Source organism: Balaenoptera physalus, assembly GCF_965194825.1.
Source record: "Balaenoptera physalus genome assembly, chromosome: 7".
Taxonomy (NCBI): Eukaryota; Metazoa; Chordata; class Mammalia; order Artiodactyla; family Balaenopteridae; genus Balaenoptera; species Balaenoptera physalus.
In genome coordinates, this window is record NC_138886.1 from 97,004,139 (window position 1) to 97,217,820 (window position 213,682).

Here is a 213,682-nt window from a genome sequence, read left to right on the forward strand (position 1 = left end):
CTTGTGGTAAAGGAGAAAGAAACAAATAATCACAAACACACATAATTACAATATGTGATTGGTTCTATAAAGGCAAAACATAGCATGCTATGTGAGACCATAACAAGGACAGTGAATTATAATTGTGGGTGCCATGGAGAAAGTCTTCTAAGAAAGTCATAACTAAGCTACAGCATGAAGAATAAGGAAAAGTGAGACCAGCACAGTGGTCAGGAGCAGTAGTCCAAGCAGGGACCAGAGATGTGAAGGGTCTGATGGGAACATCATGTTCTTGAAGGAACTGGAGGGAGGTCAGTGTGACTGAAGCACAGACGAAGATACCAAAGAACAAGGCTGTAGACATTGGCTGGGCCTCATCAGCCATTATAAGGATTTTTAAAGAATCTTAAATGCAAAGGAGATCCTTCTTGGGCTTTTAAGCAGGGGTGTGAAATGATTTGAATTGCACTTTAAAAACCTCACTCTGGGCCCTACAGAAAGGATAGATGGCAGTGGAAAAGGAAGAACTTTGGGAAAGACAGTAAAGAGCCTGGGAAAGCAGTGTAACTCCAGGTGAGAAGTGATGACTGAGAATTTTTCAGACTGTATGAAAATACATGAATCCTTGAGAAAGAGCACAAAAATTATCAAAAATGTGAAATAAAAATTGTACATCTTTTAAGATTCAGAGCACCAAAGGCAAAGGAGAATTTTTAAAAATAGAAGAAAGCATATGATTAGTAATCAATTGCATTCTTATATACAGCAAAAAAACTAAACAGATTTTTAAAAAGATAATATTTATAATGACAAATACTATCAATATATTAATTATATACACGACACAGAATAAATTTAATAAAACTTGTGAAAAAATAAACAAAACTTCAGTGAGACATGTTAAATAAAAAGATAACTGTTAATTATATATATGTATGTATGTATATATATATGTATATAATTAACATATGTATGTGTGTGTGTATATATATATATATATATATATATATATATATATATATATATATATATATATATATATATAACCATGGATGGGAAGAAAATGTCATAAAGATGTCAACTCCCAAATATAACCATATATGCAATGCAATTTCAATAAAAATAATGACAAGGATTTTTATGAAAATTCCAAAGCACATATTAAATTTCTTATGAAAGATAAAGAAGCCAAACATAGCCAAGACAGTTTTGAAGAAGAGCAAGGCAAAATTCAGTGTAGAAGGGGCATGTTTTAAAGTTTAATAAGTTTTGATAGGCAATAATGTAGCAAAGATAGGGGTGAGATAAGAGGAGAATAAAAAATACGGAACATAATCACAATCATATGGAAATTTGATATATGACTAAGGTGACACTGAAGATAATTTGGCGAAAGAATGGATATGCTAGAGTCAAGACGGCGTACTAGGAGGACACGGAATTCACGTCTCCTCACAACCAGGGTACCTACCAGGCACCGGTGGGGGACCACAGACACCTAAAGGGAAGGGAGGAACCCCCAACGACCGAGTAGGACAGGGGGAATGGGGGGAGTGAAGGGGGAGTAGTGGAGGCGGGACAGGACTGGCACCCCTGAGGGGTGGCTCGGGGAGGGGAAGGGATCCCATGCCCGAAGGGGGAAATTGGGGAACCATTGGGAGGGCAGAGGATCAAAAGGGAGTATGGCCAGGTTTCCCCTGCCCACTTGGACCCCCAGGAACCTGTTGGGATCCTGGGCCTGATCCTCTGCCCACCTAGACCCCCTCCAGCCACGCAGGCCCTGAGGGAGTGGGAGGGAGGGAAGGGGGAGAAAAAGTAAAGGCTGGAGCTCCAGGACTGGCACTCTGAGTGGTGGCTGTAGTTTCTACACCCAGCGGGACCCACCTACAGTTAGGGGTCCAGCGGTGACAGGGGAGACCGTAGGGGAGGGGCACAAAGGAACGGAAGGGAATGCAGCCAGTGCTTTCCCTGTCCACTTAGGCACCAGGAACCCTGTTGGGTTCCCAGGCCTAATGCTATACCCTCAGAGCCTCCCTCCTGCCACGCAGAGCACAAGCCCCACCCCTACATCCCCACCCAGGGCCCTACTTCTACACTTGGAGAACCCCTCCAACGAGCTGGGCCTAAACCCCACACACACACTCTCACTCAGGGACCTACCTCCAAACTCCGGAACACCACACTCCAGAGGCCCTCTCACCTTTGGTGCAGGTCCTAAGCAGAGGCCCGGCCCCATGCTTGAAGGTCGCCCCACCTAGGCCCCATCCAATGCTCAAACGTAACCCCCCAACCTGCCTAGGTCCTGCCCCACCAAAAACCACACCCCTGCCTAAATTCCACCCCTGCTTAAACTCTGCCCCCATAGCCAAGGCTTTTTTTTTTCCCCCCTCTTTTAGATTGGGGTCCTATTTTACCTTGTTGATTCATTGTTGATTCTTTTATATTTTTATTTTTCCTAATACATCTTTTATTTTTCTAATTTTATTTTATTCTTTATACTTGGTTAGTGTTCTCTCCTTTTGGCTTGCCACCCCCCCCCTTTTTTTTTTCTTTTTTCTGTTGTGGTTTTATTTTACCTTGTTGCAGTTGTTTCAAATGTAGTTTTATTTTTCCTAATATATTTTTTATCTTTCTAATTTTATTTTGTTTTTTATTCTTTGATATTGTACTGCTCTTTTTTTTCTTTTTTTTTTTCCCTCATCATGAAGCTTGCAGAATCTTGATTTCCAGGCTGGAGGTGAGGCTCAAGCTCCTGAGGTGGGAGCTCTGAGTCCAAACTGCTGGACTAACAGAGAACCTCAGACCCCAGAGAATATCAATTGGGGTGAGGCCTCCCAGAGGTCCTCATCTCAGGACCAAGACCCAGCTCTATCCAACTGTCTGTAAACTCTAGTGCTGGACGGCTCAGGCCAAACAACCAGTAAGACAGGAATACAGCATCACCCCCCCCCCCAAAAAAAGAAATGACAAAAAAATTTGTTACAGACAAAGGAGCAAGGTAAAAACTTACAAGACCAAATAAGTGAAGACGAAGTAGGCAACCTACCTGAAAAAGAATTCAGAGTAATGACAGTAAACATGATCCAAAATCTCGGAAAAAGAATGGAGAAAATAAAAGAAACATTTAACAAGGATCTAGAAGAACTAAAGAGCAAACAAATAGTGATGACCAACACAATCACTGAAATTAAAAATACTCTAGTAGGAATCAATAACAGAATAACTGAGGCAGAAGAACGGATAAGTGAGCTGGAAGATAAAATGGTGGAAATAACTGCCAGGGAGCAGAATAAAGAAAACAGAATGAAAAGAATTGAGGATAGTCTCAGAGACCTCTGGGACAACAATAAATGCACCAACATTCGAATGATAGGGGTCCCAGAAGAAGAAGAGAAAAAGAAAGGGTCTGAGAAAATATTTGAAGAGATTATAGTTATAGAAAACTTCCCTAACATGGGAAAGGAAATAGTCAATCAAGTCCAGGAAGCACAGAGAGTACCATACAGGAAAAACCCAAAGAGAAACCCACCAAGACACATATTAGTCAAATTATCAAAAATTATTTTCAAAGAAGCAATATTAAAAGCAGCAAGGGAAAAGCAACAAATAACATACAAGGGAATCCCCATAAGGTTAACAGCTGATCTTCCAGCAAAAACTCTGCAAGCCAGAAGGGAGTGGCAGGACATATTTAAAGTGATGAAAGGGAAAAACCTACAACCAAGATTACTCTACCTAGCGAGGATCTCATTTCAATTCGATAGAGAAATTAAAACCTTTACAGATAAGCAAAAGTTAAGAGAATTCAGCATCACCAAACCAGCTTTACAACAAATGCTAAAGGAACTTCTCTAGGCAAGAAAAACACAAGAGAAGGAAAAGACCTACAAAAAAAACCCCGAAACAATTAAGAAAATGGTCATGGGAACATACATATCGATAATTACTTCAAATGTAAATGGATTCAATGCTCCAACCAAAAGACACAGACTGGCTGAATGGATACAAAAACAAGACCTGTACATATGCTGTCTACAAGAGACCCACTTCAGACCTAGGAACACATACAGACTGAAAGTGAGGGGATGGAAAAAGATATTCCATGCAAATGGAAATCATAGGAAAGCTGGGGGCTTCCCTGGTGGGTCAGCAGTTAAGAATCCACCTGCCAACGCAGGGGACACAGATTCGATCCCTAGTCTGGGAAGATCCTACATGCCACAGAGCAACTAAGCCTGTGCGCCACAACTACTGAGCCTGCGCTCTAGAGCCCTTGAGTCACAACTACTGAGCTCATGTGCTACAACTACTGAAGCCCACACACCTAGAGGCCGTGCTCCGCAACAAGAGAAGCCACTGAAATGAGAAGCCTGTGCACCACAAGGAAGAGTAGCCCATGCTCGCTGCAAATAGAAAAAGCCTCTGCACAGCAAGGAAGACCTAAAGCAGCCAAAAATAAATAAACTAATTTTTTTAAAAAAGAGTATTTGACATTGTAACATTTAAAATATTTAGGGCTTCCCTGGTGGCACAGTGGCTAAGAATCCACCTGGCAATGCAGGGAAAACAGGTTCAAGCCCTGGGCCGGGAAGATCTCACATGCCACGGAGCAACTAAGGCTGTGTGCCACAACTACTTAGCCTGCACGCTAGAGCCCGTGAGCCATATCTACTGAAGCCCACGTGCCTAGAGCCTGTGCTCTACAACAAGAGAAGCCACCGCAATGAGAAGTCCGAGCACTGCAATGAAGGGTAGCCCCCGCTCGCCACAACTAAAGAAAGCCCACGCACAGCAACAGAGACCCAACTCAGCCAAAAATAGGAAAATAAATTAATTAATTTAAATATATAAGTTTTTTCAAAAAGCAAGCTAGAGTAGCAATTCTCATATCACACAAAATAGACTTTAAAATAAAGACTATTACATGAGACAAAGAAGGACACTACATAATGATCAACGGATCAATCCAAGAAGAAGATATAACAATTGTAAATATTTATGCACCCAATATAGGAGCACCTCAATACATAAGGCAAATGGTAACAGCCATAAAAGTGGAAAACATCAGGAACACAATCAGAGTAGGGAACTTTAACACCCCACTTTCACAAAAGGACAGGTCATCCAAAATTAAAATAAATAAGGAAATACAAGCTTTAAAGGATACATTAAACAAGATGGACTTAATAGATATTTATAGGGCATTCCATCCAAAACCAAGCAAATACACTTCTCAAGTGCTCATGGAACATTCTCCAGGATAGACCATATTTGGGTGACATATCAAGCCTTGGTAAATTTGAGAAAATTGAAATCTTATCAAGTATCTTTTCTGATCACAATGCCATGAGACTAGACACCAATTACAGGAAAAAAATTATAAAAAATACAAACACAAGGAAGCTAAACAATACACTACTTAATAACCAACAGATCACCGAAGAAATCAAAGAGGAAATCAAAAAATACCTAGAAACAAATGACAATGAAAACACGACGGGCCAAAACCTATGGGATGCAGCAAAAGCCGATCTAAGAGGGAAGTTTATAGCAATACAATCCTACCTCAAGAAACAAGAAACATCTCAAATAAACAATGAAACCTTACAACTAAAGCAATTAGAGAAAGAAGAACAAAAAAACCCCAAAGTTAGCAGAAGGAAAGAAATCATAGAGATCAAATCAGAAATAAATGAAAAAGAAATGAAGGAAACGATAGCAAAGATCAATAAAACTAAAAGCTGGATCTTTGAGAAGATAAACAAAGTTGATAAACCATTAGCCAGACTCATCACGAAAAAAAAGGGAGAAGACTCAAATCAATAGAATTAGAAATGAAAAAGGAGAAGTAACAACTGACACTACAGAAACACAAAGGATCATGAGAGATTACTACAAGCAACTATATGCCAATAAAATGGACAAGCTGGAAGAAATGGACAAATTCTTAGAAAAGCACAACCTTCCAAGACTGAACCAGGAAGAAATAGAAAATATAAACAGACCAATCACAAGCACTGAAATTGAGACTGTGATTAAAAATCTTCCAACAAACAAAAGCCCAGGACCAGACGGCTTCACAGGTAAATTCTATCAAACATTTACAGAAGAGCTAACACCTATCCTTCTCAAACTCTTCCAAAATATAGCAGAGGGAGGAACACTCCCAAACTCATTCTACGAGGCCACCATCACCCTGATACCAAAACCAGACAAAGATGTCACAAAGAAAGAAAACTACAGGCCAATATCTCTGATGAACATAGATGCAAAAATCCTCAACAAACTACCAGCAAACAGAATCCAATAGCACATTAAAAGGAACATACACCATGATCAAGTGGGGTTTATCCCAGGAATGCAAGGATTCTTCAATATATGCAAATCAATCAATGTGATACACCATATTGGCAAAATTGAAGGATAAAAACCATATGATAATCTCACTAGATGCAGAAAAAGCTTTTGACAAAATTCAACACCCATTTATGATAAAAACTCTCCAAAAAATAAGCTTAAAGGGAACCTACCTCAACATAATAAAGGACATATATGACAAACCCAAAGCCAACATCATTATCAATGGTGAAAAACTGAAACCATTTCCTCTAAGATCAGGAACAAGGCAAGGTTGCCCACTCTCACCACTATTATTCAACATAGTTTTGGAACTTTAAGCGACAGCAATGAGAGAAGAAAAAGAAATAAAAGGAATCCAAATCGGAAAAAGAAGTAAAACTGTCACTGTTTACAGATAACATGATACTATACATAGAGAATCCTAAAGATGCCACCAGAAAACTACCAGAGCTAATCAATGAATTTGGTAAAGTAGCAGGATACAAAATTAATGCACAGAAATTTTCTGCATTCCTATACACTAATAATGAAAAATCTGAAAGAGAAATTAAGGAAACACTCCCATTTGCCATTGTAACAAAAAGAATAAAATACCTAGGAATAAAACTACCTAAGGAGACAAAAGACCTGTATGCAGAAAACTATAAGACACCGATGAAAGAAATTAAAGATGATACAAACAGATGGAGAGATATACCATGTTCTTGGATTGGAAGAATCAACATTGTGAAAATGACTCTACTACCCCAAGCAATCTACAGGTTCAATGCAGTCCCTATTAAACAATCAATGGCATTTTTCACAGAACTAGAACAAAAAATTCCAGAATTTCTATGGAAACAGAAAAGACCCCAAAGAGCCAAAACAATCTTCAGAAAGAAAAACAGAGCTGGAGGAATCAGGCTCCCAGACCTCAGACTATACTACAAAGCTACAGTAATCAAGACAGTATGCAACTGGCACAGAAACAGAAATAAAGATCAACGGAACAGGATAGAAAGCCCAGAGATAAACCCATGCACATATGGTCACCTTATCTTTGATAAAGGAGGCAAGATTATACAATGGAGAACAGACAGCCTCTTTAATAAGTGTTGCTGGGAAAACTGGACAGCTAGATGTAAAAGAATGAAATTGGAACACTTCCTAACACCATACACAAAAATAAACTCAAGATGGATTAAAGACCTAAATGTAAGGCCAGACACCATCAAACTCTTAGAGGAAAACATAGGCAGAACACTCTATGACATATATCACAGCAAAAGAAATGGAAATGAAAACAAAAATAAACAAATGAGACCTAATGAAACTTAAAAGCTTTTGCACAGCAAAGGAAAGCATAAATAAGACGAAAAGGCAACCCTCGGAATGGGACAAGATATTTGCAAATGAAACAACTGACAAAGGATTAATCTCCAAAATATACAAGCAGCTCATGCAGCTCAATATCAAAAAAAACAAACAACCCAATGTAAAAATGGGGTGAGGACCTAAATAGATATTTCTCCAAAGAAGATATACAGATTGGCAACAAACACATGAAAAGATGCTCAACATCACTAATCATTAGAGAAATGCAAATCAAAACTACAATGAGGTATCACCTCACACAGGTTAGAATGGCCATCATCAAAATATCTACAAACAATAAATGATGGAGAGGGTGTGGAGAAAAGGGAACCCTTTTGCACTGTTGGGGGGAATGTAAATTGGTACAGCCACTATAGAGAACAGTATGGACGTTTCTTTAAAAACTAAAAATAGGGGCTTCCCTGGTGGCGCAGTGGTCGAGAATCTGCCTGCCAATGCAGGGGACACGGGTTCGAGCCCTGGTCTGGGAAGATCCCACATGCCGCGGAGCAACTAGGCCCGTGAGCCACAACTACTGAGCCTGCGCGTCTGGAGCCTGTGCTCCGCAACAAGAGAGGCCACGACAGTGAGAGGCCCGTGCATCGCGATGAAGAGTGGCCCCTTCTTGCCGCAACTAGAGAAAGCCCTTGCACAGAAACGAAGACCCAACACAGCCAGAAAAAATAATAAATAAAAAATAAAATTTTTTTAAAATTAAAAAAAATTTACAACAAAAATTTACCCTTATATCCTTTAAAAAAAAAAAAAACTAAAAATAGAACTACCATATGACCCAGCAATCCCACTACTGGGCATATACCGTGTGAAAACCATAATTCAAAAAGAGTCATGTACCACAATGTTCACTGCAGCACTATTTACAATAGCCAGGACATGGAAGCAACCTAAGTGTCCATCGACAGATGAATGGGTAAAGAAGATGTGACACATATACACAATGGAATATTGCTCAGCCATAAAAGGAAACGAAATTGAGTTATACTGAGGTGGATGGACCTAGAGTCTGTCATACAGAGTGGAGTAAGTCTGAAAAAGAAAAACAAATACTGTATGGTAACACATATATATGGAATCTAAAAAAAAAATATGGTTCTGATGAACCTAGGGGCAGGACCGGAATAAAGACACAGACATAGAAAATGGACTTGAGGACATGGGGAGGGGGAAGGGTAAGCTGGGACAAAGTTAGAGAGTAGCATTGACATATATACACTACCAAATGTAAAATAGATAGCTAGTGGGAAGCAGCTGCATGGCACAGGGAGATCAGCTTGGTTCTTTGCGACCACCTAGAGTGGTGGGATAAGGAGGGTGGGAGGGAGTCGTAAGAGGGAGGGGACATGGGGATATGCGTATGCATATAGCTGATTCACTTTGTTACACAGCAGAAATTAACACAACACTGTAAAGTAATTATACTCCAATAAAAAGTTTTAAAAAAAAAAGAATGGATATGCTATATTTGGAATTATGTCTTCCTGATGAATTGATCCTTTTTTGTTTAATAAGGTTTTTTTAAAATAAATTTATTATTATTAGTTTTTTAAATTTTTGGCTGTGTTGGGTCTTCGTTGATGTGTGTGGGCCTTCTCTAGTTGTGGTGAGTGGGGGCTACTCTTTGTTGTGGGGCACAGGCTTCTCATTGTGGTGGCTTCTCTTATTGTGGAGCACTGGCTCTAGGCACGTGGGCTTCAGTTGTTTTGGCACACAGGCTCAGCAGTTGTGGCTCGTGGGCTCTAGAGCGCAGGCTCAGTAATTGCAGCACACAGGCATAGTTGCTGCACGGCATGTGGGATCTTCCCAGACCAGGGCTCAATCCCATGTCCCCTGCACTGGCAGGTGGATTCTTAACCACTGCTCCACCAGGGAATTCCCTGTATTGATCCTTTTCTCATTTGAATTATATCTGTTTTTTTTATAATACTCCTTAACTGGAGATTACTTTTTCTAATAAACCACTATAATTTTCTAAGGAAAAAAAAAAAAAGAATGGATATGTTAGGGGTTTTAAACACTGGCTATGCATTTAATTCAACTGGGGAGTTTATAAAATAATTTCCGGGCCTCAGCTCAAAATCACAGACCTTGAAATAGGGATAAGACTGAAGGTTTACGTTATATGAAAAATTTAATGCAGTTATTCAGCCAAAGAGACGATTTTCAAAAGTGAACACAGAGGCCAAGGGTTCAACTTCTAAGAATGGTGAAGTAACAGGTAATTTTAAACAATAAACACACTGAAAATGACTAAAAAATGATACAGAATATTTTTTTTCAGAATATTTGAAAATCTGTTGTGAAGGAGAAGAATGTTCTAGAGGTATATTCCAAGAGCCTAACTTTTTTTTTTACCTGTAGAAAAAAAAGAATTTACCAATTCTATAAATGGCAGCAAAAAAACCTGAGGATAAACCTGAGGAACTGATATATTAATGGAACTAACATATAAAAACTGATGTTAAAATCCTCACAAAGGAGAAGGCCCTTGTAAACCATGGAATAGCTATACACCATGGGTTAGGATAAGTGGAAAACAACCCAGCTTACACAGAGATTAAAACCCAGCTTTTAATCATCTCAATCTCTTATTGGACTAAGAAGATTGGAGGTTACTAGTGCCTGAGTATCCTTCCAGAATCAACTATAAATCCAAATTCCCTCTTCAACTTTCCAAAACCAATTTCTAGTATTCAAACAAAAATAACCAGATATAAGAAAAGACAATATCCAAATAACCCCAAACAAACAAAAAGACCTTTGAAACAAAATCAGAGATACAGATAATGAAATAACTATGCATGTATATAAAGTAAATGTCCTTAATATTATTTGAATAATTAAAATGTAAGATTTTAATATTCCACTGTATATATGTACCACATCTTCTTTTGCCCATTCCTCTGTCTATGGACATTTAGGTTGATTCCATGTCTTGGCTATTGTAAACAGTGCTTCAGTGAACATTTGGGTGCACATATCCTTTTGGACCATATTTTTCTCTGGATATATATACAATGGAATATTACTCAGTCATTAAAAAGAATGAAATAATGTCATTTGCAGCAACATGGAAGGACCTAGAGATTGTCATATTGAGTGAAGTAAGTCAGATAGAGAAAGAGAAATATCGTATGATATCCCTTATATGCGGAATCTAAAAAGAAACGATACAGATGAACTTACTTACAAAACAGAAACAGACTCACTAACTTAGAGAACAAACTTATGGTTACCAGGGTGGAAGGGTGGGGGAAAGGGATAATTAGGTAGTTTGGGATTGACATGTACACACTGCTATATTTAAAACAGATAACCAACAGGGACATACTGTATAGCACAGGGAACTCTGCTCAACGTTATGTAGCAGCCTGGATGGGAGGGGAGTTTGGAGGAGAATGGATACATGTATACATATGGCTGAGTCGCTTTGCTGTGCATCTGAAACTATCACAACATTGTTAATTGGCTATGCTCCTATATAAAATAAAAAGTTTAAAAAAATCAATAAAATAAAATTTACATGAAAAAGTAAAAAAAAAAAGTAAGATTATAATCTAGGGCAGAGAATCCAGCAGAATTCCCAGGCTTGAAAAATATAACTTAAATTACAAACTCATTAAATGAGTTTCACTTCAGATTAGATACTGCCAAAGAGAGAATGAAGTGTTCTAGAACAGTGCCTCTCAAAGTTTGGGCAAATCACAGCAACATAAGCATCAGCAAAGAGCTAAAAAGAAGTGCACATTTTAAGGCCCCACCCCAGAAGTACTAATTGAGAATTATGAAGGTGGACCCAGGAATAAACTTTATCAAGATCTGGTGATGAAGAATTCTGGGAAGGCTTGGATGGGAAACTGTGCTTAACTTCAGTCAATTTCAGCTCTTAGCATAGTAGCAATTATCCATCCCCCACCCCCAGGCACATGGCAGGCAACTGTGCACATCTCCTGAAGCAGCTTGTACACAGCTTGTGGGAGTCAGGGTGGGAAAAAAGGATCCTATGCTCCAAATATTAGGGACCTGTGCTCTGATTTCTGATTGCTGCTTCTGATCACAGAGGTGCAGTCAAAGAAGTCAGTGGCCATTTTTGTTGTACCTACCGTAACTGTTACAAACCCCTCCCCCTCCAGCTAAAGTAACTTCCATGGGATATAAAGGGCCAGTACCTTTTCTTTCCCCCTCTTCATTTTTCTACTTTTCCCCTTTTAGGAGACATTAAGACACTCAAAAACAACTTCAAATATGGGGAAAGCTAGAAATGCCCAGGAAAAGTTGCAGACTAAGAAAAGACCTGAGAAGAACTAAAGTTTACACCTCAGGCTGATCCTTGCCACAGAGACAGTCTACAACAATAAAATAAACAAACAAGACAATAACAAAAAAAGCAAACCATGGGGGAGGGAGAGAATCTGATATTCTGAGTTACAACCTCATTAGATTCAAATAGCCAGTATTCAATAAAAAATCAAAGAGCATACAAAGAGACAGGAAAGTATGGCTAATTCAAAGGAAAAAATACGTTAACAGAAACTGTCCCTGAAAATGACCTGATGGCAGACCTACTAGACTAAGACTTTTAAAAAACTGTCTTAAAGGTGTTCAAAGAACTAAAGGAAGACATGGGGAAAGTCAAGAAAATAATGTGTTAACAAAATGGAAACATAAATATAGAGAAATGAAACCTAAAAAGAGACCAAACACTAAATTCTGGAGCTGAAAAGTACAATAAATTAGATGAAAAATTCACTAGAGGGATTCAAAGGCAGATTTGAGTAGGCAGAAGAAAAAATCAGTGAACTTGAATATAAGACAAATGGAAATTATTGAGGTTGAGGAACAGAAAGAAGAAAGATTTTAAAAAGCAAACAGACCCTAGTAATACCCTAGGAGACCCTAAGAGAACCCTAAGAGAACTATGGGACACCAACAGAAAGACCAACATACACATCATGCAAGCCCCAGAAGGAGAAGAGAGAAAAAGGGGCAGAGAGAATATGTGAAGAAATAGTGGCTGAAAACTTCCTAATTTGATGAAAGTCATGAATATAAACAGTCAAGAAATTCAATGAACTCCAAGAGACCCACAATGAAATAAAATAAGACCCCCATCGAGACACATTATAATCAAATATTCGGAAGACAAACACAAAGAGCAAATCATGAGGGGAGCAAGAGAGAAGTGAATACTAGGGATCACATACTAGGAATCCTCAACAAGATTAGTGGCAAATTTCTCATCAGAAACTTTGGAGTCCAGAAGACAGTGGGCTTGTATTTAAAGTGCTAAAAGAAAAAAAAAAACCTGTCAATTCAGAATCCTAAATTCAGGCAGAATCCAATTTAGGCAAAACTGTCTTTGAATAGTGAGGGATAAATCAAGATTTTCCCAGATAAACAAAAGCTGAATGAGTCTGTGACCATTAGATCTGCCTGAAAAAAATGCTCAAGGGAGTCTGCAAGGTGAAACAAAAGGACATTGGACAATAATTTGAAACCATATACAGAAATAAAGATATCTATAAAGGTAAATACATGGGCAATTATAAGAGCCAGTAGTATACTTTTTAAAAATTTCTTGGCTGTGTCACACAGTATGCGGGATCTTAGTTTCCTGACCAGGGTTTGAACCTATAGCCCCTGCAGTGGAAGCATAGAGTATTAACCACTGGACTGCCAGGGAGGTCCCAAGAGCCAGTAGTTTTTTAACAATGGTCTATAACTGTATTTTTTGTTTGCTAAAAAAAAACCCAAAAAACAAAAATTAATATGTTTAAAAAAAATTAACATAAAAGCTATTATTACTGTACCTTATTTTCTATATAACTCAGGAGACTAATGCATTTAAATCATTTGTTTGGGAGCACACAATGTATAAAGATGTAATTTTGTGATATCTACAACCAAAAGGGATGGGAATGGAGTTGTAAAGGAGCAGAGTTTTTATATGTTATTGAAGTTCAGCTGCTATAAATTCAAATTTGCATGTTATAACTTTATAATTAAATGTAATCCCCATGGCAACCACAAAGAAAATACCTACAGATTATAAACAAAAGAAAATTTACAAGGAAGTTAAACATCTCACTGTGAGAAAACCCAACTAAACGCAAAAGAAGTCAGGAATGCAGTCAATGAGGAATGAAAAAGCTGTAGGGCATATAGAAAACATTAGTACAATTACAGAAGTAAGTCCCTGCTTACCAGTAATTACTTTAAAGGTAAATGGATTAAATTCTCCAATCAAAAGATAGAGATTGGCAGAAGAGATAAAAATACATTACCCACCTATATGCTGTCTACCAAAGACTCACTTGATATCCAAAAACACAAACAGTTTGAAAATAAAAGGATGGAAAATGATATTCCATGCAAACAGTAACTAAAAGAATGCAGGAGTGGCTATACTTATATCAAACTAAATATACTTTAATCAAAAAAGTTTACAAGAAATAATGAAGGCTACTATATATTAATAAAGGCCCAATGCAGCAAGATGTAACAGTTATAAACAATTATGCACCTAATGACAGACCATTGAAATACATGAAGCAAAAACTGACTGAATAGAAGGGAGAAATAGACAATTCTGCCGTAATAGTTGGCGATATTAATCCTGCTCTTAAATAAAGGATAGAACAGCCAGACAGAAGACAAGTAAGGAAACAGAGAACTTAACACAATAAACCATTTATATCTAATAGACATATACAGAACACTCCTTCCAACAACAACTGCACACACGTTTTTCTCAAGTGCACATAGGACATATGCCAGGGTAGACCATATGACAGGCAACAAATCAATTCTCAAGATTTTAAAAAGATAAGTATCGTACAAAATATCTTCTCTGACCACAATGGAATGAAGTTAGAAATCAATAACATAAAGAACACTGGAAAATTCACAAAACTGTGGACATTAAATAATACACTTTTAAGTAATCAGTGAATCAAAGAAGAAATCACAAGGAAATTAGAAAATACTTAGAGATAAATGAAAACAAAACACAACATACCAAAACCTATGGATGCAGCAAAAGTGGTGGTAAGAGGGAAATTTGTTAAATTAAAAAAGAAATTTCTTGAATCAACAATCTAACTTTACAACTTTAAGGAACTATAAAAAGAATGAACTAAATCCAAACCTAGCAGAAGGAAGGAAATACTAAAGATTAGAGCATAGGTAAATGAAATAGAGAATAGAAAAATGGAGATAATCAATGAAACCAAAAGTTGATTCTTTGCAAAACGTCAACAAAATTGACAAATCTTTAGCTAGATGGACTAAAAAATAGAAGACTCAGATTGCTAAAATCAAAAGTGAAAGTGGGGACAATACTCCTAAATCTACAGAAATAAAAAGGATTACAAGAGAGAACTATGAACAATTTTATGTGAACCAATTGGATAACACACATAAAATGGACAAATCTCTAGAAAAACAAAACCTACCAAGACTACATCACACACAAAAAGAACAATCTGAAAAGGATCAGCCATGATGGTAGAGTATAAAGACTCTGAGTTCACCCACTCTCACAGGCACACCAAAATTTAAATTATTTACAGAACACCTATCAAAAAGACCAGAACCTACCAGAAAAGAGCTTCTACAAAGAAAGATATGAAGAAGGAACCACAACTAGGTGGGTAGAAGGGGTTAAGTGGTGGTATAGTCAAGACCCATACCCGTGGGTGGGTGACCACAAACTGGAGAATAATTATAATTGAAGAGGTTATCTCCAAAGAGTGAGTGGTCTGAGCCCCACATCAGACTCCTCCACCTGGGGGTCCCAGAACATTTGGCTTTGAAGGCCAGCAGGACTTAACTTTGGGAGACCCAGAGGGCTGTGGGAAATAGAGACTCCATTGCTAAAGGGCACACACAAAATCACATGCTACAAGATCCAAGGCAGAAGCAGTAATTTGAAAGAAGCCTGGGTCAGACCTACCTGCTGATCTTGGAGAGTCTCCTAGAGAGGCAGGAGGCAAGTGGAACTCACCCTGGGAATACAGACATTGACAGAAACTACTTTTGAGAGCTCATTCTACTACATGGACACCAGTACTGATAAGCACCATTATGGAATACTCCCTCTAGCTTATTAGCCCCAAGAACCAACCTCCAACTCCACCCCCTGCCCATCTAACAGCATGTAGGCACCAGCACTGGGATGCCTCAGGCAAAGTATTAACTGGGCAGGACACAGCCCCACCCACCAGCAGACAGGCTGCTTTAAGAACCCCATAGCCTGGGCTTCCCTGGTGGCGCAGTGGTTGAGAATCTGCCTGCTAATGCAGGGAACACGGGTTCGAGCCCTGGTCTGGGAGGATCCCACATGCCGCGGAGCGGCTGGGCCCGTGAGCCACAATTACTGAGCCTGCGTGTCTGGAGCCTGTGCTCCACAACAAGAGAGGCCGCGATAGTGAGAGGCCCGCGCACAGCGATGAAGAGTGGCCCCCACTTGCCACAACTAGTGAAAGCCCTCGCACAGAAACGAAGACCCAACATAGCCATAAATTAAAAATAAATAAATAAATAAAAATTAAAAAAAAAAAAAAAAGTTAAAAAAAAAAAAAAGAACCCCATAGCCCATAGCTACCCCTGGACATGGACCTGCCCTCCAGAGGGCCCAGAACCTGGCTTCCCACACAAGTGCACAGACACTAAACCTAGGACCCCCAATGCCCTGCAGTCAGAGACCCTGGGACCGAGCTGTGTGCACCAGAATGCAGGCACCAGCCAGAGAATCTACAGCCCTGGCCGTCAGCAAGCCTGCTTTAGCTTTGGGACCAACCTCACCCACCAGCAGGTGGACACTGACCCCACGGCAACTGTACTCCTGCAGCCTATGGACCCAGCTCACATACCAGCAGGCCTGCACTGGCCCTCAGACTGGCTGGGCCCCAGCTGCATCCAGCTTCCAGCCACCACAAGCTTCAGGACACCCCAAACCCTGAAATCAGCTGTCAGGAACCAGCTCAACCCACCAGCAGTCCAACACCAGTTCTGGGAACCCTGGGCCCTGCAGCCAAACTCCATGTCCCAGCATTAACCCTAGGACCTGGCTTCATCCATCAGAGGGTAAGCACAGGCTCAGGATCACCTGGACACTGACTCCACCCGCCAGGAAGCCAGCACTAGCCCTAGAATCCCCCAGGGTTCAGCAACTAGCTGCCTCATGACCTGGCCCTGCCAACCAGAAGCTGGCAGCCTCCACACAAGGTAGGGCTTGGCAACCAACCATACCGGGGGCCAGCCAAGCCTACGAGACTGCCCATTAGTAGTCAGCCCAACACAACAGAAGGACCTATGCAGCCCACATAGGCAGCAGCCCTAGAGCATATAGCTTTGGTGACCAGAGGGGAGCACACCGCTGGGATGCATAGGATGTCTCCTACAAAGGGCCACTTCTCCAAAGTTGGGAAATGTAACCAACTTAACAGATAAACAGAAATAAAAACAGGAAGTTAGGCAAAATGAGGTGACAGAGGAACATATTCCAAATGAAGGCACAAGATTAAAAACCCAGAAGAAAAACCAAGTGGAGAAAAGTAATCTACCCAAGAAAGAGTTCAAGGTAACAATCGTAAAGATGATCGAAGAAGAGAAGAGAAAAACGGATGAACAGAGTGAGAAGAAATAGACATTTTTAACAAAGAGAAAACATAAAGAACAATCAAAGAGAGATGAAGAATACAGTAACTAAAATGATAAATACACTAGAAGGAATCAGCAGTAGAATAAATGATACAGAGGAATGGATCAGTGAGCTGGAAGACAGAGTAGTGGAAATCACTGATGCTGAACAGAGAAACGAAAAAGGAGCAAAAAAATATTAGATGGTCTAAGAGACCTCTAGAACAACATCAAATGTACCAGCATTCACATTATAGAGGTCCCAGATGGAGGAGAGAGAAAGGGGCAGAGAATGTATTTGAAGACATAACTGCTGAAAACTTCTCTAACCTGGGAAAGGAAACAGACTTTCAAGTCCAGGAATCAGAGTCCCAAACAGGATCAACCCAAAGAGGACCACACCAAGACAAATTGTAACTAAAATGAGAAAAAAATAAAGATAAAGAGAGAATATTAAAAGCAGCAAGGGAAAAGCAACGAGTTACATACAAGGAAATATTCATAAAGCTATCAGCTGACTTCAGCAGAAACTCTGCAGACCTCAAGGGGAGTGACATGATATATTTAAAGTGATGAAGGGAAAAACCTACAACCAAGAATACTCTACCCAGCAAGACTCTCATTCAGATTTGATGGAGAGATTAAAAAAGTTTTACAGACAAGCAAAACCTAAGAGTTCAGCACCACTAAACCAGCTTTACAAGAAATGTTTAAAGGATTTCTCTAAACAAAAAAGAAAAGGCGACACTAGAAACATGAAATTATGAAAGGCTAGACCAACAATAAGAACTTAAGGGATACACAAAAAATTAGATGTAAAATATGATGTCAAAAACAGTTATCGTGAGAAGAGGGTAAAAATGCAGAGTAATTTAAAAGTGTTTGAAATTAAGAGATCAACAAATTTTAAAAATCATTTATACATATAGAGTTCTATATACAAAACTTGTGGTAACCATAAAACAAAAATCTATAACTGACACATGCCCAGAAAAAGGAAAGGAATCAAAATAGAACACTAAAGACAGTCATCAGATAACATGAGCAGAGAGAAAATAAGAAAAAAAACAAAAAAGAACCACAAAACAACCCAAAACAATTAACAAAATAATTACTTTAAACATAAATGGACTAAATGCTTTAATCAAAATATATAGAGTAACTGAATGGATATAAAAACAATACCCACGTACATGCTACCTACAAGAAACTCACTTCAGATTTAAAGACACACAGACTGAAAATGAAAGGATGTAAAAAAGTATTCCAGGCCAATGGAAACCTAAAGAAAGATGGGGTAGCAATACTTATATCAGACAAAATAGACTTTAAATCAAAGATTGTTACAAGAGACAAAAAAGGACATTTCATAACGATCAAGGGAGCAATCCAAAAAGAATAACAATTGTAAATATATATGCACCCAATATGAGACAATCTAATTAACTAAAGCAAGTATTAACAGATATTAAAGGAGAAATTGACAGTAACGCAATAATATTAGGGGACATTAACTCCTCACTTACATCAACAGATCATCCAGACAGAAAATCAGTATGAAAAACCAGGCCTCCAGGCCTTATATGACACATTAGACTAGATAGACTTAATGGATATATACAGAACATTCCAACCCAAAGCATCAGGATACACATCCTTTTCAAGTGCACATGGAACATTCTTCAGGGTAGATCACATGCTGGACCACAAAACAAGTCTTGGTACATTTAAGAAAATTGAAATCATATCAAGCATCTTTTCACACCATAAGGCTATGGCACTAAAAATCAACTATAAGAAAAAAACTGCAAAAAATGCAAACATGTGAAGGCTAAATGATATGCTACTAAACAACGAATGGATCACTGAACAAATCAAAGAAGAAAGTTTTAAAAACACCTGGAGACAAATGAAAACAAAAACACAACGATCCAAAATCAATGAGACACAGCAAAAGCACTTCTAAGAGGGAAGTTTACAATGACACAAGCTTACCTTGGGAAACAAGAAAAATCTCAAATAAACAACCTAACCTTATACCTAAAGGAACCAGGACAAGAAGAACAAACAAAACCCAAATGTAGTAGAAGATCAAGGCAGAAATAAGTGGTATAGAAACTAATAAAACAGAAAATAAAACTGAAAATGAAACAATGAAATTAATAAAACAGAAAACTAATAAAATGAAACAATGAAACTAATAAAACAGAAAACTAATAAAATGAAACAATGAAACTAATAAAACAGAAAATGAAACAGAAAATGAAACTAATAAAACAGAAAATGAAACAGAAAATGAAACAATGAAACTAAGAACCGGTTCTTTGAAAACATAAACAAAATTGATAAACCTTTACTCAAACTCATCAAGAAAAAGAGAGGGCACAAATCAATAAAATTAGAAATGAAAAAGAAGTTATAACCAACACCACAGAAATAAAAAGAATCTTAAGCAATTACTACAAATATGTATTTGTCCAATAAAATGGACAACCTAGAAGAAATAGACAAATTCCTAGAAATGTGTAATCTCCTTGAAAACATAAACAGACAAATTACCAGTAATGAAATTGAATCAGTAATTTTAAAACTCCCACAAACAAAAGTCCAGGAACAGATGGCTCACAGGCAAATTCTACCAAACATTTAGAGAAGAGTTAACACTTATTTTTCTCAAACTATTCCAAAACCTGAGGAGGAAGAAAGGCTTCCAAACTCATGTTAGGAAGCCAGCATCACCCTGATAACAAAACCAGAGAAAGATATCACAAAAAAAGAAAATTACAGGCCAATATCACTGATGAACATAGATGCAAAAATCCTTAATAAAATTTTAGCAAACCAAATCCAATGATACATTAAAAGGATAATACACCACGGTCAAGTGGAATTTATCCCAGGGATACAAGGATGGTTCAATATCTGAAAATAAATCAATATGATGCACCATATTAAAAAATTGAATAGTAAAAAAACATATGGTTATCTCAGTTAATGCAGAAAAAGCTTTTGACAAAATTCAGCATCCATTTATGATTAAAACTTCAGAAAGTGAACTTAGAGGGAACACACCTCAACATAATACAAGCCATATATGACAAACCCACAGCTAACGTCATACTCAGTGGTGAAAACCTGAAAGCTTTTCCTCTAAGATCAGGAACAAGACAAAAACGCCCACTCTTGCCACTTTTATTCAACATAGTATTAAAAGATCTATCCACAGCAATCAGAAAAAAGAAAGAAATAAAAGGAATCCAAATTGGAAAAGAAGAAGTAAACCTGTCACTGTTTGCAGATAACATGATAATATACATAGAAAATCCTAAAGGCATCATGAAAAAACTACTAGAGCTCATCAATGAATTCAGTAAAGTTGCAGAATACCAAATTAATATACAGAAATCTGTTGATATCTGTTGATATCAGAAAGGGAAATTAAGGAAACAATCCCATTTACAATCACATCAAAAACAAAAAAGTACCTAGAAATAAAACTACCTAAGTATGTAAAAGACCTGTGCTTGGAAAACTATGAGATACTAATGAAAGAAATAGAAGATGACACAAACAAATGGAAAGATATATCATGTTCATGGACTGGAAAAATTAATATTGTGACAATGACCATACTATCCAAGGCAATCTACAGATTCAATGCAATCCCTATCAAAGTAACAATGAAATTTTTCACAAAACTAGAACAAATAATTTAAAAATTTGTATGAAAACACAACAGACCTCTAAATAGCCAAAACAATCTTGAGAAAGAAGAACACAGCTGGAGTTATCACACTCCCTGACTTCTGAATATGCTATAAAGCTACAGTAATCAAAAGAGCATGGTACTGGCACAAAAACAGTCACAGAGATCAATGGAACAGAATAGGAAGCCCAGAAATAAATCCACATACTTGTGGTCAATTAATCAATGATAGAGGAGGCAAGAATATTTAATGGAGAAGAAACAGTCTCTTCAATAAGTGGCGCTTGTAAAACTGGACATCTACATATAAAAGAATGAAATCAGAACTTTTTCTCACACCATATACAATAAATTCAAAACAAATTAAATAATTAAACATAAGACTACAGACCATAAAACTCCTGGAAGAAAACATAGGCAGAACACTCTTTGACATAAATAGTAGCAATAATTTTTTGCATATGTCTCCTGAGGCAATGGAAGTAAAAGCAAAAATAAACAAATAGGACCTAATTAAACTTAAAAGCATTTGCACAGCAAAGGAAATCATTGACAAAACAAAATGACAAAAAAACAAAAATATAACATACTGAATGGGAGAAAATATTTGCAAATGATATGACTGATAAGCAGTTAATATCCATAATATATAAACAGCTTGTACAATACTAAAAAAACAAACAATCTGATTAAAAAATGGGCCAAAGACCTCAATAGACATTCTTCCAAAGAAGAAATACACATGGCCAATAGGTACATGAAAAGATACTCAAAATCACTAACCTTTAGAGAAATGTAATCAAAACCAGAATGACTTCCAATACTATGTTAAATAAAAGTGGTGAGAGTGGGTGGTTTTGTCTTGTTCCTGATCTTAGAGGAAATGTCTTCAGCTTTTCACCATTGAGTATGACGTTAGCTGTGGGTTTGTCATATATGCCCTTTATTATGTTGAGGTATGTTCCCTCTAAGTTCACTTTCTGGAGAGTTTTTATCATAAATGGATGTTGAATTTTGTCAAAAGCTTTTTCTGCATTAATTGAGAGGACCATATATTTTTTAATCTTCAATTTGTTAATATGGTGTATCACATTGATTGATTTGTGGATATTGAAAAATCCTTGCATCCCTGGAATAAATCCCACTTGATCATGGTGTGTGAACCCTTTAATGTATTGTTGGATTCAGTTTGCTAATATTTTATTAAGGATTTTTGCGTCTATGTTCATCAGTGATATTTGCCTGTAATTTTCTTGTGATATCTTAGTCTGGTTTTGGCATCAGGGTGATGGTGGCCTCATAAAATGAGTTAGGAAGTCTTCTTTCCTCTGCAGGTTTTGGAATAGTTTGAGAAGGATGAGTGTTAAGTCTTCTCTAAATGTTTGGTAGAATCACCTGTGAAGCAATCTGTTCCTGGACTTTTGTTTGTTGGGAGTTTTAAAATTACTGATTCAATTGCACTACTGGTAATTTCTTCCTGGTTCAGTCTTGGAAGACTGTACATTCCTAGGAATTTGCATATTTCTTCTAGATTGTCCATTTTAATGTCCACTTTAATACTTGTTTGCAGTAGTTTCTTATGATCTTTTGTATTTCTCTGGCATCGGTTGTAACTTCTCCTTTTTCATTTCTGATTTTATTGATTTGGGCCCTCTTCCTTTTTTGTTGATGAGTCTGGCTAAAGTTTTATCAATGTTGATTACCTCTTCAAAGACCAGCTTTTAGCTTCATTGATGTTTTCTATATCACCTCACACCTGTCAGAATGGCTATCAGCAAAAAGAACACAAGTAACAAATGTTGGCGAGGATGTGGAATAAAGGGAACCCTTGTACACTGTTAGTAGGAATGTAAATTGGTGCAGCCACTGTGGAAAACAGTATGGCAGTTCCTCAAAAAATTAAAAATAGAGCTACCATATGATCCAGCAATTCCACTCCTGGGTATATATCCCAAGAAAAGGAAAACACTAATTTTAAAAGATAACATGCACCTCTATATTCATAGCTGCATTATTTACAATAGCCAAGATGTGGAAGCAACCTAATTGTCCATCAACAGAAGAATGGATAAAGAAAATATGGCATATGTATACAATGTAATATTACTCACCCATAGAAAAGAATGAAATCTTGCCATTTGCAACAACATGGATAGAGCTGGAGTGTATTATGAAGTAAGTGAAGTAAGTCAGACAGAGAAAAGCAAATACTGTGTGTTATCACTGTTACATGGAATCTAAACATAAAACAAATGAATGAAAATAACAAAACAGAAATATATGCACAGATACAGAGAAGAAACTAGTGAAGAAACTAGTGATTACCTAATCACTAAGAAACTAGTGATTACCTACCTAGAGAGAAGGGGGGAGGGGCAAGATTAAGGTAGGGGATTAAGAGATACAAACTAATATGTATAAAATAAATAAGCTACAAGAATATTGCACAGCACAGGGAATATAGCCAATATTTTAAAATAACTATAAATGGAGTATAATCTGTAAATATGTTTAATAACTATGTTGTACACTTGAAACCAATATGATATTGTAAATCAACTATATCGCAACTAAAAAAAAGAAAAAAAAAAAAAACGGGGTGGTGGGGGTTCCCTGGCAGTCTAGTGTTTAGGATTTGGTGCTTTCACTGCCATGGCCTGGGTTCAGTCCCTGGTCAGGGAACTGAGATCCTGCAAGGCACGCAGCACAGCCAAAAACAAACAAACAAAAAGGTATCTAGAGGTAAATTCATACACCTCTCCCCCAAAAAAGATACAGACAATCAGAACTCTAAGTAGTAAGGAGATTGAATCAATAATCAAAAATCTTCCAAAAAAGAAAAGCCCTGGACCTGATGGCTTCACTGGCAAATTATACCAAACATTTAAAGAAGAACACTAATCCTTCTCAAACTTTTCCAAATAATTGAAGAGGAGGAAACACATCCTAATTCATTCTGTGAGGCCAAAATAACCCTGATACTAAAGCAAGACAAACACTATAAGAAAACTACAGATCAATAACCTTTACAAACATTGGTGCAAAAATCCTCAAGAAAATACTAGTGAACAGAATTTAGCATATATTGGAAGAACTTTACCCCATGACCAACTGGGATTTATTCCTGGAATTCAAGGATGCTTCAACAAACAAAAATCAACCAATATGCCACATCAACAAAATGAAAGAAAAAACACACGAACATCTGAATGATGCAGAAAAGTCATTTAGCAAAATTCAACAGCCTTTCATGATTAAAACCCTCAACAAAATAGGAATAGAAAGAAAGTACCTCCACATAATAAAAGCTATACATGAAAAACCCACAGCCATCGTAATTCTTAATGGTGAAAAACTGAAAGCGTTTCCTCTAAGATCAGGAACAAGGCCAGGATGCCCACTTTCACCACGTCTATTCAACATAGTACTGGAAGTTTTAGCCAGAGCAATTAGGCGAGAAAAAGAAATTAAAGGCTTCTAAATTGGAAAGGAAGAACTAAAATTATCTTTGTTTGCAATTAATATGATCTTATATCTAGAAAACCCTAAGATTCCACATCAAAAAAGTTAGAACTAATAAATGAATTCAGCAAAGTGGCAGGATATAAAGTCAACACACAAAAATCAGTTGCATTTCTATGCACAAGCAGTGAGCAATTTGAAAAAGAAAAAATTTTTAAACCCATTTACAATAGCATCAAAAAGAATAAAATACTTAGGGATTAGTTTAACTACAAAAGTGAAAGATTTGCAAAATGAAAACTACAAAACATTGCTAAAAGAAATAAAAGAAGACATAAATAAATGGAAATACATCCCAGTTTCATGGATTGAAAGACTTAATATTGTTAAAATGTCACTATTACCCAAAGTTATCCACAGATTCAATGTAATACTTATCAATATCCCAAAGATATTTTTGCAAAAATAGAAAAAAACCTAGCCTAAAATTCATATGGAATTTCAAGGGACCTCAGACAGCCCCAAAAAATCTTGAAAAAAACAAAACTGGAGGGCTCACACTTCTTGGTTTCAAAACCTATTACAAAGCTACAGTAATCAAAACAATATAGTATTGGCATAAAGACAGACATATAGAGCAATGGAGTGGATTACAGAGACCAGAAATAAATACATATACAATCAAATGACTTTTGACAAGAATACCAAGACCATTTAATGGGTAAAGGGTAGTCTTTCCAACAAATGGTGCTGTTGAAAGTGGATATACACACACAAAAGGATGACATTTGATCCTTACCTAACACCATATACAGAATTGACTCAAAATGGATCAAGAACATAAATATAAGACCTAAAACAACAAAACTCTTAGAAGAAAACACAAGACAAAAGCTTCATGATATTTGATTTGGTAATGACTTCTTAGAGAACAACGAGTACTGACAATGATGTGGTGAAATTGGCACCCTTGTGCACTGTCAGTGGGAATCTAAAATGGTACAGTTACAATGGAAAAAAGTATGGAGGTTCCTCAATAAATTAAAAGTAGAATTACCATATTACCTAGAAATTCCACTTCTGGGTATATACTAAAAACAAAGTAGTGTCTTGAAGAGATATTTGTACACTCATATTCCTAGCAGCATTATTCATATTATTTAAAACATGGATGTAACTCAAGTGCCCATCAAATGAGGAATTAATAAGCAATATGTGGTATATACTTACAATGGAATATTTCGTTGTTTTATTCTAAAAACTTCCTTTTTAGGAAGGAAATTCTGTAATATGCTACAACATAGACAAACCTTGAATACATTATGTTAAGTGAAATAAACCAGTAACAAAAAGACAAAAACTGTATGAGTCCACTGATATGAGGCATTTACAGTAGTCAAAATCAAAAAGACAGAACATATAATGGTGGTTGCCAGAGGCTGGGGGAATGGAGAAGTTGAGTTGTTTAATAAGTATACAGTTTCAGATTTACAATGAAAAGAGTTATAAGGATGGATGGTGGAGATGGCTGCACAGCAATGTGAATGTATTTAGTACCACTGAACTGAATGCTTACAAATTATTAATATGGTAAACTTTATGTTAGATATATATTTAACTCAATAAAAAAGAAAGGTTAAAAAAAAAGAAAGGAAAAAAAAGAGACATCACTGAAAGCTAACATGAAACAAAGCTGTGTCTGGGTCCCACTCTGCATCCTGTCTGGGTTTGCTGGCATCACAGAAACCCATCTGGGTACTTGGCAAGTTTGAGAACAGGATGTGGGCACCTGTAGGAAAGTTCAATGTGTGCGTGACAAATGCTTCCCTGCCACTTGGAAGGGCACCACACATTGGGTATAATGAATTAAATGGCGCCCCCACTGAATATGTCCATGTTCTAATCCCTGGAACCTGTTAGTGTGACCTTATTTTGGAAAAGGGTCTTCGCATATGTAATTATATCAAAAACTAATTTGCAATCATTCTAGATTATCCAGGTGGGCCCTAAATCTAATGACAAGTGTCCTTATAATAAGAGGAGAAGACACAGACAGAAAGGAGGAGAAGGACCATGTGAAAATGGAGGCAGAGATTGGAGTGCGCAGCCACAAGCCAAGGAATGCCAACAGCCATTCGCTGAAGTTGGAAATTGCAAGGAAAGGAATCTTTTCTAGAGTCTCCAGAGAGATCGTGGCCCTGCAAACACCTTGATTTTGGACTTCTGGCCTCCAAAACTGTGAGAAAATAAATTTCTGCTCTTTTAAGCCAAAAAAGAAGGAAAGAATGGCTGATACCTTCCCAATCTGGGGAGAGAATATTTGGACATACAAGTTCATGAAGCTAATAGGTCAACACCAAATATCAACCCAAAATGATCTTCTCTAAGACACACTATTAAAAAACTGTGTAAAATCAAAGACAAAGAGAGAATTTTTTAAACTGTCAAGAGAAAAACAAACCCTCACATAATAAAGGAACCCCCAATAAGGCTATCAGTGGATACTCAGTGGAAACCTTGCAAGCGAGGAGAGAGCGGGATGAAAAATTCAAAGCGCAGAAAGAGAAACACTGCCAAAGAAGTTTATCCAGCAAAGCTATCTTTCAGAAATGAAGAAGAGATGTTTGTTCTCAAACAAAAGCTCAAGGAGCTATTCTACACTAGACCTGCCTCACAAAAAACGCTGATAGGATTTCTTCAAGCTGAAAGGAAATGACGGTAATTACTAACATGAGAACATATGAAAATATAAAACATTCTGGTAAAGGTATATATATAGAGAAATTCAGAATACTGTAATACTGTAATACAGTGTCGTGTTAATCACTTTAGTATAAAGGTTAAAGGACAAAATTATTAAAAATGACAATAATAATAATTTGTAAAAATATACAATATACAAAGAGGTAAATTTTGACATGAAAAACATAAAATGTGGGGTCGGGGAGTAAAAGGGTAGCATTTTGGTATGCAATTGAAGTTAAGTTGTCATCAACTTAAAATAAACTGTTACATCTATGTTTTATGTAAGGTTCATGGTAACCACATAGCAAAAACCTACAATAGATACATAACAGTTAAAGAGAGAAGAATCAAAGCTTACATTACAGAAAATCATCAATTCACAAAGAAAGCAAGAGAGGAAGAAAGAACAATGGAACTACAAAAGAGTCAGAAGAATATTAATAAGATGGCATTAGTAAGTCCTTACCCATCAACAGTTATTTTAAATATAAATGGATTAAATTCTCCAGTCAAAAGGCAGAGGAACTGGATGTTTTTTAAAAAAAGATCCAACTAAATGCTCCCTACAGAAAACTCACTTCAGCTTCAAAGACACATACAGACTGAAAGTGAAGGGAAAAAAAAATATTTCCTGCAAATGCAAACAACATGAGAACATGGATAGCTATACTTATATCAAACAAACGACTTTACTTAATTTTTTTAACATTTTTATTGGAGTATAATTGCTTTATAATGATGTGGTAGTTTCTGCTGTATAACAAAGTGAATCAGCTATACATATACATACATCCCCATATCTCCTCCCTCTTGCATCTCCCTCCCACCCTCCCTATCCCACCCCTCTAGATGGACACAAAGCCCCGAGCTGATCTCTCTGTGCTATGTGCCTTCTTCCCACTAGCTATCTATTTTACATTTGGTAGTGTATATATGTCCACGCCACTCTCTCACTTCTTCCCAGCTTACCCTTCCCCCTCCCCGTGTCTTCAAGTCCATTCCCTATGTCTGCATCTTTGACAAAGAGACTTTAACTCAAACACTGTAACAAGAGACAAAGAAGATCATTACATAATGATAAAGGGGTTGATCCTACAGCTAAAATCACACTCAAGTGTGAAAGGGTGAAAGCTTTTCCTCTAAGATCAGAAACAAGAAAACAAGACAAGGGTACCCAGAGTGGCACCACACATATTCAACATGATACCAGAAGTCCCAACCAGAGAAGTCAGGCAAAAATAAGAAATAAAAGGCATGCAAGTCAGAAAGAAAGGAGTAAAACTGTTTGCATATTTATGATCTCATAGACAGAAAATCCTGAAGACTCCATCAAAAACTGTTAGCACTAATTTTTAAAATTCAGTAAAGTTCCAGGATACAAAAATCAACATCCAGATATCAATTGCATTTCTATACTCTAGCAACCAAATATCTGAAAAAGAAATAAAGAAAACAATCTTATTTATAATAGTATCCAAAATAATTAAATACTTAGGAACAAATTTAACCAAGGAGGCAAAAGATCTGTACACTGCAACTATATGACTTTGATGAAAGAATTTGACAGACACAAATAAATGGAAAGATACCCCATGTTCATGGATCAGAAGAATTAACATTGTTAAAATATCCACATTACCCAAGGCCATCTACAGATTCAATGTCATTCCTATCAAAATTCCAAGGGCATTTTTCACAGAAATAGAAAAAACAATCCTAAAATTCAAATGGAACCACAAAGACCACGAAAAACCAAAGCAATCTTGACAAAGAATAAACAAAGCTGGAGTTACCACACTTCCTGTTTTCAAACCTTATTACAAAGTTATAGTAATCAAAAGAGTATGGCATAAAAACAGACACATAAAACAATGGAACAGAGTAGACAGCCCGGAAATAAACCCACACATATACAGTCAATTATTATTTGACAAGGGAGCCAAGCATACTCACTGGGGAAAGGATAGTCTCTTCAAATAATGGTGTTAGGAAAACTGGATATCACGTGTAGAAGATGAAGCTGGACTCTTAACTTACACCACTCACAAAAATTACCTCAAAATAGATTAAAGACATAAACATAAGACCTGAAACTGTAAAACTCCTAGAAGAGAACATAGGGTAGAAGCTCCTTGACATTTGTCTTAGTGATATGACATCAAAAGCACAAACAACAAAAACAAAAATTAAAAAATGGGACTACATCAAATTAAAAACCTTCTGTACAGCAAAGAAACAATTCACAAAATGAAAAGGCAACCTATGGAATGAGAGTAATATTTGTAAACAAACTAATAAGGGGTTAATATCCAAAATACGTAAGAAATTCATTTAACTCAACAGCAAAAAACCAAGCAATTCAATTAAAAAATGGACAGAAGATCTAAATAGACAGTTTTCCAAAGAACACATATAAATGACCAACAGGTGTATGAAAAGATGCTCAACATCAATAATCATTAATGAAACACAAATCAAAACCACAATAAGATATCACTTCAAACCTATTAGAATGGCTATCATAAAAAAGACAAAAGATAAAAGTGGAGGAAAAGGAATGCTTGTACACTGTTGGTGGGAATGTAAATTGGTACAGCCATTATGCAAAACAGTATGCTCAAAAAATTAAAAAGAGAACTACCATATGATCCAGCAATCCCACTTCTGGGTATATAGCCAAAGGAAACGGAATAAAATTACTAATTACTATCTCAAAGAAATATCTGCACTCCCATATTCACTGAAGCATTATTCACAATAGCCAAGATATGGAAACAACCTTAGTGTCCATCAACAGAAGAATGGTTAAAGAAGATGTGACAAATATATCTATATATATATAGATATACACACAATGGAATATTATTTAGCCAAGAAAAAGAATGAAATCTTGCCTTTTGAGCAACATGGATTGACCATGAGGGCATTATGCTAAGTGAAATAAATCAGAAAGACAAATACTGTGTGCTATCACTTATACATGGAATGTAAAAAAGCTGAAACTCACAGAAACAGAGTAGGGTGGTAGTTGCCAAGGTCTAGGAATTGGGGGAAATGGGGAGATGTTGATCAAATGGTGGGAACTTCCAGTTATAAGATGAATAAGTTCTGGTCATCTAACGTACAGCATGGCAACTACAGTTAACTATACTGTATCATATACTTCAAAGTTGCTAAGAGAGTAGATCTCAAATGGCTTAACCACACACACACAAAGGTAACTGTGTGAAGGAATGGAAAAGTTAACTAACCATACTGTGGTAATCATTTTGCAATTATGTATGTGTAGCAAATCATCACATTGTATACCTTAAACTCACTCAATGTTATATGTTAATTATTTCTCAATGAAGATGAAAAACAAAACAAAACTGCAGTCCACCACTGTTCGCTTAGTTGATCAGACTGGCATCCCAACACAGTCTATTGGAGGAAGCCTCCCTCACTCACTTTTGGGAGAAGCCTCTGCCTTGTATGTTAACTAGTTATTCTAGTCACTCCTAGGGTCACCAGCCTAAAAAGCAGGTATGTTGATCTCAGACAAAAAGAGACTGATGAGATGAATCTGTCCTGGCTAAGGTGCCAACTAGTGAATTATAGCCTTTTCAGACCTATACTATAGCACCTTTAAGTTACAGAAGGAGCTGAGAAGGACCTTAAGGACTACTCCTTCAAGATCCTATAACAATTTAAGTTGGAATACAGCATATGGTAGACACAGCACAAAGTGGCAGCAGCCAAAGTGCAAATGCACCAAGAACTAACAGTGCCATCTTAGGCAGAACTTGCTGTGTGGTAAAATCAGTTAGAAAGCCAAGAGCAGCCCAGAGGTGGCCCCTCCATTGAACACTTGAGTCATTCTGCTCACTGTGCCAACTGTTCTAAAATTATGTCCAGGATTTAATTTACGGAGGTGACCAAGTGATGATACAGAGAGGCCAATGCCTCTGAAACTCATTAGTTACATTTCCTGAAAGAAGGGAACATGCAACACCACACAGGGCTAGTGGGTAAGTACCAGGTTTGGTCAGGAGGCAGAAGCAGGAACAAGGAGAAAGCCTATGCCAGAGCGTTTATTGGAATTTTGACAGAAAATGTAAGGGAGGGCAGAGTAAACAATTTAGGATTGCTTAGTTTGAATAATTCTGGTGGGTTTTAGGCTATAGATGTGGTCGCTAGTTGCCTGGTACCTGGCCCTGGGACATTTTAGATCAGGGGAAATATTGGCTTAGTGTGTAAGTTAGATGAATGGGGTAATTGGGGCTCTAGACTCCAGATTGGTTGGTTGATTTGCATATGAAAGACAAGCTCCCAGAGAGCCCTTTGCTAGCCCAGTGTGGGGCAGTCTCTCCCTGGCCAGACAGCTTTTTAAGATGTCAAAACATCACAAAATACAGAAAATGAAAACTTGATTAATACACTGCTGCTGCTCTACATGGCCGTTTGTCCACCAGGCTCACTCATCTCAAGACCCATATGCCAGGACCACACAAATGCTGAAGGAGTGTGAACCTGCCTAGGTACAGACACCCTGAACCCATCTGCACGAAGAGGGGCCAGAAATCATCAACATTTATGGGGATTCTTTGGCCCTAGAGAATGGACCAACTCTAAAAATAGAGTTACCATGTGATCTTGCAATCCCACTCCTGGGCATATATCCAGAGAAAAGTCTAATTTGAAAAGATACATGCACTCCAATGTTCATAGTAGCACTATTAACAATACCAAGACATGGAAACAACGTAAGTGTCCATCAACAGATGAATGGATAAAGAAGATGTGCTATTTATATGCAATGGAATATTTCTCAGTCATAAAAAGAGAATGAAATAATGCCATTTCCAGCAACATGGATGGACCGAGAGATTATCATACTAAGTGAAGTAAGTCAAACAGAGAAAGATAAATATCATTTGATATCACTTATATGTGGAATCTAAAAAAAAAAGATACAAATGAACTTATTTATGAAACAGAAATAGATCCGTAGACATAGAAAACAAACTTATGGAACCAAAAGGGAAAGGAGGGGAGGGATAAATTAGGAGTTCAGAATTAACATATACACACGACCATATATATAATAGATAATCAACAAGGACCTACCATATAGCACAGGGAACTATACTCAATATTTTGTAATAACCTGTAAGGGAAAAGAATCTGAAAAGAATCACTTTGCTGTACACCTGAAACTAACACAACATTGTAAATCAACTATACTTCAATAAAAAAAATATAATGCTTCCTTTGGAATTTTCCTGAAGGTCAATGACCAGTGGGTATATTTACTGTGCATTGGCAGGAGGTTATCTTAACCCATGAACTGATTATTTTGCTATCGATGAATAGAAAATTTAGTCCATACATAACAATTTTTTAAAAAGAGACAATTTATTTATTAAATATTTATTTATTTATTTATTTATTTGTTTGTTTGTTTGGCTGTGCCAGGTCTTAGTTGCTGCATGCAGGATCTTCGTCGCGGCATGCAGGATCTTTAGTTGTGGCATGTGGGAATCTTTTAGTTTCGGCATGTGGGATCTAGTTCCTTGACCAGAGATTGAACCTGGGCCCCCTGCATTGGGAGCGTAGAATCTTAACCACTGGACCACCAGGGAAGTCCCGAGACAATTTTTTAAGAAACTGGCAATTCGTCCTTATCATTTTGAGTGCAATTTGAATCTATCCTCACTTGTAAATTCCACTGCCACTTACTTATTGTGAGTCACTTCACCAACCAGAACAATTACTGCGATCCGAATTCCACTCTTTCAATCTTGCAGTAGTGCCTCTGCTCAGCTTCTAAAACTGCCATTTTCTTGTTTAAAACCTTGCCTGGGAAACTGTCCAGCTACAGATTGTAATGGTGACCACCTGAATCTGAATCTCTTCAACCTTCCAAACCAGAAGATCAACAATGACAAGTAAAACAACACAAATAAAGAACACTAATAAAATTGCTATTGGCCATGTTTTAGATATACTAGGGTACAGAGAATACCACGAACTTCTAATTATTTACAAGTAGAGAAATGAAAAACAAGTTTCAACAGGCTCTCATTGAGACAGGCCTGGGACCTGGGACCTTTTGCTGCAGTGCTGCAATGCTTGCACCTGGACAAACCTCTCCTCAAGCAAAAAAATACAAAGAAACCATAAGGGACTAAAAATAACTGCATGCATGTGCAGTTGGGACAAATTATGTACAAAAGATACAAAAAGAACAAAAAACCTCCCTACTGTCACTTCTGAAGACCTAGGAGCAAAAAACCAGGGTGTCCGGAGCAAAAGCAGGGTACTGAGCACGCCCCCTGCACTCAACACCACCAGAGGGGTGGACAAAACACTTAAGCCACCCCTCTGGCCCGACCCCTGGACACCCCCTACGCTCACCCCATATAAAGAACCAGCTCACTTCCCCCCCACCAAGGGAGCAAGTGAGCAAGGGAACCGGTAACTTGTTCTGGCTCCCCACTGCTGCAGCAGGGGCCCCAATAAAGCCTTGCCTGAATTTCTTGTCTGGCCTCTAGTCAATTTCTATTTATTGAGGAAGGCCAAGAACCCTGGTCGGTATCATCATGGCTGGTAAAAGTCTACAGGCATGAAGAATGAGGGAAGGCAAACTTAAGAGATTCTGTGAAAAAGAAGAGTGGAACAGAAGATGCAGATAAAGATAGACAAAATCACTTCCAGAAAGTGAAATTACAAGACTAAGTGTCAAAATGTTAAACACAAGTTGAAGAATTGTCCATTTCTGGCATCAGCTATAAGAATTGGGCTTGAAAGTAAGCAGAACTCTAGGTATTAGCCTTTGGGAAGCATTGCTTCTGGGGGGAGAATCTGCCAAATGGAGAAGTGGTGGCAGCGAAAAGAAAGAAGGAAGAAAAAGGAAGAAGTAAAAGTTAAGGATCCTACAGAAACCAAAGACAAACATGTCACACCACCTCTCCTCTCTTTCTGCCACCATCCCAACCATTACCAACATAATCAAAAATTTTAAATGCATTTTAAAATACTGGTAAAAGAGGGCACTCTTACGCCAGGAAAATTATCAACAAAAGGGCTAGGATTGAAAAAAAATTAACTCAATTCAACATAAAGTACTACAAAAAGTAAATAGAAAATTCAAATTAAAATATTTCCTGTGACAGATATTCTTTCCAAAAATTAGTAAGGGAGCAGAAGAATACTGTAACAAACTTCTAAATTGAATTAAATATTCATAAACAAGCAATTAGTTTTAAAACAATAAGTTTTTTAACATTGAATGCATGCATTGAATCAGCAATTTTAAAAACTAATGACAAAAAAGGACAAAACACACAAAAAATTCAATGAAAGTCAATCAAGTTCAGAAAAGGAATTGAAGAAAAAGACAAAGTCCACCAGGGAAGGAAGAACAAATTAGAGGGTGCCCAAGAGAGTACAGATTGGAATAAAATTTTAATAAGGGACTTTGAGGAAAGGCAGGAAGACAACCAAGAGAGTACATCTGAGATTTTTTTAAAAGAGTAAAAATGTTTAAGGAGAAAGTGGATGAAATGCCAGGCAGGCAAGAAAAAAAAATCTGATCTTTATATAATTAGAGTTACTAGAAATGAAAAAGAAACACAACAGAAATAAATATTGATATTTAAATCTGTAAGGCAAGAAAACTATCTGGAAATAAAAGATAACTTAAATTTACATGTTGAGAGGGCCTACCTTGTACCCGGGAAAATGATTAAAAAACAAATCACTTTGAGAAATATGTTAGTAAAATGACTCTAAGGAAAAAAATCATCAGGTCCTCTAAACAAAATAATCAAATTATCTATAATGAGAAGAATATTAGTCTAGCACCAGCCTCTCAACAGCAGCATACAATGCAAAGCAACAGTGGAACAGCATTTTCAAAATATTCCATAGAACAAAAGTTACCCAAGGTTTTTATATTCAGCCAAGCTGCCTTTAACGTATCGAGTCTATAAGTAAACAGTTTCGACTGTGCAAGAACCCAGGGACTATTGTGCAGGTGAGTCATTCATGAGGAATCTACAATAGGATGAGCTCATGTCAACAGCACACACTGAGGAAACCTTGGTAAATGATTGCTGGTGATTATTTAACATATTTAATTGTAAATCAAATACCAACACAAGAGTAGGGTAATGGGTGAGAGAATAGTGTTTAATTGTTACATGTTCCGACTATGTGGAAAGAATTCCATTAAAAATGGGAGGAGAAGAGAGGGAGAAGAGTGAAATTTGAAAAAGGTAACTGACTGTTGTATATATGAGTGTCAGTGAGTACCATTTAAAACTGACAGACTAAGTAGCAAAAGATTTTTTAAGAAAAAGGAAAATTAAGGGCACTGTAACAGGTATACATATAAAGAGTACTTAGAACAAAACAGAATCTAAAAACCTAATAAAATAATAAAAGAAAATTTTGTTATATTTATTGTAAATAAAACATATCAATTATAGCATAAAATAATATGTCAGAATTGAAACAAAATGTACTTGTAACATTAAAAGTAGATGGGCAAGGAAAAAAAAAAAAGAATGCACCAACTTGATCGACCAGGGTCAAGGCACACATACCAAGGCCCACAGCCCCTGAATGCCCCACTCAAAATTCTCATAGAGTCTCCCATACACGTATGCACTGATGCCTGAATATTCTTACTTGACACACACACACACACACACACACACACTCACACACACACACACACACACACCAGTGATAAATGCTGATGAATGCTTAATAAAATGCTTTCCAAGGTTAGGTAGGAAAGCTTTGATTTACGGAGCTTCACAACTTACCTGGTGTAACTATTCTCAGCATGACTAATTTCAACCTGACGTCACAGAGCTGGGAAGAGATACGCACCATTGACTATACCAAGCTAGTACGAGCCAGTTCCAGCGCACCCCATCCCCTTTCATGTGAATATGTGCACACAGTCTGACTGCACCCTGAGTAACACCCTGAACTCTCACCCCAAATATACAAACAAAACCACACTACATATCTCCAGAACATATCTCAGAACATACAATCTTTCATATACACTAAACACACCCATACAACTGCTACCTGAAACCTGAATGTACATACAAAACACCTCTCACTACCTGATTTTTACACAAAACCACCCACCTTGAATGTGCTCAAATACCAACATATGCAACCAACACACTACCTGTATATTCACAACAAATAACCTGTAGACACATAGGCTCTCAAAAAACACCAAGTATACAATTGTTTCATGAACCACCAAAAAAATGCCCACACACAATCCCACAGTCCCAAAATACATATACTCCACAATTCCTGAACACACAACCTATACAGCCTCTCTGTTTCCAAATACATACACTGAACCTCTCCCATATCTCAGAATACACACCCCGTAAGCCCCATGAACCTAAAGACACACACACAGGCACAAAACAACCAAACTTACCAAATATATAGAGGACCATCCCATGAACATTGAAAATACACATATAAGCAACTCCACCAAGTTCTTCAACCAGTACATTCCAGAAGTGACACAAAGAGGATCCCTGAATACTTTAATACACACACAAAGCCCTTATGCACACTCTCATAAACTAACCATGAACATACACCCCTCATGCTCAGATACATACAAGACACAAAAACACCAACAATCCCTCAACTGTAGCTACTATACACTCATGACCCCCACACACTCATGGACACACACACCAGCAAATATTCCCAATCTCTAAATATATATATCCCCCCAAACACTATACATCATCCTTACATTTCCAGAATCCAACATTACCACCACAATCCCCAAACATTTCCAAACACAAAAATCCCAGCATTCCGGGAAACCACTGTGACCATTTCTGACAATCTCAAACCCTATGAATTCACCCATGCCCTGATGGATATACACACAAACCAGTACACACTCCTAAGACACATGGACACATCTCCAGCATATCATATATAAATACACATAAAACCCCTTCCAAGTCCCAAATTACACACCTTAAACCTCCATACCCCTAAATACTTACTTAGAACCATATCATATACTTCCAGTACAAATAAATTCTCCCATTCTCCTGTATACACATAACTCCATTACTATATCAACACAAAAATACTCACTTCCAGATACAAATAACCCCCAATGAAAAATGTAAACACATACTCTAGAAAATATTCATCTAATCTGCTACGCTCCTTGAATACACACACAAACTCAACATACATGTTTCTCACCACAAGCCCCAAATATACCCCCAATTACTCAGCATACTACACATATGGAAATATACCAACCTATAACCAAAAATAAACATAAGGCTTCACACTATCTGCATATACATAATCCCACACTCCCAAATACTCACACTGAAATAACACCACCTGCTTCCAGAACACAGATTCATATAAACCCCACACCAAACAACACATTCATATGCACATATACATTATACCACCAGTCCCATAAAATAGTCATACACCTGCCCTCACACACCCCAAAACACACAATTCCTGAAAACCACCAAAAGAAACGCACATAATACAGCATGCCCTAAATATACAAATGATCCCTCTACATTTCAAAAATAGGCAAAACACATGACCCTACACCAAAAATAATAAACACAAGTACTTTTTCCAACTTTTCCACTATGTACATGCAGCTAACCCTTCAACTCACGCCATTTGTGTTAAATTCTTGTGGAAGAAGATGAGGGTGCAAGGCTGCAGGCTCGGTCCTCCCAGGGAAACCATTCACCTCCCAGCCCCCCTCCACAGGGAACCTGCAGAGTTGGCGATGAGCATAGACACTGCTTGGATCAGGTGGGAACTGGTCTTTGCATCTCATCAGTGACTAGACTGTTCTGGGCTGGGTCCTGGACCCACTAGGAAAGACCTAGTGAGTGTTTGCTGAAGGAATGAATGAACACACTTTGAAACACGTGTGCCCATGATTAGTCTAGAGGGGACACAGTGCAGCATGGTGGCTGTCAGGTTGGGTGTTGGGGTTATAGGTGAAGTCCCCTTCTCAGAACGTTCTCTGATAGCACACTGCTTCAGTCAAGACATAAGAGAAAAAGTAGCAGATGTTTATGGGGATGAAAGCACTTATCTCAAAGAAAATGCCTTAAATACTAGAAAAGGTGGGTGCGAGGTGATTCCCGAGGTGGGAGTGAGGGAGAGAGACCCCATCTGTGAGAGAGCTCACAGGGCTGGCTCTGGCCTCCACACTGCCAGTGGGAGGACCATGTGAAGACCCTGAAGAGTTGAGGTGTGGCCTCGCGTTTCAGCAGGGCGGGCTGGTGAAAGTCAAGGCCGACAGGCTTTGTTAGTTTCAGCTGAGTTTGGGGAACTGGATGGGACCTTGGTGTGGATAGGGGTGCTGGGGCTAGCTGACTCCACATCTAGGCATTTACCCCATGAGCTGCATTTCCACAGGTTATTCTGTTTTTGTAGAAGCAAAAAGGTGGAGTCACCAAAATGCCCACAACAGGGCTTGGGAAGATAAACATGGCACATGGTGCAACAAAACGCCACGTGGCCATCAACAGAGGAAGGTGAACTGGAAGTGATGGTCTTCAGTGAGCATGAATACAGCAAGGTCCACTCGCCCATTGGCTGGGCTAGGTTCCCCGGGGAGGGCGGGGGGGAGTGGGACAGCACCCCAGGACTGCCCACCATGAGAGCAGCTCCCCTGCTGGCACAAGCCCAAGGGAAGTGTGGGAACCCTCACCAGGATGTTCTGAGCAACCTTCTCCAAAAAGCCCATCAGTGTCACCTTAGTGACGGAGTATAGGGCCATGGTCCTCCGTGCTGCAGGCACCTACACACCGACCACAGGCCTCGTGGACACTCACAGTGGAAGCAGCAGCAGGACTTCCGGGCGTGAGGCCCTGCTCCATGACATTGCAGACAGGGCGCTCAGACTCGAGCTAGGTTCCCTGGGCCCTTGTGGTTTTGAGGTTGGAAAGGCTCACCCGGTGCCTCTCCTGCCCTGCCCTTGCCCTGGCAAAGTCATCTGCAAGGTTTGCAAATGTTCGTTTGGTAGCAAAATGACAGACAACAAAACAGCAACCAGGCTGTGATTACTGTGAAAGCAGGGTTGGGGCCACCTCTGGGGTGTCAGGACCCAGGAAGACAGAGTTCTGGCATCACTGCAGGTGTCACGTGAGTGTGTACTTTGTAGTGATTCTTTAGGTAGTTTAATGCATGTTTCTGGGTTTGTTTTGCATTTTGCAGTAGAAAGTGTTTACAATATAAATAGACAAACCAATGACCGGAATTTTGAGGAAAGTGAGGCAGCAGTGTGCCTGGCCTACCCCCACTTGGGCAAACCCAGGAGGGAAAGGGTCCATGTGTAGAAAATGCCTCTGAGGACACAGAAGCCGGCACCTCCTGTGGCCCATGTGGAGGGAAACAGGCAGGGGGTGGAGTGTGAGAGACCTGCTGGGCTCCCGGAATGCTGAGTCCTACTCTGTATTCTTGTTGGAAAAGGTGGGATTAAAATGCTGCTGTGAATGGAGTCCCAAGCTGTTGCTCTCAAAGCAGGTGTTCAGGCCCTGGCTTGCCTGGGCTGCAGGGAGGGGGGGACTGAGGGGGGTTGGGTCACTCTGAAGAGAGCAGGATGCAGCCTCATGGAGACCCAGCTGAGGTGACCTGATGGATGTCCCTGCCCTTGCGGAGATCACCTCCTTTGGGGGTGTGATAACGGGCCAGGCTACCTTGGGACCCCGTGAGTGAATGCTGGTGCTGGTGCTTTGTGAATGGCCGGTCCCTGTGCACCCCTGGGCCATGCTGGCCCCTCCCCAGGTGCCACCCTGAGAACACCCTGGACTCCAGTCAGCACTACCTACAGTCATCGGTCCATGTGGTGTGGGGAACGCTGGCCTCTACCACTGGAGCCGGGCATGGGCTGCAGTCAGCCATGGGGACCACGGGGTGGAGGGTCTGGCTAGCAGGGACCAGGCATGGACTAACTGACCAATCCAGCAGCCCTCACCCCAACCATGGCACAGGCTGACAGTGGGCCCTGGGAGGGGAGACGCTGACCCAGCCCTAGCATAATCTGGGGAGGATGGAGCGCTCAGGGCCATGGTCCTTAGGTGCCTAGAGCTGCAGTGACCAATCCTCCTATGTTCTGGCCTAGGCTGCCTACTGGAAGCACTGCAGATGTCTGCTCTGTCACATTTATGGTGACATTGGGGGTTGGCAGATAGGAAACTGAGGCCCAAGAGGTGAACTTATCGCAGGGCACCCAGCCTAGGCATCTCTCCCTCAGGGTGGTGTGGCCTACAGTGGCCCAGGGGCTGGACTTGAGTCCAGGCCACACTCCTGATGGCCACATACAGACCTTCATCTTGAGGCTAAAGGCCTTGCTCAGTGGGGAGCTCAGAAGAGTGAGATGGGTCAGTTAGCACAGATTCATCTCCAACTGGCTCAGGGCCTGCTGGGAAGATGGAGGTACCAGCACCAGAGGGGCAGGGTCCCTGGGCTGGGACCTGAGTGTCTGTTGCAGAGAAGCAGATGCTTCGATGAGGATGAGTTCAGGCAGGGCTGTGGGTCCCTCAGGGACCTCACCTCTCTGCGGAGGTGACTTCTGACCCTAGGGCTGACGGAGGAGACAGAGCCAGCCACTCAGAAGCTGAGCGAAGGTGTTCTGGGGGTCGGCAGGGCAGGGAGACGTCAGCCCCTATGAGGACAGCTCAAAGAAAAGAAAACTGGTCTGGACCCATGGGCAGAGGCTGAGCTCACGCATGATGGGAGACATGGAAATTAAAGGCTTGCTGGGATATGGCGTTTCTTCTAATGCAAAAGTCAATTAACGTGCTCTGTGGGCAAGTCTGCATCACTGGTGGGAGTGTAAATTGGTACAACCTCTCCTGAGAGCAATTTGACAAAATCTGACACAATTACAAATGCATAAACTTCTGACTCAGCAGCTGGTTCAGGGTTGGCCAAGCAGGTGAGTGCATGGTACAGCTGTGGGACAGCTGTGGCTGCCAGAAAGGCATAAAAACAAAAAATGGAATTCACCCAAATAGAAATAACCACTGCTGATATCTGGTGTATTTTCTTTGAGATCATTCCTTTATTTGCTCTTTTAACAATTGTTCCTTGACCTTCCAGGATACACCAAGCTTTCTTGAGCCAGGAATCCAGTGTGGAGTGTATCAGTCCACATTTGCTGCAGTAACAAGTGATCATAAACCCCTTGGCCTAGGATAATGAAGGGTTACCCAGGCCTCCCCCTGGAACTTTGTCATTTCCAATCGTTTGGCACTTATAGTAACTCTAAGGTAAACCACTCTAGGTCTAAATCTTTGCTTTCCTCAGGGTAGATCCCAAAAGTGAATCAGAGTAAGAATAAGTGTGAGGCTTTTCCAAGCTGCTTTCCTGAAAGGCTGGACCAACCGACTTGCTCACAGCTTGCCTGTCTGCACCGGGCCTTATTATTAAACCAGGACTGCTAATCTCCATGTGAAGATGCCTGTTAGTCTTACTTGCCTTATGACAGGTCCTGGTGAGACGAAACTGTGGTTCTACACATTCCGTGACTTTCTGTGCTTGTCTGAGCATGACTTTCACTCTCTTTTCTTTTGGGAATTTGGACTTTTCCACTCATACTGAACCCATATTGACTCATATGAGTTTTTGCATATTAATGATAACTCCCCTTACCTTTTGTATCTGCTGTGAATCTTTTTCCTCAAGGAAATGCCTGCCTTTTGATCTTGTTTCTTAATATTTTAAAATTTGGTCAGTTTTACCTTTCCTTTTTTTTAAAAAAAATTTTATTTATTTATTTATTTGGTAATGCCAGGTCTTAGTTGCGGCAGGTGGGCTCCTTAGTTGTGGCTCATGGGTTCCTTAGTTGCTGCACGTGGCCTCCTTAGTTGTGGCATGCGAACTCTTAGCTGCAGCATGCATGTGGGATCTAGTTCCCTGACCAGGGATCAAACCCAGGCCCCCTGCATTGGGAGCACAGAGTCTTAACCACTGTGCCACCAGGGAAATCCCCTACCTTTCCTTTTTAAATCTCCCTTCTCTCTTCCCTGCCCAGTCCCCTGTTGCTCTTGTGTCTGGAAGTTCCCCCCAACACACACACACATCTATGAATGTTCATGGAAATCTCCCTCTGGCTGAGACAAAGCCTCTTTTGAACCTGGAGCCCTGGTTCTGTAGCCTGCTCACTGTATGCTCTTGCCCTTTTCATCTCTGAACCTCGGTTTCTCCTCCTGTTAAAAGACCTACTTTGCTCTTGCTGGTGTCTGCGCTGGCCTCCGCCCCTCAGCTTCAGAACCAAGGCACCCTGCCCCCCACCACCACTCACATCCTCAGAGACACAGACCAGAAACATGTCAAGCCCCACACAGCACACGATGCCCCACATCCTTATCCCGTGGATTCTAGGGCTCAGCTCCTGCCTGGCTGTCCCTGTGATAATGATGCAGAAATCACCCCAGGCCCCGAGGCTGCCTGTAGTACCCCGCTGATGCCCTGCGGATGCCAGTCATGTTTCAGGTCCTTATTCAAAGCAGAGTATGCTTCTGGTCATTGGTGCTCAATTATCTTGCAAAATGGCAATTCTGTCTCTAAGACAGATAAGTATTTGTTAATTGAGGGGTCACTGCTATGGTTTATTGATCAGTGACTTCATTCCTGGATGTGTAGTTCGCATAAAACCTTCTAGAAAAACACGTTGCAGCCTGATGGTCCCAGTGGCTGTGACCTGCTCCTTTAGCAGGTGTGTGCGGAGCGCTGAGCCCAGGAGGGCAGCATTAGTGTTTAATGAGCACCTACTGTGTGCCAGGTTGTCTTGGACCTTTGCATTCTCCCTTGCGTGGCCTGATGAGGTGAGCCATTTAGCAGATGAGAAAACTGAGGCCACGAGGGTAGGAAGTGTGCGTGGGGCTCCCTGGGGGTTGGTGCAGGTCTTCAAAGGGGAACCAAGCCTGCTTCCCCAAGGTCAAGGTCAGGGTGTAGGTGGGATGCTTCCCCTTATTTTGGAACAAGCCCTCCTCCCACATGCAGTCCTTGGACCCATGGGAGACAAGTGCCCAGTCTGGCACATCAGAACATCCCAGCCCTGTCTACAGGGGTGGTTCAGGGATGAACACGTGACCTGTCAGCTAAAGACATTCCGTTCCTGGGCTTTCCCTAGGGCTATGGAGGGAAAAGCTGGGAATTTCGACGTGGCGCTGCTGGTGGACATGCGTGCCTCCTCCAGGAAGGGTCAGACTGTGCATGAAGCCACCGCAGAAGGGAGCATAGCTGAAAGACAGGCAGTGCCTCCTCACGCAATGTGGCCATTTTCCGCTGTGTGCACTGGGCCTGGCCCCCAGTAGGCTCGACAGGTGTTTGATGATATATTATGTCACCTGGGCACCTCTTCATTCTGAATGAACAGGCATTCCCAGGGGCAGGCATTGCAATTCGAGCTGGGTCTGCTGGAAAACCCCAAGTCAAGCAGGCTGAGTCTCCAGCCAGAGGAAAGTGCCTCTTCTGCATCACATGGAAAACTGTGTGGCTCCCCTGGGAGCTGATGGGGGCTGACGAGGCCCACTGAGTGTAAAGTGGAAACTCTGGGTGGGAGAGACCCCTGGGAACCCCTGGGGTAGTCAGCTACCCCAGCTGGCAGGACAACCTGACTCGGCCACTGGTCAGAAGCTGCCCTGGACAGTGGCATGGCTCTGGTCTGAGGACCCCTGCCAAGCTACTGTGGCACCTGGCTCTCCATGCTCCTTCTCTCTGCTCTGTCCGCACGAGCCCACATGTCTGCCCCTCCACTGGCTAGCTCTGTGGTCCTGAGCAAATCACTAAGACCTCAAACCTCCATGTCCCCCTGTGGAAATGGGGATTGAATGGCTCTCTTGAATCGGGGCCATTCCTCTCTCCATGACAGGTCCCACCAGCAAGGAGACAGGTGGCAAGGCAGGAGGTGGCCAGAGTCCAGGATGGCTATCATGTTTCAGTCCTACTGGGCTGCTGGACGCCTGGGGATTCCTTTAGTGATTCTTTCACAACCCCGGGAACTGGGTGCCACCACCACCTGGTGACTGAGGAAACTGGAGTTCAGAGAACTTAATTAATGAGTTGAAGGTCATGGCCAAAGTGTGGTGCCAGGATTTGAATCGGATCCATGCCTCTAGACCCTTGCTGGATCAGTGCGCCCCTCTTTCCCAAAGACACGGGCCAGACATTAGGTGGAGTTGCCTCTTGTCCAAAGTGCAGAAAAATGCACAAAAGCAGAAGCATCCACTGTTAACATTTTGGTGTGTTCCCTTCCAGTTTTTCTCCTGTGCACTGTCACTTCAAATTATCTCCTGCCTCATTATAAAACTACACGAAGAGCATTTAAATGGCTTCATCATATTTGACTACGTAGGAATAACACAGTTTACTGAGCCATATTCCAATTGCTGAAAATTTACGTTATTCCTAATGCTTATTATAAACAACCCTTCAGTGAACATCTTTATGCACCACTATCTGCATAGCTGGTCACTTCAGTTGTATAAATTCCCCAAAAGGGAATTACTGACTTAAAGGGTATAAACATTTTTTAGATTCTTGCTCCAACTGCGAACCGCTTTCCAGGAAGCCTGTGCCAATCTGCTCAGTGATTCCACTTGGGCAGCAGGATGAGACAGAGGCAGTGGATCCACGGTGAGCAAGGGCTGGCGTGTGCCATCAGGACCAAGAGGAGAACATGGCCCAGAATTTGGGGCCTCACCGGTATGTGGCTGCTCTGGAGGGCAGTGGATAGAGGTGGTTGGGCCTGAGGTCAAGCTAGAATTGAGGGAGTGTCCTGACTCCTCGGCCTGCCCATTAAGACGGACCCCCTAAGAGGAAGGAGTTTAGAGTTGAGGAGAGAGCTGAGGCTGGGACTGGGTGGAACATCCATTCAATACCAGGGGTTCGATGCCGATGCCAGGTGCTGGCAGGGCTGAGTGAGCACAATGGGGGCTCTGCTCCCATTGAAACCCAGACTGCAGCGCACACTCTGGGTATGGACAGAAGGAAGCTGTGGAGCTTGGAGGGGCAACCACCCCAGGGGATGCTCAGCCCCGGGAATTGGGAGTGTAGAGGAGGAAGCTGCTGTGCTCTGGCTGCTTCCTCGAAGGGGAGCAGAGCTGTGTGACTGGCTCTGGGGACCAAAAGAAGCCTGATGGAGAGCTCTTTCTACCCCCTGCCCAGTGGATGTGGATGGGAGCCCCTTCCAATCTGCTGCCACCAGCACCTCCTCTGGCAATGCTTCCCTGAAGCTGCTGGGGGCTGGGAGAGGTGGAGCACAGATCCCCATCCCCAGTGCTATATGGGGTGGAGCTGGAGGTGGGCTGGGTCACGGGCATGTGACAGCAGAGCCAGCAGAGCTAGAGCTCCAGGGGCCATGTGGACAGAGGTGCTAAGAGAGGATGAGAGAGAGCTGGCACGATGGAGAATGTGCCAGCTTGCCGAAGACCGGCCCCTGTAGCTAGCGAAAGTCGATGGGCAAGGACTGGCCACAAAGTCCTGAAAAGGCTGGATGGCAGCAGTTGCAGGCTGAGAGGCAGCTCCCTGTGGGGTGTGGGTAAGTTGGCCTGGTTCACCTCCGGGCCTACTGCCTGCAGTCGACTAACTCAGGTAAGTCTCTTTGCCTCTCTGCTGCTTCCCATCTGATAACAGGGCCCTCTAGGACAGTGTGGGGCAAGACAAGAGAATTCCTGCAAAGACTCAGCTCAGCACTGGGGATCATCATCATTATCATTATTTCAGCAGCATGACTTACTTGAGGCCCCACCACCCACTGGGCTCAGCGACCCACCCCCATTTTGGATGGCTATCAGTTACTCAAGATCCCTGGGTCAAATTCCTGGGGCTTTAGGAGAGACGAAAACGTGGAAAATGACCTGTGTTTTCTTCTGCCTGTCTCCATATTTCGTGATCCATGCAGGTCTCTAGGACCACTTGGCCCTTCTCTTTGCAGATCAACTTCAATCCTGCTCTGAGACACTAAAAGAGGGCTCACTCAGTGGGTCTCAGGTGGTGGACACTGGCATCATCTCTTGCGAGCAACCAGAGGAAGTCACACCCCGTCTACTTCTACCGAGTGCTGAAGAGGCTGAGAATGAAGGGCAGGCTGTGACCAAGGATGACAGTCAGGGTGAACGCAGTGCTCCAGCTCCCGAATTTACCGCAACTCCTGCAGAGGTCGAAGGCTGGTCTGAAGGTGTGCAGGTGCCCTCTGTGCCCACCTAGCAGTTCCCCACTGAGACTGATCTGCACCCCCATGGCTCAGGCCACTGAATGGGTAGGAATGAGCACTGAGTGGTCTTAGCTGTTCTTCTTCAGACTTTCAACCAGAAAAGTTTAAAAGTTGTTTCTAAAAGTTGTGCCCATTAAAACAAAATTCCTGGGGCCAGGAACTGAGTGGTGCAGTCTGGGAGTGGTCCCTGAGGGGACCCTGAGTGCTGATAGCATCCCCCACACCTGGCAGCAGGCTCACTTCAACAGGGTGATGGGTAGAGGATTTCAAACATCTGCACATTCCAGGACATCTGAGGGCTAAAGCCGCATTCTCTGGACTGAACCAGCTAGGATATGAACCTAGCATCTGGTGCGAGCCTAACTGTGTAAAATTAAAAGGTAACTTGTTGCATAGGAAAGAAAAGGTTTGAATCATTATTTGGTATTATTATTATTTTTTATAAATTTATTTATTTAATTAATTTATTTTTTGGCTGCGTTGTGTCTTCGTTGCTGCTCACGGGCTTTCTCTAGTTGCGGCGAGTGGGGGCTACTCTTCGTTGCGGTACGCAGGCTTCTCATTGCGGTGGCTTCTCTTGTTGCAGAGCATGGGCTCTAGGCATGTGGGCTTCAGTAGTTATGTCACATGGGCTCCGTAGTTGTGTCTCATGGGCTCTAGAGCGCAGTCTCAGTAGTTGTGGCGCATGGGCTTAGTTACTCCACGGCATGTGGGATCTTCCTGGACCAGGGCTCGAAACCATGTCCCCTGCATTGGCAGGAGGATTCTTAACCACTGCGCCACCAGGCAAGTCCCCATTATTTGGTTATTTGATGCAAGCCTGCTGAGCTTCTCCTGAGTGGACAGCTGCACATGGAAAGACATGTGCCTGACACGGGAGGTGCCATGGGATCACACTTGGGTAACAACTTAAAAAAGTTTTTATTTCTACTTTTTCTATCTTAAATTTCTTTAATGAGTACTTGCTCCTAAAAAATCAATATGGCCACAAAAAGAAGTGAAGTACTGATATATGCTATAATGTGGACTAAGTGAAACATTATGCTGAATGAAAGAAGCCAGTCACAAAGGACTGTTGTATGATTCCATTTATATGTGATGTTAGGAATAAGCAAATCTATAGAGTTGGAAAGTAGATTACTGCTAGCCTGGGGCTAAGAGAGGGGTAATGTGGAGTGACTGATAATGGGCATGGGTTTTTTGGGGGGGTGATAAAAATGTTCTGGAATTAGACAGTGGTGCTGGTCACACAACTCTGTGAATATACTAAAAACCACTGAATTGTACACTCTGAAAGACTGAATTTTATGGTATCTAAATTATATCCCAATGAAGCTGTTATTTAAAAAATCAACACGTTTTCAAATTTTTACAGAGAACAGAGTAAAAGAAATCATCTTTTTATACATCATCTTATTATAAGAGAGGAAAAAAACTGTGTTATAGAACTTCTTGGTCCCCACTGGATGGGGAGACTTCCTCAAGGGGCCAGAGCCCCAGGGGCCCCATTATTTGCCCAGCCAGTTGCAGGAGCTTCCAGGGCCTAGGAACCCAAGCTTGCGAGGTCCATATACCCCCACTCCATCTGTCTGCCCCAGCACCCTTCCTTCCGTTCCCTGAGAAGCCTACCCTGCCCCCATCACCCCAGGACACTCCTGCTGCCCCCATCACCCCCGGATACCCCTGTTGCCCCCAACTCTGCTCTCCTGGCACAGTCCCCCCATTTGCCCCTGTCCCCTTATGGGACCTGGGTTCTCCACTGTTTCACCTGCCCTGGGGTGGGCCACATAGTCGTCAAGTGAGGAGCCACCTCCCCATGTAGTAGCCTGTGGAGGGCACTCAGGGAGGTGGCCCGGCTGCACTGGGTCTGACCACTAGACTGACCCCTGAGCCCACTCAAAGGCAGACCCATCCTCAAAAGTACCTCTTGACTGGGGCTCCCTGGGGGCAAGGCCAGACCCTGATCTTCCTACCAGTGGGCTTTGCTGGGGACTGACTGGAGCAGAGGCAGAGGGTAGGCCCTGTCTCCTTTCCTCCCTGCCTCTGTAAGCATTTGTTGAACACCAGCTGTGCACTGACCATTATGTCCATCTCATGGATGAGCAAACTGTGACCTAACTGCTTACCTGTGTTCTCATGGGTCATGGGTCAGCATAGAGAGTGAGCTCCCTGTCATGAGAGGTATGCAAACAGGGCTGCCCAAAACTACCTCTAAGGGCTCAGAGAGCACATAGCGCTGAGTCAAGTACAGGTCCTCTCCAGTCCCCCAGCACCTAGGTTGCTGCTGCAATGTGTGGGGATACTGCTGCCGTATTATGTACATCTGCCAGCTGTGGGTGGGCAACAGTCTGCCGGCAATGACGTGAATTGCCAGACATCTCCATTACCAGGCAGGCATGATACCCACATGTCACCAGCATGTCCCAGGGAGCACGGAGGAAGCCAGACTGGCTTGCATGCGTCTGTCTGGAACATGCTTAGCTCCATCCCTTCTCAGTTTTCCCTTTGATAGGCCTAGGCACGTCATCATGGACAGGCTTGAAACGGATAGGCTTGCAACTCAGGGTGTCTTCCTGGACTGACTGAGTCTTGGAACTGGCAGCCTTTCCAGGTGGACAAACTAGGATGGCCAAGCCAGGTTTGCAGGGGGGATAACAGACCATCCGCGGCCAGCAGCCGCGTGGGGCATTCCAAAGATCCTCAGGCGCCAGCAGTAACATCCGGAGGGGGAGCATGAGGGCCGCAGTGGGCCTGCGCGGCCCCGGGGGCTGGCCCGCAGGTGGCCTCGCGCGCGCCCGAGGACAGGTGGGCGTGCCAGGCCCCGCCCCGCCGCGCCGGCCGGGGGCGGGCAGCCGACTGCCCCGCCCTCCTCGCGCGCACGGTCTGAGCCGGTGCGGGAGCGCAGCCGCGCGGAGCTGAAGCAGCACTCGGGAGCGCTGCCCCGCCGCGGGCCGGCTGGAGGAAGTAGCGCCGCGACCCGGCGCCAAGGGTGACCCGGGTCTGGAGCGCAGACCCCGGCCCTGAGAGCGACCCCGGACCGAGCGCAGACCCCAGCCCCGAGCGCAGATTCCGGCCCTGAGCGCGGCCTCGCCCGCCCGGGCCGCCGGGCCGCGGGCATGGACGGCGCCCGTTCGCCCTGTGAGTGCCGAACCCGCCGCCTTTGTGTGCGCGCCGCGCCGCCGCATCCCCCTCCCCGCGCGCCCCTCCTGCGCCCCAGGCAGCGTCCTTTGTGGAGCCGCCGCCGGGCCAGTACCTCCTTCTTCCCCAACCTCCTTCACCCCTCCGCTGCCCAGGGCACGGCATCCCCACTTCCCCAGCCCGGGCCTCCCGGCCCTGTCTTAACCACCCCCACCTCCCAGGGGCATCCCAGTAGGCCCCCTTCCCCGGGGCTGGGCAGGGCACAGGGGCCCTCTCCCCGGCCTTCCGGCCCCCTCTGCAGCCTCCCTCGTGTCCCCCGGGACAGCCCAGCAGGACTCCTCTCTGGCCCAGGCCTGAGCAGGGAACGGCTCCCTCCCACCCAGCCCGGCCTCCTGATCCGGTCTGCAGAACCCCCCACCCCCACCCCCGCCCCAGGCACAGCCCAGTAGGCCCCTCCGCGGCCGGGGCGGGCAGGCCGCGGGCCCTGGGGCGGCACTGTTTCATCCCACGTCCCGGGCAGGTGCGGCGAGGCCCGCGCTCACACGGGCCTGTGTGTCCTTGCTCGCAGAGATGGACGACGATGGCGGCCGCCGAGACGCCCCCGGCGCACTGACGGAGGCCGGGCGCGGTGCGGGGCCCGCGGTCATGGCGGAGCCGGCGGCGGTGCCGCGGGCGCGGGCGGCGCGGCCCGGGCCCCAGCGCTTCCTGCGACGCAGCGTGGTGGATTCTGACCAGGAGGAGCCGCCGGGCCTGGAGGGGGCCGAGTCGCCGGGCGCGCAGCCCCCGCAGCCGCTGCAGCGAAGGGTGCTGCTACTCTGCAAGACGCGCCGCCTCATCGCCGAGCGCGCCCGCGGTCGCCCGGCCGTCCCCGCGCCTGCCGCGCCGCTGGGCGACCTTGCCGACCCCGGTCTTGAGCCCGCGGGCGCTCAGGAGCCTGGCCCGGACCCCGCGCCCTCGCCCGCGCCTGCCCCCGAGGGCGGCCCCCGCGAGGAGGAGGCGGCGGCGGCCGCGAGGAAGGAGGACGTGGGGGCTCTCGAGGCGAGGCCAGAGTTCGGGCGCGCACGCCGGGAGGAGCCCGAGGAGGAGGACGACGACGAGGACGACCTCAAGGCTGTGGCCACCTCCCTGGACGGCCGCTTCCTCAAGTTCGACATTGAGCTTGGCCGCGGTTCCTTCAAGACGGTCTACAAGGGTCTGGACACGGAGACCTGGGTGGAGGTAGCCTGGTGCGAGCTGCAGGTGAGGGGCGAGATGGCCGTAGGTGGGTGGTGGACGAGTGCGTTCTGGCATCGGGCCACGCCTGGCCTTAGCCACCCCTGGCAGCGGCCATCTGTGTGTCACCCTCTGGGTGGGTGGTTGGTTGTGCTGGCGGTCTGTGTGGTGACGGTTGGGTGATGGAGGTCGGACCTCACAGTGTGTGGTGTCTAAGTGTGGCACGATGTGGGCCCATGATGGAGACTGGGCACTTGGAGGGCGTGTCTTTCAGTGCTGATCAGTGCCGCTCCTTCTTCTGGGCTGTACTGACCCAGGCTGTCTGGATCGTCCGTGTCTGTGCAGAAGCAGTGTGGGGGCTGTAGGGCCCTGTGTCCAGGTGGTCACAGGGTGGTTTGGGGGACTCTCAGCTGCTCTTAAATGAGCACCTTACTGCGTCTTGCAGAGTGTAGATGCCCCAGTTGGGGATGTCTGAGGGGCTTTTCACCTGGGGTCTGTTTACGGTGAGGGATGGTGGGCCCTGGGGCCTCTGGGGCAAAGCCTGGAAGTGTTGTCACTGTGTCCTGTTAGTTCACAAAATGGATATGTGAGAAGTCTTAAAACCCAGTCATGTAAAATACAGGTGGCATTTGGTTTTGTTTTGTTTTGGTTTTTGTGGATGCAAAGGCTCTGAACTTGCATTTTTCATAACCTTGCCCTCATGTTGGCTATATCAGCCCCAGCCCTGGAAGATTATATAAACGGTAACTCAGGCTGTCCTGGGCCGGCCGTGGAAGCTGGGGCAGCGCCTGTCACAGTGGGTGTTTATTGACCCTTCCTTGTTTGGGGGAACAGCTGTCAGGCATGGGGCTGGACTCTGCGAGAGCTGGCCATGCAGATGTAAGCCTACCCCAGCGCCCTGGAAAGTTAGCTGGGCCTACCAGTCCTGACGCAGGCCGCCTGCCACACTGCAGGCAGCCTGCCTTTTTGGCTCAGAAGTGGGATTTGGTTGCTTTGTCCTCTGGGCCCCTGCAGGGTGGCCTGTGTGTGTGTGTATATGTGAGCTGGCTAATTTGTCCAGTGTCCACCTGTCCTCAGCCTTTCTTCTGAGACAAAGAGCTTTAGAGACCACCCCTCCTCACAGCTCCTTGGTTCTCTTGTGGAAATAGGGACTTTTCACGGTGGAGCCAGGGGTGGCCTATTGAGTCCCTCACGAGGGACTGAGAACTCCCCTCCCTCACGGTTGCAGGTTCTGGGACCTGCTGAGGGGTGGCCTCAGTGGTCTGTGGTCTGGGGCCCTATGGATGGTTTGCTGGGATGGCATAGGAGTGAGCTGGGCATCACTGCTGTGTGTGAACGCACAGGGGAGAGAGGACCCGGAGAGGGAGAAGAGGATTCCTGATTCTAGAGTGTGGCTGTGTGCCTTCTCTCCCCACCTTCTCGCTCTTGCCAAGTGACCTGGTGTGGAACTCTAAGCACCCGCTGGTGCTCTGCTGCGGAATGCCTCTGCGGGTGGAGGACAGGAGTGGGGGTGCTGCAGCAGGCAGGAGCTGAGTTAGACCTCAGCAGCAGAGCCCAGCTGATCTGGTTGAGGCATTGCAGGCACATGTGACCCTCGGAGGAGGTTGTTAATTCCCATTCCCTTTAAGGCAAGGCAAGCTGTTTTGCCTCTGGGTCCCTAAGCAGAGCGGCACCAGCGTGGACCCTGGCTGCTGTCCAGGGGGCTTTTACTCCTGTACTCTGGGTGGGAGTAGGAAAGTGGGAGATGGCTTCTAATCTGTCTGGTTTTGCTTCTCATACAGTAGTTACTGGGGGCCGCATGCCAGCCGGGAAGCTGTTCCTGTATCTCCCCCAACAAGAGGGCTGATATGCAGCATTTAGGGTCAGCTGCCTTCTGCTGGGTGGGTCTGAGAGGGTTTTACACCAGAGGGGGCTGGGAACCAGCTTAGGACAGCAGCTGAGAGCCTGCTGTGTGTGCACTCTCCTTTTCACCAAACAGGAGGCTGTTGTTTCCCCCATTTTATTGTTGAGAGCCCACCAAGGTCGCCTGTGAGGATACAGATGGTAGAGGGGGATTGCAGCATCATGGGAAGAGGCCACCTGGCATGGCCGTCCTTAGGAGAGGAGATAAGCGTGGAGGGCAGGGCACCAGGTTAGTCCTCTCAGACCACCAAGCACCAGGGAGGGCGACAGGTGGCATGCTGGCTTTGCGCCTGGGGAGGGGGTTTCCTAGTGCACAGGGTGGAGACGTTCATCCCCCACCCAGCCCCCAGAATTCCCAAGCATCAGGGCTCCCACTGGAGGGTGGGTTGCCAGGAGCATTGCCTTCAGTACGGGGAGCTCTGCAGTACTCCTCCTGCCCTCCACCCCTCCCTTCCCCAACCCCCATAAGCTCCTCAGCTGGCATCTTTGGAATGCCCTGGAAATCAACCCTCAAAAGTCTGTTTCCTCCTCTCAACCTTGGGACCATAGGGGATGTTGGGCACCTGCCTGCCTCCCCCAGAACTGAGACAGTGTCACCCGCTTGCTTTTTCCAGGGTTCCCTGCCAAGGGGAGGAAAGGCTGCATTTTTGGACCTAATAAGTCTGGCTTGGAGGATGTAAGATCCCCATGACTTCCAGTTTCCTTCTATAATTTAGTGTCGAAATAGCTTTGCAGAAAGCGCAATATGCATTCATATCACAGTGAAGGGCAGCGAGGTGTTTTCACCTCCTGAATTCTCCAGACGTTTGAAGCTGACATTGATTTTTTGGGGGAAGCCATTTTAAAATATTACCTCCCCTTCTGTCTTCTTTTGAATGAATGTTCATTTCTGGCACCAGGACACATTATAATAGCAACAGGGAAAGTACAAAATGCACCCAGAACCACTGCCTTTACTCTGGCTCACATTTCCCACGTCCCTGTGGCCAGCTCTGGCCCCTCACAGACCCCATCCTGTCAGACAGTGCACGGGATAGCTGGAGGCTTCTGGTTGACTCTGGGTTGCCTGGGGTGGGGGTAGGTGTGGACCACTGACATGGTCTCAGGTGACTCAGGCACCCTCTCTCACCCGCTGATGCCTCTGAGCCATGGGTGGGGCCTCTGAGCAGAGAAAATGCGGCCAACCCAGATCCCAGCCAGTGTCCAGAAGCCTCGTTGGAGGCGGCCTGTTGGCCTTTCCTGGACCACCTGCTTAAATGTCTTCTTCGAGAACTTGAAGAGAACCTTGGTTTTCAGCCCCCTTGGTAAGTGCCACCCCCTCCCGTCAGCAGGCCCCCGTCTCCAAGTGTCCTCTGTGCTGCCTCCTCCTCACAGAAGGCTGCTGTGAGCTGCGGTTACAGGGTTGGGCACGGCCTCTTGGGGATTCCACCATCAACTCATGTTTCCCTCGCTTGTGTCCTGGCCTGTGCCCAGTGTGGGAGTCATTTAGCCTCATGGAGGTATCAGTCCTTGACCCTCTGCCTGGAGTACTTGCAGGGGCTTTGAGGGCCATGAGAGTCCTGAAGAGGTACCATGGGGCCTGAGCCCCCATCAGCCAGGGACAGGTGTCTGGACCCCTCAGGTGTCATCATGAAGCTGTCCTCTTGCTGCTCTGCACTGCCCAGAGGTCGCTGGGCTCCCGTGGGGTGGTGATGGCCTGGACTCCAGGCCGGGGAGAGGCTATGGATGTGGGGACCACAGGATCTGCTGATGTCTCCTTCGTGTGGCCATGGAGGACTCGTTTGTTCCCAACTCACCCACCCCAACCAGACCTCCGTGTCATCTTCCTGCGCCCTGGCAGTGGATAATGCCTGTAGGGGCCTGTCGTGTGCAGCCGTGCTGAGCATGCCGGTCCCCTTGCTGTCCTCAGAGGGTGGCCAGGTCTGCCTGCTATTGGTGTGGTCTGGCACCTCTCCCATGTCTGTGGGTGCCCCACCTGTACTGGGCGCTGAGCTCACACACCTGACCATACAGGTGCACCATCGCCTTTCATAGACCAGGCACGTGCCTGTGGTGCTGGGCAGCCGCAGGCCCGGGGTTGAGAGGTCTCCCCTGTGGCCTCATGTGGGAGGGTCAGGTGTTGCTTTCAGAGGAGCCACGAGCAGCCCAATCTGGCTGACATGCGGAGATGAGGGGATGTGCAGAGGAGATGGTGCTCACTTGCTGGAGCAGGATGCTTAGAAAGGGCTCAACTCAATTTGGCTGGCGGTCACCCTGCTTTTATATTTTTATTTAAAAAAAATCTTCTTAGGGTGCAATTTTGTTGGAAGAGGTGTAATTTGAAAGCAGTTGGGTGTCAACACTGAACTTGCTTTCCCAAATGATGTTTCATGTGTCATCTTGACCACAGTTATGGTTTGGTTGGTGAGAAAGGTTGGTGCCAACTTCCTGAGAGGCCTGTGAAATGCACTGGGGAGGGGCCCATCAGTGCAGAAGTGTGGGCATCCGGAACCCAGAGGCCCCTCCCCTATCCCCAAGCTTTGTTGGGGAGGTGAGTGTGGTCAGCAATGATGAACAAGCAGCCCGAGCTGTGGGTCACCACTGTGGGCACATTGGGCATTGCAGCTCATTCCCTGTTGGAAGCAGGTGCTCCTGTGGCCGAGTGTGTGCCTTTCAGGGTATCCTCAGGGCCCTGGCGTGTGAGGGTACCAGGCTGAGCGTTTCAGGCCTGAATTGCCCAGTGACTTGGATCCCAGAGGGAGGATCCCCAGACTGTCTAACTTGGGTGGAGGGCTAGTGGGCACCTCCCCACCTCTCGTGCCATTTCCAGGTGGTGACTGGGTAACTCTGAGGTGGGTGAAGCTTTGCTGGTGGACTGTTAGCTGGAACATTATAGTGGCAAGGGAAAGAATTGATAAGAGGAGGGTAGAGAGTGGACGTTCCCTAGGCTTCCCAATGCTGGGTCTCGTGTCCGGGCTCAGCAGCGCAGGCTGGTGTGGTTTATTGGCTCAGCAGGCATTTTTTGAGCATGTGTCCTGGTTCCAGCCCTGGTGTACCACAGTCAGCAGGAGAGTCATGGTGGGAGAGCCAGGTTCTCACAGAGGAGGGGTGTTTGCAAGAAGCCTGCAGGAAGCAAGGGAGTCAGTCTGTGGAGAGACTGTCCTGCGGTCCTGGGCTGGCTGGACTTGTTGAGTGCCTGCCACTCACCTTCCAGAATGGCTGACTCTAGCAGCCCTCTGCCTGGCTGTAGGCATCTCTTGGGGCCAGTAGCTTGGGCTGGCTTCAGGCCGGAGCTGGATGATGCCGAAGGTGAGAACACACAGCTGTAGGTCACCACTTCGTTGGAGAGGAACTTGACTCAGTCCTGCAGGGGTTCAGGCCACAGGCTCGGGTCTCCTTTGTGGTCTGCCTTGGCTGAACGGTGCCAGCATCTGCCTGAGGTGGGGGGAAGGGGTGCTTAGGAGCCTCGCAGCCAGGCAGGGCACACTGTGCAGTGCATACAAACACTCTGGGTGTCCTGCTGCATTTGGACCCCAGCCCCACAGCTTCCCAGCGGGGAGGCCATAGAGAGGGCACCTGCCTTTCTGAACCCCGGTTTACCCATTTGTGCAATGGGGATGGTGCTAGCCAACCCTCACAGGGCCATGGGGACTGTGGAGAAGTACATTCAGCACCGAGTATGCAGCACTGCTGAGAGCGGGCACTCAGAATTAAGCCTCTTCTCACCCTGCAGATAAACAGTTTAAGAAGCTGAGATTGAGGTGGAGAGCAAGCTGAACCTGGAGGAGCAGGGAGGCCTGCCTGAGGCTGGAGGTGGGCCCCTGGGGTGGCCCAGGGGCCTCCAGGTGCAGGCAGGCTGAGGGCCTGTGCCCCCGAGCACCTGGCTGCTGAGCTGCAGATAAGGAAAGGGTGTGAATGAAGCAGGTGGAATCTCTAAGAAGCAGATTAGGATCTGCTTCTGGCCAGGAGCTGTGTTTTGGGTGGAGAGGCCCCCTGGTGAGGATGCAGAAGCCCAGCCTGTCTGAGGTTGGCAGCCTGAGTCAGCTGTAGGTTTTCCCGCTTCAAGTATTTTTCATATCCGGTTCTGTTCCTGAGAGACTTGAATTCTAAGATTTCCTGGAATACTTGATCATTACCTCCAATTTATGTCAGTGTTCTTTAAATAAATGTTAAAGTTTTGGAAAAGAATAAAAGAAGAATGATCAAGGCAGTGTGGTATAGAGAAATAGATCAATGAAACAGAATAGAGAGCCCAGAAACAGATATACATAAATATGTGACCTGACCTTTGACAAAGGAGCAAAGGCAACACAGTGGAGAAAGATGGTCATTTCAACAGATGGTACTGGAACAACTGTACATCCACATGCAAAAAAATGAATCTTGACACAGACCTTATACCTTTCACAAAAGTTAACTCAAAATGGATCATAGACCTAAATGTAAAATGCAAAACTGTAAATTTCCTGGAAGATAACATAGGAGAAAATGTAGGTGACCTTGGGTTTGGCAGTTACTTTTTAGATACAACACCATAGATATGATCTATGAAAGAAAAACTTTCTAAGTTCAGCTTCATTAAAATGAAAAACTTCTGTTCTGCAAAGGCCTATAAGCAAATGAGAAGACAAGATGCAGACTGGGAGGAAATCTTTGTCAAACGCATATCTCATAAAGGGCTGTTACCCAGAATATACCAAGAACTCTTAAAACTTAACAATAAGAAACCAGACAACCAGATTAAAAAATAGGCCAAGACCTTTTCTGTGGGTCACGGAAGGGGAACACAGAACCATGGTCCCCTCCTTGCCTCTGACCTTGGCTTCTTGAACAGAGGAAAGCTCGGTGAGCGGGCGGGGGGTGGGGGGAAGTGGGCTAAAGACCTTAACAAACATCTCATCAAAGAAGATATACAGATGGCAAATAAGCATATGAACAGACACTCCACATCGTGTTTCACTGGGGAAATGCAAATTAAAACAATGAGATATCACTACACACCTATTAGAATGGCCAAAATTCAGAACACTGGCATCACCAAATGCTGACAAGTATGTGGAGCAACAGGAACTCTCATTCATTACTTGTGGGAACGCAAAATGGTACAGCCACTTTGGAAGACAGTATGACGACATCTTACAAAACTTTACATACTCTTACCATATCATTCAGCAATCATGCTCCTTGGTATTTACTCAAATAAGTTGAAGATTTATGTCCGCACAAAAACCTGCACACAGATGTTTATGGCAGCTTTATTCATAATTGCCAAAACTTGGAAGCAACCAAGATATCCTTCAGTAGTTGAACAGATAAACTGTAGTACATCCAGACAGTGGAATATTATTCAGCGCTAAAAAGAAATGAACTTTCAAACAATGTAAAGATATGGAAGAACCTTAAATGCACATTAGTAAGTGAAAGACGCCAATTGGAAAAGACTGCATACTGTATGATTCCAACTATATGACATTCTGGAAAAGGCAAAACTGTGGAGACAGTTAAAAGATCAGTGGTTGCCAGGGGTTAGTGGGGAGGGAGTGATGAATAGAGCACAGAGGATTTTTAGGGCAGTGAAACTATTCTGTGTGATACTATAATGATGGATACATGTCATTATAAATTTGTCCAAACCCATAGAGTGTGCAACACCAAGAGAGAACCATAATATAAACAATGGACTTTAGTTAATAATAATATCAATATTGGCATGCCAGTTATAACAAAGTACCACACCAATGCAAGATATTAATAATAGGGAAAACTGTGTGCAGGTGTGAGGGAGTACAAGGGAACTCTGTACTTTCTGCTCAATCTTTCTATAAGCCGAGAACTTCTTTTATAAAAATAGTTCATTAATTAAAAAGCAAAACAAAGCAGTATAACAGCTACATTAAAGAAGTATGCAGAAATGAAAAAACTACTCATAAATCAAGTGAATATAACTACTTACTATTTTTGCACATTACCCTCAAGTTCTTGTTTCCCCATGTATATCTTTTATAAATACAGCTATAGTCACTAAGTGTCACAGCTTTTATTTTTAATCTATTTATATATTTAAAAAATAAAGTTATTTATGTATATATGTATGTATGTTCGGCTGTGTTGGGTCTTCCTTGCTGCATGCAGGCTTTCTCTAGTTGCGGCGAGCAGGGGCTACTCTTCGTTGCGGTGCGTGGGCTTCTCATTGTGGTGGCTTCTCTTGTTGCAGAGCACGGGCTCTAGGCACGTGGGCTTCAGTAGTTGTGTCACATGGGCTCAGTAGTTGTGGCTCATGGGCTCTAGAGAGCAGGCTCAGTAGTTGTGGCGCACGGGCTTAGTTGCTCTGCGGCATGTGGGATCTTCCCAGACCAGGGATTGAAGCCATGTCCCCTGCATTGGCAGGTAGATTCTTAACCACTGCGTCACTAGGGAAGTCCCATCACTGCTTTTAAAATTTATCTTTTTATTTGTTTCTAGAGTGTCTCTTAATGCAATTTATTGGTTTGCAAGGAGAGGCTGTGGTTTGGGGTCCATTCCTGTCTTTGTGCTTTGTGTTCCGGTCCTCTTGGACGGGTTTTCCAGAAAGCCCTGCCCAGCCGTGCTCTGGGGGGAGGCTGCAGGCTGGGCAGAGCGTCCTTGGCCATAGAGAGGTGGCCCTGGATTGTGGGCTCCCTGAGCATCTGCTTCCAGGGGCTTCTGTGCCAAGCGGTCTTCATGCCTTCATGGCACAAGTCAGGAGGACTGGCCAGTGGTCCCCCTCATGCACCACCTCCCTGAGGACCAGGGCTGGTCAGCCCTTGAGCTGGGCATATTTCCCAGGTGTTCAGGAGTGGGGTCTCTCTGTCGTGGCTCCAGAAATTAAAGATGGCATGGCATGAACCCTGCCCAGGCACATGGGCAGAGGAGCCAGTGGAGTAGAGAGTGGTGCTGGGCGAGGCTTGGTGCCCGGCGAGGCTTGGTGCCCCTGAGTCCTGGTGGTTTGCACAGGGCCGTCCTGACTTGGCTTCAGGGGCCTCCTTGGCCCAGAGGTTCAGGCCTGGCTGTCAGCTGGCCATGGGCAGGAGGGCAGGAAAGAAGCTGTGGTATGGTGAGGACTTTCTTGGATGTCTGGACCCATGTGTGAGTTTATCAGGTCCTCAGAACCACTTTGAGAAGTTTTGGGTCTCTGTTTTCATAGATGAGAAGGAGACTCAGGGAAGGTGGCTCACATCCAAGCTCACACTGAGAGACAGCAGCTGGTGGCACGCTTCCTGCCTCTCCCTGGATTGTCATTTTCCACGTGTGATCAGAGGGTTGCTTTGGAAAGGGGTGTTACCTAAATAGGCTTGAAGAGTGCTGGGTCAAGCATGAATTGCTGTTGTGGGACTTCTCAGAGCCTTTAAAATACTCACTGTGTTGTGAAGCTCTTGACAGGGTGTGGGAGGCCTTGCACCCCTTCCACCTTTTCTTTAGTTTTGCGAACATCTCATGGGACCAGGATGGGCTCCGAGGAGTGTCCTGCTGGCTGACTGTTGGTAGAGTTCCAACAGTTCCAACATTGGAACATAGAGTTCCAATGTTCCCATGGCATGTCTTGGCTGCGTTGCAGACATTGCAGACATGGGGGTTCCCATCTCACTTATTGGTGGTGCTGTTGGCAGCACTTGGATCCAGACATGGAAAGCTGGCCTTGCCCTTGAGAAGACTCTCTACCTGTCTCAGGCCAGAAGCTGCCCTGGAAGGACCTGTCCTCCTGATGTCCACTTTTTCCCCCAGGCCTCCTGCTTTCCTGGCTGTCTGTGTGCTTTCTCAGGAGTGGATAAGCTGGGAAAATTCTTAGCTGCAAGCCAAGTATGGCTAAGCAGTGCAGACTTTTGATCATCCCCAGAATCTGAAATCTGGGGATGGCCTGTCCAGGGCCCTAGTGACTCAGCAATGTTGGCAGGGAGAAAGGTGCTGTCCCTCTTTCTCTTCTACTTTCCTCAGCCTTGTTGGATTTGTCCCCAGTCTCGTCACCTCATGGTGGCAGAAAGGCTGCCATAGTTCCAGGCATCACAACCATATTTGAAGACAGGAAGTAAGCAGGTGGTTAGGTGGAGGTTAAGTAAGGTGTCCATATTTTAATCCATAAAGGAAAACGTTTACCAGTAAGCCTCTTTGGTTTTTCTGGTTACAATGAGATTGTGTGGTCTCCCTTAGCTGCAAGGGCATCTGGGAAAGGCTTGATGGCATAGATGGGTTATGCTCTATTCCCTGGGGCTGGGCACAGTGGGTTTTGTTGGTAGACAGGGGTGGCAGACAGTGGGCGAGTGCGAGGGGTGCCTGCCCGTGTCTGTCTTGGTTACTTTATCCCCCCAAGGTCTTATTGGTGCTCATTACCTCATCCCTCCAAGATCTGATTGGTGCCCATGTTTGATGAGGCCCTCTTCCACCTGGGCCTGTCTTCCGAACAGAACAACCCACATACCCTACTGCTTCTAGATGCCTCCAGGGGCTGCCATGCCCTGCTCCTTTCACCTCTCACCTCCAGGAGTCTGTGGCTGGGACCCTGTGACATGGCCTCCCAGCTGTCTACCCGCTGGCCCTACCCTCTCCTCTTTCCTCTTCCTCTGAGCTTTCTCCTTTCTGCCAGCAATCTAGTTTACACTTCCCCACAAACTTTTTATTTTGAAAAACATGGATGGGAAAGTTGGAGTTACCAGTTGTAAACATTTTGCCACATTTGCTTTATCTCTGTACCTCTGCATATGTTTTATTCTGGCCCATTTCCACCTTGCCCTGAAAACTTCAGCACACATCTCGTATAGGAGTGCGGACGTTTTCCTTCCTACAAAACCATAGCTCAGTGTCACACTCAAATCTAACTTGGGTGCCGTCAGCCACACGTCTGGCGTGGACTGTGCCTTCCTTATAGTTTTCCTGTTTGGATCCAGGATCCAGTCAAGAGTCAGGCATTGCATTTGGTTGTCATGTCAGTTTTAATCTAGAACAATCCCTCCGCCCAACGTGCTAGCCCTGGACCCCCTCCAATGAGTGGGGGTTATGAGGATGGAGGGGGTGGTGGATGATGGATGGGGAGGCCACTGTGGGGTTTTGGGGGGGTACGTTTCAAGCTACCTAAGTTAGGGTTAGGGTGACGGACATGACAGATGCTGAAACCTGAAAAAGAAAAAACTGCCCCAAATCTCTTTCCTCTGACATAGCTGTTTTCACTTTGGTACATTCCCTTCTTGTCTCTTTTTTATGTTCTGGGTATTTTGCAAAGTCATAATTGTAGCATTTGTGCTAACGTGTGCAGTGATGATGAATCACCACGTGGCCTGCAGCTCCCGCCTCCTTGAGCTTCGGCGAGAGCCCACCACTGGGACGAGTGGATCCACGAGCCTCCCCTTTCCCCTGGGGGGTGAGTTCAGGGTGGGCTCACCCCCAGCCCTGCCCACAGCTGGGCCCAGGTTTTTGCATGTTCCTCTCGTCTCCAGACTGGGGCCAGACATGTCAGGGTGCTTCCCCCTGCACCCTGTGGGATGCAGCTTCTCAGCCTGTGTGCTGCTGTGGTCCCCCCAGAAGGAGCTGGCTGTTGTGCTGTGTCTTCAAGCCAGGAAGTCCTTTTGCTGCATTGGCCAGCAGCAATCCACTGACACCTGCCTTGACAGGTTTTGAGGCATTTCTCCTCTTTAATTAAGAGTTTCAAGCAGGAGAGTAAATTTGGCTTTTTTGGAAGAACGTTGAAAGCTTGAAGGACGGAGGAGACTGGATGAGGAGCAGGGCAGGGATGCAGTCACCAGGTGCCTTCCTGGGTGTGGTGGGGGCCCACGTGTGCTTGGATTTTGGAAATACTCCATCCTCAGGTGTTTTTGTGCAACAGCAGTAATTGACATAAGGGGACTGCAGGGTCGTTGGTTATCAGCATTGCGAGGGTCCCCTGCCACTGTTGAAAGACCCCCTGCCTCCTCTCAGGTCTTTGGGGCCATCCTGTGTTCCCAGTTGGAAGCATGTTCGCAGAGGTCTGGGTCTGGGTGGCCACAGCCACAGGCAGAGTGGGCTGGTTCTAGGGGACCCTCTGGAACAGTCTCGATGTCTGCACATTCTCGGGCCCTGGGGACCCAAGCAGCACCCCGCCTCTCCCTGGCTATGCACTAGACCTATGACATATGTGAATGATCTGCTCTAGCTTTTGCTTGGGGTGGTTGCCCCCACCCTGCATGATGTAGGTCTTGGCCTGGTCACCTGGACTGTTGGGCTCCTAGGGGGACAAAAGCTGCCCTCAGTGGTGGCTGTCTGTGCTTTGACAAGCTTCCAGACATTTCCCTAGGGACATCTGATTGGGGTGGTTCTGCCCCATGATAGCTGCCTCTGAGCGTTCTGGGTGAGGACTGTGGGTTGAGGGCATGGGGCCTGGACTGTGGGCCTTGTGTGTGTGCTGAGTGGTTCTGAACCTGGGGCCACCATGTGGGGAGAAGGTTATCAGGTGGGGAGGAGCCATTTTGTGGAGAGGGGTGGGGGCTGTGTTGTGTGGGGAGGGTGGCTGGCTCTTGGTGTCTTGGGTGGCCAGGCTGGGCAGCTGGGGGTTCTGGTTTTACCAGGGGGGTTGATGGGGAACACTGAGGCTTCTCTGTTAGCACAGGTGTGGTGCTGTGAGTGATTTGGAGTCACGCAGAGGGGGCTGGTTCCTGGGGGTGGTCGAGAGCCTGAGGCAAGGGTGTTCCCAGGCATTGGTGGCCCTGACTGTGAGTGGGATTCTGGGCCTTTAGATGCCAGTGGACCCACCTTCCCCACCTATACTGTCTCCTGGGGTTTGGGGCCCAGCCTCAGAAGGGCTTGCCTGCCCCCTCCCATCTTGCTTAGTTGCTTTTGCAAGTTGGAGGTTAACATCCCCTGGACAGCACCCCTGGGGTACATACAGGACTGGTGTGGGTTTTGGGGCCCTCAGGTGGTCTGCCCGGGCTGGGGTCTGGTTGCTGTGGCCGCAGACCCGGCTCAGCCTGAGAGGAGGTATGCACAGATGACTGCGTTTGCTGTTTGTGAAAAGAAGGTTAAAAAGGAGACTGGAAGTGCATAAACTCAGCTAGGCGTACTTCAGAGGAAGAGGACAGGATGAGTTTAGGGAAAATGGCAAAATACATTAAAAGCTATCAGTTAGAAATAAAATGAAGCAAAAGCAGATGAAAATAAACAGTGAAAGTTTTTAAGAAGAAAGGGATAGATGGTATTCTTTGAAAGTAAAGGAAAATAAAATGCTGAACAGTAGAGGGGCGTTGCTTTATTATTGTGGAAGTCAAACTGCTGGAGCCTACAGAGCAGGTCAGTGTGTTGTGAGCCCTACCTGGCAGAGGTAGACATTTCCCTGTAACCCTGGCCCCAGGTCCCGTTGCCCGCCTACTGTCCTGTAGATCACCTGCCTGCCGTAGAATTTCCTGCACGTAGATCACACAGTGTGTGTTCAGCCTTTTGTGTCTGCTGCCCACACGTGTCAGTATGCCCTTTGGGACTCAGCCCTGGCTGCACCGATCAGCAGTCGGTCCCTTTTCTACTGTGTAGGTGTTCACAGTCTGCCTGTCGATCCATGGACAGACTTGGGTGGTTTCCAGTCTGGACTGTAACAGATTGGAGGGAGGAGGCTGAGGTGCACGTGGGGGTCCGGGGCTGCTCTCACCCTGTCCTTGGCAGCTCTAGGCCTCTGCTTGCCTGGGCTGGAGTGGGTGCCCGCTCACTCCCTTGCTGTTGACTTCCTGGGAGTCCTGAGTGTGGAGAGCCCTTCAACCTGTTCCTGTGTACTTCTTGCAGTGGGGACAGCATAGAGGCAGCCTGCTCTGGGTTCTGTGTCCAGACCACAAGGACCCAGACCCATGGTGGGCATGTTTGCTCCAGTCGGAGAGAGCAGCAGCTGCCCTGCAGGAAACCTCACCCCTCTGGCCGCCCTGCCTACTCGCCTGCACCTCCGCCTGTCCTGGGAAGTGTGGTGTTTGGCTCACGGCTGGCCTGCCTGCGATGTCTGTCAGCCTCTGTAAATATTTGATGACGGTGATGATAAAAGACAAAGCCCTGCTCTGTTCCTGGAGGGGAGCAAGATGGTGACTCTGGAACGTTCTGGCCCTGCTGGCTGCTTCCTGGAGAGCTTTATAGATGCATTTTTGAGGCAGGCCCTTTGTGTCCTTGATCTGGCAAGGCAGAGCGGAGGCAGCGTAGCCAGCTTTCCACCTGGAGCCAGGCTGGGCCTCTGTGAGTGGGGCTGGCCAGGCCAGAGGTCACAGTGGGATCTTGCCCTTCAGATGTGACTTGGGATAAACCCCTGGCCACAGGTCCTGGGGAGGAGCGCAGAGGAGCCTGGGAGACTAGGGTTTGGCACAGGCGCCAGACTGTATAGCAGAGGGGTCCATGGCTGGCCAGTACCGTCAGGTCCTGGTGGGCTTAGCTGGGCTCTCATGGCTGTTATTGCATGCCTGCCCCCATGGCCCTGCCCCCATGACCCTGCCCCCGTGGCCCTGCTCTTGTGGTCCTGCTTCCATAGTCCTTCCCTTGTGGCCTGCATGTGGCAGCAGTGGCACCTGACTCTGGCTTCCCCACCACTGGCTGTTGCTTATGCAGGTTGCGTGTGCGGTGAAGAAGCCCCGTCAGGCCTTGCTGGCCTTGGTGTGCATTTCTCTCTGTCGTCTTGGGTTTGTGTGCCAGAGAAGAGGCCTGCCTGCCCCGTGGGTGCCTCTGTGGGAAAGACAAGCCCTTTGAGGCAGCCTTGCCCCCCGGGAGCAGGCCTCCAGGGTTCTGGAGTCAGGGCCACCGCCCTACCAGGCAGTGAAGCCTTTCTCCTTGGGTGGGGCAGGAACTGCCAGTGGGCCTCTGTGCTCCTGGGGAGGGGGTGGGTGTTCCAGGCGGGTGTTCTGGCTGATGGCCTTTCAACAAAGGGTTTCTGCTGGGTTTTCTCTTTGGAGGAAGGAAACTACTGTGGGTGGAGCGGAGGGTAGGTGTAGTTTGGTGGAGGTTGGATTATGAGGGTTTCAAAGGACCTTGCCTCTGAGTATAATTATTAATGGTCGTGATAACAGCTACAGCAACTTCCTGAAAGCTCACGGAGGCCCTGTGCTAACGTGTGTGCTTACGTTTCTCATTGAGTCCTGGGTTGCTGCCCCAGGAGGCTGGCTCATCTCTGAGGCCCATGAAGGCTGTGCGTGCTGGAGATGTCCTCCACTGCCCTGGGCTGCCTTTGCTTGGGATTCCTGTTGGCCACTCAGAGTACCCACAGTCTTGCTGGGGCGGGGCGAGGCTGGAGCCCCCACTGCAGGGCCTGGAAGGGCCTTTCCTGGGGGTTGTGTGAAGGGGGCCAGCCAGTCCGACTCAGGCGGGGGGCCCTGTCGGGGGCCTTGAGCATGCGTTGCTGAACCTGGCTTGTGACGTGAAGCTGGAATGAGGGCACTGGGCCTGGTGGGTGAGATGTGGCCCAGAGAAAGGTGGGGTGGCCAGGAAGGGACACAGGCATGGCAACGTGGACAGATGGCGCCTGTGTGGGCAGTGATAGTCGGGATGTAGATGAAAGAGGGCCCACGTGGGGCTTCCTTCTTCATTTTGAGAGGGAAAAGATGAATTAAAAAAGATGGCATTGCTGCCTCAACATCAGGCGTGAAGCTGGGTGACAGCCGGCCCCAAGGAAGGTTGGAAGGGAGCCTGAAGTAGGCGGCTGCTGGGTCCAGGCCCAGGGTCAGGTGGGCCAGGAAGGGGTGTGGGAAGCTAGATGATGGAGGCGTCCACGGCCTTATACCCTAACCTCTGAATATGCCACCTATGTGGCTAGAGGGACTTTGCAGATGCAGTTGGATCGAGGACCCTGAGGTGGGAGACGATCCTGGATTATCCAGGTGGGTCCAGGGTCATCACTTGGGTCCTTTATAAGAGGGGCCAGGAGGGTCCCACGGAGACGTGACTACAGAAGACGGAGGATGGAGCCATGAGCTGAGGAACATGGTGGCCTCTAGAGGCTGGACAAGGGGATGGATTCTCCATGGAACCCCAGAAGGAAGCAGGGCAATGTGTGACACCTTGACTCTGCCCATGAGTCTGCCTTCTTACTTCTGGCCCCCCAGAACTTTGAGAGAATGTGTGCTGTTTGGGCTGTAGTGGTGGCAGCTTGTACAGCAGTGACAGGAAGCCAGCCAGCCAGCCTGCCTCCTGGTGGACAGAGCACAGCTCGGGGCTGGACACCCAGCAGGCCAGGAGAGGCCACCTGTGGGAGGAATGTCCGGGGGTTTATGGGCTGTGGGTGGAGCCACTGGTGGTGCCTCCGGACCGTGCTCCCCCAGGTGGGTGTCGGGGAACAGCTGGCTTGGGGAGAGATGTGTCTGGCATGAGTGCTGGAGCGGAGGGGCTCAGGTCAAGGAAACACACTGGCAGTGTCAAAACCTGGTCAATGTGTATGAGGGGCTGTTGCAGGCTCTTGGGGGCTGATATGAAAACAGGGTTCAGGGACACGGGCCTGACAGCTTCATGTGAGGTGGTGGGAGCAGTAGAGACAGAGAGTGGCTGTGGCGCCTTCCTGGGGACCTGTCCATGCAGGCAGCCTCCTGGCTCACATCACTGCTGGGGGAGGCAGAAAGCAATGAAGCCTCCAACTGTGACATGTGATGAACAGCCTGTGGCCCCACGGAGGGGTAGGAAGGCCTCTGGGGAGAGTTGTGAACTAGAAGTCTGTGCACAGTGGGGAACCTCTGGGCAGGGGTGGCTGAGCAGCCAGCCCATGGGCCCTTAGGGTTCTATTCTAAAAGCTCCTGCCCAGGACCTGGCTCTGGGGCTGGTGGCACATGTGCCCCCATCTGCCCATCACAGAGCTGAGAGGACCTTACCTGCCAGGTGGGATCTCCCAGGGCTGGGGTCTCCATGGCAGGGAGAGAGGGAGTGCAGGAGAGGACACGGCCAGCTGTCCTGTGGCCATTCCCTCGGGCTCCCTCCTGGAGGGCTGTCCTGCTGCTCGCTACAGGCCGAGAGTAAACTCAGCCCATAGGAGGTAACAGTTTTAGGTGAGAGAAGTCAGTGAATAGTAGGAATCAAGGCTCTCTGGAGGAATATGTTGGACTTGTTGCGCTCAAATCAGAAAAGCGTTCACGTTTGTGGGAGATCCTGTTTTCCTCCTTCCATTCTGGTACAAATATTACTGTTTAGCGACCTCCCTCCCCAAAGTCTGTATTTGCAGATCAGCTTTACCAGTGATGGGGGGCATGAGGGCCAGGGTTGGCCAGGTCCCTCCCTCCAGCTGACCAGCCCGTCTCTCCTGCCCCCTGCTGGTACCTCTCTGTTCGTCCCCCCCATCTCTGTCCCCCCATATCCCATTGCTGTATTCCCCTCCCCCACTAGTCCCCCTCCCCCATCTCTGTCCCCACCCCTTTCTGGCAGGAGCCCTGTATCCATAGCAACAGTTGCTGCTGTGGAAACCGGTGCCTGCCTCCTCATCCCATGGGGAGGTATTTTTGGCACTGCAGAGAGATTTTTATTTTATCTTTGGTTTTGACTTTTACTCTCTGAGTGAGCACTATGCAGACAGAGCTGGGGGCAGCATTCAAGGAGGCCTTTGCACTGGGGGACACTGGGCCTGAGAGCCACCCTGTGGTTGTGTAGATGCAGGCCCTTCCCCATGGGATCCTGTAGACTCTGTCAGAGATGCTGGCTCCTTTGAGCAGCCTCTGGGGCCATAGATCATGGGGTCCACAGATTGCACTGGGGGCTTTAGGCAGTGACTCTGGACAACAGGAGAAACCCAGGGGGTGAGCCTGTACATGTGAAGTGGTTTGACTGAAGCCCTTCAGCCTTGGGCCTGAGCCAGTGGTCATAATAATAGCTCACTGGGAGTACCCGGGGCATTTGCTTTTTGGGCACCAACCCAGCTCTGGCCCTGTGTGGAGCCTAATGCTGCAAGTTCCTGTGATGCTGCCCAGGGCCCATTTTACAGATGAGGATACTGATCCCACCAGGGTGGTTTTGGGCACCTCTGAGACGTCTTCCTGTCCCCCCAAGGCCCATGGATGGCATGATATCCGGGGTCAGCTTCTTCCATCATCTCTCTGGGGGCTCGGACTGTACCCCTCCCTCACCCTGGTCTTGGCAGCTGCGATTATAGGTGACCCCAACGTGTGGCACCTGCCCTGACACAAATTCGCCCCTTGCCGGGGTTGCTACTGGGATGCCCAGGAGACCCCAGGGGCATGGGATCTGCCCTGTCTGGCCCTGGCACACCCTGGCATTGTGGCTGGGGGCTGTGGGTTCCCAGGTGTCCTTGATTGGGACGCCAGGGAGGCTGGCAGCCACATGGCTGATGGGGTGGACAGGTCTTCCCTTGAGCCAGTGCTGGGGTTGACTTGACGTGTGCCGGGCCTGCCCTTGAGGAACAGTCACTGAGGGTGGTCCACAGTGCATCTGCTGCCATTGGTGGGGAGCTGTGGCCCCTTGGGGAGGGAGTCCAGCCCCCTCTCCTGGTTTCCTTGTTGGGGAGGTGGCTTGGGTGTGCTGCACCCCAGGGTGACTAAGAGCTGCTCCCTGACCCATCATCTCTTCATCTTCCAAGTGGGGGTGATGGCAGCTTGCAGGGGGCCGTGGCATTGCCCATGATGCCCATGCCTGGCCAGGTCTCCCTGGAAAGGTCATGCCCAGGGCGTCTAAATCAGAGGGAAGGCCACTGGTACTGACTGAGGGCCAGAACATCCCAACTGTTATTGCTGACTTATCATTCATGGAAATTCCAAATAGAACAGAAAAGTAGACTAACAAACCTCATCCCACCCTGAATTATTATCAGGAGTCTCTTGTACTTTATCTTCTCAAATAAACTCCCAAATGCAGACCTAGGGGGTTAGACCTGCCCAGATCTCTGGGGGGACCTCAGTTGCCATCCCTGACAGGCAGGACCCTAGTTCCCCCCAGCTCCCGCAGAGGGTCTCATCTCCCATTAAGCAACACACAGTAAGTGCTCAGTGCACACTCAGGGGGATTGGACTGATCCCTCTTCTTTGCCCCCTGGAGGAGATGGAGCTCAACAGGAAGAAGCATTCAGGGTTTGTGGGTTTTACAGAATCAGGAATTCTGTCTCCAGTGAGTGCGTCCGGTGCAAACCCAAAGCCATTTATAGAACAGATGCCAAAGGGAGCATTTGAAATAAACGCCATGGTAACCTCACTCTAGGGAGGAAAATAGCCTTGCAGTAAGCATTGCTGCTGCCCAGAACATGGTCCGGGGGTGTGGCCGGTGAGTGCTTTTTGTTTTTATTTTCATGAAGTTCAGCAGATTGCAGAGAATGGGGAAAACAGAGGGAAGGAAGAAAAAAGTCCCTGTGCCCTCCTCCCTGAACGCAGCCCCCATTCTCGTTGGCTGTTTTGTTCTCACTGTGTGAATTTTATTAAATCCCAGCCTGGTGCTTTTCACCCTTGCCTGTCTCACCACTTTCCTCAGTAATCGGGGTTTGTAACTGCCCCGTGGACCACATGACCCACATCACCGCTGCCAGGCCTGTCCTGGGATGTCTGGTTATTTCTCGAAATTATAAATAACCATCCAGTGAAGAATTCCAGACGCACACACACGGGCATCATGGTTTTGGATGACTTCCCTGAGGGGGGAGCACCAGAGTGAGAGTCCCAGGTGGGAACTGCAGGGCTCAAGACAGGCTGTGGGTGCGCTTCCTGGGTTGAGGTGCCTGCTGGCATGAGCAACTGAAAATGGAGTTTTTGTGTTAACGTTATCTGCTACTCTCTGAGAAATATTTTAAATACAGTAGAGGAAATAGCTTTTTACAGGGGAGAAACACCCGACTCCTGTCACTGGTCCAAGTGTAAGCACTTGCTCCTGCACGTGTCCCTGCAGCTCCTACCCGTGTCCTTTTGCGTGTGTGCCTTCACACACGTGCAGTCGGGCTGTGCTCAGCACTTGCCTGGCTGCTCAGACGTAGGGTTTGGGGTGCGTTTCTGAGGAGGAGCAGCTCAGAGGAGACAGCTGTGCCCGGCAGAGGCAACAAATCCTGCGTTGCAGGGAGCTGAGCGTCCGGCTGTGTGGCCTCGGGCAAGCACCTGCCTCTGGTAGTCTAGTGAGGGTGGTATGAGCATTGGGGGTCACCACTGCCCAGTGGCCTTGCAGGGTACCCTCCGCCAGGCTTCTTCCTGGGTCAGGGGTCAGAGGGAGGATGGTTGCAAAGAGTTACGAGATGATGGTGACCCTGGCAGAGAGGGCCGTGAGCGAATGAGTTGGCTGTGTCCTGTGGTTTACATTGACCGAGTATCTACACCTGTCTTAGGCATTTCCTGTGCTGCCAAACCACACAAGGAGGTTCCCCATGTCAGTGGCAAGGAAGCTGATGGGGCTGGTTCATGTGGGTCACGTGATGCCTAAGCCCTGGCCCTGACCTAGGGAGTTGTGGGTGCCTTGCGGCACAGCAAGGGAGGAGCCCACGTGTGGTCTGAGGAGTGAAGGGTGCTGGAGGTCACTGAAGAGCACTGTCACCTTCTCAAGGCTCTGGGCTCTGGTGGGGAGGGGAGTTGTGCTGTGAGGATGGTGGAGTTGGGTAGAGTCAGGGCTTTGACCCACGTACCTGGGTGGGCAGGCCCCGTGGCCAGGTGGCTGACGTGCTGACTGCTCTGGCCACTGTCCCTCATGGGGAGTGGCATCCCCACCTCTCCCTGCCATCTCTCCACACTGTGATGTTCCTGCCTGTGTATTTGGGGAGAACCAGGGGTCTGGGGGAGGGGGAGCTGTTTGTGCTCCTGGGGCCAGGTAAAGAGACTCTGGAGTGAGTGCAGCTGGGATGGGTGTGGGGGAGGCCAGGTGCCACATGATTCTGTGCTGGTGGCTGTGGTACCTGCCACAGCCTGGGTGCTGACTGGGGCAGGCTGTCTGGGAAGGGGTATGAGCAGGACTTGGTTATCTGCAGAGCAGCCCTGGGAAGGGTGAGCTGGAGGGTGAACTTCGGGAACTCACTCTGCTCTCTGCTTGTACATGCGTCCTGGGTTCTTTCAGGCCTCCCCACCTGGAGCGATGTGTGCACCGCACTCCGAGATCTGCCCGTCTTCTGCAGCCATGCTTCACCCATGTCAACCATGTTCCCAGCAGCCCGCACACACCTGGAGGCAATGGGAGCCAGGTTGGCTGGGTGTCATGTTCTGACCTGCTGCTTGTGGAGGTGTTGAGCTTCTCTGAGCCTCAGCTTCCTCTTCTGTAAAATGGGGGCAGCACCGACTTGCATGGCTCATAGGGTTGAGCACCAAAGGCAGGGGTCTTGTCTTAAGGTCACCTTAGTGAGGCCAGCGTGTGGCTGTCCAGCAGGTCATGGCTGTTGGTAAATGTTTGCCTGAGGGAGAGATAGATGCAGGTGTGGAGGAGGTGGAGGCATTTCTTCACCCATTAGGGTGTAAGTGACAAGGAGAGAGACTCACTGACACCAGCTTTCCCGACCCTGAGTTCACAGGGTGTCAGACCTCAGAGTTTCGCTCCTGGGCCTCAGGAGCCTTTCCAGCTGTTGGAGGTGAGACATAACAGGTGGAGGCAGAGAAGTCCCTGTGGGATGCCAGACATGGCATCTGTAGGTCTCGGTCGTGAAATGGGGAGGTGGCTTTACCATCCCCCAGGGAGCAAACCCTCCTACGGAAAGGAGCTAGTGCCCCATTGAGCACTAGCTCTGTACTGGATTTGGGATTCTGTTCTGCTCTTGGGAAGACCATACGATCGTCCCATAGGTTACTGGGGCCACAAAGATGGTTGTCTTTTGCAGGTATGCCCTGGGGAGACCTGGGCTATAGGGCTGGATAACCCAGGAGGGCAGGATGGAGGGTGACAGAGAGCAGGATAATTGGGATGGTGTGCTTATTTCACCTGTCATTTCATTTTACTTCATTTCACTGTGTATTTGTAATTTTTGGTCATTATTTCATTGCATACTTGTGTATACACATAGTGGTAATTTTAACAACTGAGGTGTGGTTTCAGGTGTGTCTGCCTTGTTATTGGACGAACCAATCGTAGAGCTCTGGACTTTGGGCAGTTTAGAGTTTGTACTTAGAAAGTTTGTTATGCATTCTCTTCTAAGTTTTTTAGTAGTCCAACTAGAGATTACAACAATGTATCCTTGGTTATTAAAGCCTGGTATGAAGTAGAACTTCTACCACATCCTGGGCAAGGCAGGGGTCTTGCAACGTCGAATTTCATCTACCCACCCCTGCCTGCCTTTTGTGATATTGTGTCTAAGATTTTCCTGTGTGTCTGAATTTGCAGGAGTTTTGTTTTGCTGCAATGTGCCCTGGTGTGATTTTCCTTGTATTTAACCTGCTTAGGGTTTATAGTACTTACTGAATCAATGTCTGGATGTCTTGTTTCAGTTTTGGAAAACTTTGGGCTGCTATTTTATACATATTCCTTTTGTTCCATTCTTTATGCCCTCTTGTTCCAGAACCCCATTTATGCATAGGTTGGACCTTTTCACTGTGTTCTATGAGTTTTTAAAAATCCTCTTTCCTGTATTGCCCATCCATTTGCCTCCATGTTTCACTCTGTATATCTTGTACTCACCTATTTTCCAGTTTGCTGATCCTGTCTTTAGCTGTGTCTAACCTGCTGTTAAACCCATATATTGAGTTCCCAGTTTCATTTCTTTTTTTTTTTTTAAATATCTATTTATTTATTTATTCATTTTTGGCTGTGTTGGGTCTTCGTTTCTGTGCGAGGGCTTTCTCTAGTTGTGACAAGCGGGGGCCACTCTTCATCGCGGTGCGCGGGCCTCTCATTATCGCGGCCTCTCCCGTTGCGGAGCACAGGCTCCAGACGCGCAGGCTCAGCAATTGTGGCTCACGGGCCTAGTCGCTCCGCGGCATGTGGGATCCTCCCAGACCAGGGCTCAAACCCGTGTCCCCTGCATTGGCAGGCAGATTCTCAACCACTGCGCCACCAGGGAAGCCCCCAGTTTCATTTCTTGGTTTTAGTTTCCATTTGATTCCTATTCCATAGATTTTAGTTCTGGTGAAATTATCTGTCTCACTATCTATTTTCTAGACCACACTAATCAGGATTTTACAGTCTGTGTCTAATAACTATAATATTTGGTTCCTCTTGTAGTTCATTGCCATTGTCTTTTTTTTCTCTCTCAGTTTTCTGTCATTTGGCTTTGTCTCCTAGTCTGCCTGGCCATTTCAGATTTATGTGTTTAAAACTTATGGAGGTATTTGAGGGAGGTTGTGGGTGATTTTGTCTTTCTCTAGAGAAGATTTACTTTTGTTCCCAGAGGTAGTTAGAATTAGAGGAGATCATGTTAATCCAGTCTGAAATTGAGCTAATTCAAAGCTGAGCTTCAGCCTTTGTGAGGGCTGCTCTGTTCCATTTTATCCATTTTCCTAGCTCTTTGTCCTCCTGGGGGGACTAGACTAAAGCCTGGGTGTTTGCTGAGGCCTCTCTTCCTCAGCAGTCCCTGTCAGACTGCTGAAGCTCTGCCCAGCCTTTCAGCGTCTAGTCTACTGCATAGTGCCGGTGCTCTAAGGCAGAGCAGCACTGGTCCTACAGAAATGTATTGTGAGCCATATGTGTAATACATAGTTTAATAGCCACATTAAAAGTGTAAAAAGAGCATGTAGAGTTAATTTTAATAATATATTTTCCTTACCTCAGTATACCAAAAATATCTTTTTAACATGTACAGTTGACCTTTGAACAACACGGGTTTGAACGGCGTGGGTCCACTTAATACATGGATTTTCCCCCCAGTAAATGCATGCCACAGTATTACATGATCCGTGGTTGGTTGAATCCATGGATGTGGAACCATGAATATGGAGGGCCAACTGTAAATTTGTATGTAGGTTTTCAACTGTGTGGAGGAGGGTCAGTGCCCGTAGCCCCCGTATTGTTCAAGGGGCGGCCCTAATTAATGTAAGATTATTAACGAGACTCAAAAAAAATTCCTTTTAAAAATGCTATGTCTTAGAAATCTAGTGTATATCTTACACTTAGATTACATCTCAGTTTGGACCAGCCTCATGTCAAGTGCTTCATAGCCACATGTGGCTTGTAGCTATTGTCTTAGGCCACATGACTCTAGGGGAGAATGTGCTGAATGTGGGGCTCCCTTCTCTTCAGAGGAGTCAGACCCAGACCTTACTGCTCATTTCACATGCATGTGCCCCATGTGCCTGCTGTCTTGTTTTGATTGTGGCCCCAGGGCTTTTGCTGCCATCTTGGAGAGGAACCAAGGAGTTGGTTCACAGGATTGGGGCAGATGGGAGCCACTGGGCTTTCCTTCGTTCCAGACGACGCTGAGCCTCTGTGGTCCTCTGTGGCCTTGATCGCATGTATTGTCCATCTGTCAGTGCCTCCCCCAACCTTGCGTTCTGGTGTAGCACCTGGCCCAGAGGAACAGCCCCAGCTTCTTGTCCTGCAGCCCTGGTACAGCGTCTGGCCCAGAGGGACATCCCCCTGCCCTGTACCCTGGCGCAGTGCCTGGCCCAGAGGGACACCATGGATGTTTCAGTCCTGGGAGCATGTTCACTCAGCAGACACTAGCCTGAGGCCATCGGTCTGCAGCCTGGCCCGTGAGGTCATCTTATCTCTGTTGGTTGGATTACTTGGGCTGCCCAGGGCCTCTGGACAGGAGAGGAGTGAGTCTGGGCCACTTTTTTCTGGGGTGGGGCTTAGAGGACTTGGCTGGATGGGGCCTTCTGCAGTAGGAGGCATTGGGTTCTCCCTCCTCTCTGCTCCTGAGCAGCCAGCGCTGCAGGTCTGCATGTTCCCAGGCTTGGAGGTGTGTGGAGGAGGGTAAATACTTTTTACTTTCTGGTGGAGTGTCCATAGCATTCAGCAGATTGTTACAAGGACCCTGCACCCCACTGCTACCCTAGGGTGCCCCAGCCACAGGGGGACCCTGTACAGGAAGTGGGGCCAACGAGGAGGCCCCAGAGGAGTGACTGGTCAACAGCCCAGCCCTGGTGTTGGGCAGTGTTTGCTGTCCTGCCTGTTCCTCCCCACAGGCTCTGTCCTTGGTTGAGGTGTTCATCTCAGCTGACCCACGTCCGTGGTGCGTCCATATCTATCTTTAGGTGTCCCTGTGGGGAAGTGGCCTGGGGTGGGGCCAGCCCTTCCTAGAAACCAGACTTGTGGTGTGGTCAGGTGTAGGGGTGGCTGCCGCCCAGCCTCTGCTTGCTGGGCCTTGGGGCCACCTCAGGCTACTGCTCCTGGTTGGGGGGTTGTAGGGGAGCCAGGGCTGGCGCAGGGAGTGGCCAGTGGGATTTCTCTTGCTAGCTCCCATGCTCACCAGCCTCCTGTTTGCATTTCACACCATGATGACCCACTGCTCTGGCCCAGGGTGCCAGGGTTAGAGCAGATGTTCCCCTGAGAAGAGCAAAGCCTTCCCTCCTCTCCCTTGGCTGCCATCGTCCTGCATGGGTCTGCTGCCCTGGCCTCCTGGTTTCCCTTGCCCCACTGCCCTGTTCTCCCTTGTCCGCCTGCTTCTAGGAGAGAACGGACCTGAGTTTGGTACCACCCCCATTAGATCTCCATCCTTTCCCATTGTATGGAGGGGGAATAAGTGCGGTGAGACCACAGCTGTAGAGTCAAGACCCCATGGCCAGGCCAGGAGTGACTATAGATGGACCGTGGAGGGCTGACTCCCCAGGCCTTGCCAGGGAGGCCTGCTCAAGGCCGCTGTGATGGGAGGAAGTGTGTCTCGGCCGTGGCCATCTGTCATTACCTGGGACTCTCTGTGGGCTGGTTCAGGTCTGACTGGCCCGTGTGAGGCCTGAGGTCCCATAAAAGGTTTTGTGGGGTGGAGGGCTTGGGGGTGGGTACTGCAGGAAGGCTCAGGCCTGCCCAGCGAGTTCCTGCCCTTGGGGATGCTGGTGGGCTGTGGCTGTGTCCCTGATCAGGTGCTGCCTCCCCCCACCCCCGCCCCCCCCAGCCTGTCTGCTCTCTCAGAGATATCCCCCATCCCCCATCCGGTCCTCTTCCTCTGTTCGGCTCCTTTCCTCCACCTGTCCCTACCAAGTGTGGCAGCTCCTGCTGGCTTCTCACCATGGCCTGGTCTGTGTCCTGTGATGAGGAGGGTGGGCGGGCCTGGGGTGGGTGGGGTCCTGTAGCTTGCCCATGACCCAGAGCCTGGGATGGGGCATGGGGCAGAGGCCTCCACCCCAGGGGTGCCCAGCACAAAGGGCCTGTCCCAAAACTGACCCACTGTGTTCATGCCAGGGATAGGGGCTTCCTAAAGGGTAGGCAGGGGTCACCCCCCACCCACCCTGGACCTCAACTCTGACCCTGCCCAGAGTAAAAAGTAATGCTAGACCCTAGTGAGGGTCTGGAGATGGGACTCCCACAGACGGGGTGGCACACTCTATGTCCATAGAAATGGAGGAGGCCCTGATGGGGCTGCCAGCTGGTCCTGAAGAACTGCTCTGTGCTGGAACCATAACTGCTGCCTCGCCCCATCTGCTGGCTGATGTGAACCAGAGATGAACAGAACTGATGCTGGCTCAGCCTCAGTCGAGTGATAATTAAGGTTCACCAATGGAGAATGTGTGAAGTGATAGGGAAAAGGCTCCACCTGGCTCACTAAGATCTGCGTGTTCAGTCACGTTTGTTAACTGTTTGATCAACTATGCACTACTCTTTTGTAATAATAACTCAGTGCAGAAGAAAAACGTTTGGCCCTCAAAGCTGTATGACCATAGGAAATAAAAACCCTAAATTCCAACATGCATCATTTTATGACAGACAAATGTGGCCAGGTGATCAATAAAGACTTTCAGGAAACACTGTATTATATTAGGTTTTTGGAGTGGAAATAAGAATCTGCACTTGTGTATTTTTATAATATAGCTGGAAGACCATGAAGTTCCATGGAACCATTTCATAGAGCATTAAAATAATAACGGTATTTATGCTGGAGATGACGGTATTTATGCGGCTGGTCCAAACTGAGATGTAATCTAAGTGTAAGATATACACTAGATTTCTAAGACATAGCATTTTTAAAAGGAATTTTTTTTGAGTCTCGTTAATAATCTTACATTAATTAGGGCCGCCCCTTGAACAATACGGGGGCTACGGGCACTGACCCTCCTCCACACAGTTGAAAATCTACATACAAATTTACAGTTGGCCCTCCATATTCATGGTTCCACATCCATGGATTCAACCAACCACGGATCGTGTAATACTGTGGCATGTATTTACTGGGGGGAAAATCCATGTATTAAGTGGACCCACGCAGTTCAAACCCGTGTTGTTCAAAGGTCAACTGTACATGTTAAAAAGATATTTTTGGTATATTGAGGTAAGGAAAATATATTATTAAAATTAACTCTACATGCTCTTTTTACACTTTTTTTTTTTAATTAATTAATTAATTTATTTATGGCTGTGTTGTGTCTTCGTTTCTGTGCGAGGGCTTTCTCTAGTTGTGGCAAGCGGGGGCCACTCTTCATCGCGGTGCGCGGGCCTCTCACTATCGCGGCCTCTCCTGTTGCGGAGCACAGGCTCCAGACGTGCAGGCTCAGCAATTGTGGCTCACGGGCCCAGCCGCTCCATGGCACGTGGTATCCTCCCAGCCCAGGGCTCGAACCCGTGTCCCCCGCATTGGCAGGTGGATTCTTAACCACTGCGCCACCAGGGAAGCCCAATTTTTACACTTTTAATGTGGCTATTAAACTATGTATTACACATATGGCTCACAATACATTTCTGTAGGACCAGTGCTGCTCTGCCTTAGAGCACCGGCACTATGCAGTAGACTAGACGCTGAAAGGCTGGGCAGAGCTTCAGCAGTCTGACAGGGACTGCTGAGGAAGAGAGGCCTCAGCAAACACCCAGGCTTTAGTCTAGTCCCCCCAGGAGGACAAAGAGCTAGGAAAATGGATAAAATGGAACAGAGCAGCCCTCATGGAGATGCTGGAGTTGACGTCTTTTACAGCTACTTAAACTTATGACATAGTTGGATCCCAGCTCACACGTGGTGAAGGCACCTAGTTTTACGTAATGCTTCTGTAGGCGGCAGAAGGGGCGGGGCCCAGTGGGACCCTTGCTGCTGCTGGTGGCTCTGCCTTTTGTGGGAAGGGCAGTGGCCCGGGTGGCCTTAGAAGAACAAAGGCCCTTAAGGACACTAATTTTGAGTCATTTGTGCACCTAAATCTACCACCCCCCACCAAAGAAGATAGTATTATTTATGAAAGCAGTGAGGGGCTGGATAGTGATGATCATGTTTCCTCCTCAGGGAATTACAAGCTTGTTGGCACCCATGAGAAAGAATGTGTAAGTGTTGGAGTGCCCGACCCTCCCTGACCTGTGTGTCCCCTGAGATTTTACTCTCAGCCCGTGCCCAGTGGGATCTTCCTTTTTCTGTGACTCCATAGACCCTTCATGTTGCGTCTACGCTTCCTCAGAAGTGGGATACCATCTTAAGGCAGTGGTAGGAGGACTTTACACTTTAATAATGATGCCTTTATTTTATTTTAGTTTAGTTTATCTTTTATTTTTTTATTTTTTATTTTTTCAGAAGCAAAGGAAAGCTGTATTCTTTGATCAAAGAATGGAGAGGTGTGAGCTCTTGCTCTAGAGTACATGCTCTCTGATGCCTTTGTTTTAAAATGAATTAGAAAAAGCATACTTCCCTCTTCTGTGAGTTCACATATTTCATTGCTTAGATGTGGCTAAGGAGAGCACTTGAGTTTAAAAGAAGTGAATGTATTTGTAAAACTACAGTAAGGGGGGGGCCTTCAAGATGACAGAGGAGTAAGATGGGGAGATCACCTTCCTCCCAACAAATACATCAAAAATACGTATACATGTGGAACAACTCCTACAGAACACCTACTGAATGCTGACACAAGACCTGAGACTTCCCGAAAGGCAAGAAACTCCCCACATACCTGGGCAGGGCAAAAGAAAAAAGAAAAAACAGAGACAAAAGAACAGGGACGGGATCTGCACCTCTGGGAGGGAGCTGTGAAGGAGGAAAAGTTTCCACACACTAGGAAGCCCCTTCACTGGTGGGGGCGGGGGTGGGTGGGGTGGGTGGGTGGGGAAGCTTTGGAGCCAGGGAGGAGAGCACAGCAGTAGGGGCGCAGAGGGCAAAGCGGAGAGATTCCCACACAGAGGATCAGTGCTGACTAGCACTCACCAGCCTGAGAGGCTTGTCTGCTCACCTGCCATGGTGGGAGGGGGCTGGGAGCTGAGGCTCAGGCTTCGGAGGTCAGATCCCAGGGAGAAGACTGGGGTTGGCTGAGTGAACACAGCCTGAAGGGGGCTAGTGCACAACAGCTAGCCGGGAGGGAGTCCGGGAAAAAGTCTGGACCTGCCTAAGAGGCAAGACACCACTGTTTCAGGGTGCGCCAGGAGAGGGGATTCAGAGCACCGCCTAAACAAGCTCCAGAGATGGGCGCGAGCTGTGGCTATCAGCTCGGACCCCAGAGATGGGCACAAAACGCTAACGCTGCTGCTGCAGCCACTAAGAATCCTGTGTGCAAGTACAGGTCACTATCCACACCCCCCTGGGAGCCTGTGCAGCATGCCACTGCCAGGCTCCCGTGATCCAGAGACAACTTCCCTGGGAGAACTCATGGCACGCCTCAGGCTGTTGCAACGTCATGCTGGCCTCTGCTGCCGCAGGGTTGCCCACGTTCCGATTATAACTACTGTACCCCTCCCTCTCACCGGCATGAGTGAGCAAGAGCCCCGTAATCAGCCGCTGCTTTAACCCCTTCCTGTCTGGGTGGGGAACAGATGCCTGAGGGCAACCTACATGCAGAGGTGGGGCCGAAACCAAAGCTGAACCCCAGGAGCTGTGCGAACAAAGAAGAGAAATGGAAATTTCTCCGCGCAGCCTCAGGAGCAGTGGATTAAATCCCCACAGTCAACTTGTGTCCTGCATCTGTGGAATATCTGAATTTTTTTTTATTTTAATAATTTTTAAAATTTTTATAATCTTATTTTTATTTTTTTAATTTATTATTTCTTTTTCTTTCCTTTTTTCTCCTTTTGCTTCTGAGCCGTGTGGCTGACAGGGTCTTGGTGCTCTGGCCTGGTGTCAGGCCTGAGCCTCTGAGGTGGGAGAGCCGAGTTCGGGATATTGGACCACCAGAGACCTCCCGGCCCCACATAATATTAATTGGCGAGAGCTCTCTCAGAGACCTCCGTCTCAACGCTAAGACCCAGCTCTACCTAACAGCCAGCAAGCTCCAGTGCTGGACGCCCCATGCCAAACAACTAGCAAGACAGGAACACAGCCCCACCCATTAGCAGAGAGGCTGCCTAAAATCATACTAAGTTCACAGATATCCCAAAACACACCACTGGGCGTGGCCCTGCCCACCAGAAAGACAAGATCCAGCACCACCCACCAGAACACAGGCACCAGTCCCCTCCACTGGAAAGCCTACACAAGCCACTGAACCAACCTTACCCACTGGGGGCAGACACCAAAAACAAAGGAAACTATGAATCTGCAGCCTGCGAAAAGGAGACCCCCCAAACACTGTATGTTAAGCAAAATGAGACGGCAGAGAAATACGCAGCATATGAAGGAGCAAGGTAAAAACCCACCAGACCAAACAAATGAAGAGGAAATAGGCAGTCTACCTGAAAAAGAATCCAGAGTAATGATAGTAAAGATGATCCAAAATCTTGGATGTAGAATGCAGAAAATACAAGAAACGTTTAACAAGGACCTAGAAGAACTAAAGAGCAATGATGAACAACACAATAAATGAAATTAAAAATTCTCTAGAAGGAATCAATAGCAGAATAACTGAGGCAGAAGAACGGATAAGTGACCTGGAAGATAAAATAGTGGAAATAACTACTGCAGAGCAGAATAAAGAAAAAAGAATGAAAAGAATTGAGGACAGTCTCCGAGACCTCTAGGACAACATTAAACACACCAACATTCAAATTATAGGGGTCCCAGAAGACAAAGAGAAAAAGAAAGGGTCTGAGAAAATATTTGAAGAGATTATAGTCAAAAACTTCCCAAACATGGGAAAGGAAATAGTCAAGTCCAGGAAGCGCAGAGAGTCCCATACAGGATAAATCCAAGGAGAAACATGCCAAGACACATATTAATCGAACTATCAAAAATTAAATACAAAGGAAAGATATTAAAAGCAGCAAGGGAAAAGCAACAAATAACATACAAGGGAATCTCCATAAGGTTAACAGCCGATCTTTCAGCAGAAACTTTGCAAGCCAGAAGGGAGTGGCAGGACATATTTAAAGTGATGAAAAGGAAAAACCTACAACCAAGATTACTCTACCCAGCAAGGATATCATTCCAATTTGTCGGAGAAATTAAAACCTTTAGAGACAAGCAAAAGCTAAGAGAATTCAGCACCACCAAATCAGCTTTACAACAAATGCTAAAGGAACTTCTCTAGGCAGGAAATACAAGAGAAGGAAAAGACCTACAAAAACAAACCCAAAACAATTAAGAAAGTGATAATAGGAGCATGCATGTCGATAATTACCTTAAATGTAAATGGATTAAATGCTCCAACCAAAAGACATAGACTGGCTGAATGGATACAAAAACAAGACCCGTATATAGGCTGTCTACAGGAGACCCACTTCGGACCTAGGGACACATACAGACTGAAAGTGAGGGGATGGAAAAAGATATTCCTTGCAAATAGAAATCAAACAAAAGCTGGAGTAGCAATTCTCATATCAGACAAAATAGACTTTAAAATAAAGACTATTACAAGAGACAAAGAAGGACACTACATAATGATCAAGGGATCAATCCAAGAAGAATATATAACAATTGTAAATATTTATGCACCCAACATAGGAGCACCTCAATACATAAGGGAAATGCTAATAGCCATAAAAGGGCAAGTCGACAGTAACACAATCATAGTAGGGGACTTTAACACCCCACATTCACCAATGGACAGAGCATCCAAAATGAAAATAAATAAGGAAACACAAGCTTTAAATGACACATTAAACAAGATGGACTTAATTGATATTTATAGGACTTTCCATCCAAAAACAACAGAATACACTTTCTTCTCAAGTGCTCATGGGACATTCTCCAGGATAGATCATATCTTGGGTCACAAATCAAGCCGTGGTAAATTTAAGAAAATTGAAATCATATGAAGTATCTTTTCCGACCACAACGCTGTGAGACTAGATATCAATTACAGGAAAAAAAACTGTAAAAACAAACACATGGAGGCTAAACAGTATGCTACTAAATAACCAAGCGATCACTGAAGAAATCAAAGAGGAAATAAAAAAATACCTAGAAACAAATGACAATGAAAACACTACGACCCAAAACCTGTGGGATGCAGCAAAAGCAGTTCTAAGGGGAAGTTTAGAATCCTACTTCAAGAAACAAGAAACATCTCAAATAAATAAACTAACCTTACATCTAAAGCAATTAGAGAAAGAAGAACAAAAAAACCCCCAAAGTTAGCAGAAGGAAAGAAATCATAAAGATCAGAACAGGAATAAATGAAAAAGAAATGAAGGAAACAATAGCAAAGATCAGTAAAATTAAAAGCTGGTTCTTTGAGAAGATAAACAAAACTTGTAAACCTTTAGCCAGACTCATCAGGAAAAAAAGGGAGAAGACTCAAATCAACAGAAGTAGAAATGAAAAAGAAGTAACAACTGACACTGCAGAAATACAAAGAGTCATGAGAGATTACTGCAAGCAACCATATGCCAATAAAATGGATAACCTGGAAGAAATGGGCAAATTCTTAGAAAAGCACAACCTTCCGAGACTGAACCAGGAAGAAATAGAAAACATAAACAGATGAATCACAAGCACTGAAATTGAAACTGTAATTAAAAATCTTCCAACAAACAAAAGCCCAGGACCAGATGGCTTCACAGGTGAATTCTATCAAACATTTAGAGAAGAGCTAACACCTATCCTTCTCAAACTCTTCCAAAATATAGCAGAGGGAGGAACACTCCCAAACTCATTCTACGAGGCCACCATCACCCTGATACCAAAACCAGACAAAGATGTCACAAAAAAAGAAAACTACAGGCCAATATCATTGATGAACATAGGTACAAAAATCGTCAACAAAATACTAGCAAACAGAATCCAACAGCACATCAAAAGGATCATACACCTGGCTTCCCTGGTGGCGCAGTGGTTAAGAATCTGCCTGCCTTTGCAAGGGACACAGGTTCAAGCCCTGACCCTGGAAGATCCCCCAAGACACAGAGCAACTAAGCCCATGTGCCACAACAACTGAAGTCTGCGCGCGTAGAGCCCGTGCTCTGCAACAAGAGAAGCCACGACAATGAGAGGCCCTCACACTGCAATGAAGAGTAGCCCCTGCTCACCGCAACTAGAGAAAGCCCACGCACAGCAATGAAGACCCAACACAGCCAAAAATAAATAAATTAATTAATTAAAAAAAGAAAAAGGATCATACACCATGATCAAGTGGGTTTTATCCCAGGAATGCAAGGATTCTTCAATATATGCAAATCTGTCAGTGTGATACACCATATTAACAAATTGAAGGATAAAAACCATATGATAATCTCAATAGATGCAGAAAAAGCTTTTGACAAAATTCAACACCCATTTATGTTAAAAACTCTCCAGAAAGTAGGCATAGAGGGAATTTACCTCAACATAATAAAGGCCATATATGACAAACCCATAGCCAACATCTTTCTCAGTGGTGAAAAACTGAAACCATTTCCTCTTAAGACCAGTAGAAAGACAAGGTTGTCCATTCTCACCACTGTTATTCAACATAATTTTGGAAGTTTTAGCCACAGCAATCAGAGAAGAAAAAGAAATAAAAAGAATCCAAATTTGAAAAGAAGAAGTAAAGCTGTCACTGTTTGCAGATGACATGATACTATACATAGAGAACCCTAAAGGTGCTTCCAGAAAACTACTAGAACTAATCAGTGAATTTGGTAAAGTAGCAGGATACAAAATGAATGCACAGAAATCTCTTGCATTCCTATACACTAGTGATGAAAAATGTGAAAGAGAAATTCAGGGAACACTCCCATTTACCATTGCAACAAAAAGAGTAAAATACCTAGGAATAAACCTGCCTAAGGAGACAAAAGACCTGTATGCAGAAAACTATAAGACACGGATGAAAGAAATTAAAAATGATACAAACAGATGGAGAGATATACCATGTTCTTGGATTGGAAGAATCAACATTGTGAAAATGACTATACTACCCAAAGCAATCTACAGATTCAATGCAATCCCTATCAAACTACCACTGGCATTTTTCACAGAACTAGAACAAAAAATTTCACTATTTGTATGGAAACACAAAAGACCCCGAATAGCCAAAGCAGTCTTGAGAAAGAAAAACGGAGCTGGAGGAATCAGGCTCCCTGACTTCAGACTACATACAAAGCTCCGGTAATCAAGACAGTATGGTACTGGCACAAAAACAGGAATATATATCAGTGAAACAGGATAGAAAGCCCAGAGATAAACGCACACACATATGGTCACCTTATTTTTGATAAAGGAGGCAAGAATATACAATGGAGAAAAGGCAGCCTCTTCAATAAGTGGTGCTGGGAAAACTGGACAGCTACATGTAAAAGAATGAAATTAGAACACTCCCTAACACCGTACACAAAAATAAACTCAAAATGGATTAAAGACCTAAATGTTAGGTCAGACAGTATAAAACTCCTAGAGGAAATCATAGGAAGAACCCTCTTTGACATAAATCACAGCAAGATCCTTTTTGACCTACCTCCTAGAGAAATGGAAATAAAAACAAAAATAAACAAATTGGACCGAATAAAACTTAAACGCTTTTGCACAACAAAGAAAACCATAAAAAAGACGAAAAGACAACCCTCAGAATGGGAGAAAATATTTGCAAATGAAGCAACTGACAAAGGATTAATCTCCAACATATACAAACAGCTCATGCAGCTCAATATCAAAAAAACAAACAACCCAACGCAAAAATAGGCAGAAGACCTACATAGACATTTCTCCAAAGAAGATATACAGATTGCCAACAAACACATGAAAGGATGCTCAACATCACTAATCATTAGAGAAATGCAAGTCAAAACCACAATGAGGTATCACCTCACACCGGTCAGAATGGGCATCATCAAAAAAATCTACAAAAAAAAAAAAGTACAAACAATAAATGCTTGAGAGGGTGTGGAGAAAAGGAAACCCTCTTGCATGTTCGTGGGAATGTAAATTGATACGGCCACTATGGAGAACAGTATGGAGGTTCCTTAAAAAACTAAAAATAGAACTACCATATGACCTAGCAATCCCACTACTGGGCATATACCCTGAGAAAACCATAATTCAAAAAGAGTCATGAACCACAATGTTCATTGCAGCACTATTTACAATAGCCAGGACATGGAAGCAACCTAAATGTCCATCGACAGATGAATGGATAAAGAAGATGTGGCACATACATACAATGGAATATTACTCAGCCATAAAAAGAAACAAAATTGAGTTATTTGTAGTGAGGTGGCTGGACCTAGAGTCTGTCATACAGAGTGAAGTAAGTCAGCAAGAGAAAAACGAATACCATATGCTAACACATATATATGAAATTATTTAAAAAAATTGTTCTGATGAACCTAGGGGCAGGACAGGAATAAAGACGTAGACGTAAAAAATGGACTTGAGGACACGGGGAGGGGGAAGGGTAAGCTGGGACGAAGTGAGAGAGGACCATTGACCTATATGCACTACCAAATGTAAAATAAGTAGCTAGTGGAAAGCATCCGCATAGCACAGGGAGATCAGCCTGGTGCTTTGTGACCACCTAGAGGAGTGGGATAGGGAGGGTGGGAGGGAGATGCAAGAGGGTGGGGATATGGGGGTATATGTATACATACAGCTGATTCACTTTATTGTACAGCAGAAATTAACACAACCTTGTCAAGCAATTATACTCCAATAAAGATGTTAAATAAAAAAAAGAAAATAAAATAACCTTTATCTTCCAGAAAAACCACACTAAATATTAAAGGGAACAGGTCACAACCCAAAGCATGAGATATTACCCTTTGTCCAGAGCTCTCCTTTGCTCACCGTGTGGAGCTCAGCTCTTGAGAGAGGTCAGGATATCCCCAGTGAGCGACCTGCCTGCTGCCCCTGCAGCCGCCAGCCCCTGTGCTGACATAAACCACAATCAGCCCACTCTTCCTGGGACCTCACTCCCTCATACAGGATGCTTCTTCCTGGGATCCCTACCCTGACAGTGCCCTGGGTAGGTGGGGGCTGCCCTTCTCCCCAAGCCATGGGGGTGTTCTCTGGCTCAGGGGTGCCCCTAGCTGGCCCACCCACCTATCCCTTTCCTCTGTTTTTTGGTGCAGTGTAATTGTGTATTTATCTGTTGCCTGCCACTCCCTTCCCCCCTGAGATTGTCCACAGCCCTTTCCTGCATGCCCAGAGCCTCAGTGACCATATGGTGACTGAGAGAGGTACACGACCCTTGCCAGAAGCAGGAGTTGGGGGACCAAACATCCTCTTCTCCACTGACATCTCCACTCCCTGTGCACCTACCTGGACCCCAGACTCTGCGCCTTCTCTCTGCTTCATGGTGAAAGAGTGGTGAGGAATGGGCCAGCTCTGCAGCAGGTTGAGTCTGGGCCAAATCCTCTAGACTTGGGAAGGCTCTTCCCACCAATGGAATCCGGGGCCTAGAGTGTGCAGAGACACTAGGCAGGGCCAGTGACCCCCACCCCTGGGCCCACTCTGTCCCCAGAGCCCCTGTCGTGGAGTGATTCCCTGTACATGGGACTGTTCTCAACAAAGACCCTTGAGGCTTTCTTTTGTTTTATGACCAAATGGGGTTGGAGAGAGGTCCAGGTTGCCACCCCTAGGACTCTGGCTGTTCTGGGCATTCTCTCCCAGCTACTCATGTCCCGCCTCTGTACTGTGTGTGTGGATCCTGCCTTTCCCTGGCAGGACTCAGGGCCGCTGGGCAGCTCTGCTCATCATGGGGTTGGTTGGGCTTTGCCTGGGGAAAGGAGATGGTCGCAGAGTCCCCTGTGAGCAGACAGTGTGGCCATCTGGGTCTAATGGCTTCAGCCCTCATTGGTGGTGGTGTTGGGCAGAGCTGGTCCCTGGGTGGCCTGGGAGGGCCTGTCGGACCCAGGGCTTTCTTCGTCTAACCACCTTGGCCACCCGTCCTCCCTGTCCCCACTCTGAGGGTGCCATCCGTGACTGGCTGGACCTTTTCCCTATAGGAGACAAGAGCCAGCATTGTCCCAGAATGCTTTTATCCTTTATAATCTGATTGACTCTCGCCATCTTTACCCAATAAATAATTTACCAATAATTTATCCACCACCAGGGACCTGGCGGGAGGCAGGCTGGTCTAAGAGAGCTCACCTCCCTGTGTGGTGGGGGTGAACTGTCCCACAGCGATACTCTGTGAGCAGCCAGAGCCCACCACTCAACACCAGACCTCAAGAACAGCCTGACTCTGGCAGGATTTGGGGTTCTCAAAGGGATCAGGTGCTCTCTTCCTATCCTGATTCATGACTTGAGCCCCCAGCACATCAATTACTGACTTCACCCCATAAAGAGTGATGATGCATCAGTCACTGGGGTGGTCCTGCCTCCATGGAGTCACTGAGCTAATGGGGCCAGCCAGCAATCAACAAACAGTGGAAAGGACGCCAGCCAGCTCTGAGAGGGGGACGCTGGGCAGTACACTGCGGCGGCTCTGGGCAGTTCTCTGAGGACATGCCAACTGACCTTTTAAATTATCAAGCAGTGTGTCACCTAGTTAAAAATAGCGCAGTGGCTTAGAACATAAAATAAGGTCTGCTCCCTCCCACCTCCACACCCAGCCCAGCTCCAAGAGGCGCTGTCATTAAAGAGCTGACTTTTGTCTTATACTCAAGTCTTGGATTTATCCTGTTTAGCTGGCATCTAAAAACGAAAACTATAGCATATGCAGGGCACATATGTTAGCTTTGTTAGTTATGTTATTTATAACATGAACCTCTTGCTCCGAACTATAATATAATGAAATCTTTAACTTTGCTGTTGGTTGATGCTGAAATATTGGCAGAAACAATTTTTATTATAACTATAAATAATCCTGTGAGTTTCCTTTAGAATCAGTGACCAGACCATTGGAAGGTCTAGTAACTGAAATATAACTGAAATGTCATTGTCCAAAGCTGTCTGTTGGGGCAGGGAGTGGCACAGTGGGGCAACCCCACGTCCTTTCTGGTTTCCTTCTCCTGGTGCAGCCAAGTTCAGTCGTCCATTGTGGGCCAGTGGAGTTGGCTTCACCAAGTTCCCTTCTGTGTTGTTCTGTGTTTTGCAGAAACACTTCCAGTAGCTGTTTCACCTAGGGTGCTGGGAAGTAACCTTTGGGTTCTCGAGTGTCTGAGAATAAGTCTTTGGGCCTCGTGGTTTGATGTCCCTTTGGCTGGTGATAGAATTCCAGTTTTGAGCCGGCACGTTGAGGATGTTGCCAGTGTTGCCGGTGAGACTGGGTGCCTATCTGGGTGTTCCTCAGCAGGTAGAACTTGATCTCAGTCTTTGGGAATCTCACTTTTGCTGGAATGAGACTGGAGGTGGGTCATTTTTCATTTACTCTGACCTCGCCTTGGCACATGCTTTTATTCTAAATAGTTCTTCTTTTAGCTCAGGGAAATGCTATTCTGCTATCTTCCTCCTTCCTGATATCTGTTTTCTGCTCTTATAACTCCTGTTCCTTGTTGTTAGGACTTCCAGCTGGTTCTTTCATGTCTCTTGATGTTTTTCTTCTATTTCTCTCATTTGGTTTTCAGATGCTTTCACTTTATTTTTTACATTTGAAAAATGGAGGTATAACTTACACATGATGAAACACAGATCTTAAGTGTATAGCTGATGAGCTTTGACAGATGCATGCGAAGGTGTAACCCTTGTCCTCTGTTATAATGTAGAGTGTTCCCGTCGTCCCCCCACACCTCCCCAGGTTCTCAGCTCCTGCATCTTCCCCCACCAAAGAGGCAAGCCCTTGTTCTGGTTTCACCCCCACGTGTGAGTTCTGCCTTTAATGGAGTTTGGGAGATATTATGAATGGAGCTGCTGTCAATCCTTTGTTTTGAGGTGGTTACCTTGGAGGGGAGTGGCTGGATCTAGAGCAGGGGTGAACCTGCCAAGGGCTCACTGAGGCTTGTACCAGCTTGCACTTCCAACAGCTGTGTGCCCAGAGGGAGCCCAGCTGCTCTCAGATGCCCAGTGGTTGGAATGATCCATCTTTTAATTTTAGCCCTTCTGGTGGGTGTGAAGTGGTATCTTGTGCTTGTAATTGGCATTTTCCTGGTGACTCATGATGCTGAGCATGTTTTCATGTGCTTATTGACCGTTTCTTCATCTTCTTTTGTGACTTTGCTGTTCATGTCTTTATTGTTGAGGTATGGGAGTTCCATCTGTATTCTAGATGTAACTCCCATGTCAAATACACGTATCGAGAATACGTTGGTGGCTTGACTTACTTTCTAAAACAAAGCATCACCTTTGATGAGTAGAACATGTTTCCATGTTATTGTCTTGGTTAAATGGTTACTTTTTTGTATTTAGTGTTTCATTAGATTACAGAATATCTTATTCTTAAAGTATGGAGCTTTAATTTGCAAAAGCTCTTCCTTGATTGTTTCTTTTTAAGGAGAAGCTGCTCTTATTTATGTGTGTCAGCCTCTTGGATCTTTATGAGGACATGAACTAGATTTTTTTTTTTGAAGTCGCTTTTGTCCCTGAATTATTTGTTTTTCTGGGATCAGTCTTGGTATATCTTTGCTCTGTTGGTGATTATGCCGTCCAGTCCCACTTGTGCGTGGAGTGTCTGATGAGGGTTTGTTGGGGTGGGCCTGGCAGGAGGGAGAATGCCTAATGGGTACAGTGCCACTTGGGATAGAATTCCTTAACCAGCTGATCTCGTCATGATTCCAGGGCCCTCCTCTTCTCTTTGGATTGGTTGGAGTCTGGCTTGATGTCCTCTGAGGTCTTTCAAAGGACCCGAGGGGTTTTGGCCTGTGATTTTTTCAGCTCTGATTTCTCCCTCCATTTGTCCAGATTTATCCATTTCTGTCTTCCTAGAACTCCTCAAAACTTGACGTTTTGTGTTCATTTGTATTTGTTTCTTTCTGAGAGTCCTCCTAGTGGGAGGGTGAAGGCGTGGGCTTTGTGGGCTGATTGGGCCGTGATGGAGGTGACATTGGGGGTACACACTCAGGCTTGGGGAGAAGGCCGTGCTGGGGTCCCTAGAGGTAAGATTCATCCATGAGTTGAAGTTGAAAACAACAGAGCTCTGAGTGCTCTGAGGTGGGAATCCTTTGGAAGGTTTTGGGAAAGGAAGGGCCAGGATCTAGGCTGCAGGGGCGGGATGAGGCAGGGGGCAGGGTTGGTGATGGATGGGGGTCAGGGAAATGCTGGAGAGAAGATGGGGTGGGGACAAGCAAGGTGCTTGCGGTGTTGGAATGTGCTGCGGGTGTCAGTGGTCTTCCTCCAGAGATGTGGCTGGAGCACACTTATGGGCGACACCCCAGAGGTGGCTCCTAGTACTTTGATGGTGGTGTTATAGTTCCCCACTTAAACTTAACGTCCAGCTTAGTGCTCAGGGTGCAGGTGTTCCCAGGCCCCAGGAAGTGTGTCTGCCATGTCCTCTAGCACTGATGCGGGCATGGCTGGGCCTCTGCTCTTCTTCTCTGTTCTTGTCTCATGTCTCTTGTCCGCATCTCCTGATTTTCTGGTTGTCATCTGCTGTGGTTGTGAACATATTCTCAAAGTTATGTGTAAATTAGAAGTAAACGGATGCTTCTTTCTTTTAATAATACTCAGTAAGTAGGTGTGGAGGGAGCAAGGTTTCAGAGCTGTTTTTAGGGGACAAGCTCATGAGTATTGCAGTGTGGGTTTTGGAGGTGTCTCTGGTTCCCGGAGACCATTTTGCCTCAGCCCTTCTTGAGCAAGGAGGAGCTCATTCAGGATCAGTGAGGCTTCAGGGTCTGATGTTGCAGATGCTGGAGAACCAGGAGCAACTTGTGCCGGCTTTCTAATTCAGAGGCCTGCTCTGCTCTCTGTGAATAAAGAGGGGAAGGACTTGGGTCAGACTTCCCTCGACCCTAGATGTCTAGTCCTTTCCATCTGCTGTGCTCTGTGTGTAAGGAGACGAGCGAGTGGCCTGGCAGATTCCTGGCCCTGGCTCCCTGGAAGGCCTCTGCCTGAGGCTGCGCAGGGCGTCCCTCTCAGCCTGTGTGTGTTTCTCCCTAGGACCGGAAGCTCACCAAACTGGAGAGGCAGCGGTTCAAGGAGGAGGCCGAGATGCTGAAGGGCCTGCAGCACCCCAACATTGTGCGCTTCTATGACTTCTGGGAGTCCAGTGCCAGGGGGAAGCGGTGCATCGTGCTGGTGACTGAACTGATGACCTCGGGGACGCTGAAGACGTGAGCGTGCCACCTGCCCAGCCAGCCGGGGCCTCGGGGTGGGCTTGACCCAGGGCTCAAGAGTCGCGATGGCTGAGGCCCCAGGCCTCCTATCTGCTTGGGGTGGTCCTGGCTGGTGTGGCCAGCACCCCTCTCTCAGAAGTGCCCCTGTTTGGGTGATAAATACACAGCCCCCAGCAATTGGAAGCCCCTTCCCCACACGAGCCGTCGGTGAGCCACACCCCCACCCGCAGGTACCTGAAGCGGTTCAAGGTGATGAAGCCCAAGGTCCTGCGCAGCTGGTGCCGGCAGATCCTGAAGGGCCTGCTGTTCCTGCACACCAGGACGCCCCCCATCATCCATCGGGACCTCAAGTGCGACAACATCTTTATCACCGGACCCACAGGGTCTGTGAAGATTGGCGACTTGGGCCTGGCCACCCTCAAGAGAGCATCCTTTGCCAAGAGTGTGATAGGTAAGCCCGTCTCCAGGGCACCTCCCCACCCCTCGGGGTCACCGTCCTGCAAGAGTGAGGTGCACTAGTTCTGCTCCCTTCCTGTGCCCCTGTGCCAGGCTGCAGCCCTGGATGCCCTGTAAGTCCCTTGGCTCTGTCCCTTGGGTGGTGAGGCCGACTGGCACCAAGGGGCTGTTGGTGCTGTGGGTACTTGGGAGTGGGAAGGAGGTCCGGAGGACAGAGGGATGTGGGGACTTTGTGGTCAGTGAGGCTGGAGCTGGCTTCAGTGGGCTGGGGGGTGGGTAGGGTGCCCCAGGCCCTGAGGCCCACAGAAAGTAGCCCTTGGGGTACTTTGGGGCACAGAGTGAGCGTGTGGGGCATGGGGGCTGAGGGATTCCATGTGGATGGCAATTTGCTGGCCATTCCTGCCTCTGCATTTCTTGTCCTCCTCTGAGAAGCCGCTCTGTTGCTGTAGTTGCCATGAGGAGATGGTCTGCAGCTCGTGCCAGCCCCGTGTGAGGTCCTGGTGTGGTCCTGATACACAGTGGGCAGTATGTGTCCCACCAGGCCCGGTGGGAGCCCCTCCAGGCTTTGCAAAGAGAGTGCTTGGAGGGACTGTGGGGCAGCCATTTACGGGGTTCAAGATGTCTGGAAAGTGCCAGTGTGCTGCAGGGTCAGGTGGCTCCAGGATGTGGCTCTGGAAGTTTGGATCAGGTGGGATTGGGAGAAGCTGTCCTGCGTGCCATGATGTGAGGGCTTCTTCCCACATAAGCAGAATGAGAGGGTGATTCAGGGCTTTGCGAGTTCATGGTTTTGCTGTATGGTTGGAGACAGAACTTGACCTGTTTGTGGAAAATGAAACCGGTGGGAATTTGGAAACTTCTCTGGCAGGGTAGTGGGTTTGAAATGTGACATCTGGGGCAGGGTGGCTACTGGGGGTGCCCTGTGGACATGGGGCCTCCGGCTGAACAGGGAAGCTGAGTGGTAGGGCAAGGGTTGACCCAGGCCTCAGTTCCCTATCTGTGAAATAGGTGGAGCAGGTGAGGGTCTAGCTGTGGGACACACCCCCAGCCTGTGAGCTGCTGGAGGTTTCCAGGCAGGTTTTGCAGATCTGGCCTTGGCAGTGGGGGTTTCCTTGGTGCCTCTTTTCCCTCTTGGAAATGGACTTTCCAGTTGTTGGGGTGCGATGAAGCCTGGGTGTTTCCAGGAGGCACAGTGAGCCGCACAAAGGGTGCCTGATTTCATGGGGCTCCCCAGTCACCCCACCTTTTGCTCAGCTGGAGCCCACGAGGCTCCACACTCATTGTCAATGGGGGCTGATTAATGCATCTAAATAGGCCCTGGCCTCAGCAAGGGGCCTCAGCTGAGTTGGGGGTGTCTGTGGTAAGGTGGGGGATCCGCCAGGATGACGCTTTCCCCTCCATGCTGTGTCCAGGGTACCTGCGGGGCGGTTGATGCTGTGGACCCATTCTGGGTGCAGCCGTCAGAGAGGTTTTGTGCAGATGAGACGTGGCCCACTTGAGACATCTGGGTGGCAGCCTCCCAGATGCTACCCATGACCCTTGTGGGGTTTGTCCCGGAGGGCCACTTGGATCTGATGCTGTCATGGTGTGCTCTCACTGCGTTTGTGCTGGGTCCTGAGTGGGTGGAGCTGAAGTGGGCGCAGTCCGTCCTGCAGGTGTTCACAGCCATGGAGGCTGGGATGTGGGGGATGTGGGGCCATGGGGCTGAGGAGGTGTGCCCAGAGGTCCCTGGACAGACACGTGTGTGTGTGTGCCAGCACACACACATTCTTATTAACATTTAGATTTAAATGGCTACATTGTAAGGAAGGAGAAGAAAGTTCAGTGTCTGTGGCCCAAGCACATGTGCAGAATTGGCGTCCCCCACCATCCCGGATTGGTGGAGCTGGGGCCCACACACACCCACTGCCCACCCTATCCCCCCCAAAGCCAGGACACCTGGGGGCCTTGGGGTATTTCTTGTAAAGCAGCATTCCTGGTTCCCAAGGGTCTCAGGAGAGACTGAGCTGGGTGATTGGGAGTCCTGACCAGGTGAATGGGGTCCCCCCAGGCCAGCTCAGCTCCCAGCTTCTTGCCAGCAACCCTGAGCCTCCTTTCTCCCTCTTCCCCTATAGATGGATATAGCCAAGTGCAAAAAATTTTCAGTACAGTCATATGGTTCAAAAGCCCAAAAGGATGAAAAATTCCTTGTGCAAGGTCCCTTGAACTCCTGTTTTCTCTCTACTCATCATTATTTCTGATGGGATCTTCCAGAATTCTTTATGCGTGTGTGTAAATCATAACATAGGTTCTTGTTTTTCCCATTTTTTACCCAAACTGTTAACTTTTTTTGTTAAACATATAGTACATCTTAAATTGAAATTATAGATAAAGGAGAAAAAATTAAAATCACCCTTAATCTACCTGCATCCCAGGCCCCGCCACAACCCCCATGCTTTTTAACCCAATAGTTTGCGCTGTTTTGCATCTGCTTTTTAAAAAAATTGGAACATTTTGAGAATCTTCCAAAGTCAACAAAGATGGAGTAGTGAAAATTAAAAGCAGCCTTATTGAAATTGATGGCCCCTTTTCTTTGCATTCAGCTTGACAGATGCTCAACTGGACCTATTTTAATAAAAGGAGTTTGTGATTTTTAAAGCAAATGTTTGTTACAGGAAAATTAAAAACACCAGACTAGTGTAACTAAAGGAAAAATCAGCCGTAACCCCACCTCCTAGTTGAGTCATTTTGGTCTGTGCTTATCGTTTTATATGGGATGCCCAGCATGCATGTGCAGTCATATATTTGGCTTATTTTACTCAGCCTATGTGAGTCTCTCATATCCTTAAAAATTCAGAGTAAGCGTTATTTTAAAATCTCTTGTGCTTAGAATGGATGGGCAGTTCTCACCATAACACCTAGCTGGTACCTGCCAGGTGAATGGCACCTGCCCAGCTGTCCCCAGGCAGCCATCTTCAGTGAAGATGATCACTGTCTGGGCTGCTGGGTGCTCTGCTTGTCTAGGGACATGGGAGGCTTTCTGGGGTTTTGCAGTTTAAGGAGCTATGTGGTGGCCACACGTTTTTGTCTGCTCGGGGTTATCTGGGCCTGTGGCCAGGAGGGGTGTGCTTAGGCTTCTGCCTCCTCAAAGAGGCACCTCTGCCATTTCTGACACAAACCCTGTCTCCTGGGAAGTAATGGTCTCTCAGCTCTGTGGTCAGGGGATGGCACTGTGAACTGATCCAACCTGGAATCAGGAGGGTCCAGGGGGAATTTTGGGGAACTTCTGTCAATAAAGCAGAAGCCTGTTTGAATCCTGCATTCCAGGACCAATGACAAGGAGCATGGGGGCAGGGCCAGCCCTGGCTTGTGGATGGGGGAGGAGGCATGGGGCTCTGAGAGGCCCAAGGGTCTCCTGGGCCCAGTGACCACTGACCCTGCATCTTTTGCTCCTGGGCGCAGGTACCCCTGAGTTCATGGCGCCAGAGATGTATGAGGAGCATTACGATGAGTCTGTGGATGTTTATGCCTTCGGGATGTGTATGCTGGAGATGGCCACCTCGGAGTACCCCTACTCGGAGTGCCAGAACGCCGCCCAGATCTACAGGAAGGTCACCTGTGTGAGTCCACCGGCCACTGTGACGGGCTGTGCGTCCCGCGCTGGGCTCTGTGTGCTTTGTAAAATCCTCACAGAAGCTGTGTGAGGACGGGAAGGAAGCCAGTTTACAGATGGGGAAATAGAGGCTTAGTGGGTAACTCAGGTCTCTGAGCTGCGGTGGAGTAGCAGCAGTTGTAATGTGGGCCATGGGCGGATCCTGGAGGCTGTCACTGGGGCCTCACGCAGCTCTGCGGGGCTGGAGCACCGAAGGGGCCTCTCCAGGAGGTGCCCAGGCCGCCTGTCCATAGAACCCCTCCTCTGTGCCACCTGGGGGCTGCTGGCTTTCCCACCTTCTGGCATGTCCCCAGGCTTTAACTGGATGGTTTCAGTTGTGAAAACAGCATCCTGTCCTCCCCCTGTGGCTGTCCCGCTGGGTGGGGAATGCAAGGGGAACATCCAGGGCAGGGTGGCTGGGGCTGGGGCTTTTCTGGGCCCTGGTAGCTCACTGTCCATTTGCATCTGCGGCCCCAAGGCCCCACCACCCGAGTGCTGGTTGCCTCGCCCCCGCCCCCGATGCAGCCTCCTCACTTCTGCAGAAGCATGAGGAGCCATGGTTCTCGCCACTCCGGAGCGCCCGCCCTTATCCCGCCCTCCTCCTTGAGCCCGTCCCGCAGGTTGCAGCTTGCTTCTGTCCTTTGGTTCTTAATTCTAAGTTATCTATGGGTCATTTATTTACTTTGAGCCCCTCCTGTGTGCCGCTGAGGGTGCAAGGTGGGAAGAGAGAATCCTTGGTTGGCAGCACTTGTGGGCATGGGTCAGAGACCCACAGATAGGTGTGCAGCTCCCCAGTGGTGCTGACCGGAGAGGTGGGCCCATCGGCTGTGGGCAGTGGTCCTCCAGGGGGACAGGGGAGGGACCCAAGGGAGGTTAGGGCTGCATTGCCAGGCCTTGAAGGGGTGCTGGTGCCCAGGGTGCAGGTGGAGCAGCTGCTGACCTTGGTTCTGGTTGCACATGTGGATGGGGTGGTGGTCCTTCTGCTGGGCTTGGGGAGACAGAGACTGAGTCCCCTGGGCACATGCTCCTCGGCCACTCTGGTTCTTCCACCAGCCCTGCTGCCCCCCCATTTAGGCCCTGGGAGACAGGACACTAGTCAGGGTCCCGCAGCTCCTACGTGGACCCATGTTGGTTTGGGTAAAGCTAGGCTCGGCCCCACCTTGCCTCCTTGAGGAAATCAGATGAAAGGTGCATTCCCTGATCCTTGGTGTTTCCTCTGTTTGCAATAACACCCTTGTGCTCTGGGTCCTCTGGGCCCTCACGCTACACCCACACGCTGGTCCAGCCTCCAGCATCTGCTCCCGTCCTTGGGGGTCTCTTGGGGTCTTGGTGCCCATAGTTCTCAGCTGCCCCAACTCTGTGCTTCTGAGCCCAGAGACGTGAGCCCCTTCAAAACAGCAACTTGTTCTTCTGGCACATTCTTTACCTGCTTTGGGGGCCTCAGCTTTCCAGAGATTTAAATGACAGTGTACGTACACACTTAACCTGTATTTATAGTTTCTCAGACCACCTGCCCCCACCCCCGTAGGACTGTGGCCTTTCTTGCTGGCATAGGTAAACTTCTTTTTCTGTTGGCTTCAGTGGAGTGGCACGGGGTTCTCATCTTAGGGGGACCCCTTGTCTGCTTCTGAAACCCAGGGTGCTGTGTCTGTTGCTGCACAGACTCCCCTGCCTGTCAGGCACAACCTGACCCCAATTGGTTATGGCCAGAGGTCATAGGCAGGGGTTTGGTGGGCACCATGGGGCCCCACCTGGGTGGTGGGAGCTGCTGGGGATACTGCACTCCCAGGTCTGCCCCTGGGCTGGGGGTGCACCTCCCCTCTCCCCCATCCCTTTCTGTGGGAAAATGTATGCTTCAAAAAAACAAGCCAGGACAAGACCTTTGAAGGCAAAGTTGTTTTGAAGGAGGAAGAACATGATGGTTGAGCCCTCACTGTGTTCAAAATGCTTAAAAACCAGGATCCCCTCCCCGCAAACCCCATCCTGAACAGATTGCAAATAAGACCGGCAATCCAGCCCCTGTTCCTCCTGGAATCCTATCTGCTTGTGGGATTGACACTCTGCTCCCCCCATGCCTCTGGCTGCATGCCCCTAGCACCCGCTGGGTCTCTGGTCAGCGTGAATGCTCAGCCACCTCCTGCTCCCGCTGCCTGAAAGTCATCTGATGTGGCTGCTGGCTGTGGAGTTCCGTGGCACAGTTGCTTGCTTGCAGCCCCCTCAAGCCACCAGGCCTTGGAAGTCAGCCCCGCCGGTGACCACAGTGGGGCCAGCAACAGTGACCACATAGTGACTTCTGCACCCTCCAGGGGGCTGTGGCGAGAAAGGCCAGCTCTTTAGGGTTCCTTGTCTAGCCTCCAAGACCCTCTGGGCAGCTGGCATGTGAGGCCCTGGCTGGCCAGCGGGTGGCCTCGGGCAGGTGTGCCTCCCCGGCCCCCTCCGCTGTGCAGTAAGAGTGCACATGCTCCCTTGTGGGGAGCTGGGTTGGGCAGAGTGAGCATCGTTGATGTCTGCTCTGAGTCTCCCCTGAATCTTTCTCTACCCCAGACCTCACTACTCCCGACAGCCCTTCAGTGGGGACTTAGACTGAAACAGCCCCCCCGACCCCAGCCCCAAACAAGGCTCGTGCACTTCCTGCCTTCTCTTCTGCTGGGGTGAGTGTGAGGTGTTCAAGAAACAGACCCCAATTTGGTATTAGGTGACTCTGCTCATGTCATCTTCAGGGCATCAAGCCGGCCAGCTTTGAGAAAGTGCATGATCCTGAAATCAAGGAGATTATTGGGGAGTGTATCTGCAAAAAAAAGGAGGAAAGGTGAGTTCCCAGGCAGCATTGGATCTGGGCTGTTGCTCTGGCTGAAATCGCTTCCCAAGAGAAGAAGAGCATTGGAGATAGGCCACTTCAGGCCACAGGCATACCGGGTCCCAAGAAGCCTGCTGGGTGGTTGGTGGGCAGCCCTGCCCGAGCTCTGCTGCCTGGAACATGCTCCCTGGCTTTGGGGACTGTCCTAGAGCCCCCAACCCCTTTGTTGGCTGCTTCTCGCCCACCCAGCCTGGAGTGTGGGCGCTACTGGGGCCTCATTCTTCCCTTGTTGCTTTTTTTCTGTGTTGTCCCCAGCAAGCCTATCCATCCCCCCAGCCTGGAGGACACCCCCATGCCAGGCTCCCCAGTGAGTCTCATCCTGCCCTCTCTCTCTGCTCCAGGCTGCGTCTTTCATGTACCTGTTTGTCTGACCCATCTCAAAGTCCCACATTCAAGTCAGAGCCTTTGAGATGCCCCCCAGACCAGCTCCCACCTCACATCAGGGCCCTTCCTTCCTCAGCTGGTCAGCCAGGATGCTAGGTGTGTGTTCTGAGCCTTCCTCCTTCCTTCTTCCCTCCCCCATCCCTCTTCCCTCTTTCCCTTTTTCTTCCCTTCCCCCTTCCTCCCTCTTCTCTCCTCCCCACTCCTTCCTTCCTCCCTCTCTCTCTCCTTCCTTTCTTCCCTCCCTCCTCTCTCTCTTCCCCACTCCTTCCTACCTTCCTTCCTTCCCTCCCTCCTTCCCCATCCCTCCATCCCTCCCTTTTCTCTCCTTCCTTCCTCCCTTCTGCCCCTTCTTTCCCTATCTCCTCCTTTCTCCCATCTCCCTCCCTCCTCCCTCTCTCTTCCTTCTCCCCCCTGCCCTTCTTCTCCTGCCCATTCCCCACCCTCCCCATTTCTCCTTCTCCTTGCCCCGCATACCTCTTCTTCACTCCCTCATGTGCCCGCCCTGCCCTTGCACACCCAGCTCATGCCCTCTCCCCCGTTTCTGTGCCTAGCACTGATCACTACCCTTTTCTGTCCTCTCTCGTGTAGGGGCCTGTCCTGATCCCCAGGCCTTCTCTCTTGCCCCCTGCAGGTTATCATGTTTTGTTTTTTAAACAAAAATACTAAAAAACTGTGAAAAGTATATCACATCAAGTACAGAGACCACCTCCCAGACCAGGACAGACAGAGCCCCCAGGGCTGTGACCTCTGCGCCCCCAAGGGCCCTAACTCCTGACCTTCCCCAGGGTCCCCACAGGCATTTGTCACCCTCCCTGAGGGTTGCTCACCCTACTCTCCCCCTTTCATTCATGGTGGCTGTCTGGGTGGCATGGTTCCATCCGCCCGTGGGGTGTGTTGTCCTCAGCAGCAATCAGGGATGGGCCACTGGAACTCGAAGGCCACGGTGACCACAGACAGGATGCTGGGAGGAAGCCAGTCCCAGGACAAAACAGGGATCTGTTTGTGCCAGAGACAGGAACTAGACGAGCATTTAGGGATGTGGATTTGGGCAGCAGAGTGGTTAGCATGGCAACACCCGCCCCCCATTCCCGTGCTGAGGAGCCTCCGAAAATGTCCCTGCTTCCTTGAGGCCAGGGTCCCTCAGGTGGTGAGCTGGGGAGGTGGGGGCCTGCCTCTTCTGGGTCCAGTTCAGTTTTACCTGGAGCCAGGTATCCTGTGACAACTGAGAGCTCCCTAGCACCTCAGCAGGCTTTGACTACACAGTGCAGAGCCTGATTTAAACATTCTTTTTCTGAATTACCCAAGTCTCTTAACAGTGGGGATGTTTAATTTTTATAATGAGAGAAAAAAAGAAGGCTTACATATTATGCAGTTAGATGTGTTCAGTAGTAGGTTTTTCCTCTTCCCCTGGGAGATAGGAAACGGAGATGTACTGTTTTGTGCTGCCCTCAAGGGCAGAGACTGCCCATTGGGTAGTACAGTCAGAGGACTTTCTAGAGGGAGCTGGGCTGGTCGTGGCCCCTGCACCCCGTGTCCAGGACCCCCTCAGCAAGTGTGCCTTTGCCCTGCCTGACAGCCATCCCCTCCTCAGGTACGAGATCAAGGACCTGCTCAGCCACGCCTTCTTCGCGGAGGACACAGGTGTGAGGGTGGAGCTGGCTGAGGAGGACCATGGCAGGAAGTCCACCATCGCCCTGCGGCTCTGGGTTGAGGACCCCAAGAAACTGAAGGGCAAGCCCAAGGACAATGGGGCCATAGAATTCACCTTTGACCTGGAGAGGGAGACGCCGGATGACGTGGCGCAGGAAATGGTAATGTGTGCTTGTTCCTTAGCAAATCTGGGTACGTTTCTTGAAAGTGTGTGGTTTCCAAAGATTAGAATGAAGTCAGAAAAGGAGCGTGGTCCTGCAGTGGGTGGGCAGTTCTGGGAACAAGGATCCCTGTTGGTCGAGTGCAGCTGTGAAGGACAACATAGGTCTGAGTCACCCTGCTGTACAGATGCAGGACATCACCTTGGAAATGGTGCAGTGAAAGGGTAATCGTGGACCGGTGCGGAGAGATCCCTGGGGACTTTAGCATATCAGGAATAGCCCTGTTTTGACCAGATTCTTGCTAACTTTGTGCAGGTGTGGGCCTCTGGGTTTGATCTTTATTTCACTTTGTTTCTGTGGGGCATTGTGGTTTGGAGGGCCTGGTGAGAGCAGGAGAATAAAGATGTTTTGTATCACAGAGGGAAAGAAGTATACGTGAGAAATGAGACACTGATTTTTACTGGAAAATCTGAGCAAGAGTAAATAAAAATCTGCATGCTTGTTGCAGGAGACTAAGTGCTTGGCTGTGCCTGTCATAACCACAGAAATGCATGCCCTTTTTTTCTCTTTTTTAAAATAAATGCGTCACTGAAAATAGCACATCTATCAAAAATGTAGTAAGTCACAAGGGTATGGCCGATGGAGTCTTTACAAGTGGATTCCCTGGACCCCAATAGGTGTTTTTAAATCAATAAAATGTATTTTTAAAAATTGAGGTATAGTTGATTTACAATGTTCAGGTGTACAGCAAAGTGATTCAATTATGTATATGTGTATATACATGTATGTGTGTGTGTGTGTGTGTGTGTGTATATATATATATGTTCTTTTTTAGGTTCTTTTCTAATATAGGTTATTACAGTATATTGAATATAGTTCCCTGTGCTATACAGTAGGTCCTGTTGTTTCTCTATTTTATATATAGTAGTGTGTATCTGTTAATCTCAAACTCCTAATTTATCCTCCTCCCAACTCTTTCCTCTTTGGTAACCATAAGTTTGTTTTCTATGTCTGTGAGTCTATTTCTGTTTTGTGAATAAGTTCATTTTTATCATTTTTTAAGATCCCACGTATAAGTGATATTGTATGATACTTGTCTTTCTCTGACTTTACGTCACTTAGTATGATAATCTCTAGGTCCAACCAGGTTGCTGCAAATGACATCATTTCATTCTTTTTTATGGCTGAGTAATATTCCTTTATTTTATTTAAGTAATATTCCTTTATATATATACAGTATCACTTTTTTTATCCATTCATCTGTCAGTGGACATTTAGGTTGTTTCCATATCTTGGCTGTTGTAAATAGTGCTGCTATGAACATTGGGGTGCATGTATTTTTTCTTTCAAAATAGAGCTTTCGTCTTTTCTGATTAATGCCTAGAAGTGGGATTGCTGGATCATATGGTAACTCTATTTTTTAAGGAACCTCCATACTGTTCTCCACAGTGGCTGCACCAATTTACATTCCCCCCAACAGTGTAGGAGGGTTCCCTTTTCTCCACACCCTTTCCAACATTTATTATTTGTAGACTTTTTGATGATGGCCATTCTGACAAGTGTGAGGTCATACCTCATTGTAGTTTTGATTTGCATTTCTTTTTTTTTTGTTTAAACTGGGAAAATCTGGATAAGGTGTGCCCTTATTTATTTATTTATTTTATTTATTTATTTTTTGGCTGTGTTGGGTCTGCGTTTCTGTGCAAGGGCTTTCTCCAGTTGCGGCGAGCGGGGGCCACTCTTCATCGCGGTGCGCGGGCCTCTCACTGTCGCAGCCTCTCCCGTTGCGGAGCACAGGCTCCAGATGTGCAGGCTCAGTAGTTGTGGCTCACGGGCCCAGTTGCTCCGCAGCATGTGGGGTCTTCCCGGACCGGGGCACGAACCCGTGTCCCCCGGATTGGCAGGCGGATTCCTAACCACTGCGCCACCAGGGAAGCCCCTGATTTGCATTTCTCAAATAATTAGCCACGTTGGACATCTTTTCATGTACCTGTTGGCCATCTGTATGTCTTCTTTGGAGAAATGTCTACTTAGGTCTTCTGCCCATTTTTTTGATTGGGTTGTTTGTTTTTTGGTATTGAGCTACATGAGCTGTTTGTATATTTGGGAAGTTAATCCGTTTTTGGTTGCATCATTTGCAAATATTTGCTCCCATTCTGTAGGTTGTCTTTTTGTTTTGTTTCTAGTTTCCTTCACTGTGCAAAAGCTTTTAAGTTTAATTAGGTTCCATTTGTTTATTTTTGATTTTATTTCCATTACTCTAGGAGACAAATCCAAAAAAATATTGCTGTGATTTATGTCAAAGAGTGTTCTGCCTATGTTTTCCTCTAGGAGTTTGATAATATCTAGTCTTGCATTGAGGTCTTTAATCCATTTTGAGTTTATTTTTTTATATGATGTTAGAGAATGTTCTAATTTCATTGTTTTACATGTAGCTGTCCAGTTTTCCCAGCACCAATTATTGAAGAAACTGTCTTTTCTCAAATGTATATACTTGCCTCCTTTGTGGTAGATTAATTGACCATAAGTGTATGGGTCTATTTCTGGTCTTTCTTTCCAGTTCCATTGATCTATGTGTCTGTTTTTGTGCCAGTACCATACTGTTTTGATTACTGTGTCTTTGTAGTATAGTCTGAAGTCAGGGAGCATGATTCCTCCAGCTCTGTTCTCCTTTTTCAAGATTATTTTGGCTATTCGGGGTCTTTCGTGGTTACGTAAAATACTTTAAATTATTTTGTTCTAGTTCTGTGAAAAATGCCACTGTTAATTTGATAGGGAAAGACCCCAGCATGGCCCTGGAAGGTGGGCTACAGGAGGTGGAGGGGAGGCTGCCTGCACAGGCTCCTGTGGGGAGCGTATCTGCGGGGCCAGGCTGTGCTGACTACTGCTCAGTGAGGCTCTGCTGAGGAAATTGAGGAAATTGAGGCTGGCCATGCCATGTAAGGTGTGGGAGCCACGGACCAAGGGGAACTCAGGAGACTGGGCCTGTGTCAGGTGAGGGGTCCATGGAACTTGGTTTAGGTGGTTGCAGCAGGTTAGGGCAAGACAGGAGTGGGAGGTGCACGGCCAGTCAGGACCCTGCCTTCCACTGAACAGCAGCCTGTGCCCCTGATGGCGTGTGTGTGGTAGGTGTGACGCCCTGCTAATGGCACAGAGCCCATGTCAGGACTCCTCAGCTGCTGGTCACATTCCTGGGCCTAGAAACAGACACCTCTGCTGTAATCGGATTTAACAGTATCATTTAGCTCCGTGCTTCTGGGAGGATCTTTCTATGACCTTGCATAGTGCGCGCTGTTGAATTGCTACATATTTGTTGAGAGTTGCATTAAGATGATTACCAGCTTATCTATTTTAGTATAGTAGTTTGTATTTGTTAATCCCATAGTCCTAATTTGTCCCTCCCCCTCCCTTCCCCCTTTGGTAACCTATGTCTGTGAGTCTATTTCTGTTTTGTATATAGATTCATTTGTATTATTTTTTTAGATTCCACATTAAAAAAATTAAAAAAAAAAAAAGAATTACCAGCCCATCAGTCCTATAATTCAGGACTTCTGCTTCTCCATACTGCGACACTGTGGTCTCTCCATGCTTTCCGCTGAAGTTTAAAGCACAAACATAAGTGACGATCAAGGTGGTGTGCAGGCTGGTATCCTGTGAGCTGAGGTTCAGGAAGGTGGGTTGCATATGGAGAGTGTCCTGGAGGGACCACGGGGACTGGGGGTACCTGGCTAGCAGCTCCAGGTGTCCCGGTGGCAGGAGGAGCAGAGGGAGGCCTCGGGGGGTTGGCTAGGCCTGCATGGAGATGAGGTGGGTCCCTGGACAGCCTTGAGGGGCTGTGTCTGTCGAGGTGCAGGCACCTCAGGAAGCACAGGTGGCGAGCAGTGTTCTCGTTCCCCCATGAGCATTGCATAGCGATGGCATGAGAATGACAGGGCACACAGTTTCCACATGGTGACATGTCCTGGAGGCACCTGGGACCCAGACAACCGGTGCCATCTGCATCTCAGCTGGACCAGGTACCTCCTCCAGCTCCAGCTCTGTTCTTGGTTCTGTTCCAGACACTCTTCAGTTATAAGACAGTGGTGCCCAAACGTGGCCTGGGCCCCTTCCCAGGACCTGCCCACCCTCCCGAGAGGACTCATCCCTTCTCTGCCTCAACGTAGAAAATACCTTGGCCCCTGGCCGCAGCACAGATGCTGCCCGGCCCCCAGGTCCTTGCGTACACGCCTGTGCCTGTAGCCACGGCCTGGTCCTCACCAAGTCCCTGGCACCTGACTGGACTCACGGGTGGGAGGTGTCTCCAAGAGTTCACAGTGCAGGCCCTGGGCCCGGCGCCTCCCCCTTCCCTCTCCTCTGTCTCCTTTAAAAGTGCCTTTTCATGGGGAACATCCTCTGTGCTGTATGCCATTCTTGCAGAAGAAGGTGCATCACTGTGTTCAGTTAAGGAATAATAAAAAAACAACACATACCCAACACTCTGCTTAAGAAACAGAATGAGCCCAGAGCCCTGGAGTGCCTGTGATGCAAGTGACCGCATTCACACAGCGGGGTCTTCCACCTGTGTGAGTGCCCTGGTGGTTACTGGCCGCTGCTCCTGAACCCTGGCTAGACCTGGCTCCTGGCTGGTCCTTGCAGGTCAGTGCTGGTCCTGCAGCCATTGGCCAGGGTCTAACTTTCCCTCCACTCCCCTCCCCTTCCCACCCATCTGTAAATACCAGAGCCAGCTCTGGGGTCTGGGGCTCTCCTTCTCCCTGGGGTCCTGATGGCAGCTGCCTGGGCCTCTCCTGGGCTGTCCCTGGGCCAGGTGTTAGGACGCCGAAGAAGCCCAAGCTGGGCAGAGTTTCAGAGCTCACAACTCCCAGGTTGCTCAGCTGGGTGTTCACTTGCTGATAGCTTCAACTCAACACACACACTTCTTCAAAACATAAAGTAATTTAAAGAGGAGATGACTACGAATGAAACACCAGTGTTGGTTATCATAAACAGATGGTAACCTTATAAAGGAAGTGCTTTGAAAGCATAGGGGTGTCACTGCACTGCCAGTTCTAGGACTTGGCGCCTGGTCTGGGCTGCCCTGTTGTTAACACCTGAGATTATTGAGTGTTGAGTGTTGAAGATGATGACGCTGCCTTCCTGAGGCTACCTGGGGGTGGGAGGCAGGCCGATGGGATAGCTTTCTCTTCTCCCTCTACAATCTCCCCCCAGCAGGTCCTGCATGGGGCGTGGGGAGGGTGCCGGTGGTGGGTGGGGGATGCATTGGGGAGGCCTGTGTGAATGTGGATCAGAACAAAGATGCCCCCAGGGCTCAGAGAAGGGTGGGCTCTTTGGGGACCTGGGCTGGCTTTAATCTGGAAGTGACCCCTCTTGTAGACCCCCAGGGTGGGAGGGGAGGGAACTTGTAGCCTAGCCCAGGGATTCTCGTGTTTGTGGTGCCAGCCCTTCTGCCTACACAGCCTCCAGATAATAGGATGTTCCAGTGTGGCCAAATTCTCTGCTGTTTCGGAAAAAATAGAAGAAACACCTTGGAGAGGATCACTGGGGGGTGACTGTGAAAATGGAGACGGAAGGGAAAATGGGTCATGGGCAGAAAATAGAAATGGCAGGCAAGCGTGTCTGTGGGATGCTTTCTTTCCAGCAGCCTCTGGTCAGGTCAGCCACGTGGGGGTGGCACTGATGGTGGGTGCTGAACCCTGGCTCGGCCTCTTCAGCGAGTCCTGGCCACGTGCCCAGCCCTGCTCACACCTCCCCGTCCTGGGCTGAGCCTGGCGGGGGCCTCAGGGTGGATGTCTGCAGGATTTCAGCACAGTTCATTGTGTCAAATGGAGTTGTCTTCTGAAATGAGTCTTTTAAAATAATTACAAACTTATAGAAAAGTTGCAAATGTGGAACAGAACTGTTCAAGGTGACTTCTTTTGGCCAGACCCATGTCTGTTTCCCACAGACAGGGACTTTCCTAACAGCCCCCTCGGCTGTCAGAACTGGGAGAGCAGCCCAGCCCCACCCAGGGTCCGAGTTGTCCAGTGATGCCTTCATGGCAAGAGCGCAGATCAGGGTCGCTCACCACGGTCAGCCCACCGAGGACACTCCCTGAGATCACGTGGTTGAGGGTTTCTGCCAGGGGTCTCCATGTGCAGTTAAAATTAATAACTATTTTGTGAGGAGGTACCTTGAAACTACGTAAATATTCCATTTTCACCAGGCTTGCCGTTTATTTATATCTGTGTGCACTCACAGTTTCTCTTTTATTCAGTAGGTTGTATGCTCCATTGGTGAGTTACCTATCGCTGACAACAAATTACCCCAAACACAGGCCTGTACACACTTATGGTCTTACGCAGTCTCCGAGGTCAGGCATCCGGGAGTAGCTTAGCAGGTGCTTCTGGCTCAGGGCCCCTCATGAGGTGTAGCCAGGGTGTCTGCCAGGGCTGACTGGGGCCGAGGGTTTGTATCTGTGCTTGCTCACCTGACTGGTGGCGGGACACTCAGTTCCCAGCCAGGTGGGACATTCAAAGGGCAGCTCATGACATGGCTTCATGGGAGCAGGTGATCCACAGGAGAGAGAGAGACAGAGACACAGAGGGAGAGACAGAGAGATAGAGACAGAGGGAGAGACAGAGAGATAGAGACAGAGACAGAGGGAGACACACAGAGAGACAGAGGCTGAGAGATAGACTGAGAGGCAGAGAGACAGAGACTGCATGTATGTGGCCCCCCTTTGTGTAACCTCACGCTGGCAGCAAACCCATCACTTCTGCCACCACAGATCACTTTCATTTCTCCTGTGTTCATTTGTGGACACGTCCTTCAAACCATCATGACATCACTGTTTATTTTGGTGCTCAGAATGCCCCAGATTCAGCCAGTGGGAGGTCCTGGGTGCTAGCTTCCATGTCGTCCTGCATGTCTGTCATTTTCTGAGCATGTCCTTGACTTCAGGCATAGTGAGATGTCCAGCTCCCCTGGCCCTTTCCCTGCAAGCCTGAACCCGCTCTCACAGCGGCCAAGCTCCGGTCATTGCCCTGGGCCCACTCAGTTCAGAAGCACATGCTACACCATAAATGTACACACTCACATCTACATCTGGCATATTTATGTGTGTTGTACTTTGAAAACCGTGAGTTCACATGATTCCAGCGCCACAAGGTTTGTTCTCAGGTCTTCTCCTGTTTCACATGGGGAATCCCACAGTGACGGTGAGGAGCCTGGCTTCCGCTGTTTTGTGGTTTTGCCATAAATATTCTCAGAGAGCACTCTGATGTTTCCTGGAGATCCTTGATTCATTTACAGATGCTCTCAAATGCTCCATTGGGAGAATTGGGTTCAGAATTCTGCTAGGCATGGGTACACACCGTCCTGGTCTCTTGTTACTAAATGTGCCTCCTTCCCCCAGCCTCTGTGACTTCTCAGAGAATGTCCAAGACAGCACTGAGGACTGGTTGAGGCTACTTGTCCCTGTCCCTGAGCACACAGATGCAGCCAGGACCTCTTTCCCGCCCTCGGCCAGCCTGAGCAAGGGGCTCCATGAAAGCCCTGGGGCCCAGCCAGTGAGGGGCTACTCTGAGTTTTGGCCCTGCCAGAGGCAGATTAGGATCTTCCCTTTCCCCTCACACATCCAGCCCATGGTTACGAGCATCTGCTGTGTTGTCGCTGACCCAGGAGCCGGGTCAGTGTAGGATTAGATGGTCACTCTCCCTGTGGATCTACAGTCGATGGCGGGAGGATAGTTACTTACGGGATGACGAGAGTGTCCATGAGAGGAAAGAGCTTGGTAAATGGGGGTGAGGGACCCGAGGAGGGGACTTAGGGCAGAGACCCCACAAGCAGGAGGTGGCGGTGCATACGGCAGGGTTGCCTGGTAGTGGGGCACGTGGGTGGGGCTGATCCCAGTAATGACACGGTGATTTCCTTTGCAGATTGAGTCAGGATTTTTCCATGAGAGCGATGTGAAGATTGTGGCCAAGTCCATCCGTGACCGCGTGGCATTGATCCAGTGGCGGCGGAAGAGGATCTGGCCAGCGCTGCAGCCCCAGGAGCAGCGGGACCCCGGCAGCCCTGACAAGGCCAGGGGCCCACCCACACCCCTGCAGGTCCAGGTGACCTACCACTCTCAGGCTGGGCCGCCAGAGCTGGAGGAGCCCGAGGCCGACCAGCACCTCCTCACCCCTGCGCTGCCGGCCAGCGCCACCTCCCTGGCCTGTGAGTGCTGCCCTCCCCAGGGCCCCCCTGCCCTGCCGCCCTCCCCGTAGCCCACCCCGCGGGTATGAATGATTGGTGTGGGCAAATATTCTTCCAGGGAGGGCACTGGAAGCATCCCCACATTGCAAAGAGATCTGTTCCCAGAGGGGTTTAAGGCTCCCTGAAGTCCAGCTTCTCAGGACAGGTAGGGGACAAATATCCAGGGAGACCCAGAACCGCCTGTGGCCCCCGAGCTTGTTCAGTTCAGCTACTTATCCCATCTGGAGGATATCAGTCCCAGCCTCACAGGGAACCTGAGGGCTGGACCTCAGCCCTGGAGTCACTGACCAGTGGAGGCGTCTGGGCCACACGCTGTGGTCCTGGGGCTGCCAGTGGCTGCAGCCTCTAGTCATGCCATGGTCTTGGTTGTGACTTTTGCCGCTTGGATTATCTGTCCCCAAGGTTATCTCCCTTCTGGTACTGAAACTTTGAGACCTTTAGTGTGTTTCCCAGAGAGTGTCACCGATGGATTGGTGGGAGTCACTTTGTACCCGGCTTCATCTCAGACCACTGGAATGGAGAATCCTGTGTCTTCTCCATGTCTAAGTGGAAATCCTCAGTATCCTAAAAATTCAGCCATGAGCTGAGGATGGGGGATGTAGCCTTTTCTGTCTGTTCTGTGAATAAGCATGGAGAGCTGAGCCACCTGCCCAAGCCACTATTTCAGGTTGTTTGTGTGGAAAGACCAAAATAGTCTGTTTAATCTATTTAATAGTTACATCCTTTCTTTATCAGTAAAATAGCTAAACATTCTTCAAAGTAGGCTGTCTGAATTCAAACCATCGGCTGGCTGGCCATCACTTTGAGATAGGTTGACTACTGTTTACTTCTCTTCTACCTGCTCAAGTTTGCTTTGGAGAACAGAATCGCTACATCATCACTCCATTTTCTGATAAACCGAAAAATTAATTCAAGAGCATAAATTTTTTGTAGGAAAAGGCTTTCCACACCTGACATACCACTACACACTTTGAAAACATAATTTTTGGTTGAACAATTTCTAGGACAGGAATTAAAAAATCTCCTTTTGTTGAACTTTGAAGAGATAACAGTCTATGACCTAGAAGGTGCTCTGCTGTGGTAAGATGTTGTGACACAGGCTCGACCCGTTGCATAGATGTGAATCAACAGATGAGTTTAGGGTGGGCGTTCTGTCTGCAAACGGATCTCCTTCCTGACTAAGAATGAGTGTGCTTCATGTAGTGGCCATACTTCTCAAAAACATTTTTACCTGTTTATCGTAATTTCTCTAAAGTAGACTATATTTAGTCACATTGTATAAAATTCAGAAAATCCAAGAGGGTATACAGCAAAAGCCAGTTAATTTTCCTCCCTGCAGGTCACTGATGTTTTACGTCTTTTAACTTTAACTTCCAGAGATAATAACTTCTAGACGTAACCTATACCTGCAGTCTACCACACACGCTCAACATGCATATGCACACATACATGTGTGCACATAGAACATACCCACACAAGTGCATGTGCACAGGCACATGGGCACACATGCACACACGTGGGCACCCCTGTGTCTCCCTCTAATCTGTAACCCACAGCACCCTGCACATGCTCTTCTGCACCTTGCCGTGGGTCAGAACAGAAAGCCTGTGCTCAGCCATCCCTCTGGCCGCAGTGCCTAGGGCCGGCTGGACCACACTGTGCATCATAGAGATGAACTAATATAGACTCAAGCAGCACACACGTCACTGGAGGGGACCTGGTCTTAGGTAACAAGATGGGCACACACACACTTTCATATATTGGAAGGTGCAGCAAATATCATATGTTTTGACTCCCCACTATGTTTTCTGTTAGCTGCCCACCAGCTAACCATATCAGGCTCAAGCTTGGGCCAGCACCAGTGACTGTGAGAACACAATTTGTCAATAGGTTAAAAGTGATTGTTTAAAATAATTTTTATTGTACAAATAAACACGTTCACTTTAAAAATATAAAATGTCACATATATGGTTAGTGTCACTCTACTTGAAATTGGTCTGTATACTCTCTCTCTCTCAGGCACTCATCTCTCTGTCTCTGTCTCGTGTGCCCACACTGTGTCTCTCATGTGCACATGCTCTCTGTCTCTGTCTCTCTCTAATTAGCAATGACTACTAGCCACCTCATCAAAACTCAGAGCCACTTGTTAAACTGGTTTTGCACAATCAAACCTCACCATTCTTAAGTCTTCCTGGGTCAAAATAAGTTCTGATCAGCTCTTGGGAAAAATTACTTTGTTGCAAAGCCAACAAGAGTCCTCTTTTACTGTATTTGTTTAAATTACAAATGGACACGATGCCAACACTGAAAGGCGCCCCACAGAAATAGCTTGGTGTTCATAGGTGACAAATCCTAATATTTAGGTAGCTTTTGGAATCTGGAGGCAGTAAAACAAAAGTGCCACTTCAAACAGGTTTTTGCTTTTCACTCTTGCCTGGCATGACCATGCAGGCGCCCTGTCTTCCCAGGTGTCTTCCTAGGCTTGGTGAGACCAGCCTGTGGGCCATGGAAGTCCTGTCTGTGCCCCCATGTGCAGGCAGCTCCTTCCACCCAGGCTGGGTTTGATGGGCCAATCTGGGCTGACCTTGGGTGAGGCTGGCCTCTTGCGGGGCTGCCTTGGGCCGTGGAATCTCCGGGTCCCCCTCTTATGGCCTCTCTGTGGGGCAGGGACCTCGTCCGCCCCATTTTCCAACCACGTTACACCTGCGCCTGTGAAGTGAGGGGCTAGATTTGGACCCAGGTCTTCCTACTTCATGCTCTTTGCTGTGGTGAGTGGAGGTGGTCAGGGTCCTAAGACCTCCCTCCCCCACTATAAAACTCAGGTGGTAATTTTTTCCTCTGCATGACTGTAGCTTTTCCTAACTTGGACATTCCATCTGGTGCCTTTGAAGAGCTGAAAGTGCTCACTTTCAAGGCCAGGTCAGGTGCCAGATGAGGTCCCTATCTGTAAGCCGGTGGAAGTCGTCCTGCCTAGAGGATGGTGCAAGGTACCCACCTGGGATCCATGGTGGCCCATGGTGAGCACCAACAGATGTCAGGCCGTGTGTGGGCAGGCTGCCAGGGCCATTTCTGGGTGGTACAATTACAGCCCCCTGTACCGTTCTTTAGTTGATTGTTTAAAATGACACACATTTATTATGTATGTGATCTGGAAATGTAACCAAGTCTTTGTTTTACAGAAGGAAACACAAGGACAAGCTGTCCCATGTTTGCGTTCCCTGAGACTTGTTGGAATGCTGTGGGGGTGATGTTTGGGGGTGCCCGCTTTGAGCTGTGCTTTTGTCCTCCTTCCCCAGCGGACAGCACGTTTGACAGTGGCCAGGGCTCCACGGTGTATTCGGACTCGCAGAGCAGCCAGCAGAGCGTTGTGCTGGGCTCGCTGGCAGATGGAGTGCAGCCCCCCGCCCAGTGTGTGTGCAGCCCCCCCGTGAGCGTGAGTGACGGGCCTGTCCTGCCACATAGCCTGCCCTCACTGGGAGCCTACCAGCAGCCTGCCGTGGTGAGTCAGCCCACCCCTTCTGGCCAGAGTTCCTGTCCACATGGCCTAGAGTCTGTGATGGTCCATCCAGTCGGTGCTGGCCTGTTGTCAGTTCCCAGCCATGCAAAAGCAGGCCCATGGGAGGTCCATCCTTGCCAGTAACTGCAGGGCTGCAGGCTGGAGCAGCCTATGGTGTACCCTGAAAGACCTGCCAGATGAGAAAATACTGGAAACAGAGCCCAGTGACACCCAGTGCTTGCAAAGCTGTGATAAACCTGGCAAGGTCCCGCCCTGTGACTGATGCTGGGCCTGAAAAGTTACTTCTGACTGTTGCAAAGGTGACAGAAAAGCATCATTTATAGTAACGAAACCTTTGATTTTGTCTCAGTGTCTAGCTTCACTGAGGGAGTGTTAAGTATCTCCTGGCATTTCTCCACCACCACCACATATTATGCAGCCATTAAAAGTTAGAGGTATGGAAACGACCAAATCATGGGAAGCGTTTTCAGTGATGTTTGAAAAGTAGGATTGAAAGGGCCTCATGCCTATGCCTGTGGAATAATTTGTTAGATGAGATTGAAATTGCTAGATGAGGGGGTCACATTTAGCATTTGTTTTTTGATGTTGATTTTTTTTAATGTTAAAGAAAGCAAAACAATTGCTTGCTTCCCAGTCCCAAATGGTCAGTCGCAGAGAAGTTCCCCTTGAGCCAGGCTGTGGAGAGGGGTCCAGAGAGAGATTTAGACGCCCCTCAGGCCCAGAAGTGGTCAGGGCCAGTGACCCTGCCTGAAGAGCGTCTCCTGCCTCGCGTTACAGCGGCTCCCAACATGCTCTCACTCCACGCTCCCGCGTGTGCTTTCAATCATGCACTCTCACACTGTGGCTGCCTTTTGGGGCTGCCTGAGTGCCGGGCCCCAGCCTTTCTGGCCACCTCTGTCTCTCTTCCCTCCCCTCCTGACTGCCCAGGCTCAGAAAGTCCCTTTGGAAAAGCAGTTGAAGCGTTTGCCTCTGCTGACTGGAACCCAGTATTCATTTGCAGTTTGCACTTGAAGTTTGACTTGTTTCACAAAATTAAGTGAAATATGATTTTAGAGCAGGAAGAGTTCATTTATGAGAAGGCCACCAGCTTCTCAGAGCAGTGGTCCTTGGCTTTAGGTCACCCATGCTAGGGCTGAGCCAGAACCTTCCACCGGCCCTCACCCCCTCTAGGGCAGGGTCATACTTTCCCTCGCCACACAATGTGCTCTCCACCCAGGTCCCTGAAGCACTGCCCCTGCCCTAGTTTTGGCTCACAGGCCAGGATGCCCGAGCACAGGTAGGTCGAGGGCCTGGCCAGGATGCACCCAAAATTGGCTGGAGTGTTCTCTCCCATCTTTTGCCTATTTATGCAAAAACACCTTGGACAGAAGGGGTCCCCAGGGTGCACTGAGGGCTCCTGGGGAGGGTTGCCATGGTGATTTGCCCCTGGGACCCAGGGAAGAAGTGGCACAGATGGTGGAGTCAGGAGTAGAAGGCGCTCCTCTGAGGCCTCCAGGCTGCCTGAGCTCCTGACTCCCGCAGGGCTAGGGATTGTGGCTCTAGGAACATGTGCACAGGTTACTCATTCTCCCCTGTGGCTTCAAGTGAATGCAAAGGAAAGGTTCCATTCTACCCCATGCTGCTTTTCATAAAGCATTTACTGCAGAAGATGAAGTGAGTGATAATGGTTTTGGAAATTATGGTCACGTGTTTCATCTAGAAAACAAGTGAGAGAACTTTCTGATGTCGATGTGTTCTCAGCTTCAGAAGTCTCTTGTGTTTTTTTCCATAGCTCTCACCTGCTTCTTGCATCCCCAGTATTTTGAAGTAAGTCCTAGACAGAAAGATGTTTTGCCCTAAGATATTTCAGTCTATATCTCTTCAGGATCAAGACTCTGAAAACAAAACCCAGTACCATTATTGCACCTAAAAATGAACAAGTTAGCAGCTGTTCTTAATAGCATCAAACATCCAATACTCAGATTTCTGACTCTTTCCTAGTCCATGTCTATGCTGTGCTTGGCATTGAGGGCTCACGTCTGTGGCCTTGTTTCTTTCCTGATGGGTGAGTCATGGGAGACTCGCAGCTCTTCAGGACACCCCCCTCTTCAGCTCTGTCCCACGTTTTATTCCCACGTTTCCACATTCTGTTTGTGAATATATCCGCACGTACACATTTTATATAGTCCTATAAACAAGACACGTATGCCTTTTTATCTTTCCCTCATTTAATGTCATAACAAGCATTTTCCAAGGTTCTACAAATCTCTTTTAATGATCTTTTCTCACAGCATGATATTCTGTGGAGCTGAAGTTCTAGGACATTCCCTGGTTGGGAGGTGTGGCTGTTCTTGGTTTAGGGACCCCCACACCTTGCTTCTGCTGAATCATGTTCCTCGGAAAGTGTCCCTGGCAGGATGGCAGGCACGGGGAGTGAGAGATGGGCCCCTGAAGATGGTGAGTGCGTGCTTGGCAGGGCTCCTTAGGACAGCTCCTGAGTGTGGCTCTGGGTGCTTTTTGCAGCCTGGCCTGTCGGTGGCCTCCATCCCGCCCCCCGCCCGCCCTCTGCTCCCACAGCAGCCTTTCCCAGAGCCGGCCATGAGCTTCGCCCCTGGGCTGCCGCCGCCCAGTGCCCCTGTGCCGACGGGCCCAGGCCAGCCCACACCCCCCGCCCACCAGGTGAGTGCTGGGTTCCCCTCTTTATGGGTACCATGGATGCCTGGGTCTCCCCAGGCCCTGCCCGTCCGTATTGGCTGGCCTGAGCCCAGTGTCTGTGAGCCTCCTGGCAGGTCCAGGCCCCCTATACGCCTTCTCTGCAGTTCCCCAGGGCCCAGGGTGTAGATGGGAGTGGGGGTGGGTGTCTTGTGTCTGTGGAGTTCAGGGTTCCGCAGCACTCAGAAGGCCCCAGTTGCACACAATGGTCCTCCCAGATCTGTGTGTCCCGGGCTCCAGGCTGGGTGTTTGAATATGTGTGTGGGTATGTGTATGTGTGCATGTGTGTGAGTTGATTTTTTCTGTTGTGTCTAAGTACATAGGTGTATCTCAGGAGGGCACTGGTCTAAGAGAAGCCCCTCTCTCTTTCTAGCCTCCTCACCTGACCCAGCCGGTACCCCTGCCACAGGTCCTGGCCCCACAGCCTGTGGGCCCTCTCCAGCCGGTGCCCCCCAACCTGCCTCCATACCTGGCTCCAGCCTCCCAGGTGGTGGCCCCTGCTCAGCTGAAGCCCCTCCAGATGCCTCCGGCGCCCCTGCAGCCACTTGCTCAAGTCCCTCCGCAGGTACCTCTCTGTCCCCTGCCCTCCAGCCTCACATTCTCGCCCAGTCTGGTTGGCTGTTCCTTGTCCTCAGGGCACATGGGTCCCTCAAGAGAGAAACACTCCCTGATGACAGGGCGGCTGGGCTGCCATGCTCTCCTGCCTTTGACTTCTGCCCCAGATGCATCTAGGATGGGGAAAGGTTTAGTCCAGAGTCAGACCAGAGAAGCCAGGATGGGGCTGTTAGCACATAGCTATAGTCCCTGTCCTCTGCGGAGCTACTCGAGACTGTGCTGACTATAGATTCTTGGGAGTCCAGGGGACAGCTGAGCAGCTTGCCAACTACAAAGAAGACTTGACTGTAAAAGTGACTTCTGATGCCCGTCTTCGGGGGAGCATCACGTGACCAGTATCACTTGATAGCACGTGGCTGATGCTTGGGTGCTGTCACTCAGGCTAATGCTGTCAGTGGTCATGCATGTTTCCAGTGAACCTTGATCACGGGACGGCTTTCATTTCATGGATCCCATTACAGTGTGTTGGCAGAGCTAGGATAGGAAGTGCTGCCTCATGGGGGAAGATGTGAGTGTTCCTGTGGTTTATAGGCACCACCCAGAAGGTTCTTTCATGTCAGCAGTTGCCTGTCACCAGGCTTGTCCTCATCACTCTGGCATTGGAGTCACTTTCAGCATCTAGTTAACCCACCACCTTGCTCCCAGTGGTCGGGGTATTTAGTTGCTTTTCAAATACACAAAGGTCAATTTGCATATTTTCGCTGTCTTATAATTACACAAAGGCACATATTATGCAATGCTCATGTGCCCGCAACCAGAAAGGCTTTATTTTAGAGAGAACTGTAAGAGAATCTGCTGAAATGTTTGAAGTGCTAAATCCACGAGATGTCTCCAGGATGGAAGAGCAGACACTGAAGGTTCCAGAGCTCTGCTGTTGTGAGATGCTGCTCTCTCCCAGGATGCATGGCACAGGGGCATTCAGCCAGCAAGGAGGGGCGGGAAGATATGCTTTTCTTGAGATAACCTGTTGAAGAATTTGGTCTCAGTGTGAATTTATACAGATTGGAGGGAATCAGGCAAAGTAATTTCAGATGTTTGGGGCCAGTCCGGTAGCTCTGGCAGTCCTGGTCTTTCTGAATGAGAACATGCCAAAGCTGTGAATCTGATGGTCACTGTTATGATCCCTGATGTCCTTGCAGTCACCTAGCAGTAGCCTCAGAGTGGCCCAGCCTGAACCCCTTTGAGGTGGTGCTGAAGCCGGGGCTGTCTTGAAGGTCATGTCTGCACCCCACACCCTTCTGAGGCCTCCTGCCTTTCCTTCTGTTTGATGGTGTCATACACTTGGTTCCATTTAAATTGGGTTTGTTTTTGTTCCCTTCCATAGAAGCTACACAAAAGTGTGTTAGGGGCAGAAACTGTGGGTGATGTGGACCCTGTCACCCAGCGCAGATGTGCTGCAGGCAGGGCCAAGTCTTGGTAGGGCTGACATGCTTGTTCTCTTTCAGATGCCTCCACTTCCTGTTGTCCCCCCCATCACTCCACTGGCCACAGTCGACAGCCTCCCTGCAGCCCTTCCTGACCTGCCAGCCACCAGTGGGCCCGCCGTGCCTCCCCCCTCTCAGTATTTCTCTCCGGGTGTCATCTTGCCAAGCCTCCCACTCAGTGCCACCACTGCTCCCCTGCCCACGTCACCGGCCCTGCCTCTGCAGACAGTCAAGCTGCCCCACCCTCCTGGGGCACCACTGGCCGTGCCATGCCGGACCATCGTGCCAAACGTGGCGGCCACTGCTACTGGCGTCCCTCTGCTGGCTGTGGCTCCGCAGGGCGTGGCTGCCCTGTCCATTCACCCCACCGTGGCCCAGCTCCCTGCCCAGCCCGTGTACCCGGCGGCCTTTCCGCAGATGGTGCCCAGCGACGTCCCGCCTTCTCCCCTCCATGCAGCGCAGACTGTGCGGGCTGCCCTCCCCCACCCGGCACCCCCAGTGCTGCCACAACCCCACAAGCCGAGTGTTGCCCGCCTTGCCGAGCAGCCTGCTCCGGCCGCCAGTGTTGGGAGTCAGGTAACCCACCTGCTGTCCAGGGCCCACCCTCTAGGCGCTGGGAGACCCCTTAGCACACAAGGGGTTCATGGACCTCTGCTCCTTCTCAGCACCTTGACCCCAGTAGCAGAGTGGGAACGGACAAGCAGGCAGCGCTGTCCCATGACTGCAGCGTCTCATCCAGCATGCGGGGTGTCTACTGCCTCCTCTCACTTCCCAACACGTGTTAGGAGCCTTGGGGATTGGGGTGGCTAGAAGCTCCACTGTTGGTTACTTTCCAAGTGTCAGTAGCAGCTGCTTGTGGTGTGGGGCTCCTGGCCCCTGGCCACTGGGCATTGTGGCACCTGCCTTCACCTGGATAGGGTTGGCAGTCTCTGTGCAGCTGTGTCAGCCGCTCCATGGGCGCTGGAGAGGCTCACACTGCCTGTCTTGTTGCCTGTCAAAGTAAAGTAGGCGGGTAACCCCCATCTCAGCAACTGGGAAATGAGGCAAATGGGGTTCTGACGGGGTCTGTTGGTTGTGGACTGGGCAGTGCCGGGTGTACATGGGTTACTGGTTCCAAGGCAGTTATGGCAAACAAGGATGATGTCTCAGAATCAGGCAGGGACCATGGGCAGCTTGTTGGGCTGACAGTGAAGGGATACAGGGACACGTACCCTGCTAGCTGGGTGGACCTCCCCGTGGCTCCACACACCTGTGCAGCCCATGTATGTTTTGGAACTCCAGAGCAGTTATCCACCCTCATATGAGGAGAGGAGCTGGCGTGGGGCTGTCACCTTGTAGGGGGCTCTCACCTTGGGGAGGCTCTAACCTGGGCATCCCCCCACCTAGGGAGCCTCTTACTTGGGAGTCCTCCCACCTTAGGGCCTCTTATCTGGGCGCCCTCCCACTTGGCCCCAACCTGGCTCTAAACCTCAACAGCTTTGTGCCTGTTGGGCGTGTCCTTTGCCGTTTGAGCTCAGGCTCCTGCCCTTTTGATTTTGTCATGAAGATTCATCCTGAGAGTGTGCTAAGGGGCCAGGTGTCCCCCTAGCTCATTTTGTACTGAATCCATTCTAGAATAAGGCACTATGCCGTTAAGTATGCACAGATTCTCCTGGATGTTTCTCCCTGATTTCTAGAAGGGATTTGTACTCGGAGAAGGAAGGGATGATTTTCATTGACCAATAGGCTGGTGTCTGTTTGAAAACCAGTGTGAGGAGGTGCATCAGTCCAGTGCCCTGACTGAGCAAGCACCTCCCTGGTCTGTTACTTGGAGTAACACTGACTCAGGGGTCAGGGCCATTTGGGGAAAGCCAAGGGCCGAGTGGAGGCCTGGGGGTCTGTGGTGTCATTGCTGGGCCCGTGCCTTACGCCACGTGCTGGCCTGGCACACTGTTGGCACTGGGTTGTTGGCTCAGCCAGTGGCTGGAGAAGGTGCTGGGTGCTTAGAGGTCACTGGCCAGGCCTGTTGGCCTCTCTGTGGTCCGGCTGGCAGAGGGTCTGGAGTTTATTGATGAGCTTGTCTGGCTGCCCAGAGGCTTCCCTGTGCTGAGGGAAGAGACTCCCCTGAATGCACCAGCTGGGGTGTCTGTCCAGGAGAGAGGGCTCCTCGGCTAGGCTGTGGCTTTCGCATCTTACCCCACATACCACGTGTCTTATTGGTCTCATACCAGCAGGCCCAGTGGCGGGTCATTCCCATTCCCAACCTCAACCCCGAACTGGAGCCCTTTCAGGCCGGGGCTTCTGCCTGTTTTAGCCTTCCCCCACGAGAGCTTTTCAAGAGGGAACAGTAGGGAATCTGGTCCAGCTCCTGAGTCACCCCATGGAAGGCCTAGGTCCACAGTCCCTCTTGCCATGGCTGGGATTGGAATGCAGGTTTTGACCTGACAGGAGGTTGGGATGGAGTAGCGTGGTGGCCTGGCCGTGTAGGGTGGTGGCAGGGAGCCCAGATAGGTGCTAAGTGTATGCCATACTTACAGCTTCTCAGCCTGACTCAGCTAGAAGTTCAGAGATGAAGTGCAGTTTTAGGTTTGATTTTATACAGATGGGGACATGAGAGTGTCTGTTCTTATTTGTTTTGTTAAATCTGCATACAAACATTCCTGGATATGTCTGTTGGGTGTGGGTGGATGGAGAGGGATGTCTGCATTTCCTGCTCACCTGCCTGGATGGTGGAAGTGCCTGCTTTGGTCCAGGACCCTCAGGAAAGGCAATGGCCCGCACCCCAATTTGCATCCCTATCCTCTGTGCCCCCAGATCCTGCTTGGCCACCCGCCTCCATATGCCGTGGACGTCACCACCCAGGTCCCCACAGTGCCCACGCCTGCTGCCGTTCTCTCCCCACCTCTGCCAGAAGTGCTGCCGCCTACTGCCCCCGAGCTCCTGCCTCAGCTCCCCGGCTCCCTGGCCCCCACATTGATGGCGGCTGCTCAGAGCTTGCCTGTCCAGACCACTGCGCTCCTGCCACCTGCTAACCTGCCACTGCCCAGCGGGCCTGGGATCACTGGTCCCTGCCCAGCCGTTCAGCTGACTGTGGAGCTGGCCCCGGAGGTGTGTGGCCCTCCCCTCGGGGCTCTGCCCCCATTCCGTCACCCTGATCCCAGCACCACGGCTGCCTTCCTGTGCCGTGGCCTTTGGTCTCAGCCCTAGAAGTCAGGGATGCCCTTGGGAAGGTGGAAGCGTGTGCTCAGGGACAGCCATGGGTGCTGTTCTTATCTCCCTCTGCTGTCCCTGGATGTCACACTTTCTTTAATCACACATCCAGCTGGAGACCGTGATTTTTACACATGGATTCAGAGTGCTTTTCTTTGGAGGTGATGGGAAGGCCTGTGACAGTTCTTCCTGGGCCATGTGCTCCCTCATGGGGATGATCAAAGTGGGTTAGCGTGTTTGGAAAGGGGGTGGCCCCAGCTTTTAGGAATCTGCTTGGCTCCAAGCGTTAACATAAAAACCCTCACTCCTGCCACCCTGCGTGGTTTGCTTGCTGCAGTCAGAAGGAAGCGGGTGGCGGGCTGGGCCGTGGAGGTGGGGAGACAGCAGACTGACGCGGCTGTGTCGCGGGGGAATGGATGTGAGCTGTCCTCCTTTCCGTGGTTTTATTTCAGGAGCAGGCCTCGCAGGACAAGCAGCCAAGCCTCCCTCAGAGCTGTGAGAGGTAATGGCACACTTTTCCCTCACGTGTCAGGGCTTCTAACAGTGTCACTCGTTTCCAAGTCTGATGTGGTGGAGCTTCAGGTAGCTCCTCTGGGGTCTTTGTCAGTGCTTGTTGCAATTTGGTAGTCAGATACTCCCAGTTGTATTCTGGGTCCTCGTGCTGGTCTGCAATGCTGAGGACCTTCTAGAAGGGAGAGGCTGCGGACAGAGAGTCAGCAGGTCTGGGGACCGTGGGGAGGCCTGGAGGGCAGGGCAGAGTCCAGCCCACATCCTGGGTCTACCAGCACCTCAGGCATGGAGAATGTTGCATTTGGGGAGGGAACTGGTTACAGGAAGTGACCATGTGTCCCACCCTTCTGGTAATGCCAGCACCAAACTTGGTGTTCCGCAAACTCCTCAAATCCTACAACAGCTCCATCTGGTTGGCGTGTTCCCCTTGCTGTTGAACAGATGGGGGAACTGAGGCACGGGGGAGGATTGTGTCTTAATCCTGACATTTACTGTAAGCTGAATAAGCCTGATTCAGGCCAGGAGCTAAGAGGACCTAGGTCCTGGGTCAGAAAGGCCATGTGTTCTCTACGACTCCAACACTGCCTAGGACAGATGTTACAGGGGGAGAAGGGGCAGTGGGCTCAGGGGTCTCTCTGCTGGGCATGGCTAGCTTTAGACTCTCTAGGTTTTCCAGGTGAGCACACCCAGACAGTAAAGCTTCTGGGTGTTTCCCGAAAAGCCAAGTTTCCGACATGAGGCAGGCTTGCAGGCCCTTCCCTTGGGTACTGTAACGTTCTTGGTTTTTGCGTAGCTATGGAGGTTCCGACGTCACTTCTGGAAGAGAGATGAGTGACAGCTGTGAAGGTGCATTTGGTGGGGGGAAGCTGGAAGGCAAGGCCGCTCGGAAACATCACCGCAGGTCCACGCGTGCACGCTCCCGCCAGGAGAGGGCCAGCCGGCCCCGGCTGACCATCCTGAATGTGAGTAGCCAGGCAGAACGGGCCGGCAAGACAGGGCTGGCTAGGCACAGTCTCCTCCCTGGTCTCACTGCCCGAGTGTCCTGTAGGTGTGCAACACGGGTGACAAGATGGTGGAGTGCCAGCTGGAGACACACAACCACAAGATGGTGACGTTCAAGTTTGACCTGGATGGGGATGCACCTGACGAGATTGCTACCTACATGGTGAGGCTAGGTGTCCTGCCTGGTCAGATGAGTCAGTGGCCCTTCCCCTGGGACTGTGAGGCTGTCTCCCTGTGTCCTTTGGGCGCATGCCTGCCAACCCCACTGAGGAGAATATTGGTTGCCAGCCTTACCTGTCCTCCCGCCTCTGCAGGTGGCTGCCACTTGTGGGCAGCACTGGCCCATCACCTGGAGGGCCTGCTTCTCAAGCTGTGGCTTCTCTTGCTGAACCGTGCAGCCCTGATGTTGAGAACTGGGCTCCCTGGCTATGTCTCCCCTCTTGGGCTTAGTCCAGAGTAGAAGTCAAGCAAATCAATCAGTGAAGACCCAGTGTGGCCAGTGGCCTTAGGTACATCCCCACCAGCAGGGTTGCATGTGCTGTTGCAGGTAGAGCACGACTTCATCCTGCAGGCTGAGCGGGAGACATTCATTGAGCAGATGAAGGACGTCATGGACAAGGCAGAGGACATGCTCAGTGAGGACACGGATGTGGACCGTGGCTCTGACCCTGGGGTGAGCCCGCCACACCTCAGCACCTGTGGCCTGGGCTCTGGGGAGGTAAGTCCCGGGTAAGAGGTCCCAGGAGGGTCTGGGCCTGCTTATCCCCCAGCTCCAGGCTCTGTGAGTACAACACTGTGATGTCACCTGCTGGAGGAGCCTGTAGGCCATGCAGTGTTGGGTGAGGTGGCTGGGAGGGTGGGCGCCTTCAGTCCAGTTAGAAATGTCCGAGCTCCTGAGGCCCCTCAGATGATTTGAGGCAGTGCTGTGCTCTGAAGGAAGTTCTTGTTCCACGCAGTCTGCTGAGTTCTGATCCTTTACCTCCTTCAGGAGAGTCGCCAACCCCAAGCGAATGCCCCGGTGTATCAGCAAAATGGTATGTCTCCTTTCAAGGCTACACCTGCCAATCAGACATGCATTTGGAGGAGGCATATCTGTCATTGTCCCTTCTCTGCCTTCCAGCAGGCATTTGATAAGAGCCCCACAATGAGCATATTGTAAGGGGTTTTGACCACCACACGGGGGGTTGCTGGAGTGTGTGGTGAGCGTGCCCCCATCTGGGGACAGCTGCCCTGTCTGAGAAGCCATGTCTGGCCTGGGTTGGGACTGAGCATTGTGTGGACTCACTGCTGTCTGCTGGTCCCCCAGCCAGCATTACCCCTTCAGTGATGCACCACAGGTGTCCTGGGACATAAGCCTGTGCTGGGGGGACTTGTGAGAGCCTCTGACAGTGAGGACCCCCTGAGTGGGTTGCACATCCTCCCCACTGGTGTGAGAGGAGTTCCCCAAATCCCCATACGGCAGGTCTGGTGCTGGTGGGGAGGGGTCACGCCAGCCTTGGGAGAAACCTGCTCACTCTCACCAGCTGTTTTTGCCCTGCCTCTTAGTCCTTCACACTGGGAAGAGATGGTTTATCATCTGTCCAGTGGCTGAGCATCCAGCAGCAGAGGCCCCCGAATCTTCACCCCCACTTCCTCTGAGCTCCCTGCAGCCAGACACCAGCCAAGGTATGAGCAGCCAGAACCCCTCAAACCTTCCTCCCTGATAATTAGGTGTGTCTCCTGTGTATTGCTCCACATCACCTCATTGTCCTCAGACTGGCTTTACCTGTGCTCATGTTTTGCCAGCATGTGCTGTGTGCCCAGCAAAGTGCAAGGGCCTCACCCTGCACTGTTGCCCCAAAACGCAGAGCAGTCTGTGGGACTGTGTCCTTGTCTGTATCCCTGTCCTAGTTTTACACCAAATGATCCAAGTCAAGGTGGCACTTAGGCTTGGGCCTGCCAGTTACCTTCACAGTACAGGTGAGGCACATGGGTTGCACAGGTGTGTGCTGAAAGGGCTCTGCCCTTGCCCTTTCTTACCAGTATTGTTGTGGGAAAAAGTCTCAAGGAAAATCAGAAAACATTTTGATTTAAACAAGAATGAAAATACAGCATATTAAAATGTGTGGGATGCAGCTAAAACAGTAATTAAAGGGAAATTTATAGCACTAAATGGTTAGAGGAAGAAAGAGATCTCAAATCAGTATCCCAAGCTTTCATTTTGAGAAATTAGGAAAACTAGAACAAAATCCAAAGCAAGCAGAAGGAAGGAGAAAAAGATAAGAGCAGAAATCAATGAAATTTGAGACAAAAAAGATAGTAAAAACAATGAAACCAAAAACTGATTCTTTGAAAAAAATTAATAAAATGATTAACTTCTTGAAAGACTGACAAAGAAAAAGACACAAAATACCAATATCAGGAATAAAAAAGGAGACCAGTACAGATCCTGCATAAAAGGATACTAGTCATGAACAAACCTACACACATAAATTTGACAACTTAGATGAAACAGACTAATTCTGAAAGCCACAAACTACTAAAACTCATCCAAGGTGGAATAGATAACCTGAGTACTCCTATTAACAAGATTGAATTTGCATTGAAAAATCTTCCAAAGGAATTTTCTAGGCCCAGATAGTTTCACTGGTGAATTCTGTCAAACATTTAATAAAGGAAGTAATACCAATTCTATACAGTCTCATCCAGAAAATGGAAGAGGAAGGAACACTTCTCAAATAATTTTATGAAGCCAGTGTCACCCTTATATCAAAACCACACAAAGGCAGTACAAAAAAAGAGTGCAGATGCTAATCTTTCAAGGATATAGAGGGGAAAATAACTCAATAAAATATCAAGAAGTCAAATCTAGAAATTTATAAAAAAAAGTAATATGCCATAACAAAGTGGAGTATATCCTGGGAAGGCAATATTCAAAAATCAATTAATTCACCATATAATGTCAATGGGAATTTCCTTTCCCTACAAAGGGAAAGATACATGATCATACCAGTTGATACAGAAAAAGTATTTGACAAAATACAGCATCCATTTATGATAAAAATGCTCAGCAAACTAGCGATAAAAGGGAACATCCTCAACCTGATAAAGGGCATCTACAGAAAACTGGCAGCTAACATCATATTTAGTGGTGAAAAGCTAAATGTGTTTTCCCTGAGATTGGGATGAAGGCATAGATGTCCACTCTATTCCTATTCAACATCACACTAGAAATCTTAGATTCCAGATGGGCAAGAAACAGAAATAAAAGGCATGTGAATTGAAAAGGAAGAAATAAAACTGTCTCTGCAGCTAATATGATTTTATGTGGAAAAAATCACAAGCATTCTTAACAACAAACAACTCTTAGAAACCAGTAAGAGAGTTTAGCAAGATCACAGGATATATAATCAACAACATTATTTTTGTGCTGACAGTGAACAATTAAAAACTAAAATTTTGAAAGAATACTATTTACAGTGGCTCAAAAAAAAACAAGACACATAGCTATAAATTTAACAAAACATATACAGAATCTGTACAGGGAAAACTACAAAATACTGACGAAATGGATTAGAGATGATCTAAATAAATGGAGAAACATACTGGGTTTATGGATTGGAAGACTCAACATAGTAAAAATGTCAGTTCTTCCCAAAGTGATATATAGATTTAATGCAATACTAATAAAAATTCAAACAGGAAAATTTTTGCAGATATAGGCAGTCTGACTCTAAAATTTATATGGAAGTACAAAGGTAATTTAAATAGCTAAAGCAGTTTTGAAAAAGGAGAATGAAGTTGGAGGCATCACAGTACTCAGTATTAAGGCTTATTATAATCTCACAGTAATCCAGAAAGCTCAGTATTGGCAAAGAGATTGACACATAGATAAATGGAAAAGAATAGAAAGCCCAGAAATATATCCATAGGAATACGGCCATTTGATTTTTTGACAAAGATGCAAAAGCAATTCTATGTAGAAAGGATAGTCTTTTCAATAAATGGTGTTGGACTAGTTGCTCATACATATGCAATAATTAAACCTTGACCTATGCCTGACATCTTATATAATAATTAACTCAAAATTCATTGTATATCCAAATATAAAATGTAAAACTATAACTTTTAGAAAAAAACATTGGAGAAAAACTTTTGTGATCTGAGCCAGGGAGTCCTTAGATCTAACACCAAAAGCATAACCCATAAAAGAAGAAAATGGATAAATCAGACATCATCAAAATAAAACTTTTGCTCTGTGAAAACCACCGTTAAGAGAATGAAAAGACAATCTGCAGACTGGGAGAAAATAATTGCAAATTACATATTCAGCATAGTATTTGTTCCTGAAATATATAAAGAATTCTCAAAACTCATCAGTGAGGAAACAAAGAACTCAACTAAAAAATGGACAATAGACTTGAACAGACACTTCCCTAAAGAGAACATAAGGATAGCAGTTAGGCACATTAAAAAAAATTAATGTCATTGACTACCAGGGAAATGCAAATAAAAGCCATAGTGAAGGATCACCATGCACTTGTGAGAACGGCTAAGCTAACAATACTAAGTTTTGGTGTGGATATGGAGCAACTGGATCTCTCATGTTAGTGGGAATGCAAAATGGTATAGCTATTCTGGAAAATAGTTGGGCATTTTAAAAATAAAAGATATACTTAGTATATGACACAACAATTTCAATCCTCAGTATTTATCCAGGAGAAATAAAAACTCATGTTCAGTAAACACATAAATAAGTGGTTATAGCAATTCCATTGCCTAATTGCCCAGACTGGAAACAACCCAAATATCCTGCAGTGGGTGAATGCAAAGACAAACTATGGTGCTTTGAAAAAGAAACAACTATTGACACATGCAACAGTATGAGTGAACCCCAAAGGCTTACTGAGTGCAAGAAGCCACTCTCAAAAGGCTACATACTGTAAAATCCCATTTATAATGACATTCTCAAAAAAGCTATAGATAACAGATCAGTGTTTGCAAGGAGTCAGAGGTAGGGGGAGAATGTGAGTATAAAGGGATAAACCAATGACATTTTTTTGGGGTGATTGAATTGTATTGATTATGGTAATAATTATATGGATATATGGTGCTAAAGTTCTCAGAACTCTACACCTAAAGGAAAACTCCATTTTACTGTATGATAATTTAAAAAGTGAAAAAAAAAATTTTACATATGTTGAAAAAAATACATAACGAGGCAGATAATGAGGCAAGATAGCATGAAAGCAGCAGCAACAACAGACAATAAAAGAGACCCTCAGACTTCTACTTTAGGCCAAGATGGATAATAGGCACTGGATTTATTTTCCCTCAGAACAACTAGAAAAACATGCAGAATATATGAATGAATGTTTTTTAAGACTTTGAACATAAGGCAGTGAAAGACATTGATCCCTGAAAAAATTCTATGATCATTTCAGCTGACTGCACTGAGAAAGTTTTCACATCCCAGAGCAGGGAGGGAGGGACCCAGGTAGAGCTCAGCAGACTACCTGTGGTGAGGAGACTGACCTGAGAGTCTGAGAAAGCCCAAGGGCAAGAGTTTGCCGGGTAGAGTTCTGGAGAGGAGAGAGCAGCACAAAGAGAAAAGTCTGTGGATTGACAGAGGATTCCTCTTGATTATTTTGCAGAGCAATGTATGTGAGGAAACTAGCCAATGCCAGGAAATGAAGCACCCCAAAGGATTAGAGGGAATGGTACTAAAGCTCATACGGACCAGAATGTCTGTTCCTACCAGTTAGCTGGAAGGACTTATAATTCAAGGGACATTGGGTAGAGTACTGAAAAGGGCCTTGCCTCAGTTGTGGAGAATAATTAGCCCTAGACTTAAGAACAAGATCTGAAAATATCAAGCCACAGTAGCTTAACTGCATCCCACAACAAAGAATGTTACTAGGAATACAAATTCATACAGCACCCAAGAAGGCAAATTTTACATTATCCATTATCCAATCAAAATTACCAGGCAGGACAATATGAGAAAAATTCCTCATTCTAATGAACCCATAGCTGACACAATTGTTAGAATTAGCAGACAAGCACATTAATATAGTTATTACAACTGTATTCCATATGTCCAAAAAACTATAGGAAAGAAATGTAATTTACCATATTGATAAATTATGAAAGAGACAATTCATAAGATTATCTCAGTAAATGCAGAAAAGGAATTTCACGAAATTCAACAGCTATAAACATCCTTAGCAAACTCTATATGAACTATATAGCGTTAAACCTGATAAGGTATATGTAAGACCTGTGCAGTAAGAACTACAAAACGATGTGATGGAAACCAAAGAAGACCTAAAGAAGTACCCTATTCATGGATCAGAAGACACAGTATTGTTACAGAGTTAATTGTTTCTCAGTTAATCAATAAATTTTATGCAGCTGCCACAAGAATCCCAGAAGTTTTTTTCTAGCAATTGAAAAGCCAACCCTGTGAAAATGTAAAAGCCATTGGAATTTGGAAATAAGAGAAGTAGATTGGAATGCTAACACTAGCTGATTTCAGGAATTATTATATAACCATAGTGATCAAGACTGTGTGGTATTGGTATAAATACAAGTAAATAGACCAATGGAAAAAAATAGAGTCCAGAAATAGACCCAAACACATAGAGACACTTAATTTTTTATAAACATGCAAAGGACATTTCAGTGAAGAGAGGACAATCTTTTCAGTCTTAGAACTGTTGATCATTCATATGTGAAAAATGAATATCCATACTTAACACTATATACAAAAATCAACTCAAAATGGAATATAAACCTAAATGTAAAACTGAAAACAATGAAATTTATAGTAGGATACACAGAATGTTTGTGTGACCTTGGGTTAGATAGAGATTTCTTAGATACAGCACCAAAGCATGATCTGCAAAAGAAAAAAATTGGTAAATTAATCAAATTCAAAATGTCAGCTCTTTGAGAAACAGCAAGGGAATGAAAAGAGAAACCAGAGACTAGGTGAAAATATTTTTTAACCATATATGCAATAAAGGACTTGTGTCCAGATAATATGAGGAACTCTCAAAATGCAGTGAGAAGAAAATAAACAAGCTAACAAAAATATTTGAACAAACACTTCACCTAAGATTTGTGGGTGCCAAATAAGTATATGAAAAGGTAATTATTCAGTAAGAAACTGCAAATTAAAATCGCAAGAGGATACCACTACACACCTATTAAAATAGCTAAAATTTAAAAGACCAAGTGTTGTTGAGGATGTGGGGGAATTGAAACTCTTATACACTGTGTAAAATGGAAAACAGCTGGAGAACTTTGGAAAACAATTTGGTAACGTCTTTTAAAAATAAACATACAAGTGCCATAGGATCTAGTTACTCTGCTCCTTGGTACATAGCCAAGAGAAATGAAAGCAGATGTCCATACAAACACTTACACAGCATGTTCATAGCAGCTTTATTTATAATAACCGGAACGTAGCAATAGCTCACATGAACAGAAAAACATATTGTGATTTATCCATACCATATAACACTACTCTGCAATAAAAAGGAATGAACAACTGATATTCATTATGGTATGGGTGATTCTCAGAATATGCTGGTGAAAGATGCCAAACAAAAAAATAATGCATGCTACATGATTGCATTTATATAAAAGGCTAGACTAATTTAAAATGCAGGCTAATTTAATTTATAGGGATGGAAAACAGACGAGTGGTTGTCTGGGAATGAGGTTGTGGTAGGAAAGGAAAGGAGGTATAGATTACAAGGTTCATGAAGAAATAGTTGGGAGAATGATGAACATATACATTATATTGATGGTGGTGAAAGTTTTGCTTATATGCCTGTGTCAATACTTACAAACTCTACACTATAAATATGTACAATTCATTGCATGTCAATTATACTTCAACATAGTGGTTAAAAACCAAACAACAGTTACAAAGAAAGCTAACTCTCAGGGGCTCCAGATGGTGGAGTTACCAGATAGATAACTGCTTACTTAGTGCTAAAATAAATAAATGACTAGAGTGAAACTTTTGGCAGAGAATTGGAAAGTATACCAAAAAAACCAAAACCAAAAAACTCACCCTTGAAAAACAAACTCAAATGGAAATTCTGGAGCTGAAATTTACTGTAGTTAAGATTAAGACCTCACTGGATAGTTTGTACACTGCTGGAGAGAGAATTAGCAAACTGAAAGGTAACTTAAAAGAAAATACTTAAAGTAGAATAATGATATCAAAACTGATGAAAAACAAAGGAGGAGCTAAGGAATGTAGGGGTTACTGTGAGATAGTTAAACATGTATAATTGGAGTCCCAGAAAGTAGAAGAATGAGACAAAATCAAGTTTTAGGAGGTAATGCAGAAAATTGAAAAGCATTAAGCCACAAATTCAAGAAGCCCTCCAAACTCTGAGAGAGAGAAAAACTACACAAATATATTATAGTTAAAGTACTGAATACAAAAGGCAGATGAAAGAATTTAAAGGATGCTAGAGGAAAGAGCAGGTACTGATTTGGACAGCTCCCATCTCATTAGATACAGTGTTTGCCAGTAGACCAAGGAATACTGCTATCCTCAAAGTGCTAAAGAAAATAAGCATAAACCTTGAATCTCTACCTGGTGGTATCATCCTACATAATATGAAATGAAGACTAAAGGGATTTATCACCTGCATATTTCAAACAAAGATACACCAGGGGGGATATTTTTAGGCAAAACAACAGTGACCCCAGATGGAAGGTCAGAAATACAGGAAGGAATAAAAGTAATGGAATTATAAACACATTGGCAGGTCTAAAGGAATGTTGACTGTATAAAAACATAATGTCTTATGAGATTTGAAATATATTTGTTGTGTTAAAATACATGAAAATAAGGGCATATTTATCAGGGGGAGGGAATTGTACTCATAGGGCTCCTGGGTTCTTGCATTGTAGGGGAAGAGGGTCAAAATCAAGAATGTATATTGTAGTCTATAGAATACCCTTGTGAGAGTTGTAAAATAGTAGATAACTTTCACACTCATGGGGGATGGGTGGATGGGGGAGAATTTTTACAAAACAAAAGGCAGAGAAGGAGAGAAAAAACAACATTGAACATGATGAAAATATAGAAAGTCATTAGTAAGATGGTAGTTTTTACCCCAATAGATGAGTAATTACATTAAATGTAAATGAAATAAATATCAAAGGTTGTCAAAATGTGAAAGAGAACAAACCAATAACAAACTAAGGCATAAGACTACAAAAGGTGAAGAGTAAAAAGCATGCTAATACTAACCTAAAGAAAGCTAGGATAGATCTTTTCTTTTTCTTCTCTTTTTTTTTTTGGCGGCACTGTGTGGCATGTGGGATCTTAGTTCCCCGACCAGGGATTGAACCCGTGCCCCTTGCAGTGGAAATGCAGATTCTTAACCACTGGACCACCAGGGAACTCCCATAGAGTAGATCTTTTTATATCAGACAAATAGACTTTAAGACAAAAAAGTAATGGTGAAAGATTCAGCTTTCCAGGAAGATCAAGTAATTCTATATTTGCAGGTCTTTTAATAACACAGCCTCAAAATATATAAAGCAAAAATTAACACAACTAAATGAAAAAAATAGAGTAATCTACAATCATCATGGGAGTTTTAACTTTTAGAATGGGAAGACAAAAACCAATAAGGATATAAAGGATTTCAACAATAGAATTAGCAGTCTTATTCTATATGTAGGACACCCAACAGCTGAAGAATGCACATTTTTTCAAGTCCACAAAGAATATTTTAAGATTAGCCATATGCAGGACACAAAGCAAATCTCAAATTAAAAAGGATCAAAATCATTCAATGCATGTTCTCTAACTACATTTGGCAGTAAGCTAGAATTTGAAAACAAGAAGATACCTAAAGTCTCCACATGTATGACAGTTAAGAATTGCATCTATAATATCTAATGAAGCAAAGAAGAAGTTATAGTGGAAATTGAGAAAATATGCTGAATTATAATATGAAAATCATGCAAATGAAAATATTACTTATCAAAACATGTGGGATGCAGCTAAATCTATATTTTGAAGAAACTTTGCTGCCTCAAATGTCCATATTAGAAAGGCAACAAGGCTAAAAATCGACAAAGTATATCCACTGTAAAAAGTTAGAAAGAGAAGAGAAAATTGAATGCAATTAAAAGGAAGAAATAAAACAGATAAATGCCTGAATTAATGAAATATAAAATAAATATACAGTAGAGTGTCAACAAAGCTTAAAGCTGGTTCTTTGAAGTGGCAAATAAAATTGGTGAGCCCCTGGTGAGACTGACTGCAGGAAAGAGAGAAGGCACAATATCAGGAATGAAAAAGAGGGACATTGCTACAATCTGACGAACATTAAGAAAAAGATAAGAGTACATTCTGTATAACTCCATGCCAATAAATATGAAAACTGTTATGGATGTTGTCCTGGAGAAATATAACTTAACACACTTAAGAAGAAGAAACAGAAAATCTGAAAAGTGCTATAAACATTAAAAAGTTGAATCAGTAATTAAAAACCTTCTCACATTTATGCTTTGTGGTGGCAAGATTGCTGGAACAGCTCAGTGTATAGACTTCCAGATTCAAGTATAGGCAGGAAAGAGAGTTCTCCCTTTTCAGAAGGATTCAGAAATTCTGGGCCTAACTCCACAATGCAGAACTAGGAATAATGTCTGTCTCTAAAGCAATCACGTGACAGGTGGCTGGAATGCACAGACTGACCTGTGACCAAGTTACATGCAAATCCCTGGACAGTGGTTCCCTAGTGGAAATTCAGAGTGCTTTTGCATGAGGGAGGGGATGAATGCTACATAGTCAAACCTGAAACATGTTTATGATAGTGAGAACGGTGGACTTGCTCAAATGTTGGAAAAGAGGTGATAATTGTTGAGAAAAAAGGAAAAGAACAAAAGGTTCATGTGAGGAGTGGAGAATTCTGCCCAGATTAAAAAAACAAATTGAAATAGACCCTCCCTCAGAAGATAATGGGGGAGGAGTGACGTCAGCAAGATTGCAAAGTAGGAGATATCAGCATTCATCCCCCCATAAAAACAACTGGGCTTCGATCCATAAATGGAAGCAGCTGTGGGATGGCTCAGGAGTCCAGTTAAGGACCTGTGGTAACACAGTGGAGCAAAAACGGAGAATAACTGCACAGAAAGGATTGTGGGAGATCAGCTTAGATGAGATGTCAGGAGATGGCAAGGAACCAAGAAGGCTGAGGTATCTGTATCAGTCACATTGCCTGTGCCATCGTGGTCCGCAGTGGCCTGCTCTGTGGAGGCCCCATTAGCCTTTGCTGCTAAGGACCTCAACAGCCCCCATAGCAGCTGTGGGCACCCCACAGCTTTCACAGCAGAGGACCCTGTAGTGTTAGCTGGCATGGGCCCCAGTTGTCTACTCCACAGAGGCCATTGGGAGCTTTCACCATTGAGGTAACCAACAGCCATCACCACCACAAAACAGCCCAGGGAGGGAGATGCTGCTGCACCTTATTTCCCCGTTCCCTGGAAGGAGCTGCTGTCGTGCTGCCCTAGGACCAGGACTGCCAGCTGCCTCCCCCAACCCTGTGCATACCCCAGACCCCAGAAGCCTGGCTATTGCATTTGCACCCATGCTTCAGATACCAGCTCCATGGTAGCTTCACACTCATGCACCTGAGACAGTGGAGCCACCACCATTGTGTGCTAGCCAGCACCCCAGAACCTGGAGCCATCATCGCTCTGTGAGTGCCTGCACTCCAGACCTCTGCTCTGTCTCTGTGCCATCGGCACCTATACATCAAACACCAGTGCTACCACTGCTAGGAGGGTGCCCACAAGCTGGACCCAGTGCCAAGAGGTATCCCCTCAGCAACAAAATCCCCATGGGAGAAAAAGAGATCAGGAGGTGTCCAGAAACTTTTACCACTGTAGATCCCAACAACCTCCACAGCCACTGCAGCCACCTGCAGTTGAGGACCCCTGCCATCTTTGCTGGTGCTCACCTCAGCTGGATGGAACTTCACAGAGACTACACTGCTGGGCCTGCCCTGTACCTGGACTCAACATACCCCACCCAGCCAGTGTCCCTGCACCCACTGGCATGTGAAGGTCTTCCCCACCAAAATCAGTTTGTAAGGTCTAGAAGAGATGACTGCTCCATCAGATACACAGATATCAACACAAGGTTACAAGAAACATGAAAAAGCAAGGAAATATGACACCACCAAAAGGTGCAGAATAATTTTCTAGTAACTGACCCCAAAGAATTGAAGATCTATGAATTGTCATAGAATTCAAACTTATTGTTTTAAAGAAACTTGGTGTGCTACAAGAGAACACATGTAGACAACACAACAAAATCAGGAAAACAATACACAAACAAAATGAGAAGTTCAACAGAGAAATAGAAATCATAAGAAGACCCAAACAGAAATTCTGGAGCTGAAGAAATACAATTAATGAGATTTAAAAAAAAAAAATTCAGTAGAGAGCATCAACAGCAGACTTGATCAAGCAGAAGACAGAATCTGTGAACTTGAAGACGGGTCATTTGAAATTATCCAGTCATAGAAGAAAAAAGAAAGAGGAATGAAAAAAAGTGAAGAAAGCCTGTGTGAATTATGGTGCTCCATCAAGTAAGTAATATTTGCATTGTGGGAGTCCCAGGAGAAGAGAGAGAGAAAGTGCAGAAAGCTTATTTTAAGAAATTCCCAAATTTAGGAAGAGATCATGTACATCCAGGTACATGAATCTCTTAAGTCCCCATATAGATTTAACTTAAGGCTTTACCCAGATACGTTATAATAAAGCTATAAAAATCAAAGACAGAATTTTGAAAGCAGCAGGAGGGAAAAAAACCCCTTGTTTTATATGCAAAAAGGCTTTTAGCAGATTTCTCAGAAGAAACCTTGTGGGGCAGGAGAGTGTGGAGTGATATATTTCAAGTGCTGAAGAAAAACCCTGGTGACAAAGAATACTACTTTAACTGGCAATGAAGGAGAAATAAATACTTTCCCAAACAAACAAAAGTTGAGGGAGTTCATCACCACTGTACCTGCCTCATGAAAACACAAGAAAGTAAAAAATTCACTGGTAAAAGTAAGTATATAGGCTGTTATAACTATATTTTTATTGTAAGCTTCATGGTAATCACAAAGTAAATACCTGTACGTAAAAGATAAAAGAAACAAAGGGTACCACTACGGAAAATGATCAAATCACAAAGGAAGGCGGAAAGAGAGGAAGAAAGGAACAAAGGAACTACAAAACAGTCAGAAAACAAGAAGATGCAATAATAAATCCTTGCTTATCAATAATTACTTTAAATGTAAATGGATTACATTCTCTAATCAAAATATAGAGTGGTGGTGTGAATTAAAAAAAGACAAAACTATATGCTGTCTACAAGAGACTCACTTCAACTTTAATGGCATACATATGCTGAAACTGAAGGATGGTAACATATATTCCAGGCCGATGGAAACCAAAAGAGAGCAGGGCAGTTATATTTATATCAGACAAAATGTAAGTCAAAATCTATGACAAGAGACAATGAAAGTCATTATATAATGATAAAGAAATCAGTTTATCAAGAGGATATAGCAATTGTAAATATAGGTACCCAACATCAGAGCAACTACATATATTAAGCAAATATTAACAGCTCTGCAGGCAGAAATAGACAGCAGTGCACTAATAGTAGGGGACTTAAGTACTTCACTTACAATAATGGAGAGACTTTCCAGACAAAAAAATCCATAAGGAAATATTGGACTTCAGTGGCACTTTAGAACAAATGGACTGTAGCAGATGTAAACAGAACATTCTACCCAACAGCAGCAAAATACACGTTCTTCTCAAGTGCACATGGAACATTCTCCAGGATAGATCATTTGTTAGATTACAAAACAAGTCTTAACAAATTTAAGAAGATTGAAATCACATCAGGTTATCCTTTCCAACCACAGTGGTATGAAACTAGAAATCAATAACAGGAGGAAAGCTGGAAAATGCACAAATATGTGGAAATTAAGCAACCTGTTTCTGAATACAAATGGATGAAAGAAATAGAAAAGGAAATAAAAATATCTTGATACAAATGAAGATGGAAACACAACATATCAAAACTTATGTAATTCAGCAAAAACAATTTTAAGAGGAAATTTATAGTGATAAAAACCTGTATTAAGAAATAAGGAAGGTCTCAAATAAACAATTTAACTTCACACCTCAAGGAACTAGAAAAAGGACAAACTTAGTCCAAAGTTAGCAGAAGGAAGGAAACAACAAAATTCAGAGCAGAAATAGAGATTAGAAAAAATAGAGAAGAGATCAACAAAACTAAGAGCTAGTTTTTTGAAAAGTTAAACAAAATCAGCAAACTTTTAGCTAGGCTAAGAAAATAAAATCAGAATTGAAAGAGGAGATATTACAGCTGATACCACAGAAATACAAAGAATCACGAGAGAATAACGTGAACAACTACACACCAAAATATTGGATAACCTAAAAAAATGGATAAATTCCTGGAAACATACAGCCTACCAAGACTGCATCATGAAGAAATAGAACATCTGAATGGACTTATAACTAGTGGGAGAGTAAATCAGTAATCAAAAATCTCCCAACAAAGAAAAAGTCCAGGACCAGATAACTTCAATGGTGAATTCTACCAAATATTTAAAGAAGAATTAACACCATTCCTTCTTAAACTCTTCCAAAAAAATTGAAGAGGAGATAACACTTCCAAACTAATTTTACTAGGCCAGCATTACCCTGATACCAAAGCCAGACAAGGCTACTACAAGAAAAGAAAATTATAGGCCAGTATCCTTGATGAATCTATATTGCATCTATATGCAGAAAATCTCAACAAAATACTACCAAACTGAATCAACAGCACATTAAAAGAATCATACACCACAATCATGTGGGGTTTATTCCTGAGATGCAAGGATGGTTCAATATAAGCAAATCAATAAATGTGATACAACACATTAACAGAATGAAAAATGAAATCTTGTGATCATCTCAATAGATGCAGTAAAAAGCATTTGAAAGAATTCAGCATCCTTTCATGATTAAAAAAATCTCAACAAATAAGGTGTAAAAGGAATGTACTTCAACATAATAAAGGCCATATACAACCAGCCCACATCTAACATCATACTCAATGGTGAAAAGCTAAAGCTTTTGCTCTTAGTTTAGGAACAAGACAAGGATGCACACTCTCATTACTTCTATTCAACATCATCCTGGAAGCCCTCGCCAGAGCAGTTAGGCAAGAAAAAGAAATAAAAGGCATCCCAATCAGAATGGAAGAAGTAAAATTGTATCTGTTTGCAGATGGCATAATCTAATATATAGAAAACCTTAAAGACTCCATCAAAAAACTGTTAGAACAAATAAACTCAGTGAAGTTGCAGAATATAAAATCAATATGCAAAAATCACTTTTATTTCTATAAACTAATAACAAACTATCTGAAAGATAAATTAAGAAAGTAGTCCCATTTATAATAGCATCATACTCAGGGTTAAATTTCACCAGGAGATAAAAGCCCTGTGCACTGAAAACTATGAGACATTGATGAAAGAGATTGAAATAAATGGAACTGTATCTCATGTTCTTTGATTGGAAGAATTAAATGTGTATACTACCCAAAGCCATCTGCAGATTCAGTGCAATCCCCATCAAAATTCCAATGGCATTTTTCACAGAAATAGAAAAAAAATTGTAGAATTCATATAGAATCACAAAAGAAGCCAAATAGCCAAAGCAATTTTGAGAAAGAGCAAAGTATATCATTTCCTGATTTCAAACTATATTACAAAGCTGTAGTAATCAAAACAGTATATGGTATTAGCATAAAAAATAAACAGAGACCAGTGGAACAGAATAGAGAGCCCGGAAGTATACCCAAGCATATATGGTCAACTAATCTATGACAAGGGCACCACGTATACACAGTGAGGGAAAGGGTAGTCTCTTCAATAAATCATTCTGAGAAAACCGGATATCCAAATACAGAAAAATGAAATTGGACCCCTATCTCACACCACTCACAAAAATCAACTTAAAATGGATTAAAGACTTAAACTCAAGACCTGATACCTTAAAAATAGAACTGCCATATGTTCCAGCAATCCCACTTCTGGCTATTTATCCAGAGGAACTGAAATCACTATCTTGAAGAGATAGCTGCACCTCCATGTTCACTGCGGCATTATTCATAGTAGCCAAGATGTGGAAACAATCTAAGTGTCACTAGTTGAATGGATAAAGAAAACATGGCAAATACACACAATGGAATATTCAGCCATGAAAAGAAGGAAATTCTGCTATTTGTGACAACATGGATGAAATGAAGGTCATTATGCTAAGTAAAATAAGCCAAGCAGAGAAAGACAAATACTCTTGATCTCAGTTGTATGTGGAATTTGGGGGAAAAAAAAAAGTCGAGCTCATAGAACCAGTGAGTGGAATGGTGGTTGCCAGAGGCAGATTAAAGAAGCATGTGATCATCTCAATAGATGGAGGAAAGCATTTAATAAAAGTCAACATCTATTAATGACTTTAAATAATAGGAACATAGGTATAAAACTGAATTTGTTTAATCTGACAAAGGATATCTATTTAAAAAACAACAGCAAATATTCTTAATGGTGATATGTTGCTTTCTTTTTGAGATGTAGAGCAATATAAAGATACCTGTTATCACCACTGATTTTTAGTATCCTACTGGAGGTCTTCGATAGTGCAGTGTAGAGTAGGAAATTGTAAATGGGTTCTTGGACCCAATTCCAACTTTGTGTGTGTGTGTGTGTGTGTGTGTCTGTGTGTGTCTGTGTGTGTGTAGACTTCCCTACACCAACGAGCAGTTCTCAGATGCCAGCAAGATGTCTGAGAATTCAACTGAATTCTGACACTTTCTACCTGGAGATAGAATCAGATTCCACAGGTAAGGGGCTCAGTCCCACTAGCCACCCGCCACTTCAGATGCAGGTCACAAGCCCAGGTTGTTATCTGTCCATCTGACCAACTGGCTACAAACTGGAGTTTCCAATGATGCCCTCTTAAGTCAGGATGCCAATCATAAGTCAAGGCTGTTTCCTGTACTTCTGAGTGACTGGCTATAAATCAGAGGTTCCTGTGACCCCTTCCTTGGGTTGGATTAATTGCTAGAATTGCTCACAGAACTCAGAGAAACATGTTATTTAGTAGATCACCAATTTATTATAAAAGGATACTAAAGTATATGAATCAACAGCCAGACGAAGAGATATGTAAGGCAAGGCATTGGGAAAGGGCGTGGAGCTTTCATGCCCTTTCCAGGCTCACCACTCTCCCCAATCTCCATGTTAAAATTCTAACAATAGTTTAATGGGCATCAATAAGCTGAATATACAGTATTTGTGGAAATACACAGGCCGGAAAAAACCAAAACACTCTCTAGGGGAAGGACACTGTTCTATTGAATGCCATGACCAATTACGTAAACCTACAGCCGTGAAATGATACTGGTACAAGGATAGACAAATTGAACAATGGAGTAAAAGAGCCCAGATGCAAGCCCACATCTCTGTTGACAAGAAAAGTCTAACTGCTAAACGATGGGGACAGGATGGTCTTAAAAATAGAGGACAATAGGCTGTCCATATGGGGGAAAACCATTCTTGTTTCTAAACTTATACCATAAACCAAACTCATTACAAGTAGATTGTGAATGTCAAAGTAATATAAGAGACTATAATATCTTTATGACTCCAGTGTAGACATAATAAAATTCACCAAAAAAATCTAAAGGAAAGACTGGCTAAAATTTGGTTAAATTTGACTACATTAAAATTAAGAACTATTGTTCATCAAAAGACACCACGAATTGAGCAAATAGGCAAATTACAGAGCGAGAAGATATTTACAACGTTTATAACCAACAAAAGCTGGTTCTCATCCAGCATACCTAAAGAACTATTACAATAAAAAGGAAAACAATGATAACTCAATAGAATAGGCAAGGGGCTAGGACAGGTATGTTGTTATAGAGGATAACCAGATAAAGATAAGAAAAGGTGCTCAATTTAATTAGTTATCAGGAAAATGCAAATAAAAACCACAATGACGTACCACCTCACCACCTGTCAGGATGGCTATTATAAAAGAAAAAAAAAAAAAAGAAAGAAAAGCATTGGCAAGGATGTGGATAAATGGGAACCCTGTGCACTATTGGTGGGAATGTAAAATGGTGCGGACGCTGTGGAAAACAATATGGAGGTTCCTCAAAAAGAGAAAACAGAACTACTGTATGATTCAGCAGTCCCACTTCTGGGTATTTGTCCAAAACAAGTAAAATCACTATCTTGAAGAGAAATCTGCACACCCCCCCATGTTCATTCCAGTATTATTCACAATAGCCAAAATATGGAAACAACCTAAATGTCAGTCAGTAGATGAATGGTGTTGGGCTGCACCCTGGAGGGCTGCAAGGCCTGCACTTTCCCAGCTTTAAGACCAAAGAAAGAGCCCAGAGTCAGTAACAGAGACATCAGTGATTTAATTGATGGGGGAGCTTACATGTCTGAAGCAAGGTCCTGGAGCAGCACCCTACCGTGTGTGGCACATGGTGGGCAGGACATGGTGGCAGCCTTTGCTCCTAGGGGGAAAGGGATTGCCAGTTAAAGGGGAAATTATATCAGGTTGGCTTATTAGTTACTAGGGAAACCAACAGAGGGGTACGCCCCTCACCACTGTTTGATAAGCTATCACTAGCTGGGGCCTGGGGCAAGTATGTCGGAAGGTCAGTCATGTGAGTAGGGTGTAGGTGAAGCAGGCACTGGTCAGGCAGGGGATGTACAGAGAGCAAGAGAACAGCCATCGTTAGTGGCCTGACCATACAAATGGATAAAGAAAATGTGGTATTTACTTACAATGGAATATTATTAAGCATTAGAAAAGGAGATCCTGCCATTTGCGACTACATGGGTGAACCTGGAGGACATTACGCTAAGCGAAGTAAGCCAATCACAAAAGACAAATACTGTACGAGTCCACTTAGTATGAGGTATGTAGAGTAGTCAAACTCATTGAAGCCAGGAGTACAAGGGTGGTTGGCAGATCCTGGCAGGGGGCAGATATGGGGAGTTGCTGTTCAATGGGTATAAAGTTTCAGTTAGGCAAGATGAATGCGTTTTAGAGATCTGCCGTACAACATTGCACCTATAGAAAACAATACTGTATTGTGTACTTCAAATGTTAAGGGAGTAGATCTCCTGTTGAGTGTATTTACCCCAATAAAGCAAATGCAAAATCATATTAAGATCCTATTACACCCTCCAGGATGACCTATGGAGGGTAGGAAGCCCCAGGAGTGCTCAGAGGCTGCTATGGGAGGGGGAACTGGCACACTTGCTTTGGGAAGCCGGTTAGTGTCCTCTCCTGAAGGCTGAAGCTTCTTTGACCCAGCAGCTTTGCACAGCTTTGCAGTGTGCACAGGCACACTCACTCTTGTGTGTTAGTATTAGTCATGTTCCAACTTGCAGCAAGCCAAAGCACATCAGCCACACAATTACTAGTGAGTCGTGGGAGAGTCCTAGAGTGAAACAGTCTACAGACACCCAAATGGATGAATCTCCCAGATATAATGGTGAGAGAGAAGCCAGACAGGAAAGGATAAATGCATTGTGAGTTCACTGATACAATATCCTAAATCAGGCAAAACTCAACTATGGTGTTTTAGAGCACATACTTGCATGGCAGTGCTTTAAAGAAAAAACAAATGTGAAAGTTATGTTACATATGCTGGGGAGGGGCAATGTGAGTCTGGGGGCTTCGGAACCTGGCACTCTCCCCCACTATCATTTCTTCTGGTAAGCTTTTAAAACCTTTTGTTTTGTAAATTTTGTTTGTGTTATTAAAAGGAGAAAGTTTGTTTTCTTTAAAAAGACAAGTAGGCTCGGAGACCAAGTAAGTATTGGAAACTCTGCATCCTGCATTCTCCTCTCAACTTTCCCACTCCTGTGAGCACACAGAGGCTCTGAGAGGTCCTAGGTAGGATGCTGTTGAGCTATGTTCTACCAATTGGTTCCCAGGGTACCTCCCTACGAGGATCCCTTTCCAGCCCCTGACAGGATGCTGTTGGTCCGAGCTTCTTTTTAAAAAAAAAAAAATTATTATCTCCATTTTATCTATCTATCTATATTGAAGTATAGTTGATATACAATATTACATTAGTTTCAAGTATAAAACATATTGATTCAATATTTTTATAGATTATAGTTGATTTAAAGTTGTTATAAAATATTGGATATATCCCCTGTGCCATACAATATATCCTTGTAGCTTATTTTATACATAGTATTTTGTTGCTCTTACTCCCCTAACCCTATCTTGCCCCTCCCCCTCCCCTATCCTTCCCCTCTCTCCAATGGTAACCACTAGTTTATTCTCTGTATCTGTGAGTCTATTTGTTTTATTTTTTGGATTCCACATATAAGTGATAATATACAGTATTTGTCTTTCTCTGACTTATTTCACTAATCATAATACCCTCCAGATCCCTCCATGTTGTTGCAGGTGGCAAAATTTCATTCTTTTTAATGGTTGAGTAGTATTCCATTGTATATATGTATAATGCATCTTCTTTATCCATTCATCTGTTGATGGACACTTAGGTCACTTCCATATCTTGCTGATTATAAGTAATGCTGCTATGAACATTGGGGGTGCATGTATCTTTTACATCAAATTAGTGTTTTCATTTTTTCCAGATATATACCTAGGAGAGGAATTGCTGGATCACATGGTAGTTCTTTTTTTATTTTTTTGAGGAACCTCCATACTGTTTTCCATGGTGGCTACACCAATTTACTTTCCCACCAACTGTGTATGATGGTTCCTTTTTCTCCACATCCTTGCCAGCATTTGTTATTTGTGGTCTTTTTTTTGATAGCCATTCTTACAGGTATGAGGTGATATCTCATTGTGGTTTTGATTTGCATTTCTCTGATGATTAGTGATTTTGAGCATCTTTTCATATGCCTGTTGGCCATCTGTACATCTTTGAAAAAAAGTCTATTTAGGTCTTCAGCCCATTTTTAAATTGGGTGGTTTGTTTTTTTCATATTGAGTTGTATGAGCTATTTATATATTTTGGATTTAACCCCGTATCTGTCATATCATTTGCAAATATTTTCTCCTATTCAGCAGGTCATTTTTTCATTTTGTCAGTGGTTTCCTTTGCTGTGCAAAAGCTTTTACATTTAATTAGGTCCCATTTGATTATTTTTGTTTTTGTTTCCTTTGCCTTAGGAGACAGATCAAAAAAATTACTGCTAAGATTTATGTCAAAGAGTATTCTGCTTATGTTTTCATCTAGGAGTTTTATGGTTTCCAGTCGTTAATCAATTTGGGGTTTATTTTTGTATATAGTGTGAGAAAATGGTCTAATTTCATTATTTTACACGTAGCTGTCCTGTTTTACCAGCACCACTTGTTGGAGACTATCTTTTCTCCATTGTATTTTCTTGCCTCCTTTGTCGTACATTAATTGACTATAAGTGTCTGGGCTCTCTGTTCTGTTCCACTGATATATGTGTCTGTTTTTGTGCCAGTACCATCCTGTTTTGATTACTGTAGCTTTGTAGTATAGTGTGAAGGCAGGGAGTGTGATACCTCCAGCTTTGTCCTTTTTCCTCAAGATTGGTTTGGCAATTTGGGGTCATTGTGGTTCCATATAAATTTTAGGATTATTTGTTCTAGTTTTGTGAAAAATGTCCTGGGTATTTTGATAGGGATTGAATTAAGTCTGTAGATTGCTTTGGGCAGTATGGCCATTTTAACACTATTAATTCTTCCAACCCAGGAACATTCAATAGCTTTCTCTTTCTTTGTATCAACTTAAAATCCTTCATCAATTTTTTTAACATCTTTATTGGAGTATAACTGCATTACAATGGTGTGTTAGTTTCTGCTTTATTACAAAGCGAATCAGCTATACATATACATATGTCCCATATCTCCTCCCTCTTGCGTCTGCTCCCACCCTCCCTATCCCACCCCTCTAGGTGGTCACAAAGCACAGAGCTGATCTCCCTGTGCTATGCGGCTGCTTCCCACTAGCTGTCTATTTTACATTTGGTAGTGTATATATGTCCATGAGACTCTCACTTCGTCCCAGCTTACCCTTCCCCTTCCCCGTATCCTCAGGTCCATTCTCTAGTAGGCCTGCGTCTTTATTCCCGTCTTGCCCCTAGGTTCTTCATGACCATCTTTTTGTTTGTTTTTTAGATTCCATATATATGTGTTAGCATACGGTGTTTGTTTTTCTCTTTCTGACTTACTTCACTCTGTATGACAGACCCTAGGTTCATCCACCTCACTACAAATAACTCAATTTCGTTTCTTTTTATGGCTGAGTAATATTCCATTGTATATATGTGCCACATCTTCTTTATCCATTCATCTGTCGAGGAACACTTAGGTTGCTTCCATATCCTGGCTATTGTAAATACAGCTGCAATGAACATTGTGGTACATAACTCTTTTTGATTTACGGTTTTCTCAGCATATATGCCAGTAGTGGGATTGCTGGGTCGTATGGTGATTCTATTTTTATTTTTTTAAGGACCCTCCATACTGTTCTCCATAGTGGCTGTATCAATTTCCATGCCCACCAACAGTGCAAGTGGGTTCCCTTTTCTCCACACCCTCTCCATCATTTATTGTTTCTAGATTTTTTTGATGATGGCCATTCTGACTGGTGTGAGGTGATACCTCATTGTAGTTTTGATTTGCATTTCTCTAATGATTAGTGATGTTGAGCATCCTTTCATGTGTTTGTTGGCAATCTGTATATCTTCTTTGGGGAAATATCTCTTTAAGTCTTCTGCCCATTTTTGGATTGGGTTGTTTGCTTTTTTGATATTGAGCTGTATGCGCTGCTTGTAAATTTTGGAGATTAATCCTTTGTCAGTTGCTTCATTTGCAAATATTTTCTCCGATTCTGAGGTTGTCTTTTTGTCTTCTTTATGGTTTTCCTGTGCAAAAGCTTTTAAATGTCATTAGGTCCCATTTGTTTATTTTTGTTTTTATTTCCATTTCTCTAGGAGGTGGGTCAAAAAGGATCTTGCTGTGATTTATGTAATAGAGTATTCTGCCTATGTTTTCCTCTAAGAGTTTGATAGTGTCTAGCCTTACATTTAGGTCTTTAATCCATTTTGAGTTTATTTTTGTGTATGTTGTTAGGGAGTGTTCTAATTTCATTCTTTTACATGTAGCTGTCCAGTTTTCCCAGCACCACTTATTGAAGAGGCTGCCTTTTCTCCACTGTGTATTCTTGCCTCCTTTATCAAAAATAAGGTGACCATATGTGTGGGTTTATCTCTGGGCTTTCCATCCTGTTCCATTGGTCTATATTTCTGTTTCTGTGCCAGTACCATACTCTCTTGATTACTGTAGCTTTTAGCTTTGTGGTATAGTCTGAAGTCAGGGAGCCTGATTCCTCCACCTCTGTTTTTCTTTCTCAAAATTACTTTGGCTATTCGGAGTCTTTTGTGTTTCCATACAAATTGTGAAATTTTTTGTTGTAGTTCTGTGAAAATGCCATTGGTAGTTTGATAGGGATTGCATTGAATCTGTAGATTGCTTTGGGTAGTATAGTCATTTTCACAATGTTGATTCTTCCAATACAAGAACATAGTATATCTCTCCATCTGTTTGTATCATCTTTAATTTCTTTCATCAGTGTCTTATAGTTTTCTGCATACAGGCCTTTTGTCTCCTTAGGTAGGTTTATTCCTAGGTATTTTATTCTTTTTGTTGCAGTGGTAAATGGGAGTGTTTCCTTAATTTCTCTTAAAGGTTTTTCATCATTAGTGTATAGGAATGCACGCGATTTCTGTGCATTAATTTTGTATCCTGCTACTTTACCAAATTCATTGATTAGCTCTAGTAGTTTTCTGTTAGCATCTTTAGGATTCCCTGTGCATAGTATCATGTCATCTCCAAACAGTGACAGCTTTACTGCTTCTTTTCTGATTTGAATTTCTTTTCTTTTTCTTCTCTGATTGCTGTGGATAAAACTTCCAAAACTATGTTGAATAATAGTGGTGAGAGTGGACAACCTTGTCTTGTTCCTGATCTTAGAGGAAATGGTTTCAGTGTTTCACCATTGAGGACAATGTTGGCTGTGGGTTTGTCATATATGGCCTTTATTATGTTGAGGTAAGTTCCCTCTATGCCTACTTTCTGGAGGGTTTTTATCATAGATGGGTGTTGAATTTTGTCAAAAGCTTTTTCTGCATCTATTGAGATGATTATATGGTTTTTCTCCTTCAATTTGTTAATATGGTTTATCACATTGATTGATTTATGTATATTGAAGAATCCTTGCATTCCTGGGATAAACCCCACTTGATCATGGTATATGATTCTTTTAATGTGCTGTTGGATTCTATTTGCTAGTATTTTGTTGAGGATTTTTGCATCTGTGTTCATCAGTGATACTGGCCTGTAGTTTTCTTTCTTTGTGACCTCTTTGTCTGGTTTTGGTATCAGGGTGATGGTGGCCTTGTAGAATGAGTTTGGGAGTGTTCCTCCCTCTGCTGTATTTTGGAAGAGTTTGAGAAGAATAGGCGTTAGCTTTTCTGTAAATGTTTGATAGAATTTGCCTGTGAAGCAATCTGGTTCTCGGCTTTTGTTTATTGGAAGATTTTTAATCACAGTCTCAATTTCAGTGCTTGTGATTGAACTGTTTATATCTTCTATTTCTTCCTGGTTCAGTCGTGTAATGTTGTGCTTTTCTAAGAATTTGTCCATTTCTTCCAGGTTGTCCATTTTATTGGCATAGAGTTGTTTGTAGTAGTCCCTTAGGATGGTTTGTATTTCTGCGGTGTCTGTTGTAACTTCTCCTTTTTCATTTCTAATTTTATAGATTTGAGTCCTCTCCCTCTTTTTCTTGATGAGCCTGGCTAATGGTTTATCAATTTTGTTTATCTTCTCAAAGAACCAGCTTTTAGTTTTATTGATCTTTGCTATTGTTTTCTTTGTTTCTATTTCCTTTATTTCTGCTCTGATCTTTATGAGTTCTTTCCTCCTGCTAACTAACTTTGGGTTTTGTTTGTTCTTCTTTCTCTAGTTCCCTTAGGTTTAACGTTACATTGTTTATTTGAGATTTTTCTTGTTTCTTGAGGTAGGCTTGTATAGCTATAAACTTCCCTCTTAGAACTGCTTTTGCTGCATCCCATAGGTTTTGGAACATCGTGTTTTCATTGTCATTTGTCTCTAGGTATTTTCTGATTTCCTCTTTGATTTCTTCAGTGATCTCTTGGTTATTTAGTAACGTATTGTTCAGCCTCCATATGTTTGTGTTTTTTACTCTTTTTCTCTATAATTGGTTTCTAATCTCACAGCATTGTGGTCAGAAAAGATGCTTGATATGATTTCAATTTTCTTAAATTTACTGAGGCTTGATTTGTGACCCATGATGTGATCTATCCTGGAGAATGTTCCATGCACACTTGAGAAGAAAGTGTAATCTGCTGTTTCTGGATGGAATGTCCTATAAATATCAATTAAATCTATCTGGTCTGTTGTGTCATTTAAAGCTTGTGTTTCCTTGTTAATTTTCTGTTTGGATTATCTGTCCATTGGTGTAAGTGAGGTGTTAAGGTCCCCCACTATTATTGTGTTACTGTCAATTTCCTCTTTTATAGCTGTTAGCAGTTGCCTTATCTATTGAGTTGCTCCTATGTTGGGTGCATATATATTTATAATTGTTATATCTTCTTCTTGGATTGATCCCTTGATCATTATGTAGTGTCCTTCCTTGTCTCTTGTAACATTCTTTATTTTAAAGTCTATTTTATCTGATATGAGTATAGCTACTCCAGCTTTCTTTTGATTTCCATTTGCATGGAATATCTTTTTCCATCCCCTCACTTTCAGTCTGTATGTGTCCCTAGGTCTGAAGTGGGTCTCTTGTAGACAGCATATATATGGGTCCTGTTTTTTGTATCCATTCAGCAAGCCTGTGTCTTTTGATTGGAGCATTTATTCCATTCACGTTTAAGGTAATTATCAATATGTATGTTCCTATGACCATTTTCTTAATTGTTTTGGGTTTGTTTTTGTAGGTCTTTTTCTTCTCTTGTGTTTCCCACTTAGAGAAGTTCCTTTAGCATTTGTTGTAGAGCTGGTTTGGTGGTGCTGAATTCTCTTAGCTTTTGCTTGTCTGTAAAGCTTTTGATTTCTCCATCGAATCTGAATGAGATCCTTGCTGGGTAGAGTAATCTTGGTTGTAGTTTCTTCCCGTTCATCACTTTGAGTATATCATGCCACTCCCTTCTGGCTTGTAGAGTTTCTGCTGAGAAATCAGCTGTTAACCTTATGGGAGTTCCCTTGTATGTTACTTGTCATTTTTCCCTTGCTGCTTTCAATAATTTTTCTTTGTCTTCGATTTTTGCGAATTTGATTACTATGTGTCTCGGCATGTTTCTCCTTGGGTTTATCCTGTATGGGACTCTCTGCGCTTCCTGGACTTGGGTGGCTATTTCTTTTCCCATGTTGGGGAAGTTTTCAACTATAATCTCTTCAAATATTTTCTTGGGTCCTTTCTCTCTCTCTCCTCCTTCTGGGACCCCTATAATGCGAATGTTGTTGTGTTTAATGTTTTCCCAGAGGTCTCTTAGGCTGTCTTCATTTCTTTTCGTTCTTTTTTCTTTATTCTGTTCCACGGCAGTGAATTCCACCATTCTGTCTTCCAGGTCACTTATCCGTTTTTCTGCCTCTAAATAGTTATTCTGCTAAACTAAATAGTTATTCTGCTATTAGTTAGTTAGTTAGTATAGTTATAGTAATTAGTAATATAGTATAGTATATATTAGTAATATAGTAATTAGTATAGTTATAGTAATAACTAAATAGTTATTCTGCTATTGATTCCTTCTAGTGTATTTTTCCTTTCAGTTATTGTGTTGTTCATCTCTGTTTGTTTGTTCTTTAATTCTTCTAGATCTTTGTTAAACATTTCTTGCATCTTCTCGATCTTTGCCTCCATTCCTTTTTGAGGTCCTGGATCATCTTCACTGTCATTATTCTGAATTTTTTTTTGGAAGGTTGCCTATCTCCACTTCGTTTAGTTGTTTTTCTGTGGTTTTATCTTGTTCCTTCATCTGGTACATAGCCCTCTGCCTTTTCACCTTGTCTGTCTTTCTGTGAATGTGGTTTTTGTTCCACAGGCTGCAGGATTGTAGTTCTTGCTTCTGCTGTCTTATTTTGTTCTTTTTTTATGGCTATAGTATTCCATTGTGTATCTGTACCATATCTTCCTTTTTTTTGTACCACATCTTCTTTGTCCATTCATCTGTCAATGGACATTTAGGTTGTTTCCATGTATTGGCTATTGTGAATAGTGCTGCTATCAACGTAGGGGGTGCATGTATCTTTTTGAATTATAGTTTTGTCTGGATATATGCCCTGTAGTGGGATTGCTGGATCATATGGCAAGTCTATTTTTACCTTTTTGAGGAACCTCCATACTGTTTGTATAGTGGCTGCACCAACTTACATTCTCATCAACAGTGTAGGAGGGTTCTCTTTTCTCTACATCCTCTCCAGCATTTATTATTTTTAGACTTTTTAATGATGGTCATTCTGACTGGTTTGAGGTGGTACCTCATTGTAGTTTTGATTTGCATTTCTCTAATAATTAACAATGTTGAACATCTTTTTATATGCCTGTTATTGGCCTGTAATTCTTTTGTAGTGTATTTTTCTCGGTTTGGTATCAGGATAATGGTGGCCTCGTTGAATGAATTTGGGAATGCTCTCTCCTCGTCAGTTTTTGGGATAGTTTGAGAAGGCTAGGTATTTGCTCTTCTTTATATATTTGATAGAATTTCCCTGTGAAGCCATCTATCTGGTCCTGGACCTTTGTTTGCTGGGAGGTTTTTTTTGTTTTTTTTAAAAATTTGTTGTATTTTTTAAAATTTTATTTATTTATTTATTTTTGGCTGTGCTGGGTCTTCGTTTCTGTGCAAGGGCTTTCTCTAGTTGCGGCAAGTGGGGGCCACTCTTCATCGCGGTGCGCAGGCCTCTCACTGTCGCGGCCTCTCTTGTTGTGGAGCACAGGCTCCAGACGTGCAGGCTCAGTAGTTGTGGCTCACAGGCCCAGTTGCTCCGCAGCATGTGGGATCTTCCCAGACCAGGGCTCAAACCCGTGTCCCCTGCATTGGCAGGCAGATTCTCAACCACTGCGCCACCAGGGAAGCCCTGCTGGGAGTTTTTTGATTACGAATTCAATTTCACTACTAGTGACCAGTCTATTCAGATTGTCTATTTCTTTCTGATTCAGTCTTAGAAGATTGTGTGGTTCTAGGATTTTTTATCCACTTTTAGGTTGTCCAGTTTGTTGCTGTATAACTGTTCTTATGATTTTTCATACCTCTGTGATATCAGTTGTAATTTCTCCTCTTTCATTTCTTATTTTGTTTGAGTCCTCTCTCTTTTTTTCTTAACGAGCCTGGATAAAGGCTTATCAATTTTGTTTGTCTTTAAAAAAAAAAACCCAGCTCTTGTTTTCATTGATTATTATGTTGTTTTTTGGTCTCTGTTTTATTCATTTCTTCTCTGATCTTTATTATTTCTTTTTTCTGCTGACTTTGGGCTTTGTTTGTTCTTTAATTCCTTTGGACAGTAAATTAGGTTATTTATTTGAGATTTTTCTTTCTTTTTGAGGTAGGCCTATATTGCTATAAACTTCCCTCTTAGAACCACTTTTCAGTGTCACATAGATTTTTGAAAGTTGTGTTTTTATCTTCATTTCTCCAGATGTGTTCTGATTTCCTCTTTGATTTCTTCATTGACCCATTGTTTTTATAATAGGATATTGTTTAATCTCCACATGTTTTTGTTTTTTCCATTTTTCTTCCTGTAATTGAATCCTAGTTTCATACTTTTGTTGTCAGAAAAAATGCTTGATGTAATTTCTGTTTTCTAAATTTGTTAAGACTTGTTTTGTGGCCTAGCCTGTGATCTGTCCTGGAGAATGTTTCACATGCACTTGAACAGAATGTATATTATGCTGTTTTTGGATGGAATGTCCTGTAGGTATCTATTAAGTCCAACTGGTCGAATGTGTCATTTAAGACCACTATTTCCTTATTGATTTTCTTTCTGTATGATATCTCCCTTGATGTAAGTAGGGTGTTATAGTCTCCTACTATTATTCTATTGTCAATTTCTCCATTTTCTGTCTGTTAATATTTGCTTTCCATATTTAGGTGCACCTATATTGGGTGCATATATATTAATGAATGTTATATTCTCTTCTTGTATTGATCACTATATCATTATATAATGCCCTTCTCTGTCTTTTTTACACTTTCTTCTAAAGTCTAATTTGTAAGATATGAGTATCGCTACCATCTTTCTTATCATTTTTATTTCCATGAAATATCTCCTTCTGTCTCCTCACTTTTAGTCTGTGTGTCTTTCACTCTAAAGAGAGTCTCTTGCACATAGATGGGTCTTGTTTTTTATCTGGTCATCCACTTTATGTATTTTGATTGGAACATTTAGTCCATTGACATTTAAAGTAATTACATATAGGTATGTACTTAACTGCCATTTTGTTACTTGTTTTCTGGTTGTTTTTGTCATTCTATATTCTTTTCTTCTTCTTTTAGTTTCTTCCCTTGTGGTTTGATGATTTTCCTTAGTGGTATGCTTGTGTTACTTTCTCCCTATTTTTTTGTGTATCTATTGTAGGATTTTGATTTTTGGTTACCTTGGGGTTCATATATGTTGATCTCTATATCTACTTGTTTTAAACTGGTAGTAATTTAAGTTCAAACACATTCTAAAAAATGTACATTTTTTTACTCCTCTCCCCCACATTTTGTGTTTCTTTTTTTTTGGCCGCGCTGAGCGACATGTGGGATCGTAGTTCCCTGACCAGGGATCAAACCTGTGCCCCTGCAGTGGAAGCGTGGAGTCTTAACCACTGGACTGCCAGGGAAGTCGCCACATTTTGTGTTTTTGATGTCATATTTACATCTTCATGTTTATCCCTTAGCTGTTTATTGTAGTTATAGTTGACTTTCTAATTTTTGTCTTTTAATCTTGTACTAACTTATGTAAGCAGCTGATTCACAGCCTTTACTATATATTTGCCTTTACTAGTGGGATTTTTCCTTTCCTATAAATGTTTACATCTTGTTGTAGCCTTTTTTTTTCCACTTGGAGAAGACCTTTTAAGACTTCTTTTAGGGTGGTTTAAGTATTGATGAACTCTTTTAGTTTTTCCTTATCTGAGAAGTTCTTTATCGCTCTTTTAATTCTGAATGATAATCTTGCTGGGTAGAGTATCCTAGGTTGTAGATTTTGCCCTTTCAGCACTTTAATATGTCATGCCACTCCCTTCTGGCCTGCAAAGTTTCTGCAGAAAAATCAGCTGATAGATTTATGGGTGTTCCTTTGTATATGACTGTTTTTTTCTTGCTGCCTTTAAATTGTCTCTTTGTCTTTAAATTTTACCATTTTAATTATGGTACATTTTGGTGTGTGTCTCTTTCAGTTCATCTTGTTTGGGACATTCTCTGTTTACTGTACCTGGATATCTGTTTCCTTCTGCAGGTTCAGGAAGTTTTCAGCCATAATTTCATCAAATACATTTTTGACACTTTTCTCTCTCTTTTCTCCTTCTGGAGCCCCTATAATGCAAATGTTAGCATGCTTGATGTTGTCCTCGAGGTCCCTTAAAGTGTTCTCATTTTTTTATATTCTTTTTCTGTTCTGATTGGATGATTTCCATTATTCTCTCTTCCAGATCTCTTATGCATTCTTCTGTATCACTTAGTCTGCTATTAAATCTTTCTAGTGTGTTTTTCATTTCAGTTGTTGTATTCTTCATCTCTGACTGTTTATTTTTTATATTTTCTACTTCTCTGTTAAAATTCTTACTGTGTTCATGTATTCTTTTCCTTAGTTCATTTAGCCTTCTTTTTACTAATGCCTTGAACTCTTTCTGGTAAATTATTTATCTCTGTTTCATTAGTTGTTTTTTCAGGTTTCTTTATTTTCATCATTTTTTCATTTCAAACAAATTCCTCTGTATTTGCATTTTGCTTAACGTTCTTTGTCTCTATGAAATTAGGTGAAACAGTTACCTGTCTTGGCCTGGGAGGGTTGCACTTGTGTGGGAGCATCTCTGTGCAGTCTGTCTGCCCAGTGGCTTTAGCAGGAGAGCTGGATCTGAAGTGAGCATTGGTCATGTCTTCCCCAGAGTGCGCCGACTGGTATCACCTTGGTGGTAGGTGGGGATGGAGATGGAGAGGGTGGAGGCAGAGCCAGATATGACCTGGGGCTGCTTCTATGCTCAGTGGTCATCACTGCCCTATTAGGATTGGGGTCTGGTCCCAAGGTCTGGAGCCGAATCCCTGAGGGTGGGGTCTGAGCTACCTCCTTTCCCTCCAAGTGTGTGCTCTTCACCCTCCCGACAATGGCACCTTTGCACCGGTGGAGATCCATGCTGGAGCAAGAGTGTCTGAGTGGTGCCTGATGTAGGCCGGTGTGTGTGCTGGTGTAGTCCCTGCACACCAGTCAGAGCTCCAGTCTGTCCTGATTTGCCACCTCTGTGAACACCAGTAATGGCTGCTCCCACCCCATTCAGATGCAGGGCTGGGTCAGAGCCGGCTCTGTCTCCCACAAATGCACTTTCCTCCATGACAGCAGCCTTTGACCTAGTGGGAAGCTGTGCTGGAGCTAGAGGTGCCGGGGTGGGTGTTCAGTGTGGGCTAGGGCACGTGTTGGAACAGTTGCAGGAAACGGACCAGAGTCCCAGGCAGTTTCAATCTGCTTCCTCTGTCTTGTTCCTAGGAGTAAGCAAGAGTGTTCACACTCTTCACAAGCGAATTCTAGGTTTGTTATAGCCCAATATGTGTTCAAACGGCTCACTCCCCAGGGAGGATCTCCAAGCCCTTGTAATCCCTCTCTACTTCTGTGTCCCCTCCTAGGGGTGCCAGTTCTGACCTGATCGCTTCTTACCCAACTCCATGTGGATCTTTACAGCCTTGGTTGTATAACAGTCTTCCTGCCAGTCTTCGGTTTGATTTTAGTGAGAATTGCTCCACATTTGATATATTTTTGAAGTGTTCATAGAGGGAGGTGAACTAGTAGAAGGTGTCCTTCTATTCCTCCATCTTGATCTCCTCTCTCTGGTCTGAGCTTCTGATCTTACCAAACCACGGTGTCTGGTTCATCAGAAGTTCCTGCTCACTCCAGGGCAGGGGAGTGTGTACAGCTCACTACTTAGATTTTATAATTTCATTTTACAATTTTGTGGAATGGGCCAGTGCAAGGGTGACCAGAGCCGTATTTTTATGGAGCTGGAATGACAGTCGACAGACAGGTGATGGGTTAGTGCCTGATGGCTTAGTGCTACAGAAAAATCAGAAGGAAGGTGTGGGTGTGCTAGTGCAGCTGAATGGTTCACTGCTGGTGCATAGCCTGAGGTGGGAAGTGGGGCTGCAGGAAGACCTGTGCAAGGTGTCTCAGGCAGAGGCCAGCACATGCATGAAGTTGGCACATCTGAGAAAAGGAGAGAGGACTGGTGTGTAGGGCACTGCCAGCTCATAGAAAGCATCTTTTTGGCTAGTGAAGTGCCAGGTGAATAGGACCAGAATAGGTTAGTGTAGTGTAAATTTTTCCTATTTCTTCTAGATCCAGTGTTCTGTAAAGGCCAGCTGTCTTTGAAGGAAAAACCCAGCTTCTCGGCTAGTCTGCAGCTTTTGAGCCAAGCAGGCCTCAGGGACCCTCCTGGTGGTGCACCATCCCCTTTGGTGCCATCATCCCCTCCCGTGACTGCTGTGCCCCAAGATGTGGCCCCACCAGCTGCCAGTCCTAAGCCAGAGCCAGCAACAGGGGCTGCCATGCAGGCAGGGGTCCCAGGGACCCCTCAGGGGCTGGCCAGTGAGCATAAGACCCCCTGGCTACTAGTGGAGACTCATGATGCCCAGCTTGCTACACAGGCCCCTGGCACAGGCCAAGGGCCTTGTGCCCCATCTCTGGAGGCCCCATCCCACTCCATGGGTCTGGGAGATCCTGGCTCAGCCAGAGAGCCCAGCACCAGGGGGGAGCCCCTGTTGGCTTTGGCTCCTGTGTCTGGTGCCCCTGGCGGGGCCCCTCAGCCCACCCTGGGCCAGCCCCTTCCTCCACTCCCCTCTGTGGTGGGCGCCATCAGCCTGGCCACTCCCCAACTTCCCAGCCCCCCGCTGGCACCTACCGCCCCCCCTCAGCCGCCCTCAGCCTTGGAGTCAGATGGGGAAGGGCCACCCCCAAGGGTGGGCTTCGTGGACAGCACCATCAAGAGCCTGGATGAGAAGCTGCGGACTCTGCTCTACCAGGAGCATGTGCCCACCTCCTCAGCCTTGGCCGGGACCCCTGTGGAGGCAGGTGACCGAGACTTCATCCCGGAGCCCCCAAGAGGGGACGAACCCCGCACAGAGGCCGCTGGGGGTGACCTGGCCCTGCTGCCCCAGCCTGCGGTGAGTACCACCTCACCCAGAGGCACTGTCCCCAGGTGGGGGTCTGGACAGGGGCGGGGACTGACTCTAACCCAGGCCAGTGGGCATCCTGGCCATATAGAGCCGCCTTACCCCAGCCCAGGCCATCCTGTTCTCGGAGACCCCTGCCTGACCCACCCGTGCGTGTTTTGCTTGAGTGGCCTAGGGAGGAGGAGCCCAGCCTTTGGACTGGAGGAGAGGATTTGCAGTTTTGCTGCAGAGGTGTTAGCAAGTGAGGCTCACAGCTCTTTCCTTTTTGTTTCTTTCTTCAGTTGGAAAAGTCAGAAACGGCCCTTGGATTAGATGTCACGTTGGAGCAGGCCACGTCCTTGCCAGTGACAGGTAACAAGCCACAGGCGCTACCAGCCATCCTTACTCTGAAACATTCTGCCTCTTTACCCTTCATCCCCACAGCATCTTGGATGGGACCCAGATGTGGCAGGAGCTCGTCATGATAAAGCCTTAGTTAAAACCCACTGAGTTCTAGCACAAACCATGTATTCACACTCCAGGGAGAGAAAGTCCTCTGTCTGTGGAAATGGGTGAAAGCCCTGTTGACTGCGTGTTGGGATGTTATCAGGGGCTGTCTGGCCCCCCAGTGCTCTCAATATGTTCTGGTGGACACCCCTAGCTTTCATTTCTTTAGAAGGTTACAAGATGACTATTTATATTTTGGACAGAGTACAGGGCCGGGGAGTTCCAACAGGTCCATGAGAGCTGCCAAGCTGGAGCCATCTGTGAAGTTCTGAAACAGGATTTCCTCTGTGGCTCCTGGGTATTATGCATCTCTGCAGGAACTCTCGCTGTAGTTTTCATTTCATTATCTGAACACCTGTGTTTCAGCCCAAGGGAGTTGGTCTGACCTTCTAAGGTGTTGGTTCCTTCTTGGCCTGGAATTTCTTGGGAGATTAGCAAGATAAGGATCCAGCTGACCTTGTAACGGGACCCTGGGTGTGTGTCAGTGGCAGGCACAGCCCCCCAGTTCACAGAGCAAGGGGAGTGGACCATTGGATTCTGGCCGGACCCCTGGACAGGGCATTCTCTTATAGATGCCACACTTGAGAGGGGTGGGGCAGCTGTAATTGGGGTCAGAAGCTGTAGCATATGATGTTTACCTGCGGAAGATGAGGGTCATGGGGTGAAGCAGGAGTGTGCTGGGGAAGGGAGAAGGCGAGAGGTTGTACCTGAGCGCCTGCTCCATCTCCTTCTGACCTCTGTCCGTGAGATGTGTACCATGGGCCTCCTTCTGCAGCATCAGTGACTTCAAGTGTTGGAACCTTCCAGAGTACAAAACTCATAGGAGAGATGTAAGGAGACAGATTCTAGTTTGGAAGAGGTGAACTTTTCTGGCAGTCAGAGCTGTTGGTAATGAGCCTCCTGTCCCTGGAAGTGTGCAAAGCAAGGTTGGAGGATCCCCGCCACAGGCACGTGGGGAGGAGTATCATATGTTGCCTAGGATTGGGGTTGCATGACAGACGGGTCTAGGTCTTCCCAGGAATCTGTGAGGGGGGCAGCCCCCCAGCCTGGCTGGAGGCTCTGTCAGCCCCTGTCACCACCCCCAACCTCCCACAGCATGTCAGTCCAGCTCGGGCTAACGCACAGCCTCAGCTTTCTTTTGCTGTGTGCAGGTCTCAGCTCAGGCCAGACTCCCCACATGAGGTCCTTCTGCTTCTGTTGTTTACTCTTCACAGCAATCTGGGAAGGCTGATCAGAAATATCACCTGTAGATGGGGAACTGAGACAGCCTCAGATGATGGGGACCTTCCCTAGACATTGGAGCAGCAGGGTTAGGAATTAGCCTTATTGATCTGATCTTCCAGGACCTCATAAGACCCTTTTATCATCGGAACATGTCAGGGAGAGAGAAGGTGATGCCATCAGGTGATACAGATATCAGGTGAGACAGGGTGACATCATCAGGGGTACAGAGAGGACAGGTGAGACCGGTGATAGTCATCAGGTATGTAGAGGGCCTGGCTGCACCTGAGGGTCTGGAGCAGGGGTCTTCAGGGACCTGAGTGGTGTTGGGCTGATGTCTCCCCGCTTTTCTGGGTTCTAGGGAGTCTCCTGTGAAGTGACAGAGTTAAGATGTCAGTAGTTTTCGTTTTCCTAGCTGCACACACACCTTCTCACTGCCACTCCCTTTCTCTTCTGACTGGCTGCTTTTGGGCTATTCCTGCCCTTGTTCTCTGTACCAGCCTGAGTAATGATTTTGACGTTCCTACAGCAGAATCGTCTTTGAGCAGCATGCTGGGCTGTGAGGGAGGACAGGTGGCCTCAGATTCGCCTGTAGTACCCAGTGTCCCCCAGGTAAGGAGTTTTCTCCAGTGAGACGCTCAGTGGGTTGGCGGGCTTGCTCTCTGATGGTGTTTGTGTGGAATCTTTTCCTTTCCACTGTTTCCCAAGGATGCCCCTGCTTCTGCCATCCCTGCACATCTGGAGCCCACAGATTGGACCAGCAGGGTCCCTGGGGAAACCTTGGCCGAGTCCACGCAGAGCTGCCCGGGGACATTGACTCAGCGTGGCCAGGACAGCCATCCCCAGACACACAGCACTCTGGTCTCGGGATCCCCTCAGAAGTGGCCAGGGCAGCAGGATGGCAGCTCGCCAGCCAAAACTGTGGGCCGGTTCTCAGTGGTCAGCACCCAGGATGAGTGGACTCTGGCCTCCCCCAGTAGCCTGCGGTACTCAGCCCCACCTGACGTGTACCTGGACGAGGCCCCCCGCAGCCCAGACATGAAGCTGGCTGTGCGGCGGGCACAGACGGCCTCCTCCATCGAGGTCGGCATGGGCGAGCCCATGTCCAGTGACTCTGGGGACGAGTGCCCTCGAAGGAGGCCCCCCATGCAGAAGCACACCTCCCTGCCTGGCAGCAGTGGTGGTGTGGCCAGTGACTTTGTGAAGAAGGCCACTGCCTTCCTGCACAGGTCCTCTCGGGCTGGCTCCCCAGGCCTGGAGACACCCAGCAGGATGGGTGTGAAGGTCCCCACCATCAGCGTGACCTCCTTCCACTCCCAGTCATCCTACATCAGCAGTGACAATGACTCAGAGATCGAGGATGCTGATATCAGAAAGGAGTTGCAGAGTCTTCGAGAGAAGTAGGTCCTGCGGACCAGGTTGGGTCCGGGCCATGGTGTCAGGGAAGTGTCTGGCAGCTGAAGTCCAGGTCCTGCCATGTGCACTTTGAGCTGCCTGGGCCGTGTGACAGGGTACAGGCGATGTCCCTGCCGTCAGATCTGGTCCCTGGTCTCTGAGGGCCACACCTCCCCTCATCCTTTGGTCTCACACACAGGCCTTGCTCACACTCGCTCTCTCCCCCTGCAAGTTTTACCTGCCCCTGCTGTGGTCAGGGTCACTGAGGTACAGCTACACCATGAAGTCTCCTTCAGGGCAAGAGGGCCCCACTGTACAGTTACTAAGGTGGGGAGAGGCTGATGTCCTTGGGAAGGAGTGGCCATGGGCTCTTGGAGTGGGCCCAGAGATGGAGACGTGGGCAGGAGGAGCCCGTGCCTCTCTCCCACTATTGGCTCTGCAAGGAGAGCCCCAGCCCCGCCCTCACCTCAGCACCTGCTCTCCCCTTCCCCTGCCCCAACACTAGTCCTAGCTGCATGCTCCCTGAGGAAAGCCAGCAGGGACCACCCGGCCCTTTCCTGGACTGTTCTAGAAACTGCCCTTGCCCACAACCAGTGATTCTACCCGAGTCTTCATGGCAGCTTCCTACCCACGTGACCTGTCAACTCGACTCTATTCCCAAGGATGGTGTTGCTTGTGGGGTCAGCCTGAGCTGGAAGCTCCACTGGCCAGGGCTGGAGCCCTGGGTCCCTGGATAATAACACGTTTTCTGTAGACTTGCTTGTGCAGGCTTCCTCTCCTCTGAGAGGTCTCTTGGGCCCTGTTCCCTCACATGGAAGAAGTAACACTTATTTGCCTGATAAGCTGAGGCAACCTTCCAGTTCTGAGCACTGATTATTTGTTGCTTCACCCATGTTCATGATTAGGGTTTGTGTTGTAAGCATAAATGTGTGAAGTTGTTCATACCGCTCCCCCTACCACTAAAAAACACAGCAATGTTACAAGTCTGGATATCAGAAAACTTGAATCTCCTTAGGCTGGCCTTGATGCAGTTCTCTGTTGCTGGGTGTGTTGATGCCAGAGACCCCCAGTGATACTCTTACTTGGCTTAGATGTAAACAGAAGGTGACGTTTAAATGCCCCTATGTCCTCTGTGCGTGGCCCATCTGCCCAGGCTATCCTGTGGGCTCCCCGCCCCACTCCTCACACCTGTCCTGCCAGCCCCGGGCTCTCCTGCAGGGGCCTCGTGTTGGAATCAAGCAGAATGCCCACCTGGCTTCCCTCTCCCCTTCCCTCCTGCAGGCATCTGAAGGAGATCTCGGAGCTACAGAGTCAGCAGAAGCAGGAGATCGAGGCCCTGTACCGCCGCCTAGGCAAGGCGCTGCCCCCCAACCTGGGTCTCTTCCACACGGCACCTCCAGTCGGCCGCCGGAGAAAGACCAGCAAGAGCAAGCTGAAGGCGGGGAAGTTGCTAAACCCCCTGGTGCAGCAGCTCAAGGTCGTGGCCTCCAGCACAGGTTGGCCCAGGGCCCTCCTGGCCGCCCTCAGGCGTGGGAGCGGGGCAGGCGGGAGGCAGGCACTAGGCCCTGAAAAAGCGCTTCTTGAATCTCCTTCCACTGGAGCAGGGAAGCCTTTTCAGGCCTGGGAGAGCTGGGGCCTCCGCCCCTCCTGCCGGGAAGGAAGGACTGAGGGGCAGGCTTTCTTGGAGTCTTCAGCCACCTGTGGGTTGCAGTGTGCTCCTTGCAGAATGCTGCCTGGGATGGGGGCTGCTTCCTCTGACCCCGTTTCTCAGGTATATGTCGCCCCCTGACAGAGGGGGTAGAGCAGCTGCCTTGTTGGGGGGAGAGGATGGTAAGGCTCCCCCACCCGCAGTCTTTAACCGCAGTGCCCAGGCACTGAGAGTGCACCCTGACCCCGAGCCCCCACACTCTGGGCTGGGGACCCAGTGAGCTGAAATCCCCAAATGCGCCAGGTAGGAAGCCAGCAGTGAGTTGACCTTAAGCCCTCCCTCTCCATGTTACAGATAACCTGCAGGGCACACATCCGAGAATTACAAGGATTACACAAAACTACATGAATTCCATGCCAATTCCTAAAGCTAACATGAGACTTATGAGAGTGAGGAAATCCACAGGTCCCCTTTGAGCCTAGGTGTGCATCTCCAGGTGTGCTGTGGTCCTTTCACTGCACTTGCACAACACAGGCTGGCACAGTGTTGGTGATTAGTGGAAAGAGTGGTCATTTTCTTTGATCTTCCTGACACCCCCACATGGGTGACCCAGCCATGCACCCGTTGCCTGCAGGGACTCAGCTTCCCCAAGGTCACCCAGCAAAGAGCAGGGAGGATAGACATGGCCTGAGCTGGCTGGTCTGTCCTGTGGTGCCTCATCGTGCCTGTCACCCCTTCTCCCCCCAACCCAGGTCACTTGTCAGACTGCAGCAGAGCCCCTCCTGCTAAGGACCCTGCCCAAGCTGGGGCAGGGCCCACAGCAGCTTCAGACCCATGTGGGAAGGCAGTTCAGACCCAGCAGCCTTGCTCCGTGCGGGCCTCCCTGACTGCAGACATCTGCTCCGGCTTGGCCAGTGATGGAGGCGGAGCGCATGGCCCAGGTGATTCCCAGCTCGCCCGTCTCTGAGCATGTGCTAGCCTCATAGGGCCCGTGTGGCATAGAGGGGACGTGAGCTGCGGCCAAGGCAGCCGACAGCTTCTTAAGGAAAAAAATGATAGACGTAGCTTTTGAATGAAAAAAGTGGATGGCCTGCCCATCATCGAGTCTTGCTGTAAGCGGCTCAGAGGGAGGTGCGCTTTGCAAGAGCCGGCCTGGGGAAGGCGCCAGGACCAGTGAGAGGTCAGATGTGGCGTCTGCTGCGTGCTCTGCGCCGGTTCCCAGGCACTGGCCCACCCCGTCCCACCCCATTCCCCACTAAACATGGGTCCTTCCGTCAGGAGGGCCAGCTGGGGGGACGAGGGCACAGCTCTCGAGCTGGGAGATTGGCCTTGAGGAGGAAATGCTCGTCACCGCTGCCGTGGACGTAGCAGCTACGCGATGAGGTGCTCCACCCCCACCATCTCTGTCCAGAGAAGTCGTGGTGACCGCTGCCGGTGCCCACCCCCCACCCTGCCCCGCACGCTCTCCTGGGGTCCGCTTCTCTTCCGCTCCAACACTGCCTCCTTTGCATTACATGGTCAGTGGCTGTGGTCCTCTGGGCTGGGCTAGGTGGAGCCGTGGATGCTAAGTGAAGAGGCTGATATGGCTTGTGGTGTGTAGGAGGAATCCCAGAGACTGTACTTGATGCCTGTCTCTTTGTTTTCTTCCCTCTATATTCATTTGCAGGCTGGACGGTTTACCACCCAACGTCTGAGAGAGTGACCTATAAGTCTAGTAGCAAACCTCGCGCTCGATTCCTCAGTGGACCCGTGTCTGTGTCCATCTGTCTGTATTTGTTCTTTTGTATTTTATCACCTCCTGGCCCTTGGTTTCTCCCCTGCCCCTCCCTGTCTTCATTACCTTCCATACATTCTGTAGGACGCCTACCCCACCCCATTGAAATCACCTGTTTAATATAAGAAACGGAACCCCGTCCATGTCCACCCTTCTGGCCCCACCACAAAGCGCCAGTGCATGCTCTTGGCTGGCTCATGCCCGGACACCAAAAGCATGTGCAGTGGCTCACCCACTCCTGGCCTTGGGCGCTCTGCCGCCAGGCCCCCAGGTGCTCTGCATTTCTCTCGTCACTCGTTTGTTTAGTGTTTTTTTCTTTTTTTATGTTGGACGTAGTTTTATTTCTGTTGCGATTGTGGCAAATTTACACGTCCGCTGTCCCCAGCTCCAGCGACAACAAAAAGACAACCCCGGCCTTCTCTAGACGCATGGTGTGTTTCACACGTGTCTGGACTCTGAAGACATGCATGTAGCAAGCTGAGACAGTTCTAGAAGGTCACTGGAGGGTGTAACTTCTGTACAAGGGCCGTATCACAACATCCAGTACTGTTAACCCACTGCCCCGCTCCCTGCATGTGGAAATGCTGAGAGAACGTGCTCCAGCTAGGATGTCCCAGCCCCCCTCTCCATTCTGGTCACGTCAGGAATCTCTCTAACCCTGAGAGCTGTGATTCCCAGCCTCCTGCTGTGCCTCTCTTTCTGGGCCTGGCCCCTCCTGGTCTTCTCTCTAGCTGGAGCACTTTACTTGGTGTATTTCCCTCTCATCTCACCAGCCTCAGAGATGAAGTCAATTATTCAGTTCCTCAAAGCTCTGCTAAAGCAAAACTCAAGTCCCAGTCATCCTCAGACACCCTGGAACACCCTCCTAGTACCCAGGGACTCCATGTCCAGGAATGGCACATCTGCTCAGGCTGTCCAAAATCGTTTTCATTCCTCAGATCAATTGGCAAATGATTCAAAAGCTGTGAGGTTTTCAGGTTTTTGTTTTTCAACAGAAAAGTTAAGCTTTTAACCAATTGGATTGTACATGCTGGTTTAGGGCATGTGGCTTTTGCTGGTACAATAAAGATACATTGTGCTTGTTGTGACCTGAGGCCACGCCCATGGTAGGCGTCCATCAGAGTTCAGTGTCCATCCCCATCAGAGGGACTTTGGCACCCTCCTGTGGGAGGGGCAGGTTGGAGGCATAGGACCGCGTAGAAATGCTCAGGGACTGCCCAGTGCCTCTTGTCCACTAGCAGGGGCCCTATTTCAGCTCGAGTGTCACGGGGCTACTGGTTAGTTGCTAAGTTGGGTGGGGGCTGAGAGGCCTGCATGCATCCTGGCTCCCTGCTTACCTCACGGCATCACTCACTGGTCCTCTTCTGCCCGTGTGTGCCTGGCTCTTGCCTGGGAAGCTGTGGTGAGGGCACCTGGGCCTCCAGGTGTCTCATGGTCGGACAAGTACGTGTATCACTGCCGGGAGGGTGGCTGGCCGGGCATGGGAAGCAGATTAGAGCAGGGCACTTAGAATAAAAGTGTGCGAGTGATCAGCGCCATGTATGCCCCTGAGGTCATTGCCATGTTACCTTTCTACCCACGTGGTTCTGCTTTTTTTTCTAAGGGTTTTCATTTGCATCATTGTTAATTATTGTTCCAGGATAAAAAAACATTTTTTCTGAGGCACAGTAGGGACGAAGGGTTTATGTTTTACTTCTGTCTCTGTGGCCAGGAGGAAAGGAATGTGTGAGGCACGGCTTGGTGGAGACAGGGACCAGGCCTAGGCAGGTTGATTTTAGGTAGTGGTACCTGCTGGCCTGTAAGGCCTTTTTTCCTCTGATGCTGTGAATCTAATGGTACTGCTTGTTTTCACACCCTGGCCCTTTTAGGCACACCTTGGCTGAGTTCCTAGTCTTCGGGCCACAGCTTGGCCCCCACATGGTCTGAGGTTGCTGGTCAGAGACTGTGCTGTGGGTTCCTGCCCTGGGCCCTCTCGCCCACAGGCCTCCAACTGGGGGCATGTGCAGGCTCAGCCTGCGCTCCTGCTGCTCTAACGGGGTGGAATGCCCCAGGACACCGCCTCCTGTCCCACGTGCCCTGGCATTTGCCAAGCCCTCTAGGGGTCCTCAGTCTGCTGGTTTCTGGGTGACCAAGGAGTTTTGTGGTCTGAGAGGAGACTTAGTACATGCCTGTGAGAGGCTGGAGGGAAATTCAAAGCTGGTTGCAGCCCCTGAGGGCTGAGAGGCAGGGGACTTTGGGCAAAGATTGTAGAGAGGAGGGCATGCAGAGCAGTTGGAAGACCCTGAAGCGTGCCCACTCGGTGGGATCTGGGTTGGCTGCGAGGGCTGGAGGGAGCTTGAGCTTGGGTGCTGAGGGCCATGGCTTTGGGGATGTGGGGGCAGCTAGCCCAGCCCAGAGCTAAAGCCAAGAGGTTTTCAATTTGCTGCCTTGAACTGAACAGGAGACAAGACTAGGAAAATAAAACCTGTGTTAAGCTTTGAAGTACAGAAAGAAGGTCCCAGCTTCAGTGAAACTCAGAGAAGATGAGAGAGGTTGGAGATGGGTGGGGGCACCTGGGGTGGAGCTGCAGGCAGCTTCAGGAGGTGAGGAGGTAACTTGGGGTGGGCGAGGCAACCACGCACAGGATGGAGAGCGGGGGGAGGGAGGGTAAAGCCTGGACGCCTCCGCGGGGCGGGTGCCGGGACAGGCCAGCCATCCGAGCAGTAGGCGGGCCGGCCCCCAGGGAAGGGCCAATGTGGGGGTGAGGCTCTGGGCACAGAACCCTCCTTGCGGCCAGTGGAGGGTTCAGGGAAGCTTGGAGTTGGGGTGGTGGGGGGTGGCGCGGTTGTGTTCAGAAGTGGTAGTGTCCTGTTGGTCAGAAGCTGTTGTCAGACCCATTGATCCTCCCTGCCTCTGGCTCCTACTCATCTGAACAGAGGCAGGTACGGGTACCCTTCCAGGACTTTCTCTCTGCACATGGAACGATGGGGTCTGCTTTGTGTTTTTCGCACATGTCCATCAGCAGCAGGCCAGGTGCCCATGCTGTAGCAAGTTTGTCTCTGGGACCCCCAGGGGCCTCTGTGCAGCCTCCAGGTCCTTCCCTCACCTGGGCGTGTTCTCATCTCTCCCTGTGGGGACTCAGGCAGGGGAGGTCACCCAGGGAGGAGACACCCCCTCACAAAGCCCCACCCCACCCTACGACCACTCAGGTTGAGCTGTCCTAAGGGCAGGCCCCGTGCCACCTGGGGAATGAGACTCAGGGTGGAATCACCCTAGGGCAGAGCCGAGACACATCCTGCTTCCCTGTTCATGCTGCACAGAAGAGTTTCAGCACTTGTCTCGGTTTGAGACTAGGTGGCTGGATACAGAGACGCCCGGAATGATGTTTTGGCTCTATATGCCATTTGTTTCTGGTGCCGGAACAGAGTGTCTAATCCCACTGTCAGGTGTAAGGCTGACCGTTGGAGGTACCCCTCTTGTCATGGGGGAGGTGGGGAGGCCCCTGGCAGGTCCGCACTGAGGCTGCTGGCCCCAGTTCCTGTGAACTTCGTGAGTATTTGAACACTGATAAACAGCAGGTGTGGTCGTGGCTGCAGGGCCTGGCCCACTTCTTAAGCAGTCTGCCCGCATCGGATACCCTGGGATTTGAGGTGTCCCTTGAGCGGTCCAAGGGTCTAGACGGCACTGGGTGCCCGACAGGGCTGACCGTCCACACCAGGAGCAACCTCTGTTTCCATGCCAAAGTGAATGTGAGGGCAAGTGGTGTGGGGGTCTCACTGCACGCAGGCCTGGGTGCTGCCTGAGACCCCTGGCCTGGCTGTGAGGGCAGGTGGCTGGTGGCTCTGTGGGCGACTCCTGCAGACACGTGCTGCACCAGGACAAGGCTTTAGGTCATCCAGTGTGTTGCTCCTTTGCAGTCTGGGAAGAACAGTTTTCCCAACAGCTGGGAGAGGCTGCCGAGCCCTGCGTCCCTAGCATCTGCCCTTGTAGAAGTTTCTCTGAGTCGTTCTGGGGCCTCTAAGCCAGCTCTTGCCAAGCCTTGGCTAAGGACGGAAGTCCTACAGGGGAAGACTCACTCTTCATGGGAAACCAGGGGGTGGGGCTGGTTAAAACCATTATGCCCCAGGTGGGCATGATGTGGGCTTCCTGTGGGCCCACCTGGGTCCCCTGTAGGCCTCCTGTGGGCTGTAAGTGGGCCCCTTGTGGGTCCCATGTGGGTCCCATGTGGTTCCTCTGTGGGTCCTCTGTGGCCCTGGTGCCCTTGTGTTGCTGCTTGTAGCCTGCTGGCTCTGTAGGCAGGAACTCGATGTATACACTAGCACAGTACGGGTTGAGCAGGGCTGGGTGGAGGCTTGTTCATCAGAATCTGTCTGCATGGTGGGTGTTGAGGGCAGGACCCAGGCCAGGGCACAGACACGGGGGAGGAGATGCAAGTGGCCACCTGAGGATGGACAAGGGCTCTGGTGTGAGTGTGGACTGGTTAGCCACATGATGCCTGCTCAGCTGTGGTTCTGCACTGAGCCGGACAGTGTGGCCTCAGTGTGGAGGGACCCGAATCTGTTTTGTTTGTGTTTAAAGGTCCACCCTAAGGGCTGGGAGCCGTCTGTATTCTGGTCACCTCAGGGCCTGTGTTCAGCGAGGGCATGGAAGGCTGGGGGCTATCCGTGCTCCATCTCCTCGGGCTGTGTCCGGTGAGGGTGTGGAGGTCTCAGTGGGCTGGTATCACTCTCTGGCTCTGAGCTCCGTGTCCTGGTGGCCGATGGCTTTGACCCTGGGTTCCCGGGAAAGTCGGTCTGGGGCCCTGATTGCAGGCCCAGGCTCTGTCTAGCACTCCTGACCAGGCAGCTCCTGGGGCTGGCTGGCGTGTTCTCTTTCCTGTGAGGGTGACGGGAGGCAGCTCTGGATGCAGAGCTCTAGCTGCACTAGGAGGTGCCAGGCAGGCACAGAGCAGCCTTTTGAAAGAACCTGCTACTGTGAGGCTGCAGGGACCTGGCAGAGTGATTAGTCCCACGTCCCAGGGTCATCTCTAGGGGACTGCTACGGCCCAGAGGACGCTACAACCACAGGAATCTGACTAGGAAACATGCACTCATCTGGTGCCCTGCACGCTCACAGAGCCCAGGACCCTCCTCCCTTCGTGCCTCGGAGCCCCCAGAGGGCCGTGTGCTCTCAGTTGGGGTCCATCTCAAGACACAGACCAGCAAAAACCCTTCAGAGTTCCCACTGAGAATCAGTCAGTCTGGATTGCTGGCCTTTTTGGTTTTATTCACACATTAGAGACCCCAACAGGATATCACCTCCCTTTTTACCAAGTCAGCCTCATAGAACACAACAGAATGAACAAAAATAAGTGCAGCTCAATTTGAGCTAGGTTTCTGAGCCCAGTGGGCACAGCTCTTCCCCAAGAAGCCTTTGTCCCCGCCCCCAAATGCAGGAGGCAGCATCTTGCCTTCCGCAGCGAGAGTGCTGGGAATGGCTGAGTGGCGGGCACCCTCCAGGGAGTATGGGGTGTGCAGGGAATTGTGCTCCAGGCGAGGGGGCCGTGGGCCGGAGCACAGACAGACCCTCCGTGCTAGTGTGGCCTTGCTGAGTGACCTTGGGGACACCTGAGCCGTCCTTGCCCGTCCCACGTTTGCCTGCTTGGCTCCCTGGAATGCCACTGGGTAAGCCGGGTGTGGCAGCCCCTCCTGGGCAGCTCATCTGCCTTCCAGGTGGGCACTGACTGTCAGTGCCAGACACTAAAGTCACTGCCCATCTGTCTTAGCACAGACAGCCTCTGGGGAGCACAGGGCCTGGTAGCATTTAGTCATGGTGCAATAAGGAGGCCTCACCCTGCCCCAGTGGACCTGGAATACCAGATGAGGCAGCAGCGATACAGAGAATCAGGGTCGGCCCTGCCTCCCACCTCCCACCTCTCTAGATAGGACCCCTCATATTTCCCCACCACACTTGCCACTGGCCTGTTCAGGGCAGCTGTCCAGGATCTGGGATTGGCCTCAAACCTGCAAAACAATGTATCTTTTTGCACTTGGAAAACCACCCATGGGCCTCCCTCTGGGCAGAGCTAGGCTCTGCTCCATTGAGAGCTCTCCTGGCTGACTTTTAGTGGGTTTCCTGCCTCAACCAGCGGGGCTCCCAGAAACCTTACATTTGAAAGCCAAGCAGTGTGCTTTGCTTTTTTTTTTTTTTCTCCTTTCTCTCTCTCTCTCTTTTTTTTTTTGAATATGCTTCTAGAGACACACACACTTCTACCTGAAGCTTGGGGCTTGGCCCTGCACCTCCGCCCTTCAGCGCAGCTCTTGTGAACCTCCACACTGACTTGGGGGCCGCCCAGTTAGCCCAGGAGGCTGGTCCCTTCTCTCTGAACTGCTGGCCTTTGCTCCTCCTCGCACACTGATGACTTTTGCTTAGAGTGTGGTGGCTTGTCCCCCATGTGTGCTGTCCTGCCTAACCCTGTGGTCTTGTGTCATTTCTTCTTCCTTTGCAGGGTCTGCCTTGAAGCGTCTCTGTCTAGGCAAAGAGCACAGCAGTCGTAATTATCGGGTTTTTTACCCCTTGTCCGCTTCCATCGCATGGGCTTTATTGTGGCTAGTGTGCGTCAGGGTTTCCGCGACTAGACCGGGAGCCGAGGGCCCAGCAGGTGGCCGGGCGTGGGCCTGCTCTGCGCCCACCCTTCGCGGGTGCTGCTTGGCCTCCGCCTGGCGAGATAGCCGCCCTCGGGCGCCCTTTTGAGTCTCCATGGCTCCTAGAGTTTGTGCATTCTTGCCAGTTCATATCTAACAGGCTGTCCTTCTCCGGAACGTCCACATATTACCAATCATTAATTGGCTCCTTTTCCAAAACCGTAGGAATATTTCCTTGAAGTGCTAAAGATGAGTGCCCCTCACAGAGGAGAGATGCCGGGACAAAATGGGTATCAGTTTACCTGGGCCGCCCACTGCTCTCATCTCATGCCTTTTTTTTTTTTTTTTTTAATTTTTCTGTTTTTCTTTTCTGGCTGAAATGTTCATGTAGAAATAGCAGCGTGTGTAAAATCTCATCACTAATGTTTAACTGTTTGTGTCTGTGCTGTTTCATTGCTAGCCTCTAAAGTAAACTACATATTGCAATGGCTTGTTTGAAGAGATGGTCATTAGGTTATTTATTTAATGCAGAAAATTTAAAAATTGGTTTATCCAAAATTGCCAATAAGAAATTACATGCTGGGGAAGGAAAGGGACACAATTCAAAAAAATTTAAAAGTCCTGTTTTGGTCATTAAAAAAGATCTTTGAGTGAAGTGGCCAAGTGCGCTCCCCTTTGTCCCGCTCCAGCTAAGCCACAGCCCCAGGCCTTCCCGGGCAACCGGGCCTCCCAGTTCCTCCTGCTACAGGCATCAGCCCCTCAGTTGGCACCAAGCCTGTAGACCCATGTCGGAAGGCTCTGGGTATTTGTACCCTTTATTATTATTACACACTCTGGTGAGTGGAGGCGTGATTTCTCTGTCTTAAATTCCAAATCACCAAGTCATTATCATTCACGGGAACATCAGCAATCCAACCTATTGCAAGCATTTTCCCTTTGCTGGAAGGATAGCAGCAGCTGCTAAGCCTTCTGCCTAAAGTGTTGTTGAATCGCCTCTGAATCCTCATATTAGAGCTGAGAGTGCAGAAGCGTGAGGAATTTGCCCCGAGTCTGTGTCCAGCTGCACCAGGAGTTTTCTGAACTCTCTCACATGGGGGTCTGGCGGCCCTGGGCAGTGTGGGCACAGAGGATGCTGAGTGAGGCTGCCAGCAGCTGGGGTCCTGCCCCCTGGCTGATGAGATGGGTGATGGCTGCCTGGCAAAGCCCAGTCCCCTGAGGTCGCTCCACTGTGTCTAAAACTGCGTGGATCCCCCCAGTGCAGACCATCTCCTGAAGCAAGGTGTTGCCTGGCTTAAGCGAGACCACTGTATGAATGACTGCAGCCAGCCAGTGGTGCTGGCGTGTGGTGTCACCAACCCTGGCCTGTGTATGCTCTCTAGGGTCCTCCACCAGCAGCCTGGTCCCGGGCCCTGAGCCGGGCCCCCAACCTGCCCAGCACATCCAGGCGCAGGTGAACAACAGCAACAACAAGAAAGGCACCTTCACGGACGACCTGCACAAGTTGGTGGACGAGTGGACAAGCAAGACGGTTGGGCCCACACAGCTGAAGCCGTCACTCAACCAGTTGAAGCAGACGCAGAAGTTGCATGACATGGAGGCCATGGCAGGCTGGCCCCCGGCCTCTGGCGAGGCACGGGCTGTAAGTGGGGCATGGCGGGGGCTGGGCTTGCCCAGAGTCGAAGGCACAGAATGGGAATGAAGCTGTGACTCCAGATCTCAGCTGAACAGCTGAGCAGCAGGCCCTAGCCCAGTGTTGGGCAGTGTCTAGGTGGGACTGGCCAGCAGCTTGCAGGTGTGGCCTCATCCTGGTGAGCCCACCTCAACCTGTCTTCCACCAGAGCCCAAGCTGGCAAAGTGGGTGGGGTCTGCACAACATACCCAGGGGACACCCCTTACTGGGTTTTAGCTCAGGTGCCCCAGACCACGTGGGGCAGAAGTGAGGAGCTGCTGTCTTAGGTTTTGTCTGTGAATTGTTCCTGTATTAGGACTGCTGACTTCAAAGCCTACTTGAAGGAGTATTCCCTCTTTTTCAGTCTCCTGGAGGAGTTTGTGCAAGATTATGTTATTTTTTCCTGAAATGTTTAGCAAAGTTCACTGGTGAAGCCATCTGGGCCAGGAGGGTTTTGTTTTTCTTTTTAACTTTTTATTTTTGGGGGGAGTATAGTTGATTAACAATGTTGTCTTAGTTTCAGGTGTACATCAAAGTGATTCAGTTATACATATACATGCATCTATTTTTCAAATTCTTTTCCCATTTAGGTTGTCACATAATATTGAGCAGAGTTCCCTGTGCTATATAGTGGGTACTTGTTGATTATCCGTTTTAAATATAGCAGTGTGTACATGTCAATCCCAAACTCCCTATTCCTCCCCCACCCTTCTCCCTGGTAACCATAAGTTCAGTTCTCTAAGTCTGTGAATCTGTTTCTGTTTTGTAAATAAGTTCATTTGTATCATTTTTTATTTTAGATTCCACATATCTCTAGGTCCATCCATGTTGCTGCAAATGGCATTATTTCATTCTTCTTAATGGCTGGGTAATATTCTGTTGTATATATGTACCACGTCTTCTTTATCCATTCGTCTGTTGATGGACATGTAGATTGCTTCCATGTCTTGGCTATTGTAAAAAGTGCTGCAGTGAACATTGGGGTGCATGTATCCTTTTGAACCATGTTTTTCTCCAGATATATGCCCAGGAGTGGGATTGCTGGATCATATAGTAGTTCTATTTTTAGTTTTTTAAGGAACCTCCATACTGTTCTCCATAGTGGCTGTACCAATTTACATTCCCACCAACAGTGAAGGAGGGTTCCTTTCTCTCCATACCCTCTCCAGCATTTATTTTTTATAGATTTTTTGATGATGGCCATTTTTTTTTTTTTTTTTGAGTGTGGGAATGTTCCCCTATGATCTTTTACTTCAGAAAGTTTCAAACATACAAAAGATTGAAAATTCTTCAGTGAACTCTCAGGTACCTTCTACCTATGAGCTATGATTGACATTTTGCTGTTACATATTTATCACACATGTCTACATCCCTTGAGGGTAAGGTTTGCATTATGGATTTAATTTCTTTTACAGTTTTAGTACCATTTGGGTTTTCTATTTCTTCTTTCTGTTAAATACTGCTTTTCTAACAATTGATACACCTCTAAATTTATCTAAGTTTTCCAATTAATTGGTATAAAGTTGTTTATAATATTTTCTCTTCACAGTTTGCAGGACTTGCAGTGATGTCTTGTTTTTCATTCTGATATTGGTGATTTCTCTGAATTTATATTTTTTATTCGCCTTTTCAAACAACTCATCACTTTGATGGTAATTATTGTATATTTCATTAGCTTCTTCCTTTTATTATCTCTTCTCTTCTATCTTTGGGTTGCTTTTTTGTTCTAGAAAGTTTCTTGAGATGTATAGTGCATTGATTTTGAGCCTTTATAATACAGGCATTCAGGCTATAAAATTCCTTCTAGTGGTATTAGCTGCATTCCAAAGGTTTTGATATGTAGCATTTTCTTTAACCTCTGATCAAAATATTTTATAATTTCCATGGTGATTTGAGGTAATATAGTTATTAATTTCCTCATGATCTTTTTGATAGTGGTTTTTTGGGGATTTTTTAAGCCTAGTCACACTGTGACAAGAGAACAGATTTTGTGTGTTTTCAGTTCTTTAAAACTTGCTGGGACTGGATTTTTGACCCAAGTTGTCAGCCACTGCTCCACAGGTGCTTGAGGTCATCCTCTTCCATTCCCTCTCACGTCCACACTCCCAGTCTGAACTTCTGTTCCTCTTCTGTAGTAACCTCCTGACACTGCACCTCCATGAGTTTAACTCCTCAAATCTATTCTCCATTATTCTGGGACAGAACTGAGAATTCATAACACAGCCCCAAGGCCCTGCAGGTTCTGCACCTCAAGCCCTGGGCAGGCTAGTGTCTACTCTTCTGTCCAGACTCCACCACATCAGCTCTCAGTAACTGTGCTGGGCCAGGCCCTGTCGGTCAGCTCTGCTAATTCTGTTGTTCAGATGTCTGGGATTCTTAATAAGGTGTTTTTTTTTTTTTTTTAAACTATTCACCACTATCCATTTCTAGAACTTTTTTATTATCCCAAACAGAAACTACTCAATAAGAAATAACTCTCCAGTCCCTCTTTCTGGTAACTCTGGTAACCTCTATTCTACTATGAATTTGACTTCTCTTGGTACCTCATATAAGTGGAATCATACAATATTTGCCCTTTTGTCACTGCCCATTTGCCCTTTTGTCATAATGCTTTCAAGGTTCAATTTTTTAAAATTGTGGTAGAATACACATAACATAAAATTTAACATCTTAACCATTTTTAAGTATATACAGTTCAGTGGTATTAATTGCATTCATATTGTTGTCCAACCATCACCACCATCCATCTCCAATTTTTTCATTTTGCAAAACTGAAACTCTATACCCAATGAAAAATAACTGCCTATATATATATATATGCCCCCCTTCCCCCAAGCCCCTGGCAACTACCGTTCTACTTTCTGTCCCTATGAATTTGACTTCTCTAGGTACCTCATATAAGTAGAATCATACAGTATGTGTCTTTTTATAACTGGTTTATGTCACTTAGCATAATGTCTTCAAGTTTCATCCATGTTGTAGTGTATGTCAGAATTTCTTTCCTTTTTATTTACTTATTTTTTATTACTATTTTTTTCATCTTTATTGGAGTATAATTGCTTTACAATGTTGTGTTAGTTACTGCTGTACAACAGAGTGAATCAGCTATATGTATACATATATCCCCCATATCCCCTCCCTCTTGAGCCTCCCTCCCACCTTCCCTATCCCACCCCTGTAGGTCGTCACAAAGCATCGAGCTGATCTCCCTGTGCTATGCAGCAGCTTCCCACTAGTCATCCATTTTATATTTGGTAGTGTATACAAGTCAGTGCTACTCTCTCACTTTGTCCCATATTCTCCTTCCCCCACTGTGTCCTCAAGTCTGTTCTCTACATCTGTGTCTTTATTCCTGCCCTGCCACTAGGTTCATCAGTACCGGTTTTTTAGATTCCATATATATGCCTTAGCATATGGTATTTGTTTTTCTCTTTCTGACTTACTTCACTCTGTGTGACAGACTCTAGGTCCATCCACCTCATTACAAGTAACTCAATTTCATTCCTTTTTATGGCTGAGTAATATTCCATTGTATGTATGTGCCACATCTTCTATATCCATTCATCTGTCGATGGACATTTAGGTTGCTTCCGTGTCCTGGCTATTGTAAATAGTGCTGCAATGAACACTGTGGTACATGTGTCCTTTTGAATTATGGTTTTCTCAGGGTATATGTGCAATAATGGGATTGCCGGGTCATATGGTAGTTCTATTTTTAGCTTTTTAAGGACCCTCCGTACTGTTCTCCATAGTGGCTGTATCAATTTACGTTCCCACCAACAGTGCAGGAGGGTTCCCTTTTCTCCACACCCTCTCCAGCATTTATCATTTGTAGATTTTTTGATGATGGCCATTCTGACTGGTGTGGGGTGACACCATGATTTTGATTTGCATTTCTCTAATGATTAGTGATGCTGAGCATCTTTTCATGTGTTTGTTGGCAATCTGTATGTCTTCTTTGGAGAAATGTCTATTTAGGTCTTCTGCCCATTTTTAGATGGGGTTGTTTGTTTTTTTGATATTGAGCTGCATGAGCTGTTTGTAAATTTTGGAGATTAATCCTTTGTCCGTTGCTTCGTTTGCAAATATTTTCTCCCATTCTGAGAGTTGTCTTTTCGTCTTGTTTATGGTTTCCTTTGCTGTGCAAAAGCTCTGAAGTTTCATTAGGTCCCATTTGTTTATTTTTGTTTTTATTTACATTACTTTAGGAGGTGGGTCAAAAAGGATCTTGCTGTGATTTATGTCATAGAGTGTTCTGCCTATGTTTTCCTCTAAGAGTTTGATAGTGTCTGGCCTTACATTTAGGTCTTTAATCCATTTTGAGTTTATTTTTGTGTATGGTGTTAGGAAGTGTTCTAATTTCATTCTTTTACATGTAGCTGTCCAGTTTTCCCAGCAACACTTACTGAAGAGGCTGTCTTTTCTCCATTGTATAAAGATAAAGTGACTATATGTGCGTGGGTTTATCTCTGGGCTTTCTATCCTGTTCCATTGATCTATATTTCTGTTTTTGTGCCAGTACCATACTGTCTTGATTACTGTAGCTTTGTAGTATAGTCTGAAGTCAGGGAGCCTGGATTCCTCCAGCTCTGTCTTTCTTTCTCAAGATTGCTTTGGCTATTCGGGGTCTTTTGTGTTTCCATACAAATTGTAAAATTTCTTGTTCTAGTTCTGTGAAAAATGCCACTGGTAATTTGATAGGGATTGCATTGAATCTGTAGATTGCTTTGGGTAGTATCGTCATTTTCACAATGTTGATTCTTCCAATCCAAGAACATGGTATATCTCTCCATCTGTTTGTATCATCTTTTTAAATAATTAATTAATTAATTTTTTAACATGTTTATTGGAGTATAATTGCTTTACAATGGTGTGTTAGTTTCTGCTTTATAACAAAGTGAATCAGCTATAGATATACATATATCCCCATTTCTCCTCCCTCTTGCATTTCCCTCCCAGCCCCCCATCCCACCCCTCTAGGTGGACTGTTAGTATCATCTTTGCTTTCTTTCATAAGTGTCTTGAAAGACTTTCCTTCCTTTTTAATGCTGAGTCGTAGTCCGTTGTATGTACATACCACATTTTGTTTTATCCATTCATCCGTTGATGGACACTTGGGTTGCTTCTACCTTTTAACTGTTGTGCATAATGCTACTATGAACATGGGTATATAGATATCTCTTTGAGTCTTTGCTTTCAGTTCTTTAGGGTATATACCCAGAAGTGGAATCACTAGATCATATGGTAATTCTAGTTGTTTTTTTTTTAATTTATTTATTTTTATTTATTTATGGCTGTGTTGGGTCTTCGTTTCTGTGCGAGGGCTTTCTCCAGTTGCGGCAAGCGGGGGCCCCTCCTCATCGCGGTGCGCGGGCCTCTGACCATCGCGGCCTCTCTCATTGCGGAGCACAGGCTCCAGACGCGCAGGCTCAGCAATTGCGGCTCACGGGCCCAGCCGCTCCGGGCACGCGGGACCCTCCCAGACCAGGGCACGAACTCGTGTCCCCTGCATTGGCAGGCAGACTCTCAACCACTGCGCCACCAGGGAAGCCCGGTAATTCTAGTTTTAATTTTTTGAGGAATCACCAAACTACTTTCCAGAGCAGCTGCACCATTTTACATCCCTACCAACAGTACACAAGGGCTCCAGTTTCTCCACATCCTCTCTAACACTTTCTATTTTCTGATATTTTTCATAGTCGCCAAATTGATAGGTGTTTTGCATTTCCCTAATGATGGGTGATGTTCAGCATCTTTTCATGTGCTTATTGGCCATTTGTATGTCTTCTCTGGAAAAATAATTCAAGGCTTTTGCCTATTTTTTAAATATAAACAACAGAAATTTATTTCTCACAGTCCTGGAGGCTGGACGTCTGAGATGAGGATGTCAGCATGCTAGGGTGAGGGCCTCTTCCAGGTTGCAGACTTCTCATTGTATCCTCACATGGTGGAAGGGGTTTTTGCCCATTTTTTAATTGAGTTGTTTCTTTTTTTGTTGTTGAGTTGGAGGAATTCTCTCTATATTCTGGATATTAATCGCTTTTCAGATATATGATTTCCAAAAATAATTCCCATTCTGTGAGTTGCCTTTTTACTCTGTTGATAATGTCTTTTGATGCATAAGAGTTTTTCATTTTTATGAATTCCAGTTTATCTATTTTTTCTTTTGTTGCCTATGTCATTGGATTTGGCAATGATTTATTGCCAAATCCAATGTTATAAAGCGTTCCCCCCATGTTTCCTTCTAAGTGTTCTCTAAAGATGCTAAGAGTTTAATAATTGTAGCTCTTATGTTTAGGCCTTGTATCCATTTTGAGTTAATTTTTATATATGGTGTTTGATAAGGGACCATCTTTATTCTTTTGCATGTTGATATCTAGTTGTCCCAGCAGTATTTGTTGAAAAAACTGTCCTTTTCCCATTGAATGGTCTTGGCACCCTTGTTGAAAATCAATTGGTTATATATGCAAAGGTTTATTTCTGGATTTTCTGTTCTATTCCGTTGGTCTACAGTCTGTCATGTTGCTAATATTACACTGTTTTGATTTCTGTAGCTTTGCAGTAAGTTCTGAAGTCAAGAAGTATGAGTCTTCCAACTTTGTTCTTCTTTTTTAGGACTGTTTTGGTTATTGGGATCCCTTGAGAATCCAAATGAGTTTTAGGATGAGTTTTTCTATTTCTTGAAAAAATGCCATTGAGACTTTGATAGTGATGCATCAAATCTCTATAGATTGGCTTTGGGTGGTATTGACACATTAACAATATTAAGTCTTCAAATCCACAAACATGGGACATCTTCCCATTTATTTATGTCTTCTTTAATTTCTTTTGGCAATGTTTTGCAGTTTTCAGTGTGTAAGTCTTTCAACTCCTTAGTTTAATTATTCCTAAATATTTTATTCTTTTTTGTGCTTAAATGTAATTGTTTTCTTAATTTTCTTTTCAGATTGTTCATTGCTAGTGTATAAAAATGCAACTGGGACTTCCCTGGCAGTCCAGTGGTTAAAACTCCATGCTTCCAATGCAGAGGATGTGGGTTTGATCCCTGGTTGGGGAACTAGGATCCCACATGCCACGTGGAGCAGCCAAAAAAAAAAATGCCACTGATTTTGATGTGTTGATTTTCTACCCTGCAACTTTGCTGAATTCATAAATTAGTTCTAGAAGTTTGTATATGTGTGTGTGTGTGTATGTGTGTGTGTGTGTTCTTTAGGGTTATCTGCATATAAGAAATGTTATTCTGAACAGAGATAATTTTACTTCTTCCTTTCCAATTTGGATGCCTTTTATTTCCTTTTCTTGCCTAATTTCTCTGGGCAGAACTTCAAGTACTATATTGAATAGAAATGGCAAAAGTGGGCACCTCTGTCTTGATCCTAAAGGAAAAACGTTCAGTCTTTCACCATTGAGTGTGATGTTAACAAGGGTTTTTTCATATATGGCCTTTATCATACTGAGAAAATTCTATTTTATTTCTAGTATGTTGAGTGCTGTTGTCATGAAAGAGTGTTAGATTTTGTCAAATGGTTTTTCTGCATTAATTAAGATGATCATATTTTTTTAACTCTTCATTCTATTAATGGTGTGTTACATTGATTGATTTTCATATATTAAACCACCATTGCAGGATTGCACCTGGTCATGGTGTATACTCCTTCTAATATGCTATTGAATCCAGTTTGCTAATGTTTTAGTGAAGATTTCTACATCAGTATTTATCACAGGTATTTGTAATTTTTTTTTCTTATGATGTCTTCATCTGGCTTTGATACCAGTGTGATGCTGGCTACATAGAATGAGTTAGGAAGTGTTCCCACCTCTTCAACTTTTTGGAAGAGTTTGAGAAATATTGGTGTTAATTCTTCTTTAAATGGTACAATTCACCAGGGAAGCCATCTGGTCCTGGACTTTTCTTTGTTGAGAGGTTTTTTATTAATAATTCAATCTCAGTACTTGTTACAGGTCTATTCAGATTTTCTATTTCCTCTTGAGTCAGTTTTGGAAATTTGTGTGTTTCTAGGAATTTGTCTGTTTCATCTGAGTTATCCAGTTTGGTAGCTAAAGACTTTGCCAATTTTTGATCTTTTTAAAACACCAACTTTTGGTTTCATTGATTTTTCTTTATTGTTTTTCTATTCTGTATTTTGTTTATCTCAGTTTATTATGGTATACAGTTAAGTTATTGGGTTAAGATCTTTCTTCTTTTTTAATGTAGACATCTGCAGTTATAAATTTCCCTCTGGATACTTCTTTTGCTATATGTAATAAATTTTAATATGTTGTGTTTTCCTTTTCATTTGTTCTAAGGTGTTTTCTGATTTCCCTATGATTACATCTTTGACTATTTGGTTGTTTGAGTGCATTGTTTACTTTCTACATATATATCATTTTCTAGTTTAAAAAATTTTTTAATTTCATTCATTGTGTTAGAAAAGATACTTTGTATGATTTTAATCTTTTAAAATTGTTTTGTGGACTAACATATGGCCTATTTTGGAGAATGTTCCCTGTGCACTTTAAAAGAATGTGTATTTGTTTTGTGCCACCCTCAGCCTATCAGTAGTGATGCTATCAGCTAGAAATGCCTGGGAGCACTCACCTGGGCCTGGGTTCCCCTTTCAGAACCAGTCATGTGGCTGGACCAACCCTTGTGTTTCTTACTATGATTGCAAGATTCCTCAGCAATAACCATCAGTAAACTGTAGAAAGGACAAGGTTTATTACTTACAAGTCTGGAGGGGAGGTTTACATGACACACCTGGGGCTACATAGTGAGGTTGCAAGGAGGGAGAGAGAAAGAGAGAGGGTGAGAGAGACGGTCAGACAGACAGGCAGGCCTGGGGTTCTGCTTTATTGGAGTTTCACTAGTTCATTCCTTATTTGTGAACTTAAAACGTAAGAGTGGGAATTAAAGTGCAAGAAGAAAAGAAAAAGACAAATAGCCAAATGGTCAGTTATTTAAAATCAATCAGAGATCTCTAAAATACAGGAGCTCGGATGGGGGTGGGTGAAGGGGATGGTAGGTCTTTAGTTGTGTGGCTGGCAGTGTTCTTTTATTTGAGATGGCTTCTTTGAAGTGGATGCCTCAGGAAATCAAAGCTTAAGTCAGGCACTTGCATTACAAAAAAAAAAAAAGAAAGAAAAGCTACTTGTCAGGGCTTACACTGCAGAATTCTGCTCTTATTGGGTGAAATGTTTTGTAAATGTTTGTTAAGCCTAATGGGCTTGTGATGTTCAGGTCCTCTCCTTACTTATCTTCGATCTGGTTGTCCTATCCTGTATTGAAAGTGAAGTATTAAAGTCTGCAACTATATTGCTATGATTTATGTCAAAGAGTGTTCTGCCTATGTTTTCCTCAAGGAGATTTATGGTTTTCAGTCTTATTTAAGTCATTAATTCATTTTGAGTTTATTTTTATATATGGTGTTAGAGAATGTTCTAATTTTATTCTTTTACAGGTAGCTCTCCAGTTTGCTCAGAACCACTTATTGAAGAGACTATCTTTTCTCCATTATATGTTTTTGCCTCCTTTCTCCTAGATTAATTGACCATAAGTGTGTGGGTTTATTTGTGGATTTCCTATCCTGTTCCATTGATCTATATTTCTGTTTTTGTGCCAGTACCATACTGTTTTGATGACTATAGCTTTGTAGTATAGTCTGAAGTCAGGGAGCCTGATTCCTCCAGCTCCATTTTTCTTTCTCAAGATTGCTTCAGCTATTCAGGGTCTTTTGTGTTTCCATGCACATTTTAAAATTTTTTGTTCTAGTTCTGTGAAAAATGCCACTGGTAGTTTGATAGGGATTGCACTGAATCTGTAGATTGCCTTGGGCAGTATAGTCATTTTGACAATATTGATTCTTCCCATCCAAGAACATGGTATATCTTTCCATCTGTTTGTGTCATCTTCAATTTCTTTTATCAGTGTCTTATAGTTTTTGGAGTACAGGTCTTTTGTCTCCTTAGGTAGGTTTATTCCTAGGTATTTTATTCTTTTTGATGCATTGGCAAATGGGATTGTTTCCTTAATTTCTCTTTCTGATCTTTCATTGTTAGTGTATAGAAATGCAACAGATTTCTTTGTATTCATTTTGTATCCTACAAATTTACCAGAATCATTGATGAACTCTAGTAGTTTTCTGGTAGCACATTTAGGATTTTCTATGTATAGTATCATGTCATCTGCAAACAGTGACAGTTTTACTTCCTCTTTTCCAATTTGGAGACCTTTTATTTCTTTTTCTTCTCTGATTGCTGTGGCTAGGACTTCCAAAACTATGTTGAATAAAAGTGGTGAGAGTGGACATCCTTGTCTTGTTCTTCATCTTAGAGGAAATGCTTTCAGTTTTTCACCATTGAGAATGATGTTAGCTGTGGGTTTGTCATATATGGCCTTTATTATGTTGAGGTAGGTTCTCTCTCTGCCCACTTTCTGGAGAGGTTTTATCATAAGTGGGTGTTGAATTTTGTCAAAAGCTTTTTCTGCATCTATTGAGATGATCATATGGTTTTTATTCTTTAATATGTTAATGTGGTTTATCACACTCATTGATTTGCAGATATTGAAAAGTTCTTGCATCCCTGGGATAAATCCTACTTGATTGTGGTGTATGATCCTTTTAATGTGTTGTTGGATTTGGTTTGCTAGTATTTTGTTGAGGGTTTTTGCGTCTATATTCATCAGTGATATTAGCCTGTAATTTTCTTTTTTTGTGATATCTTTGTCTGGTTTTGGTATCAGGGTGATGGTGGCCTCAGAGAATGAGTTTAGAAGTGTTCCTTACTCTGCAACTTTTTGGAATAGTTTCAGGATAGGTGTTAACTCTTCTCTAAATGTTTGATAGAATTCACCTATGAAGCCCTCTGGTCCTGGACTTTTGTTTGTTGGGAGTTTTTAAAATCACAGATTCAATTTCAGTGCTTGTAATTGGTCTGTTCATATGTTCAATTGCTTCCAGGTTCAGTCTTGGGAGATTGTACCTTTCTAAGAATCTGTCCATTTCTTTTAGGTTGTCCATTTTATTGGCATATAATTGCCTGTAGTAGTCTGTTATGGTCCTTTGTATTTCTGTGGTATTGGTTGTAACTCCTCCTTTTTCATTTCTAATTTTATTGATTTGGGCTTTCTCCCTTTTTTTTTTTTGATGAGTCTTGCTAAAGTTTTATCAATTTTGTTTATCTTTTCAAAGAACCAGTCTTTAGTTTCATTGATGTTTTCTATTGTTTACTTTGTCTCTGTTTCATTTATTTCTGCTCTGATCTTTATGACTTCTTTCCTTCTACTAACTTTGGGTTTTGTTCTTTTTTCTCTAGTTGCTTTAGGTGTAACTTTGGGTTGTTTATTTTAGATTTTTCTTATTACCTGAGGGAAGCTTGTATCTCTATAAACTTCCCTCTTAGAACTGCTTTTGCTGTGTCCCATAGGTTTCAGATCGTCATGATTCTGTTTTCATTTAGCTCTGGGTATTTTTTGATTTCCCCTTTGCTTTCTTCAGTAGTCCATTGGTTATTTAGTAACATATTGTTTAGCCTCCATATGTTTGTATTTTTTGCAGTTTTTTTTTCTTGTAGTTGATTTCTAATCTCATAGCGTTGTGGTTGGAAAAGATGCTTGAAATGATTTCAGTTTTCTTAAATTTAGCAAGGGTTGTTTTGTGGCCCAGGATGTCATCTATCCTGGAGAATGTTCCATGTGCACTTGAGAAGAATGTGTATTCTGCTGCTTTTGGATGGAATGTTCTGTAAATATCAATTAAGACCATTTTGTCTAGTGTGTCATTTAAGGCCTGTGTTTCCTTATTGATTTTCTGTCCAGATGATCTACCCATTGATGAAAGTGGGGTGTTAAAGTCCCCAGCTATTATTGTGTTACTGTCAATTTTTTCTTTTATGGATGTTAGCATTTCCCTTGTATACTGAAGTGCTCCTATGTTAGGTGCATATATATTAACAACTGTTATATCTTCTTGGCTTGATCCCTTGATCATTATGTAGTGTCCTTCTTTGTCTTTTGTAGCAGTCTTTAAAGTCTATTTTGTCTCTTATGAGTATTGATACTCCAGCTTTCTTTTGATTTACATTTTCATGGAATACTTTTTTCCATCCCCTCACTTTTAGTCTGTATGTGTCTCTATATCTGAAGTGGGTCTCTTATAAACAGCATATATACAGGTCTTATTTTTGTATCCATTCAGCCAGTCTGTATCTTTCGGTTGGAGCATTTAATCTGTTTACATTTAAGGTAATTATCAGTACATATGTTCTTATTGCCCTTTTGTTAATTGTTTTGGGTTTGTGTTTGTAGGTCTTTTTCTTCCTTTCCTCCGTTTTCCTCTTCTCTTGTGATTTGATGACTCTGTGGGCTGTTGTATTTGGATTCCTTTTTCTTATGTGTGTGTATATCTATTATACATTTTTGGTTTGTGGTTACCATGAGGTTTTGATATAGCAGTATACACACACACACACATATATATACACACACATGATTGTTTTCAGTTTCTGAGCTCTTAATTTCAAATATCCTGCATTTGTACTCTCTTCCTCTCACAATTATGGGTTTAGATATCCTATTTGTGTGTGGATGATTTCTTACCTTTACTGTATGTTTGCCTTTCCTGGTGAGCTTTCCCATTTTGTAATTTTCTTGTTTCCAGTTGTGGCCTTTTCTTTTCCACCTAGAGAAGTTCCTTTAGCATTTGTTGTGAAACTGGTTTGGTGGTACTGAATTCTTTTACCTGTTGCTTGTCTGTAAAGCTTTTTATTTCTCCATTAAATCTGAATGAGCACCTTGCTGGATTGAATATTCTTTTCCTTTCTTCATTTAAATGTATTGTGCCACTCCCTTTTGGCCTGCAGAGTTTCTGCTGAAAAAATCAACTGATAACTGTAAGGGGATTCCCTTGTACATTATTTGTTGCTTTTCCCTTGTTGCTTTTAATATTTTCTCTTTGTCTTTAATGTTTGTCAATTTGATTACTGTGTCTTGGCGTGTTCCTCCTTTGGTTAATCCTGCCTGGGACTCTCTGCATTTCCTGGACTTGAGTGAGTGTTTTCTTTCTCATGTTAGGGAAGTTTTCAGCTATTATCTCTTCAAATATTTTCTCAGGCCCTTTCTCTCTCTCCTCTCCTTTTGGGACCCCTATAATGCGAATGTTGGTGCATTTAATTTTGTCCCAGAGGTCTCTTAAACTGTCTTCATTTCTTTTCATTCTTCTTTCTTTATTCTGTTCTGCAGCAGTGATTTCCCCCTTTCTGTCTTCCAGCTTACTTATTCATTCTTCTGCATCATTTTTTCTGCTATTGATTCCTTCTGGTGTATTTTTCATTTCAATTATTGTATTCTTCAACCCTGGTTGTTCTCTATATTTTCTAATTCTTTATTAAAAATTTCTTGTATTTTCTCACACTGTGCATCCATTCTTTTTCTGAGATCTTGGATCATCTTTACTATCATTAAGCTGAATTCTTTCTCTGGTAGATTGCCTGTCTCTAATTTGCTTAGTTGTTCTTTGGGGTTTTATCTTGTTTGTTTGTCTGGAACAAATTCCTGTATTTGCAGACTCAGTTCTGCAGGCTGCCTGATTGTAGTATTCTTGCTTCTGGTGTCTACCCCGGTGGGTGAGGCTGGTATAGACGCTTGTGCAGGTCTCCTAGTGGGAGGGACTGGTGCCTGCCTACTGGTGAGTGGAGCTGGATCTTGGCCCTTTGGTGGGCAGATGGGCAGAACCGTGTCAAGGGCTGTGTCTAGAGGTGGCTGTGGGCTCAGGAAGTCTTTAGGCAGCCTGTCTGCTGATGGGTAGGGCTATTGTTTGGCTTGAGGCGTCCCAGTACTGGAGACTACAGGCTGTTGGGTGGGGCCAGGTCTTGGTGCTGATGACCCAACCCAAGTAAGATGTCTGCCTCCTTGAGAGTTCACGTAGATGCACACTCCCCGAAATCTCCACCACCCATATCCACATCCCAAGGGAGAGCCACAGCCACAACCCCCTCCCCAGGAGATCCTCCAAGACCAGCAGGTAGGTCCAGCCTAGGCTCCTGTGAAGTTACTGCCTTTGCCCTGGGTCCCAGTACATGCGAGACCTTGTGTGCACCCTCCAAGAGTGGAGTCTCCACTTCCCCCAGTCCTGTGGAGCTCCTGCAATCAAGCCTTCCTGGCCTTCAGAGCTAAATGTCTTTGGGGCTCCTCCCTCTGATGTCAGACCCCCAGGCTGGGGAACCTAATGTGGAGCTCAGAATTCTAACTCCTGTGGGAGAACTTCTGCAATATAATAATTCTCCAGTTTGTGGATCGCCCACCCAGGGTAATGGGATTTGATTATATTGTGAGTGTGCCCCTCCTACCATCTTGTTGTGGTTTCTTTTTATATCTTTGGATGTAGAATATCTTTTTTGGCAGCTTCCAGTCTTTTTTATCGATGGCTGTTCAGCAGTTAGTTGTGTTTTTGTTGTGAGGTAAGCCCAAGCTCCTTCCACTATGCCATCTTGGATCAGCTCTCAGGAGTTTATTTTCCCATCACTTCACATTCTTTTTCTTTTTTTTAAAGAATTTTTAATTGAAATACAGTTGATTTAAACTATTTTATTAGTTTCAAGTGTACAACATAGTTATTCAGTATTTTTATAGATGTACATCATTAAAGTTATTATAAAATGTTGGCTATATTCCCTGTGCTGTATAATATATCCTCGTAGCTTATTGATTTTATACATATTAGTTTGTACCTCTTAATCCCCTACCACTACCTTGCCCCTCCCTCCCTTCAGCTTCCCACTGGTAACCACTAGTTTGTTTTCTATATATCTGTGAATCTGTATCTGTTTTGTTATATTCGTTTATTTTATTTTTTAGATTCCACATATAACTGATCATATACAGTATTTTTCTTTCTCTGATTTATTTCACTAAGCATAATACTCTCCAGGTCCATCCATGTTGATGCACATGGCAAAATTTCATTTTTTTTTATGGCTGAGTAATATTCCATTATATATGTAACCCACATTTTCTTTATCCATTCATCTGTTGCTTAGGTTGTTTCCATATCTTGGCTATTGTACATGAAGCTGCTGTGATCACTGAGGTGCATGTATCTTTTCAAATTAGTGTTTTCATTTTCTATGGATATATACCCAAGAATGTAATTGCTGGATCATATGGTGGTTCTATTTTCAGTTTTTTGAAGAACCTCCATAATGTTTTCCATAGTGGCTGCACCAATTTGCATTCCTATCCATAGTGTACTAAGGTAACCTTTTCTCCATATCCTTGCCAACATTTGTTATTGGTGGTCTTTTTGATGATAGCTATTTTGACAGGTGTGAGGTGATACTTCATTGTGGTTTTGATTTACATTTCTCTGATTACCAATGTTGAGAATCTTTTCATGTGCCCTTTGGCCATGTGTATGTCTTCTTTGAGAAATATCTATTCAAGTCTTCAGCCCATTTTTTAATCGGGTTGTTTGTTTTTTTGATATTGAATTATATGAGCTGTTTATGTATTTTGGATATTAACCCCTTATCAGTTATATCATTTGCAGATATTTTCTCACTTTCAATAATAGGTTGTCTTTTCTTTTTGTCAAAGGTTTCTTTAGCTGTGCAAAAGCTTTTAAGTTTAATTAGGTCCCATTTGTTTGTTTTTGCTTTTGTTTCATTTGCCTTAAGAGACATAGCCAAAAAATATTCCTTTGATTTATGTCAAAGAGTGTTCTGCCTAAGTTTTCCTCAAGTAGTTTTATGGGTTTCAGTCTTATTTAAGTCATTAATTCATTTAGAGTTTATTTTTTTATATGGTGTTAGAGAATGTTCTAATTTTATTCTTTTACATGTAGTTGTCCAGTTTTCCCAGCACCACTTACTGAAGAGACTGCCTTTTCCGCATTGTATATTCTTGCCTCATTTGTTGTAGATTAATTGACCATAAGTTTATGGGTTTATTTTGGGGCTGTCCATTCTGTTCCATTGATGTATGTTTCTGTTTTTGTGTCAGTACCATCCTCTTTTGATTACTGTACCTTTGTAGTATAATGTGAAGTTGAGGAGTGTGATACCTCCAGCTTTGTTCTTTTTTCTCAAGATTGGTTTGGTAATTGGGAGCCTTTTTGGTTCCATATAAATTTTAGGATTATTTTTTCTAGTTTTGTGGAAAATGTCATGGGTAATTTGACAGGGATTGAATTAAATCTGTAGATTGCTTTGGGTAGTATGGCCATTTTAACAGTATTAATTCTTCCAATCCAGGAACATGGAATATCTTTTCTATTTGTTTGTATCATCTTAAATATCCTTCATCAATGTTTTAGAGTCTTCAGGTTATAGATCTTTCACATCCTTGGTTAAGTTTATTCCTAGGTATTTTATTCTCTTTGATGCAATTTTAAGTGGGATTGTTTTATTGCTTTCTCTTTCTGATAGTTGATTATTAGTGTTTAGAAAACCAATAGATTTCTCTATGTCAGTCTTGTATCCTGCAACTTTACTGAATTCATTTATTAGTCCTCAGTTTTTTGATGGAACTTTAGAATTTTCTGAGTATAACATCATGTCATCTGCAAATAGTGATGTTTTTACTTCTTCCTTTCCAATTTGGATACCTTTTATTTCTTTTTCTTGTCTGACTGCTGTGGCTAGGACTTCCAATACTACTTCTCAGTGGCGAGAGTGGGCATCCTTGTCTTGTTCCTGATTTTAGAGGAAAAGCTTTGGCTTTTCACTCTTGAGTATGATGTTAGCTGTAGGTTTGTCATAAATGGCCTTTATTATGTTGAAATATGTTTCCTCTATACCAACTTTGATGCAAGTCTTTATCATGAATGGTAGTTGAATTTTGTCAAATGCTTTTCTGTGTCTATTGAAATGATAATGTGATTTTTATCCTTCCTTTTGTTAATATGGTGTATCACACTGATTGACTTGTAGATATTGAACTGTCCTTGCATCCGTGAAATAAATCCCACTTGATCATGGTGTATTATCCTTTTTATGTATTATTGAATTCGGTTTGCTAATATTTTTTGAGGATTTTTGCATCTATATTCATCACAGATATTGACGAGTAATTTTCTTTTCTTTGTAATGTCTTTTTCTAGATTTGGTATCAGTGTAATGGTGGCCTCGTAGAATGAATTTGGGAGTGTTCCCTCCTCTTCATTTTGTTGGAATAGTTTGTTACACTAGGTATTAGCTCTTCTTTATATATTTGGTAGAATTTCCCTGTGAAGCCATCTGTTCCTGGACTTTTGTTGCTGGGAGGTTTTTTGAACAATAATTCAATTTCACTACTAGTCTGTTCAGTTTGTCCATTTCTTTCTGATTCAGTCTTTGAAGATTTTGTATATCTAGGATTTTTATCCATTTCTTCTAGGTTGTTCAATTTGTTGGCATATAATTGTAATATTCTTTTATGATTTTTTGTATTTCACTGATATTGGTTGTAATCTTCTCTTTACTATCTTATTTTGTTTATTTGGGTTTTCTTTTTTTCTTAATGAGCCTAGCTAAAAGCTTATCAATTTTGTTTATCTTTTTTAAAAATCAGCTCCTAGTTTCAGTGATCTTTTGTATTTTTTTGTCTCTCTTTTATTCATTTCCTCTCTGATCTTTATTATTTCTTTACTTGTGCTGACTTGGGCTTTGTTCTTTTTCTAATTCATTTAGATGGAGGATAGGTTGTTTATCTGAGATTTTTCTTGTATGCTCAGGTATGCATGTGTTATTATAATCTTCCCTCTTATTTTTGCTTTTGCTGCGTCCTGTAGGTTGTGCAAAGTTGCATTTTTTTATTTGTCTCTTTTTTTTCTGATTTCCTCTTTGATTTCTTCATTCATCCATTGTTTCTTTTATTAACATGTCATTTAGTCTCCATGTGTTTGTGTTTTTCCCATTTTTCTTCCAGTAATTGGTTTATAGTTTCATACTATTGTGGTTGAAAAAAAAAGCTTGATGTAATTTCAGTTCTCTTCTATTTATTGAGACTTGTTTTTTGGCCTGGCATGTGATCTATCCTAGAGAACATTCCATGTGCACTTGAAAAGAATGTGTATTCTGCTGTTTTTGGATGGAATGTCCTATATATATTTATTAAGTCCAACTTGTCTAATGTGTCATTTAAGACCAATATTTCATTATAGTCTCCAAATATTATTCTATTATTGTCAATTTCTCCTTTTTATGTCTGTTAATATTTGCTTTCCATGTTTAGTTGCACCTATATGAAGTGCATACCTATTAATAAATGTTATATTTTCTTCTTGTATTGATCACTATATCATTATATAATATCCTTCTTTGTCTTTTTTATAGACTTTCTTTTAAAGTCTAATTTGCAAGATATTAGTATTGCTACCAGCTCTCTTGTTGTTTTCATTTCCATGAAATAGCTCCTTCCATCCCTTCACTTTTAGTCTGTGTGTCTTTAATTCTAAAGAGAGTCTCTTGCACATAGATGGGTCTTGTTTTTTATCCAGTCATCCACTCTGTGTCATTTGATTGGAACATTTAGTCCATTGACATTTAAAGTAATTATATATAGGTACGTACTTAACTGCCATTTGTTACTTGTTTTCTGGTTGTTTTTGTCATTCTATATTCTTTTCTTCTTCTTTTAGTTTCTTCCTTTGTGGTTTGATGATTTTCTTTATCAAATCATGGCATGCTTGTGTTACTTTCTCCCTATTTTTGTGTATCTATTGTAGGATTTTGATTTGTGGTTACCTTGGGTTTCATATATGTTGACCTATGTATCTACTTGTTTTAAACTGGTAGTCATTTAAGTTCAAACACATTCTAAAGGATCTACATTTTTTTACTCCCCTCCCATACATTTCGTGTATTTGATGTCATATTTTGCATCTTCATGTTTATCCCTTAACTGTTGATTGTAGTTATAGTTTATTTTCCAATTTTTGTCTTTTAATCTTTGTACTAGCTTATGTTAAGTGATTGATCCACAGCCTTTACTATATATTTGCCTTTACTTGTGGGGTTTTTCCTTTCCTATAAATCCTTACATCTTGTTGTAGCCTTTTTTTTCCCACTTGGAGAAGACCATTTAAGACTTCTTTTAGAGTTAGTTTAAGTATTGATGAACTCTTTCAGTTTTTTCTTATTTGAGAAGTTCTTTATCTCACTTCTAATTCTGAATGATAATCCTGCTGGGTAGATTGTCCTAGGTTGTAGATTTTTCCCTTTGAGCACTATAAATATGTCATGCCATTCCCTTCTGGCCTGCAAAGTTTCTGCAGAAAAATCAGCTGATAGACTTATGGGTGTTCCTTTGTATGTGACTCTTTGCTTTTCTCTTGCTACCTTTAAATTCTCTCCTTATCTCTAACTTTTACCATTTTAGTTATGATACATCTTGATCTATGTCTCTTTCAGTTCATCTTGTTTGGGATACTGTGTACCTGGGTATCTGTTTGCTTCTCCAGGTTCAGGAAGTTTTCAGCCATAATTTCATCAAATACATTTTCGACTCTCTTCTCTCTCTCTTCTCCTTCTGGAACCCTTATAATGTGAATGTTAGCATGGTTGATGTTGTTTCAGAGGTCCCTTAAACTGTTCTCATATTTTAAAAATTTGTTTCTCTTTTTACTGTTTTGATTGGGTGATTTCCATTATTCTATCTTCCAGATCACTTATGCATTCTTCTCTATTACCTATTACTGTCTGTTAATTCCTTCTAGTGTGTTTTTCATTTTAGTTACTTCATTCTTCAGTTCTGACTGGTTTTTATATTTTCTAGTTCTGTGTTAAAATTCTCTCTGTGCTCATCTATTCTTTTCCCTAGTTCAGTTAGTATTCTTATTACTAATGCTTTGAACTCTTTGGTAAATTTTCTCTCTTTCATTAGTTGTTTTTTCAGAGTTTTTTCTTTGTTCTTTTGTTTTAAAGACATTCCTTTGTTTTCTCATTTCGCTTGATGTTTTCTATCTCTATAAAATTAGGTGAAACAGTTACCTATCTCGGTCTTGAAGGGTTGTACTTGTGTGGGAGCATCTCTATGCAGTCTGCATGTGTTCAGTAGTTTCAGTGTGAGAGCTGGATCTGAAATGAGCATGGGTCATGTCTTCCCCCAGGATGTGCTGACTGGTATCACCTTGATGGGTGGTGGGGCTGGGGATGGAGGGGCTAGAGCCAGAGCCATGTGTGAGCAGAAGCTTCTTCTATGCTGAGTGGTCATCACTACCCTATCAGGGGTGGGGTCTCATCCCAAGGTGCTGAAGCAGGGGTGGGGTCCAAGCTGGCTCCTTTCCCTCTAAGTGTGCTCTCTTCCCTCTCCCAGCAATGGCACTTTTGCTCCGGGGTGCACAATGCTGGAGCAAAAGGGCTGCAGTGGGCACCTGGTGTGGGCCAGGGTGTACACTGGGACAGTCCCAGAATGCTAGTCAGCTCCATACAGCTCCTGATCTGCTGCCTCTGTGAGTGCCAGCAAAGGCTGCCCTTGCCCCATTTATATGCAGTGTTGGGTCTGAGTCAGTTCCATCCCCAACTGCACACTTTCCTCAGCAATGGCAGCCTTCAACCTAGTGGGAAGCTCTTCAGAGGTAGAGGAGCTGGATGCATGCTAGGTGGTTTCAGGAAACCATCCGGAATTCTGGGGCAGTTTTAATCTCCATTCTACACCTCATTCCTAGGAGTAAGCAAGCTTGTGTCACGAGCCGGGTCTAGGTTTCTCACAGCCCTCCTCGAAGTCCTATTAGTTTTCAAACCAGTAAGAAGACTTGTCTCCTTCTGGAACCCCTGTAATGTGAATGTCAGCATGTTGGACTCCAGGGCTGGGGTACCCAATATGTGGTTCAAACCACTCACTCCCCAGGGAGGATCTCCTAGTGGTGATATCCGCCTCCTTTTCTGTGGGCCTGGGTCCCAACCTGATAGCTCTTTTCCCTTCTTATCTGACTCGTGTGGATCTTTCTTTTACAGCTTTTGTTTTAGAAGAATATTTCTGTCCATTTCCAGTTTGTTTGCAGAGAGAATTGCTCCACTTTATGGATGTATCTTTGATGTGTTCGTGGGGGGAAGTGAGCTAAACACCTTCCTACTCTGCCATCTTGATCTCCTCTCCTCCATCCTTTTACTTTCAACCTCTTTGTGTGTTTGTATCTAAAGTGTGTGTTTTGTAGATAGCATATAGATTAATTATGCTTTTTTATCCACTCTGCCAATCTTTGCCTATTAATTGGAGAGTTCAATCCATTTACATTTAAAGTAATTATGGTTAATAAAGGACTTCTGCTGGTTTAACTATTTTTTTTTTCTGTATGTCCTACAGGTTTTTATCCCTTCCCCCCCCCCTTTTTTTTTTACTTTTCTGTATACGTTTTTGTTATTTTCTTACTGGTTACCTTAGGGATTACAATTAAAATCTTAACCTTGTAACAACCTAGTTTGAATAATACCAACTTTGTTTCAACACTCTGCTCCTTTATGTCTCCATCCCTCCTCCTTTGTGTTGTTTTTGCACAGACTGCATCTTTATACATTGTGTGCCCGTTCACATAGATTTATAATTATTATCTAATGCATTTGCCTTTTAAATCATATAGGGGAAAAAAGGAATTAAAACCAAAAGTACAATAGTATTGGCTTACATATTTAGCTGTGTAGTTGCTTTCTTTATTTCGTCTCATGGCTTTGAGTTACTATTATCCTTTCATTTCAGCCTGAAATGAAAGTTCTTCCTTTAGCATTTCTTGTGGGGCATATCTTTTAGTAACAACCTGCCTTAGTTTTTGTTTATCCAGGAGTCTTAATTTCTCCTTCATGTTGAAGATTCATTTTGCTGGATGTAGAATCTTGGTTGACAGTCTTCTCTTTCTCTACTTCAAGTATTTTTTCCTGTCCTTCACTTTCTCTTCTCCCTGACAGGCTCTGTATACTTTTCTTTTCTTCATTCTTTTTTTTTTTTTTTTTTTCTGTTTCTCAGACTTGATAATTTCAATTCTGTGGTCTCAAGTTTGCTGATTCTTTATTCTTCCTGCTCAGATCTGCTTTTGAGCTTCTCTAGTGGAATTTTAATTTCAGTTATTATACCTTTTAGCTCTAATATTTCAGCTCTAATATTTGGTTCCTTTTATAACTTCTGTCACTTTATTGATATTCTCATGTTGTTCATAAATCATTTTCCTGGTTTTCTTTTTGTCCATGGTTTCCTTTAACTCTTTGAACATATTTAAAGCAGTTGATTTAAAGTCTTTATTTTGTAAGTGCAATGTTTAGACTTCTTCAGGGACATTTTCTGTTAATGAATTTTCCCTCTGTATGGGTCATACTTTTCATTTTCTTTGTAAAGATTTTGTGATTTCTTGTTGAAAACTGGACATCTGAATATTATAAGTGATAACTCTGGAAAACAGATTCTCCCCTTCCCCAGCATTTGCTGGTTTTGTTTGCTGAAGCCTTAGCTAGTGGTCGTTTTCTTTTTTCAAATTATATTCCATTATAGGTTATTACAAGATATTGGGTGTAATTCCCTGTATTATACAGTAAATCCTTGTTGCTTATCTATTTTATGTATAGTTTGTATCTGTTAATACTTCTAATTTGTCCCTTCCCAAGAATTTCTTGATTTTTCTAGGTCTTTAATAGTTCTACCTGCATTTTAGAAACAGCTTGTATATTCCTACAAAATAGCCTTATGGGACTTTGATTCCAATTGTATTGAGTCTGTTAAGCATCTGGGTAAGATTTGGCACATTAACAGTAGTGAGTCTTTCAATAAACATGGCATTGCTTTGTTTATGTCTTTTTAATTTTCTCTCAGCAAAGTTTTATAGTTTTCAGTGTAAAGGTGTTACACAGCTTTCATTAAATTTACCCTGAGATAGTTGATATTTTAGAATGTGGTTGTAAAATTTATTGCTTTAAAATTTCCTTTTACAGTTATATGTTGGTAGTATATAGAAATATGGTTGTTTTCTGTTCCTTGTAGCCTGCAATCTTGCTAAATGTGCGTTTTAGTTCTAGAAGTTGGTTTGTCTGCTCTTTTGGGTTTTCTCCATACACGATTTTGTCATCTGCAAATAAGGATGGTTTTCCTTTTTCTTTTCTAGTCTGTGCCCCTTATTCCTTTTCTTTTATTGGCTGGAACTTTCCACACAGTGTTGGCTAGGGGCAGGGGGATCCTTGGGTGAAGTACATTTGGCATTTCACCATCGGCACAGGGTTGGCTGTGGGTTCTGCAGAGGCCCTTCCAGATGGAGGAGACACCCTCCGTCTTCAGCAGCTGTGCTTTTCATGAAGCAGGGTGGAACTCCTCAGACACTCTCCCTGCATCTGTGGGGAGCATCACATGGAATTCTCCCTTGGGATGTAACTGTGGTGAGATGCAGTGATTTCTACTGGGACATCACTGCATTCCTGGGGCAAACCTCACTTGGCTCTGATGTTTTATCTTTTTGTATAGTTGCTTGGTTAGATCTGCCAACATTTTGTCTAGACAGTTTGAAGGCTGTTGGGCCCTACTCTGTTTTCTTGCAGTAGCCTCATCAGGTTTCTGCATCACGGCCATGCTGGTCTCACCAGCCATCACAGCTCATTTCCCAGTCCTTGTGCTGCTTCTCCTGTGGGGTTATACCTGAGGTGCAGAGAGCAGAGGGGCTGCCCTGCCACTGACTCCCTATCTCTGGGCACACAACCCTGCACAGCACCCAGCTGTTCTGGTCCTGCCATAATGGCACTGACCAGTCAAGCAGGAGGCCTTGGGTTGGGGTGTGTGGTCCCCTTGGTGCGACTTCAGGGTTCATGTCCTGCGGGGTCTGCTTTGAAGCCCACTCTGGCCTGTGGACAGTCGGGGCATGTGGCCCAGAGGTGGGCAGGCTGCAGCTCTGTGGAAGGAGGGAGGGACAATGGCTGCCTCCCAGCCACGCACTTCCACTCTGGCATCAGCCATAAAAGGTGCCCCATGGCAGGTCCTGAGACCACCCTCTCCTGAGGATGGAGAAACTGTGGGGACCCCCAAGGCCACTGAGGGAGGCTAGCTGATTGAAACCACGTTTCTTGTCTTGTAGATGAACACGTCTCGAACAGCAGTGGGGATGCCATGTCTGGCCCCGGCACCCAGCCCTCTACCCACCGCGGTCATTCCTGGAGCTGCCTCAGCCCAGCCTGTGCCCATGCCAGGTACTGCTCTCTCCTGCCTTCCAGCCCCGCCCTATGCACTGCCTCTGGGCCAGTATGGAAGCCTGATCCCAGCTCCAGTGTCCTGGGGGCCCTGGGCAGCCCAAGCAGGCAGCTGGAGCCTTGATGAGGGGCCAGGCTTGGGTGCAACAGGCACGCCAGCACTCCCCATGTTCTTGTGGCCACCTATGGTCAGCATGCCCGGCCCCAGGCTGCGGATCACATAGCTCCTCTGTCTCACCACTTGCCAAGTGGAACATACTGAACTGAATAGCCCAGAGGAGTCAGGTTGTGGTTTGGCCTCCAAGTCCTGCCCCACCTGCCCATGGGTGCCCAGCCAGGGCAGCAGTCCTTGCTTTCTTTATTGCTGCAGACCTTGTTCCCTCTTAGTTTCCCATGGTCTACACTTGCTGTCTTTGCACTCACTTCCTGTACTTGAGTTGATGGTTAGAACATTGTAATCACCCTGCAGAAGTACAGTGCCTTGAATTCCAGCTTTTCCATTCCCTGATGGAAAGAGATGTTTTAAAAAATCATGTATCAGAAAAGATGTATTTCATTTACAGTTGGCTTGTGTATTGATATCTCTATTTCCCGTGTTAAGTTGCAGACATGAATGGTTTGAAAATCTGAAGCTAAAGTCTGATCTTGACTTTTCTGTTGTATGTGCTTTAAAAAAAATTGAACTAGTGACCTTGAATATTGAAGAGTTGCAAATGCTAGAAGAGTTCTGCTTTGTACTCATAAAATGAGGTCTCTCCAGCTCTATGGTCATAGATAGCAAACAGATGGACACACTCCTTCAACTGCAGTGCCATGGGCACTGCCAGCAAACTGCCCAGGGATGCATGGTTATTGGGGCAGTGCATTGCTACTGGTAGTTGGTCTCTTAGTCAGGAATGTTAGCATCTGTGTTTGGCTCTGTGGAACCTGCTGTAAAGCGCTAGGTAAGCAGACACGCCCTCATGACCCAAAGCCCGCAGGGCTGCTGTGAGTGTGGGGGGAGGTACAGGTGTATGTCTGGTGCAGGAGCACAGGCAGGCCGCCTGCTCTGCAGAGACAGTGGACCCCTTCTGCTCTGGGGCCTGCCAACCCTCCTACTGACCTGCCTTCCTTTTCTGTCATTTGCACTGAGGCCTGTGGCCACTTGGGCCTAGCTTTGCCATGTGTTCACAGGCTGCTCCACCCACCTCTGGCCTCCAGACTGTTCTCCATGCACTGAGGTTGCCGTGCTGGGGGTGGGAGTGTTCCTCTCCTGGAAATTTCAGTGGGACTCATCCCAGACAGGCACCAGACAGCCCAGGGTGGGAACTGAAGGCCCTGCTCCTCACTGACCAAGATGTTTCCCATTTCCCACTGGGAGGCAGCTGGTTGGGCTGCCCAGCTGTGAATTGTATAGTTCTGCTGTACTTTGGGACTTTACTAGGACTGGCTGAATTATTTTGGTTTAAATATGTTATTCCATCCATTCAGTTAGAATTGAATTTTCTAGGTGATTATACAGACTCTTCTGCCAGGCCATGATACTGTAGTAAGAGATTTCTGTTCTCTGTAATGTGCCCCTTGGTCCTTGGGTTGAGAATCATGTGCGCCTGGTTCCTGAGGGTGGTGGAAGCTGCCCTCTTCCCGCTCCCCTTGCTGTACCAGACATGTGGTTTGGAGTCCTGGCCTTGTATGTGAACGGTCAGTGGCACAGACTCCCCAAGAGATTGTATATTTGAAGGAGAAAAATAAACATTTTTGCTTGAAAACAGTGTGGAACAACATCTTTTTGTTATCTTCTGTCCACGTAAAAGCTGAACAGCCAGTCTCAAAGGGAGCATGGGGTGGGTAGCCCTGGTAGGCGGCACTGCCCTGTCCTGACAGTTTCACTCTCAGCTCCATGCCTGCTGTCAACACCTTGCCCAGGAGGCCGAGGTGGCCACGAGGCGCCTGGGGGCTGAGTGGCAGGTACTGTCTTCCTGGCAGGAGCCGGGTGTGATTGACGCTGAGCCGACGTGGCTCAGAGGACGAGAGTGGGCTGTTGGGCGGGAACCCCATGCCAGCTCTGTGGCTTCAGGCCTAGGTTGGCTTGTTCACTTGGCTTTCAAACTCTGAATTTGAACTGCATTTAGATGTACAGTGGACTCTGCCCCATGGAGGGCATGAGTCTCACAGCCAACTAAATGGTGTCTCTGACCCCTGTCCGTGTTGGCTGTCTCACAGAAAGCCAGGTTTGTGTGACTCACTTTGGACAGAGCTGGGTGGGGGGCTGGGCCACCTGCCCTGGGGTCACCGGAGGGGCTCTGCTGTCCTGTAGGTGCAGGGCCTTGGTGCGGATTTGGGGAGGGCCCCGTGGAATTCAGCATGTTTTCCTGGCTCGCCGGCCCTGATGGCCTTATGGTCAGCAGCTGGTGCCCCTGCGTGTGTTCTGCATGTACTCAAGCTGGGGGTCGTGGTGCCTCCGGCTCCCCGCGGCTGGGGTGGCAGCCCTGGTCTGTTCGTCCTGCCTTTCCACCGAGATACAGTCAGGCTTTGTGCCCCTGGCCACCTGCAGTGCTCCGCCTCAGCGCTAGCTCTGAGCAGAGGCCGGGCAGGTCGGGGGTGCTGCTCTGCTCGCTGTGCCCGTGGAGCCAGAGGTACCTTGCTCTCCAGGGCAGTGGGCCCTGCAAGGCCCTGCCTGGTTTGGGCGGTTGCTCAGTGTGGAAGGTGGCCAGATGGCAGAGGCAGCCTGGGGTATGTATGCATAGTGCCTAGGTCATGGTCCGGCAGCCCAGCCCTCCAAGGAGCGTGACCACTCTGGTGTCGCCATTCCGACTTCCAGGGCCTCGTGTGACCGCGTCAGGCCTGTAATGAGCTGTGGCGGTTTTGTTTTCTAGATTCTGAAAGTGAGAAGCCCGACTGAGCCCAGGCAGGCCGACCCAGACCCAGACGCCAGGCCCCGTGTCATCTCATGCAGAGAAGGGGAGCCCACACCTCGTGTCCGGTTCACGATGTTTTGTAACCACTTTCTAAGCATTTTTTTATTCACAATTGGAAACACAAATGTAAGCAAGAATAAAAAATATTTTGGGGGAAACAGGACATTGGTTTTTCAAACTCCTTTCTTGTGATCCCCAGACAGGCAGGTGACCTGAGATGGTTGGTAAGTGAATGAGAGTGTTGGAGAAACTCCTGGGACCACACAGCGGGACAGATCTGGGGGTAAGTATCCTTAGCTAAGGGGTTCCTGAGTGTGGTGATGAACACTTTAGATGGTGCTTTGCAGTACACTGGGTAGCTCACGGTCCTTGTGTCCAGACAGCAGCTGGGATGGGTCAGACGTGTGATAAGGTCCCACCTCTTAGAGAAGCAGCTGAGGCTGTGGATCTCAGGCGGCCTGGCCCCAGTTTTCAGGCATTCTCCTCCTTCATACCCAGGGCAGCCCCCATTCTATGCAGAGCCCTGGAGGCATCAGACCCTTGGAGGCTGAACAGTGATGCCCATCTCTGGTGACGGCTCCCTGGCTCGCACAGACTTGGACCCTTGCGCACACAGCTCCATTCATTATGCTGCCCTTCGGGCTTCCTTACTCTGTCACATCAATCCACCAGGCACAGGACAGCCATCCACAGTGGCTTGAAATGGCCCTTCCTCCAGAATCCACATGCACCATTGGGAGGGGCCAGCCTCGGGTGTCAGACCCCTGGCTTTGGTGGGTGGTAGGATAGGCCCACTGGCCCTTGCAGGGCAGCATCACCACGGTGGTAGGGTGTCTGAAGCACAGTGTGAAAGACAGGAAACCTGCTAGTGGCCTCACAGGGTAACATGCAGTAGTAAAGTTGCAGCTTGGCCAGCAGGAATGGGGGCTCACACTGGGGCCTGGGGTTTGGGTAGAATTCAGGTGGTCCCACTCCTTGAGATGAGAAAATTGTATCTTTGTGTTAATTAATCTCTGACTTCAATTTAATGTTTCCTTCAGTGAAGAATGTGGTGTAGGGGCAGCAGCACCTGGGTTATGTCACCACTGGAGCCCACAGATGCTGTGTATAACATGGTAGTTGTCGCAGGTGTCCCCAAACGTCATTTCTGGTCATCACACAAAATGCCAACCCCTGAGACTCAAGTCCTGTCCAGTTGGCTGATGAAAGCAGAGCAGTGCGGGCTTCCTGCCTCCCCACAGCTTCCCAGAGGGTGTGCGAGTGAGGTTTGGGGATGCACATGGGGGCTGCCCACCTCATCCCTTGCCAGCTCTTGGTGCTGCTGCCCGGGCCAAGTGGACATGCCCTCGTGTGTGCTCTCCTCTGTGATAAAGTAGAACAGGCCATTGTTCTGCCAGACGTAATGACATCGTGTATTTTCATTGTGTTCATTTTGTCATTGTCTGTGGCTCCTGTTACTGGTTTTCTATTGATGGAAGTAATGCACAGCTTACCTTTTCAGACAGCAAATTTATTGAAATCATTTTAAGTAAGAGTACAGGTGCTAATGGTAAAAATTGGTGGTAAGATAGTAGTAACTAAAGGTAAAAGCACACGAGCAAATGGTAAAAATTGCGAAGGCAGATGGCTGAAGTTTGGAAACCCAGCAGGGGCTCACAGGTAGTCGTAACAGCCCCTGGATGCGAACACCTGTGAGGGCCCAAGCTTCCTCCAGAATTTCTGAGTAGGCAACAGTCAAATTCCTTTTCTAGGGGGTGTGTTTCTGGTGGGGCAAGGGGGAGAGATTGGGTTGGAACACCTGGACAGATTGAATACCTGTTCACACCACAGCATCACCGAGCACTTACCCACTTCCCCCAGCACATCTTTGGAGGAGGAGCCAGTGGGTACCTTACCACCTGGGACCCCAAGTAGCAGAGTCTGCCTCACCCTGATTCCAGGAGCAGCCAGGTCCTCCCTACAAATGGGGATGGCCCTCTGGAAGCAGCTCTGTTGCTGTATTGAGGCAGAGGGACAGGCCAGTGATGTTGATGGTCAAGCTACAACCCCAGGGGGTATCCTGCACATTGGTCTTCTGGGGCCCTGTACGCCCAGCCTCATCCACTGCTCAGAAATACCCAGTGGCTCTCTGGGGCCCCCAGGTAAACCTTAATCCCCTGTGTTGAAGTCTGAGGCTCTCGGTGGTTGGCCACACCTGCCAGACATGTCCCTCAGCTTCAGACTTGGCTGCTGGGACATGATTCGCCCACCCTAACTCTGCCCCCAGCTGCTCAAAGTCCTGCAACACCCTTGGAATCTCTCCTCCACTGAGCTCTGTCATGCGGCTGGCAGGAACATCTCACCAGACCCCCATAGGAGATCTTGGGTGTGTGTCTCATGTGTCACACTTCGTTTTAAGTCTCCTGAGGGCAGACCTTAAGGGTGTCTTCTGTATCCCACACCTTCCAGAACAGCTGTCAATGAACACAGCTGCTGCATAATGAATTGCTGCCAAAAGTAAAACTCTCCCTTTGAGTAGAAGTCTGCAGTAGCTTGTTGCTAATTATAGAATTCCTGGAATGGAAAAGAACCACCTTGTGCCTGGTGCCTCCCGCACAGCAGCTTCCAGGCTCAGCCCAGGCTTCCCAGGACAGGGACAGCAGCATTGTCCAGGTTTGCCCTGAGTTCCCCCTGCAGGGCCATGGTGGTGAGCTGCAGGCTCTGCTTTTCTTTCTCATTCTGTCGTGGAGGGCTCCCCGCAGCCCACTCCCTGGTGTCTGCTGTGGTATGTGAGCCTCCACTCAGGTTGAACAGCTTCAAATCTGAAATGTGCCTTTTATTAAAGGACTGGTTGATTCTCCATGACCCAGGAAAACTTGGAGAAACAAAAGTAAGCATCCCCAAGGGCTCTGAGTAACAGGTTATGCTGTTCTAGCACTATATTTCCAAGTCATAAACAATGTCATACTCTAGCCAGGGAGCCCAGCCTTGATGTTATGTCCTTTCTTTGGGAAATAAAACATATGGTGTCTTGGGCTGCAATAATAGAATACCACAGGCTGGGTGGCTTAAACAACAGATATTTATTTCTCACAGTTCTGGAGGCCAGAAGTTCAAGATCAAGGTGCTGGCAAGTAGGTTTCATTCTGAGGCCTCTTTTCTTGGTGTATAGACACCATCATCTCGGTGTGTGCCCACATGATCTCTTCTTTGTGTGCATGTGGGAGAGAGTGAATGAGCTCTATTTTCTCTTCCTCTTCTTATAAGGACACGAATTCTATCATACCAGGGCCCCACCCTTATGACCTATTTAATCTTAATTACTTCCATAAAGGCCCTGTCTCCAGATATAGTCACATGGGAGGTTAGAGCTTCAACATGAACTTTGAGGGGGACACAAACATTCAGTCCACAACACATGGCTTACTAAATAATTTTAGTATACAATCTGTTTGTAAGATGGAAACTATACTTGTCTCTATTTGCACACACACACATTTTAAAACTAAAATTAAGTGAATACCAAATGTATATATACAGGGAGAGAAAGAAGGAGGGCGAGGAGGTCAAGACATATTTGTGGCAGAAAACTGAAAGGAAACACCCACTGCTCCCTTTGCTGAGCCCCACATGAACTCATGGGGGAGATAGGGAACCCCTCCCCAACCCTAAAGCATCAGCATCGTGGACTGGAGGGACAATGTCCAGTGGTGAACACACCAGGCCAGCTGCACAATGCTGGTCAGCACACCAATGCTGAGGGCCACAGAGCTCTTGGTTTAGAACTCAAATGGACAGAACTGCAGAAAAGAGAAAAAGGGGAACAAAGGACTGATGAGATAAATAAAAATCAAATTACAAGATGATAGACTTAACCCTAACTATATCAGTAGTCACATTTTGTAATGGTATGTAAATGCTCTGGTCACTTTGAGTATAAGAAATTGTCACATTTGATTAAAAAATCCAATTTTATGTTGTGTACCATAAACATATTTTACATATAAAGACAAATAGGTTTGGGTAAAAGGATGGACCAAAATATACCATCCTAACATCAATCAAAAGGAAGCTACAGTGACTATTAATATCAAACAATGGAGGTTTCAGAGCAAAGCTTATTATGAGGGCAAAGATATAATTTCATAATGAAAACAGGTCAACTCACCAAGAAAACATACAATTCTAAATGTTTCTACCCCTAATAACAACTTCGAAATGTGGAAGAAAACAGAAGAGAAATCGACAAATTCACAATCACAGTCAGCTATTTGAATAAATGGCAGAGCAAGTAGACAGAAAGCCATTGTAATAGAGCCTGACTCCATTTTTGATGTCTGAGTGCTGACAGCTTTTAAGTCTCACCCTCCCTCTTCTTCTCTGCATATCTCATCATGCTGATAAGAAGCCCTAGTGCTCCATCCCTTGGCACCATGGGAAATTCATGCTATAAGTGGAATCCCTCATCCTGACCCTACTCCCTAACCACCATAAAAACCCTAAGCCAGTCTCCCTTCCCAGCCAGTCTCCTTTCCCCACTCACTCAATCTGTTTTGGATCTTAAAGCCTCCTTATGTGAGAAACAAACCTTTTTATCCTTTTGCAACGTGTGTGTGTGTGTGTGTGTGTGTGTGCGCGCGCGCGCACGCATCATCAGTCTCAATATCCAAACCAAATTTTGGGTTAAGGTCCCTCTTGTTTCCGTGACATGACCACAACAATCACTAAGAGCACATAAGACTTGAACACCACTCTCAACCAGCTTGGCTTAACATTTCTAAGACTCCACCCACAGCAGACCACAAGTTCTTTTTATGTGTATGTGGTCCATGATAAGGCAGATTCTGGGCCATTAAGATGAGTGATGATAAATTCTAAAGGATTCAAGTCATACCGACGACATTCTCTGACCACAATGGAATTAAATTAGAAGTCAAAAACAGATCTCTGGAAAATACCCAAATATTTGCAAATGAGGTAACACGCTTTTAAATAACCTATGGATTAAAAAGGAAATCAAATGAGAAATTAGAAAACAAATTAAACTGAATAAAAATGAAAATACAACATGTGAAAATTGGTGGGATATTGCTAAAACAATACTTAGGAGGAAATTGATAGCACTAAGCCTACATTAGAAAAGAAGACCAAATAAATGACTTCATCTTCCACCTTAAGAAACTAGCAGAGGAAGAAATTAAATCCAAAGTAAGCATAAGAAAATGAATAATAAAAATCAGTAAAACAGGAAAACAATAGAGAATATCAATGTAACCAAAAGCCAATACATGAGAAACTCAATAAAACTGAAAAACCTACGCAGAAACCTCTTGCATTTCTATACACCAACAACAAAAGATCAAAAAGAGATTAAGGAAACAATCCCATTCACCATTGCATCAAAAAGAATAAAATACCTAGGAATAAACCTACCTAAGGAGGCAAACGACCTGTACTTGGAAAACTCAAAGATACTGATGAAAGAAAGAAAAGATGACACAAACAGATGGAGAGATATACCATGTTCTTGGATTGGAGGAATCAACATTGTGAAAATGACTATACTGCCCAAAGCAATCTACAGATTCAATGCAATCCCCATTAAACTACCAATGGCATTTTTCACAGAATTAGAACAAAAAAATTTACAATTTGTATGGAAACACAAAAGACCCCAAATAGCCAAAGCAATCCTGAGAAAAAAAAACGGAGCTGAAGGAATCAGGCTCCCTGACTTCAGACTATACTACAAAGCTACAGTCATCAAAACAGTATGGTACTGGCACAAAAACAGAAATATAGCTCAATGGAACAGGATAGAAAGTCCAGAGATAAACCCATGCACTTATGGTCAGCTAATCTACAACAAAGGAGGCAAGAATATACAAGAGAAAAGACTGTTTCTTCAATAAGTAGTGCTGGGAAAACTGGACAGGCACATGTAAAAAAATGAAATTAGAACACACCCTAACACCATACACAAAAATAAACTCAAAATGGATTAAAGACCTAAATATAAGGCCGGATAATATAAAACTTTTAGAGGAAAACATAGGGAGAACACTCTGACATAAATCACAGCAAGATCTTCTTTGATCCACCTCCTAGAATAATAAAAATAAAAATAAACAAATGGGACTTAAAAACTTTTGCACAGCAAAGGAAACCATAAATAAAACGAAAAGACAACCCACAGAATGGGAGAAAATATTTGCAAACAAAGCAACCGACAAGGGATTAATCTCCAAAATATACAAACAGCTCATGCAGCTCAATATCAAAAAAACAAACAACCCAATCAAAAAATGGGTGGAAGATCTAAATAGACATTTTTCCAGAGAAGACATACAGATGGTTAAAAAAAACATGAAAAGATGCTCAACATCACTACTCATTAGAGAAATGCAAATTAAAATTACAATGAGGTATCACCTCACACTGGTCAGAATGGCCATCATTAAAAAGTCTACAAACAATAAATGCTGGAGAGAGTGTGGGGAAAAGGAACCATCCTACACTATTGGTGGGAATGCAAACTGGTACAGCCACTGTGGAATAGAATGGAGTTTCCTTAGAAACTGAAAATAGAAGATGTAGTACATATATACAATGGAATATTACTCAGCCATAAAAAAAGAACAAAATAATGCCATTTGCAGTAACACGGATGGACCTACAGATTGTCATATTGAGTAAAGTAAGTCAGACATAGAAAGACGAATGTCATATGATATCGCTTATACGTGGAATCTAAAAAAGGGTACAAATGAACTTATCTACAAAACCAAAATAGAGTTACAGATGTAGAAAATAAACATGTTTACCAGGGGGTAAGGGGGATAGGGATAAATTGGAAGATTGGGATTGACACATACACACTACTATATATAAAATAGGTAACTAATAAGGACCTACTGCATAGCACAGGGAACTCTACTCAATACTCTGTAATGGCCTATATGGGGAAAGAATCTAAAAAATAGTGGATATATGTATTTGTATAACAGATTAGCTTTTCTGTACACCTGAAACTAACATAATATTGTAAATCAATTATACCCCAATAAAAAATTTTTTAAAAACCCTGAAAAAGCACTAGCTAGATTGAAAAAAGAAGACACAATTACCAATATGACAAATGAGAGAGATGACATCAAGACTGGTTCCATAAATATTAAAAACATTTAAAGGGCTATTACAAATATCTTTACACCAATAAATTTGATAACTTAGATGAAATGGACAAATTACTTGAAAGACACAAACCACCAAAGCTTCTCACCAAAGCTTACTTAAGAAGAAATAGATAAGCTGAATAGCCCTGTATATAAGAAAAAATTTATTTTGTAGTTAAAAACTTTCCCACAGAAACAAAACTCCAGGTGCAGATGGCTTCACTGGTGAATTCCTCTAGATAAGGGAGAAATAATGCCAGTTCTATACAAACTGTTCCAGATAATTCTGATGCACTTATCCTATGCCAAAGATTAAAAAACCCCACAAAACCTAGAGACAAATATCCCTCATGAATAAAAATACAAAAATTCTAAACAGAATATTAGCAAATGGAATGCAACAATATATGAAAAGGATAATCCTTTTTGACTAAGTAAGTAGGATTCGTCTCAAGAATTCTTGGATGGTTCAACTTTCAACAATTAATACAACATTAACAGTTATACTACCAAAAACTATGAAATACTTAGGAATAAATCTGATAAAAGGTGTGAAAGACCTATATAACCTGTATTAAGCTGAGAGAAATCAAAGAAGACTAATAAATGGAGAGACATGGGTTGAAAGACACAATGTTGTTAAAATGTCAGTTCTCCAAATTGATCTACAGATTCAATGCAGTTCCAACCAAACTCCCAGGAGGTTTTTTGGGGGGTAGATATGAAAAACTGATTCTAAAATTCATGTGGGAAAACACACGAAAGACCTAGAACAGCCAAAGCAACTGTGAAAAAGAACAAAGTTGGAAGGTTAACACTACCTGATTTTAAAACATAGGAAGCAACAGTGACCAAGATTGTGTGCTAATGGCATCAAGATAGAATAATAAATAAATGGAACAAAAATAAGGAGCTCAGAAACAGACCTACACATATATGAGCACCTGATTTTCAACAAAATCACAAAGGCAAATCAGTGAAGAAAGGATAATCTTTTCAACAAATGGTGCTGGAACAGTTGGATATCCATGTGTAAAAAAATAAAACTTTCATCCATACTCACCATATACAAAAATCATATTAAAATGGAGCATAGTCCCGAATATAAAACCTATAAGTGTAAAACTTTTTGGAAAAAATTAGAAAAAAATCTTTATGACCTTGAGCTATGCAAAGATTTATTAAATATAACACCAAAAGCACAATACATTTTTTAAAAACTGATGAATTGGAATTCACTAAAATTAAAAACTTCAAAAGGCAGTCTTAAGAGAATGAGAAGACAAGCCATAACTGATACCTGATAAAGAACTTGTATCCAGACATAAAGAATTCTAAAAATGCGATAGTAAGAACATGAACCAATTTTTTTAAATGAGCAAGGGATCTAAAGAGATACGTCACCAAAGAAGAGATATGGATGGCAAACAAGCACATGACAAACTCTCAATATCATTAGTCATTACAAAAATATAGATTAAAACCTCAGTGAGATGCCACTACACACAGTGAAATGGCTAAAACACCAACCACACCAAGTGCTGGTGAGGATGTGGAGGAACTGGAACTCTCACACTGCTGGTGGGAATACAAAATGGTGTGAGTACTTTGGGAAACATTTTGGCAGCTTCTTACAGAGTTAAATGTATATTTACCCTATGACCCAGCCATTCCACTCCTGGGTGTTCACCTAAGAGAAATGAAAGCAGTCCTCACAGAGACTTACCGACAAATGTTCACACCAGCTTTCTCTAGACTAGCCAAGAACTGGAACACCCGACTGTCCCTCTGCAGCCTGGAGTACGTGTGTGCTCCATCTTGACATTTGATGCTCAGCAACAGGGAGGAATCAATTACCAAGATGCCCAGCAACATAGATAAATCACAAGTTATGCTGAGTGAAGAAGCTCAACAAAAGAGGAGACTGCCATGTGATTCCATTCATATACAATTGTAGAAAATGCAAGCTGACTTTCATAGTGATGGGAAGACCGCCAGTAGTTGCCTAGGGAGGGGCTGGGAGATGGCAGAGAGGAGAGGGAAACTTCTGGAGGTGAACGATGACTCTGCTCTATTACTGGAGATATCACCAGTGTATATGTATGTCAAAATTTATCACACTCTACATTTTCAATATGTATGGTGTGTTGTAGTCATTTATACCTCAGTAAGCTGCTACCCTTCAGTGCCCACCTACACCTTTCCATGCAGCCCAGATCCTTACTCTGGCTTGAGTCCCAACTGGCTTGTGCCTCTGTTGTCTTTGTCACCTTGAGCATTAGTTATTCTGATCATTAGTTACTCTGCATTGTTTTGTTTCTTTCCTGATTTCCTGTCTTTCCAGAGTAGAATGCATGTTCCACCACAACGGGCCTGCTCTGTTTACCTCTTGGGCCCTCAGGAGTTCTCAGTGGCTCTTAGCTGGTGAATGAATGGGTTGGTGGTTGGGGAACGAGCATGGTCCACATGGAGCTGGAGAAAGAACAGGCCCCACGGGCTGCCGCAAGGAGAAGCCAACCTGGAGCTGGCCAGCATGGCTGAGGTTGGGGAGGCTGCTGGGGCCTCGGGAATGCAACTTGCAGAGCTCTGGTCCTGGGCAGGGGCTGCTCCTGCCTTGTTCAGAGGTCAGAGGCCAGGAAGGGGATTGTGGCCCGGCTGTGGTAGGCAGAGGGGTGGGGGTGATAGAGACTGCCACGTGCTGGGAGATGGCTTTGCCCGGCCTGTGCTCGGATTACCTCTCTCAGTCTCCATTATACGGGGCAGACTCAGGCATGGCACCTCAGACGCCTCAACACCCGACTGGTAAGTGATGGGATAGAGATTTGAACACTGACACCCTGCTGCATGGCCTTCCCCATTTCTTGGTCTAAGAGTCAAGTTTTTGAAGCTTCTATCTCACATACATCTTCCAGCAAATTGCAGCATTTTGCCCACCATCTGGACCACTGGCCTGGGTCATAGCAGGTCAGAGTAAGACTGCATTGCCTCTGGTTTCAGTACTCTGGTATCTCCCCAAGCTCTAGTAGGGGCACACCACTCCCCAGCAGGTCAGTGCTATTGGCAAGAGAAACTGCTGGCCATGCAGGGCACATGGTTTGAATGGGGCAAATGTGAAGTAAGGGCTGGCCTGGAGCCTCTGTATCCAGCGTTCTTTTCCTACTCATCTGGTCAGCTTGGCGAAGGGCAGTGACAAATCCTGGGATGCCACAGTCACCCAGAGAGGAGAAGGGAGGCAGCCATCCTGTCCTCCGCAGGCACCTCCTCTTGAGTCCATGAGCATGCAGGGCTCCAGCTCCAGCCAGCACTCCACCGGAATGCTTTGTGTGGCCAGGACTGCTTTTCTAAGTGGAGCCAAAAACCTCAGTTTTTTTTTTGTTTTTTTTTTTTTAATTTCTAGACCCCTCAGTCACATGCTATATATCAGCATCAGTGTTCCCTATGTTTTCTGCTTTTTTTTTTTTTTTAAACTTTGGGTTTATTTATTTATTTATTTATGGCTGTGTTAGGTCTTCGTTTCTGTGCGAGGGCTTTCTCTAGTTGCGGCAAGTAGGGGCCACTCTTCATCGCGGTGCGCGGGCCTCTCACTATCGCGGCCTCTCTTGTTGCGGAGCACAGGCTCCAGGCGCGCAGGCTCAGTAATTGTGGCTCACGGGCCTAGTTGCTCCGCGGCATGTGGGATCTTCCCAGACCAGGGCTCGAACCCGTGTCCCCTGCATTGGCAGGCAGATTCTCAACCACTGCGCCACCAGGGAAGCCCAAAACCTCAGTTTTTATATTGATATAATTGGAAGTAAATTGTATTCCTTAAAAAAAAAAAAAAAACAACTGTATGCCAGAACAAATCACCATATGTGAGATTTGCTTCAAAATCACCCAGGGCAAAGGCAGTGGGTGAGTGTAGAGATAGTGTACTAGTCAGCTTGGGCTGCCCTTACAAATACTGCAGATGATGCAGTTCAAAGAACAAAAACTTATTTCCTCAGAGTTCTGGAGTCTGGAAGTCTGAGATCAAGGTGTAGGCAAGGCTGGTTTCTCCTGAGGCCTCTCTCCTTGGCTTGTAGATGGCCATCTTCTCCCTGTGTCCTCACATGGTCATCTGTCTGTGTGTGTTGTGTCCTAATCTCTTCTTATAATGATGTCAGTCATATTGGATTAAGGCCCACCCATAAAAAGACACCATTTTACCTTAATCACCTCATTAAACACCCCACCTCTAAAGATGGTCACATTCTGAGGTCCTGGGGGTCAAAATGTCAGCATATGAATTTTGTGGGGGACACAGTTCAGCCTATAACACATGGTAAAATGAGACATTAACTGGTCATTGTAGAGTTGGCCATGGGTCCAAGGGGCTCATCATTATATTACACTCTCCAGTTAGCAGATATTTGAACGTTTCCCCCCACACAATACAAGACTTTGTTCAAGCCACACCACACCTGTTTGCAGGCTGCCTTGGGCCACAGGCCCGGCTGTATGGCCTCAACAGAGAAGGTGCTGTGCTCACCGCAGAAGCCAGCCTGGCCTGCCCCCTAATGAACCTTCAGAAGAGAAATTCATGGAGTCCTCTTGCTTGCCTTCCTTGGCCTTTGAGAGAAACAGCTCTCACCCCACATGGGAAAATCAAGAAGTCTTTGCTCCCTTTATGTGATGCGTAACCTATCATATCATAACTGGTGTGCACACTTCTCCTGTCCCCCAGCTTGGTGGGACTAGGAGTGAGGGCAGATGGAAGGCCGTGCTCCCAGCTCTCCTGAGGGGTGGGGAGCCTGTGCAGGGAGAGTGGGGTCTGTTTTTAGGGTCTCACTAGAGCTGTAAATAAAATACTCTCTGGTTCTGACATTATTTATTTCCAGAGGTGTTTGGAGGACTCTGAAAATAACTGCAGAGTGTATTTTAAAACTTCTCAGTGGCTGAGCTCAAAAAAAAAAAAAAAAAAAAGAGAGAGGAATGGGCCTGTAATTGTCTTGTTCTCACAGGCCCTTGCTTTTCCTGTGCAGTTATGTGGTCAGTAGACATCAGAAGAAAATTATGTGTTTGTGCTCAGTGCAACAGAGCTCTTATTCAAAGCAGGCCCTGACCCTCAATGTGAAGTCTTAGTAAAACCTGAGTTGGGACTGGCTTTTAAACACCCAGAAGGCCCCTCGCGCGCGGCGCACGGCGGCCCCGTTCCCGGCAGGGGCCCGCCGAGCCAAGCCGAGCCCCCGCGGCGCCCAGGCGCGGCCCGGGGCCCTCCCGCCCTCCGCGCCGCCGCCGGGAGCGGCCTTTTTATTCAGGCGACGCTTAAGGGAGCCCGGCGGCGCCCGGTGCATTGTGGGAGCGGCGGAGTCCCGTTCGCGGGAGGAGGCGGAGGGCGCAAAGCGAACCGGTGGATCTGTAAAGAAACCAGCCGCGTAGGAGAAGGAGGGGAGGAGCCCAGCGGTGAGGTGTGTGCGCCCAAGAACCATGTCTGCGCGGGAGTCCTTTAACCCGGAAAGTTATGAATTGGACAAGAGCTTCCGGTTAACCAGATTCACCGAACTGAAGGGCACCGGCTGCAAAGTGCCCCAAGATGTCCTGCAGAAATTGCTGGAATCCTTACAGGAGAACCACTTCCAAGAAGATGAGAAGTTTCTTGGAGCAGTTATGCCAAGGCTTGGCATCGGGATGGATACCTGTGTCATTCCTCTGAGGCACGGCGGTCTTTCCTTGGTTCAAACCACAGATTACATTTATCCCATCGTCGATGACCCTTACATGATGGGCAGGATAGCCTGTGCCAACGTCCTCAGCGACCTCTACGCCATGGGGGTCACAGAGTGCGACAACATGCTGATGGTCCTGGGAATCAGCAATAAGATGACCGACAGGGAAAGGGATAAAGTGATGCCCCTAATTATACAGGGTTTTAAAGATGCAGCAGAGGAGGCCGGGACGTCTGTGACCGGCGGCCAAACAGCGCTAAATCCCTGGATTGTTTTAGGAGGTGTGGCTACAACTGTCTGCCAGCCCAACGAATTTATCATGCCGGATAACGCAGTGCCAGGCGACGTGCTCGTGCTGACCAAGCCCTTGGGGACGCAGGTGGCTGTGGCCGTGCACCAGTGGCTGGACATTCCTGAGAAGTGGAATAAAATCAAGCTGGTGGTCACCCAGGAGGACGTGGAGCTGGCGTACCAGGAGGCGATGATGAACATGGCCAGACTTAACAGGACAGCGGCGGGACTCATGCACACGTTCAACGCCCACGCGGCCACTGACATCACGGGCTTCGGGATCCTGGGCCACGCGCAGAACCTGGCCAAGCAGCAGAGGAATGAGGTGTCCTTTGTGATTCACAACCTCTCAGTCCTGGCCAAGATGGCAGCCGTGAGCAAGGCCTGCGGGAACATGTTTGGCCTCATGCACGGGACCTGCCCAGAGACATCAGGAGGCCTTCTAATCTGTTTACCGCGTGAGCAAGCAGCTCGGTTCTGTGCAGAGATAAAGTCCCCCAAATACGGTGAAGGCCACCAAGCATGGATTATTGGGATCGTGGAGAAGGGTAACCGCACGGCCAGGATCATAGACAAACCCCGGATCATCGAGGTCGCGCCACAGGTGGCCACCCAGAATGTGAACCCCACACCTGGTGCCACCTCTTAATCTAGGCCGAGGCAGCTGTGTGGTTTTGTTTTTAAATAGCTCTATTTCCTTTATCATCATTTCAATTAAAGACTATAAACAACAATGAAAAAATCTCATTGTGTCTACACATCTGGTGACCTTAGGTCGATTTGTGAGTGGATGCAATTAATCAAATAAAATCCATTGCCTTTTTTTTCCCGTTACATTAACTGAAGATGCACCTGATCTTGAGGCAGCTTCTGAGTTGAGAATTATATTGTTATCCAATACTGTTGATTCATTTTGAATCTTTAGACACTTATCTCTTGCCGAGCAGGCTCTTTTTAAAGGTGCTTTCACGTAGCACGGACATTACCCATCGTAGTGTCAAATAGCAGTTTGTGTCTTTTCATTTTGTGTATATTTATCAGTATAAGTCTGATCCTTTTTGAAGTGTCTGGAATGGTATTCTGGAAAGACAGAATTGGTGAGTGAGTGACAAAATGGTACCCCAGTAGCGAGAGAGTTGCGTGAGTCCTTTGAGTCTTCTAATTCCAGAGCATCTCTTTGACCCAAGAGTGCATTCAGTTAAACCAGGCGAGTGCTTAACTCTGCATGGGAAGCACTTTGAAGACAAAAAAGAAATGTTACTTCTTTGTTTTGTAGCCTTCCTAATACTTACAGTAATATCATTAACTGTTTTCTTTATCAATAGCAAAAAAGGACACTTTCTGCAATGTAATTAGATGTTCGATAGCGCAGCAAGGAATTGCCCTCCGAAAGGGGGTTCGTGTATAATACTCATTTACAAGTCAACATATAATTAGCTACACAAATAATTTTTAAATATAATCAAAAATAAAGACTGTTCTGTGGATAGTAGTGTTTAATACATTTTATATTTTGTATGGTGATTTCAGGCCTTTTGATTTCTTAAAATCAGCGGCTATTTAGCCTGATCCTTAGCATTACTTTGTCCTTTGCACCAGTACTTTTCCGTGCACGCTTCCTGTGACCTGTGTGGAAATGCGTATCGCCAGCTGTGCAGCTCGGACTTCGACTTGTTATTCAAATAAATATTTAATTTTTTTTATTGCTCTTGTATAATCAGATGCCCCTTTTAGTATTATTTTAGAAGCATCGGGAGGGTTTTGGCTAAAATACAGTTTATTGGGGGAAAACTAGATTTTAGTTTTATAAAACTTTTAAGTCTTTCACGGGACCTATATTTTCTTGAGGTAAATTTTGTAGTTCTAGAACAAATAGGCAATCTAAAAAGGTGTTTATCGGTGTTAACTTAAAAACAGAGGCTTCCTTATACTTTCACCTATGGAATGAGTAGGAGGGGGCTCCTGTCCTCAAGCACAAGTGCACTGATTCCTCACGTGTCTGCGCTGGAAGCTTCTGAGCGCTTCCTGCCTGCAGGCGCCGAAGCCAAGAGAACAGCCAGACTTCTTGCCAAAGGAAACCACCACCTGGGAGACGAAGCCCTGGAAGAGGCTCCACCCTGGACGCGTCCTTCTTCAGGGGCCAAAGCGCAGCCTCTTCGCACGTGTTACTGGAACTCAAGCCATAAGTTCGGTGCGCGGGACCGAGGGGCTGCCGCAGAACTGAAATTAATTGGACGTTTTATAGGAATTGAAACCCATGTTGGTCCTCAAAAGCTACAAGCAGGTGGTCTGCAAAATAAAATGTGTTGGAAACCTGAGTAAGAAAGAAAAAAAAAAAGAAAAAAAAGAAAAGAAAACAAAAAACACCCAGAATGTAAACGCTGAAGGCACCGCCAACCTTGTAAGGGTTGGATTCTTGGCCAACCTGCTTGTTTCATAGGATGGGAAACTTGAGTCAGGCGCACCCTCCGTCCCATGCCCCTGTTCTGTTGTGTCATGTGCTATAAAACACAGCTTTGGAGAGGTTCTTTTGTGTTTTGTTTTTACTGGAAATGGGAGCCACCTGGGCTGAGTGGGGTTGCTGCCACGGTCAGGAGAAGACTGTGGGTGCGGAGCTCTGCCTGCCCCCCAGCATTCTCAGCGCTGGCCCCGGGAGGTGCACCTGGAACCACCCTAGATGGGCTCATGTGACTCTGCAATGAGGTTTCTGACCTCAGGCCTGGGGGCCCTCGTGTCGCATGTGGACAGGGCCACCTGTTGGGT

The 213,682-nt window shown here is 45.5% G+C and overlaps 2 protein-coding genes across 10 annotated transcripts; both read left to right on the top strand.

Annotated features, from left to right (window-relative positions):
* The first annotated feature begins 49,401 nt into the window (after nt 1-49,401).
* WNK2 (WNK lysine deficient protein kinase 2) lies at nt 49,402-197,953 on the top strand. 8 transcript variants are annotated; one of them, XM_082469419.1, is made up of 30 exons: nt 49,403-49,676; nt 50,245-50,915; nt 91,948-92,120; nt 92,354-92,574; nt 96,018-96,175; nt 98,928-99,016; nt 101,040-101,259; nt 109,173-109,455; nt 112,791-112,993; nt 115,514-115,669; nt 116,076-116,267; nt 117,763-118,317; nt 120,535-120,828; nt 121,383-121,432; nt 122,234-122,402; nt 122,489-122,605; nt 122,990-123,160; nt 123,431-123,476; nt 123,988-124,107; nt 155,140-155,963; nt 156,254-156,323; nt 158,209-158,291; nt 158,388-159,079; nt 160,356-160,570; nt 161,475-161,663; nt 162,389-162,487; nt 168,963-169,007; nt 170,478-170,737; nt 194,782-194,893; nt 197,749-197,953. In XM_082469419.1, the coding sequence occupies exons 2-30, from the start codon at nt 50,247-50,249 to the stop codon at nt 197,772-197,774; spliced, it is 6,501 nt and encodes a 2,166-aa protein (XP_082325545.1). In that variant the 5' UTR covers nt 49,403-49,676; nt 50,245-50,246; the 3' UTR covers nt 197,775-197,953. The 8 variants fall into 8 exon arrangements, with proteins under 8 accessions (XP_082325543.1, XP_082325544.1, XP_082325548.1 ...); XM_082469417.1 differs by lacking the exon at nt 197,749-197,953 and having other exon boundaries at nt 49,402-49,676; nt 194,782-196,654; XM_082469418.1 differs by lacking the exon at nt 197,749-197,953 and having other exon boundaries at nt 49,402-49,676; nt 158,212-158,291; nt 194,782-196,654.
* Nucleotides 197,954-210,110: 12,157 nt separating this feature from the next.
* On the top strand, nt 210,111-212,408 carry LOC309664264 (selenide, water dikinase 1-like). Of its 2 annotated transcripts, XM_082469428.1 has the most exons (2): nt 210,111-210,602; nt 210,692-212,408. In XM_082469428.1, exons 1-2 carry the CDS (start codon nt 210,496-210,498, stop codon nt 211,566-211,568), a joined length of 984 nt encoding a protein of 327 aa, XP_082325554.1. In that variant the 5' UTR covers nt 210,111-210,495; the 3' UTR covers nt 211,569-212,408. The 2 variants fall into 2 exon arrangements, with proteins under 2 accessions (XP_082325554.1, XP_082325553.1); XM_082469427.1 differs by having other exon boundaries at nt 210,113-212,408.
* Nucleotides 212,409-213,682: the final 1,274 nt, after the last annotated feature.

What these genes read in the sequence shown, in the direction of transcription:
- WNK2 (XM_082469417.1), top strand. Translation starts at nt 50,247, where the DNA reads ATGGACGACGATGGCGGCCGCCGAGACGCCCCCGGCGCACTGACGGAG. An exon ending in TTGCTCAAGTCCCTCCGCAG is followed by an intron (nt 116,268 to 117,762) that starts GTACCTCTCTGT and finishes GTTCTCTTTCAG; the next exon opens with ATGCCTCCACTTCCTGTTGT. An exon ending in CCCTGCTGCCCCAGCCTGCG is followed by an intron (nt 155,964 to 156,253) that starts GTGAGTACCACC and finishes TTCTTTCTTCAG; the next exon opens with TTGGAAAAGTCAGAAACGGC.
- LOC309664264 (XM_082469427.1), top strand. Translation starts at nt 210,390, where the DNA reads ATGTCTGCGCGGGAGTCCTTTAACCCGGAAAGTTATGAATTGGACAAG.